The 288358-nt window shown below is 43.0% G+C and overlaps 1 protein-coding gene across 1 annotated transcript; it reads right to left on the bottom strand.

Annotated features, from left to right (window-relative positions):
* Window positions 1–2224: 2224 nt before the first annotated feature.
* LOC149272823 (adenylate cyclase type 1-like) lies at window positions 2225–202437 on the bottom strand (the record flags this gene model as incomplete). The annotated part of the gene is made up of 5 exons (XM_089506690.1): window positions 201829–202437; window positions 140094–140243; window positions 127883–128001; window positions 94575–94686; window positions 2225–2352 (listed from the first exon to the last, which is right to left on the bottom strand). Coding segments are annotated over exons 1-5 (1118 nt in total), but the record flags the coding sequence as incomplete, so codon positions are not given.
* Window positions 202438–288358: the final 85921 nt, after the last annotated feature.

The following is a 288358-nucleotide window of genomic DNA, read 5'->3' on the forward strand; positions in this document are numbered from 1 at the left end:
CTACCTCTAGGTAAACGCAGACGCTCTCAAGCCCACTAAGCTAAAGTGAGGTTAGATCAGTATATGATTTATTAATTAATATTAAGTTATATAATATTAATAGATTATAAATTAGAATTACTTATATTATAGATTATAGGATATAGGTTATGAATTAGAATTACTTATATTATAGATTATAGATTATGAATTAGAATTATTATATTATGTTATAGAATAGATTATAGATTAGAATTATTTATTAAATTATATTATGGGGCTAAACAACTTTTAGTTTAAATCAGATACAGAAGCAGACAGATATAATTGTCCTACTTCTGCTAAATGTGCTAAACTATTTTGTTTTTTAATAGTACTACAGCTAGTACCTTGAAGCTTTGCTTAGTACGGTTGTCAACATACAGTCAATCTTTCTTAAAAAGAAATTAGAAAATAAAATGTAACAGCAAAACAGTTAGCCCAACAAGTTCACTTCACTGATGGACTAAGGTGAGCGAAACACTAAGGGTACTTTTAATAAAATAAAATGTAAAATTAGAAAATATCAATCTTTAGCAAAACAGTTACCGTCACTGCTTGCTGAATAAAAAAGAACACAGCACTTATGCAGCTGCACTCACTAGCCCAACAAATTCACTTCACTGATGGACTGAGGTGAGCAAAACAAATTAAATTAAATTAAATATTGATTAAGAAAAATTGACTTGGTCTCTTGCTGTTGCTAAAACAAAGCACAAACTAAAGAGCTGCAGCACCAGTACTAATAAGATTAGCTTAACTATAAAATTATAAAATTATTAACTAAGTAAGTTATTAATAATTAGGGTTTATTAATTATTATTAATTAATAATAAAATGAATTATCAAATTCTAGATTGAGCTTTAAGGTTGTAGTGGACTGGTTAATCTTTATGTGGGATAAATTATTAACCCTTCTACCTGACAGACTGTCTTAAGCAAAATAAGCTAGATATATATTATAGCTAATTAATTATTAAGCTAGCTAAAATGAATTATAATAATATTATTACTAAATATTAATGATTTTAGATTAGACACTAGTAGTTGTCTACACTCTACATTAGTATACTATAGTATATGTCAAGATATATATTAATATTAATGTATTAAATTATTATATATTATATTCAATTATTATTTATAAATTCTATTATTTATTTAATTTATCTAAGTAAAGACAGGGCAGGCAGTAGGCACCCCAAGGCAAGGGCACCCCAGTGCCAGTGAGGCACTGTGTGCACTGTCAACTCAACAGCACTACCCAGTTGATGACAGACAGAAGCATTGGAAAAAAAAAAAAATTACTAAATTATTAATTCAGTAGAACTGAAGTGAAGAAGAGTACACTGTGAGAAATGGCAGGCTGAGGCTTACCAGTCTCACACAGAACAATCTCTCTCTGTAATGCTCGGATGCAGCACAGCAGTGTTGCCAAAGCAGTCACAGCGAAAATGAATGGATCTCTCAGGCAAGCTCTGGTCTTATGAAGGCGGTTTCAGAATGAAAAAAACTGCAGCACAGGCATTGGACGAGACCCTTAGCGTGACGTCACAAGAGCGAGCCGATTGGACTGACGAGGATCAGCTCACTCCTGTTTGAAAATTTGGCGGTTGCGCCTCGAAAACGAATACGATCATGAAGAATCTATGATTCTTCGTGTTTGTTCGTCTTCGTCTACGTTTTACCGGCACTATATTCTGTTCTACGTTTCTTTGGAACGAACAAAAAAACGGATTCTTCGTGTTCGTTTTCATGTTCGCCCGAAGGCGAATGCACAAGTCTAATAATCAGTAACATTGTGTTGAAATTTTTGTTGAGGGGGGCTGGCTACGGGTTAAGATTGTTAATATTGCCTATTTTAGAGTAGCTCTAACGAAAAAAAACAGTTGATCAAACCTGATCTAACAAAGATCAAACAAATGCAATGATCTTTTGTTAAAATTCTTAATATGTGGGGGCTGACCCGGAGGAGGTCTTTTCATAACATTCTGGAGCATATGCAAATTGCCATCACCTAAACTGAGGCAACAGACTTTGTGAAAATTAATATTTCTGTTATTCTCAAAACTTTTGGCCACGACTGCATGTGCAGTAATGTAAGCATTACTATTATATTTAATTATTTACCTTGATAATAATACTAAATGCACAAACATATGTCTATACCATTCAAGAAACAGTAAAAACCATAGGAGGTACTTACGTTATGGTGTCAATCATATCAAGTCCCATCTCAACACAGCAATGTGCGTGATCTGTTTTGGGTTGGGTTAATCCTGATACGCAATAATAACAGTCTCCAAGAATCTTTATTCTCCTGCAGTGATTTTCCTTAAACCAAAAATGTGTATTAGAAGGTGACAGAACATAATGTTTATTATTATTAACCCCTTCAGGACAGTTTTTTTTAACCATTTTTGCCCTAAAGGACCAGAACAGTTTGTGTGCTTTTGCTATGACTTTATTTAACTCTGATTGCCCACTAACTCATTTAATGCACTCCCACACATTGTATATTGTTTTTTCAGTACAAGTAGGGCTTTCTTTTGAAATATTATATATATATAAACCATCATTTAGTATGGAAAATATCTAAAATTAGGAAAAAAATATATATTTTTCACCTATAAAAACTATATATAATTAGTGCAAATGGGGGAAAAAAACTCCAAAAGTGTATTTTGGTATTTGTCCTGTTTTTGGAAACACAACATATTCCTAGTATTTACATTTTTTTTGGTTCTTACAAAGTTGAATATTAATGACGCGCAACGCTGTTTCTAAACAAAAAAATAAAAAAATGTGGTATGCTGGGAATTGCGCCCAAATAGCAGCCAGAAAAACTGCTAAACAAAGGTATTTCTTTTTTTGAAAGTTGACAACCCAAAGTATTTTACTAGGGGCATTTTAACACCTTTGATTTAACCATTATAGTGCCAGTCTGTACCGAACGTTGCAGTAAAATTTCATTTTTTTCAGTTTTTTAACAAACCCATTTTATCCAAACACAGTATTTCAGTAATTTTTTCCCTAAGTATGTGAAATGACTAAATTAACTTGTTATTTGTATTCAGAAACAACTCCCGAGTACAGGAATACCCCATGCATGGGTAGGGCATGACCTCCCCCGGGTTAGCCCCCCCATATTAAATTTTTTTACAAAAGATCATGGCATTTGTTAGATCATTGTTAGATCAGGCTTGATCAACTGTTTTTTTCGTTAGATCTACTCTAAAATAGGCAATATTAACAATCTTTTTCAGGGAGGGCTAACCCGTAGCCAGCCCCCCCTCAACAAAAATTTCAACAAAATGTTACTGATTATGATAGCTCTACGTTAGATCAGGTTTGATCAGACAAAATTTTTGTTAGATCTAGTCTAATTACTGAGATATTGCATATTTAATGAGGGGGGGCAGGCCCCCCCTCAACTGAAATTTGGATTTTTTTTAATGGATCTTGGTAGATATTCGTTAGATCAGGTTAGATCAACTGTTTTTTTCGTTAGATCTACCACGCAGGAGGCGGTATTCACAATCCTATTTTGTGTGCGGGGGATGGGTACACATACGGTCTGGCCCCCCCTCAACTGAAATTTTGATTTTTTTTTAATGGATCTTGGTAGATATTCGTTAGATCAGGTTAGATCAACAGTTTTTTTCGTTAGATCTATCACACAGGAGGCGATATTCACAATCCTATTTTGTGTGCGGGGGATGGGTATACATACGGTCTGGCCCCCCCTCAACTGAAATTTGGATTTTTTTTAATGGATCTTGGTAGATATTCGTTAGATCAGGTTAGATCAACAGTTTTTTTCGTTAGATCTACCACGCAGGAGGCGGTATTCACAATCCTATTTTGTGTGCGGGGGATGGGTACACATACGGTCTGGCCCCCCCTCAACTGAAATTTGGATTTTTTTTAATGGATCTTGGTAGATATTCGTTAGATCAGGTTAGATCAACAGTTTTTTTCGTTAGATCTACCACGCAGGAGGCGGTATTCACAATCCTATTTTGTGTGCGGGGGATGGGTACACATACGGTCTGGCCCCCCCTCAACTGAAATTTGGATTTTTTTTAATGGATCTTGGTAGATATTCGTTAGATCAGGTTAGATCAACTGTTTTTTTCGTTAGATCTATCACACAGGAGGCGATATTCACAATCCTATTTTGTGTGCGGGGGATGGGTATACATAGGGGCTGGCCCCCCCTCAACTGAAATTTGGATTTTTTTTAATGGATCTTGGTAGATATTCGTTAGATCAGGTTAGATCAACAGTTTTTTTCGTTAGATCTATCACACAGGAGGCGATATTCACAATCCTATTTTGTGTGCGGGGGATGGGTATACATAGGGGCTGGCCCCCCCTCAACTGAAATTTGGATTTTTTTTAATGGATCTTGGTAGATATTCGTTAGATCAGGTTAGATCAACAGTTTTTTTCGTTAGATCTATCACACAGGAGGCGATATTCACAATCCTATTTTGTGTGCGGGTAATGGGTATACATAGGGGCTGGCCCCCCCTCAACTGAAATTTGGATTTTTTTTAATGGATCTTGGTAGATATTCGTTAGATCAGGTTAGATCAACTGTTTTTTTCGTTAGATCTACCACGCAGGAGGCGGTATTCACAATCCTATTTTGTGTGCGGGGGATGGGTACACATACGGTCTGGCCCCCCCTCAACTGAAATTTGGATTTTTTTTAATGGATCTTGGTAGATATTCGTTACATCAGGTTAGATCAACTGTTTTTTTCGTTAGATCTACCACACAGGAGGCGATATTCACAATCCTATTTTGTGTGCGGGGGATGGCAATACATACGGGTTGGCCCCCCCTCAACTAAAATTTGGATTTTTTTTAATGGATTTTGGTAGATATTCGTTAGATCCGGTTAGATCAACTGTTTTTTTTCGTTAGATCTACCACGCAGGAGGCGGTATTCACAATCCTATTTTATGTGCGGGGGGATGGGTATACATACGGGCTGGCCCCCCCTCAACTGAAATTTGGAAAAACAATTATGGATTTTGGTAGATATTCGTTAGATCTGGTTAGATCAACAGTTTGTTTCGGTTGGAGGGACAACCCATATGTATTCCCATCCCCCCGCACACTATATAGGATTGTCAATACCCCCTCTTGTGTGATAGATCTAACAAAAAAAAACAGTTGATCTAACCGGATCTAATGAATATCTACCAAAATACATGAAAAAAATTCCAAATTTCAGTTGAGGGGGGGCCAACCCGTATGTATACCCACCCCCCGCACAAAAAATAGGATTGTGAATACCGCCTCCTGCGTGGTAGATCTAACGAAAAAAACTATTGATCTTACCAGATCTAAAGAATATCTACCAAAATCCATTAAACAAATTCCAAATTTCAGTTGAGGGGGGGCCAACCCGTATGTATTGCCATCCCCCGCACACAAAATAGGATTGTGAATACAGCCTACTGGGTGATAGATCTAACGAAACAAACTGTTGATCTAACCAGATCTAACGAATATCTACCAAAATCCATAATTTTTTTTCCAAATTTCAGTTAAGGGGGGGCCAGCCCGTATGTATACCCATCCCCTGCACATAAAATAGGATTGTAATTACCGCCTCCTGTGTGATAGATCTAACGAAAAAAACAGTTGATCTAACCGGATCTAACGAATATCTACCAAAATCCATTAAAAAAAATCCAAATTTCAGTTGGGGGGGCCAACTCGTATGTATACCCATCCCCCGTACACAAAATAGGATTGTGAATACCGCCTCCTGCGTGGTAGATCTAACGAAAAAAACTGTTGATCTAACCTGATCTAACGAATATCTACCAAGATCCATTAAAAAAAATCCAAATTTCAGTTGAGGGGGGGCCAGCCCCTATGTATACCCATTACCCGCACACAAAATAGGATTGTGAATATCGCCTCCTGTGTGATAGATCTAACGAAAAAAACTGTTGATCTAACCTGATCTAACGAATATCTACCAAGATCCATTAAAAAAAAATCCAAATTTCAGTTGAGGGGGGGCCAGCCCCTATGTATACCCATCCCCCGCACACAAAATAGGATTGTGAATATCGCCTCCTGTGTGATAGATCTAACGAAAAAAACAGTTGATCTAACCTGATCTAACGAATATCTACCAAGATCCATTAAAAAAAATCCAAATTTCAGTTGAGGGGGGGCCAGACCGTATGTGTACCCATCCCCCGCACACAAAATAGGATTGTGAATACCGCCTCCTGCGTGGTAGATCTAACGAAAAAAACTGTTGATCTAACCTGATCTAACGAATATCTACCAAGATCCATTAAAAAAAATCCAAATTTCAGTTGAGGGGGGGCCAGACCGTATGTATACCCATCCCCCGCACACAAAATAGGATTGTGAATATCGCCTCCTGTGTGATAGATCTAACGAAAAAAACTGTTGATCTAACCTGATCTAACGAATATCTACCAAGATCCATTAAAAAAAAATCAAAATTTCAGTTGAGGGGGGGCCAGACCGTATGTGTACCCATCCCCCGCACACAAAATAGGATTGTGAATACCGCCTCCTGCGTGGTAGATCTAACGAAAAAAACAGTTGATCTAACCTGATCTAACGAATATCTACCAAGATCCATTAAAAAAAATCCAAATTTCAGTTGAGGGGGGGCCAGCCCCCCCTCATTAAATATGCAATATCTCAGTAATTAGACTAGATCTAACAAAAATTTTGTCTGATCAAACCTGATCTAACGTAGAGCTATCATAATCAGTAACATTTTGTTGAAATTTTTGTTGAGGGGGGGCTGGCTACGGGTTAGCCCCCCCTGAAAAAGATTGTTAATATTGCCTATTTTAGAGTAGATCTAACGAAAAAAACAGTTGATCAAACCTGATCTAACAATGATCTAACAAATGCCATGATCTTTTGTAAAAAAATTTAATATGGGGGGGCTAACCCGGGGGAGGTTAGGGCATGTCTCTTTGGCACTGCGGGTTCAAAATTGGAACATGCGCATTACAGTTTTCAAACATAGAATTTTGACAGATCAGTTTGTTGGGTCCAGGTCTCATTTGAGACACAGTAGATGTTCCATATTTCATATTTCACCCCAAAAACTAGAACGCTCAGGGAATCTAGTTAGGGGCATATTGGCCTGTCCTATACAGCTGATTCCACACTAGCACCTTCCAAACAAAAAAAAGAATAACATTTTCACATCCACTTTGCAGTTTCACCTTGTTTATTTTTTTGAGTGGATGTAAGAACAAAATAGGTCTTGATTTGTGTTCAGTAACACCCCCGAGTAAAGCAATATCCCACATGCATAGATAAGTCATGTTTCTCAGATATCTGTTTCTCAGATATCGTGGAGTCAAAAAGGAACATGCGCAATTACATTTTTATTTTTTTTTCATATTTTTTAGATCACTTGTAAGTGACAAGTTTAGGCCACTGATATTGATGAGGGAGACCGATCAATAATCAGTGACTTAAAAAGTGATCAGGTTATAAATATGAATTTTTTATTAATAATTATTAATAATTTGTGTGTGGGGGGTTCATTATTACCAAAGATGACCCCCTCTCTCTTTCTAGGACAGGGTCATAACATCATAATGATCAGATCACTCCAATTGGCCAGGAGTGATCTAATCATCATCAGCCCACTTTTGATTGATTCTTCAGCAGTTTTTAACTAAATTCACAATACCGTATTTGCTCGATTATAAGACGACCCTGATTATAAGACGACCCCCCAAAATCTGAATATTAACTTAGGAAAAAAAGAAAAAGCCTGAATATAAGACGACCCTAAAGGAAAAAAGTTTTACCAGTAAATGTTAATTCATGTAAACTATTTTTTTAAATAAAAGCTATGATTGAGAAAAATATTTTTTTTGTTTTTATTTCCTTGTATTTTCCAACCTGTCCCCCAGTTACGCACATCTGCCCCCAGGCTTGCCACACCAATATGGCACTGTGGCCCATGATATGCCTTTTAACCCTCTATATGCCACTGTGCCCCATGGTATGCCTTTTGACCCCCTATGTGCCACTCTGCCTCCAGAAATGCCTTATACCCCTATATCCCATTCTGGCATTTAGGGGGTTAAAATGCATATTATGGGGCAGAGTGGCATATAGGGAGGTATAAGGCATTCCAGGAGGCAGAGTGGCATTAAGGGAGTTAAAAGGCATTGTATAGAGCACTCTGCCTCCAGAAATGCCTTATACCCCTATATGCCACTCTGGCATTTAGGGGGTTAAAAGGCATATTATGGGGCAGAGTGGCATATAGGGAGGTATAAGGCATTTCAGGAGGCAGAGTGCTCTATTAAATGCCCCCTTAACGCCACTCCAGAAATGCCCTATGCCCCCATTTAACACACACACACACACACCCTATACCCCCATTTAACTAACACACACACACACACACTCTCTCCCCCCCCCTCTCACCCCTCTCTTCCCTCTCTCCCCTCTCAGCCCTCTCTTACCAGTGCTTCCAGCCGGGGCAGCAGGTTGACGTCGCCTTCCGCTGCAGCCGGAAGGAGGTGGAGTTGGCAGGGGGGGGTTTGTATGCGTCCGTCGCGTATACTTTCCCCGGCTGTCAGAGATCAGAGTTCCCCGCACCGGTGCGGTTCCGGTGCGGGGAACTCTGATCTCTGACAGTCGGGGAAGGTCTACGCGACGGACGCAGACAACCCCCGCTGCTAGCCACACCTCCTTCCGGCTGCAGCGGACGTTGTCTACGCGAATCGCGTAGACGTCAACCCGCTGCCCCGGCAGTACAGCAGGAAGCACCGGTAAGTGTGTGTATGATGGGGGGGGGGTGAGACAGGAGGATCCAGGTCCCCTGCAGCGGTGGGGGGATCTGGATCTTAGTCTCCTAATCAGACCTCTATTTGAGGTCTGATTAGAAGACGACCCCGATTAGAAGACGAGGGGTATTTTTCAGAGCATTTGCTCTGAAAAAAACCTCGTCTTATAATCGAGCAAATACGGTAATTGACTTTCAGGTCAGTGCTGTTATTTATTTATTTTGTAATTATTTTTTTTTAACTCTTTCAATGCATTGGAGCACAGCATTAACTGATATTTAGTCCCCACAAGCTTTAACCCCTGCAATGCTGCCTGATTGCTCCATTAAGAGCAACCGTGCAATGCCGCGATTGTGTATGACAATACACAATCGCGGCATTGCACGGTTGCTCTTAATGGAACAATCAGGCAGCAGGGGAGGGTTGGGGCTTTCTCCCTGTCCCTGAAGCTAGCTCTGGCAGTTGGTACACCGGTGATTGCAGGGAGGAGTTTGTTTGATCACTGCTGAAGGAGTGATCAAAGGCCATGTTTCTTAAGTCATGATTATTCCTTTTTACGTCTACCCACTCAAATTACATAGTTTTTCAAGGACTGATTGGGATGTATATAGGGTGACCACATGTCCCAGATTGCCCGGGACAGTCCAGCAATGGGACTAAGTCCCAGGTCCCGGTCAGCCTCAATACGGGACAATGCATTGTCCTGAATTGACAATGCATTGTCAAGGGGGAGAGAGGGGGGTAGATAGTGAGAGGGGAGAGAGAGGGGGTAGATAGTAAGGAAGGGAGGGAGAGGGGGTAGATATTGAGGAAGGGGTAGTAAGAGTATTGAAATAAATAAAGAGTGAGAATGAGTGACAAGTAATAAGTTAATATGTGGAATTATGAATATGAATTAATGTGTGGGTGAATTGTTTGAATGAGTGAGAGTATGAATTAATGTTGCTCGTACAGCCTTTTAAAACCCCACAACGCTGCAATGCTGCAACTTACCCTGCAGATCCCACTCGTCTCCCTGTTCTATCAGTTAAATGTCCGTACAAGCGACTTTATTGGTCGTTCAACCATTGGAAAATGAGCCCCCTGCTGACGACCAATAGAGTTGCTCATACGGACATTTAAACTTCTGGCGTCAGAGCTGCTGCGCTAAGAGTTAACCCCGTATTAACCCCTTAACTGGAAAAAACAAAGAAAAAACGAACACAAAGAATGTCCACGAATATTTGCCCGAAGAGAAGACAGGAACAAGCGAATATTTGCGGAATACGAAGATTTTTTTCCCCCCGAAGATGAGTACGAAGACGAAAACGAAGAGCCCCCTGGTGCCCAAGTCTAATATCAAGTGATCTTAAAACTATATGTACTTAAACAATCACAAGCAGCAAATTAACTAGCCCATCTACACAATTAATTCCTGCAAAAAAATATCTTTTATTGGACTTAATGTTTTGTTCATTACTTCTTTCCTGATGTTGTAGTTCAGGGAATATCTAATTATTTAGTCCAGTCTTGTGTCCTAAAATGAAATTGAGCTGTCACGAACCGGGTCCATACAGACGACTGTAAAGACCCAGCGCGCCCAAAGATTGTGTGCAGGAGTTACGGTGCAGGAGCGGAGTTGGACAGGGCCTGGTGCAGGGCGACAGCACTCTCCCAGTGGGCATCTAGGGTTGTGCAGCCACATACCAGCGCCCTGACATGACAGCGGATGATGGCAGAACAGAGCAGAACTTGGAGATATATCCTGCAGGCACCCTGGAGTAGGCATGAGACATAGCACTGGAATCATGTGCAGGATGCTGCAGGCTGGAAGTATGGAAGCTAAGCAGAGTACAGGAGAAACATAGCAAGCAAGGGGGACAGAGCAAGAAGCATAACCACGCAAGAAACATAACCAGACAAGAAATACAAAATACAGGGCACAACAGGGAACAAGACAAAGAATACTCAAGATCCGACATGAACAGGACAGGACACCCCTCTACTGGGGTTACAAGACAGGACACCCCTCTATCAGGGTTACAAGACAGGACACCCCTCTACCGGGGTTACAAGACAGGATACCCCTCTACCGGGGTTACAAGACAGGACACCCCTCTACCAGGGTTACAAGACATCACAGACTGACACACATACATACAGGAACTAGCCTAGGACTACAAGATAACAATTGGAGATTCCATCACATCTTATGGCCATAGTATGCTTAGCCCACCACTACGCCAAAGTACTCCAATGACGGTGGGTCCTAATGCTAAATTCCTGCCTACAGAGGTACTAAACAAACCAAACATGAAATCCAAACACATAGCACTGAGACATACCTTTAGACTGCAGACTGAGACAAACAGAACACATGCGTGGGGTACACCTTATAAAGGAAACAGAGCTGAAGCAAAGAGCAAGACTGGAATCAGAGGTTCAGGACAGAAATGCAGAAATGGATCCCAGCAAGACAGAGAAACAAAAGACATGCAGCTCCGCAGCCTGGATGGACCCTGACATGAGCGATTTTCTTTCCTAAGGCATATTAGATAGCAGTAGCATAGCATATATCCGACCGTCTAGTGTCTAACTAGAGAATTGTGATTGCGGTATTCTACTAGTCATCCAAACGATTTGCAGAGCTAATTAGTTAATCATTTGTTCTTGATTTTATTAAAATATATTAATCCATTAATCTGTTCCAAAAAAATATAAATTCCACTTTCACAGATTATGTACTGATTTTTAGATAAATCGGTTTTTACTGTATATTTAAGTGTTTTACATATTCTATATATCTTAAAGCATTTCTTTGTATTTATTTGATGTTACATTTATTTGGTGTATTTTGAATACAGTGCCTTGCAAAAGTATTCACCCTCCTTGACATTTTTCCCATTTTATTGCATTACAACCTGGAATTAAAACGGATTTTTATTTGAATTTCATGTAATAGACATTCACAAAATAGTCCAAACTGGTGAAGTGAAATGAAGAAAATAAAAAAACGTAAAAGTGGTGTTTGCTATGAAGCCCCTAAATAAGAACTGGTGCAACCTATTACCTTTAGAAGTCAGATAATTAGTTAAATAAAGTTCACCTGTGTGCACATGATCTCCGTATATATCCGCCTGTTCTGAGGCCCCAGAGTCTACAACACCACTAAGCAAGGGGTATCACCAAGCAAGCGGCACCATGAAGACCAAGGAGCTCTTCAAATAGGTTGAGGACAAAGTGGTGAAGGAGTACAGATCTGGGTTGGGTTATTAAAAAATATCTAAAACGTTGAACATTCCACGGCGCACCATTAAATCCATTATTAAGAAATGCAAAGAATGTGGCACCACAACAAACCTGGCAAGACAGGGCCGCCCACCAAAACCCACGGACCAGGCAAGAGTGGCATTAATCAGAGAGGAAACAAAGAGACCAAATATATATCTCTGAAGGAGTTGCAAAGCTCCACAGCAGAGTTCTGAGCATCTGCCCATAGGACCACTTTAAGCCATACACTCCACAGAGCTGGGTGTTTGACGAAGAGTGGCCAGTAAAAAGCCATTACTTAAAGAAAAAAATAAACAAACACATTTGCTGTTTGCCAAAAGGAATGTGGGGGACTCTCCAAACATATGGAAGAAGATACTCTTGTCAGATAAGACTAAAACTGACCTTTCTGGACATCAAGCAAAATGCTATGTCTGGCGCAAACCTCTCATGAACCTGAGAATACCATCCCCCATGGTGGCACCATCATGCTGTGGGTTGTTTTTTATCGACAAAGACTAGGAAACTGGTCAGAATTGAAGGAATGATGGAGGGCGCTAAATACATGGAAATTCTTGAGGTAAACATGTTTCAGTCTTCCAGAGATTTGAGAATGCGACGGAGGTTCACCTTCCAGCAGGACAATGGCCCTAAGCATACTGCTAAAGTAACACTTGAGGGGAAGCATTTAAATGTCTTGGAGGGGGCGTGTCCGACCACCAAAGTAGATGGCCGCTTGAGCTCTCTGCTCTGCTGCCGACCACGCCTCATTTAGCTAAAAATAGCTCTCTCCGACAATGCGCCGTAACAGGCGTAACAGGCCGTACTGCTGAGTCCCGAGGTGCGTCTAACTCCCTACCGGAGTATTTCCAGACGCCTGCAGACTTGGCCTCCCAGGCCTCTGAAAACCACGAGGCGAGATCGCCTGCCAGCTCATCCTCCCTGGAGGAGGGGATGCCTGCATCTAGCCCCGCGCAGCAACAAAATGCGCTGGAGGTGGTGCAGCTGTTCTCATCAGCACCCTGGCGCTCTGATTTTTCATTGCTCATTACAGAGCTTCGTCAGGTGGTCCGCGATGAAGTGGCGACCCTGTGTACAGACCTGTCTTTGCTAGAGCGCAGAGTCGTTGCACTGGAGGACGCCTCGGCCTTGCAGCACCAGGTAGCACAATCAGCAGACTGTCACCTGCGCTGTCTATGGACTATTAGGAGGCAATTGGAGTCCCTGAGTCCCTGAGTCTGAGGCCTCGGAGGATCTACTGGCCCTCCTTACTGAGCTTTTTTTCAGGCCTTCTGGGCAGAGCAGTTGATGCCCCCTCGGTAGTGGACAAGGCATATTGGGCCTTACGTCCTCGAGGTAACTCTTAAGTCACCTTACAGACTTCTGTCTCAAGGAGGCTATCATGACCCAAGCTTGTGAGGTGCGCACATGGCCGCTTAATGGTGCTTCTGTCTCTCTATACTATGACCTCTCTGACCTCACATTACAAAGACAATGAGCTTTTGCGACCATTAACGTTGGAGTTGCAGAGGCTCCGGATCCCCTATCGATGGGGTCACCTATTCGGACTGATGATACGGCACAATAATACCTATCTAGCTCTGCGATACCACCATAAACTTCCATGCCTGCTACAAAAACTAGGACTCCCCTGACATTTCTGTAACTAACTGGGCTTTGTAGGGGCTTGACATGGATGAGAAGTCTTTGGGATCTTCTGTCCCACGAAGTGACCATAGAAGAGCATCCCCCCCCCTTTTCTGGTTTGATATGCTATGTATAATATAAGGGGCTGTCTCGTGATGCCCCCGAAAGCGATTTTCCCTGCTTTCGGGGGGAGACACTGTCTTAGTTGCTGTTTTTTGTGCTTTGTAATGGTATGGTGAGGTAGGACCCCGGATGGTGGAGTGGGCCAGGCCAAACAGGAACCAGAAAGTCAGAGAACCAACCAGGTCAGACAGGTAATCAGGATAAGCCAAATCAGAATCCAGAGACGAGGTCAACAAGCTGAATCAATACCAGGGGAGCAGGAATCAGGAGCCAAATCAGGAGACAGGAACGAGGTCAACAAGTCAAACCGGAGCAGTCAGTCACAATCTAATGCGCAAGCAAGTAGCAAAAATACACCAACCAAGGGTGACCCAGAAGTGGAAGTCCGGGTTTAAATAGGGAGAGGAGGAGGTGTGTCCTGCATGAAGAGGTTATAAGGTTATGTTACAAATGTAACGTGCAATATTAAGTTTTGACCACCCGCTGTGGTACCTGTTTGCGTCATGGTCGGCCATGCGGTGAGGACATCGACCGGGTAGCGGTGGTACTCGCTGCCCGGGAAGCCACCTGAGGAGGAAGCGTCACGGGAGCAGCCATGGAGCGGGACTGGAGAGGAAGGTAAGTCCTTACATTCTTGTTTCTTATGTGAGGGCTTCCTTTTCTTTGAATATTTATTTATTCATTTTTTTCTGTTCCTTTCTCTTCAGACAGTTGGTTGAGGGGGGGTTTACTGATTTAATGGGCTTCGTTGTCAATTATTGTCACTATTACTGCGGACGGCGGCACGCAGATGGTTTACTTGAATATGTGGAGAGGATTGCTTCTTTGTGTGATCGTATCACAGTGGCGGAGAGGGCTCACAAGGATTCTTTATCTGCAGCTTGTGTCATTGCGGGGGGAAGCTGAATAGCAAACAGCAAAGGGCCCACTTACGTTCATGAACACAGGGATAAACCAGGGAAATATTTGGCAAGGGCTCTCTGTGCCTCCCTTAAATTGACCTATATCCCTAAGATTAGATCTGCTACTGGCCAGGCATGTCTGCTCCACTCTCCAATAGTTTTGTTGAATACTTCACTAACCTTTATAACATTACGCCTCCTGGACATGTGTCAGCTCCGAGGGGGAAGGAAGCGAGATTGGCGGATTATCGGCAGCGGATGGTATGCGTGGGCCTCACTGCGGAAGAGGCAGTGGCGCTAGATGGGCCTATTGCCCTTCCGGAGCTGGTCTTGGCTATTAGATTGTCCCAAAATGGGAAATGCCCAGGCCCTGACGGGCTTCCGCTAAAGTATTATTCACAGTACAGTGAATTATTAGGTCCCCATTTTGTAAGGGCATTTAATTCTATTTTAGACGGTAGGCAAATCCATGTCATGCTTCAATCACTCTGATCCCAAAAGACGGTAAAGATCCCGAGAACTGTGGCAGCTACTGGCCTATTTCTCTGATCTTAAATTATTTGCTAAAATACTCGCCAACCGTATTAAGCCTTTCATGTCCATGTGTGTGCCCCATCCAGAGGGCTTCCTGACGTTTGTGTGCCCCATCCAGAGGGCTTCCTGCCGTGTGTGCCCCATCCAGAGGGCTTCCTGCCGTGTGTGTGCCCCATCCAGAGGGCTTCCTGCCGTGTGTGTGCCCCATCCAGAGGGCTTCCTGCCGTGTGTGTGCCCCATCCAGACGGCTTCCAGCCAAGAGACTTTCTATCATTATATGTTGTTGTACCATCATCTGCAATACAACTATTATCAGCATCTTCTGTCTGTAACAACCCCAAGCCATCATGCATCGTGGGGTACAGACAGAGCCCCTCGTATGCCGTGCACCTGGGCTCCTATCAGACCTGATCACCCGAGTCCTGACAATAATATTCTTTTATATGTTTTGAAGATACATTTTTTATCTTTTGTACTGCACAGTTCATAGAGATATTTTTGTAGATTGCCTTTTTACAATAAAACATTTTTTTTCTTTATTCAGGTTTTTCCCCCAAATATACAATGTACATTAAATATTCACAACAAAACCTACCAATTTCTTTCTTTTCGTATTTCTTTCTTCCTAATCTATGTTTTCATTCAGATTTAAATAATTGGGGGGAAAGATCTAAATATAATTTTGCTTTCCCTTGTAGAAGCATATAGAGGTATAGAACAAAAGAATAGAAAGAAATATTGTTCATAACCTAATGGTGTCGTGAATAACAAAGTTTTAGCCATTAAGAGGTCCCATTCCATATATCCATATTTTCACTCATTCTGTCAAATTTGGTTTCATGGAGAGCGTTGCGTCAGTCCCATCATCCCCTCCAGAATAATTTAGAGGAGAAACTTCTTTGGTTTCCTATAATATGTTTGTCTCTATAGGGAGAGGGAAGATGAAGGACCAAAATGGGTAAGAAGAGGGAGAGCTTGAAAGCAGGTTCGCAGAGCTCCACAAGGTCTCTTTATAAGTCAGTTAGCCAATAAAGGTATCATTCAAACTCCACTTGTCTCTTTATAAGTCAGCAGCTAATTTTTTGCTTGGGAGGACATCATTATTATTATTATTATTACACTTTATTTATAAAGCTCCGACAGATTCCGCAGCGCTGTACAAGATGAAAATTTTACAGTTAACCACAAGTACAACACAGCAATTGACATACAGATAGAAGAGGAATGGAGGGCCCTGTTCCCACAGGAATTTACAATCTACAATCTTTTGCCAGCAAAAGACACAGAGAAGGATCTGTTGGAAAGATACAAGTTAATCCAGGACAGAGCAGTGTCACGAAGACCAAGAGAGCTGTAGGAGGAGGGGGTGTCGAAAGCAGCAGAGAGGTCAAGTAAGATTAGGATAGAGTAGTGGCCATTGTTTCTAGCAGATAAAGGGTCGTTTGTGACCTTGGTGAGGCTTTGATCACATTTAATTTACAGAGCCATGAAATTTCCAGCCTGCAAATTTAGATTTTAGTTTTTCAATTAATTTAGTTCTTATCTATCATGTAGCTAATTATACCAATTATTCCAGTCAAATGTTGCCTTTTTGGTTTAATATCTCCAATTGAGTGGGACCTAAATTAGAGTGTAAGACCTGTGTCTTTGCAACATTTATTTTGTATTACAAATACTTTCCAAACTCTTATTATTTAAGTCACTTTTAGGATACAAACTTCAGGATCAGTCAACGTTAATAATATGTCATCTGCATAGAGACTAATTTTGTACTCCTGAGCCTCAGTTTTTATCCTCTTTAGCTTGTCTGATTGCCGGATCAAGGTAGCAAGGGGTTCAATAGACATAGTATAAAGTATTGGGGCTAGTGGACTCCCATATCTAGCTCCATTACTAATATTAAAATAGGGAGAATCTAGACAGGATCCTGAAATTTTCGCCTGTGGTGACTCGTATAGGGGTATAATGTTATGTAAGACAGGACCTTTCAGGCCAAGTGCCTCCAATATTTCAGCAAGGAAGGACCAATTTATTAATTAATAATATTTGCGCAATCACTGGGCTGAGTACTTGAAAGAACATAGCAGAGAATCCATCCGGACGAGGGGCTTTCGATTTTTTCAGGTTTACAATTGTCACGTTTATTTCGGTTCGAAGAATTGGCTCATTTAAATTAATCAGGTTGTTTTTGGAAATTTTAGGAACACGTAATCTGACCAAAAATAGTCTCATTTGAGTGAGGCAGATTATAAAGCTACTCATAATAGTTTGTAAAGGCCAGACGGCCTCTGATGCCGATCTCGGTGTTGCTGAACGCATCAACATCAGATCTACCTTGAAGATCATTCTCGTGATGGTTGTAATTAAATTTAACTTGCTCACTGATTATTATCACAGCTCCACTGTGAGCTGTAAATACCATATTTGCTTATGAGATTATGAGACGATCCTGATTATAAAACGACCCCCAAAATTGGAATATTAATTTAGCAGAAAAAGAAGTCTGAATATAAGACTATCCTATAGGAAAAGAGTTTTACTAGTAAACATTAATGATTGAGAAAAATGCATTTTTGTTTTTATTTCCTTTTATTTGCCAACCTGTCCCCCAGTTATGCACATCTGCCCATAGCTTTGCACATCTGCCCCCAGGCTTGCCAGTCTGCCCCACAGATATGCCACTATGCCTCACTGATATGCCACTCAGCCCCCCCGATATGCCTTATACCCCTATATGCCACTCTGCCTCCGTGATATGCCTTACACCCCCTATATGCCAGTCTGCCTCTCTGATATACCACTCTGCCCCAGAAATGCCTTATACCCCCTATATGCCACTATGCCTCCCTGATATGCCACCCTGCCCTCACAAATGCTTTAATACCCCCTATATGCCACTCTGCCCCTCAGACTTACCAGTGCAACCCGAGTGGGGGCAGCCGGTGGACATCTGCACGATGGGCATAGACAAACTCCTCTCCTACCTGGCGTGTCTGCCAGGGCTTCTATGACTGAGCACCGGAAGGTCATGTGCTCTATCATAGAAGCTCCAGCGGAAGTGCCGGGCGGAAGCAGAGGTTGTCTATGCGCATAGTGCAGACATTGACCGGCTGCCAGAGAGGAGGATCCCCTGCAGAGATCCTCCTCTCTGGCAGCCTGTGGACTTCTGTGCGATGCACGCAGACATCCTCCACTACTGCCCTCCACTTCCACTGGGGCTTCTATGATGGAGCACCGGAAGATCCTGCAGTACTGGCAGTGGATCCACACTGCAGAATTTGGAAAAGGGGCCTCCTAGCGGAGATTGAGAGCTCAGCAACCAGCGCAACGGAGACGTACAGCAGAATCAGGAACGTGTAGGGGCCGAAAAATGCTAACCCTTTATAATTCATATCATTCATTTAAGCAAGAGGAGAGAGGACCCAGATCATATTACAACTACATTCTATCGCCCCCCATCTTTAACAGATCAGTTTGAGAAGCATTAATCACTCACTTCCAAATTACACCTCAAAACCCTGTGAACATTTACCATATTTTATAGTGAATTTCACTTGTAGTAGATTTCATCTCTTTTTAAAAAAATAAATAAAAATAACCATATCTTATAAGATATTTAGTGGAAAAAAAATATAATTGTAAAAATAACAAATAGTCATTCAAGAGTCAAACTGACTAAGGTTTGTTTGTAAATAGGTTAGACTTAGTTATATTTAGTTGTATATTTAATTATATAAAAGGTTAATCTGAGATTGGTTCTACTTATGAAAAATCAAAGTTATTTATGTCATAGGTGCAGAGACGTATCTAAGGTATGGCACCTATGGCTTGTGCCATTTGAAAGGGGGCGCCAGTGAGCGGCTTTTAAACGCTTTCTTTTTTTTATGCGAAGCAGAGAGAGGGGCGTCTAGCAACCGCTCGGCGCTACTTCCTTTGCGGTGCTGGCATTTCATGCTGCGCGCCGGAATATGACGTCATATTTCAGCGCTCAGCAGTGAAGCAGCGGGCATCACAGCAGAGCAGGAAGACAGAAGCCTCGTGCTCCCGTCGCTGGACCTAAAGGGGAGAGAACTACAAAGGGAGAGAAGGTAGATAGTGAGTAGGGGGAGGGAGAGGGGTTAGAAAGTGATAAGGGAGGGAGAGGGGGTAGATAGTGAGAAAAGGGGAGAGGGGGGTAGATATTGAGGAAGAGAGTAGTAGGGAAAGGGGAGGGAGAGGGGTTAGAAAGTGACAAGGGAGGGAGATAGGGAGGAAGAGGGTAGTAAGAATATTGAAATAAGTAAAGAGTGATTTAATGTGTGAATGCATTGAATGAATGAGGGAGACCATGAGTTAATATGTGGATGTATTGTCTGAATGAGGGAGAGCATGAGTTGTCTGAATGAGGGAGAGCATGAGTTAATATGTGGATGAAAGACAGGTATTGGTGGTGCAACCCACCAACAGTGAGTGGAGCGACAGAAGTAAATATAAACGTAACTCACCCTCACCCCAATGGGTTATATAGAATAAATGACATGAAAGAAAAAAAAAAAAATAATAATAATAGTGCACTCTGTATGATAAAATATAGCAAAACATTTTTTTAAAAATGTATCAAAAACTCACATTCTGATGAGTCAGACAAAGACTGACTCAAATCATCAACGCCTGGTGTGATTAGGGATCACCCACCCAACTGTATTTGAATGGAGATATCTACAAATGGATAAAATCACATAGAGCAGTATTGCAACACATCCAAAATGGACCAGAAACAGGTGGCTACAGTTAGCCTCTCACCTATTCGCAATATTAGAAATGGGTATGACAAACATAGCCTTTAACTGCATTTTAAGATAAAACATTCAAGCAATCCCACAGATTTATCCTTTTGGGGAATGGAAGTAGTATCAAGAAGGGGAGAGGGGACGATATGACCAAGAAGCTAAGCATTAAAGAAATTCAATGGCTTTATAAATTACATACTCTGCAACCCCATGGACACAATGCGGACTTCGAGCTATGCCATTTTTTATAGAACCCCCCCCCCCTCCAATACAGCTGTATGTCTGATGTCTTAGTTTTCTCTTTGTATACATTATTTCTTCTCCACAGACACAGGGATAGTTTAGGGATGTAATTTTGAGGGAAAGATATACAGGTGCACATAGAGTTGTTAGCGTTTAGGAAGAAACTCTTTTTCAGTTCTCTTTTTCTATTTAGAGTCAGTATAGGGCTGATTCAGATAATAGATAGGGTATCGTTTAGTTGCCACTTAGCTTCTTTAGGACAGAACGTAGGGTAATTTTAGGGTCCATTCACATACATTTCCCTATTTCTTACTCTCTGCTACCACACACGACATACAGTTGCCATTTTTAACACATGTATCTTAACTGTAATTGTGTGTATTCACCTTTAAGAAATGCACGGGCACTTTTATATAACTATATACCGTATTTGCTCGATTATAAGACGACCCTGATTATAAGACGACCCCCCAAAATCTGAATATTAATTAATGAAAAAAAGAAAAAGCCTGAATATGAGACGACCATATAGGAAAAAAGTTTTACCAGTAAATATTAATTCATGTAAACTATGCGAACAATTGTTTGTTAATAAAAGCTATGATTGAGAAAAATATGTTGTTTTTGTTTTTATTTCCTTTTTTTCAACCTGCCCCCCCAGTTATGCACATCTGCCCCAGAAATGCCTTATACCCTCTAAATGCCACTGTGCCCCATGATACGCCTTTTAACCCTCTATATGCCACTGTGTCCCATGATATGCCTTTTGACCCCCCCTATGTGCCACTCTGCCTCCAGAATTGCCTTATACCCCTTTATGCCACTCTGGCATTTAGGGGGTTAAAAGGCATATTATGGGGCAGAGTGGCATACAGGGAGGTATAAGGCATTTCAGGAGGCAGAGTGGCGCATAGAGGGTTAAAAGGCATTTCTGGAGGCAGAGTGGCATTAAGGGCATTTAATGCCCTGTGAAAGGCATTTCACAGAGCACTGTGCCTCCAGAAATGCCTTATGCCCCCCCCCCCCCCATTTAACACTCCCTCCCTCTCCCTCCTCCAAACTTACCGGAGCTTCTGAGTCCCTGGTGCTTAGTCCGGGCAGCATGTAGAGGTCTACGCTCTTGAGCGGAAGTTGTCTACGTGAATCGCGTAGAGCTCTACGCGCTGCCCGGACTAAGCACCGGGGACTCAGAAGCACCGGTAAGTTGGCGGGGGGCATAACGCAGGAGGATCCAGGTCCCCTGCATCTGAGTTCTCGGTGCTTAGTCCGGGCAGTGTGTAGAGCTCTACGCGATTAGCGTAGAGCTCTACACGCTGCCCGGACTAAGCACCGGGGACTCAGAAGCACTGGTAAATTGGGGGGGGGGCATAACACAGGTGGAAGATCCAGGTCCCCTGCATCGGTGCGGGGGATCTGGATCTTAGTCTCATAGTCAGACCCATTTGAGGTCTGATTATAAGACGACCCCGATTAGGGGTCGACGACGAGGGGTATTTTTCAGGGCATTTGCTCTGAAAAAAAACCTCGTCTTATAATCGGGCAAATACGGTATTCTTCGTTTTTAATATGTAGATTATGCATTATCTGTTATTTATTACATATATGAATTTTGTAGTACACATTGTGGTATTGTATATATTTAATCCCTTTTAATTCTTTTTTTGTAAGTCTTAAATAAAAGTTTTAATTATTATTTATTTCCTTAATTTAAACCCGAGTATGATTGTTATCAGTCATATATATATTCCCCATTTAATTTAGGCCATTATGCCCAATTCGGCTTTTAAAATACCGCAATGTCACTTTTATTACTTTCAGTATTTGCTTACACTGAAAATAGTTCTCTTTTTCCTGCGACGAATACTGCCCGTTTCTTTATGACAAGCTTAATCAGCTTGTTTAGGCAGATTCACCGCACCTCCCTAGGTTAACCCCTACACACATAAGTGTTTCCAATGGGTAACGGACTTGTATGTTGAATGTGGACACGTATAGACACTTTCGCCTTCGCATTGTATTGAACTTTGGACACTGAAGGCACCTGTAACTATCCTCCATTTTTGCAAAAGCCGTCCGGATTGGACGCATTGGATTTAAAAAGACTGCATTATGATTTTTGGACAGCAAACTGACTTGAGGAAGCCCAAGGGCGAAACGCGTGTGGGAGGATTCACAGAGACACTTAAATAGAGTATATTTTATGATAGTGTTGTTATTTATGTAATAAAGTATTTATTTTACATTTTACATCACTTATTATATTTATATACATATACTCCATACACTCTGCTGGATCCACTCTGCTGTCCATCACCTTAAAGGGGGAGTACTGCCCTAAGCCAGTACAGTGTTCTTTATCCCTGGAGCCAGGTTACAGGCTCTAGGCAAGGTGAGAGGCTAACTGTAGCCACCTGTTTCTGGTCCATTTAGGATGTGTTGCAATACTGCTCTATGTGATTTTATCCATTTGTAGATATCTCCATTCAAATACAGTTGGGTGTGTAATCCCTAATCACACCAGGCGTTGATGATTTGAGTCAGTCTTTGACTCATCAAAAGGGTGAGTTTTTGATACATTTTTAAAAAAGTGTTTTGCTATATTTTATCATACAGAGTGCACTATTATAATTATTTTTTTCTTTCATGTCATTTATTCTATATAACCCATTGGGGTGAGGGTGAGTTACGTTTTATATTTACTTCTGTCGCTCCACTCACTGTTGGTGGGTTGCACCACCAATACCTGTCTTTTATCTTGTTGAAGTGTGGGAGAGTGGGATTCCCACAGAGTGTTGTAGCGCATGTACACTTTTACCTATTGTTTATTCAATTTAATATGTGGATGAATTTTCAGCAGGAGCCGGAGAGCTAGGGAGGTCTGTTCTGGGCTAGATCACCCCAACATGTTTGCCAGTTTGTGCGAAGATGCTGGGGAGACCAGCTCAGAGGAAGCATTTCTGACTCTCCTAGCAGCCAGGAGAGTAGCCTCTCCAGCATAATGGGGAGCCAGAAGGCTAGGAAGGCTAGACAGGTGCTGGTGGTAGGGGATTCAATTATAAGGAAGGTTCAAGGGGTAATCTGTCGCCAGGACCCCGAATGCCGAACAGTATGCTGTCTCCCGGGTGCTCGGGTTTGACATATTGTGGACCGGGTAGACAGATTGTTGGGAGGGGCTGGAGATGATCCAGGGGTCATAGTACATGTTGGTACAAACGACATAGTTAAGGGCAGGTGGGGGGTCCTTTAAAAATGATTTTAGGGCACTAGGTCAGAAACGTAGGAAAAGGACCTCCAAGGTAATGTTCTCTGGAATATTACCAGTACCACGCGCTACTTCAGGAAGATAGCGGGAGCTTAGGGAGATCAATGCGTGGCTAAGAGCGTGGTATAAGAAAGGGGGATTTGGGATTTTGGAGAACTGGGCAGACTTTGAAGCAGGCTACAGACTCTACTGCACCTCAATGAGGAGGGGGCTGCAGTGCTAGGGGAGAGGATAGAAAAGTGTTGCGCCGAAAAAATAGTAAATATTGATAAATATAAATGTGAAAGTGACTATTAATATTTCACCAAAAAAGTGTCGAAGCATGCTGCATTTTTTTAAAAATATTAAAACGCATTTATACTAGACTTGGGCACCAGGGGGCTCTTCGTGTTCGTCTTCGTGCTCGTCTTCGGGGGGGGGAAAAACCTTCGTATTCCGTGAATATTCCTGTCTTCTCTTCGGGCGAATATTCGCGGACATTCTTCGTGCTCGTTTAATCTTCGTTTCCTTCCCGGTTGCCTAGCAGGGGTTAATACAGGGTTAACAACACATTGGAGCAGCAGCAGCTGCCGTGAAGGAACGTGTGTGCGACTCTATTGGTCGTTTCGGCAGGGGGCTGGTCTGGCATCAACGAGTGAATTGCAGAACGCACTTCATTCGTTGATGGCAGGCCAGCCCCCTGCCGAAACGACCAATAGAGTTACACACACGTACTGAGGTGTACTGTACACAAAATGACCTAGAGACAAATGCTCCAAGGAACTTGGCCTCCGTTTATCATACACAATCACACATCCATAGATGTTTAATAAAAGAATAGGGATTATTTTACATTTTTAAATTGATTTTGGACCACTTGTAATACATGCCTAACATTTGCTACCTATTCACAATGGCATACTTTGCAACAACCCAACTTTTACTGGACAGGACTGGAAAAAAGCAGGACTGTCCACCAAAATCTTGGGTGTGTTGGCAGGTATGCGGATGGAAAAATGTTGGACAAGAACTAAAAAATAGCTTAGGGTTAATGTACGGTTATGTTTAAGATTAGTAGCAGTGCACTGGTTTGGTTAAAGATGTATTATGTCTAAATAATAATTTAATTTAAATTTTAATGGGTTTTAAAAAATTAAGGGGTTTATTTAAATGTATTTTAAAGTTAGATTTATTATTTAGTACTTTATTATATTTATTTAATGTTTATACTAGTGCTACCTACCGAGCTATAACTACCAATGTGTATTTGCATACCTAGATAGCTAAATTAGAAGGGACAGGACTGGAAAAAAGCAGGACTGTCCCTGAAAAAGTTGGGTCTGTTGGCAGGTATGTGGATGGAAAAAATGTTATAGTATGAAGTGTGAGTTATAGCGTTAATGCTAGTGAGTGTAGAAGTGAAGGCCAGGACAAATAACAAGAGGAAAGGTCTTTGTGATTTGTGCATTGTACGTGTATGTGTTATGTGTGTTATGTGTGTTGTCACTGCGTGTTATATGTGTTGTGTGTTATGTGTTATGTCACTGTGTTATTTGTGTTATTGTGTGTGTTATGTTTGGTTGGTTGGTTGTGTATCAGAAGGAAAATAATGAAATGGAAATGGAAAAGGCGAATGAGTGGGCAATTGGCGACCCACTCACCTGTTTCACCCCAGAGCAAAGCATCCAAACACTGTCAGTCTTAGACGTTTGGCAGCAGACTTCCAGAGCTCAGACACTAGGCCCTAGCATAAGCTGGCCACTCCGGCGGAGGTAGCAGGCGTTGCCACACCGCAAACAGACGCAGCCAGGGGGGAGAAACTGCCCTTACCATTAAGGACATTTTGGGCATGACTCTAGCAAGGAAGCGAACTGGCACAGAAGAGATGCTGGCACCACCACAACCACCACCAGCAGCAGCATTGAAAAATGGGAAAAGCGAATGAGTGGGCAATTGGCGACCCACTCACCTGTTTCACCCCAGGGCAAAGCACCAAAACACTGTCAGTCTTAGACGTTTGGCAGCAGACTTCCAGAGCTCAGACACAAGGCCCTAGCGTAAGCTGGCTACACTGGCGGAGGTAGCAGGCGTTGCCACACCGCAGCAAGTGCAACCAGGAGGGAGAAACTGCCCTTACCATTAGGGACATTTGAGGCATGACACGAGCCAGGAAGCGAACTGGCATTGAAGAGACGCTGGCACCACCAGCAGCAGCAGCAGCAGAATTGGGAAAGGCGAATGAGTGGGCAATTGGCAACCCACTCACCTGTTTCACCCCAGGGCAAAGCATCCAAACACTGTCAGTCCTTGGCGTTTGGGAGCAGACTTCCAGAACTCAGACACAAGGCCCTAGCGTAAGCTGGCTACACCGGCGGAGGTAGCAGGCGTTGCCACACTGCAAAGAGACGCAGCCAGGGGGGAGAAACTACCCTCTCCATTAGGGACATTTAAGGCATGACACTAGCCAGGAAGCGAACTGGCAGAGAAGAGACGCTGGCACCACCACCACCAGCAGCAGCAGCAGCATTGGAAAAGGCGAATGAGTGGGCAATTGGCGACCCGCTCACCTGTTTCACCCCAGGGCAAAGCATCCAAAGACTGTCAGTCCTTGGCGTTTGGGAGCAGACTTCCAGAGCTCAGACACAAGGCCCTAGCGTAAGCTGGCTACACTGGCGGAGGTAGCAGGTGTTGCCACACCGCAGCAAATGCAACCAGTGGGGAGAAACTGCCCTTGCCATTAGGGACATTTGAGGCATGACACTAGCCAGGAAGCGAACTGGCAGAGAAGAGACGCTGCCACCACCACCACCAGCAGCAGCAGCAGCATTGGAAAAGGCGAATGAGTGGGCAATTGGCGACCCGCTCACCTGTTTCACCCCAGGGCAAAGCATCCAAAGACTGTCAGTCCTTGGCGTTTGGGAGCGGACTTCCAGAACTCAGACACAAGGCCCTAGCGTAAGCTGGCTACACCGGCGGAGGTAGCAGGCGTTGCCACACCGCAGCAAGTGCAACCAGGGGGGGAGAAACTGCCCTTACCATTAGGGACATTTAAGGCATGACACTAGCCAGGAAGCGAACTGGCAGAGAAGAGACGCTGGCACCACCACCAGCAGCAGCAGCATTAGAAAAGGTGAATGAGTGGGCAATTGACGACCCGCTCACCTGTTTCACCCCAGGGCAAAGCATCCAAAGACTGTCAGTCCTTGGCATTTAGGAGCAGACTTCCAGAACTCAGACACTAGGCCCTAGCGTAAATTGGCTACACCGGCGGAGGTAGCAGGCATTGCCACACCGCAGCAAGTGCAACCAGGGGGAGAAACTACCCTCTCCATTAGGGACATTTGAGGCATGATTTCAGCCAGGAAGCGAACTGGCAAAAGATACTGGCACCACCACCAGCAGCAGCGTTGGAAACGGAAAAAGGTGAATGAGTGGGCAATTGACGACCCGCTCACCTGTTTCACCCCAGGGCAAAGCATCCGAAGACTGTCAGTCCTTGGCGTTTGGGAGCGGACTTCCAGAACTCAGACACTAGGCCCTAGCGTAAATTGGCTACACCGGCGGAGGTAGCAGGCATTGCCACACCGCAGCAAGTGCAACCAGGGGGAGAAACTACCCTCTCCATTAGGGACATTTGAGGCATGATTTCAGCCAGGAAGCGAACTGGCAAAAGATGCTGGCACCACCACCAGCAGCAGCGTTGGAAAAGGAAAAAGGTGAATGAGTGGGCAATTGACGACCCGCTCACCTGTTTCACCCCAGGGCAAAGCATGAAAGTCTGTCAGTCCATGGCGTTTGGGAGCGGACTTCCAGAACTCAGACACTAGGCCCTAGCGTAAATTGGCTACACCGGCGGAGGTAGCAGACGTTGCCACACCACAAACAAGTGCAACCAGGGGGAGAAACTACCTTAAACATTACAGAGAAAAAAAATTAACTTTCCAAGCTAAGAGCTGGGTAACCCAACTTGGGCAGATTGAATTTAAGAAAGGCAATCTGCTCCATCAGATGAGGTGCCATGCGTGAGTGCTGTGGACTCAGTATGTTTCCAGTCATAGAAAACACGCGCTCACTTTGAACAGTGGTTGGCGGACATGATAGTAGCTGCTGCGCAACCCATGAGAGTGCAGGCCACACACTCTTCTTTTCATCCCAGTAGCTAAGAGGATCAACATTAGGCGCAGAAGGAACTTCACAGAGGTAACGTTTGACCATTTCAGCAGCACTACTCTCCTTTCTGCTGCTAGCTCTATCAGATGGTCCAACTATACTCCCAAGTGCCTCTTCCCAAAACGCAGCTGCTCCACTCAGCTGTGTTGTGCTGCTTGTGGCACTGCTGCTGATGCTGCTGCTAGGAGTAGCAGACCACATAATCTCTTCCTCCTCCTGCACCTCTCCCTCCTCGGACAGCATTCCCATTTTACGCTGCCAGTCACGCACCTTGTTGACCAATTGCTCCCGGTAGCTACTGAGAACATTACATTTCAAAGCTAGCTTTCCCTTAATTCTTGGATCGCAAAGGCACGCTAGCATCATTTCGGGACTCTCTTCCATTCGTTTGCGAAGGTGTACTTTTAGCGGTGGTGGTTTTCCCTACAAAGGAATGAGATCGCTTTTGTTTGGGACCCCTCTGAGTCTTGCTGCTAATTTGGCTCTGCTTGGTACCTTGCATGCTGCTTGTGGATGGGGAAGATGCTGCTTGGGGCAAAAGGCACTTCTTTTTAGTCACTGGGCTGGTACTACTTGTGCTACCCTTTAACTTTGAACGTGCTTCTGGTGCTTTAGGCTTTCCGTAAAAAACCATAGCGCTTGTGGGCTTAGCCACACTACTACTGCCTGCTTTTGGTGCCTTTCCTTTACTTGATGATCCTTCAAGCAATGCTTCCCCAAATGATAAGCGAGAGCTTGGCCTACTTGGCCGACTAGACTGACGCAAAGGCTGCATCTTAGAACTGGTGGTGGTGGTGGTGGTGCTGGTGGTGGTGGTGGTAGATGGAGCTTGTCCCTCCTTAGTCCCAAAAGGAGGATCCATTTCAAATTTTGTGTTGTGTGTGTGTGTAGTGTAGTGTAGTGTTTAAAAAACTATAAAAAAATAAAAAATAAAAAAAAGGAAAAACGAATTAAAGACAAAAAAATTAGAGGAAGTTCTCTTCCGTGCTACTGCTTAAAAAGTAAAACTATGCACTACTGTACTGTGCTGTTGTGTGCAATCTGGCAAAGTGCTAAAGTTATTTAAATTATTAACTCAAGATTAACTATTTAATAACTAGCAGTATTTCATTTTTAATTTGAATTTACATGGGCCTAAGAGCTTAGCCTACTACTATGCTAGCCTAAAGCTATATTTCCTTACTATAAGTCTACCTCTAGGCAGACGCTCTCAAACCCACTAAGCTAAAGTGAGGTTAAATCAGATTCAGTATGATTTATTAATATTAAATTATATATTAATAGATTAGAAATAATTTACTTATATATTATGTATTATAGATAGAAGAATATAGATTATGAATTAGAATTTAGAATTAGAATTACTTATATTATAGATTATGAATTAGAATTTATATTGTTATATATTATTTATAATATATTATAGATTAAGATTAAAGAAGATTAGAATTATTTTAGTACTACAGCTAGTAGCTTGAAGCTTTGCTTAGTACAGCTCGTCACAGTCAATTTTTCTTGAAAAGAATTAGAAATAAAATAAAATGTCACAGCAAAACAGTTAGCTTCACTGCTTGCTGAACAAAAACACACAGCACTTATGCGGCTGCACTCACTAGCCCAACAAGTTCACTTCACTGATGGACTGAGGTGAGCAAAAAAAATGAAATAAAATGAAAGATTATTAATTAAGAAAAATTGACTTGGTCTCTTGCTGTTGCTAAAACAAAGCACAAACTATAGAGCTGCAGCACCAGTACTAATAAGATTAGCTAAACTATACGCTAGTAGTAATTAATTAATATTATTACTTTTATTTATAGCTAATTTAATTAACTATTAAGATAAGAAAGAATTATAGAATTATTGATATTACTGATTTTAGATTAGACACTAGTAGATGTCTTGAATGTCTACAGTACACTCTACACTAGTATACTATTACTAACTATAACTGACAAATATATATATAATTTTATAATGAATTCAATTATTAATTATATTAATATTACTGATTTTAAATTAGACACTAGTAGATGAATGTCTACAGTACACTCTACACTAGTATACTATAGTATATATATATATATGACTGACATATATATATATATATATAATATTATAATGAACTATTAAATTATAGACTCTATTAAATTATTAGTTATAAATTCTATTTAATTTATTTAAGCAGGACAGGCAGTAGGCACTAGTGCCAGCCCAGGGCAAGGGCACCCCAGTGCCACTGAGACACTGGGTGCACTGTCAACTCAACAGCACTTACACTACAGTTGATGACAAATTAAATAAAAAAAAATTTAAATTAATCAAATTATTATTATTAATTATATTAAGTAGCACTGAAGTGAGGATGAAGTACACTGTGAGAAATGGCAGGCTAAGGCTTACCAGTCTCACACAGAACAGAACAATCTCTCTGTAACGCTCGGATGCAGCACAGCAGTGTTGCCAAAGCAGTCACAGCGAAAAATGAATGGATCTCTCAGGCAAGCTCTGGTCTTATAAAGGCGCCTTCAGAATTCAAAAAACAGCAGCACAGGCATTGGATGAGACCCTTAGCGTGACGTCACAAGAGTGAGCTGATTGAACAGACGAGATCAGCTCACTCCTGTTTTAAATTCGTGGTTGTGAGTCTTCGTCTTCTCCTACGTTTTGCCGGCACTGTATTCTCTTCGGCGTGTCTTCGGAACGAACAAAAAAACGGCCTCTTCGTGCTCGTTTTCATGTTCGCCCGAAGACGAATGCGCAAGTCTAATTTATACCTTACCTTCCTGTCTCTCCACTTTATACTTCTTGTTCCGTGTTATCGTCGTGTGAACAGAGAAAACACTTGAGGAAGAGATCTAAGGAGAATCCCTCAATACAATCCGATAAGTGAATACGGAGCTGAAACCCACTCGTTGTGTACTTGCAAAGTCAGAGCAAACTTATCTCACTCACATGTAACTGAGCAATATCACTTAGGGGAAATGTTTTATTTGTATACATTTATGGAAAGCACTATGATTTCTTGTTTTTCATTTTTTGTTCTTATATATTGACACATTACCTTGATACAACGGATGGAGACCTAATCTGGCAATTGAAAAGCAAATATAAGTATTGTTTTATATCTCTATTCCACACAACGGATGGAGACCTAATCTGGCAATTGAAAAGCAAATATAAGTATTGTTTTATATCTCTATTCCACACTGTATTCTCTTCGGCGTGTCTTCGGAACGAACAAAAAAACGGCCTCTTCGTGCTCGTTTTCATGTTCGCCCGAAGACGAATGCGCAAGTCTAATTTATACCTTACCTTCCTGTCTCTCCACTTTATACTTCTTGTTCCGTGTTATCGTCGTGTGAACAGAGAAAACACTTGAGGAAGAGATCTAAGGAGAATCCCTCAATACAATCCGATAAGTGAATACGGAGCTGAAACCCACTCGTTGTGTACTTGCAAAGTCAGAGCAAACTTATCTCACTCACATGTAACTGAGCAATATCACTTAGGGGAAATGTTTTATTTGTATACATTTATGGAAAGCACTATGATTTCTTGTTTTTCGTTTTTTGTTCTTATATATTGACACATTACCTTGATACAACGGATGGAGACCTAATCTGGCAATTGAAAAGCAAATATAAGTATTGTTTTATATCTCTATTCCACACTTTTTTGGTGAAATATTAATAGTCACTTTCACATTTATATTTATCAATATTTACTAGTTTTTTGGCACAACAGTTTTCTATCATTTATGATTATTGGTGGTATTTTGGGGTTATACTACAAGTGTTTGCAGCATTATTTATAATTTTCACACAATATTGTATGATATTTAGTGCCTGATCATTATTAGAATTATTACTAGGGGAGAGGATGGCTAGGGGAATTGAGGATCTTTTAAACTAGGTTTTGGGGGGAGGATAAAGATAGAAATGATGTGCTAGCTAGAGTAGACTGGGAAGGGGGTCTAGCTCTGGGAAAAGGGGGTGAGAGCACTGGTGGGGTTAGCACAGACAATATGGTGTTGCATAGTACAAAACCTGCTGTCAAGAATTATTTGTCAACTGTTACACCAGAAATGGGTAGTAACCTTAAATGTCTTAGCAAATGTGAGAAGCTTGGCAAACAAAATGGGTGAGCTGGAACTATTGGTAAGTAATGAATAATATGACTTAATCAGTATCACGGAAACGTGGTGGGATGATACACATGACTGGTCAGTAAACTTACAAGGATATTCACTTTTTAGAAGGGACAGAGTAAATAGAAAAGGGGGAGGGATTTGTTTATATGCAAACCCTAAACTTAAGCCCAGTTTTAAGGAAGATGTGCATGATGACAGTAGTACTGTGGAGATGCTGTGGGTGGGGATTAACCTAGATAGTAAGAGTCACACACTACTCGTGAGTGTATGCTACAAGCCACCCAACATTAGGAAGGAGGAGGAAGATCAGCTGCTATTTCAAATTGAAAAGGCTGCAAATAGGGATGAAGTTTTAATTATGGGAGATTTTAATTACCCAGATATAGATTGGAATAGTGGAACTTGTTCCACTAAGGGCAGCAAGCTTCTGAACCTGCTTAATGACCAATTTATCTCTCAATTAGTAGAGACCCCAACCAGAATGGATGCCTGTCTGGATCTGGTAATAACTAACAATGAGGAACTTATCTCAAATATTAAAGTAAGAGAACACTTGGGAAATTTGAGATTAATTCCAAAAAGCAAATGGGTCACTGCTCTACCAAAACATTTAATTTCAGAAGGGCAAACTTTGACAGGCTAAGGTCAACCGTGGAATGTATAGACTGGGATGGATTGTTCTCTGGGTTAAACACAGAGGACAAATTGAATACCTTTAAGCACACATTGCAAAGTTACACATCCCAATATATACCTATGGGAAACAAATACAAAAGAAACAAATCAAAACCAATGTGGCTTACCTGGAAAGTAAAACAGGAAATAAGGAATAAACAATTGGCATTTAAGCATTATAAAAGCGAGGGGTCGGTAGTATCATTTATGGCATACAAAGATGCCAACAAAGCCTGCAAAAAAAGGAGGTTAAAATGGCTAAACTAGAAAATGAGAAACTTATTGCCAAGTAAAGTAAAACCAATCCCAAGAAATTTTTTAAGTATGTAAATGGAAAAAAGTTAAAGGTAGAGAATGTTGGTACGTTATTATATGAAACTGGAAACTTGGTTAGTGAGGACAGAGAGAAAGCCGACATCTTAAATGCCTTTTTTTTCTTCTGTTTATACCAAGGAAGAACCAATGACGGAGCCCCTGCTGGCTAATTTTAAGGAACCGTTGCAGCAAACATGGGATTGGCTGACACAAGAAAAAGTGCTCAAGCAATTAAATACTGTTAAGGTAGACAAGGCCCCTGGACCAGATGGTATACACCCAAGGATACATCCAATTAGTAGAAGTCAACATGGATTTGTGAAAGACCAGTCTTGTCAAACCAACCTACGAATAGCATTCTACGAAGAAGTTAGTAAAAATATAGACCTGGGGGTGGCTGTAGATGTGATTTATCTGGACTTTGCTAAGGCATTTGATACGGTTCCACACAAAAGGCTACTCTATAAATTAACAGAAATAGGCTTAGGGGCAAATGTCTGTATGTGGATCAGAAATTGGCTAAAAGATAGAATGCAGAGGGTTGTTGTGAATGGATGTTTCTCAGCCTGTACGCAGGTATTAAGTGGAGTGCCTCAGAGGGTCTGTCCTCTTCTTTTTAATTTATTTATAAATGATCTCTCAAGCTGCATTGAGAGCCTTGTCACAGTTTTTGCCGATGACACAAAATTGGGCCGGGTAATTCAGACTAATCTTGATGTTTCTTTTTTGCAGGAAGATTTAGACAGAGTAGGGGACTGGCCGTGCAAGTGGCATATGAGGTTCAAAGTTATGCATTATGGTAAAAATAATAAAAATGCAACCTATTCTTTAAATGGAATATCCTTGGGGGAAACTACCAATGAGAAGGATTTAGGAATAACGGTTGACAACAGACTTGACAACAGTACGCAATGCCAGCAAGCAGCTGCGAGGGCCAATAAGGTTTTGGCATGCATAAAAAGAGGTATTGATTCAAGGGAGGAGGATATTATCTTGCCTCTTTACAGGTCATTGGTAAGACCTCACCTTGAATATGCGGTACAATTCTGGGCACCGGCCCTTAAAAAGGGCATTATGGAATTAGAAAAAGTTCAAAGGAGGGCTACGAAATTAATAAGGGGATTGGTAGATACTAGTTATGAAGTGAGACTAAAAAAGTTAAAATTATGTACGCTAGAGAAACGGCGTCTGAGAGGGGATATGATAACATTATATAAATATATGCAGGGCCAATATAAAGAGCTCTTCAGTGACCTGTGTATTAACAGAAATATACAAAGAACAAGAGGTCGCCCTCAGACTGGAAGAGCGCAGGTTTCATAGACAAAGACATAAGGAAGTAGAAAATGTCTAGTCTATGATATATGCACGAGTTCGCGCCAACATGTCTACTCTATGTAACAAAATTTTTCACGTTAACAACAAACCGATATTGCCGAAATCCTTGTTTCGCAATGCAGCCTTATTGAGTCTTGGGCTGAGCCATATCTCAACAGTAGCGATGGTAGCTATTATACATAAGGTGTTTACAACATTCGGATTCCAAAATTACTCAAAAAAAATTTGTGCTAATTGTTTTATCTGTGCTCCATATAATCCACAGGGAAATCTCAAACCTGCTATTGGGAAGTTCCCCAACCCTGAGTATCTGTTTCAACATATTTGTATGGATTATATTGAACTAAACAAATGTGAAAATATGAGATATTGTCTAGTTATTGATGCGTTAACTAAATGGGTAGAAATATTCCCAACAGCCCACACAGATGATAGTGTAGCTAAGGTCATGATAAAATAAATCATTCCTAGATTTGGAATACCAGCATATATAGTGACAATGGGCCTCATTTCATCAATCAACTAATCTCCAGATTTGCACAGGTATTTGGTATACAATTAAAGAATCATTGCGCCTATCATCCTCAGTCAGCAGGGCTGGTGGAAAGAAACAATGGAACAAAAGAATAAATTAAAAAAGACCATGGCAGAAACCGGAAAGAATTGGGTTTCTTGCCTACCAATAGTAAAATTGAGTATGCGTATTACACCCAATAAGCAAGGCCTCACCCCATTTGAAGTAATGTATGGGAGACCCTATAGTTTGCCACAAATAAAGGTAAAAGAGGCAAATGATGAAATTGAAGTACCACAAGGAGTTCCGAATAAGTTCAAAGCCCGAAACCAAATTGCTGCAGGTTTCGAATCAATCCTTTTCTGGTGGAGTACAATAGCGAAAAATGTGGACTGGATAAACTACATCTATTATAATGAACAGCGGTTTGTGAACTATACTCGATATGCTATTAAAGGAATACATGAGCAACTGGATGCGACCTCCCTTATGGCCTGGCAGAATCGAATGGCCTTGGACAGGGGGCGTGTGCAAGATGTTCGTGAACCAATGCTGCACCTTCATACCAAATAACACCGCCCCTGATGGGAGCATCACCAAAGCCCTCGAAGGACTAACATCCTTAACAAATGAACTTGCCGAGAATGCAGGAATACATAATGTGTTCACCTCTTGGTTAGAAGGATTGTTTGGGCGATGGTCAGGAATGATAATGTCCGGAATAATTACTATCACTATAGTAGCCGCAGTATTGATATTTGAAGGATGCTGTTTTATTCCATTTTGCCGAGAACTTTTGAACAAGACAATTGATAAAGCTGTAAATCAGACTATGTACTCACTGATCGACAAAGAAGAATATGATCAATTATTAAAAGTATCTGAGACTCTACATATTAATGACGTTATTGACATGAAAGATGAATTATCAGTGTTAATGACCGATACTGAAGATAAAGAGTCTGATATTGAATATTTTGATAAACAGGAGGGAAATATAAGAAAAATGCTTATGTTATCGTAAATATTATTGCTGACAAAGACATAAGGAAGTAGAAAATGTCTAGTCTATGATATATGCACGAGTTCGCGCCAACATGTCTACTCTGTTATTATATGTGCAAAGGGTCAAGTCTAGGCCAATTTTAATTATGCATCTTAACAGGCGTAACCTGCTTGAAAAGTAACCAATCAGAATGATGCATGCTATTAGAAGTAGATAAGATGCTATATAAGCCATGTAATCTAAACATATAATCAGACAACGCTTCGACTTTTGTTTGTTGTGTGCCTTGTCTCGATTATGCGCATGAACTAAATAAAGGAAAACTCTTTCTGAGAAAGTCATGACATACAGGGATATAAATAGAATAACATTAATATTTGAGAGCTTCTTGATCCAAGGAGAAATGGGACGAAGAGCAGCGGCAAAGCTATTGGGCGGCGCGTTGCGTGCACACCAGCCGCTTTAATTTCATTAGTGGCCGGTGGAGGCGGACTGACGGCCGCGCAATGGCCGCTTTGAATCTTGCTCTTACGTTGCAGCCCCATGTGTTGTGTATTTACAACACTTACGGCCGCTTTGAATGTTGGTCGACCATGCGGACCGGCCAGCCCACCGGGAAATTTCCCGGTATCCCGGTGGGCCAGTCCGGCCCTGCTAAACAATACCAGACCACAAGTATTTTTTCTTTTCTTCCTTCTCCTCTGATAATTATTCATTCTATTATGTCTCCTCCTCTGATGATGATGATGATGATGAGAGGGTGGATAGCTACAAAGCTCGCCCCCTTATCACCCAACAGAGAAAACACAGGGTACACTGGGACCGTGATGGTAATGAAGAAATGCATGAAAGTGCACGGGAGGAAATTAATGAGGTAGTGCAAGGTTATTCACAACTAGAGCTAACTGAGATTACAAAACTTTAAGCAGACTCAGGGTGAAAGCATTCCTGAATGGTTGTTTCGTGCGTGGGATACTGGGGCAGATAAGATCATTGCATTGGTCAACTCACTAGTAATCCACAGGTAACACAGGTGTTGAGGTTAGTGAGGAACATTCAAGGTAATTTCAGTTTAATTGATATCATTAAACATGCATTACTAAAAGTTTTCCCACACCACACTGACATTGAACCACATACACAGTGGCACTGTTACCTCCTTCGTTGTCCCGTGGGCAAGGGAGCCGAGACGCAGTCCAGCCCCCTGCTTGTTACGTCCGTCCTGCTGGTTGACGCGCGTCCCTGCAGAGACGTCTCGATGTCATGAGTGCCGTTCGCACATGGGCGGACGGCTAACTCATGAATATTCATGTCACTTCTTAAAGCCTTCACTAGCTTTTCACTTGCTGATTTCTATTTGTTTATTGACTTCGGCTTGTTCCTGACCTACGTCGTTTGCTGCCTGCCCTGACCTCTGCTTGTGACCCCGACTACTTTTTGTTCCTGTATTCTCTGAGCATCTCTATGAGTCGCCTTTTCCAAATTCCATCAAAGATGTTAAAACCAAAGTCTGTATTATGGGTTGTGTAGCAGGTTTAGGGAAGGATCACTGGGAGGGGCCTGATGCAGAGGGGTTCACTGCAAGCATGGGGTCTAGGTTCCGAAGGACAGCCCCCAGTGCTAAAAGAGGGCCCCTATTGTCTATGCTAAATGGCACAGTAGAAAATGGGCAGATGTTTGTGATCACACAAAGGTTAGCGGAATTGGGGGAATATGAAACGGAGGAAAATGTTAACCAGAGAAGGGTTATCTCTATGGCCAGTAAATCAGACAGAAGGGATCCTGTAAAATCTCCAAGGGGAAACATAAATAGAATAAAAATCAGGATGTTTTGCAACGTACTAGAATATCTAGGAAAGAGATGATTGCTGATCTTGAGAAGGCTGGTATAAATGAGTCATTTACAAATGTTCGTACTGGTGCCTTGCTTTTCTGACCAAGGCACCAGTACGAACATTTGTAAATGACTCATTTAAGAAAAGAAAAAGAAAAGCATACAGGTACACACTGCATCCACGGGTCCCATACCAGTTGAGAAGTTAATTACTTTTGATGATCCTATGATGTTCCTATTTCTAAGGGTCAACCCACTGAAACAAGTCTTAAATATATGCAATTAAATTTAAAGTTAAATATCCTGATACTAATTCTTGTCCTCCTGTTCCCACTCCTAGGGAAACAAAGTCCTTGTACCTGACTGCTGAGTGGAAGGCAATTGCAAAACAAAATGTAGTGGACTTGTAGTGGACTGATGGGATAGCCAATCCCTGGAATGGAACACGTTACCAATTATGGCTGGGAATCGACAACCCCATGTTCCTTTAACGGTTTGGTGGGGAAAGGGAAAATACCACGCCAAGGTTCTAGCTTTAGTTGATACTAGGGCTGAGGTAACCGTGCTTCAGGGTAACCCTTCACATTTCGTAGGCCCCATAGTCCGCATAGAGGGTCTGGGGTGTAGAATAACTAAAGCTATCCAAACAGTCATGTTAGCCAGTAACAATGGTCCCAGATTTGAGGCTAATATTTACCTGACAATATTCTGGGGATAGATACATTGTTAGGGCTCTGTATAGAGACACATTGGGGGGGGGGTTAAGTTTGGCTTTCCCCACAAACCCTCTTATGTCAATGCCGTAAAAGAGGTGGTGAGAGGAAATGCAAATCGGACACCTGTGGTCATTCCTCCTCCCAGTAGCCGGGTAAGGCTGAAGCAGTACCGGCTGCTGGGAGGACAGAAGGAAATCAGTGAAACAATTGCTGAATTGTTGAGAACAGGTGTAGTTCGGCCTGCAATAAGCCCCTTTAATGCTCCTGTTACAAAAACTGATGGTTCTTGGCGTATGACAATAGATTATAGGGTGGCACCGCCCTTGAGTGCTACAGTCCCCAATATCGTCTCAGTTATTGAGAACATAGCCAAACAGGCCAGGGACTGGTATGCAGTGATTGATCTAGCGAATGCCCTCTTTTCGATTTCCATTGCCCCAGAGTCATAAGACCAATTTGCATTTACTTGGGAAGGACGTCAATATACTTTTCAGGTGGTGCGCCAAGGATACTTACACTCCCCCACCATATGCCATGGACTGATTGCCAGAGATTTAAACCAACTAAATCACTACATCAATGACCTCACAATTACCGGAAATAAAGAGGAAGTGGAGCAAGCATTGACTGTTTTGATTGATCCAGTACTGGATACAATACAAAACACTCCATCGCCAAAGACTTTGAAAGATGCACAAAACTTTCTTGGTGCCATTGGATATTGGAGGTCATTTATACCTCATCTTGGACTTTTGCTACATCCCATATACAATGTTACACGCAAAAAAAGCTACATTTGTTTGGGGCATAGACCAAGAAAAACCGTTAAAGCAGCCAAGGAAGCCATTTTACAGCACCAAGGTCTTGGTCCAACCAAAGCCGGATTCCCTTTTCAACTTGATGTGATGGTGACCAACAACTTAATGTCATGGGGGTTGTGGCAGCCAAATGAACGAGCGGTACCAATTGGGTTCTGGTCCAAGCAACTAACTGGAGCTCAGCAACGGTACTTGCCCCTGGAGAAGAACTTATTAGCTGCCTATACAGCCTTGCAGCATTTAGAGACTATAACCCAAAAGGCCCCAGTGTGCGTGAAGACAGACTTACCAATTACAGGTTGGGTGCGTGATGAAAGTCTACCCATACGTGCAGAGATAGGCCAAAGTCAAACTCTGAAGTGTAAATAGTACCTACAAGAACGAGGTGGAGTTCAAGCAGGTGAAGTGAAGGATTTAACTAGGATGCGCAATGGTCTTGTGACATACGAAACCTTGTCACATCCAAATACCTGCAAGATACCTGTGTGCTTCAGCCTTCTCCCATGAAGACTGCCTTACATTATGAGGAATTACAAGACTGTCAGAAACCAAATGCATGGTTTACAGATGGATCAACTGTGATGACCCGCAAAGGAAGACACTGGACAACTGTAGATTACAATCCAAATATAGAAGTGGTGATTCAGGAACAAGGTAAAGGCGGCTCAAGTCAATATGTGTGTTTTTTTTTTGTTTTTTGTTTTTTTTTCAATTCTCCGTTTATTGAAAGCTAAACTTGACGATACACAGTGGCACAGTGGTAATAGGTACAGAGCACATCAATGAAAACAGCAGAATCAGCAGCCATCGTTACAGATGCAATCCTGAGAAGTTGTTGCAGCAAAGTATCAGGTAACAGCTGAGCACAATGGTCAGACAGAAACATAAAAAACATGTGTCAAAGGCATAGTGCTACGCAACAGACGTACGGAGCGAACATCAATGGAGACCATAGTGGTCTAAAATAAAAAATAAACCAAACCAGACCGTGAATGGCACGGAATCAAAATGAGGAAAAGAAAACAGCTAAGTGGCACATGAACAGAGACCTGAGGAGGGAGGAGGAAACCGCCAACGTAGACCTAAATCAGAGGAGGAACAGGGCGGTCCTCCAGGGAGGAAATATAGGAGCGCCAATAGAACCACTGGAGCTCCACCGTATGGCCCCGCTCCCTAGAGGCGCCTGAAAGGACCTCCATCTGGTAAATAAATTCTACCCTGTTGAACCAGGCAGCAAGAGAGGGGGGATTGACGGACTTCCAGGATCTTGGAAGGGTGGTAAGTGCAGCATTAATCAAGTGGAATGTGATAGAACCCTTATAAGTATGGTACGGAACCTTGTTATAATGTAACAGGATAGAGGCCGGAGTGGCTAAGAATGTAGGATCTGACACTTCCCGAATTACCGCAGCCACCGTGTTCCAAAAGGGCTTAATAACAGGGCATTCCCACCAAATGTGGAAAAGGGAGCCGGGATGGGAGTTACAGCGCCAGCAAATCGGAGAGATTTGGGGCAGGAATCTATGCAAATCAAGGGGAACCTTATACCAACGGGTAGCAATTTTGAAAAGGGTTTCCTGCACCCTACTGGATATGGTCCCCTTATGTACAATCATGAGCATCCTTTCCCAATCCTCCAGAGAAAAGACTAGTCCCAGATCACTCTCCCAGAGGCTGAAATAGTAAGGTTTAGTAAGGACCACCGGCGCAAGAAGGAGGGCGTATAGAGCAGAGAGCAAGTGCGGGGACTCCCGGGATTTGAGACACAATTGTTCAAAGGCAGTGGGAGAGCAGGCGCCACCAGCTAGAGCCCTGGCAGAGGAGAGAAAATGCTTACGTTGGTGATAGAGGAAAAGGGTCAAAAAGGAGTTATTCACAGTCCCCGTCAGCTCCGCCAAGGGTTTAAGAACCAAGCCGCTTGTCACATGGCACACTCGTAAAACAGAGACTCCAGCAAGCGCTAAGGGCGCCAGGCCAGCAATATCCCGACCCGGAGCGAAGTCCGGATTGCCGGTAATGGGGAACAAGGGGGAAGGGACAGACACAAGACCCCCCGCCCGCACCGCATGGCCAAGAGCCTTCAAGGTGGGGCCAATTAGGGGATGAGGAGCATGCGCTACGCAGCGCTGTGGGTTAGGTACCCAAGGGAGTACAGCAATCGGGCAGGATAAAGCAGCAGCCTCAACGGACACCCAAAGGCGATTCGCCCCAACCGACCACTCGACAACACACCGGAGGTGGGCCGCCCGCCAGTAAAGTTCCAGATTAGGGAGACCCATCCCCCCTGCGTCTTATCTTGGCGGCTTGCCCTTCCATATGAAGCGGAGAAAGGCACCATGACATTTACGGAAATAGGAGCGGGGAAGAAAGATAGGTAGGGTTTGAAAAAAATACAAAAAGTGGGGGAGAATGTTCATCTTTAGAACACTAACCCTCCCAAACCAGGACACATGTGGGAAAGCCCACCGGTGCAAGTCAGCGAGGAGGGTGCTCAGGAGGGAATCAAAGTTGAGAGCCTTAATCTTAGACAAATCCGCAGGGATACGGACCCCCAAATATTTAATGCAATCGTCCTTCCAACGAAAGGGCATAGCAGTGCGGATATGTCGAGAGAGTTCCGGGGTCAAACGGAACCCCATCACCTCGGACTTGGATAAATTAATCTTATAATTAGAGATAGAGAGGAAGTGGTCAAGGACCGACAGCAGCGCGGGAAGAGAACGACCCGGATCAGATAACGTCACCAGGATATCATCAGCAAACAAGGAAATCACATGGGAGCTGCCCGAGACAGTTATACCCAAGATGTTCCGGGTGTGCACGGACCGCCACCGCAAGGGGCTTGACCACTAGGAGGAACAAAAGGGGGGAAAGGGGGAATCCCTGCCGTGTACCATTGGCGAGCACGAACCAATCGGATTGAACGCCGTTAACTGTGACCCGGGCAGATGGTGAAGAGTACAAGGCACGCACACATGTCAGGAACCTAGAGCCTAAACCAATACCTTCTAAGACCCGGAACAAGAAGGGCCAAGAGACCCGGTCGAATGCCTTTTCGGCGTCCATCAAGGCCAATACCAGCGGGGTGCCGGAGTGATGAGCGTGCGCCAACAAGTCGACGACCTTAATCGTGTTGTCTCGCGCCTCCCTCCCCGGCACAAATCCCACCTGATCCGGATGGATCAGGCCAGGCAGAAGAGGTCGGAGGCGATTGGCAAGCACCTTAGCGAACAGCTTAACATCAACGTTGATCAACAAAATCGGCCGGTAGCTGCTACACAGGTCCAGATTCTTATCAGGCTTAGGGATTACCGCAATGCTAGCATCGAGCGCCCTAGGGTCAAAGGGCTCACCTCTGGCAATAGCGTTGAAATGGGTCACTAAATGGGGGCCTAAGAGTGGGAGAAATTTTTTATAATAGACGGCAGAGAAGCCGTCTGGTCCCGGACTCTTACCAGGTGGGGAATTTTTAACCGCGAGTTCAATTTCCGACAGAGTAATCGGATCCTCAAGGGATGCACTGTCTTCCGCAGTGAGAACTCTGGGAAGGTGTGCGGACAAAAAATCAGTGGTGGCCGCGTGAATATCGCAACCAGGGCGCGAGTCCAAAGGAAGATTATAGAGAGATGAATAATACTGTTGGAAGCATTCAGCAATTTTGTGGGAATGAAAGTGAAGTTTATTATGACGATCACGAATCCTAGCAGGGCTCGAGCCAAAAGCTTGCCCGGCCTATCGCCAAGCTCATAAAATAAATGACGCGTAAGCAGAAAATTACGCTTGATGCGCGTATCCAACAAAGACGCCAGGCGAGCGCGAAGGGCAGTAAGCTGAAGCTGTAAAGCCGGGAGAAGAGTAACCTTATGACGCAATTCCAGGAGCGCAATTTGCTTAATCAGAGAAAGAACACCATCTGAGTGAACGCGCTTGGCCGCAGCCCCCATGGCCCCTCACCACCGCCTTGTGGGCCTCCCAAACAACCGACGCAGGAACGTCAGGTGTCAGATTGTCTGCGAAATAATGAACAATATGAGAAAATAAAGTCGACACATTATGGGGGTCGTCCAACAACGACTCATTAAATCTCCAACTCCACCGGGGCCTAGAGAGAGCAGTCAGAGAGAGCCTCATGAAAACCGGAGCATGATCGCTTATAGTAGTAGGACCAATCACAGCAGAGCGCAGGAAGGAGAGGTGAAAATGGGAGATAATAAAAGTGTCGATCCTAGAATACATGGCGTGGGGGGCAGAAAAGTGGGTATAATCTCTCTCTCCAGGATGCAACGTCCTCCAAGAGTCAATTAGTTGGTTGAATTTAAGATGCTTGAGGACTTTACGAATGAGAGAGTATGGAAGGTGCGATCGCCCAGAGGAGGTATCCACCTGAGGGTCAAACACCATATTGAAATCACCACCCAGGACAGTAACCCCCTCCTGGAAGTCCGCCAATTTATTAAGTATCGAAATGATATAACGACCCTGCGATTTATTAGGGGCATAAAGATTCGCCAGGATAACCTTTCACAAATATACAACGCCCCTCATCATCCTTCCAGTCCTCCAAAAGGCGGAACCGGACCCTCTTATGAATAAGGAGAGCCACACCTTTAGTCCTCGAGGAAGCGGAACTGGAGAAGAAGGAGTGAGAGAAGTGCCTATCCAAAAGTCTATGCTCATTGCCCTGCCTAAAATGAGTCTCCTGAATAAAAGCTATGTGTGATTTCGAGGAGCGGAGAAAGGAACAAAGTTTGGAACGCTGTTCCGGTTTATTCAAGCCCCTCATACTTCAGGGAGTCCCAAAATCACTGTCCCAAGGAGGACAGGAGTGCTCGGGGGGGGGGCCCACGAGAGCGGGAGAAAAAAGGCAGGCAAGAAAAGAGAGAAAGAGAGAGAAGAGGAACAAGAGGGAAGAGGTAGACCTCTGTTACACCGTCCGAAAAGGCAGAAAAAGAAAGATCCCAACCAATGGTAGGGGAAAGGGGAGAAACAGCAGGGAGAAATGAGCGGAAAGAAGAAGAAATGAGCGAAGGGTTAAAAGATACAGGCGAGCTTAACCAGGACACCAGATCAGATACAGATATACAGGGCCGTCATGCCTCCTAAGTGTATGTGGGTAGAACGTTCAGTAGAACATGTAGGAAGGAGGCAGCCCCTTCTGTAGACGGCGAGGCTCAAAAAACATGTAAATAAAACATAAGCGTATAGTGGAAAAAAAGGAAAAACACGAAAAAAAACCACAGAAAGGCCGACGCGCAACGGAAAAACGGCGAAAAACCATATAGAAAAAAAAAATAAATAATGCGAATGTGATATGCGAGATACCCGAGCGGAACAAGAGCCCCAGTCCATGATACCTGTTCAGAGGCACAAACGGCGGGCACGAACGCCGACCGGTGCCGCATAAAGTTCAGCTTAAGAGGGGTGCAGATAAGTCCCGAGTAGAAAAAGTTCCGTGAGGAAGGAGAGAGCGTCCAAATACTGCGGGAAGTGAAGAAGTTCAACCGGTATCAGCCGGTGTCGCCGGGGCACGTCTGGTCCTCTTCCTCCGATTGGAGTGCGGGATCCAGGAGGAAGCTGGGTCCGATAAAGGTGGAAGAGCAGCAGGAGCCGCATCCCAGTCGGGAACCGTAAGAGCAGGTAAGTGGAGATCCTCCAAGAAAGGCTTCAACTCGCCAGGGTGTCGTAAGGTAAAGGTGTCGCCGTTCCGTCTGGCAAGCAGCATAAAAGGAAAACCCCACTGATAGGGGATGGCAGCTTCCCAGAGCGCCGCTGTAAGGGGCCGCAATGCCCTACGCTTTTGAAGAGTGATCGGGGAGAGATCCTGGTAAATGGAGAGCTTCTCCCCTTCATAGTCCATAGCGCCAGCGGTGCGACAGGCCTTCAACACCGCCTCCTTGACCGTGTACTCATGAAAGCAGCACACCACATCCCTGGGTGGGGAAGATGGAGAACCCCTCGGTCGCAGAGCACGGTGGGCCCTATTGAAATGGATTGGGGCATTATCCGATAACTACTGCAGCGTCTGGTGGAGCATCTCCGGAGGGACCGACTCAGGTAGGCCACGGATTCGGAGATTATTTCTCCTACCCCGATTATCCAGGTCCTCCAGCTGACGTCGGAGTTGAAGAAACGATCCGGTGTGTTCGTGTAGAGTGGAGGAGTGAGAGTCAATACGAGCACAGGCAGCCGAGTGGTTGTCCTCGAGAGTAAGCACACGATCCCCCAGGTGCTTCAGGTCGTGCTTGATTACCACGAGGTCGGCTCAGACGCCCTGAAGGGCCTGGTCCAGCGAGGTGTCAATCACGGCCACCAGGTCAGCTTTTGTCTGGAGCGCTTTAAGGGCCTTCTGCCACGGTGGTCCCGCAGCCAACGAAGGTGGGTAACTCGAGTCCTGGTCACGAAGGCCATCGTCCGAGCACTCGCTGACTTGACTGGCGGGAGACGGCGCCATCTTGGGCCCTGAGTCTCGGGAGTCTTGGTCGTGTGGAGCTTGGAAAAACGACCGGACAGAAGGGTTAGACGGTCTGTCCCTGGTCCCAGAGGCTCTGGGGGTCGTCCCCGCTCGATTCGTTTTCCCCATCGGCCGGGTCTAGCGGCATGAAATGCTGAAAAAGTCGGACGGCGAGCAGAGCTATCAGCTTATGCAGCCATCTTCTTTGAGCGCTCGCTCCGCCCCCATATGTGTGTTGTTTTAACCATCTTGCTTGAAGAAACTGATTCCCAGGAACTTTTCATTTACACCGACAGTTGGGCCGTTTAGAAAGCTTGTACTACATGGATGACTACATGGAGAGAAAACCATTGGCTTATTCATGGCAAACCAGTATGGGGAAGTGTAGAACTTGGGGAAAAGATCTGGGCAGCCTCACAGGCAAGACAAATCCAATTTGGACATGTTGATGCTCATATAACCAAATACTTGGGGAAAGAAAACCCTAATAAGGTAGCAGATGAATCGACTCGAGTAAGAAACCTGAAGACCCAAAATCATGATCCTGTTGATCCAGTCTTACTTTGAATGGCTACATGGGCACATGCAGCTGGAGGACATCGAGGAAAGGCCACCCTGGAGTGGGCTAGAGCCAGAGGATTTCCTGTCACTTTGCAACTCGTAACTACTGCTAAGCAAGCATGCCCTGTTCTCAGTAAAATAAAAAACTGGCCCCTTTCCATACAATTAAGGGGTCATTTAAAGAAAGACAATTCTGCAGGTGTAATTTGGCAAATGGACTACATCTGTCCTCTGCCCAAAGGAACAGGAGGTTTGATGTACTGTTGTACTGCGGTAGACACATATACTGGGCTGAGGAGAGTTCTCCCTTGTAAAAGTGCTAATCAAGCTTCGATTTCTGAAAATGCTTCAACTCTTAATCACTGCATATGGGATGCCAACGGAAATCCAAACAGACAATGGAACTCCTTTCACTGGTCAGTTAGTCGAACAATTGGCACACGATTAGATGGATGTAAAAAAAAATGTAATAACATGCCATACTAAAAATGTTATCTATCTATTGGAGTGCCCATGTGGACTCCAATATGTTGGAAGGACGGTGAGACGACTCCACAAAAGAATCAATGAACATGTCAGAGCAATAAGGGGGGCTCAAACAAATCACACTGTAACTCTGCACTTTAAAGAATGTCACCATAGTGACCCTAAGCACCTTAAATATATAGGTATACAGGTAGTCCAGAGAAATTGGAAAGGAGGAAATTTTATTAAAAAAGTTGGTCAGATTGAGATGAAGTGGGTCTATGTATTGAAAACACTACATCCTATGAATCAGGATTTTGATCTATTTAATTTTTTAGACTAATTATTCCCTCATGATATGAAACTAATTTATTATTAATACATATGTATATGTGATTTTAGATATATATTTTTTATATATGTTTTTATATGTTTTAAATTATGTAGTGTATATCTATTTATACATTATCTTTATAAATATTCTACTATTATGTGAGAAATACTACATGCCCTATATGGATGTGCTTGATAGGTCTCTGAACCAATTTCTAACTTATAATATGATTTAAATGTTCTATAGTTAAGTGTGTTTTTAATTGATTCTCTGTGCACTGTGGACATTGTTATGGACACTTAAATATGAATGTTGAATATGAACAAACTTTTCTATATAAAGTGTTCTAATATTGGATTTAAACATCAGCTGCACATAAAGGAATTCCACCTGGTAGATCTAATGCAGCAGAGCATATAAGGATAATGAAGAGGAGGGACTGGTATGCATCTGAGGAAGCCTGATTGGGTGAAACACGTTATGCAAATTTGCAACATGCCCACCTGGAAGTAGCACAAACTACACAGGCAAAGCATGGAACTCTGCTTGTTGCAAGCATATCGTTTTTTTACTTTTACTATTAATAAATTGTTATTTTTGCTTTTAAAATCCTCCTCCTCATTTGACCTCCTGTATATTTTGAGCTGATGCAACAACATTGAGTGGAATACCACAAGCTGCTGTTGCTCAAAAGATTAAGACATCACCTGTGATTTGTGATCTGAATCTAAGTATACCTGTTTTTTTTCGGGTTTTTTTCTTTATGCACGATGGGTGTTATTTTGTAAGAATGGACATGTTCAGAACTGCTAACTCTACTAATATAGAGTTATTACAAATGGAGCGCTGCACTTTATTTATCTTTTGGATGTTCCACATCCCCTAACAACCCCAAGCCTCTGGGTTGATTGAAAGGTGCAATGGGCTTTTAAAAGAGCAAATTCTAAGATTTTACTAGTTACATGACATAAGGTCATGATTTATAAAGACACGGAGGCGAGTATTATGCATAACTCTTTTCTTTAATCCCTCAGCAGCAAAGAGAGAAAAATAAAACAGATACAAATAGTAAACTCCTCCCTTCTTCATATCACAGTGTACATCCCAAAACTCCTCCTCTTTTCTTTGACATGGCTCAGATAACATATCCAACAGTCATTAACATAGATCCAGCAGCGGAAGTTTCGTCCAAGGAACTCCAACGGAACACGGAGTACCGCCACGTGATCATCCACGAACAAAAAAGCCCAACGAGACTTTATCCAAACATTCTCTTAGATGTATACTTGTCAAGCTAAAAAAGGAAAAAACAACATGGTAAAATTATGTCTTCAGAAATGTATCACCACAGGATACGAAACGACCCCTGTCTTGTAAAACATAATAAATTATTAGTCATAAACATTCCTTTAACCAAAGGGAGGGTAAATAAAAGAATACATCATAATCAAGCCCTAAGGCATCGGGTGGGAATAATACTCACCTCCATGTCTTTATAAATCATGACCTTATGTTATGTAACTAGTAAAATCTTAGAATTCATAAAGACACGGAGGCTCATATTATGCATCTTCAAGGCTGAGCAATAACAGAGGTAAAATGAATAGTAGGTCTAAAATAAAATTCCTTAAAAGTAGAATCCCTAGACCAGTCAGCCGGTAAATCTTCAAGTCTGCAACCAGAGGTAAACGCCTTAGAGGCCATAGCACTCCTGATAGAGTGGGGCCCAAATATAGAAGTATCAACCCCTGCCTCAGTTAAAACCCATTTAACCCATCTAGCTAGTGAAGGTGGTCGAACAGGTAAATGCGGTCTGCGTAATGCCAGAAATAGATCAGGACGAGAGATGTCTCGAAAATCTTTAGTCCTAGATTCATATTCTTTTAGACATGAGGCGCGGCACAGGTGTGAATTATGTGGGAAAGAAGGATAAGAAACTGAGGTAATATATGTTTTAGTTCTCCTTGAGATATCAAATGTGACTCCTTCCGGGGTAAAAGATCTACCGGAGATATCCAAAGCCCTGACATCCAACACCCTCTTGCATGAGATGAGACAACAGAGGGCTACCAACTTAGCCGATAATTGGCGTAAGGACAGTTCGTCATTGGGTGGCCACTGAGTAAACAGACGTAACAACAAGGTAACGTCCCAGACCGCATTATATCTAGGACGAGGAGGCCGAGAAAGTCTAATGCCTTTTAACAAACGACAAATGACTGTGTTTCCCAACCGGGGTACCCTCGACTCCCATGTGTCCCGCCGAGATTGCAGACCTATATGTATTGATGGTACGGTAGGCTCTACCATCCTCAAATAATTGAGTAAGAAAACGCAATACCATACTTAAAGGGGCAGATACAGGATCCACATGTCATCCCACGCACCAATTAACCCAGTATTTCCAGGCACCTCTATAAACTTGCCTGGTACCAGGTACCCACGCTCCTTCCAGGAGATCAAGAGTTGCCTGTGGAATGTCTGCGACAACCCAAGGTCCCCAGAGAGTAGCCAGGCTATTAGGGGAAGGTGCTTCTGAGCTAACAACGGATGAGGTTGTCCGCCTATGTTCGTTAGAAGGTCCGGGTAGTGAGGAAGTAACCGTGGGGAATCTATGGCCATTTCCAATAGAGTCGGGAACCAAGGCTGCGTATCCCACCAAGGTGTGATCAAGACTAGTTCCGATCCATGTCTGCAGAGGTGCAGCAGTGTGCGGGGAATGAGGCAGAATGGTGGGAAGGCGTAGTGTCTGCCCATTGGCCAAGATTGCAGGAAGGCATCCGTGCCTATCGCGTCTGGGTCCGGCTTCTACCTGAAGAAATGCGGACGCTGTGTGTTCAGACGGGACGCAAAGAGGTCCAGATCTAGTGGGCCCCAGAGAGTGAAGAGACATTGAAAAATGTCTTGACGTAAGCGCCAATCGCTCGGGTCCCGCAGAAAACGGGAGTTCCAATCCGCCTCTGTATTGGAGATGCCCGGTATGTGGGTCGCTTGTACCGATATATTGGAGGCCAGGCAGAAATGCCAGAGCTCCGACGCGAGGTGGGTCAGGTCTTGAGACTTTGTGCCGCCCAGGTGATTGATGTACCTGACTGCGGACACGTTGTCCATACGTAGCAATACGGAACATTTTGAGTAATGTTGTGCGAAACTGCGAATGGCGAATGCACCTGCTAGCAGTTCCAAGCAGTTTATGTGGAGGTCCTGTTCCTGTCTGGACCATTTCCCTCCCGTGGAGTGGTCTCCGCATCGAGCCCCCCAACCCAGGAGGCTGGCATCAAGTCTATCACTAAATCCGGGGCCATGCCGAAAATTGCCCTGCCTTTCCAGCCATCTATGTGTTGAAGCCACCACGACAGGTCCTCGGCAGCCTCGCAATCCACTGGAATGGCGTGATCGTATGACATGCCCTGACAGAGAGACCGAATCTTCAAACATTGAAGAGCACGGTAATGAAGTGGGCCGGGAAAGATCGCCTGAATGGAGGCGGACAGAAGTCCTATGACCCGTGCAAGATGACGAATCGTAATCAGTGGTCGACGGAGGACCTTCCTGATTTCTTTTTTGATTGTCCTGACCTTGGCTACCGGGAGGTGAAGGGATGTTTGCACCGAGTCTATCATGAAGCCTAGGAATTCCATCTTTTGAGACGGGATCAGGATAGACTTGTCCCAGTTCATAAGGAAACCCAGATCCTGAAGGAGACTCGTGGTCCAATATAAGTGGCGTTCTAGGGAGTGTTTGTCCTGAGATATAATTAATAAGTCATCTAAATATATAATTAGACGCACTCCTTTCCAACTCAGATGGCCGATTACGGGTTTTAACAGTTTGGTGAAACACCAAGGGGCGGAAGATAGGCTGAATGGCAGGCATGTGAAGTGCCATTTCCGATTGTCCCATACAAATTGAAGGTATTCTCGGTGGGAGTGAGCCACTGGGACGGTGAGGTAAGCGTCCTGTAAATCTAACTTCGCCATCCAATCCCCTGTGCGTAGTAGATCCCTCAGGCAATGAATACCTTCCATTTTGAAGCGTTGGTAAGAGATGAAGGCATTCAGGGGTCGGAGATTTATGATGGGCCAGATGCCTCCACCCTTCTTGGGAACCATGAAAAGGTTGCTTATGAAACCGGGGGAGTTCACGGGAATGGGAGCGAGCGCCCCTTTGTTGAAGAGGGATTGAACCTCTTGAGTGACTAGCAGTCTGTCTGACGGGGAAAAATTAACCGCGTGAGGAAATATGGACTGAACAGGGGAAGTAAAGAAGTCTATCTGGTATCCCCTTACAGTCTGCAGAACCCAAGGGTCTGTAGTCAATCTGTGCCAATTGTGACTAAAGTGATGCAGTCTGCCCCCGACCCTGGGAGGGGAGAGGGGTGCATGGGTACTCACCATAAGGGCGTCTGGATTGGTATGATCCTCTTGCGCCGCGATTTTGCCAAGGGTGGCTCCTCTGCGGGAAGAATGGGGCAGCTCCGGGCCTGTATTCCTGGTGGGTCTGCCTGGATGTATTGGGACCTTGGGAGCCGTGGTTTGGACCCCTGTGATAGCGGCCGGCCAGACGGCCCCGACCTCTGCCGGCCCCTCCAAAAACCTTCGGGCTAAACACTCTCTTCATGTTAGCCTGGGCTTTATCCAGTGCAGTGAATGTCTGGACGAAGGAGCCTAAGTCCTTTACGAACTTGTCCCCAAATAGCATGCCTTTAGCTGAAGTACCAGGTTCAGAAGTGGCCATGTTAACAAACTTAGGCTCGATCTTAGGCAGATTGCCCTGCGCCTTTCACTGGCTAGGGCCGTATTGGCATTGCCTATTTAGCATATGGCCCACTGTATCCACCCTCTTATGGACATAAGGTCCAGGGGGGTCACTCCAGAAATTGCCTCCTCCACCATCTCAAAGATACGGGCACAAGGGCCCAGTACATCTAGAACTTTATCCTGGCAATTCCTTAGGGAAAAGTCCAGGCCCTTCTTTGGCCTCCAGCCGGTCTTTCCCAGGAATTGGGCCATTTTAGGATCCATGTCAGGTGTATTGCATGCCAGGTCAGGGACCGTGGGTCTGGGGCATTCGGCTTTTTTTTAATTTTTTTTTATTTTTTTATATATTTTTTTTACACAGTAATGGTTAGAGGTCCTCCTAGCAACCTCCTGAACATGCCAGTGATGTCACAATGACATCACAGCTCACATTATAATTTTTTTTAGTATTATTTATATTATTATTTTAATGATTTTTTAAATATTATTTTTTAAATGGACTAACAGTTTTTTTTTCTGTTTTTCTCTTTCAGGACGGGAGGTGGAGTGAGAGAGATGGTTTCTCACTCCCCTTCCCGCGATCCCCCTGCACCGATCACACTGTGGGTCTGTGAGGACCTGCATAGAGATCGCAGCGTCTCTGTGCCTCATCGGCAAAGAAAAGAGTTATGCATAATAAGAGCCTCCGTGTCTTTATAAATTCGAAGGCTATCCCCAAGTGTGTCATTTAAAGGGTGGGATAAAGTTATTACGCAGGCTGTACTGATTCTGAACAATAAGCCACTAAAGCATACATCTCCATACGATAGGCTTACTTGTAAAGGTTGACATTTACAGCTAGCCTCCCTGAAGCAGTGGGAAAAAACTAATTTCTGATCAAACTAACCAACCATTTTGATTTTTCGGGTGGTAGGGAGGGATGGCAAAAGTTAACCCTTCCAATAGGAGGCGATATGTGTGGGGAATGAGTCTGGTATGCAAGATAAACCCCAGACAAGGAAGTATAGGCAGGGTCAGGCTCACCAAACGCAGCATAGCCCAGAACACATTAGCCGGGGTCAGGGTCACAGAAATCAGCGTAGTCTAGTATACGTTTAGCAGGGGTCAGGGTCACAGAAATCAGCGTAGTTGTTACCGCTCCCGTCGGGTTGCCGGCAGGGACGCCGAGACGCAGCCCGCGCAGTCGGCTCCCTACTCGCGCCGTCGCGGTGAGCTGCCGCCGGGTCCTTCCTCCTTCGAGACTCGCGTCTCTGGCGAGTTCGAGGGATTGTGACGGGGCACGCGCCTCTACTTTGAGAGAGCCGTTCGCGCATGAATATTCATGTCACTCTTAAAGTGACATATATCATTTTTCCTCCTCCCCCTAATTAGGAGGGTAGGAGGATCTGTATTGTTGGAGGGATATTTAAACCCTCATTTGGCACTACACCCTTGCCTGTGTTAGTGCCTTTTTGCCTACACTAGCGTTCTGAATCCTGATTTATCTCTCTGGTATTGACTCCCGCCTGAACCTGACCTCTGTTGTTTTGCTGCCTGCCCTGACCATTCCTTGTGACCCCGACTACTCTATTGCCTGACCCCTTGGATACCGTTATTATTTTTTATTTTACTGTTCCTGTGTTTCACCTACTCATACTATCGGTGGTGAACGGTCTGTATCTCCTGTGCCCTGGTGGCAGTGCGTCCTCTCTCCACCAGGAGGCGCCGATTCTGCAGCGCGGTTCCAGAACCCATAACCCGGTCGTGACAGTAGTGCAGTATACGGGTTAGCCCGGGGCAGGGTAGGAGAAGACAGCAAATCCAAAGTAAATCCGAGGTCAGCAACAGGAATAAATCATGATAAGGTATAGAGCTTTATACAGCACAATAACTGAGCACTGAGTGATAGTGCCAGTTTTTAAACTTGCTGCTAGAGGTCGCCCCGCCTTTGTGCGGGACGCAATCAAAGAAGCAGGGGAAGTGGCGCTGGATCCTGTACCCACTGCTAGCGGTTACTCAGGTGAGTTACTCTGCGAAGGTTAGGATGGGGATCCCAACAGTATGCCTAGAGGGAGAGAGGAAACACTCACACTCACTGACAAACTAGTTAGCGAGGGTTGGAATACAACTGGGAATGTGAGTATGGATGGACAATGTTGGAGTTCAGCATTGACTAGAACTGATGAAAGCAGGATGACTGTTGGCACCGTTCTAGGAGAGGTTGCAATCTGGGTTCCCCACAAAATTGTAGTTACCTGGGATGAAAGTCCAGAAATACAAGTAGGGTCTAAGGTGCGGGTTTTACCAAGGTCCACTGATCAGCATAGGCAGAAGGGAGAGATAATCTCTGATGGGCCTGGTGATACTAAAATTGTATTGTTGGAAGGTGACTCTAAACCTGTTTATTTTCCAACAGGTTAGTGGCAGTGTAGCCCTGCTGAATCCATGGACCTCCAACTCATTCATGAGCATCCTGGCTCACTACGCAGAGATGACCAACGCCTCTGATTTTTGGGTATGCAGCGTTATTTCTGTGAGTGACAAAAGAAGCTACCCGTTCCTCAGTGTCCCGTTGTTGGAACATGAGATGAAACAAGTCAATAAGATGGCATATTCTACCACCATGACATCAAAATATGTTTTATTGTGGAGCGCGTAATGAGGTGGCATGCTGTTGTGGTTTGGGATGAAATTGTGCAATGGGTGCAAAAAGGGTGCAAGTCAAATCTATGATCACTTTCTTCGCTTAAATGGTGTTGCTGTAATGCCTCGATGTTGAGGCATTCAGCAACACCGAGATTGGCATCAGTGAACGTGTCTGGCCCCTCCCCAGGGTGTGAATATGCGCCATACACTGTATGGCGGCGGACGTCCGTTTTAAAAGAATCAACGATCGCCTCCTAATCGGCTCCACTTGCAAGTTGATTACAGGTACTGCATGCAAATCAATGGAGCCCAGCTTTCTAATCACAATGCAGATAGGGCATAGCACAGACTGACCAAAATCGGGAAAACAAGCCCACTTCCCAAATGTCGCCTTTTAGCCTCCAAAGGGTTAAAATACCAGCATTTGAAAGACCTTGAGGTTTCTAGTTTTCAAAAATATATGGTTTGATGGGGTAAATTGCGATGGCAGGCTTTAAAGATACCCGAAATAGCACATGGGGCAGAATGACCAAATTTGGGAAAAAATTGGTTTTGAAATAGCAAAATGCTACTTGTACTTATTGCCCAATAACTTGCAGAGAAAAGCAAAAAAACATAACATTGGGTATTTCTAAATTCAGGACAAATAGTAGAATCTATTTAGCAGGTTTTTCCATTAGGGTTTGTGGATGATCTTTTTTTATAAAAGTGAGAAACAGTGGGGTTTTTTTTCGATTTTTCATCATATTTTATTTTTTATAGGAGATTAGATAATATGATAGAAGAAAGCCCGTCTTGTCCTGGAAAAAACAATATATAACTTGTGTGGGTACACTAAATGGATGAGGAGAAAATTACATCTAAACACAAGCACCGCAAAAGTGTTAAAACAACCTCAGTCCCAAAGGGTACAAAAAGCAAAAAAACAGCCTGGTCCTGGTTCATAGCGTCGGAATTTTGCATTTCTGATAAAATATTGGTTCTGTATATTTTATCTCTTAAATATCCCTAACATCACTCAGATTTTTAATTTTCAGGTGAAACTCCTTTGTGAATTCTGTGATGCCCACCTTAATATTCCTTGAGGGGAGCTGTGGAGAGAAGCAGTGTTGTTGGCTTCGTTATCACTCTAATCCTCCTCCACATAGCATGTCTCCAACTGTATAAGAAGTTCTTTCACACAAGGTTATATTTTATTAATATGTCAGCGCTAGTATACAAGGAGACTAAGAGGCTTAACATGTTTCGTGCACGACTGGCGCTTACTCATAAGCATATTTATAGCCAACGAATTTTGTTTAAAATGTAATACCAGATTGTATGTGTGCACATAACTACGTCACACCCCTTCCTGAGGCTATAGTGTCTGAGTTATCTGACCCCTGGCTCATTCTGTTGTTTGGTGCTTATCTATATGATGTCCTGGTATCTTCCGGATACTTAATGTTCGGTATGTCATTTGTTGCCTGCTATTTTAGTAAAATAGGCTTCATATTTTATTTTTTTTATTTTATACAAAAGTACAAAAGATTTAACATAAATACATATAAAACATCAAACGATTTCAAACGATACAAAGATTGGATTCCATTTGTCAATATATTGCCAAGAAAGAAAAGAGATAAAGTGCTTTTTAAATCAGTGTGTTGTTGACTCTTTTGGGGTATTATTTTTGCTAATATTTCATTCAACAGGAATTAATCAAAAATAATTTATTCTTATAAAGATTGCTAAACATTACCAATCCATTTTACCATCTAGAAGGATTTTTATCCAGTTTTCCCAGGCTTCATAACTTTTTTTATTCCATCTGTCATGGGTTGTAAGCAATTTCTCCATATGGCATTGATGTAATATTTGGGGTTTAATCTTTACTCACATTGGAGAACCTCAGATCCAATAATTTCTAGCTAAGATTATCTTGGTTGCCATCAGAAGATGTAATAGAAATTTGTATATTCTGAGTTGAAGATCTAGTTAAATTTATATGCAATAAAGCTCTTTCTGGTGTTAATCCCCATTGTGGTCCAAATAATTCTATAAGCTTGTTAGAAATTTTCAACCAGACTCTATTTATGGAAGCACAACTCCACCAAATATGGAGAGTATCTCCTTTAAAATAACCACATCTCCAACAATTCGATATGTTATTAGGGAACATTTTCGCCAATGTTGTGGGTACTAAATACCACCGGTTCATCAGTTTGTATTGCAACTCATTTAAATTTAAGCAGTGTATATTTTTATATGATAAATGTAATGCTTTATTCCATTCCTCTATTTTAATTGAGATTTCTAGGTCTTTCTCTCATTTTTTTTAGCACTGGAGGAATAGATTCCTTTTTAAGTAGCATTATCAGATTTAAAGATTTTGAAAGCAATTTTCTCTATGTTTCCCCTTCCACTAAGTCACAAAATAATTTTTGAACTTTAGAATTTTGGTTCCAATTTATCGATTTTAATAAAAAACTCTTTACCATTAGGTAATTATAAGATTCATCAAGTGGGAGTGTAAAAGTTTTGATATTAATTCCATCAATCAGATCCTTAATTTTATGTACGCCTCCTTGTTACCAGATTTTTAGATTTATGTTATCTAATACATTTTCTATAATGTAAAACGGTAAACGCTTATGTTATCTTATCTTTAAGGCCTGCCTTTTTTTAAAAAAACTTTTAAAACTGAGCTATTTATTGTTGCCATTATTTCCGCCACTCTCTTGGGAGAAATCCAAAAAAAGAGTTTGTAGATCTTTATAAGGATAATTTTTTGGGATCTCTCCCCTATACCATGGCTCTTGTATAGCTTCATTTCTCTGAATGCAGGCTTGTACTAATAGGGCTGCTTGTGAATATTCTTGGATCAAGGGCACACTTAGTCCGCCTTGGGATTTATTTTTTTTGTAATAAATTGAGTTTTAAATCTAGGTTTCCTGGCTCCCCATATGAATCTATTTATAGAACGTTGGATTAAATCCAACCAACTATAAGGTATATTCAGTGGGATCATCCTGAATAAATAAATACATTTAGGTAAGGCGTATGCTTTCACTACATTTATCCTTCCCCACTTAGAGATAAAAAGACCTTGCCATTTTTTAGAGGATATATTCATTTCTTTGATCAGTGGGAGAAGGTTATGTTCCATCCATGAACTTGGTGTAGTTGTAATTTTAACACCAAGATAAACAAGTGATTCATTAGTCCACCCTAAGCTTATTTTCTCAATTTCTCTTTTTTGTGTTACATTAAGGCAGAATGATAATGCCGTTGATTTATTTATATTTAATAATTGGCAATAGAGCTATATTGATGGATCAGCACCATGATCTATTTTAATGAGTTTAATGGGTCTTTAACAGTCAATAATACATCGTCTGCATTGAGTTTAATTTTTTGTGTTTTTATTAATTCATCACATGTATGTTTTTGTTCTGACTTCTGTTTATGTAATCCTTTGGTACTGCACTGAGACTGGGGATCCACAGACCTGACACCACTTCTCCTCAGTGAACAAAACCTAAATGCAAAGTCAACTAACAAGCCATATGACCGAGGAAGGCTAAAAACTTACATGAGATAAAAAAAACTATTACAAAACTGGAGATACAAACAGCGATAGAGCATGCTCCCCAAAAAATATCACTTACTAGGTTCACTACATGGTGTCTCGATACCAGACCTTACACAGAAAAGAGCCAATAAGGTGCCATAAAATGCACCCGAGGCTACTACACCCAGACAAGAAACAGATACAAAAACACAACCAGGAAGGCATCAAAGTTACACCAAACATTGGACAGCATCTCATGAACCAGGAATGGAGGGTTATGACCTAAGAACACTCACTTCATTTGCTGTTGTGTTGGCCAGAGTGGACACCCTCACCCACAATGCAGGTTGTGTCTTTGGGTGGTACAGAGACTACAGAATGATGTTGGCTTTTATCTACATAACTCTTCCTTAAAGAACTGTTTTAGCTCAACCATATTCCTAGGATGTCTGATGTGGGTAACCAATCTGGTAAATTACTGGCAACTATGGTGTAGATTTCGTGGGAATATCCCATTCCGCCGTATCTTGAAAATTTATACCCAGGGCAACAGTAATATAAGCCTGCAGCTCTTCCCAGAAGGGGCAATAGACCCACACGACCATAGGCCATGTATAAGATCAGCACCCAATGAGTGACATTTCGGGCACCGGGAGTTGTCAGCAAGGCCTATAGAAAACCAAAGTTTGGGGGTGACATAGGTCTTATGTAGGGCCTATTTCAGAAACATTTCACTATAATTCCTGGAAACTAAAATCTGGGAATTCCTAACATATGCTCGAAAGACTAAATCTAAGTCTGGGAATTCATTATTCCAAGAAGCTACACCAGCCCCCTGTATGTCCCATGTCATTGTGGGTCTAAGAATGTTGTAGATTGTCGCCATATGAAGTTCCCGGAGAGAGGATAGTAACGTAAAATGATCCAATACATTAGTAAGGTTTTTACACGATAAACTATGAGAGATTGTATGGACATAATTACAGAGCTGTAAATAATGTAGAGGATGCAACACTATGGGGACAATTTGGACCATAATTGCTCAAACGTAAGTAGTTTACCAGTTTTTTGATCTAAAAAAATCATTCACCAAGCGACCACCACTTCTAGCTAGATGCCGAAAAATGGCCTCCTCCCTGCCATGCTTGAACTGGGGATTACTCACCAAGGAGAGAAACCTATAAGATCGAGATTCCAAACCCACGCAGCCCCATAAACGCTCCCATGCCTGTGACGTGTGGTAGAACAGAAGACGACCTTGGAAGATGCAGGAGGGAGGCAAGGGACACATCGGGAGACAGCTGCTGCTCCAGGGGAAAGTTCACAAATCCCCTAATTTATAATCAAGATGGTTTGGCAGGTTCACGCCACCCTTATGAACTGGTTGCTGAAGTTTAATCATTGCAATCTTGCAATCCTGGCCTTTTTGTTTTGCCACAAAAATTTCCGCAGCAGCTTATTATGGTAACATAATTAGATTAGATGGGTAACATCTGAATCGGATAAAGTAGTTTTGGGAAGAAAATCATGCTATAGCGACAACGCCCCAGAAATGAAGAGGGAATTTAGACCAAGTTATAAGGGAGTGTTCCATTTGGCGCAGCAGTGGGACAAAGTTTAACTTATAAAGGCATGATAGATCGGTCGGGATATAAAGGCCCAGATATTTCAAAGTGAAAATGGGAGTCCACTGAAATGGGAAGTCATTACCCCAGTTCTGCCTAGCCTGCTAAAATATGGGGAGCGCTTCGGTTTTTTGTTGGTTAGCCAGGAACCCCGAGGCTTTATGAAATTGCTCCAACAAACAAAAGAGATGAGGCAATATTGCTCTGGGATCAGATCTTCAAGGTAGCAGACCCAATCGAAATACCCTTAAAGTCCGGAGAACTTTCAATAATGCGTATTAGGGGTTCTATTGCCAGATCAATGAAGAGCGGGGACAACGGACAACCCTGTTGTGTACCCTTTCCCAAAGGAAACCAACAGGAATTAATATTATTAACTGTTACTCTTCCGTTTATTCAAGCCTTTAGGGCTTTATATCACTCGATATAAAGCCCTAAAGGCTTGAATAAACGGAAGACCAAAATGGTGAAATTTAAAGAAATGGACAAGATAAGACCAGGAGATCCTATCAAAGGCCTTATCTGCATCACAACTAATTACTATAGACCTTCTATTATTAATTAATTTGGGGCCGTAATCGCCGCAATTACATTCCTGACGTTCTGTGTAGAATGACGACCCTTCACAAAGCCTGTCTGAGAAGGAGAAATAATCTTCATCAGGATAAGCTGTAATCGAGCAGCCATAATTAACCATAAGAGTTTCAAATCTTGATTTAGTAAGGAAATAGGTCTATAGGAGGACAACAATGCAGGATCTCTATTTGGCTTGGGAAGGACAATATTTCTAGAAACTCTGTGGGGGGGTACCCCCTGATAGAAAACAATTATAAATCTCGGCAAGATGCGCCGGTAAATATGTGATTAAGAGTTTATACTATTCAGCACTAAGGCCATCAGGAACTGGGGTTTTACCATTAGGGAGAGTTTTATAAACAGCAGAAATTTCCAGGGGCATGATTGGTACAGCAAGTTTTTCTCGTCTGCAGATAAAGTAAAGTGATTTAGTGTCCTTGTAAACCTTTGCCGTATGTGGTGTATTAAAAGTTTTATGAGCAACATATGCCTGGGAAAGGTCATTAGTTAGTTGAGTGAACTGTGCCTCAGCCTCCCTCCTACGCCTCGCTACATAAGCAATAATGTGGTCCCTCATGACAGGTTTAGATGCCCCCAAGAACAAATCTGGGTTGTCCAAATGGACATGATTATCATCCACAAAATCATTCCACTTTGCAATCAAAAAGGATTTGGAAGCCTCTGAATGGTAGAGATAGCTAGGAAACCACCAATTACGAGAAGTCTGATAGGAAATGTGCAACCGAACATCCATCCAGATGGGAGCATGATCTGAAACCACTATTTGGCCCACTTTGCCAACTCTGGAAAACGAGTCATGTGGGTGAGAATAGAAGGTATACTGTCTGTCAATCGGATTGAGATATCTCCACCCATCCCTCAAAGAAAAGTGTGTTCCAACATAGGCAGGGAGGACAGCTCAGTAGAACGAGCAGATGTCCCAGAGACATCCAAGGTGGAATTTGCTACTAATTCAAGATGGCGTCAACAATAGAAAACTGAATGAGTTCACAGATGGTCAATCCAGACCCTCTTGAGAACTCTCAAGCTCCTCCTGCAGGTTGAATGAGCCCAGCTCACTAATCAGTGTGGTTAGTAAAAAAAAAAAAAAAGAATTTTTTTTTTTTTTTATATGTTAAAAAATGTTTTTTAAAAAATATGGTAACATGTAAAAATTCATCACTGTCACCAAAAAAATAAACAAAAAAAAGTTTTTTATGAGCTAGTCCTACAATTCTATATCTTCACAAAAATTCCCGCATGGAAAGAGTTAAAATATCGGCATTATAAATGCCCATAGGGTGTCTAGTTTTCAAAAATGTATGATTTGATGGGGTAAATTGAATTGGCCGGCTTCAAAGATGTCCCAAATATGGGACGTGGGCACAGACTGACCAGATGTCTAAATGGCAAAAAAATACACACCTCACAAAGGTGGCCTTTTACCTCCCAAATAACTCAACAAACCCATGCATGTGGGGTATCACTGCGCCCAGGAGATGTTACTGAATACATATTGTGGTGTTGTTTGACACGGACATATACCAGGAGCGGTAAATTCATACCTGAAGTACAATGTGTGTGAAAAAAATACAAAATGTTTTTACTACCACAAAGTTTGAGAAAGGCTGATGGTAGAAATAGTGCATGGCAATGGTTAAAATACCAACATTTGAAATACCTTGGGGTGTCTAGTTCTTAAAAATATATGGTTTGATGGGGTAAATTGCATTGGCGGCTTTAAAGATACCCGAAATAGCACATGGGGTAGAATGACCAGCTTTGGGGAAGAATTGGCTTTGAAATAGCAAAATGCTACTGGTACTTATTGCCCCATAACGTGCAGAAAAAAGCAAAAAAAACATAAAAACATTGGGTATTTCTAAACTCAGGACAAATAGTAGAATGTATTTAGCAGGTTTTTTCTTTAGTTTTTCCTGATGAGTAAAAGTTTTTTTTTTTTTAAAAAGTGAGAAAAGGTCATTTTTTAACAAAAAAATCACCATATTTTATCATTTGTTTTATAGTAAATTAGATATGATAAAAATAATGGTATCTAAAGAAAGCCCTGTTTGTCCTGAAAAAACAATATATAATATGTGTGGGAGCATGAAATGAGAAAGAAGAAAATCAGATGAGCGAGACAAAGAGCGGGGAGAGGCAGGGGAGGGGCTCCCAGACTTTGCAGAATCCCCAACCTGGGAGGTAGAAGGTACAGCAGTGCCGCGCAGAAAACCAGACGCCTCTGTTGGATTGCCAAAAAAATAAGGCTTTCCTTTGTGAAAAATCTTGAGCCTTGCCGGATAAAGGAGAGCAAACTTTACCCTTTTGTTGTGTAGCTCAGAGCAGATTCAGAGTATTGACGTCTCTTGGCCGATACTGCAGCCGAAAAATCTTGGAAAAGCAGAAGTTTATGGTTGTTATATTGGAGGTCTTTCTGTACGCCTAATATTTTCACCTTGTCAGTATAATTCAGCACACGAAAAATCACAGCCCTAGGGTGTGTGGTGGAAGAGGCTGATTCTCGCCCCACACGGTGGACTCGTTCAATCACCAGCTGGCCCTGAGAACACACAATCCGCAGGGTTTTAGGGAGCCAATCCGTAACCACATTATGCAGTGCTGGAGTTTTGACCTCCTCTGGCAGCCCAGAGATTATTGCGGCGGCTGCGGTTTTCCAAGTCATCTAATTGCTCCTGGAGAGTAGTGATCAAGGCCTCCTGAGGCGGCCAGTGAGAGCCTTTCATCTTCGATATCCCTCGACTCCAGAGCTGTAACTCTTTGACCTTGCGAAACCAGTTCTGCTAAAACAGAATTAATAGACGTTGACAATTTATCTAATTTGGAATCCAATAGCGGGGAGATTATAGTGATGAGATCCTGAGCTGTCAAAGGATCTTTGGACGGAAGTTCCGAAACAGAGCTGACATCCGGCGCTATTGATGAAGCAATTATCTTCGTGGTTGTGTTAGATTTGTCTCTAATCTTGCCCTGCCTAGTGGATGACTTGGTTGGGGGATCCATGAATTTATCCATGGGTAGAGGAGCAGTGGATAGGATGACCCCTCCCCAGCCAGTTAAAGAAAAGGACACCAAGAGAAGGCAGAGAGAAGAGACAGAAAACGGTATGTGTGCTAGTAGAGAAATCTACGTATATATATCTACACCTAAATGCACAGATATTTGTAAAGCTGACCACACTTTCCCCTCGTAACAATAGAACCCAAACCCTGCCCAAGGAACTGAAAAATCAGGTAATGCAGCAAATTAGTTCCCAGATAATAACCCCCCAAAAAACCCCAAAAAACAATAATACAGATAAAGAAAATCAAATCCCAATCCCAGCCCAAGCACCCAACTTCAACCCACCCTTAACCCTTACCTAACTAATGCAAAGTCACAGCAAAGAACACCACGTAAGACGTGAGCCTGTAGTCAGTAAAGCAGGAAGAGGTGGGCAAGCAAACTGATGTTGTGCCTTAAAGATGGAGTCCCACTTCTGGAAAATTACATTGTTTGGCAGCAAGGCTCCCCAGGAACATCAAGGAACAAGTGAAGTGTTCAACAGGATAGCAAATCCTAGCCCAACCACCAAACCTAACTACAACCCACCCTGAACCCGTACCTAACTAATTAGAGAGCAAACAAAAAAAACAATAATAATAAAAAAAAACCACTAAACAATAAGGACCCAAAACCCAGACCCAACCACCCAACCTATCTAAAACCCTTTAACTACCTAATGCCGGAGGTCAGTCCCTACCCGGGCAGAGGACGAATGGAAGGGTTAATAAAGGAAGACCACCAAACATGCTGGTGGGCCCTACCTCACTGCCCGTTAGATTCGCTCAGGTAACTGATGAAGAGTGGAGTAGGACAAGTCGATGCAATCCAGGATGGCCTCACTCACGCGCCACTTCACAGGCAGATCAGGCTTCGGTCACACCGTGGCGCACGTGGTCACCACCATGCAGAACCAGCTATCAGCATTCAACACTACACCCCAAGAAGGGAGAGCAGGGTCAGGCACCAGATCGTTGACCTCCAACCAAGACCGCCGCTTGCGCTCCAAGTCCCCCTAGCGCACGGCAGCCCGGCAGCACAGCGGAAAGAAGTGGGGTAGGTATCAACAATATAACAGACCGGAGCAGGCAGGTAAGTGAGTGCCGGCGCATAGATGAGGCAGATGTGCCAGTGGAAACGTGGGGGCGAGACAGGGCAATCCCCACAGCAGGCCTACAGCGTCAAAAGAGGCCTCAACTCCCGGGCCACAACACAATGTGTGGAATTTGCAGCTCCAAATAAAAAAGTAAAAAAATAACAGCCAGGTCATGTAGTAGATAAGTAGCCATCTAGAAAACGGTGAGTATTGACTGGAATTTCACGTCTACATGGTTAGATGGATAGGGATCTAAGCTGAAGATGAGGAGCGTGATTAAAAAGCGGCCGTCTCAAGGGCCCGCATCCCAGAAGTCATAAAGGGTTTTCTTATTGACTACTTCTCCTGTTTTATTTCTTGTCTATTGCACTGTTCATAACCCCATTAAAATCTCCTGCCATGTCTTGTTTTATTTTCTCTATTTTATCTAATACCTTCTTTAGGAAGCGTATCTGCCTTTCATTTGGGGCATATATATTCACCAAAGTGTATTGTATGTTATTTCATTTGCAAATTAGGATAATATATCCAGCATTTTTATCTATATGTTGGTGAATAATTTTACAATTAATTTCATTTCCTATCAATATAGCCACACACCTTTTTTTTTCTTTCACGGAGGCCACAGCAATATTAGAGATTATCTTAATTCTCATTCCCTCCAGTGTGTTTCTTGCAGGAATGTGATTTATATTCCCTCCATTTTAATCAACTCCATTATCTTATCAAGATATCCAAATTGTATAGTATTCCCAATACCCTTTGTGATCAATGAAATTGATAATAAGAAGACTAAGAAGAATAATAATAAGAAGGGAGAAAGAAGAAAATAAATAAATAAGTTAGGATTATAGTTAAAATGCTATGTCTCTTTTCCTTTTATCATATCTTTATAACTAGAGCAACATTTTCTTTAGTGGCTATCGACCGAGTGAATCTTGTCCATAGGGGGAAAAAAAATCCAGTGTGCGTGGTGGCTAATATGTGTGTAATTTTCCTTATGGTATTCAAGCAAGGGAAATCCTACCTAAGAAGGGAAAGGGAAGAAAGGAGAAAAATAAATAAATAAATAAATGAATAAATAAATATAAAAAAAGTGATGTTCAAACAAGTGAAATCCTGCCTAAATGGGGAAAGACAGGAAGAACACCAATTGTGTTTATTTCTTGTAACGTTCAAAGTAAAATCCTAGCTAAAAAAATAAAATAAAAACAAATTAAAAAGAAAATAAATTTAAAAAAATAAATAAATATGTGAATAAATCCAAATCGTGTATTGAGTGTATCATTTGTGATATGTGTAATTTCTTTATGATGTTCGGGTAGGTGAAATCCTACCTAAAAAAGGAAAGACGAAAATAAATATAAAAAATAATAAATAAATAAAAAAGAAAAATGACCCCAGTGTATGGGGTCTAGTGTATGTGCTTCTCTTTGTGGCATTCAGATTAGTGGAATCCTACCTTAAAGGGAAAGACAAGGAAAAAAAAAAAAAAAAAAAGCCCCTCTCCTGCTATATGTGTGTATAATCCCCCCCCATCCACTGGTTCACTTTTCCTCCATTCTAGCCTAAATCCAAGCCATCTTTTTCGTTTAAAGTCCATTATCCTCTTTCTATTGTCTAATGTCGCATGCTGGTGATGTTTCTAACGTTGGCAAGATATTGAGCACGCAATCTTAATGATCACCGGGTATCACCTGGTATCCCCAGGTGTATTTGATAGTTTTTGCCCTCAGCTGGTCTGTTATTGCTCTAAAGGCTTGTCTTTTTTGTCTTGTATTGTATGATAAGTCCTGGAGAAGTACAATATTTAAGAATTTCTCCTCCTTTGGTTCAGTCTTCCCAAACATCTCAACAATTTTTTGCTTCACATAAAAAGTCGTAAATCTGAAGATCACGTCCCTCGGATGTTTACCAGCAAGGTTAGGTGGAATAGCGGTCCTATGGGCTCTTTCTATTGATTCCTCTTTTCAGATCTCTTTTAACCCCAGCGATGCGAATAGATCCAGTAGGTAACATCTTAATTTTGTCTGGTCTATATGTTCAGGCACTCAGTATATACAGTATATTCTCTTTTTTATATAGTGTAATATTTTGATTATTATTAGTAACACTAATTGTATATATTGACATGAATTATGTTAAAAAGAAGACAGCGCTAAAAGACATGTAAATATTAAATAATTTATGAGCAAAAAAATTATGAAACAAATATAAATAAAGTACAAGAATACAAAAAGAATCAACACATAATTAAAAATGTAAAAAAACTACAAACAGAATATAAATGGAAAAATATCAATCAAATATCAATATCTGCAGTGACTAAAATCACATCTTCTGTCCATACAAGGTCCTTAAGAATCCCTATAAGTTCTGTGCTGTCCTTTAGGTATGATAGCATTATTGGAACAAATATATATAGGGATCGATTTAAGGTCAATGACCCTATACCCAAAACAATAGGGCGACCTGGGGGATTCACAAGGTCCTTATGTATTTTTGGAAGATGGTAAAAGATAAGCACTCTGGGGTTTTTAACCATAAGGTTTTAATACTCATCTTTGGAAATAATGTTCCTTTCGAGAGCTGATTGTAAAATAACACAATCTCTCAATAAACTTCAACGTAGGGTCAAAATTTAAACGGGTATAAAATTTAGTATCCGAGAGTAACCGTATAGCTTCTGTTCTGTATGCTTCTGTGTCCTGTATAACACCACCACCACCACCTTTATCAGCTTCCCTTATAATTATACTATTTAAATTTTTGAGGGATCTCAAAGCTGTTTTTTTCAGCAGGAGTCAAGTTATTATGTCTGAGGTCCACCTCTAAATTCCAAAGATCCTTCTCCATTAAACTTTTGAAAACATCTAAATTCATTCCTCTATCCGAGGTATGGTTAAACTTGGATATTGGTCTCATATTTGTTTGGAATTTGATTGAATCATTGTTCCCATTCTCATTATACAAGCTATTCAAATGTATCAAATAAATCATGGGAATCCACAACCTTATCTATATCACAGTTTGCTTGTAAAGGACTATTATCTTGTGTATTTTTAGAAAAAATATTGACATGAGTTGTATGTTTTGACTGTATTTTATAATATTAAGGATTGTGTATATATTTTATAAACCCATGATTTCCGGCGTGATACCATAAAGGGTTAATTGGGAGGTAACTTAGGCACAGATTCATGTTAGTTGGTGATTCCTGGGAGGACTCCTTCAAGCTGTGATGCATTTATAATACAGGAAACTGGAAGTGTTGGGTGTATATATTTGGAACTATCACTGTGAGCCTGTAGCATCAGAGGAAGCCTACTGGAGGGCGAAACGCGTAGTGCAAGTACTGGAGCATTTTTGAGATTGATTTTGAGGACTCTTTTCTATGTGAACTCTACATTCCAGATTTTAATGTAAGATGCTATATTTGTCCTTATGTTGCAATAAATATAATTTTTAACACTTACCTCATTTTCTGCTCTGAGTCATGGAAATGTAGCTGCTGTGGCCTCTTCCCAAGTGGCCTCATCATAAGTGTTACACTGGACTATCCAGACATCCATCCCTGGTCTTCATGCTTTCATCCAACTACTCCTCTGGCAATCACTAATGTCTGCCATATCTACTTCTCTTACAGGTATGAATATAACATTTCATTTGAACCCCTCATCTCCTGCTGTTAACCCTGTTTTCCACCTGGTATGTCTTTATCCTGCATGTCTCCATACCCTGCTGCTCTCAAAGGGTTAAATTTGGGGCACTCTAGTCTAGCTTAATTGCATTTGTTAACCATGGTGTGAAACATCTGCCTCCTGTATGCAATCACCTTATCTGACCACTTGTGAGGTAGCCCTATAAATTCCTGGGCCTCACTTGGAAATGTAGCTGCTGTCGCCTTACCCCCAGTGGCCTCATCATAAGTGGATAGTTAAGAGTAGACTTGCGCATTCGTCTTCGGGCGAACATGAAAACGAGCACGAAGAGGCCGTTTTTTTGTTCGTTCCGAAGACACGCCGAAGAGAATACAGTGCCGGCAAAACGTAGGAGAAGACGAAGACTCACAACCACGAAGAATCGAAGAGTCTTCGTTTTTGCCGCGCAGCCGCCAAAATTTCAAACAGGAGTGAGCTGATCTCGTCTGTCCAATCAGCTCACTCTTGTGACGTCACGCTAAGGGTCTCGTCCAATGCCTGTGCTGCTGTTTTTTGAATTCTGAAGGCGCCTTTATAAGACCAGAGCTTGCCTGAGAGATCCATTCATTTTTCGCTGTGACTGCTTTGGCAACACTGCTGTGCTGCATCCGAGCGTTACAGAGAGATTCTTCTGTTCTGTGTGAGACTGGTAAGCCTTAGCCTGCCATTTCTCACAGTGTACTTCATCCTCACTTCAGTGCTACTTAATATAATTAATAATAATAATTTGATTAATTTATTTTTTTTTTTATTTAATTTGTCATCAACTGTAGTGTAAGTGCTGTTGAGTTGACAGTGCACCCAGTGTCTCAGTGGCACTGGGGTGCCCTTGCCCTGGGCTAGCACTAGTGCCTACTGCCTGTCCTGCTTAAATAAATTAAATAGAATTTATAAATAATAATTTAATAGAGTCTATAATTTAATAGTTCATTATAATATTATATATATATATATATATTTGTCAGTCATATATATATATATACTATAGTATACTAGTGTAGAGTGTACTGTAGACATTCATCTACTAGTGTCTAATTTAAAATCAGTAATATTAATTAATATAATTAATTGAATTCATTATAAAATTATATATATATTTGTCAGTTATAGTTAGTAATAGTATACTAGTGTAGAGTGTACTGTAGACATTCAAGACATCTACTAGTGTCTAATCTAAAATCAGTAATATCAATAATTCTATAATTCTTTCTTATCTTAATAGTTAATTAAATTAGCTATAAATAAAAGTATTAATATTAATTAATTACTACTAGCGTATAGTTCAGCTAATCTTATTAGTACTGGTGCTGCAGCTCTATAGTTTGTGCTTTGTTTTAGCAACAGCAAGAGACCAAGTCAATTTTTCTTAATTAATAATCTTTCATTTTATTTCATTTGTTTTGCTCACCTCAGTCCATCAGTGAAGTGAACTTGTTGGGCTAGTGAGTGCAGCCGCATAAGTGCTGTGTGTTTTTGTTCAGCAAGCAGTGAAGCTAACTGTTTTGCTGTGACATTTTATTTTATTTCTAATTCTTTTCAAGAAAAATTGACTGTGACGAGCTGTACTAAGCAAAGCTTCAAGCTACTAGCTGTAGTACTAAAATAATTCTAATCTTCTTTAATCTTAATCTATAATATATTATAAATAATATATAAAAATATAAATGCTAATTCATAATATATAATATTAGTAATTCTAATTCTAAATTCTAATTCATAATCTATATTCTTCTATCTATAATACATAATATATAAGTAAATTATTTCTAATCTATTAATATTATATAACTTAATATTAATTAATAAATCATACTGAATCTGATTTAACCTCACTTTAGCTTAGTGGGTTTGAGAGCGTCTGCCTAGAGGTAGACTTATAGTAAGGAAATATAGCTTTAGGCTAGCATAGTAGTAGGCTAAGCTCTTAGGCCCGTGTAAATTCAAATTAAAAATAAAATACTGCTAGTTATTAAATAGTTAATCTTGAGTTAATAATTTAAATAACTTTAGCACTTTGCCAGATTGCACACAACAGCACAGTGCAGTAGGGCATAGTTTTACTTTTTAAGCAGTAGCACTGAAGAGAACTTCCTCAAATTTTTTTGTCTTTAATTCGTTTTTCCTTTTTTTTATTTTTTTTTTATTTTTTTATAGTTTTTTAAACACTACACTACACACACAACACAAAATTTGAAATGGATCCTCCTTTTGGGACTAAGGAGGGACAAGCTCCATCTACCACCACCACCACCACCACCACCAGCACCACCACCAGTTCTAAGATGCAGCCTTTGCGTCAGTCTAGTCGGCCAAGTAGGCCAAGCTCTCGCTTATCATTTGGGGAAGCATTGCTTGAAGGATCATCAAGTAAAGGAAAGGCACCAAAAGCAGGCAGTAGTAGTGCGGCTAGGCCCACAAGCTCTATGTTTTTTTACGGAAAGCCTAAAGCACCAGAAGCACGTTCAAAGTTAAAGGGTAGCACAAGTAGTACCAGCCCAGTGAGTAAAAAGAAGTGCCTTTTGCCCCAAGCAGCATCTTCCCCATCCACAAGCAGCATGCAAGGTACCAAGCAGAGCCAAATTAGCAGCAAGACTCAGAGGGGTCCCAAACAAAAGCGATCTCATTCCTTTGTAGGGAAAACCACCACCACCACCCCCACCGCCTCTACCACCACTAGTGCTGCGCCTACTGTTCCCACCGGTACCGCCACGCCATGTCCTCCTAGTACCTCTAGCAAGCCACCAAGTCCTTACAACATTTTTGTAAAGACAGTTAGAGAGAGGGCTACACATAGTGGAACTCCACCTAGCGAGGTAGCAGAGGAGCCTGAGACTGAGAGGCCAAGTGCAGAGTCTATTCTTCCTGCTCGCACTACTACTAGTCACGAGTCTCACGACGATATCAGTCTTAGCTCCAGCCTAGCAGGAATTCCATTCGATCTGGCTAATGAAGAGCTAGACTATGAGCCAGAGGAAGTAGAGGAGATGAGTGGTCAGGAATCAGATTCCTCAGGGAGCAGTGTCCAAATGACTAGTGCACAATTTTCCCCTGAGCCTCCACCTTCTCCGCTACGATCATCACCATCACCACCACCACCAGCAGCAGCAGCAGCAAAACCTACCAAATCTAAAGCATTTAGCAGTCCCACTATGGCCAGTACTGTTACCACCAGTCCCACCACCACTAGTTCTGCCTCTGTTCATCCACCCCGAGCAGTAGGAGCAGCACCCAAGGCACACTCCAAGGCTATGCGCGCCCCAATTTGGGAGCACTTTGAAAATGTTGAAGAAGGGCGCTATGGAAAGTGCAAACATTGTGGGAAGCTAATAAGCAGAGGGAAAGTGTCTGGCCATTTTACCAGTGCTAGCATGAAGCATCACCTCAGCACTCAACACAACGCTGTGCTATTGGGGAAAGATGCAGAAGTAAAACTTAGTGCAGGCAGCATAGCTGGTGGCCGTGGAAAAACCCCAACAGCTTCTTCTTCTGAGCCAATAGCAGCAGCAGCAGCAGCTAGTGCTGGCAGCCAGAGACCAAGGCAGGTTGGAGCACTGCATGTCCAGCCCACCCTGGAACAATTTGTGGCATTCCAATCCAAAAGGTCAATGCCCAAACAGCAGGCCAATAAAGTAACGCGACTGATTGGTCAGTTCATTGCTGTTGGAGGGGCATCCTTCTCTATGACCGAAGGGGAGCCTTTCAAACAATTGATGGCGGCTGTGGCTCCACAATATACAGTTCCGTCACGTTCCACTTTCAGCAGGAACATTGTCCCCTCATTGTATCGGTCCTGTGTTGCAGCAGTGAAAGAGGAGTTTTCCAAGGCTGCTGGTCAGTCTGTTCATTTCACTACAGATTTGTGGAGTGCACCTAGCAGCCAGCATGCCTTTCTTTCTTTGACAGCACACTGGTGGCAGCCCGGTGTGTCTAAGGAAGCTGCTGCAGCAGGCTACCGATCTTTCCTTCTCCATGCAGAAGTGATGGATGAAAAGCACACTTCCCAAAATATTCTGCATGCAATGAGGAAAATGTTTAGCCTTTGGGTGGGAGCAGAGGCGGGCACCAATGTTGAAGTTGGTTTTGTGGTAACTGACGGAGGTGCCAATATGGTGAAAGCGCTGCGAGATGGTCATATTGTTGGTGTGCGCTGTGCAGCCCACATCATCCATCTTGTAGTGAAGGCAGCAATGTCAGAAGGAACTAATGTGGCAGCAGTAGTTCTGTCCCGCTGCAGAAAGATCGCTGGGCACTTTCACCATAGTGTTAAGGCTAGCCAACTTTTGAGGGAAGAGCAAGAGAGGTCAGGTCTTCCCGTACACTGCCTACGCCAGGATGTCAGTACACGGTGGAACTCCACGTTAGACATGCTGGAGAGGATTTTGGAGCAGCAGAGGGCAATCCATAATCTTGCCTCAGAGCACAATATTGGGATTACCTCTCCAAGAGAGTCCCGAAATGATGCAAGCGTGCCTTTGCGATCCAAGAATTAAGGGAAAGCTAGCTTTGAAATTTAATGTTCTCAGTAGCTACCGGGAGCAATTGGTCAACAAGGTGCGTGACTGGCAGCGTAAAATGGGAATGCTGTCCGAGGAGGGAGAGGTGCAGGAGGAGGAAGAGATGATGTGGTCTGCTACTCCTAGCAGCAGCATCAGCAGCAGTGCCACAAGCAGCACAACACAGCTGAGTGGAGCAGCTGCGTTTTGGGAAGAGGCACTTGGGAGTATAGTTGGACCATCTGACAGAGCTAGCAGCAGAAAGGAGAGTAGTGCTGCTGAAATGGTCAAACGTTACCTCTGTGAAGTTCCTTCTGCGCCTAATGTTGATCCTCTTAGCTACTGGGATGAAAAGAAGAGTGTGTGGCCTGCACTCTCATGGGTTGCACAGCAGCTACTATCATGTCCGCTAACCACTGTTCAAAGTGAGCGCGTGTTTTCTATGACTGGAAACATACTGAGTCCACAGCGCTCACGCATGGCACCTCATCTGATGGAGCAGATTGCCTTTCTTAAATTCAATCTGCCCAAGTTGGGTTACCCAGCTCTTAGCTTGGAAAGTTAATTTTTTTTCTCTGTAATGTTTAAGGTAGTTTCTCCCCCTGGTTGCACGTGTTTGTGGTGTGGCAACGTCTGCTACCTCCGCCGGTATAGCCAATTTACGCTAGGGCCTAGTGTCTGAGTTCTGGAAGTCCGCTCCCAAACGCCAAGGACTGACAGTCTTCGGATGCTTTGCCCTGGGGTGAAACAGGTGAGCGGGTCGTCAATTGCCCACTCATTTACCTTTTTCCGTTTCCAACGCTGCTGCTGGTGGTGGTGCCAGTATCTTTTGCCAGTTCGCTTCCTGGCTGAAATCATGCCTCAAATGTCCCTAATGGAGAGGGTAGTTTCTCCCCCTGGTTGCACTTGCTGCGGTGTGGCAATGCCTGCTACCTCCGCCGGTGTAGCCAATTTACGCTAGGGCCTAGTGTCTGAGTTCTGGAAGTCCGCTCCCAAACGCCAAGGACTGACAGTCTTCGGATGCTTTGCCCTGGGGTGAAACAGGTGAGCGGGTCGTCAATTGCCCACTCATTCACCTTTTTCCGTTTCCAACGCTGCTGCTGGTGGTGGTGCCAGTATCTTTTGCCAGTTCGCTTCCTGGCTGAAATCATGCCTCAAATGTCCCTAATGGAGAGGGTAGTTTCTCCCCCTGGTTGCACTTGCTGCGGTGTGGCAATGCCTGCTACTTCCGCCGGTGTAGCCAATTTACGCTAGGGCCTAGTGTCTGAGTTCTGGAAGTCCGCTCCCAAACGCCAAGGACCGACAGTCTTCGGATGCTTTGCCCTGGGGTGAAACAGGTGAGTGGGTCGTCAATTGCCCACTCATTCACCTTTTTCCATTTCCAACGCTGCTGCTGGTGGTGGTGCCAGTATCTTTTGCCAGTTCGCTTCCTGGCTGAAATCATGCCTCAAATGTCCCTAATGGAGAGGGTAGTTTCTCCCCCTGGTTGCACTTGCTGCGGTGTGGCAATGCCTGCTACCTCCGCCGGTGTAGCCAATTTACGCTAGGGCCTAGTGTCTGAGTTCTGGAAGTCCGCTCCCAAACGCCAAGGACTGACAGTCTTTGGATGCTTTGCCCTGGGGTGAAACAGGTGAGTGGGTTGCCAATTGCCCACTCATTCGCCTTTTCCAATGCTGCTGCTGCTGCTGGTGGTGGTGGTGCCAGCGTCTCTTCTCTGCCAGTTCGCTTCCTGGCTAGTGTCATGCCTTAAATGTCCCTAATGGAGAGGGTAGTTTCTCCCCCCTGGCTGCGTCTGTTTGCGGTGTGGCAACGCCTGCTACCTCCGCCGGTGTAGCCAGCTTACGCTAGGGCCTTGTGTCTGAGTTCTGGAAGTCCGCTCCCAAACGCCAAGGACTGACAGTGTTTGGATGCTTTGCCCTGGGGTGAAACAGGTGAGTGGGTCGCCAATTGCCCACTCATTCTCCTTTCCCAATTCTGCTGCTGCTGCTGGTGGTGCCAGCGTCTCTTCTCTGCCAGTTCGCTTCCTGGCTAGTGTCATGCCTCAAATGTCCCTAATGGTAAGGGCAGTTTCTCCCCCCTGGTTGCACTTGCTGCGGTGTAGCAACGCCTGCTACCTCCGCCAGTGTAGCCAGCTTACGCTAGGGCCTTGTGTCTGAGCTCTGGAAGTCTGCTGCCAAACGTCTAAGACTGACAGTGTTTGGGTGCTTTGCCCTGGGGTGAAACAGGTGAGTGGGTTGCCAATTGCCCACTCATTCGCCTTTTCCAATGCTGCTGCTGCTGCTGGTGGTGGTGGTGCCAGCGTCTCTTCTCTGCCAGTTCGCTTCCTGGCTAGTGTCATGCCTTAAATGTCCCTAATGGAGAGGGTAGTTTCTCCCCCCTGGCTGCGTCTGTTTGCGGTGTGGCAACGCCTGCTACCTCCGCCGGTGTAGCCAGCTTACGCTAGGGCCTTGTGTCTGAGTTCTGGAAGTCCGCTCCCAAACGCCAAGGACTGACAGTGTTTGGATGCTTTGCCCTGGGGTGAAACAGGTGAGTGGGTCGCCAATTGCCCACTCATTCGCCTTTCCCAATTCTGCTGCTGCTGCTGGTGGTGCCAGCGTCTCTTCAATGCAAGTTCGCTTCCTGGCTAGTGTCATGCCTCAAATGTCCCTAATGGTAAGGGCAGTTTCTCCCCCCTGGTTGCACTTGCTGCGGTGTGGCAACGCCTGCTACCTCCGCCAGTGTAGCCAGCTTACGCTAGGGCCTTGTGTCTGAGCTCTGGAAGTCTGCTGCCAAACGTCTAAGACTGACAGTGTTTGGATGCTTTGTCCTGGGGTGAAACAGGTGAGTGGGTCGCCAATTGCCCACTCATTCGCCTTTCCCAATTCTGCTGCTGCTGCTGGTGGTGCCAGCGTCTCTTCAATGCCAGTTCGCTTCCTGGCTAGTGTCATGCCTCAAATTTCTCCCCCCTGGCTGCCTCTGTCTGCGGTGTGGCAACGCCTGCTACCTCCGCCGGAGTGGCCAGCTTACGCTAGGGCCTAGTGTCTGAGCTCTGGAAGTCTGCTGCCAAACGTCTAAGACTGACAGTGTTTGGGTGCTTTGCCCTGGGGTGAAACAGGTGAGTGGGTCGCCAATTGCCCACTCATTCGCCTTTCCCATTTTTCAATGCTGCTGCTGGTGGTGGTGGTGGTGGTTGTGGTGGTGCCAGCATCTCTTCTGTGCCAGTTCGCTTCCTGGCTAGAGTCATGCCCAAAATGTCCCTAACGGTAAGGGCAGTTTCTCCCCCCTGGCTGTGTCTGTTTGCGGTGTGGCAACGCCTGCTACCTCCGCCGGAGTGGCCAGCTTACGCTAGGGCCTTGTGTCTAAGCTCTGGAAGTCCGCTGCCAAACGTCTAGGACTGACAGTGTTTGGATGCTTTGCTCTGGGGTGAAACAGGTGAGTGGGTCGCCAATTGCCCACTCATTCGCCTTTTCCATTTCCTTTTCCATTTCAATTTCATTATTATCCTTCTGATACACAACCAACCAAACAAACATAACACACACAATAACACAAATAACACAGTGACATAACACACAACACATATAACACACAGTGACAACACACATAACACATACACGTACAATGCACAAATCACAAGGACCTTTCCTCTTGTTATTTGTCCTGGCCTTCACTTCTACACTCACTAGCATTAACGCTATAACTCACACTTCATACTATAACATTTTTCCATCCACATACCTGCCAACAGACCCAACTTTTTCAGGGACGGTCCTGCTTTTTTCCAGTCATGTCCCATCTAATTTAGCTATCTAGGTATGCAAATACACGTTGGTAGTTATAGCTCGGTAGGTAGCACTAGTATAAACATTAAATAAATATAATAAAGTACTAAATAATAAATCTAACTTTAAAATACATTTAAATAAACCCCTTAATTTTTTAAAACCCATTAAAATTTAAATTAAATTATTATTTAGACATAATACATCTTTAACCAAACCAGTGCACTGCTACTAATCTTAAACATAACCGTACATTAACCCTAAGCTATTTTTTAGTTCTTGTCCAACATTTTTCCATCCGCATACCTGCCAACACACCCAACATTTTGGTGGACAGTCCTGCTTTTTTCCAGTCCTGTCCAGTAAAAGTTGGGTTGTTGCAAAGTATGCCATTGTGAATAGGTAGCAAATGTTAGGCATGTATTACAAGTGGTCCAAAATCAATTTAAAAATGTAAAATAATCCCTATTCTTTTATTAAACATCTATGGATGATGATCTTGTGTATGATAAACGGAGGCCAAGTTCCTTGGAGCATTTGTCTCTAGGTCATTTTGTGTACAGTACACCTCAGTACGTGTGTGCAACTCTATTGGTCGTTTCGGCAGGGGGCTGGCCTGCCATCAACGAATTAAGTGCGTTCTGCAATTCACTCGTTGATGCCAGACCAGCCCCCTGCCGAAACGACCAATAGAGTTGCACACACGTTCCTTCACGGCAGCTGCTGCTGCTCCGATGTGTTGTTAACCCCGTATTAACCCCTGCTAGGCAACCGGGAAGGAAACGAAGATTAAACGAGCACGAAGAATGTCCGCGAATATTCGCCCGAAGAGAAGACAGGAACGGGCAAATATTCGCGGATTACGAAGGTTTTTTTCCCCCCGAAGACGAGCACGAAGACGAACACGAAGAGCCCCCTGGTGCCCAAGTCTAGTTAAGAGTTACACTGGGGCTAGACGGGAAAGAAACAACATACCAAGTACCACTGCAGAAAGCAGCTTCAGCACATCATCGGAACCAGATCAACTCATCCCCATCCAAGCAGTCCTCTCCTATTGTCTCACTTCCCCCTCAACACCGGACTGGATTGTAAGCTTGCAAGAGCAGGGCCCTCTTCTCCTTTGCACCAGTTTGTTATCGTATGTAAGAATACAGCCACCTTAACCCCTTCGAGACCGGGACGAACCTGGTACTTCCTGGTCACGTCACCCTCAGACCGGGACATACCAGGTACATCATCTCAAAAAAATGTCCCCACATTTCCACAATCGTGGTGACTGCGGGGGTGCTGCTGCAGCGGTCTGCCCAGATGTCTGAGCAGACAGCACAGCCACCCAGATCCCGCCCCGAGCCTTCAATCACTCCCACTGAGTGATTTTTGTCGGCTCAAAATCCGTTTTTAATAACGCTGCACTGACGCTCTCATGGAGCGAACAGGTAGCTTCAGGCAAGTGTGGGGACCTGACACAACATTCCCCTGCTGCCTGATCGCTCCATGTTGTCGTGATGCTGCTGATGCTGCTGCTAGGAGTAGCAGACCACAATCTCTTCCTCCTCCTGCACTTCTCCCTCCTCGGACAGCATTCCCATTTTATGCTGCCAGTCACGCACCTTGTTGACCAATTGCTCCCGGTAGCTACTGAGAACACTGAATTTCAAAACTAGCTTTCCCTTAATTCTTGGATCGCAAAGGCACGCTAGCATCATTTCGGGACTCTCTTCCATGCGTTTGCGAAGGTGTACTTTTAGCAGATCCTTAAGCTTCCTGACTATGGCTGCTACGTCAGGATGTAGAGTGCCACCTTGAACAGCCTCACGGTTTTCAAGGAACACATCCATCTTGCTGCCTAGATGGGAGAACACTGGGATTACCTGGGCCAGTCTGGTAGTGTTTGATCTTAAATTTTCAGTGGTATCCCTGAATGGCTTAAGGACTGCCACTAGCTGGGTGATCACTGTCCAATCCTCCCTATTCAATGGAGATGTAATCCCAATATTATGCTCTGAGGCAAGATTATCCTCTCCAGCATGTCTAACGTGGAGTTCTACCGTGTACTGACATCCTGACGTAGGCAGTGTACGGGAAGACCTGACCTCTCTTGCTCTTCCCTCAAAAGTTGGCTAGCCTTAACACTATGGTAAAAGTGCCCAGCAATCTTTCTGCAGCGGGACAGAACTACTGCTGCCATATTAGTTCCTTCTGACATTGCTGCCTTCACTACAAGATGGATGATGTGGGCTGCACAGCGCACACCAACAATATGACCATCTTGCAGCGCTTTCACCATATTGGCACCTCCGTCAGTTACCACAAAACCAACTTCAACATTGGTGCCTGCCTCTGCTCCCACCCAAAGGCTAAACATTTTCCTCATCGCATGCAGAATATTTTGGGAAGTGTGCTTTTCATCCATCACTTCTGCATGGAGAAGGAATGATCGGTAGCCTGCTGCAGCAGCTTCCTTGGGCACACCGGGCTGCCACCAGTGTGCTGTCACTAGGTGCACTCCACAAATCTGTTGTGAAATGAACACACTGAACAGCAGCCTTGGAAAGCTCCTCTTTCACTGCTGCAACACAGGACCGATACAATGAGGGGACAATGTTCCTGCTGAAAGTGGAACGTGACGGAACTGTATATTGTGGAGCCACAGCCGCCATCAATTGTTTGAAAGGCTCCCCTTCGGTCACAGAGAAGGATGCCCCTCCAACAGCATTGAACTAACCAATAAGTCGCGTTACTTTATTGGCCTGCTGTTTGGGCATTGTTCTCTTGGAGTGGAATGCCACAAATTGTTCCAGGGTGGGCTGGACATGCAGTGCTCCAACCTGCCTTGGTCTCTGGCTGCCAGCACTAGCTGCTGCTTCTATTGGCTCAGAAGCAGCTGTTGGGGTTTTCCACGGCCACCAGCTATGCTGCCTGCACTAAGTTTTACTTCTGCATCTTTTCCCAATAGCACAGCGTTGTGTTGAGTGCTGAGGTGATGCTTCATTCTAGCACTGGTAAAATGGCCAGACATTTTCCCTCTGCTTATTAGCTTCCCACAATGTTTGCACTTTCCATAGCGCCCTTCTTCAACATTTTCAAAGTCCTCCCAAATTGGGGCGCGCATAGCCTTGGAGTGTGCCTTGGGTGCTGCTCCTACTGCTCGGGGTGGATGAACAGAGGCAGAACTAGTGGTGGTGGGACTGGTGATAAACAGTACTGGCCATAGTGGGTCTGCTAATTGCTTTAACTTTAGATTTGGTAGGTTTTGCTGCTGCTGGTGGTGGTGATGGTGATGATCGTAGCGGAGAAGGTGGAGGCTCAGGGGAAAATTGTGCACTAGTCATTTGGACACTGCTCCCTGAGGAATCTGATTCCTGACCACTCATCTCCTCTACTTCCTCTGGCTCATAGTCTAGTTCTTCATTAGCCAGATCGAATGGAATTCCTGCTAGGCTGGAGCTAAGACTGATATCGTCGTGAGACTCGTGACTAGTAGTAGTGCGAGCAGGAAGAACAGACTCTGCACTTGGCCTCTCAGTCTCAGGCTCCTCTGGTACCTCGCTAGGTGGAGTTCCACTATGTGTAGCCCTCTCTCTGTCTTTACAAAAATATTGTAAGGACTTGGTGGCTTGCTAGAGGTACTAGGAGGACATGGTGTGGCGGTACCGGTGGGAACAGTAGGCGCAGCACTAGTGGTGGTAGAGGCGGTAGAGGTGGGGGTGGTGGTGGTGGTTTTCCCTACGAAGGAATGAGATCGCTTTGGTTTGGGAAAACCCCTCTGAGTCTTGCTGCTAATTTGGCTCTGCTTGGTACCTTGCATGCTGCTTGTGGATGGGGAAGATGCTGCTTGGGGCAAAAGGCACTTCTTTTTACTCACTGGGCTAGTAGAAGTACTAGTTGTGCTACCCTTTAACTTTGAACGTGCTTCTGGTGCTTTAGGCTTTCCATAAAAAACCATAGAGCTTGTGGGCCTAGCCGTACTACTGCTGCCTGCTTTTGGTGCCTTTCCTTTACTTGATGATCCTTCAAGCAATGCTTCCCCAAATGATAAGCGAGAGCTTGGCCTACTTGGCCGACTAGACTGACGCAAAGGCTGCATCTTAGAACTGGTGGAGGTGCTGGTGTTGCTGGTGGTGGTAGATGGAGCTTGTCCCTCCTTAGTCCCAAAAAGAGGATCCATTTCAAATTTTGTGTTGTGTGTGTAGTGTAGTGTTTAAAAAAACGTAAAAAAAAAAAAGGGGGATAAAAAAATTCAAGACTTTGAATTTACACGGGCCTAAGAGCCTATCCTACTACTATGCTAAACCTAAAGCTATATTAGTATTCTAGTCTAACTCTAGGCAGACGCTCTCAAGCCCACTAAGATAAAGTGAGGTTAAGTTATATATAATATTATATTATTAATAGATTAGAATTACTTATATTATGGATTATAGATAGAATATAGATTATGAATTAGAAAGAATTACTTTTATATATTATAGATTATGAATTAGAATTTATATTATAATATATTATAGATTAAGAAGATTAAAGATTAGAATTATTTTAGTACTACAGTTAGTAGCTTGAAGCTTTGCTTAGTACAGTTGTTGTCGTCACACAGTCAATTTGTCTTGAAAAGAAGTTAGAAATAAAATAAAATGTCACAGCAAAACAGTTAGCTTCACTGCTTGCTGAAACACACAGCACTTATGCGGCTGCACTCATTAGCCCAACAAGTTCACTTCACTGATGGACTGAGGTTTGCAAAACACTAAGGGTACTTTTAATAAAATTAAAATTAAATGTAAAATAAATGAGAAAATCTTTGCAAAACAGTTAACGTCACTGCTTGCTGATCAAAAAAGAACACAGCACTTATGCGGCTGCACTCACTAGCCCAACAAGTTCACTTCACTGATGGACTGAGGTGAGCAAAACAAATGAAAAAAAATGAAATATTATTAATTAAGAAAAATTGACTTGGTCTCTTGCTGTTGCTAAAACAAAGCACAAACTATAGAGCTGCAGCACCAGTACTAATAAGATTAGCTGAACTATAAACTAGTAGTAATTATTAATTTATTTATAGCTAATTTAATTAACTATTAAAATAAGAATTATAGAATTATTGATACTAATGATTTTAGATTTTAGACACTAGTTGATGTCTTGAATGTCTACAGTACACTCTACACTAGTATACTATTACTAACTATAGTATATATAACTGACAAATATATATATAATTTTATAATGTATTCAATTATTAATATTACTGATTTTAGATTAGACACTAGTAGATGTCTTGAATGTCTACAGTACACTCTACACTAGTATACTATTACTAATACTATACTAACTATAGTATATATAACTGACAAATATATATATAATTTCATATGTATTCAATTATTAATAATATATTCTATTAAATTATTTATAAATTCTATTATTTAAGCAGGACAGGCAGTAGGCACTAGTGCCAGCCCAGGGCAAGGGCACCCCAGTGCCAGTGAGGCACTGAGTGCACTGTCAACTCAACAGCACTACACAGTGGATGACAGACAAATTAAATAAAAAAATGATTAAATTAATAAAATTATTATTATTAAATATTATTAATTCAGTAAAACTGAAGTGAGGAAGAGTACACTGTGAGAAATGGCAGGCTGAGGCTTACCAGTCTCACACAGAACAGAACAATCTCTCTGTAACGCTCGGATGCAGCACAGCAGTGTTGCCAAAGCAGTCACAGCGAAAAATGAATGGATCTCTCAGGCAAGCTCTGGTCTTATAGGGCTGCAACAACTAATCGATAAAATCGATAATAATCGATAATGAAAATCGTTGCCAACGAATTTCATTATCGATTAGTTGAATCGATTTTTATCGATTATAAAATGAGGGTTTTTTCAGAGCAAATGCTCTGAAAAATACCCCTCATTATATAATCCGTTTAGTCTGACTCACAGCAGCAGCTCCTACTTACCAGCCCCTCCCTGTAATCACTGTGAAAACTGGCCCCGCCCCCTTCCTTCTCCCAGAAGGCCAGAACCACATGGCTGTGACACTCATCTAACTGTAAGTATAAAATTAATACTTGGGCTGCTGAAAGTTAGGGGAGGTGGGGGTTAATTTAGGGGCAGTTATGGTTAATGGGGTGTTTAGGGTTAATTTAGGGGAAGTTATGGTTAATGGGGTGTTTAGGGGCAGCTATGGTTAATGGGGTGTTTAGGGGCAGCTATGGTTAATGGGGTGTTTAGGGTTAATTTAGGGGCAGCTATGGTTAATGGGGTGTTTAGGGTTAATTTAGGGGCAGTTATGGTTAATGGGGTGTTTAGGGTTAATATAGGAGCAGCTGTGGTTAATGGGGTGTTTGGGGTTAATTTGAGGCAGTTGTGGTTAATGGGGTGTTTAGGGTTAATTTAGGGGCTGTTGTGGTTGATGGGGGTCTTTAGGGTTAATTTAGGGGATGCTGTGGTTAATGGGGTGTTTAGGGTTAATTTAGGGTAGTTGTGTTTGATGGGGTATTTAGAGTTAATTAAGGGGTAGTTATGGTTAATGGGGTGTTTAGTGTTAATTTAATGATGAGGACTGAGGGTTAATTTAATTAATTTAATAAAGTTAACTTAAGGTGCAGTTAGAGGTAAAGGGGGGCAGACTAAGGGGAATCTAAATCCTGGGGGCAGTGAAGATTAACCCAGTACTTATTTATAAAAGTATGGTGTCAGTGTGATGCGAACAGGTCTGTGACTCTGAGGGGACTATGAGATATCTGGGGGTATAAGGCATATCTGGGGAGGATGGAGTGACATATCTGGGGGTATAAGGCATATACGATATATAAGGCATATGTGGGGAGGGCAGTGTGGCATGTCTGGGGAGGATGGAGTGGTGTATCAGGGGGTATAAGGCGTATCAGGCACAGTGGCATATGTGGGGGTAGAGTGGAGTGGAATATGTGGGAGGCGGAGTGGAATATGTGGGAGGCAGCGCGGAGTGGAATATGTGGGAGGCAGCGTGGAGTGGAATATGTGGGAGGCAGCGTGGAGTGGCATATGTGGGAGGCAGCGTGGAGTGGCATATGTGGGAGGCAGCGTGGCATGTCTGGGAGGCAGCGTGGCAAGCCTGGGCTCAAATGTGCACGTGGGAGGCAGCGTGGCATATGTGGGAGGCAGCGTGGAGTGGTATATGTGGGAGGCAGCGTGTAGTGGTATATGTGGGAGGCAGTGTGGAGTGGCATATGTGGGAGGCAGCGTGGAGTGGCATGTCTGGGAGGCAGCGTGGCATGTCTGGGAGGCAGCGTGGCAAGCCTGGGCTCAAATGTGCACGTGGGAGGCAGCGTGGCATATGTAGGAGGCAGCGTGGAGTGGTATATGTGGGAGGCAGCGTGGAGTGGTATATGTGGGAGGCAGTGTGGAGTGGCATATGTGGGAGGCAGCGTGGAGTGGCATGTCTGGGAGGCAGCGTGGTAAGCCTGTGCTCAAATGTGCATAAATTGGGGGGGCTGGTTGGGAAATAAAGACAAGAAATGCATTTTATCAGTTTTTTTTTTATTCTGCGTTTGTATTTAACATCATTTGTTTATTAAATTATTTTAAATAAATGAAAAATTTACATTCATTTTTTTATCCGATTAATCGATTAATCGAAAAAATAATTGGCCAACTAATCGATTATGAAAATAATCGTTAGTTGCAGCCCTATGGTCTTATAAAGGCGGTTTCAGAAATTCAAAAAACAGCAGCACAGGCATTGGACGAGACCCTTAGCGTGACGTCACAAGAGTGAGCTGATTGGAGAGACAAGGATCAGCTCAATCCTGTTTGAAATTTTGGCGGCTGCGCGGCAAAAACGAAGACGATCACATCTTCGATTCTTCATGGTCTTCGAGTCTTCGTCTTCTCCTACGTTTTGCCGGCACTGTATTCTCTTCGGCGTGTCTTCGGAACGAACAAAAAAGCGGCTTCTTCGTGCTCGTTTACATGTTTGCCCGAAGATGAATGCGCAAGTCTACTTGTCACTTACAAGTAATCTGATAAAAAATATTTTAAAAAGTTTAAAAATTGAAATGCGCAAGTTCCAGTTTTGTCTCCACAATGTCTGAGAAACATGACTTATCTATTCATGTGGGGTATCGTTGTACTCGGGGGGTGTTACTGAACACAAATCAAGACCTATTTTGTTTTTTCACACATCTACTCAGAAAAATAATCATGGTGAAATCGCAAAGTGGATGTGAAAATGTTTTTCTTTTTTTGTAAGACTAAATTTGGAAGGTGCCGGTGTGGAATCAGCTGCATGGGACAGGCCAATATGCCCCTAAATAGATTCCCTGAGCCGTCTTGTTTTAGGGGGTTAAAATGAAATATGGGACGTCTACGTGTCTCAGAGGAGACCTGGACCCAACAAACTGATCTGTCAAAATTCCATGTTTGAAAACTGAAATGCGCATGTTCCAATTTTGAACCAGTAGTGCCAAAGAAACATGCCCTACCCATGTATATGGGATATTCCTTTACCCAGGGAAAAAAATACCGTGTTCGGATTGAATGGGTTTGTAAAAAATTAAAAAAATGAAATTTTAGTGCAATGCTTAGGGCAGACTGGCACTAAAATGGTTAAATAAAAAGTGTTAAAATGCCCCAAGTAAAACACTTTGGGATGTCATCTTTCAAAAAATATATACTTTTGTTTAGCAGTTTTTCTTTTTCTGGCCGCTATTGGGGTGCAACTTCCAGGATACCACATCTAAAAAAAATCTTGTTTAGAAACAGAGATGCGCATCATTCATATTTCCAAGTGCCGAAATAAATGAAAATACCAGGCATATGACGTGTTTCCAAAAACAGGACAAATACCCGGTCCTGAAGGGGTTAAGGGTCTCCACGAGCGAATTCTATAAGCATTCCTCTTTATGCTATGAGCAGGGCTTCCCGTACAGATCCTCAGTGTTGTCTGGGGTTTTCCAGGTGTTTTATGAGCTAGTGTTACGCAGGTCTAGTAATAATATATATATAATATAATATATATTTTTTTACAATGTCGGGGGAGACCGAGAGACTAAAGCTAGACTTCATATCGAGATTGACTGGTATGTTTATTTTTTTCATGCATATACCCTTTAATAGCCATTCTATATTACACTTTGCTTAATTTTCGATTTATTTAATTTCTTGATCTTTAATAAATAAGTAACTATAATTGAACTCTCAGTCCTTTCTTAAAATTGTGATCACGACTTCATTTATTGAATGTGAGCCCTACCCACAAGTATAAAATTAAGATTAGGTAATTTATCACTTAGGGTGGAGAATAACCTCTTCTTAAGACATTACATGGGAGGAAAGGTATGAACCTATCACAATTGGCACCTAACGTGGGGCATGGAATTAAATTTTTTTATATTACCCAGATATATTTATACTGCGGTCCTCTTACATGTCAATATCATGGCTCTTAATGCCAGAGGAGGCCCCTGCAGGTGACCAATAGAGTTGCTTGCACGGCCATTTAACCCCTGACGGCGAACCTTATCTCCCGTTATCTATGCCGCATCGCAGGGGTTAATGGAAGCGGAAATCCGTAGGTTAAAAAGTCTGTGCGAGTGAGCCTATTGGTCGCCTGCAGGGGCCTCCTCTGGCATCAACCAATTGGTTGATGCCAGAGGAGGCCCCTGCAGGCGACCAATAGAGTCGCTTGCACGGCCTTTTAACCCCTGACAGCGAATTTACGGATTTCCGCTTTTTTTGACCCCTGCGACTCTGCATACATACGGTAGGCTAGATGGGGAAGGGACCAGGGAGATTAGTAGACTAAGACAAACACGAAGATTTTTGGTGTTGTGTGTCTTCGTCTATGTTTTGCCGCCGACATGTTCGTATGTTCCGTATTGTGGCTTAACAACGAAAAACTACTTTTTTCTACCAAATAAACCTACTTAAGAAGACTTAGAAGCTGTGGTCTTGAGTGCTCTTTGGTTCTGAAAAAGTTTAGATTTTTAAGACAAACGAATATCTAACAATGTCCTATTGAGGAATGTTGTGAAAAGGTGCCAGAAATGAAAAATATATTGTCACGGAGCTGGCTAGTCCGACCGACTACCTCCGCTAACTTGTGCTCCCTTAGCCTGGGACACCACACTTTCCCTGGTTCCCCAGTCACTAGCTGTGACAGGGCCAGGCTAGCTGGCTCATGTGTCATATGAAGTTTAGCCGGGTCACGGAGCACTTTTGTGTCCGGTTCCGTATCCCGTGACCCGGTAATATTTTATATTGTATATTATTGTGTAACCGGCCCAGAGACTAATGTGGCTGATTAAGAGCCCCAGCCAGATTATAGGATCGTCTCTTTGAAGGCTGGAGCTGAAGCCACATCAGTCTCTGGGCCGGTTACACAATAATACACAATATAAAATATTACCGGGTCACGGGAAACGGAACCGGACACAAAAGTGCTCCGTGACCCGGCTAAACTTCATATGACACATGAGCCAGCTAGCCTGGCCCTGTCACACTAGCTGAGACTCAGTGTAGGGTAAAACCAAACAAGGACTGATTTATTTCTCACACACAGGGTTGGCTATATCCAGCAAAACACACATTAACATAAAACAAGATATTGGGATACAAACCGCCCCCTTAATCTCCCTCCCAGAGACAACAGGGGCAGTAACGGGATTAACAATACAATAGGGTCCCAACCTCCACTATCTATTGCTGGCCAAAACCAGTTCCAGGGATGGCCAGGGTAAATGTCTGTAGTAGTGGAACTGGGGGAAGGGAACAACACATTAATGCACCATGGGGTGAGGGGGCTGATATTAAATTAAAACAATGGCGGTCACTCCCTGGTTGCAGATCCTGTCTGTCTGACAGAGATAATCCCTTCAGACAGTGATGGGATGATATACTGCTGGGGGTAGCCACAGAAGTCGTTACAAGCCCAGGGCCCATAGTCAATGGGGAGGAGGCTGGCTGTCAAACCTCTCCAGTGGTCCCAGTGATGAAGGGTTCCGTCACATATATATATATATATACTCTTTCAGGCAAGGATTTAACTAGTAAAGGGGCATCCACTACTAGACAGAACAAGGAGGGAAAAATAAATGGTCACGCTTGTGCTAGACAGTCTGATTCAAGGAGACAGGAACCCCAAAAATTGTAAGTTTAAACATTGAAGTTGAGAAGTGTAAGATTTCTGCACAGAATGCTGCAGCTTTATGTGTAAGCAGCCAGCAGACTTTGCAGGAAAATTAGGAATTGCGTAGTACAAATGAGCATCTTACTCAGAGGCTGAAGGATGCAGAGGGGTAGATTAGGACTCTTGCAATTTGCAGTAAGAGGGAGGCTGGTCATATGCATTGCACAGCTATAAGTAACAAGTTAAATGTACAGCTACATAGAATAAATGGTGTTGTGGCTGCAGTCAAAGTGTTAGAAAATTATGTGAATGAAATAGATGGGCAAGGTTTAGATGAGAAGTAATGCTAATCATAAAATGATCTGAAATCACTGCAAAGCCTGTGTCTGTATTAAGCCCCCCACATCAGAGACAGTTGTATCAGAGCAGGCTCCCACAGAAATGTCAAGGACCCATAGGCAAAAGGGAAGCCGTTAGATGTTTTGCATGTGTTAAAGTAGGACATTTTGCCAAAAATTGCTACTCTCGCTCTGCTAAAGGACACCATGTTCAGGAAAGACCCATAGTTGATAGCTGGAGGCAGGGAGATAAAAGTTGTTTTAATTATACTAGGTGAGGATCTCAGGGAAGAGGTAATGGTGTTAGGGAAGACTGAATCAAGCTTTGCATTCCCTACCATGTTATTAAGGCACAGAAAGAAAGAGTTGAAAAAGAGAATAATGGGCTACAGTGTAAAGTAGCAGCAGGGGCGGGCTGGGCCGGGGGGTAGGGGGGCAATTGCTCCCCAGGCCGCCCTGAATCTACATTAAACGGCCGCGCGGCCGCCCATTTAAGCGGCCGATTCGGCCACACCAGGGCCGCCTTAAACGCCCGCAGCATCCGCGGTAGGCCGGCCGAATTGGCCGGGACACCGAAATGCCATTGCAGCCGATGTGGCTGTGACTCTTAAAGCGGCCAGCGTGTCTTACGGCTGCTTTAAGAGTCACACCCACATCAGCTGCAATGGTTAATCATTAAGTGGCCGTAAGACACGCTGGCCGCTTTAAAATCATTAAGCGGCCAGCGTGCCTGCACAGTGCCGTCCAGTGTCCTGTGTGACTCCGCCCCCTTGAGCGGCACGTCACATCGTTAATGTGATGGGCCGCTCAAGGGGGCAGAGTCACACGGAACAGCTCCCCGTGACAGCTAGAAGAGCACGTTGGAGCAAAGCAGCAGTGAAGGATGGCAGCAAAAACGTAAGTATTAAAAAAATAAAAAAAATAGTTGGGGTAATAGGCGGAAGGGGAGCCATATTCAAAGGGGGGGCTGCACTGGGATAACAATTAAATGCAAAATGGGGGTGGCTAGGGGGTATAAGTACACAATAAATCAATACACAAAGGTGGGGGTGGGGGGTTGGGTTCAAATTACATGGGTCAGTCATTAACAAAGCAAAGGGGGGCATCAATACACAAGGGAGGGGGCTGGCTGGAGACATCACATAAATCAATACACAAGGGTGTTGGGGCATAATGTACAAAGGAGGCTGGCTGTGGGCACAAAGCCACATGGGGCAATACACAAGGGTGTGGGGGGGGAATACATTAAAACCAAAGGGGGGGGCTGGCTGGGCATCAATACACAAGGGGGAAAAACAAACAAACAACAAACCATTGTGGAGAGCATTTTGGATGTGGGTGTCAGTGTTGCAGAGCCTGTCCTGGTGTGTGTGTGTGTGTTTAGATATCGGTGTGGCAGAGCCTGTCCTGGTGTCTGTGTGGCAGAGCTTGTACTGGTGTCAGGGCAGGCTGTTTGGGGACAAAATTGGCTCACCCTGGGCTGTTTGGGGACAAAGTTGGCTCACTCTGGACTGTAATTTGTTAATGTTATCTTGGTGCTGGTCGGGTTCTATGTGGGCAGTGTGGACACCAGGGCTGGCTTTGGGGGTGTGCATCCTGTGATCTACGCCTGTAATTTAGGGGGTTTTATCTATACCTTTAATGCTTAGTTGTTACGTGATTTCCAGTTGATCTGTACCTGCAAAGCTGGGTTTGTGTGTTATTCTGCTATGCTATGTTTGCATACATTATTTATGTATACCTGCAAATACAGAGTTTGTATTTCTTATTCAGTAGATCAAATAAACATGACATGACATGCACGTGCTGTTTACATGTGTTGTTTATTTGATCTATACCCGAACTACCGGGAGTAAGTAAAACAGAGGTGTGGCTTAGTGAATGAGGGACAAAGGGACTCTGGGGATAATGACAGGCAGGGGCCCAAGGAAATGCCTAGGGTCCAATTTTTCCATATTTAAATTTCATTTTGCTACAAAGATTAGCTGTTTTTTAATGTATTAAACATTTTTTTTTACTCCCAGTCCCATCACATTACATCAATATGCGTTAGAAAATCAGGAAAAGATGGGCATGTATAGTGAGCTGATTCGGTGGCGCAACGGGCCACTTGACTAGACTTGCCCCCCAGGCCTTAGGCGGCCAGCCCTCCCCTGAGTAGCAGTATATATATGAAGGAACTGGACATTATAAAGACAGAAGTGTCCAGAATAAAAATAATGTTAGGAAACAAAAAGATAGCTAAATCAGAAGAAAACTAGTGTGCTCTTCTTGTTGTTGTAAATATGGTGCTAATCTATTTGTTTAAAGTGTTTTTCAGAAAAATAAGAGATGATACTAAATGAAAAAAGAAAGGAGACAAACCTGTGAGAAGATCGGGAGATTAACATGTGTGATTTCTTGCAGGAAATTTAAATTTTCCAAAATATTAACCCCTTCCGGACCGGGACGTACCTGGTACTTCCTGGTCACATGTCATCACCAGACCGGGACGTACCAGGTACGTCATCCCAAAAAATCTCCCCCCCACATCGCCACAATCGTGGTGATCACGGGGGCGCTGCTGCTGTCTGCCCAGGAGTGATTCTGTAGGCTGAAAATGCGATTGCAGGAAAACCTGCAATCGCGTTTTCAGCTGCCACAGGCAGCTTCAGGAAAGGAGGTTGAGTGTTGATTGGGTCCCCATACAAGTGTGGGGACCTGACACAACTTCCCCCTACTGCCTGATCGCTCCATGAGAGCGACAGTGCAGCATTAACCTCTTCAATGCTGCGATTGTGGCATTTTAGGGTTAATTCCCGTTTTGTGCAGGGCTCTGCTGCTGGTGGTCTGCCTGGAAGTCCAGACAGAACACCAACAGCAAAAACGAGCCCCCACAAGCCCTTTGATCACTCCTGTAGGCATGGAAGCCTACAGGAGTGATCAAAGAGACTCCATGCAATCGCTGGTCTATAGACCATCAATTGCGTCCCAGCTGCCAGAGGCAGCTTCAGGGACGGGGGAGAGGGTTCTTCGGTCTCCACATGAGTGTGGAGACCAGCCCCAACCCTCCCCTGCTGCCTGATCGCTTAACGAGAGCGACAGTGCAGCGCTAACTCCTTCAATGCCGCAATGTGTATGAAAAAAAATATTAATAAAAAAAAATACATCATTATTACCTGATCACTTGTCGGTGACATTTTAAGTCACTGATTATTGATCGGTCTCCCTGGTCAATGTCAGTGGCCTAAACTATTATTGTGGCACTAACAAGCCTGAAAACTGTCAAAATTACCCTAGTTGAGCACCTTGACTTGTCTACTGTTCATAAACATACTTTTATGGGGTAATTTAAATTGGGGGGCTTCCAAAATGTTCCAAGTGGGATATGGGCCCAGTAAACCAATTTCTGAAAATTCCAAATTTGAAAACTAATATGCGCATGTTCCAGTTTTGCCCTTATAGCTTCCTAAAAAAATGCATGACCCATACATGTGAGGCCTTGTTGGAACCGGGGGATGTTGGTGAACACAAATTGGTGTTTTTCTTCTGCAGTTGCACATATTCTATACAAAATATAATATGAAATCTAAAGCAACATTGCAACATATGAAAAATATATATATATATATATAAAAATACCTCAGAATTTGGCAGCAATTGGCGACAAAATCCCTGTTTGAAAAGTGTCAAAATGACCCTAGTTGTACACCTTGACTTTTCTACTTGACTACCTTGACTACATAAACATATAGTTTTGGGGGGTTAATCAGTATCTGTGACAACTATTGCAGTTATTAGCCTATCAAGCCAAATTTGAAATTTGAAATTACATTTTAAAAACATGATGCATGCCTTGCAATATTTGCCCTATACTGGTCAAAATAGATGAAAATCCTGGCCATATTGGGTGGTTTCCAAATCAGGACAAGTTAATGAATATATTTTGGATAATTTTTTCAATGTGTGTACAATTTGTATGTATACAAAAATATACTACTTGTGCTGAAAAAAACAATATATGATTTGTGTGGATGCACTAATTGATAAGAGAGAAATTACAGTTGAAGAAAGACATAGCAAAAACACAAAAACAGCTCCGGTCTTTTAGCGCCACCTTAATATCTATTTTTCTTAAGGTTAATCCTCTAAATTCGTTTAGTACAGTCAGGTGGGCCAAATTTCCTATTATTTTTGTTTTATTAGTTTAGGATGCCTGCACTGCCAGCTACAGATATGTTGTTATTTTTTATGTTTGTTGGTGGATTAAATATTTGTAAAGTCATAGATTAAATGAATTGTTGCCAATATGAGATTTATATTTTGATCACAGTGGAGAGATGTGATTGTGTAACATTATTGTTGGTCTTCAGCAGTATATATTTTGTTTTGTTTTAATGTTTTGTTACAAACTTAATATAGCCTCAATCTGATTTTTATTCATATTTCTGAATGGCAACACACTTTTCATATTTTATTTTATATAGATTGCATGCTGCCAAGTCATATAGTCTGACATTGTGAATGTAATGGTAGCATTCAATCTCCTTTTTGTTCTCTCTCCATCTTCATAGAGATTGTTGAAAATAAATGTTCTCAAGGTGGGTGGAGAAGATACCACAAAGTTACTGTTATGGGAAGTCTTAATATTTTAGTATCTGTTATGTATGTATGTTTTGTGTATTTTATATGTTTACAATGTTTTAGATGACCATTTGTAAAGCCGGATATTAATGCTGAGACAAGAATGATAAGAGAACCACTAGTAATTTGGGCAAGATAACCATACACACTTTCTGTGTAGAGTATCTTTTATTTTTCAGAAGCCATGGGCCTATTAACAAATTATCAAACTCCCTCAAGGGCTGAAACACAAACCCACTCCAGCTATACAGGTTTCAATAAACATGCACAAACACTAGCATCACCACTACACACCATCAATAAACCAAGTTTCTCTCTTGTGTGGTCTCTTCAATACACTGTGTAAGCGAACAGCAAAGGGAATGCTGTTGGTTTAAAAATACACCAGATGTCAAGGTGGGCAGAGGCCTAAAACAAGGCATGCAATTTGAAGGTTAAAGGAAAGTATGGTGGGAGCAGTGTTGTGGCACAGGTACCTGAGTGATCGGAGTGGAAGCAAATGGTTGCAGTGATGCCAATTCTGTGAGGTTAATCGAAGGGTAAAGATATGGCTGAAGGAATTCAAGCTATTGTTGAAATATTATAACTGTGAGTGCCTCTATGATTCGTCTAAATTATGCCTCACAGTACCCTAAATGTTAAATATCTGTGGTTGTCAGGTCACTTGAGTCTCAGTGAAAACATACAATGTTTCAACACACACATGTGTAAGGTCATTTGCACTACAAAGGGTTTGGAACAAAGGCTCCAACAGAGATGGGATACCAGCCAGGGGGTCAGACAGCTGAAGTAGAAGATGTTTTTTTAACATAGATGTGTGTATTTTCACATAGACTGTTTATCTCTAATTGGGTCATACAGGAAATCTTTGGAAAGAGGGGTCGGGTGAACCACTTTCTGGGAGGTACAAGGATTTCTGGAATGACTAGTAAGGGGCTGCAATAGTCAGAAGAGTCTTAGAAAAGAGAGCGCAGTGAACAGAAGTGTTCTGGGTCAGGAGACTCAGAACAAAGCTGCGCAAGATGGCGTCTAGAAGAAGTATGTGAGATGAGAGCGGTTTCCTAAGAATGTGCTTGAGAATCCCTTTTGTTTTGTATTATTATCAAATGTTTTCTGTACGTATATGTTTTATAACCTGTAACAATGACCTAATTCAATATAAATATCCATTTTTCTATACGCTTGCATTTGTGCTTTATTCTTCACACATTTCCTAAAAGAATAAACCTGTCATAATTTCTTACGGTCCCCCGCTTCTTCACAGCATCTGCTGCTTTGAGTCTCCCCCTTCTTCTCAGGTAAGTGACACATAAGATGTTTTTTGTTTTTTATTATTTTGTGTTTTATTATTGTGGCATAAGATTAGAATATTTTGGTTATTCTGTGAAAACAATTCAGCAACTTGGCCTTGGTGGTAATTTTCCTCTCTTTACTTTTTTCTGATATGCAGTGATAGATCTAGTTATATATATATATATATATATAGCTATTTTCATTTACAATGTTGGGGCAGATTGAGAGACTGAAGGTAGGGTGCGGCCTATAATCGGGTGCAGCTTATATTCGAGCCAATATGGTACTTGTTGAACCCTTTTCAATTTTTGGTGTACCCATACAAGTAGTTTTTTTCCAAGTAGGGCCATCTTTTGCAATTACAGAAATACCTAAAACAGTGTAACTGTGGGGTTTGGGGCTAGCAATTTTGTAATTATGTTTTATTAATTCCTGCCTCTAATGCTAGGGTTACATGTGGCAGCACTTAAGTTCAAACAGTAAAGTCTTTTTTTTTTTTTTGGTTTCCTCCCAGTGTCTGATGACTCAAGTCTTCACCTTAAAATAACAGCCTTTTTAAAAGTGTTATTCCAATGTCTATTTTGAGCCAGAAATAGGCTTTATCAAATATTGCCGGACTCTTCCATAGCAGACCAAGCCAACTAGTGCATATGCATCAGTGGGGATCATACTACCAAAGCACATCAAATTGGAGCAGATTTATGAGCTCCAAATATTGTAAGTGCATTTATTTTTGTTATTTTTAAGAAATCACAAACATACTACACTAAATCGTGTTCCTATTCCCTTTTATCATTACATATTTATCCACTACTACCAAGATTTGAGAATTTCTACCACTATTCATGACCTAAAAATAGAGATTCTGGTTTGGTTTGTCCATGCTGCCTTCCTACAAAAAATATCTAGTGCTTAGAAACCTAATATTTTGTATTAATCAATTTGTTATCCAGGTTTGATATTAATATAAAACTTTTTTTATATTCACTTTTTTTTTAAAAAAACATACATGATACTATAAAACATGAAATAATCTTACTGTGGCCAGTTCATCAAATTTTCCAAACAATTCATTGAGCAGCTTAACAAGCTCTTGTGCAGTACACTGGGATGCCAGACTTGTAAATCCAACAATATCAGCAAATAAAATGCTAAAACAGAACACAAAAAGAGAGATATTACAATGGTACACATTTACATTGTTTTAATTACACATCTACAAAACATCAGAACAATGAAAAAATAATAGATATTGTGACTTAACATCAGGCCCGGACTGGGACAAAAAATAGGCCCGGGCATTTAAGACTGAGCAGCCCATTTTTATTTATTTATTGTTAAAGCCCACCCTTTATGTACCATCTTCACATTTCCCCAAATCACTTAAACATTTATGATAGACACAAACACTTACTCACTCATTCACACAAATCATTAACACATATTCATTAATGCAGTCTCACAAATCATTCAAACAATTCATCCACATGAATTCATTAATTCTCATACGCATTCACACAATTCATCCACACATTTATTCCTTCATTCTCGTACGCATTCACACTACCCCCTCTCCCCATCTACCTCTCCCCTTCTTATCTGCCCCTTCTCACTATGTTCCCCCTTATCACTATGTACCCCCTTCCTCACTTCTCAATATGTACCCCCTCTCACTATCTAACCTCTCTCTCTCCCCTCTGCCCCTTCTCACTGCACCCCCTTCCCTCACCCTACTTACCTTGTTGCCGGAGTAAGCAGCAACTGCGACCGGGTCCGCCACTCTAGGGGGCCGGGCAGCCCCCACCAGGGCCGGCCTTAGGGATGTGCGGCCGCACAGGGCTTAAATTAAAACATCTGGGGTTTTGGGGGGGTTTTTTTAACTTTATTTAACATCCTCCATGTTAAACATCCTGTAAAGCACAAGGAGTTAGAGATCTTTCAGAACCACTTGTCTTCTAGGGTAATATAAAAGCCAATTCCAGATTCAGATAAAATTGAAATATTTATTTTCTTCAAATCAGAAGCAAGACCAAAATACAATATAAACAAAAATAAATCCTTGCTCCTCTGCGCACTAACTAAACACAGGGTTTTGTTTCCACTCTGGGTTGGGGTGGCTTCCCCACCTCCTAACAAAACACTCCAACCTAACAAAATAGATGTCCAGCAGTTTTCTTGACTGCAATAAGAAGGAGAGTGAATTGCACCAAGCTGGGTGCACCAAGCTTTTTAAACCCTCCTGTTCTATGGTCCCAACTGCCTTGTGATCATTGACAAGATCCGCTTGTGTAGTTCTGGGCTGATTCCTCACCGTTCTCATGATCATTAAAACTCCACGAGATGAGATCTTGCATGGAGCCCCAGACCGAGGGAGATTGACAGTTATTTTGTGTTTCTTCCATTTGCGAATAATAGCACCAACTGTGGTCACCTTTTCACCAAGCTGCATGGCGATGGTCTTGTAGCCCATTCCAGGATTGTGTAGGTCTACAATCTTGTCCCTAACATCCTTGGACAGCTCTTTAATCTTTGCCATGGTGGAGAGTTTGGAATCTGATTGATTGCTTCTGTGGACAGGTGTCTTTAATACAGATAACAAACTGAGATTAGGGCACTCCCTTTAAGAGTGTGCTCCTAATCTCAGCTCGTTACCTGTATAAAAGACACCTGGGAGCCAAACATCTTGCTGACTGATAGGGGATCAAATGAATCGGCAGCAGCGGAGGTTGTCTATGTGCATCACACATACCTTCCCCGGTTGCCAGAGAGGAGAATTCCCTGCAGTGCTGCAGGGAATTCTCTTCTCTGCCAGCCGGCGAACGTCCGCTCGATGAACGCAGACAACCCCCTCTACTGCTTGTACTTCTGCCGTAGCTTCTATGACGCAGCACCGGCGTCACATGACCTTCCGGTGCTCATAGAAGCTCCAGCGGAACACCCGCTGCCCCCACCAAACACCAGGGAGTCAGAAGCACTGGTAAATCGGGGGGGGGGGGTTATATGGGTGGCATAAGGCTTTTCTGGAGGCCGAGTGCCCCATGATATGCCTTTTAACCTATATAAGGGACATATAAGGGGTTAAAAGGCATTTCTGGAGGCAAAGTGGCATAAAGGGGGTATAAGGCATTTCTGGTGGCAGAGTGGCATATAGGACGGTATAAGGCATATCAGGGAGGCAGAGTGGCATATAGGGGGGTAAAGGCATATCAGGGAGGCAGAGTGGCAAGCCTGGGGCCAGATGTGCATAACTGGGGTGCAGGTTGGCAAATAAAAGGAAATAAAAACAAAACAAAGAAATTCTCAGTCATAGCTTTTATTAAATATGAAAAAATAGTTTACATGAATTAATATTTACTAGTAAAACCTTTTTCCTATAGGGTTGTCTTATATTCGGGCTTTTTCTCTTTTTCCTAAATTAATATTCAGATTTTGGGGGGTCGTCTTATAATCGAGCAAATACGGTATTACAAATGAAAAATAAGAAGAAGGCAATGCGATGGAGCCACAGAAGTACAGCAAGGTACATGGTAGACACTGGCAGACAGATACACATTAGGCCATATAGACTGAATTTCACAATATAGAAAAAATTAGATGAATTGATCCCCCAGAGTAAGGAAGACGATAGAGGAGCAGAAGTAGGACACTGGGCCTGGGCTGGCACTGTTAGAAAGACAATTCAGTGCAGGACTGAATTTCCCCAGTATATACAAAATTAAAAGAACTGATCCCCCAGACTATGGAAGGAGACACAACAGGAACACTAGAACCTCACTCAATCTGAAAATTGGGTAACCTAATTTGGGGAGATTAACTTTCTCTAAAACCATCATTTGTATATTATAAATTAGTAGGGGGATGACCTGGCCCATAGCAGCAGTGCCCTGGTTTAAATTCTCAGTCACATCCCTGAATGACATCATGACCACAACCACCTGCCCTATTACTGCCCATTCCCTTCTGCCCAATGGGCTGGACACCCGCTACTGCTCCATCATGTCCAGGGTGCATTCCAGCTGGTGACTAGGTCCGAATGAAGATGTTGTTGGAGTAGTCCCGGCTGCGGGGAACTCTGGTCTCTGACAGTCGGGGAAGGTCTGCGCGATGGACGCAGACAACCCCCGCTGCTAGCCACGCCTCCTTCCGGCTGCAGCGGAAGTGCATGGGATCTACACGCTGCCCCGGCTACATGACAGGGAAGTCAGAAGCACCGGTAAGTTTGGGGGGGGGGCGGGGGAGTGTTAAATGGGGGGGCATAAGGCATTTCTGGAGGCAGAGTGCTCTGTGAAATGCCTTTTAACCCCCTTAATGCCACTCTGCCTCCAGAAATGCCTTTTTAACCCTCTATACGCCACTCTGCCTCCTGAATGCCTTAATCCTCCCTATATGCCACTCTTCCCCATAATATGCCTTTTAACCCTCTAAATGCCAGAGTGGCATATAGGGGTATAAGGCATTTCTGGAGGCAGAGTGGCACATAGGGGGTCAAAAGGCATATCATGGGGCACAGTGGCATTTAGAGGGTTAAAAGGCATATCATGGGGCACAGTGGCATATCCCTATAAGGCATTTCTGGGGCAGATGTGCATAATTGGGGGGCAGGTTGGAAAATAGAAGGAAATAAAACCAAAATATTTTTCTCAATCATAGCTTTTATAAAAAAAAAATAGTTTAGATGAATTAACATTTACTGGTAAAACTTTTTTCCTATAGGGTCGTCTTATATTCAGGCTTTTTCTTTTTTCCTAAATTAATATTCAGATTTGGGGGGTCGTCTTATAATCAGGGTCGTTTTATAATCCAGCAAATACGGTATATGAATTAATATTATTAATTTATATAATATTAATAGATTTTAAATATAATTATATTATGGGGGTTAAACAACTTTTACTACTTCTGCTAAATCTGCAAAAATTTGCAATAATTATTTTCTTTTTTACTAGTAAGACAGCTACCTTGAAGCTTTGCTGACTACAGTTGCCGTCACACAGTCAATCTTTCTTGAAAAAAAATGAGAAAATAAAAATTAACAGCAAAACAGTTAACTTCACTGCTTGCTGAACAAAAAAAAACACACAGCACTTATGCAGCTGGACTCACTAGCCCAACAAGTTCACTTTACTGATGGACTGAGGTGAGCAAAACAAATGAAATTAAAATTAATAAAACTATTCATTAATAATATTAAGAAGAAAAATTTACTTTGTCCCTTGCTGTTGCTAACACAAAGCACAATAGCACCAGTACTAGTAAAATTAGCTTAACTTTAAAATTAAAATGTATTAACTAAGTAATTAATTAATTATTAGGGATTTCTTATATTAATATAATTAATAATCAAATTAATTATCAACTTTTAGCTTAAGGGTAGTAGTGGAGTGGTTAATCTTTATGTGGGATAAATTAACTCTTCTACCTGACAGAATATCTCAAGCACAATAAGCTAATATAATTGTCACGCACAGCGAGGTACGAGACAGTGGTGCAGGTAGGACACAAGGTACGGATAAGTACAAGGTCAGATTCAAGCCGAGGTCGGGGTACCAGAGATCACGAAATACGAATGACAAGCCGAGGTCAGGAATCCAGAGGTCAGGAGAAACGAATTACAAGCCAGGGTCAATAACAGAAAACACGAACCAGAATGCGCACTGAGGAGTAACACTATAGGAATAGGTACGACCATCAGAGGTCAAGGTCTGAATGTCCACTGGGAGTTTATAAAGGAAGAGGAAGTGACTAGGAACCAATTGGAGCAATTGGCACCAAAATTTGAACAGGCTGATGTCAGTTCCTGTTTGGTGGAATCCGGCAGCCATCTTGAGTCTGGCTAGACCGTAGCCTATAAGTATAGGTGCCTGCGGTTCTGGGTCTAACCACCAGAGGGCGTGCGGAGGTAGATGGAGGTCTTCCTCTCCTCCGTGGAGGTTGCTGTGGCTGGTAGCTAGCAGAAGGGGGTCTCCCTCTCTACCTTGGAGGCTGCTTTGGCTGCTGGCTGACAGAGGGAGGTCTCCCTCTCCTCCGTGGAGGCTGCTGTGGCTGAAGGCTGGCAGAGGGCGGTCTCCCTCTCCTCTGTGGAGGCTGCTGTGGCTGCAGGCTGGCAGAGGGCAGTCTTCCTCTCCTCCGTGGAAGCTGCTGTGGCTGCAGGCTGGCAGAAGGTGGTCTCCCTCTCCTTCGTACCAGCGGCCGCTTATCCAGGTTGGTGACAGTACCCCCCCTTAAAGGGGTGACCCCAGGGTGACCTTCGCCAGGACATGCTGGCCCCTGTGAGTGGAAGTACCGAATCAAATAAGGTGCATTGAGCCGTGCTGCAGGAACCCAGGAGAGTTCTTCAGGCCCATGTCCCCTCCAATGGACAAGGTACTGGAGACTCCCCTGGAGTCAAGGATGGCCTGGGCAACGCGTTCCCCCTCCTGCTCCACTGGGGTCATGGGGAAAGCGGGATGACGCATGGTGTATCGATTACACACAAGTGGTTTGAGTAGGGAGATGTGGAAAACCCTTGGAATACGGAGGGTCCTGGGCAAGGAGAGTTCATAAGCCACAGCACGGCGCCAACTTCATGGTAGGAACTCTAAGCCTCAGGTACCTAGTGGACAACCACACCCTGTCGCCTAGAGAGTAGGTAGGGTGTGGCGAGCGTCTTCTGTCAGCATAGGGCTTCTGGCGCAGAGCAGCCCGTTCCAGTGCAGTTTGAACAGATAACCAGGTGGAGTGGAGAGAGGCAAGACGTGCATCGAGGGCTGGAACCGAGGACGTAGGGAGAGAGCTAGGAAACACCTACGGATGCAGTACGGATAAGCAGTAGAAGGGAGAAACCCCAGGGGACTCCTGTATAGAATTATTACGTGCAGATCAACCCAGTCATCCTGATGATCGTTCACGAATAAACGTAGAAACTGTTCAAGGTGCTGATTAGCTCGCTCAGCAGCCCCATTAGTCTGGGGATGATATACGGAGGAGAAAGCAAGGTTGATACCGAGAGCCCTGGTAAACTCCTACCAAAAACATGCCACAAATTGTGTTCCACGGTCAGACACAATCTCTGTAGGTAACCCACGTAAGCGTACCCCCTCCCGAATAAAAACCTCGGATAGGACTGCAGCATTAGGGAGTTTCCTCAGTGGTACCATGTGCACCATTGGGAGAAGCGGTCCACAATCATAAGGATCACGGTGTGACCCCGGGAACTGGGTAAATCAACAATAAAGTCCATTGCCAGATGAGTCCAAGGAGCAGAGGGACGAGGAAGAGGTTGAAACAGACCGGCAGGTGGTCGTCTGCAAGCCTTATTAGCAGCACAAGCTGTACACGCTTTGACGTATTCTGTGGTGCACTTGCTCCAATCTGGCCACCAGAAGGTTTGGGAGACCAGCTCTTTCGTACGGGCTGTTCCGGGAGGACCAGCCGTCTTAGAACCATGGCAAAGACTCAGAACCTCCGTTCTCAGCTCTAACGGTACATATAGTTTGCCCGCAGGTAAGGCTGAAGGAGCTCCATTCTGCATGCCTGAGAGTTGGTCAATATGGGGAGTTATACAGCGGAGTTGTACAGGTGCCACGAGTTTGCCTGATGGAACGATGGATTCTGGAACCCGGTTCTCAAATAGAGGCCTGACTACAAGACTAAGTTCCAGATCCCCCATAGTGTTGCAGGAGACCTGGATCCTCCTCTCTGGCAGCCGGTGGACATCTGACATGGCGTGACATGACCTTCTGGTGCTCCACCATAGAAGCCCCAGCCAGCAGCAGCAGAGGTTGCGCAAACGTTCACCGGCTGCCAGAGAGAAGGATCCCCTGCAAAGCGGGTTCTTTGTCCCAGGTCTGTAAGTAAGCAAGAAAGGGAATCGAGACAGAAAAAGCACCCATCTAGCTTGACGAGGGTTAAGGCACTTAGCGGACCCGATATATTGTAAGTTCTTATGATCAGTCAATATCGTAGTGGGCACATGAACCCCCTCGAGCAGATGACGCCACTCCTCCAAGCCGAAAATAACTGCTAGTAGTTCCTTGTTACCCACGGCATAGTTCCTTTCAGCTGGTGTGAATCGTTTAGAAAAGTACCCGAAAGGGTGCAACGGGCCACTGTAGGAGGCTCTTTGGGATAGTACTGCTCCTACCCCAATCTCAGATGCGCCAACCTCCAACACGAAGGGTTGCTGTGGGTCGGGATGTCTGAGTACTGGAGCAGTAATGAACTTGTCTTTAAGGCGAGTGGAGGCTTGAATCGCCTCAGGTGTCCAAGATTGTGTGTTGGAACCCTTCTTGGTAACGGCTGTGAGCGATGCAACGATTTTAGAGTAATCTCGAATTAATTTCCGATAGTAGTTGGCAAACCCCAGGAAGCGTTGAAGAGGTTTCAGCCCTATCGGTTGAGGCCATTCCTTGATCGCTTGGACCTTAGTCGGGTCCATCTGGAACCCCTCTGGGGTTATGACATACCCTAGGAACGTCACTTTGCGTACCTCGAAGGAGCATTTTTCTAACTTAGCGTAAAGTCCATGAAGTCGCAATCAAGCTAAGACACTGCACACGTGTCTCAGATGAGTCTGGAGGTCAGGAGAGTATATCAGGTATACCACTATGAACTGTGGAAGGAAATCTCAAAGACAATCATTAATGAACTCCTGGAAGACTGCCGGGGCATTACATAGTCGGAAGGGCATAACGGTATACTCGTAAAGGCCGGACCGAGTGTTGAAGGCGGTCTTCCACTCATCACCAGGTCGAATCCTGAAAAGGTTGTACACCCCTTCGCAGGTCCAACTTGGTATATATTGTGGCATCACGCAGTCTGTCAAAAAGTTCGGTGATCAGAGGTATCGGGTATGTATTACGTCGAGTGATCTTGTTGAGCCCTCGATAATCTATACAGGGGCGTAGGTCCCCATCCTTTTTCTGTACGAAGAAGAAGCCTGCCCCTGCAGGTGACGTAGATCGCTGAATAAAGCCTCGTTTAAGGTTCTCCTCGATATAAGACTCCATAGCTCGTGTCTCAGGAATGGATAGTGGGTAGACACGCCCACGAGGAGGCATAGTCCCGGGTAATAAGTCGATAGGGCAATCATATGGCTGTGTGGTGGTAATCTCTCCACCTTCTTGTCGAAGGCGTCTGCAAACTGTTGGTATGGTTCAGGCAGCAACACTGGAGGTTTTGAAGCTGGGGACAAGGAGGCGAGGCGGATCGGTCTGTGGCAATGCTTGACACAATCCTTATCCCATGCTGTGATCTGTCTGGATCTCCATGTCTATCGTGGGGTTATGAGACTGTAACCACGGAAACCCCAGAATAAGTGATATTGTGGGGGAACGGATGACGTAGAAAGACAGCTGTTCCTCGTGTAGGAGCCCGACAGTTAGCGTGAGTGGTGACGTAGAATGGGTTACAGTAGACGGTTGAAGGAGTCTCCCATCAATGGCTTCTACGATGAGGGGAACCGCTTGTGGTTCAGTAGGAATGCCGGCTTGCTGGCAAAAGGTAGCGTCTATGAAGTTACCCGCCACTCCGGAATCTAGAAAGGCCTCAGTAGAGATGTGACCGGAGGACCAGGATAGACGAACAGGAACTGTCATGCGGGAAACTAGCAAGTCAGGAAACATCTAATACACCTATGGCTGGTCCCCTGAGCCTGCTTAGGTGCGGGCGTTTTCCGGCTTCTTGGGGCAATTTCTCAGAAGATGTCCAGTCTGGCCACAATACATACCTCCTGTCTGCTACGGTTTCTTTCTTGCTCAGAAAGTCTGGTAGCCCCCACTTGCATAGGTTCTTCAGGGCTCATAGTTAAAACAGCCGGGGGAATGAAACGTGGAGCTAGACTTATATTGGGTCACCTGGGTCTCTCTCTGTTCCTCATCTCCTCCCTCTGTGCTTGTCTGTCGCACAGTCGGAGATCGATTTGGGAAACGTACGCTATCACATTCTCCAACTCGACAGGTAAGTCTCTAGCCGCGATCTCATCTTTTAGAGTCTCAGAAAGCCTCCCAGGAAGATCAAATACTGAGCGTAGTGAGGCCACAAATTCAGTGTAGGAATGAACTACCGCATTGTCTCTTTCCCAGAGTGGAGAAGCCCAAGCAAAGGCTTTGTCCGAGAGTAAAGAGATAACATATCGCACCTTGGCCCGGTTGGTAGGGAATGCATAAGGAGACAGTTCGAAGTGGATCTCGCATCGGTTCAAGAACCCACGACAAGCGGCAGGATCACCTCCGTAACGAGCTGGTGGAGGTAGATGTAGAGGTACATGAACCGTCTGCACAGGAGCTGAGGCTGTGGAGGACTTGTCACTTGGAGAGCTGGAGAAATATGTATAGAAAGAGTGAGAAAAACCAGTATAGGGAGTAAGATAGTGAATAATAGAAATAATCGGCAATAATGACTTTCCTTTCGTGTCTGGAACCACAGCTGCAACCCTTAAGCAACACTTTCCAGGTGTTGAAGTAATACTGCAAAAAGTCCACTAGGGGGCGCTCGTGTGTTCCATTCAATGAAAAATTAAACAGAAATTTTTTTTATATAGTGTAGAAGTATAAAAAAAGTGTACTGTGCCCTGCGTATCGCAGATTTCCCACTCAGTGTGTTGGTATTGTTCAGTACATCATGGCGCTGGTCTTGGGATCCATATACGTGAGTGTATGCCGAGGAAAGAACAGAAAAGCATCCAATAGTGTATTATGTATAACACTGCATACGCAACAAATGGAGATATACTTACACTTAAACAAGTGAAGCCTATATGCACAAGTCTATTAATTACTACATAAAAATATCATAATCTTATTGATTTGTTTGATTAGGTGACTATAATAGATTCAAGGCGGTGCAGTAGACATTGCTTATGTAGCTTTCAGTAAGGCTTTTGACACTGTCCCACATAGAATACTTATCAATAAACTGCAATCTTTGAGTTTGGATTACAATATTGTTGAATGGATTAGGCAATGGTTAAGTGACAGGCAACAGAAGGTTGTAGCCAATGGAATATTTTCTAACCAAGGTCTTGTTAACAGTAGGATACCTAATAGAGCTGTACTTGGACTCATTATCTTTAATATTTTTATTAATGTCACTGCAGAAGGTCTAAAAAAGGTTGGCGTTCCTGGAGGGATAAGCAAATTATTTATGTAAACTATAAAAATGGACAGAGCTGTGGCAAGATAATGCACTTTTAGGGGTAATTATTTCAGATGATACAAAGATAGGTAGAAAATGTAAAGTAGCAGCAGGAAATGGTAGCAGAATGCTTGGTTATATAGGGAGAGGTATTAGCACTAGAAAGAGGGAAACACTCATGCCACTGTAAATAGCAATGGTGAGACCTCACTTGGAGTATTGTATACAGTACGGGAGACCATATCTCCAAAAGGATATTAATACTTCGGAGACGGTTCAGAGAAGGGCTACTAAACTGGTTCATGGGTTGCAGGATAAACTTAGCAGGAAAGGTTAAGTGATCTTAACATATATAGTTTGGAGGAAAGACGTTACAAGGAGTATGTGACACAAACATTTAAATATTTAAATACATAAAAGGAATCAACACGATAAAGGAGAACAGTATATTTGAAAGAAGAAAAACAACCACAACATTAGTAAAAACATATGTCTTAAATTAGAGGAGCAAAGGTTTAAAAGCAATATCAGGAAATATTACTTTACTAATAGGGTGGTGGATGCATGGAATAGCCTTCCAGCAGAAGTGATGGATGTTAATCCAGTTAATGCATGGGATAGACATAAGGCTATCCTAGATATAATATAAGTCCAGGAGCTAAGGAAAGTATACTAGATAGTACTAGATAGTAAAAAAAGTAATGAAAAAACCCACAGGCTGTCGGACCCATGAATCACATCCATAACTATCAATGACACCATCACCCAGAGTTTATTTGGCTACTTCTGCTTAATAATTATTTATATGTATCCTCCTACATGCAATCTCTTACCTCTTTACTTCACTAAAGAGGGCCAAACTGGGTTGTAATGGCAAAATTAATCTGTCTGTTTTCCTTTGTTAGATTCTTATGATCTCACAAAATTGGCAAATTCTGTTAAAAATTTCACTAAAAATTTGGGAGTTTAACCTGTTTCTCTCCAGTTAGGTCCTGAAAGCTATTCATTGGACAAACCAAACATTTTTTTTAAAGGGCAATAAGCCTGATACGATGTTAGCTAGACAACTTAGACATTCCACACAGTCACATTTCATATAACAGATACATACCTTTCATGGGAAGGTGACCTCACATCCTGGCGCTATATGTGCACAATTTGCGGCTTATTACACTGACCTCTATGATGGTCACAAAGTTTCCCACACATCCCGCAATACGCGTACACATACATTTCTAAGGGACTCTAATTTACCGGTTCTCCCTATTGAGACAGTGTCAGCATTGTCTGCGGAAATTACTCAGGAGGAGATTGGCTTAGCAATCAGCTCCTTAAAGTGTGCCAAGGCCCCAGGCCATGATGGGTTTACAGCACTTTACTATAAACAATATCGATACATCGACAATATCCACACATAGAAACCTTGCCGGCTGCCATCTTGATCCCCACACAGTTTCAGATTCTGTCCAAGATCTGGTACATTATGCAGAGAGAGGGGGGTAGATAGTGAGAAGGGAGGGATAGGGGGGGTAGATAGTGAGAAAGGAGTGTAGCAAGAATATTGAAATAAAGAGTCAGAATGAGAGAGAATGAATGGATTAATGTGTGGATGCATTGTGTGAATGAGTGAGAGAATAAATGAATTAATGTGTGGATGAATTGTGTGAATGAGTGAGAGAATAAATTGTGTGGATGAATTGTGTGAATGAGTGAGAGAAGTAATGAATTTGTGAGAATGCATTAATGAATATGTGTAAATAATTTGTGTGAAAGAGTGAAAGAATAAATGATTGTGTGAATGAAAATGAATTAGTGAGTGATTGTAAAAGTGTTTGTGTGAATCATAGGTGTATAATTGATTTATCAAAAAGGCAGAGATGGTATAAGCAAGGTGTTTAAGCTTGAGGGACCAAGATGGCACAGGCAAAGTGTTTATGGGACAAAGATGGCACAGGTAGCGTGTTTATGGGACAAAGATGGCGTACGCTCGGCTGTTTGGGGACAATATTGACTCATGCTGGGCTGTATGGGGACAAAGATGGCACGTCCTATGTGTGTGTAATTTGGATGCTGGTCAGGTTCTATGTGCCCAATGTGGATGCCAGGCTGGCTTTGGAGTGTGTGACTTGTGATCTATGCCTGTAATTTAGGGGGGTTTTCTATACCTTTAATGCCGAGTTTTTATGTGAATTCCAATTGATCTATAACTGCAAAGCTGGGTTTTTGTCTTATTCTGATAATCTTTACCTGCTATGCTATGTTTCCATACATTATTTATGTTTACCTGCAAATACAGGATTTGTATGTCTTATTTATTTGATAAATACCTGGAGTGCTGTTTACATGTGTTGTTTATTTGATCTATACCTTCAGTGCTGAGTTTACATGTGTTTTCTAGTTGATATATATATACCTGCAAAGCTGGGCTTGTGTGTTATGTTGATCTATACCTGCAATGCTATGTTTCCATACATTATTTATGTATACCTGCAAATACAGGGTTTAGTTGCACGTGTTGTTTATTTGATCTATACCTGAGCTACAGGGAGTAAGTAAAAGAGAGGTAAAGTTTAGTAAATGAGGGGACAAAGGGACTCTGGGGACGATTACGGGGGAGAGGACCTCTCAATGTCACGGTGCGGTCAGAAGGAGGGAAGACTACTGACTCTCACAATCTTCTCCTGATCTGCAGTGTGGCAAATATTTTTTGGCTTTGGTGTGGTAGCAGAGGGAGTGATTGCATGCTAGGGAGTGTATTGCTGGAAATACTTAGGAAATCAAGGAAATGCTTAGGTAGGGTCCAATTTCATTTACTATAAAACATATTGGCAACAGGGTCTAATATTTATATATATATTGGCAGCAGGGGCAAATATTTATATATAGTGGCAGCAGGGGCTAATATATATATATATTGGCAGTAGGGGCTAATATAAATTTATATTGGCAGCAGGGTCTAATATTTATATATATTGGCAGCAGGGTCTAATATTTATATATATATATATATATATTGGCAGCAGGGTCTAATATTAATACATATTGTCAGCAGGGGATATTAATATATATCGTCAGCAGGGACTAATAATATATATTGGCAGCAGGGTCTAATGTTAATATATATTGGCAGCAGGGGCTAATATTTATATATATCGGCAGCAGGGGCTAATATTAATATATATTGGCTGCAGGGGCTAATATTTATATATATTTGCAACAGGGGCTAATATTTATATATATTGGCAACAGGGGCTAATATTTATATATATTGGCTGCAGGCGCTAATATTTATATATTTATATCGGCAGCAGGGTATAATATTAATATATAATGGCAGCGGGGTCTAATATTAATATATACCGGAAGCAGGGTCTCATATTTATATATATTGTCAGCATGATGTAATAGTAATATATATTGGCAGCAGGGTCTAATATTTATATATATCGGCAGCAGTGTCTAATATTAATATATATCGGAAGCAAGGTCTAATATTTGTATATATCGGCAGAAAGGTCTAATATTTATATATTTTAGCAGTAGGGTCTAATGCTTATATGTATCGGCAGCAGGCTATAATATTAGTATATATTAGCAGTAGGGTCTAATATTAAAGAATGAAAAATAACTGCCGGTTCAGCTATTTTTAAATCATATTTCAATCAAGGCCTTTATTTCAAAGAGATAAGTACATATTATGTAGTTAAAAATAGTTAAAAATAGATTTCTAACGCATATATAAACTATTTCAAGTTCTATGACACTAACTACCTACAAATGACCGGGACAGCCATGGGCACCAAAATGTCACCGCAATATGCCAACCTTTTCATGGCTGACTTGGAACAGAGATTCCTAGCCACTCACCCCCACAAACCGCATAATTATTACCGTTACATCGACGACATCTTCATAATATGGACAGAAGGAGAAGAAAACCTTTTAAAATTCCACAAATCTTTCAATTCATTCCACCCATCTATAAAACTCAAAATGAATTTCTCAAAACACAGTGTGAGCTTCCTGGACTGCACTATAACTGTCACCTCCGGCTTTCTTCACTCTTCCGTGTATAGAAAACCCACAGACAGGTACAGCTACCTTCACAATTCAAGCTTTCATCCCAAACACACTAAACAAGGTGTCATTTACAGCCAAGCCATAAGATACCACCGTATCTGCTCTGACACTTAAGACAGAGACAAACACCTGGGCGCGCTGGCAGAGTCATTTCAGAAGAAGGGCTACAAGGAAAAAACTATATCCCAAAAAATTTAATCTGCTGTAAGGACACCACGGGAAAGGTTTCTAGCATACAAAAAAAAGGATAACACAAGCAGGATCCCTCTGGTAGTTACCTACAACCCAACTCTTGAGGAAATCCGCAAAATTATTAAAGACCTACAGCCGATATTCTCAGAAGACCCCATACTGAAAAAAATATTCCCTCAGCCCCCAATACTGGCATTCAAACAACCACCAAACTTGAGGAAAAGATTGGTGCGCAGCAAACTGGCCCCAGAACAGGAGCATACACAGAATGGCACTGTACCATGCAACAAATCCCGCTGCAAACTTTGCCAACATATATGTGACAGCAACACAGCCAGTCACAACAACAAAACATACAGCATCAAAGATTCTTACTCATGTGCATCGGCAAACGTGGTGTACATGATACAATGCTCTGCATGTGACAAAGGGTGCTACATTGGAGAAACTGGGCTTAAGCTGCACCTTAGAATGAACCTGCACCGAAGCTCCATCAAAAACCATGAGGAAGAAAAATATTGCACCCCGGTAGGACATCATTTCACACAGAACAATCACTCCATCCAAAACTTAAAAATGAAAGTACTCAAAGGAAATTTCAGAGACTCTCAGGAAAGAAAAACATTTGAGATGAAAATGATTACACATTTTAACACCATAAAAGAGGGACTTAATGTGCATTCTGGTTTCCTTACACACTACCAGAACTTCATATGAAGTTCATCTAGTCATCCAATGTCTAATTGCTGTTATCTTTGATGTTTTACTGTGGTTATTGGTTCCCTAAGTTTATTTGTTCTGTCCCTGGGTTATCTCTCTACCTCTCTGCATTTCTCACCTCCAGACCTATTATTTACGACACCCCACTCACCCCCCCCCTCTTATACCATCACTTGTTTTAAGTTGTAACCTCTATCATGTTGATTAGTATTGCTTCAGACCTGATGAAGGGAGGATAACTCTCGAAAGCTTGTCTTTTTAATATTATGTTAGTCCAATAAAAAAGGTATCACCGCATACTCTGCAATACTCTATGTAGCGTTTTATAATTGCCCCTCCTACTTTGGTCCCCGTTTCCCCTATGTGCCCCCATAAATAGGAAAGCTGGAGACGCCACCGGGGACCGCTACTATGTGACCGTGCCGCCACCCTCCAAAGGCACAATGGTTAATATATGTAAAGATAATATTTTTTGAGATTTTAAGGTCTAACATTGGGTAATGTTGTTTTATACTGTAAATGCTTCACAGCTTAAGCATTGCCTTATGTGCACATCATTGGTAGAATATGTTTACAAATTGCTATCCACCTTCCATTAGGTTGTTAACATTGTTTTGCACACATTGATTTAGCTAATTATATGTTTTAGTGGCTTGAACTTGTTCATGATTTGTTTATATCAATGTATGGTATAGTGTACGTCTACATTCATATATCTAAGATATTACCTTTAGCGGCAGGCTTTTGTGATGGCCCCGGGTTAATCGGTGCAGTCTGTAGTAGTTATTGTGACCACCCAGGGTTAAAACGTGCTCATATATTAGTTATTGGTGACTTATGTATTTTCCCCATATATGTGGCATTTGTGTGTCCTTTGTTCTCCCCCATATCCTACCCTATCCATGTGCCACATGCCCTGCCCACTGACTTTTAACCCTGTATAGACACCATCGGCCCGACCACAGCACTATCATATAGAGATACCCCACGGGTGGTGGGGGTGCGACCAGGGGTGGTTCTGAGAAGGAGCCTCCTGCAGATTTCCGTCCGCTGGGGCTGCCATGAGAATGGAGAGCAGCCAGCCCGGTTATCGCACACACTCTGGCTACCTCACGGTCCGTCCAGGGGAAACATTGAACTGCTGCCGCTCCGGGTCTCTTCGACCAATCACTTCACTTTTTAGACAAGATATCACCAGGACCCCGAGCTGTCCATCGGTACCCAGTAGGGACACAGTAGGGGCACAATATGTATATAGGTTGAACTTGATGGACTTTGGTCTTTTTTCAACCTTATGAACTATGTTACTATGTTACTATGTTACCCGGAATTGCCGCCTCTCCTTCGGGATCACCCTGAAAATGTCGGTTTAAGGTGGTACAGGCATTGCGGGGCCCGGTGGCCTGAATGTGGTGCCGGACTGTCTGGGTAGGGCGGGAAGATGTGGACATGATTTATGGTCTTTCTCACACCTAACCTGTATATAAGCAGGTGTTTCCCCAATAAAGTGTGTTCTTTCCCTGGACATTAGTCTCATCTAATGCTTCAGGGACCCGCTATATCACCTATTGTCCTTCTCAGGACAATCTCTGCACTGCCTGTAGCTGCGCCTTGTCGAGCTGCGGGGCTACGATTGGAGGAACACCTGGCCAGTTCCTGAACGCTGCCTCGCTAGTATAGAGCTGGCAGCGGTATAACCCTTTCGATCCCGGCAGGAAGCATCACAGAACCGACGGGCATACCCAGCCGGGGTACAAGGCATGCTCGTCACAGCTTTCACACCAACATACATATGGGGTGGAGTGGATGGAAGAGATGTGAAAAGGTTACTAGTGTGATGAAGACATGTTGGTGTAAGGAATAATAGAAAGGCATGTTGTTTATAGCTAGTTTTGTGCAAAAACATTTGAAACTCCAAAGTTGGTGAATTAGGTAGGGAGTGGGTATGTATGTTAGCATGAGTGTTAATGTGTGAGTGTTAGCATGAGTATGTTTGTGTAAGTCTACGTGATAGCAGGAATATGTAGGTGTGTGTTATAGGAACACACTCCTGCTAACACACACTTACACATACACTTCCTCTAAGTGTGTGTTTGCATGAATGTGCATGTGTAGGTGAGTGTGTTACCATGAGTGTGTATGTGAAAGTGTGTATTGGCATATATGTGTACCTATAAGTGTGTTAGCAAGTGTTTTAGCATGAATGTGTATGGTCATCAAGTCTAGGGTCATTAACATTGCCCATTTCTTTATGTTTCTTCAAAAGACCTTAGACAGAACATCTTTAAACCCCTGGCTGACTGTGAGAGACCTTCTGTCTAGATGCTGTCCTCAGTCGTCCCATGGTGCATGACTGTTTTTTTGGGGGGGTTTGATTTTTTTGTTTTTTTTGAGAGCCCGAGGTCATGATTTTCCGTCTTCCACTACCGTGCGTTGATCAAATGTGAAGAAGGTGATACAGTGATCCACAGTGGAGCCGGTCCTTAATCTTCAAAGGGATATGCAGCCCCGTCGGGATATTCTGAAGGGGTATGCAGGCCCTTCCTTCCTACCCAGGTAGAAGCCTTGGGTGAGCCGGATCTTCTAGGGTCTCCCCGAGAGGAGATCCACTGAAGTCTTCTCGTCCTCCCATATGAAAAAAACTTTCTAAGGCCAGAAGGCACACACCACTCCCCCCACCAAAACTGGACTGAGTCTTCAGGGGCTCAGCTTTGACCTGACTCAAACGTGCTCTGAATCCGAAAAAAAATGAAAAGCGTCGGTGCCAAAATAAGTGCCAGTTAAGGTATCACGGGGCCCAGCCAATGGCTGGTAAGTTAAAAAATTCACCCTTCACCACCAGCCAGTGGCCGGGGCAATTCAAGAGTGGGTGTATAAAAGGTGCATCATGAGGGGATCCAAGGTGAAGACAACATGCTTATCAACCCATGCAAAGTGATAAAAAAGTGTACCCCCCACACACACATCTGAATGCCGAGTGCCTCAGCGGATCCATGCTAGGGGACACTCTCTCTGATGCCATACCCAGCCTTAAGGCCAGAGGACCAAGCTTTCCCTCTCTCACAGGTACTCGCTTGATCAAAGCCAAAAGGCAGAGAAGCGATGACTCTTGACTGACTTCAGCAACCTCACCTTGGCTGTTTTTCACCCAGTTTGACTGATCATCAACCATCTGTTTCTGTTTCAGTTAAGGATTGTGTTTCAACCTTGTGACAATGCAGAACTCACTTTTACTGCTGTTTGCTAAAGCACCACCTATTGGTTGTAAATAATGTTGCAATTAACCATTTATTGAAACCTTCTATAGTATGTCCTTTCTTATATACAAATTCAGTAATGCAGAATGTGAAGTGGATGTCTTGTTTATGTCATGTTTCCCAACTTGGGATGTAGTGTATATTAACCCCTTAACGACAAAGCCCGTACATGTACGGGCTGCCGTTAAATAGCAGCATCGCCACGATCGGTGGCTTTGCAGCATCCACGGAAGCCTCACAAGTGAGGCTGACCGTGCATCCGGGGAGGAAAGCCCTCCCTGCAAGAAAAATGGCCGCCGCTGTGATCATCAAAGATCGCGGCGATGTCTGGCTAAAACAGCTTAGGAAGCGATCGGAATCGCTTCCTAAGCATAAACTGTGTTGCTGACATGCATAGATATCGAGGCATGTAGCAACACAACCCCCCTACCCAGATTATTATTATTATTATTATCTTTTATTTATATAGCGCCAACAGTTTACGCAGAGTTTTACGAAGTTTTACGAAGAGCAACCACAAGTGCCATCATGTAAATGACGTTGCCGTCATTCACAGGATGGCATCAACAATAGAAAAAAATGTGTTCACAGACATGGGGGGAGTAGGACTCTGGTCCTACTCCCCCCATGTCTGTGAACACATTTTGTAAATATGACCGCCATGTCTAAATGGCCAAAAAATACACACCTCGCAAAGATGGCCTTTTACCTCCAAATAACCCAACAAACCCATGCATGTGGGCTATCACTGCGCTCAGGAGATGTTACTGAACACATATTGGGGTGTTTGCCACGGACATATACCAGGAGCGGTATATTTATACCTAAAGTACAACGTGTGTGAAAAAAATACAAAAAAAGTTACTATAACACAAAAGAATCCCAAAACACCTCTCATATATAATTTCACCATATAAACTCTTTGGTGTGTATTAGGATCATATGTTAAATCTAGGGAAACTTGTCTTAAATTGTATACTGAGAGAAAAAGAGTTCCAAACAAGCCATTCTATTATAAAATATATTTCTTTATTATACAAAAATATAAAAACTTCCCCTTGAGAAAGGAGAACCGAAACTGCGTAGGGGAAGTGGAGGTCATATTTACAATATGGGTAAGCACTAGAGCATTTTATGGTCATATCTAATAATGATTATTTGATTACTCATGTATATATGTGATTTTGCAAAGTAATAACATGTTATAATGGATATAGGTGCACTCCATAGTGAGTAATTGATGTGATAGCACCTTATTCTTATTTATACTATTGTCAGTATGCACATAGGTCACTTCATATATGCAATTACAGTACCTTCACATGCTCGGATTTGTTTCCATGAGACTTTCTTGTTCAATATTTGAGTGCAGTATGTGTTTTTATATTTTTGTATAATAAAGAAATATATTTTATAATAGAAGGGCTTGTTTGGAACTCTTTTTCTCTCAGTATACAAAAAAAGTTCCTACCATAAAGTTTGACAAAGGCTGATGGTAGAACTAGAGCATGGAAATGGTTAAAATACCAGCATTTGAAATACCTTGGGGTGTCTAGTTTTTAAAAATATATGGTTTGATGGGGTAGATTTCATTGGCCAGCTTCAAAGATACCCGAAATAGCACATGGGGCAGAATGACCAGCTTTGGGGAAAAAATGGTTTTGAAATAGCAAAACACTCCTGGTACTTATTGCCCCATAACGTGCAGAAAAAAGCAAAAAAAACATAAAAACATCGGGTATTTCTAAACTCAGGACAAGTAGTAGAATCTATTTAGCAGGTTTTTTCATTAGTTTTTGCAGATGAGTAAAAGCTTGTTTAAAAAGTGAGAAAAAGTTATTTTTTAACAAAAAAAATCACCATATTTTATAAAAAAATTTTTATAGTTAATTAGATGATATGATAAAAATAATGGTATCTAAAGAAAGCCCTGTTTGTCTTGAAAAAAACAATATATAATATGTGTGGGAGCATGAAATGAGAAAGAAGAAAATCACAGTTAAACAGCAACACTGAAAAATGTTAAAAGAGCCATTGTCCCACAATATACTACGAGTAAGAAACAGTATTGTCCTTAAGGGGTTAAGTTTGTAGAAAGTTTCCAATGTTTCCCATATTATTGAGGGTTTTTTGTGTGCATTGCCTTGGGACACCATAGATTTTAATTCTATGCTTTTACAGCATATTATCAGGAAATAATAAGAATCATCTGTTCCTTAGCAGGTCTAAACACATGACATATTACATTGTCCTATTCTTTTTAATATATTTATTAATGACCTTGTAGAGGGATTGTATAGTAAAGTATCAATCTTTGCAGACGATACTAAGCTCTGTAACGTGGTTAACACAATAGAGGACAGTGCACGATTACAAATGGATCTGCATAGGTTGGAGGCTTGGGCTGGGATGTGGCAGATGAGGTTCAACACAGATAAATGTAAGGTTATGCACATGGAGAAGAAAAATCCAGGCTGGGAATATGTATTAAATGGGAAAACACTGGGGACGACTGACATGGAAAAGGACTTAGGAGTTTTAGTTAACAGTAAATTTACCTGTAGCGACCAGTGTCAGGCAGCTGCTGCTAAGGCAAATAAAATCATGGGGTGCATCAAAAGGGGCATAGATGCCCACGACAAGGAAATAATTCTACCACTGTACAAGTCACTAGTCAGACCACACATGGAATACTGTGTACAGTACTGGGCACCAGTGTACAAGAAAGATATAGTGGAGCTGGAGAGGGTTCAAAGACGGGCAACCAGAGTAATAAGGGGAATGGGAGCACTACAGTACCCAGAAAGATTATCAGAATTAGGGTTATTTAGTTTGGAAAAAAGACGGCTTAGGGGGGATTTAATAACTATGTATAAATATATAAGGGGACAGTACAGAGATCACTCCCAGGACCTATTTATACCCAGGACTGTATCTATAACAAGGGGACATCCTCTATGGTTGGAGGAAAGAAGGTTTCTACACCAGCACAGACGGGGGTTCTTTACAGTAAGAGCGGTGAGATTATGGAACTCTCTGCCAGAGGAAGTGGTAATGGTAAACTCAATAAAAGAGTTCAAAAGGAGCCTGGACGTGTTTCTTGAAAGCAATAATATTACAAGTTACGGATATTAGATTAATAGGGACAGAACGTTGATCCAGGGATTTATTCTGATTGCTATATTTGGAGTTGGGAAGGAATTTTCCCCCTGGTATGGGGCAATTGGCATCTGCTTCATAAGGGTTTTTTTGCCTTCCTCTGGATCAACACAGTAGGGACACAATATGTATATAGGTTGAACTTGATGGACTTTGGTCTTTTTTCAACCTTATGAACTATGTTACTATGTTACTATGATGTATTCAACAAAATTAAACCCAAAATGGAGAAGCCATGTGTGAAAAACTAAGTACATTATGATTCAATAGCTTGTGGAAACCTCCTTTAGCAGCAATAACTTGAAATAATCATTTTCTGGATCACTTTTTTATTCTCATTGTGGAGAATTTTGGCCAACTTTTTTTACAACGTTGCTTCGGTTCATTGAGGTTTGCAGGCATTTGTTTATACACAGCTCCTTTCAGGTCCTGCCACAGCATTTCATTCAGGGACATTGTTCCCGAAGTCTTGTGGTTTGTTTACATGCAGCTTTGCAAACATAAGCCGTGCTGCCATGTTCTTTTTAGAGAGAAGAGGTTTTCTCCTGGCAACCGTTCCAAACAAACTGTTACTTTAACATGTAACATGCTAACTGAGGACTGAGATGCAACTCTTGATTTTTTTGCAGTTTCTCTGAGCTTTGCACAATCTGACCTTAGGGTGAATTTGCTGAAATGTCTACTCCAGGGAAGATTTGCAACGGTTTTGAATGTTTTCCACTTTTGAAAAACCTACCTTGCTGTAGAATGATGGACTTTAAATTATTTGGAAATTGCCTTATAACCCTTCCTAGATTAAGGGCAGCAACAATTGCTGATCACTGCTGATGTCTTTTCTTGGCACTGTGTTTACACACACCTGATTAGCAGCACATGTCTGCTACTTAGCATCTTAATTCCAATGAAAGCACGTGGCTTCTCCATGTGTTTTGCTGTGCATCAGAGGTTGCATTTAACTAAGTTGTATACCTGTTAAGGAACAGATGATTGTTATTATGTCCTGATATGTACAGTACAATCAAGAATTCAAGAAGTGAATTTGTTTATAAATAACTGAAGGGGTTACTGTAGGAAAAGGTTTTCTGACAACGAATTATGTTCCCTGCCCATTGGGTTTGGCTGAAATTTCAGGGCCATTTTTAATTCAGCACACTCACTTTCACACTGTGCTGACCACTTCTTAGTCTTTATTTTCTATCTTCCCTTTCAGTTTTATCTTCAGTCTTTAACCCATTCAGGACCATTTTTTTTTTATTTTTTTTTTTACCATGCTTGCACTAAAAGGATCAGAGTGTGTTTGTGCTTTTGCTATGACTTTATTCAACTCTGATTTGCCCACTAACTCATTAAGTGCACTGTAGAAAAGCCCCTTGAAATCCCGGGATATATAACCTTCACCCGTCTGGCTTTCCTTTAACTACTACAGATTCCTCGTCGTATGAAACTCCACTTACACCAGTGGCTTAAAACAATGGGTTTATTAAAATAACAAATACATATATGTGAGTATATAGAGAAGCGTCTGAAATACAAGGCTCTATGACTAACTATACTATGCTAATGACTATGTGTGCATATAAGGATGGGGTGTCCCTGTCACCTTGATGTTATCCTTCCTTCTTTCTTTCTGGTTCTCTCTCTTGTCTTTGTTGCTCACACAACACCTATATAGCCACTATGCCCAAACAGTCCCAGCCAATCATCTTCTTAGTTTGTGTCCACTCATCCTTAGGAAGGCACAATCTTGTACCTGCACCAGCTGCCTGTAGAGACCGCTCTTGTCCATGAAGTTAGATTGCCCCCACAGTGCCTCAGGGCAAATTCAGGGTGGGTCTCTGGAATGTTGATATTGTCTCCTTTTGTTGTAAGACAAACACATGCTTGTCTCCAACCCAGATACTATCTCCTGCAGTCCTTTTGTTGTAGGAGATTGTAGATTGTATCTCCTGTTTATTGTTCCCACCTGGTAGAGAGATAGCTCTTTGATGTATTGTGAGTTCCTGGACATTTGGGTTTCGCCACTAGTGTAATTCCTTGAAACTGGTTTACTCAAGAGGAATCCCATTGTGTTGGGATCCAGCTGTTGTCCTTGGAGATTAATAGTTGACTTATATTTATTACATGCACCCCCACACATTATATAGTTTTTTTTCAGCACAAGGATGGCTTTCTTTTGAAATAATAATTTTAGATATAAATCATCATTTAGTATGAAAAATATCTAAAAATGTGGGGAAATGTACAAAAAAGGAAATATTTTCACAGTTTTACCTATAAAAACTATATATATAACCAGTGCAAATGGAAAAAAAAGCCCCAAAAGTGTATTAAGGTATTTGTCTTGTTTTTGGAAACACCTCATATGCCTGGTATTTTCATTTATTTTGGCACTTACAGGGTTAAATATGAATGACGCGCATCGTTCTAAACAAGATTTTTTTTAAATGTGGTATGCCGGGAGTTGCGCCCCAATAGCGGCCAGAAAAAGAAAATCTGCTAAACAAAAGTATATATTTTCTTTTTTTCCCATTTTTAACAAAATACTATCCAAGCAGTATTTCAGTATTTTTTTTTCTGGGTACATGAAATTACTGAAACAACTTGTGATTTTGTTTAGAAACACCCCCCGAGTACAGGAATACCCCATATGCATAAGTAGGCTATGTCTCTTTGGCACTGCAGGTTCAAAATTGGAACATGCGCATTTCAGATTTCAAACATGGAATTTTGGCAGATCAGTTTGTTGGGTCCTGGTCTCGTCTGAGACACGTAGAGATCCCATATTTCATTTTAAACCCTTAAAACTATATATTTCCCAAACCTAGACAGCTCAGGGAATCTAGTTAGGGGCAAATTGGCCTGTCCCATGCAGCTGATTCCACACCGCCTTCCAAATTTTGTCTAACAAAAAAAGAAAACATTTTTTCACATCCACTTTGCGGTTTCACCATGTTTATTTTTCCAAGTGGATGTGTGAAAGAACAAAATAAGGCTTGATGCGTGTTCAGTAACAACCCCCGAGTACAACGATACCCCACATGCATAGATAAGTCATGTTTCTCAGACATTGTGGAGTCAAAACTGGAACGTGTGCATTTCAATTTTTAAACTTTTTGTAAATATTTTTTAGAAGTTTAGGCCACTGACATTGATCAGGGAGACCGATCAATAATCAGTGACTTAAAATGTCACTGACAAGTGATCAGTTAATAATTATGTATTTTTTTTATTAATAATTTGTGGGGTTTTTCATAATTACCCTAGATGACTGCTCTCTCTTTCGAAGGCAGGAGTGATCTGATCATCATCATCATCAGCCCACTTTGGTTCTGCACCAGTTTTTAACTGCTAAAGTTACTAAACTCACAGCATTTGACCTTGAAGCACCCTGGACTTTCAGGCTGTTATTTTTTTAATTATTTTTTTTAAAACTCTTTTAATGCTGATGCTCCATTGGAGCATAGTATTGACTGATATTTAGTCCCCACAAGCTTGTGGGGACTGATATTAACCCCTGCAATGCTGCAATGGGGTCATACAAAACCGTGGCATTGAAGGGGTTAACACTCCATGATCACTCTTAATTTAAGGGGAGGGTTGGAGACTGAAGAATCCTTTCTCCCTGTCCCTGAAGCTGCCTCTGGCAGCTGGAACACAATCGCCAGTAAACCGGCGATTGCAGGGAGGAGTCTCTTTGATCAGCCCCGTACAAAATTGGTATTAACCCCTAAAATGCACCATGGAAGGGGTTAACGCTGCACTGACGCTCTTATGGAGCAATCAGGCAGCCTTGTGTGGGGACCCAATCAACAAACAACCCCCTTCCCTGAAGCTGCCTGGCAGCTGAAAACACGATTGCTGCCTGGCAGCTGAAAACACAATTACTGCTTGGCTGGCGATTGCATTTTGAGCCTACATAATCGCTCCGTGGGAGTGAGCAAAGGCTCAGGGGCAGGCTCGGGGTGGCTTTGCTGGTCTGCCCAGACACCTGGGCAGACAGCAGAAGCGGCGCCCCTGCGATCACCACGATTGTGGCGACGTGGGGGCATTTTGTTGGGATGACATACCTGGTACGTCCCGGTCTGCAGGTACCACGTAACCATGGCGTACCATGTATGTCCCGGTCTCGAAGGGGTTAATCCTTAATCTGATATCATTTTTCTTAACCCAGCAATTTCTGCAGAAATGGCGGCAGTGCAGTAATATCCTCCCTGATCCTCCGGTCTTGAAAGAGGATGTCACCGAAAGCACAAACTGAGGACAATATGGCGGCGTCTGCACTGATGTCCTCTCCCCTGATTGGATCGGGAGAGCATGTCACCGCAAGCACTGCCATGGTACCCTCAGCTGGTGCTTTCTGTGACTTTCTCTTTTCCGATTCGAGGATTGTGAGGACGACACCGCAGTGCTGATATTTTGGTGGAAGGTGCCGGGTTAGGTCCGCGGAGATGCGGACAAAGAAAGAAGATACCAGATTAAGGATTAAAGATACAATAAAGAGTGAAGATAGAAAATAAAGAAGAAGAAGATGAGGAAGTGGTCAGTGGAAGTGGCCGGTGAACAGAGAAGGTAGGGAAACATTTAGAGAAATCTGTAAATTTGTAATTTGCACAAATCCGAATAGTGCTTTGGCCAACAGTTTGCAAATATGGAAATTGAATCCTAGTCTTTGGTCTCTTAAAAAATCCCTGCTATATCTATAAACGTGATGTAAAATATAACTCAGTATTATACGGTTGTGCTCAAAAGTTTGCATATGCTGGCAGAGATTGTGAAATATTGGCACTGATTTTGAAAATATGTATTTTATTTAAATCTAGTGATCATATGAAGCCACTCCAGGACCTTAATGTGCTTCTTCCTGTTGCCTTGGCCATGTGTTTTGGGTCATTGTCATGCTGGAATACCCATCCACGACCCATTTGCAATGCAATGGCTGAGGGAAGGAGGTCTTCACCCAAGATTACATGGCCCCATCCATCATCCCTTTGAGGCGGTAAAATTGTCCTAAAAAAATACCCCCAAAGCATAATGTTTTCACCTCCATGCTTGACAGTGCGGATGGTGTTCTTGGGGTCATAGGCAGCATTTTTCCTCCTTCAAACACGGCGAATTGAGTTGATACAAAATAGCTCGATTTTGGTCTCATCTGACCACAACATTTTCACCTAGTTCTCCTCTGAATCATTTAGATGTTCATTGACAAACTTCAGACGGGCCTGTGCATGTGCTTTCTTGAGCAGGGGAAAATTGCGGGTGCTGCAAGATTTCAGTCTTTCACAGCGTAGTGTGTTACCAATTGTTTTCTTGGTGACTATGGTCCCAGCTGCCTTGAGATCATTGACAAGATCCTCCTGTGTAGTTCTGGGCTGATTCCTCGCCGTTCTCATGATTATTGTAACTCCACGAGGTGAGATCTTGCATGGAGCCCCTGACCAAGGGAAATTAACAGTTATGTTGTGTTTCTTCCATTTGCGAATAATCACACCAACTGTTGTCACCTTCTCACCAAGCTGCTTGGTGATGGTCTTATAGCCCATCCCAGCCTTGTGTAGGTCTACAATCTTGTCTCTGACATCCTTGGACAGCTCTTTGGTCTTGTCCATGGTGGAGAGTTTGGAATCTGATTGATTGCTTCTGTCAACAGGTGTCTTTTATACAGTTAACAAGCTGAGAGCTAAGGAGCACTCCCTCTTAACCCCTTAAGGACCAGGCTCTTTTTTACTTTTTGTACCCTTTGCGACCAAGGCTGTTTTAACACTTTTGCGGTGCTCGTGTTTAGATGTCATTTTCTCCTCACCCATTTAGTATACCCACACAAGTTATATATTGGGTTTTTTTCAGGATAAGAAGGACTTTCTTCATATACCATTATTTTGAGCATATCATCTAATTTCCTATAAAAAAAATAAAATATGATGAAAAATTAAAAAAAAGACTTTTTCTCCCTTTTATTTGAAAAATCTTTTACTCATCCAACAAAGCTAATGAAAAAAAAACCTGCTAAATAGATTCTACTATTTGTCCTGAGTTTAGAAATACCCAATGATTTTTTTCTATAAGTTATTGGACAATAAGTACAAGTAGTGTTTTGCTATTTCAAAACCAAATTTTTTACAAATCTTGTCATTCCACCCCATGTGCTATTTTGGGTATCTTTGAAGCCGGCCAATACAATTCACCCCATCAAACCATATATTTTTGAAAACTAGACACCTCAAGGTATTTCAAATGCTGGTATTGTAACCCTTTCCACACTAGTTCTACTACCAGCCTTCGCCAATTTTTTTTCACACAAAGTGTACTTCAGGTATAAATTTATAGCTCTAGGTATAGGCCACTATCAAACAACTCCCCAATAAGTGTTCAGCAACATCTCCCGAGTACAGTGATACCACCCATGCATGGGTGTGCCACAATTGGGTAGTGCGCTTTCCCCCCCCATTTTGGTCAGTCTGTCCCTATGCCCTATCTTTGAACCCAGCCACTCCAATTTACCCCATCAACCCATTCATTTTTTTAAAATTAGACACCCCTTGGGTATTTGAAATGCTTTTACAAGATTTTTGGGAAGATACAGCGCTAATTTTAGCATTTATTTTATTTATTCTTTTTGGATGTTATTTTTACATTTAACTGGAGCTGGATGGTTCTTCTGATGAGGACATCACTGCATAATTATTTTAAAATCTTACCACATTTTTTGTGGTATTTTCCATATTTAAATATTTTACTAATCACATTGTGATTAGAAAGCTGGGCTCCATTGACTTGCATTATTGAATGCAGTACCTGTATTCAACCTGCATGTTGAGCCAGAGTTCTCAAAATGGTCTGGAGATGGTCTTCTCAACTTTGTTATTTTTTTTTTTTTAAAGGACGCGCCGCCATCTTGTGAGGCATTACAGCAACACCATTTAATGAAATGACATGCCGTCATTGGGCGTTAAGGGGTTAAGAGAGTGCTCCTAATTTCAGCCAGACATCTTGCTGATTGATAGTGGATCAATTTATAACTTATTTGAAATTGATTTTTTTTGTTGTTATTCTGTCTCTCACTGTTCAAAAAAACCTACCATTAAAATTATAGACTGGACATGTCTTTGTCAGTGGGCACATGTACAAAATCAGCAGCGGATCAAATAATTTTTTCCTTCAATGTAGTTGTTTGGTTCCTTTTTAAATCATAATGATAACATGATTACGCAAATGGCACTGATCAAAAGTTTACATACCACTGAATATTTGGCCTTGTTACAGACATACAAGGTGACACACAGGTTTAAATGGCACTTTTTTTTTTTAATCTCGCGGAACTCACCAATACAAGCAATTCAATGCACTTTAAAATGTCCCGCTTGCATCGCCATTTAAAAAATGCTTCATTTTTGTCAGCACAGTCATGCATATTAAAAAATAACCAACACATTGATGCTTCCATGATGCTTGCTGAGCGTCATGGGAAATGCAGCAACAGTAGTAAAGCTGCAGATGCTAGCTGTGAACTAAATTTTTTTAATTAAAAAAGGCTCGATCCCAGGACCCCTACACACTGCCTTTACACACACATATACACATACACTGCCTTTACATACACATATACAGTGGGGCAAAAAAGTATTTAGTCAGCCACCAATTGTGCAAGTATTCCCACTTAAAAAGATGAGAGGTGCCTGTAATTTTCACCATAGGTACACTTCAACTATGAGAGACAGAATGAGACAACAAAGTCCATAAATCACATTGTCTGATTTTTAAAGAATTTATTTGCAAATTATGGTGGAAAATAAGTATTTGGTCCATAACAAAAGTTCATATCAATACTTTGTTATATACCCTTTGTTGGCAATGACAAAGGTCAAATGTTTTCTGTAAGTCTTCACAAGGATTTCACACAATGTTGCTGGTATTGTGGACCATTCCTCCATGCAGATCTCCTCTAGAGCAGTGATGTTCTGGGGCTGTCGCTGGGCAACACGGACTTTCAACTCCCTCCAAAGGTTTTCTATGGGGTTGAGATATGGAGACTGGCTAGGCCACTCCAGGACCTTGAAATGCTTCTAACGAAGCCACTCCTTCGTTGCCCGGGCAGTGTGTTTGGGATCATTGTCATGCTGAAAGACCCAGCCACGTTTCATTTTCAATGCCCTTGCTGATGGAAGGAGGTTTTCACTCAAAATCTCACGATACATGGCCCCATTCATTCTTTCCTTTACACGGATCACGTCGTCCTGGTCCCTTTGCAGAAAAACAGTCCCAAAGCATGATGTTTCCACCCCATGCTTCACCGTAGGTATGGTGTTCTTTGGATGCAACTCAGCATTCTTTCTCCTCCAAACACGATGAGCTCTCTGCAGGTCATTTACTAGGATTTTTGCTCGCCGTTCTTGTGATCATTTTGACACCACGGGGTGAGATATTGCGTGGAGCCCCAGATCGAGGGAGATTATCAGTGGTCCTGTATGTCTTCCATTTTCGAATAATTGCTCCCACAATTGATTTCTTCACACCAAGCTGCTTGCCTATTGCAGATTCAGTCTTCCAAGCCTGGTGCAGGTCTACAATTTTGTTTCTGGTGTCCTTCGACAGCTCTTTGGTGTTGGCCATAGTGGGGTTTGGAGTGTGACTGTTTGAGGTTGTGGACAGGTGTCTTTTATACTGATAAGTTCAAACAGGTGCCATTAATACAGGTAACGAGTGGAGGACAGAGGAGACTTTTTAAGAGGATGTTACAGGTCTGTGAGAGCCAGCTTGTTTGTAGGTGACCAAATACTTATTTTCCACCATAATTTGCAAATAAATTCTTTAAAAATCAGACAATGTGATTTATGGACTTTGTTGTCTCATTCTGTCTGTCATAGTTGAAGTGTAACTATGGTAAAAATCACAGGCCTATCTCATCTTTTTAAGTGGGAGAACTTGCACAATTGGTGGCTGACTAAATACTTTTTTGCCCCACTGTACACATACACTGCCCTTACACACACATGCATACACTGCCCTTACACACACACACACACACACACACACACACACATATACACTCACATACACTGCCCTTACACACACATATACACGTACACTGCCCTTACACACACATATACACTGCCCTTACACACATACACATATACACAAGCTTACAAACACATACATACACATACACTGCCCTTACACCTCTTTCTCTCCATCTCTTACCTCTTCCTCCATCCTTCTTCCTTTTTCCTCCAGCCTCCATCCTGTGGTGGGAGCGCGAGGTCTGTCACCTCGCACGTCATATCCCCACACTCAGCATTATTTGTCGGCGCGTAGTGATTAGGGAGCAGTAAAGCGAGGTCTGAAGTGACAGACCTCGCGCTCCCTAATGTTGATCGTGATCTCCCAACTGCAGGCTGCACCTGAGGTGAGTATCGCTCAAAGCGGGACAGAGGAAGGGATAGGCGTAACAGCGGGACAGAGACCCAAAATCGGGACAGTCGGGGGGCATAATCCCATAAGAAATAAAACATTTGTTTTGCCTGCTCACATGCCTACCACAACGTGGTACATTTATTAAGAATTCCCCAAGGGTATGCAAACTTTTGATCACAACTATATCTCCCTATAGTAGGGATACTACAGATCCTTAGGAATGCCTTTGACAAGATAAAATCTAACAAAAGGATCCAGCTCATGTTAATGTAATTCAATGAAATCCAGACACATGTCTTTGAAGGGTATAGTCTGGGGAAGTTCAGCCCAAATGGAATCCCACAAAACGTTTTAAAAAATCTGCCATAAACCATAAACCAGGGGACCTGGATCTTCCTCTCCGGCAGACAGTGGACATCTGCACGATTCGTGTAGACAACAGCCGCTGCTGCCACCGGGGCTTCTATAACGGAGCACCTGCGTGACATAACCTTCCGGTGCTACACCTTTGAAGCGTTGCGAAGCCCCGGCATATCTAGGGAGGCAGAGTGGCATATATGGGGGCAGAGTGGCATATCTGGGGGGGCATTTCAGGGGGGCAGAGGGGCATATCTCTAAGTGAGGTACATTATGAATTAAGGGGGGACCTTAACATGTCTATTGTTTTCCTAATTTCTGTTTGTATATAACCTATGCTGACTGCATAATAAATACCATAAATGTTAAAATACATATATTCCTGTTCATTAGATAAAATACTGTTTTACCATTCCACTAATGTGTATTTTTTCTTAAAAAATATTTTTTCTTTAAAATAGCACCAAACTTTTAGGGTGCGACCTATAATCTTGTATTATAATTGAACACTTTTGTTTGTGACTTGTGTTAATAAAAAAACAAACCTATACTTGTGTTACTGCCCTTGATGTGAGCTTTTAGGAAATCCATCATTTTGTTGTATTTTATGTATTTTGACACTTTACACCAGTGTTACCATGCAATTTTCTGCTTCATTATCTTGATGCAAAATTCTCCTGAAATCAGCTTTAGACTGAATTGTTTAAAAAAAACAACGAAACAATGTGTAGTTTTCCACTGAAACAAAAGGATGCAAAAATGGTTGAAAATATCCCAGCCTTTCAGGGGCGAAAATTTGGTTAGACCTTTGAAATTGTTAAATATGAGTTGGATTTTTTTTTTTAGCAAAGAATATACAAGGATTTTCTACAGTAATTATACCTACCCGTCGCTAAAAATATACATACTTTTCTAGCACCTCTTTTGCTGCTATACATTAAAAAGGCCTTACTTTGGCTTGCCATCAATAAAGATATATTTTGACTTTTGGAAACTTTTGGTTCATGTCTTTTGAAGCCATAAAAGAAAATGCAGTATTCCAGGTAATACAGTAACAGGGGGAACTGCTATGTGTAAGCTCATTTTGAGCGATCACAACTTTTTATTCCGGGATACATAGTGGATACCTCCTGAACAACCGTATATGGTCGAATGGGAAGAATACCCAAGAATATCTAAAATAATGGGACAAGGCTGCATTTAAATTAGCTAAGGTTTCCAGATGTGAGCGATGTGGAAATAACCTGGCCCTATTATTATGGTACCATTATCCCACTAAACCTGATAAGATGTAACCAGTTATCTACCTGCTTTGTTGGACGCTCTGTGTCAACTAACAATGCTACACATTTGGTAAGGTTGGTATAAAAAAAAAACGCCTGCTGTGAGGAAGAAATAATATATCTGAGAGATTTGCCATAGAACGAGGTATAGCTCTCTCTCTGGTGATGGCACTGTTAGGTTTAACCATGTCATTATGAAATTAATACCATTACTTTATTATCTTGACCCACCTTAATCAATATGAGCTTTTGTCGGCGCCTCTGCATGTTTCCACGACCATGCAATTGTAAGCGTAACAACTAAAAAATATCCTTTTGATTTGTAAAATTCAGGAGGATGTTTTTTTAGCCGTTACAAGCTTACAATTGCATGGTCCTGAAAACATTCAGAGGTGCCAACAAAAGCTCATACGATTAAGGTCGTTCGATATACTAAACTTATGGAATTGCATAATGACACTTTCAGGTCCTGAAAAATTTGGGCAGTGTGGCCTGCTGGACCATGGTAACGAGTCCATTGGGTCTATTCACAAGTTGAGTTGTCAGTCGAGTAAGGGGTTACAACTGACTACAATTTACAATTAAAAATAAACTGTATTGTACATTGTAATAAAAAAAAAAATAATTTAATTAACTTAATGACAGGTGTGCCAGAATATTTAAGGAACTCTTGAATTAGAGAAAAAATGAAACAAAAATGCTGTAACTTATATACTCAAATCAAATTTAAGTGTTATCGTTGCCTTGCTATTGCATTGCACCTAATGTTAAAAACATACCTCACATTGTCATGCCTCTGTATGTAAATCTTATGAAAAATTCTTTCTGGTGGTTTTAAGAAATCTTCTTTCATCTCCATAGCAACATTTCGTGGTAAAAGGCTCATTAGAAGCCGCTCCTTAAAAAGAGGTAAAAAAAAGAAAAAGTGAAGTAGATTCAAATACATGATACAGGATAAAAAAAATAAAACAGTAACAAATAGTAATACATTTCACATGTGCTAATATCTACCATCTAGCCCTCAGGCTTTAATGAGGTACAATGTATATACACCGATCAGCCATAACATTATGACCACTGATAGGTGAAGTGAATAACACTGAAAAAGGAAAAATAGATTCCATACAGATATTTTGTGTACTTTGGAGAGGCACCGTGGGTCCCCAGCACCCGTCTCCGGGGTTGTGTTCAGATTGACACTCCTAAGAGTGTGGTGGTGAGCAGAAAGATTTGCAGCTCCTGGTATATGTCATTTCCAAACACCCAATATGTTTTCAGTATCATCTCCCAAATACAGTGATACCACCCATGCGTGCGTTTTGGGGTTTGTCAGGTTGTTTGGGAAGTGCGCATTTTTCAGCTTGGAACTTTGACATGTCCTATTTGGGAAATCTTTGAAGCTGCCTAATTCAATTCATTCTATCAAACCATATATTTTTTGAAGACTAGACACCCCAAGGTATTTAAAATGCTAGTACTTTAACTCTTTTATGTTGCTCTTACAAGCTCTTTTATAATGAAAATGGCAGACGTTGGAGAGGTTTTGATGCTGCTGAAAAAACATTTGAGTGAAGAAAGTGACCGTTGATCATTTTCTAAACTTATTTAATGCCATGATGTGCCAGGCATGTCATTGGTTGTAAACTGAACTTTTTTCCATGACATGCCATCTGGATAAGGATAAGGGGCAGGTATCATGGCTTAGAACGGTGTTGTTTGATGGTGACATATACCAGGAGCTGTAAATTCATACCTAAAGTAAAACGTGTGTGAAAACAAATGCAAAAAATGACTATAAAGTCTGACAAAAGAACGTGGTATCAGGGGCGTACCTAGAGTATTTGGCACCTGGGGCAGATCCTGTACGTGGCACCCCCCCACACACACACTTTAAAACTGCATAGCTGCTATCGTTATATACTGGCACAGACATTGAAGGTGGTACAGCATAACACCTATCACTATATACTGAGGCAGACATTGACGGGGGTACAGCATTACACCTATCATTATATAGTGAGGCAGACATTGACGAGGGTACAGCATAACCCCTATCACTATATACTGAGGCAGACATTGACGGGTACAGCATTACACCTATCACTATATACTGAGGCAGACATTTACGGGGTAGAGCATTACACCTATCACTATATACTGAGGCAGACATTCACGGGGTAGAGCATAACACCTATCATTATATACTGAGGCAGACATTGACGAGGGTACAGCATAACCCCTATCACTATATACTGAGGCAGATATGGACGGGTACAGCATTACACCTATCACTATATACTGAGGCAGACAATGACAGTGGTACAGCATATCACCTATCACTATATACTGAGGCAGACATTGACAGTGGTACAGTGTAATCTCCATGACTATACACTGAGCCAGACATTGACAATAGTGCAGCATAACCCCTATCACTATATACTAAGCCAAACATTGATGTGGTATAGGCCTATCACTTCAGTGTCTGGCTTAGTAGGGATGCGCCAAAATGAAAATTCTGGACGGAAACCAAAAATTCAGCATTTACTTGGCCAAAACCGAAAATGACCCCCCACATCATAAAAAAAATCTCACACTTTTATTAAAAGTAAGTAACACATCAAAATTGGACAAAAAAATAAAATAGCAATATATATATATGATTGTTAACATGATAGGAGTGTGACTGCTGTTAGCAATCATATATATATATATATTAATATTGTTATTATTATTGTTCACATGTGAACTCAGCACTGGAGGCATAGAATCAGATGTACAAATCCCGTATTTGCAGATATACAATAATAATGTACGGAAACAGCATTGCAGGTATAGATCAACTAGAAATCACATAAAAACTCAGCAATAAAAGGTATAGATAAAAACCCCTAAATTACAGGCATATATCACAGATTGCACGTGCCATCTTTGCCCCCAAACAGCCCAGCATGAGTCAGCATTGTTCCCAAACAGCCGAGTGTACGCCATCTTCCCATAAACACGCTTCCTGTGCCATCTTTGTCCCATAAACACCCTGCCTGTGCCATTTTTGTCCCATAAACACCCTGCTTATACCATCTTTGCCTTTTTGACAAATCAACTATACACCTATGATTAACACAAACACTTTTACAGTCACTCACTAATTCACTTTCATTCACACAATCATTTATTCTTTCACACAATTTACACATATTCATTGATGCATTCTCACAAATTCATTAATTCTCTCACTCATTCACACAATTCATCCACACATTAATCCATTCATTTTCTCTCTCTCATTCTGACTCTTTATTTCAATATTCTTGCTACCCTCCTTTCTCCCTATGTACCCATTCTCAATCCCCTCCTGCCCTATATACCCCTTCTCACTCCCTTCTCCCCATCTACCCCCTATCCCTCCGTCTCACTCCCTTCTCCCTATATACCCCCTATCTACCCTTTCCCCCCTTTGAAGTTCACTTACCTTTCAGGAGTCCTGCGGTGGTGGTGCAAGGCCTCTGTCTCCCAGCTTTGCCACTGTATGGAACAGTAGAGTGATGGGAGTTATGATGTACCTTAGAGCATAATTATATAATGAAAAAGACATTGGAAATGGTACAGCATAACACCCATCACTCTCACACATTTACCAATTCACATTTACCAATCCACACATACTAATCCACACATACCAATCCACACTTACCAATCCACATTTACCAATCCACATTTACCAATCCACAGATTCCACACATACCAATCCACACATACCAATCCACAGATTCCACACATACCAATCCACAGATTCCACACATACCAATCCACACTTACTAATCCACACATACCAATCCACTCTCACTGTCACTCACACTGAATGATTTTCTACCTTTCCTCTTTTCTTCTTACAGCAGTCAGCTACTTGTCTTCCTCTTCGCTCCGCTTCTTCTGTCTTCTTCCGGGTTCAGAGGGCACGGACAGTGGTGGGCGCGGCTTCAGTGTTGTGCGCCGGGATCTGACAACAAACCCCGGCGTACAGCAGCAGTTGCCGCGCGGATCGCAAGGGAGCAGTATCGGAGGTCTTTAACAGACCTCCGGCTCCCTTGAGTGATTTTAAGCCGGTTCAAGGGAACCGGCTTAAAATCACTCAAGGGAGCCGGAGGTCTGTTAAAGACCTCCGATACCGCTCCCTTGTGAGCCTGCTCCTCCAGCGGCGGACTGCCCCCCCCGCCCCCCACTAGGTATGCTACTGGGTGGTATAATTAGTGCATGGAAAGAGTTAAAATACTAGCATTTGAAATACACTGGGTGGTCTAGTTTTCAAACATATATGGTTTGATGGGGTAAATTGAAGTGGCTGGCTTCAAATAAGTCCCAAATAGGACAGGGGGCACTATGATCATATTTGAAAAAAATAGTTTTGAATTAGCACTATTCTACTTGTACCTAGTACCATATACAGTGCAAAGAACAAATTAAAAACAGATATTTCTAAACTCAGGATACATATTAGAATCTATTTAGCAGGTTTTTTTATTCGTTTTTGAAGATGCGTAAAGGATTTTTCAAATAAAAGTGAGAAAAAGTACCTTTTTTTAAAAAAAAATATTATAAATTATTATATAAAACATTTTTATATTAAATTAGATGATATAATAAAAATAATGGTTTCTAAAGAAAAGGCAGCTGCAGTTTAATTTTGATAAATGTAAAAAAAGGTACTTGAGAGGTAAAAAAAACCCAAGGCAGAATATAGCACTGGGGACACTGTTCTGCCAGTGACAAAGAATAAGTACCGTATTTGCTCGGGGTCGTCTTATAATCAGACCTCAAATAGGTCTGACTATGAGACAACTAAGATCCAGATCCCCCACAGCTGCAGGGGACCTGGATCCTCCTGTCCCCCCCCCCCCGCCCCACTTACCGGTGCTTCTGAGTCCCCGGTGTGCAGCCGGGGCAGCCTGTAAATGTCTACGTGATTCGCGTAGACAACTTACGCTGCAGCCGGAAGGAGGTGTGGCTAGCAGCGGGGGTTGTCTGCGTCCATCGCGCAGACCTTCCCCGGCTGTCAGAGATCAGAGTTCCCCGCACCGGCAGTCGGGGAAGGTCTGCGTGATGGACGCAGACAACCCCTGCTGCTAGCCACACCTACTTCCGGCTGCAGCGTAAGTTGTCTACACGAATCGCGTAGACATCTACACGCTGCCCCGGCTGCATGACAGGGGAGTCAGAAGCACCGGTAAGTTTGGGGGGGGTAAGGGAGTGTTAAATGGGGGCATAAGGCATTTATGGAGGCAGAGTGTTCTATGAAATGCCTTTTAACCCCCTTAATGCCACTCTGCCTCCGGAAATGCTTTTTTAACCCTGTATACGCCACTCTGCCTCCTGAAATGCCTTAAACCTCCCTATATGCCACTTTGCCCCATAATATGCCTTTTAACCCCCTTAATGCCAGAGTGGCATATAGGGGTATAAGGTATTTCTGGAGGCAGAGTAGCACATAGGGGGCAAAAGGCATATCATGGGGCACAGTGGCATATAGGGTTAAAAGGCATATCATGGGGCACAGTGGCATATAGGGGGTATAAGGCATTTCTGGGGCAGATGTGCATAACTGGGGGGGGGCAGGTTGGAAAGTAGAAGGAAATAAAACCAAAATATTTTTCTCAATCATAGCTTTTATTAAAAAAAAAAATTTACATGAATTAACATTTACTGGTAAATATTTTTCCTATAGGGTCGTCTTATATTCAGGCTTTTTCTTTTTCCTAAATTAATATTCAGATTTGGGGGGAGGGGAGATGCAATATAAACATTTAAATGCTTAAATGTTTATTACAACATTTCATTACAACAACACCATTTAAGCGAAGAAAGTAATCGTAGATCACTTTCTAAGCTTATTTAATGAAATGACGGGCCAGGGCTGTCATTGGGCGTTAAGGGGTTAAAGGGAAATAGGCAAGCCTATTTGAAAGGAAACGCAATGTAAGAACAAGAGGTCATAGTCTAAAACTAGAGGGCTTAGAGCTAATGTAAGGATGTTCTACTTTACTGAGTGGATAGTAGATAAAAAGAACAGGCTCCCAGCAGAAGTGGTGGATGCTAATACAGTAAGGACATTTAAACAGGCGTGGGATAAACATAAAGGTATTATAACTATGGGAACAGACGAAGTACTGATAGGGGTTTGAATCCCTTTCATAAAGAAAAATGCCCATACTAGATGGGCCAAATGGTTCATGTTCTGTCAAACTGTAAGAATATGTTTGTTTGTTGCATACATCAAGGAAGCAGGAGAAAAAACTGCATTTCCAGGAGACTTGGGGTCTCTGTTCATGTGGGGATGTGTAACTTGCGGTGGTTCAGGCTGTGGATCCACGCTGCAGTACCAGGAAAGGCGCCCCCAAGAGGTGATGACGAGCAGAGCAGGAACCACCAGATGGTACTAGGAGCTGGCAATCGGATAGTCGGGGTCACGAGCAGAGGTCAGGTCAGGCAGCAAACAACGGATAGCCGGAGTCACGAGCAGAGGTCAGGACAGGCAGCAAACAACGGATAGTCGGGGTCACGAGCAGAGGTCAGGGCAGGCAGCAAACAACGGGTAGTCAGGTTCAAGCAAAGATCAGGCAACGAAAAGGCAAATAAGGTTCTGGAACGCTAGTGAAGGCAATAAAGGCACTATTACAGGCAAGAGGTACATGCAGACTGAAGGTTTAAATAGTCCTCTTGCTCAGGATCCTCCTACCCCTTAAATTAGGGGGAGGAGGAAAAGAGATAAATACCCCTTTAAGATGCGGCATGAATATTCATGAGATAGCCGTTCGCGCATGCGCGAACGGCTCTCATGCTGCTGAGACGCGCGCCCCGTCTAACTACAGATCACCACACGGGGGCGCGCGTCTAACGGCCAGACGGACCACCTCGCGTCTTCCCGCGAGCAGGGGGCTGAACGCGCGGGCTGCGTCTCGGCTCCCCTGCTCGTGGCAACGCCGGAACCGCCGGGACCGCAGGTAAGGTAACAGTACCCCCCTGTCTACAAGCGCCATCCTGGCGATTAGGAGCCGGTTTCTGGGGGAATTTCCTATGAAAGGCACGAATCTTGGCTGGAGCATGGACATCAGAGAACGGGACCCAGGAACTCTCTTCAGGACCGTATCCCTTCCATCTAATAAAGTATTGCAGTCTCCCCTGTTTCTTTCTAGAGTCCAAGATGGTTTGTACTTCATATTCTTCTTCACCTTGGACTATTACCGGATCAGGAGCACGAACCGTGGGGGAGAATTGATTTCTAATTACTGGTTTTAATAAAGAAATATGAAACGCATTATTAATGCGCAGTGTTTTAGGTAGAACCAGAGAATAAGTAACTTCATTAATTTTTGTTTTAATTTTATATGGACCAATATATTTAGGTCCTAAGGTTCGGGCGGCTTTCGTGGAAAGCCACACATAGTCTCCTGGATTGAGCACCGGCCCTTTGGATCTAGACTTATCAGCGGTTTTCTTCTGCAAAACCTTAGTCTGCTTTAACTGTTCCGAAATAAGTGCCTAATGGTCACGTAGAACTTGAAATTGAGCTTCAGCTGCAGGTACCCCCGTAGAACTGGTTTCTTCAGGCCAGAGTGCTGGTTCATAACCGTGAACCGCTTTGAATGGGGACATCTGTAGTGCTTCATGATAAGAGCAGTTGTAGGACCATTCCGCAAGATGCAAAAGTGTCGACCAATCGGACTGATCCTCCGAGACGTACATTCTAAGATATTGCTTAAGTACTTGATTTGTTCTTTCAGCTTGCCCATTAGATTGAGGATGATGGGATGATGAAAAATGCACCTCGATTCCCATAAGTTTACACATCGCTCTCCAGAATTTCGAGATGAATTGTGACCCTCTGTCCGAAATGATGATTTGCGGAACTCCATGTAGTCTTATGATCTCTCTCATGAAGGTGTCTGCTAATGTACTGGCAGATGGAAGTTTAGCTAGAGCGATAAAATGTGCTTGCTTGCTGAATAAATCAACCACTACTAAAATAGTCGTATGGCCTTGAGAAGGAGGCAGGTCCGTGACAAAATCCATGGCTATGTGTTGCCATGGCTGATCTGGCACAGGCAACGGACATAATAACCCTGCCGGTCTGGTATGAGGGGTTTTATTATGACCGCAGATAGTACATGCTTGCACAAATTCAGATATGTCACATATCATAGTAGGCCACCAGAAATTCTTCTGCAGAAGAAATTTAACATTCCGAGTTCCCCGGTGACCCGCTACCGGAGAGGCATGACCCCAGGATAAAACGGCTTTACGGAAACGGGGTTGCACATAAAGTCTCCCAGGCGGAGGAATTTGTCCACTGGGACGGGGTGTCTGTGATTTAGAGATGTGCCACATGAGAGTGCTATGTATCGTGGCAATTATTTTCGTAGGAGGGATTATAGGTTCGACCGACCTTTCCACATTAGGCGCCTCATGTCTTCTGGACAGTGCATCAGCCTTCGTATTCTTTGAACCCGGCCGAAAAGAAATGGTGAAATTAAATCGTGTGAAGAATAATGCCCAGCGAGCCTGACGTGGATTGAGTCTCTTAGCCTTTTCTATGTACACCAAGTTTTTATGGTCTGTAAGAATGGTAATAGGAACTTCAGTCCCCTCAAGCAGATGTCGCCATTCCTCTAACGCTAATTTAATAGCCAGCAACTCCCGGTTCCCTATGTCATAATTTTGTTCCGCTGAAGAGAAAGCCTTAGAAAAATAGGAACAGGGATGTAGACGATTCGAAATTTGGTCTCTCTGAGATAGAATGGCCCCAGCCCCGGTCTCAGACGCATCAACTTCCAGGGTAAACGGCAAGTCTGGATTGGGACGTTGTAGGATAGGGGCAGTTGTAAAGGCCAACTTCAATCTTCCAAAAGCATCTCGAGCTTCAGGGGTCCAAGACTTTGGATTCGACCCCTTCCGAGTAAGTGCAATTATGGGAGAGATGATCTGGGAAAAATTGCAAATAAAGCGACGATAATAATTGGCGAACCCTACGAATCGTTGAATGCCTTTAATGTCAGAAGGTTCTTCCCAATCTTGGATGGCCGTTATCTTGCCTGGATCCATCTCCAGCTGCCCAGCAGAAATAATATATCCTAGAAACTTCACCTTATCGCACTCAAACTCGCACTTTTCGACTTTGGCAAATAGGGAATGTTCTCTTAATCTTTGTAGCACCTGGCTAACATGTTGCCGATGCTCTTCCAAATCTTTTGAGTAAATGAGAATGTCATCGAGGTAGACCATAACATGAGATAACAACATATCACGGAAGATATCGTTCACGAAGCTCTGGAACACGGCTGGGGCATTGCATAGCCCGAAAGGCATCACCAGATATTCATAATGTCCATATCTCGTATTGAACGCTGTCTTCCATTAGTCCCCCTCTTGGATTCTAATCAGATTGTAGGCCCCTCGTAGATCTAGTTTCGTGAAAATAGTGGCATCTTTCAGCTGATCATAAAGTTCTGTAATGAGGGGAAGCGGATACTTATTTTTTATGGTAACTTTATTTAAGCCCCTGTAATCAATGCAGGGGCGCAAGGATCCATCTTTCTTGGAAATAAAAAAGAAACCTGCTCCTGCTGGTGATGCGGAAGGTCTGATGAACCCTTTCTGTAAACTTTCTTCAATGTACTGGGCCAAGGCTTGATTCTCCGGATGGGATAATGGATATGTATGTCCCTTAGGTGGATTGGTGCCAGGCAACAATTGTATCGTACAGTCATACGCCCGATGAGGAGGTAAAGTTTCTGCTTTTCTCTTTGAAAAAACATCTAAATACTCCCAATACTGAGGGGGTACCAGATGACGTGGATCCTGAGCAGGTACTTCAAGCATAAGATTTAATTTAGTAGGAGTGCTGCAACAGTTCTTTAAACATTCTTTACTCCACGCCAGAATCTGTCCTTCTCTCCAGTCTATGCTGGGATTATGTTGTTGTAACCACGACATTCCCAGGATAATTGGAATATGAGGACTGGATAACACATCAAACCGTATTTCTTCAGAATGGAGTATCCCAATGATGGCACCAATAGTCTCGGTTTGGAGGGACACAATCCCGGTTCCTAGAGGAGAGCCATCTAATGCCGTAATAGAGGTTTTCTGAGTCCTGGGCTGTAAGGGAATACTGTGTTCCAGGGCCCAACCCTTGTCTATAAAATTTCCAGCCGCACCCGAATCAATGAAAGCTTGGGTGGCCACTTGGTGGCCTGTCCACTGCAGCTTGATGGGAACCAAAAGTCTTGGTGACTGAGGAGGTGAAGCAACAGTAGCACTTAGTGAAGCACCTCCGGCCTCCACTAAGCTCTGGCGTTTCCCGATTTCCTAGGGCAGGCAACAATCAAATGTCCTTTTTGTCCACAATATAAACACAGTCCCAATGATCTGCGGCGTTGTTTCTCTTCCACGGATAAATGAAGCACAGGACCGATCTCCATAGGCTCTGCCACAGCAGCTGCAGGTTCAGTAGGTGCAGGAGTAGGATGTCTGATCCAAGGCCTAACTTGACGTGGCCTACGATCGCGTTCTCGGTCGCGTTCAAATTTTCTCTCCTGACCTCTGGCCTCCAACCGTAGACCTAATGTGATCAGATTCTCCAGATCATGGGGAATTTCACGATAGGTGAGTGCATCCTTGATTGATTCGTTCAAACCCCTGTGAAAGGCAGCTTTCAGGGAGCTGACATTCCAGTCTGTCTCATACGCCAAAGTACGAAATTCAACGGCGTACTGGGCCACAGTTCTCCTGCCCTGTTGCAGTTCCATAAGAATGGATTCAGCAGCTTCACGTCTCCCAGGAGCATCAAACACAGCACGAAATGATGCGATAAAGGCGTCTGCGTCTTCCAAAATGGGTGAGCTCTGTTCTAGTAGAGGTGATACCCACGCCAATGCTTCTCCTTTTAATAAGTTTATAATAAAAGTCACTCTGTTGCAATGAGAGGAGAAAGTATGAGGATGTGCCCGGAAATGTAAGGCGCACTGATTGAGGAACCCACGACACTCTTGAGGATCACCAGAAAATTTGTCAGGTAATGGCATCTTGGGTGCTGGAACAGCAGTACTTGGCCCCGGAACAGGAGGAGCCGAATCAGATGATGCCCCTTGCGAGATGGACGGAGACAAGTTCGTGGCCATAGATCTTAGTAGGTCTGCGACATCGTCTAACTTCCGTTCCAAGGATTGCAGTTGAGAAGCGTGAGCAGCTAGAACTTGATCCTGTCTGTCTTGTCGGTTGGACATCCTTGCCAAGTCTGCGGGATCCATATTAAGGGCCTGTGATACTGTCACTTGCGGTGGTTCAGGCTGTGGATCCACGCTGCAGTACCAGGAAAGGCGCCCCCAAGATCGAGCAGAGCAGGAACCACCAGATGGTACTAGGAGCTGGCAATCGGATAGTCGGGGTCATGAGCAGAGGTCAGGTCAGGCAGCAAACAACGGATAGCCGGAGTCACGAGCAGAGGTCAGGACAGGCAGCAAACAACGGATAGTCGGGGTCACGAGCAGAGGTCAGGGCAGGCAGCAAACAACGGGTAGTCAGGTTCAAGCAAAGATCAGGCAACGAAAAGGCAAATAAGGTTCTGGAACGCTAGTGAAGGCAATAAAGGCACTATCACAGGCAAGAGGTACATGCAGACTGAAGGTTTAAATAGTCCTCTTGCTCAGGATCCTCCTACCCCTTAAATTAGGGGGAGGAGGAAAAGAGATAAATACCCCTTTAAGACGCGGCATGAATATTCATGAGATAGCCGTTCGCGCATGCGCGAACGGCTCTCATGCTGCTGAGACGCGCGCCCCGTCTAACTACAGATCACCACACGGGGGCGCGCGTCTAACGGCCAGACGGACCACCTCGCGTCTTCCCACGAGCAGGGGGCTGAACGCGCGGGCTGCGTCTCGGCTCCCCTGCTCGTGGCAACGCCGGAACCGCCGGGACCGCCGGGACCGCAGGTAAGGTAACAGGATGTGAAGTGTGGTTGCACTTGCAAGCTATATGTCTGAGTGAGCTGGCATGAAAATATAATCAAAACCCCACAAGTGTCTGCGTACCCAAATAATAAGTGAATAAAATTATATATGCAACACAAAAATAATATGTACAAAGATACCCTTCCACACAAAGTATCCAAAAGGCTCATATATAAAAGAAAAGGAACAAAAATTATGGTGTAGTATATCAAAGTAGCTCTAAAAAAAAAGCTATTAAGCAAATCGGACCCTTGTAACAAGAGAACCAGAGAGGCTATCCATCTTGTTGCCGGCAATTGAGGAAGGCTGCAACAATGGCCAGGAACATCCCAATAGACCAGGGGCATCCAACCTGCGGCCCTCCAGCTGTTGCAGGACTACATCTCCCATAATGCTATTTCAGCTAAGGGGCTGGCTGAGGAGGACGGGAGATGTAGGCCTGCAGCAGCTGGAGGGCCGCAGGTTGGACGCCCCTGCAATAGACCCTGGTTCCTGCTACACTGGTAGGCAATACCTCATAGACAGGCCAAGCCACGAACTGGAGCACTGAGAGGATGGATGCCTAGCATCTCCAGTACTATTTGCATGTGTTATAATAATGTCTTACTGTCTATTCTACATTTAATTGTAGACTTCTTTACCACTCTTACCACTGGTAGGTATTCGACATTCCTGTATTGTATTTTATCTCCAATTCTCCAGGCAATGTGGATTTATAAACCCTGCCCAATTTCAATAAAATTTTTGTTCCTTTGGATCCTCACTGGTGTGTTGCTTCATGGTAGTACAGTTCTCTTGAGACTTGTTTTACCCAGGGGAGTACTTCATGAACCAGAGTGGCTACACTTCTTTTAGCTGCCTTTCATGTTTGTGGAAGGGCGCAATATTATTTGAGCATGCAGTTTCCCTATTGCACAGTACATTAAAGTTAAATACCAAGCCAGTTATATAAATATTTTTAATTGAACAATAAAGCAAAACTGACCTGTTTTTCGTTTTCATCTTCCAACCTGAGTCTTTCCTCTATGCAATTTCTAGCCTGAAGGAAGGCCTTTCTTTGCGCTCTTTCAGTCAAAATCCTCACAAAAACCCCAGACAAATTTACACTAACAAAAAGGATTGCATTTGCCAGCAGCTGTAAACAAAGAAAATATTTAAAAATGTAATGCAATGTATGAATTTGGTACTGTTGCATATAAGATAAACATCAATTTTTGTTACCTTCTAAAGCTTTAAATGTTTATGATGAAATTAAAGCTTGTAAATGTTATGTATATACTTGATAATACATCATAAGCACAATATTTCTATTGGCTTTGTAAAGAGGAGGTGAAACACAACCTATTTCACGTAATAAGCATTCACGTACTTTATTTCTCATAATGGTGTAACACTGGTACTCCCAAATGGCCTGTGTTGAATTTTCTTCCCTTCCATGTATGAACTCTCTGGAGTAGACAAATAGAATGTGCTAATCTTGCCCAAAAACAAGTTATGGTGTTGTAACAAATGGCTTTGTTTTACTGTTATTCTACACATCATTTTTATTTCCCCATTATTATGCTCTCCAGAGGTGAAGGGGTTAAACATCATTTGAATTGTATCACCTAGTAATTGTTATGATATTGATACTGTTTTTTCACACGTTAATGGAATCCAAAACTATATTGATAACCTAAAAATATTAATTAAGCAATGTCAAGCAATCACTACTATCCGTTTTACCAATGAATATAAAAACATTAAAATAATGAACTGACCAGTGTAAGAAAGATGGAAAAGCTTTAAAATAAAAACAAGAAATAGCACAACACACTGTAAGGCATTTATCCAAATAAAATGCCCCTTCAAACTGAAAACCTGTAATGCTGTGAATACCATGTTCAACCATTTAGAAATTAGATTACCGTATTTGCTCGATTATAAGACAAGGTTTTTTCAGAGCAAATGCTCTGAAAAATACCCCTTGTCTTATAATCGAGGTCGTCTTCTAATCAGACCTCAAATGACATCTGACTATAAGACTAAGATGCAGGGGACCTGGATCATCCTGTCTGGCAACCTCAGCTGCTGCCGACACTTACACCAGGTGTCTATCACCGAGCGAAAGTGCCGGCAGTAGCGTAGGTTGTCTACACGCATCGCGCATACCTTCCCCGGCTGCCAGAGAGGAGAATTCCCCGCAGCACTCCCCTGTTACTGCTTGTACTTCCGCCGTAGCTTCTCTGACGCACCACCGGCGTCACATGACCTTCCGGTGCTCATAGAAGTTCCGGCGGAACTAACCCCGCCCCCCACCCCTGTCCCCACCAGACACCAGGGAGTCAGAAGCACTGGTAAGTCGGGGGGGGGGGGGGGGAGTGTTGTATGGGTGGGAGAAGGCTTTTCTGGAGGCAGAGTCTCCAGAAATGCCCTTTAACCCCCTATATGCCACTCTGCCTCCAGAAATGCCTTATACCCCCCTATATGCCACTCTGTCCCATGAGTGGCATATAGGGGTATAATGCATTTCTGGAGGCAGAGTGGCATAAAAGGGGTATAAGGCATTTCTGGAGGCAGAGTGGCATAGTGGCATATAGGGGGTATAAGGCATTTCTGGCAGAGTGGCAAGCCTGGGGGCAGATGTGCATAACTGGGGTGGCAGGTTGGCAAATAAAAGGAAATAAAAAGAAAAAAATATTTTCTCAATCATAGCTTTTATTAAATATGAAAAAAAACTTTACATGAATTAATTTTTACTAGTAAAACTTTTTTCCTATATGGTCGTCTTATAGTTAGGCTTTTTCTTTTTTTTCCTAAATTAATATTCAGATTTTGGGGGGTCATCTTACAATCAGGGTCGTCTTATAATCAACCAAATACGGTAATTTGAACCATCTAACTAACTTACTAACATGAGCAGAAATAATTTACCCTAGACGAAGGTTATCCCCCGTAATAACCCCTAATTTCCCTCACTAAAAAAGGAGGGTTTTTTTTCAGAGCAAATGCTGAAAAATAACCCTCGTCTTATAATCAAGGTCATCTTCTAATCAGACCTCAAATAGCTGAAAAAAAACATCCTCTGGGGCCAGGCTGCTTACTGGTGCTTTGGTCGCGAGCAGCGTCTCTTGTACTAGCACATTGCTATCACTCAGTACCTATCTCTACCTGCCCACACTCGGCCTCCTTGCTGTTGGGATGCTGGTCATCCGCTGCTAAGGGCTACTCTCTCGGTAGCAGGAGGCTGGGCAGAAGAACTTCCGCGGTAAGCGCTGTTGATGCGGGTGGTCGTGACCCACCTTTTTATGTCAGGCATGTTTTGAGATGGATGCTGCATGTGTGGCTACCCGGAATAAAAAAATGAATCTTTCACTTCTCTGGAGCACATAGATACCACAAATGTGTCATAAATCAGCATTACACAAAAGAACCAAAAAAACACGAGTGAAAGGAATACTTACCTAATATTTTTTTAAGGGAAAGCAAACCGCACAAACTGTGTATTCTCCTAAAACACATTGCCTGAGGGGACAGGAACACAGAATTTTGTTTTTCCCCCCTCTCATTTGCACACTTTGTGCATACTGCAGCCCATTCTTTTTTCCTCAGATACACCACATGGCATGGTTTTTCTAGAGTTGTTTCCCCGGGCCAGGTGGAAATGTATCAGGCCCAAACCAGCACATCTACCCGACGGGGACTTCCCTTACCTGCTGCACCCTCAGGCAGACTATTTCGCGGGCATCCCAGAACATTGCGGTTGCGCGATAGGCCGAATCCCCAGCCACGATTAGTGCGCATGGCCCATGCAACATGCGCAGCGCTCGCAAAGGCCTTCATTAATGCAGGGGGTGGGACAGAGCACCCCAGCCACATCCTACCACTGGGGGAGGTTCCCGTATGGAGGTAGGGCCTGCCTCACACATGTCAGAGAGCATGACATGACACGCATAGGGGGGAGCTACTGCACCAGGAGGTGGAACCAACACCAGCAGCACTATTTAAACCCCATCTCTGACTCTCATACAGTGCTTGTTTGTTACTCAAGCTATGGTGTGCTTTCCTGTGAAGACAACATTCCCCTTGTTCCCTGCATTTGGCTCTGCTGTGTTTTGGATTCCCTGGATTTTGACCTCTGGCTTGCTTCATTGTTTCTCCGTCTCTCCATTTGCCCTGACCTTGACTTCTTACATCCTACCTACGTCTGTCCGCTGCCAGCCCCGACACTTTGGACTGTTGACCACAAGTTTTGCGTTTTGTTAAGTCTTGTTCCCATGCGCCCCTGCCTTACGCTCCCAGACCAGTAACTGATAAAATGTTTTAAATATTTTTTGGTATCTCTCATTTTTTGGAAGCAATGTTTTTTGGTGTCTCAAAATGAACTAGCATGCAAATAATTAATTATATAAGTGATTATATCTAGTGGTTAGATTGGGGGATATTGTAAGGTGAGGTAACAGTAGAGTAGTTATATTGTTAGGTGAGGTTATATGTTAGAGCTAGGTTCCAGTTAGTGTATGGTGTTAGTGATATGGATGATGATCAAATAAGATTATTGCTATTAATCAGTGAGCAAAAAAAAATTATTAGTAACCTAAAGGGTCACTAATCAGATAGCAATTTATTAGGTTAAAAAACATTGAAAACAGTTTCAAAGTAGTAGGGATTTTAAATAGTCTTGCTGGAGTCTGATACCAGCGACAAGTAATTCTTTTGGGTCTCCAAATGGTTAGTACATTGTGAAACATCTCTCGTGTTCCTTGCACTGGGCCACTGCTCAAAGGTGAAACTGCCTTTTAGTAATTCTTCCATGCAAGCCTGTATTACAATTTAGTCAAACATGTATCTGCATGCATAGAGATATAATTGGATGTGAGGGCTGTTCCTTTGTATCCACGAGATTTGTCTCAGCTCTAAGATAATGCCTTTCTAAGAATTTATAGTTCACAGTAAATTTACACTGAGGACATCAACAGACCAGATGTACATTAAGATGATCTGTCAGCAGGTCTATTTTGATGGGGAATAACAAAACAAGTTTGAGATGATCAACAAGAACAGACAGCCGCTTCAGTGAGTCCTCACTCTTGAGCCTCTCTGTGCAATTACAGAGGAAAAATATCCAATTCTCCATCAAGATTTTCCCGACGCTTATTGCGGTAACAATCCGCAGTCTAAGTCAAGGGGAGTTGCAGTACTGTTCTCTAGATACTTTCCTCTCAGTGATGTTGCTCAACTAGTTGACCCTGAGGGCAGATTCCTTTTTGTGAAGGGGAAGATAGCAAACGTGTAGGTACTGCCAGCTAACGTGTATGTTCCCAATCTCAAACAGCATGTACGGCTGACAAAAACGTTACGGAAGCTGCAGGAGTTTCAGGAGGGCTTTTTGATTTTTGGGGGAGACCTAAATGTTGCGCTTAATCCCGGATTGGACTCGTCCATGGGTTCTTCCCAGATCCCCTCGCCGGTCTTGAAGAGAGTGCAGGCCCTACTGGCGACAGAGCAGTTAGTAGATTGTTGGAGAGCCTTTCAACCTACGGACAGGGATTTTAGTTTTTTCTCCATTCCCTACAAGCGGTACTCCCGCATAGATTGCCTCTTTGTTCTGCATTATCGTCGTCCTTGGTGGATGCCAAGTATAGTCCCCATAACGTGGTCTGATCATGCTCCCCTTACATTGTCGTTCACATCCCCTCTCACTTACGGCACTCAAAGTGCATGATGGTTAAATGAGTGTCTATTATGAGCCCTTTTATATGCCCCTGTATTGTATGCAGTGGAGGACACCCTCCGTGATTACATCTTGGCCAACTTGTTGCCCGATATCCCCATTCCCACGGTTTGGGAGGCTCTTAAGTGTGTGGTAAGGGGTCAGCTTATTAAATTAAATTGGGCACTGATAGAAAGAGAGGATACACACAAAAACTCATTAGTTTATACACACAAATAGTGGGTCTGGAGTGGGTCCACAAAGATACCCAACAAGATAGCGACTTTGTTCGCCTTACTGCGCTTCGTGGGGAACTTGCTGCTATCCTTCATGATCAAGCCCAGAGGCACTATGACAGGCTTAAAGCCATTTATCATGAACATGGTAACAAGCCAGGGAAATACCTTGCTACAGCCTTGCGCAAGAAACATCAACAATCATTATATCCCTAAAATACGTCGTTTGGATGGTGTCACATGACATCTTCCTTTGGACATTGCCACGGAATTTGTCACCTTTTACTCAGATCTGTATAACCGTTCCCCCACTCAGGACCAACCTGATCCTGCTGATGTTCGCGGGTTGGATATATGCCGTTTTTTGGCTCAGTATGTGACTATACATGAGCAAGGACACATAGAGTACATCCAAATGTGACAATATAAATAAGATGAGATGGTACAAGCATTACACGGCAAGAGCCTAAGTACAGTAATGACAGAGCGCTGACAGCTCTTAACAATCAGTTTACATCAAACAGCTCATGAATCAAAGCTGGGTCGGTGTATCACGGAGATCAACGGAGAAACAGAAACGCTCCTTCGACAGTAATGGAAAACTAACAAAGAAAACTACCCACAGAGAATATACGCTAATGGAGGAAAACATAAGAAAATAAGAGAGTAAGACATAAATGTGGAAGTACCATGCCATCATCTTTCGTGTGTATGCGTGTGTGTGAAGCGTTAGAATGCATGACGAACCAGGGGCACGAGCCCATCGCAATGAGACAAAGGGGAGAGAGTGTCGTCTAGGGTGAGCTGTTGGGAGTCCCAAAAATTAGTCGGAAGTCAGGAGATGCAACAAACGAATGCCACCAAAACCAGCGGAGATCGTTCTGATGACCCTTGCCTTTAGCGGACCAGATTAAATCTTCCATTTGGGCTGTGAACATAATTTTCTGGAGCCAGGCCTGCAAGAGGGGGGGTTGATAGACTTCCAAAACCAGGGGATATTCGATTTCGCAGCATTAATTAAATGGATCGTCAGAGATCATTTATAGGCTGCATGGGGGAGGGGGTTCATGTGTAATAGCATTGTCGCAGGAGTGAATTGAATATCGGGAGCATAGACTAACTCTAAGACCCTCCAGACAGTACTCCAAAAGGTTTGAATCGTAGGGCACACCCACCACAGGTGGTACAGGGTGCCCCCAATGGCCCCGGAGGGAGGTCCGGGTTGGGGACCAGGGGAAGCAGGGGACAAGGGGCAGAGGATACAACGCCACCTTTCATAACGTGTCTGCTAACACCGTACATAGGTGATACCGTAGTGAGTTTCCCCAGGTGTGTGCGAAGTCTCGAGGTGGATACCCAAGGGAAGATATTGAGGGGCCAATCTAAAAGGGCTTCTTCTATCGCCAACCACTGCTTCGGGACTCCAATACTCCATTCTACGATCCTCCGCAGGTGGGCGGCCTTCCAATAGAGCTCCAGGTCAGAAACACCCATACCCCCCTTTAGCTTAGGGCGAATGAGGTGCAATCGTGCTAGCCTCGGCGCCCTCGCAGACCATATATAGGACGCAAAAACCCGATGGCATTTTCTAAAAAAATAGCTTAGGAAAAAAAATCACCAAAGAACTGAAATATGTACAAGAACCACAGAAGGATGTTCATCTTCAAAACCGCGATCCTGCCAAACCAGGAAATATGCGTATACGCCCACCTGCGGAGGTCCGCCAAAACAGAAGCGAGGAGGGGGAGGTGGTTAAGGGAGAGCAGTTTGGAGGGGTCAGAAGATATTTTAAGGCCCAGGTAAGTTAAGGATTTGTCACAGATACGGAACGGGAATTTACAGCCAAGTTCCGTTACCTCAGCCGGTAGCATATTAGTACATAAAACTTCCGACTTCTGAACATTAATTTTATAATTCGACAGGCGGCCAAACACAGCAAGTTCCGACAACAAATTGGGCAGGGAGGACATGGGCTTGGTGACAAAACATAGCATATCATCGGTATAGAGGGCTACTTTGTGATGGACGTTAGCTACAGAGATCCCAGTCACCAGTGGGTTAGCACGGAGCGCAGCTGCTAGCGGCTGCAAGCCCAAAATAAACAGGAGTGAGGACAGGGGACAGCCCTGCCGAGTCCCGTTCGACATGGTGACCGGGCCCGGAAGAAGTCCGTTAACCTTAATATAGGCCTTTGGTTCGTGGTACATGGCCCTGATCCATGTCAGAAAATGATGTCCAAGACCCAATTTCTCCAAGAGACGGAATAAATAGGGCCAGGCCACCCTATCAAATGCCTTCTCCACATCCAAGGAGACCAGTGCCATCGGCAGGGAGGAACGGTTAGCGAAGTCCAAAAGATCAAGGACCCTAATAGTATTGTGCCTAGCCTCCCTGCCCAGGATGAAGCCCACTTGGTCCGCATGGATAAGATGGGGGATTAAGGGTTTTAGTCTATTTGCGAGAATTTTTGCCAACAGCTTTACATCCGAATTGAGGAGGGAGATGGGGCGATAACTATCACAGGACTCGGGGTCCTTTCCTGGTTTCAAAATCACAGAAATGTGGGGCGTGTTAGTTTGTGAGGTAAAGTGCACTCCGGACGTCAGTGCATTGAACACCTTAACGAGTTGTGGGCCTAGTAAGGGGAGAAATTTCTTATAGTATGCGATTGTGAGACCATCCAGGCCAGGGCTTTTGCCTTGTTGGGTTGTCTTGACCGCTTCCGCGATTTCCTCTAAGAGGTTAGGGGAGTTTAAGGAGTCTATATCTGATGGCGTCAAGGTTTTGGCAAGAATTTATCAAGGTAGGAATCCAGCGTGTGAGTGTAATCAGGGCATGTGTCCCGGACAGAGGGCAGGGTATAAAGCTTTTGGTAGAAAGCACGGAAACATTCCGCAATATGAGGGGTGGAACACCAGGGTTTGCCCTTAGCATTGATAATACGGGGGATAAAGTTAGCAGCCTTTTGGGATCGGAGGGCTCTAGCCAACAGTCTCCCCGGTTTGTCGGGCGTTCGTCAATGTCGCCAAAGAGGTTAGAAGAGCCTCCAATTGGGACAGAACTGCCGGGTCTCTAGTGAGTTTATGGGAGCGTTCAAGGGCTGATATTTGTTTAATCAGGTTCAGCCAGCGCAAGCTTTTTAATGAGGGAGCCAATTTGGATATATTTCCCCCTAACCACAGCCTTATGGGCTTCCCACACCGTCGGGACCGGAACATCTGGGGTGTAGTAATTATCTTTGAAATAGTTGTCGAGAAGTTCAGAAATATCCAAGGCATAAGTAGGGTTAGACAGGATGTTTTCGTTAAGTCGCCATATCCAGGGCCGAAGTGGGAAAGAGGTAAGTTTCAAGGACATATAGACTGGAGAGTGGTCACTGAATATGGAAGGGCCAATTGAAAAAGAGTGAAGTGTGGGAAAGTGGTGGTGCGAAATAAAGAAGGTGTCGATACGCGTGTAGCTGTTGTGCAAAGGCGAATGGTGAGTATAATCCCTGTCACCAGGGTGGAGCATCCTCCAAACATCAATGAGTTGAGCTAAGTGAAGGAGTCGTTTTACTCGATTTATTTTAGTATATGCAATATGGGACCTGCCGGTGGGGCTCTCCAAGGGAGGATCCAAAACCATATTTAGGTCGCCCCCCAGAATCGTGAGTCCGTCCTGAAATGCCGTAAGCTTTTTTATTGTGGACGCCAAGAATTGGGGTTGGAGGCGGTTAGGGGCATACACATTTGCTAGAGTAATTTTATGCGAGCCCAAAAACCCCTTTATAAAAATGCAATGTCCGTCCTGGTCCCTCCAACTGTTGATCAAACGGAAGGGTAAAAGTCTATGAATGAGGATTGCTACCCCTTTAGATTTCGAGTGGGAGTTACTGGACTGAAATACAGATGTGTATCTATGATTAGTCAGTTTAGGTTCTTTAGTGTCACGGAAGTGTGTCTCCTGTAAGAAAGCAATAGTTTGGATCGCTTTTTGGGCACGTTCAGCCCCCTGGCATTCAATGAGATCAACTTAATAGGTTCAAGTGTCATGTATTAAAGCAATAGAGAAAATTGCTGCAGTGAATGGCATGGCAGGTACAGAAATACATTCCCTGGGTATACATAGGAAATTAAGTACAAAACGAAAAAAACTAACGTAAAATCTCAGAAAACAATTGAGAACAAGATGCCAAAGCATCAACCAGGGAACTGGACATTTACCAAATAGGAGAAGCCCTCAGGGCTCCATCTGGTAGGCTCCGGGGGAACAAACGTACGGAGAACCAGGAGATGTAGCTAAGCATGCATTGTGTACAGGTCACAATCGAAGGCCCGGGGGACCAAAAAAAAAAGAGAAAACACAATAGAACAAAGGGAGGTGAGATAAAATAAGGCAGCACAAAATACAACATAACACCCCCTCCAGGTCAAACCCGTAGATAATATGGATAACAGCCTCAGGGAGAAGCATAGGCCGCAATAGCGTGTTGGTGCAGAAGTGGCATCATGTTGCGGCTCCCAAAATATGAGTCAAAACATATATATAAAGTAAAACTACATTGAAAGTAAGGTGTAAAAGAAAAAAAAAGGAAAAAAATAAAATACACCGAGTAAATGTAGCTCACGTAAGTCCCGTTGTCTGGAGGCTGCAGACGGCGAAAATAAGGCTGACAAGGGTCCCGCACAGGTTGTGCACCGGAGAGAGGCAGTCCCAGGAGACGTATACCGGAGAATTGTCGATAACGCCGGAATAACAAACATGAAGTACGAGCCAGGTCCACGGGATGCGGGGGGAGAACATCATCTGAAGGTACTGTTTCATACTGGGAAAGTGGGGTCACAGGGTCCCCGGGGGATGCATCAGGTCTTCGACAAGTGAACGGATCGCAGTCAGCTCCGTGGAAGACTATCACAGGACACCTCGTTGCGAAGGCGCCTTAGTTGGGCGCTTAGAGTGGAGCTTGCGTTGAGGCAGTTGGGACCAAATGCCAGGGGAATCGGTCAGCCGTACCGTAGAAGTTGGAGAGCTTGTCCAGTCCGGGAGGGAGGCCGGTGGCAGATTAAGCTCAGTCAGAAACTCCTGAAGGTCAGTGGGTTGTCGTAGTATAGTGGTTACCGAGCAATTAAAGAAAATGGGAACCCCCACTGGTATGGGATTCCCGCTTCTCGTAAGGCTGTGGTGAGAGGACGGAGAAGCCGTCTGGTCTGTAGGGTGATCGGTGAGACGTCCTGGAAAATATTAATTTTCTCACCTTGGAAGACAATGTCCTTTTTTTAGTGCGGCACTGCCGCATGATCTGGTCCTTCACCCGGTACTCGTGGAGACAACAAATGACATCCCTCGGCGGCATATCTTCAGGGCCCCGTGGGCGCAGCGCTCTATCGAAAATGATGGGGGTATCTTCCGGCATGTCGAGGACAGTATTGAACAAAGCCTGGAGAGTGGAGGGTAAGTCGGCGGCAAGGATGGTTTCAGGTAGGCCTCGGATCCTCAGGTTGGACCTACGGCCTCGGTTGTCGAGATCCTCAACCTGACGGAGAAGGCGAGTGATCATACCTTGTTGAGATGCACATTGGTCAGCCAGGCCATCCACAGTAGAGGAGATCTTTGTGTGTTTATCCTCAAGGGAGAACACGCGGTCACCCAGGTGTGTGATGTTGTGCTTTATGTCTTTCAGGTCTTCTCGAAGGCCAGACAAGGCCGTGTGGATAAGTCCTGCCATTTCTTTCTTAATAGGTAAGTCTTTGATGGCGTCCTGCCAGGCTTGATCAAGTGGTAGTGATGGTGCGATGGAGCCCGCTAAAAAGGGTGAACCCGAGCAGACACTGTGGGGGCTCGGTGGCGGCGACGCCATTTTAGCATGTGGCGTCTCCGTCTCTCGACGGAGGTTTCTCCCGGTGCCCAGAGGGTTTAGGCGTCGAGGATGACTTGTGTGTCTTGCCCATTATCGGTTGAAGCACCCAAATGGCGGTTAAAAGCTCATGCGGCCATGTTCGGCAAGCGCCAGCCATGCCCCCCCCCCTAGAAAATCGACCCTTAGCGATTATGAGGAGTCTACTGTTAAGCTTTCAGGACTACCCGTACAATGGCACTTACCGCAGGAGTTATTCTGCCCAGTCCCCTGATACAAAGGGAGAAGCCCCAAGTAACAGAGAACCAGGACTTAGAGGATCCCAACAGTAAGGAGGCCTAGTACGGGCAGGTAGATATAGTTACTGAGTAAACAGGTGAAGGAATCTCCGGACGAGCCAAACTGGTACACAGAGCTGGAAGTCACACAAGCCAGGAGTCGAGACACGGAGCGGGTAGTCAGACGAGCCAAACTGGTACACAAGTCACCGAGCAGAGGTACAGAAACGCATTCCAAAAGGGTAAACAGCCAGGCCGAGGGTCAAAATAACGAAGATCTGGAGTACAGCAATATACGAGGTTTAGGACCACAACAGGGTGCAGGAGAAACGGATTTCCGGCTTTTTAAAACTGGCGCCAACCTAAAATCCTGCCTCCAACTGACGTCACGGCCGAGCCCTCAGCCGTCCGTCACCACCCCGATGCCAGCCACGCGGCATAGCCACGCCCCCAGAGTTCCTGCGGTAGCCATCAGAGGAGGAGGTAAGTATGGAGGCCGGGGGAATCTCAGACTCAATCCCTTGAGTTCCGTGCCGGCGGCCGTAATATCCGCCGGAGCTCCGGGGAGGGATCTCGAACTCCCGGTTACCGCAGACGGTAGCCCGTCCTCCGGTACCGGGAACCGAGGGATTGAGAACCCCACGTCCGCGAGTGGCGATCCGCCCGCCGGAGCCGAGTGCCGGGTTATCGGGTGCCCGACATCTGCGAGCAGCGGTCCGCCCGCCAACGCCGGGAGTCGGATTAGTGACACTACCACCACTTTGAGGGCCTGGTTTATCGGGAAACTTCAAGTGAAATTTCCAAAGTAGGCGGGAGCAAGGACATTCTTAGAAGGGATCCAAGACCTCTCTTCAGGACCATAACCTTACCAGTGCACAAGGTAAAACACAGAACGACGAACGATCTTGGAATCAAGGATAGCCTGTACTTCATATTCATCATGAGAGTCGACAAGGAGCGGTTTAAGCAAGGAAACATGAAAGGTTCTAGATATTCGGAGAGAGGAGGGAAGAACGAGTTTATAGGAAACAGGATTAATTTTACGAGCAATACGAAAAGGACCAATGAAACGAGGAGCGAGTTTCATAGAGGGCACTTAATATGTTTGGTAGACAACCACACACGGTCACCCCTAGAATAAGACGGAGCAAGCCGACGACGACGATCAGCATGTTTCTTATAGACACGAGAAGCATCGGTCAGATAACAATGAACCTTGAGCCCAGAGGGAACGCAAACGACGAACGTAGGAATCAACGGCCGGAACGGGCGAGTCTCGCAACAGGACAGGGGTCGCAGGAGGATGAAACCCATAATTACAAAAAAAAGGAGAAGACTTGGAGGCGACATGGGTAGCATTATTGCGGGCAAATTCAGCCCAGGGCAAAAGCGACGACCAATCATCCTGGTGATCGTTCACAAACAAACGTAGGTATTGTTCTAAAGACTGATTAGTCCTCTCCGAGATACCATTAGATTGGGGATGATATGCGGAGGAAAAATTAAGAGAAACACCAAAAGATTTACAGAACGATTTCCAAAACAGCGCCGTAAATTGAACTCCACGGTCAGAGACAATCTGTTCGGGAACACCATGGAGACGAATGATCTCCCTAACGAATACAGGGACCAAATCCGGAGCGGAAGGTAATTTGGGCAAAGGAACAAAATGAGCCATTTTAGAAAATCGATCAACAAGGACAAAAATAACAGTGAAGCCGCGCGAAGGAGGAAGTTCGACAATGAAGTCCATGGCCAGATGAGTCCATGGACGGGAGGGAATCGGCAAAGGAAGTAGCAGACCTGCAGGTTTAGAATGAGAGGATTTAGACACAGCACACAGAACACAGGCAGCAACAAAGTCATCACAGTCACGGACCATAGTAGGCCACCAGAAGTGTCTACGCAAAATGTCGCAGGTACGGCGAGAACAAGGGTGACCAGCAGGCAGAGATGCATGAGCCCAAGCTAAAACGTCGGGACGGTCAGATTCAAGAACAAATAGAGAACCGACAGGCCAGCGACTGTGGACGCAAACAGTAGACTGGGCAGCTAGGATACGAGAGAACAAAGGAGAATGCAGATGGGTAGTAACTGCAGCAATGATCTGTGAAGGAGGCACAATGGGTTGAGGAGGAGGCTTGTCATCGGATTCTGAGACAAACTGACGTGAACATTTGACATTTTTAGAACCAGGATGGTAGGAGATGAAAAACTGGAACCTCGAGAGAAATAGAGCCCATCGAGCTTGTCTGGAATTAAGTCTCTTGGCCTTGCTGAGATACTCCAAGTTTTTATGATCAGTGAGGATGGTAACCGGGTTCCTAGCACCTTCCAGGAGATGCCTCCATTCCTGCAGAGCCATGATAACACCGAGAAGTTCACGATTGCCAACGTCGTAGTTGATTTCAGAAGGAGAATTTTTTTTTAGAAAATTACGCACAAGGATGGAGCTTGTCACGGAATTCTTTTCTTTCTGAAATCACTGCGCCAACCCCAACCTCAGAGGCATCGACTTCAATGACAAAAGGCTTGGAAATGTCCGGATGACGAAGCACAGGGGCAGAAGCAAAAGCTTGTTTAAGGAGAACGAAAGCATGAATAGTGTCTTGAGACCAGTTCTTACAGTCCGAACCTTTCTTGGTCATTCGGGTGAGAGGCACAACAATTTTAGAAAAATCTTTAATAAATTTTCTATAATAATTGGCAAAACCAAGGAATCTTTGAAGGGGTTTTAAAGCAAACGCTTGAGGCCAATCAGAGATAGCCGAGAGTTTCTTGGGGTCCATCTCAAATCCTTGAGCCGAGATAATGTAACCAAGAAACAACACTTGGGAAACTTCAAACAGACACTTTTCCAGTTTAGCGTAAAGATGATTTTGACGAAGCCGTTGAAGGACAATACGAACATGTTGACGATGGGACTGGAGATCGGAAGAATGAATTAGGATATCATCCAAGCAGACTATTACAAACTGAAGAGAAATATCACGAAAAATGTCATTAACAAATTCTTGAAAAACAGCAGGCGCATTCAAAAGGCATGATGGTGTACACAGTGTCCCATACGCGTGTTGAAGGCAGTCTTCCACTCGTCACCCTTACGCATACGAACTAAATTGTAGGCACCACGTAAGTCAAATTTAGTAAAAATAGAAGAACCTCGCAGGCGATCGAATAACTCTGGAATCAAAGGCAGTGGATACTTATTCTTGATGGTAATAGCATTTAATCCACGATAATCAATACAAGGTCGCAAATCGCCATCTTTTTTTGGAAACAAAAAAAATCCAGCGCCAGCAGGAGAGGAGGACTTGCGGATAAAGCCTTTCTTTAGATTGTCTTTGATGTAATCCTCTAATGCTCGGGATTCAGGAATCGACAAGGGATATACTCTTCCTCTAGGAGGCATAGTACCAGGTAGGAGATCAATCGGACAATCATAAGGTCTGTGGGGAGGCAGGACCTCCGCGTGTTTTTTTTATCAAAAAAGTCCCGAAATTCATGGTAAGCCCAAGGTACAAGTGGAGGAGATATTGAAGAAATGGAGGTGTGCGTAGAAAAATTAGAAATACAACGATTATGACTCGTAGAACCCCATCCGAGGATGTCTCCCGAAAGCCAGTTGATAGAAGGATTGTGCAATCTGAGCCACGGAAGTCCTAAGACGATAGGGCAAGAAGGAGACGATATCACATGGAAGGACATAGATGCAGGATTCCCACAGACAATAACAAAGGCGACGACTGCTGAGTGATGTAGGAAGGATGCAACGGATGGCCATCAATAGCAGAAATAGCGATGGGAGGAAACAATTTGGAAAGAGGAATTCGATGTTGAACGGCAAATGAATAGTCAATGAAGGAGCCTGCTGCACCTGAATCCAGCGTGGTGGAAGTAGAAAACTTCATCCCAGACCATTCCAAGGAAATGGGGACTAGAAAACAATTCATGAGTTTAGGAGCAGTGGAAGCTTCACCCAGACAAGGCTCCTTCACTTGGACTGGGTGCGGTAGTTTCCCGATCTTTTAGGACATGAGCGCACAAAATGACCATTCAGACCGCAATAGAAGCATAAACCTTCAGACCTACGACGGTCCCTCTCGGCAGAAGATAATTTGGTAACCCCCAGCTGCATAGGTTCCTCAGTAGGAACCACGGGAGAGGCAGACAGTCCAGAAGAAGCACCAGGAGAAGTGGACCAAAAAAAATTCTGTCAAATTTTTTGGCTCTCTGTAACTGTCGCTCATGGATGCGGTTGTCGAGTTTCAAGGCCAAAGAAATAAATTCTTCCAAATCCGGAGGCTGAGCACAAGTGGAAAGTTCATCTTTTAAAGGTTCAGACAGTCCATCATAGAAGGCAGCAATCAGGGCTTCACTGGTCCAGCTGACCTCTGCGGCAACAGTCTTAAATTCGATGGCGTAATCAGCTACAGAACGAGTACCTTGAGTGGTGTGTAACAAGGTTAGAGAAACAGTAGCGGCTTTACCAGGAACATCAAAGGTCTTACGAAATGCACTAACAAATGAAGCATAATTGTAGATCAAAGGAGAGTCCTTTTCCCACCGTGGAGAGGCCCAGGCCAGGGCCTTGCCAGACAATAAAGAAATTAAATATCCAACCTTGGCCATCTCTGAAGAAAACATCTAGGGAACGAGTTCAAATTGGACTGAGCATTGATTAAGAAATCCCCGGCAGGATTCGGGTTCAAGATTGTAGCGCATAGGAGCCGGAAGTTTTACAGGAACCGAACTTGAATTGGAAGTTGAAGACGAAGGATTAGGAGTAGATGTGGTGGAGGAAGGTTGCATGGAAGCCGCAGCTCCCGGTCCAGAGTCAGACCTGGTGACCAAGACTTGCATGGTCCTCCGGTACTGGGAACCGAGGGATCGAGAACCCCACGTCCGCGAACGGCGATCCGCCCGCCAACGCCGGGAGTCAGATCAGTGACAGTACGTCTTACCGGAAGGAATCCAAGTTGCAGGAATGAACACACTTGCTTGACACAGAACACACACCGGGAGGCCTAGGGATGATAACAGGACACTCTTGTGGGATAACCGTAAGCACGGGTGGTCGTATGAGCAAGCCGGGGTGGGGAAGGCAGAGGTCACGGGTGGTCGTATGAGCAAGCCGGGGTCAGGAAGCCAGAGGTCACGGGTGGTCATATAAGCCAAGCCGGGGTCAGGAAGCCAGAAGTCACGGGTGGTCGTATAAGCCAGGTCAGGGTGCCAGAGATCATGAGTAGCCGTAGAATAGGCCGGGGTCAGGTAACAGGAAATATAAGAAACACAGGACTCAGAGGAACGCTAAGGAGCAGGAACATTCACAAAGAAAGTCACAATACAACTGAGTACAGGTATAGGGATGAGACAGCTTTAAATATCCCGGGGGGGCGTTCCCGAGCATCCATCAGCGTAACCGCGTCTTCCGTCGCCATAGCGACGCGGCAGAATCCAGGAGGCGGTCCGCCTTATAAATATTCATGATGCGGCCGCGTGAGCGCGTGGCTGCCTTGTACCGCTGCGGCGGCAGCGGCGTCCCTGCAGGAGAGCAGAGGAGGATGTCGCCAGGGGACTTGGGTTCCGAGATAAGTGCCTTACACTAAGACTGGGAAGTGCCCGGGCCCTGACGGTTTATCCCTGGCCTACTATTAAAGTTTTTCGACGTCCTGGGTCCTTAACTCCATTTTGGAGGGGGCTGTCTTCCACCCACACACGTTAGCTGCCACAATCTCTGTGATCCCAAAGGGAGGGATGTGGAGCTTTGCAGGAACTATAGGCCCATCTCGTTGTTAAACGTGGATCTGAATTTTTTTCCAAAATCCTCACTTTGCGGAAGGGTCAGTTGCTTCTTGACCTGATACATCCGGATCAGTCGGGGTCTGTACCGGGTCGAGGGTGCAGGGATGGGACCATTCGTGCAATTAACCTCATCCATCTGATCAAGCGGACGTGTTCCCGGGGGTATTTGATCGGACGTTCATGCTCGCTGTTCTCAGGATTCGGATTAATGGCGTGCTTGTGTATTCGTTCCCCATAACAAATGGCATTAGGTAGGGTTGTCCCTTATCTCCCCTGCTTTTTTGATCTCTAGAGCATTTCTTGGGAGCTGTTAGGGCGAATCCGGATATCAAGGGGGTAGTGAGTGGAGCCTTGCATCATAAAACAATAGTTATTTACTCTCACTAGCCCTAGGGTGTCATTGCCAGTACTTCTTCGGGAGTTTCATGTGCATGGCCGACTTTCTAATATGAAATTTCGGGAAATCAGAAATTTTAAATATTACTCTCCCACGCTGAGGCTGATTCATTAGCATTCTCGTTTCCTTTTAGGTGGTGTGCGCAAAAGTTGAAACATTTAGGTATTTGGCTAACGGAGGATGTGGCGCTTTTGTATCGATTCAACTCCCCCCCATTCTTGCTGCAATTCAAAAAGATTTTAGGGCTTGATCTAAGATCCTCCCTTTGTCTGTCCTTTTTGGCACTGCCACCCCGTCGGCGCTTCTGACTCTTCAGTATCTGCAGTTGAGGGGTTCATTAGATCCATTCCACAATGACATAATCTTCTCTGGGGGCCTTCTTTTGAATCGTTACATCTGAGAGATGTTCTCCCGTCACATGGTATTTCTCTGTTGGACCAGGTCCTTATTCATGATTCGGAAGATCCCCTGCCCGCATATGTGGGTAAGTGGAAACAGGTACTTAATGTGTCGTTGTCTAGAGCAGACTGGGAAAAGATCTTTTTGCTGACACATGGGTGCTCCATTAGCACTAAAACTCAGGAGTTGTCATACAAGCTCCTCTCAATGTGGTACTGCACTCCTTCGTGTCTTCATGCCATGTGCCCTGATGTCTGTTGGAGGTGTGGGTTGCAGTCTTCATATCTGGTCGAACTGTCTACATATTGTCCCGTTTTGGAAGGCTGTACATGATACTTTGCGACATTTCATGGATTCTCCTCCTCCTTTTCACACTTCTCTATCGGTATTCACCTATAAGAAATCGGTGGTTCAGCATTTGTTAAATGAAGCCAAAGCCTTAATTCACCTTTACTGGGGTACCGCAACCCCACCTTCGCTGCGAGAATGGGTCATAAGAGTGGAAAATGTGCATTGTCTAGAGGATTTGGTGGCCAGGTCTACTAACCAGGATGACAAGCATAGGCGGACTTGGTTTTACTGGTCGCGCTACTTGGCAGACCCTTTGCCACAGGCCCTGATGAGTTAAGTTGACTGGGAATTTTGCTGTATTATTTTCCATATTTTCTGTAACAAGTATCCTGCTGCGACAGGAATTTACTGTTTACTGTATGTTTTCTGTATATCCCCCCCCCCATCCTTTTGTTTTCTTGGCCAATTCCTTCCTTCCCTTTGTTCCCCTCCCCATCTCTCGTGTGTATTTCTATCTTATAAAAATAATAAAAACTGATTTACAATTCTCCCTCAAGGGTAGTCCAGAACTGAAATGTGAGGCAAATTCTCCCTGCATGAGGGAACCAACAGCTGCAGATGTACGTTTCGACCTTCATGAGATTTGTCAGTGGGGTCCGGATGGTATCCCACTAGACACAAGAGAGCAAGGAGGTCCGTGTCTGGAATCAGCATTTCACTATGGTGCGTCACTGCTCAGGAGGGTCTCATGTTTTAGCTCTCCATTATTATACCTGCCTGATTGTGCCCGGGAAGCAGTCCAGAACTGAGACAAATTTCCCCTGCGTGATGGTTCTGGTTAGTATTCCAGAGAGAGCAAGGAGGTCCACATGTGGACTCACCCTTTACTTGGGGTATCCCAGAAGGGTACAAGAAAGGACAGCCACTTCATAGTTCACTCTTAAACTTGTTTTGTATGGTATTTTTGGGAGGGAGAAATGTATGTTGGACCCTGATTTTGGGAAGATTTTTGGGACTGTAATTTTACATTCACTTGCATTGTAACATTTTGTATATATACCCTTGTTTCCATTTCTATGTGGGTTAAGAAAGACTCACCCTCTAGTCTCTGTTTAACTGTTACTTCCCTAATTCTGTTACCTCTATTGTACATTTGCATTTGTTGCATGTGGGGTGAGATATGTCTGGTGCCTATGCTGTCTGTGTAATCCCTTGCTATTACCGTATTTGCTCGATTATAAGACAACCCTGATTATAAAACGAATATTAATATTAATTTAGGAAAAAAAGAAAAAGCCGGAATATAAGACGACCCTATAGGAAAAAAGTTTTACCAGTAAATGTTAATTCATCTAAACTATTTTTTTTAATGAAAGCTATGATTGAGAAAAATATTTTGGTTTTATTTCCTTCCATTTTCCAATCTGCCCCCCAGTTATGCACATCTGCCCCAGAAATGCCTTATACCCCCTATATGCCACTGTGCCCCATGATATGCCTTTTAACCCTCTAAATGCCACTGTGCCCCATGATATGCCTTTTAACCCTATGTGCCACTCTGCCTCCAGAAATGCCTTATACCCCTATATGCCACTCTGGCATTTAGAGGGTTAAAAGGCATATTATGGGTAAGAGTGGCATATAGGGAGGTTTAAGGCATTCAGGAGGCAGAGTGGCGTATACAGGGTTAAAAAGGCATTTCCGGAGGCAGAGTGGCATTAAGGGGGTTAAAAGGCATTTCACAGAGCACTCTGCCTTCAGAAATGCCTTATGCCCCCCATTTAACACTCCCCCGCCCCCCCCCAAACTTACCGGTGCTTCTGACTTCCCTGTCATGTAGCCGGGGCAGCGTGTAGATCCCACGCACTTACGCTGCACCCGGAAGGAGGCACCGGCGCGGGGAACTCTGATCTCTGACAGCCGGGGAAGGTCTGCGAGATCGACGCAGACAACTCCCTCTGCTAGCCACACCTCCTTCCTGCTGCAGCAGAAGTTGTCTACGCGAATCGCGTAGACATCTACACGCTGCCCCAGCTACACACCGGGGACTCAGGAGTACCGGTAAGTGGGGCGGGGGAGACAGGAGGATCCAGGTCCCCTGTAGCTTTCGGGGGATCTGGATCTTAGTCGTCTCATAGTCAGACCTATTTGAGGTCTGATTATAAGACGACCCCGATTATAAGACGAGGGGTATTTTTCAGAGCATCTGCTCTGAAAAAAACCTCGCCTTATAATCGAGCAAATACGGTATGTTGTGTGATAGTTATGTTAATCCTTTTCCTGTTTCTCTTGTATGTCAATTTTCCTTCCCTTGATAAAGTGGATATATAAACCATGCCCAGTACCAACAAAGTATGTTCCCTTACACCCAGACTGGTGTGCAGTTACCGGTAGTACTCTTTTTCCCAGAGAGGCGCCTTTACTCTGACAACCGGAGATTAATAGATCTTATACACAAGTTGCAATACTAGGAAAGCGACAACGGCAGCCAAGAAAGATCCTGGTAGACATAATAGTTCCTGTTACAATGAGAAAGGATTGGTCAGGTCATTCTTAACCCACATCAACTATGTAAGGTCATTGGTCAGTCACATCCCCACTTTAACATAAATATAACAGAAAAAGGGTGTACTTAAGAACAAATAACAAATAAATTATCGGAATCAACCAAAATATTTTAAACATGCTGAAAACACTAAGGTCTAGTTCTGTACACTAAAAAATAAGTGAATGTATCCAATAAAGATTAGCGGGAATATTTTTCCTTTAAATATTGGATTCTTGATTTCTCAAACTTTCTTGATCCGTTGCTATGAGACTAAGATCCAGATCCCCCACAGCGATGCAGGGGACCTGGATCCTCCTGTCTCACCCCCCCTACACACTTACCGGTACTTCAGAGTCCCCAGGGCTTAGCCCGGGCAGTATGTAGAGCTCTACGCGATTCGCGTAGACAACTTCGGCCGCAGCCGGGAGGAGGTGCGTTTAACAGCGGGCGTTGTCTGCGTCCATCAGAGTTCCCCGTGATCTCTGACAGCCGGGGAAGGTCTGCGCGATGGACGCAGTCAACGCCCGCTGCTAAACGCACCTCCTCCCGGAACTTGTCTACTCAAATCGCGTAGAGCTCTACACGCTGCCCGGACTACGCACCGGGGACTCAGAAGCTCCGGTAAGTTTGGAGGAGGGAGGGGGAGGGAGTGTTAAATGGGGGGCATAAGGAATTTCTGGAGGCAGAGTGCTCTGTGAAATGCCTTTTAACCCCCTTAATGCCACTCTGCCTCCAGAAATGCCTTTTAACCCTCTATACGCCACTCTGCCTCCTGAAATGCCTTATACCTCCCTATATGTCACTCTGCCCCCTAAATGCCAGAGCGGCATATAGGGGTATAAGGCATTTCTGGGGCAGAGTTGCAAGCCTGGGGGCAGATGTGCATAACTGGGGGGGGCAGGTTAAAAAAAAAAAAAAAAGGAAATAAAAACAAAATATTTTTCTCAATCATAGCTTTTATTAAAAAAAAAATTGTTCACATAGTTTACATGAATTAACATTTACTGGTAAAACTTTTTTCCTATAGGGTCGTCTTATTTTCAGGCTTTTTCCTTTTTTCATAAATTAATATTCAGATTTTGGGGGTCGTCTTATAATCGAGCAAATACGGTAAACAAAATGGAGTGTGGAATATCTTCTTTTACAATGATAAGTAATATGTTTATAACATGGCATTAAAACCATATTACATGAAGACCTTTATGAAAGATGCACAAATAATGCCAGTAACATCACTTTTTCATTTGCAATTGGTGCTAAGGTGCCAATCTGTCCATGGAGGAGGATTAGAGGAGATCTTTTGTTTTTTGTGTTGATTGTTTCTTCATTAATTTCATTGCATTTGAGGGAAATGGGGGATTACCTGTATAACTAAACTGTTCTTAACAGTTCTTAACTGTTCTCAAAGTTCCACTTGCAACAAAAAAGTTTTAACAAACAAATGTAGTTTATTATTTGCTGAATAAACTACTTTTATTTCAAGCATGATACTTTTATATACACTGCATTTCATTTTTCTGATTATAAAACGATCCCCCAAAATTTTAATATTAATTTAGGAAAAAAGAAAAAGTCTGTATATAAGACAACCCTATTTTTTGGGGGTTTTTTTCCTTTTATTTGCCAATCTGCCCCCCCCAGATATGCCCTATACCCCCTTATATGCCATTCTGCCTCCCTGATATGTCACTCTGCCCCAGAAATGCCTTATACCCCTCTATATGCCACTCTGCCCCCCAGATATGCCTTTTACCCCTATATCCCACTCTGCCTCCCTGATATGCCACTCTGCCTCTCTCATATGCCTTTTAACCCCCTATATGCCACTCTGCCTACAGAAATGCCTTTTACCCCCCCTATATGCCACTCTGCACCCCCCCCTCCCCGACTTACCAATGCTTCCCCAGACTTGTCCCCCGTACTTCAGACTCCCTGGTGTCTAGTCGGGGCAGCCGGTGGACATCTACACGCTGCACATAGACAACCTCTGCTGCCACTTAGTTCTGGCGGGGCTTCTATGATGGAGCACCGGAAGGTCATGTCACATCGGTGCTCCGTCATAGAAGCCCCCAGAGGAAGTACTGGCAGCGGAGGTTACCAGAGAGGAGGATCCAGGTTCCCTGCAGCGCTGCGGGGATCTGGATCTTAGTCTTGTAGTCAGACCTCTATTTGAGGTCTGATTAGAAGACAACCTCGAATATATGATGAGGGGTATTTTTCAGAGCATTTGCTCTGAAAAAACCTTGTCTTATAATCGAGCAAATACGGTAATTTAAAATTTGTAAAACTATCCCACTCTGCATTTTATTCTGAAAATTACATTTTTTTCCAGAAAAAAACAAAACATTTTTTTCCATGGCTTCAAAATTTCCAGAAATTTTACATCCCTACCTATGTGTGAGTATGTATACTACCCGATATACTGTGATGACCTGTCTCCAATTGTATATAAGTTTCTCAAATGTGTTACTGTGTGCAGGTTTCCCAAAGTGACCAACATGGAGAAAAGAGGAGAAATTCCAGTAATTATTTAATTTCAAAAGAATATCCACACAATGCCAAGTCTTAACTGAGCAGCACCACATACCTCCAGTGTCTCAGTCTAGAGAAAGTAACAAGCATAGAACAAAGTGGTGGAGTGAGCTAGAAAATTGCACCTCATGGACGCATAAATAAAATGCACTAAAAGGAATTCAGTTGTAGTTCAGCAGTGCATATAGCATATAAAAAAATACAAACAATAAGAGTATCAAATATACAGTATGTGTATATTAAAATCCAGATACTATACACTCACACTTTTCAGAACAGACCACTGATCTTTTAAATCGTTTGTGGACCCTTTGGGATGGAGGCGTTTGCTAAGCACCTGGAAGAAGCCACCTGGCGAAACGCATAGTGTGAATGTGCGAGCTGACGCTACTGGAGGAGGAGCTATACACATGACTAGACGTCCTAGCTGTGGGACAGTGTCAAAAGCCTTACTGAAATCTAGATACGCGATGTCAACTGCACCACCAGTTACTATAGTCACCCAATCAAAAAATCTTTCTAAGGCAAACCCGTGTTGTTTTTGATTTTGAAACCAATGTGACTTAGGATGTTCAACAATCATATCCTTTAACATAGTTTCCATTAACTTCCCCACTACAGATGTAAGACTTACTGGCCTGTAATGCTGCAATGTTATAATATTTGATATTAGGCAAATTAAAGCCTAGGAGAGATTGAGTACTGTAATTTTGACAGTCCAATGCGTGGGTTTTTTATTTCTCCACATACATTTAGAGAATACAGAAGAGGCAATACATGCAACTACTATAACAATCTTGAAAGCTTATTATTTTTAGGAGGGCTACTGGACCCGTGAAATTCAGGGAGAGGGATGCCCAAATCTTAAGTTCTACTAGTATTTTTTTAGTATATTTGTGAGGATAAAGGGCTGGTTGAACGGTTGGTTATACGAAGCAACAGATCATCATCGGAAGCTGAGATCTTAATAACCTTAGGGCCAACTCTCCAAAGCCATACTGTTATACAATGCCCGTATCAGAGGGTCCATGCAAAATGTTAAGGAGCAGAGGAGACAGCGGGCACCCCTGTCACAGTCCCCTCTCCATCGTAAGGGTTTTCGAATCCAAACCATTTACGCTTATCAAGTGCAGCCAAGCCACTTTATCAAATACATTCGCCACATCAAGCCCAAGAAGTGCTCTACATTGCATTAATAAGGAAGGCCTCGGTAGACATGTTGGCGCAATAGTAGCCCTTACATCTTTTACGGAGTGTCTACTACAGAGAAACCCCCTCTGGGCCAGGTGTACAACACTAGCCATAAAAGACTGTAACCTATTTGCCATAAGTGTTGCCAAGATCTTAACATCCTGGTTAAGTAAGGTAATGGATCTATAAGAAGTAACTAGCTCATGGTTTAATAGGTTCACGTTAAAGCCTTGTGTCATAGAACCAAATTGTGTATACCCTAATAATACAACATTAAATTGGTCTACCAAATGGGGCGTAATGTAAGATGATTTTAAAGAACTCTGCTTTATAAACAGAGGGTTTCCCTCTGTAAGGGTGTCAATTCTGGCAGCTCAGCACTGCGCAAAAGGTCTAAACCTATGTCTAAGTGATCCCCAGCGTACAGGGGACCTGGATCCGCCTCTCTGGCAGCCTCTCTGGCGATGCGCGCAGACAACCTCCGCTACTACCAGCACTTCTGATGGAGTCCCTGTGTCACATGACCTTCCAGTGCTCATTCACAGAAGCCCCGGCGGAAGTGCCGGCAGTAGCAATGGAGGTTGTCTGCGCGCACCGCGCAGACCTCCACCGGCTGCCCCCACTAGACACCAGGTGACCTGGATCCGCCTGTCTGGCAACCGGTGGAATGTCTGTATGATGCACGCAGACAACCTCCGCTGCTGCCGGCACTTCTGCCGTAGCTTCTATGATGGAGTCCCGGTGTCACATGACCCTCCAGTGCTCATTCATAGAAGCCCTGGCGGAAGTGCCGGCAGCAGCAACGGAGGTTGTCTGCGCGCATCGCGCAGACCTCCACCGGCTGCCCCCACTAGACACCAAGGAACCTGAAGCATGGGGGACAAGTCTAGGGATGCACTGGTAAGTCAGGGGAGGGTAAGAGTTGCATATGGGGGGTTAAAAGGAATATCAGGGAGGCAGACTGGCATATATGGGGGTATAACGCATTTTTGGGGGGCATATGTGCATAACTGGGGGCAGGTTGGAAAATAAAAGGAAAGAAAACAATTAATAATATTCAAATTTTGGGGGGTCGTCTTATAATCGAGCAAATACGGTATATATATGCCTTTGAGTCAACAAATTGTGAGTGAAATACACAGTGGAGGGAATTACTCAAAAGAATTGCTACGCCCCTGGATTTTGAGGTATAGAAAGTATAAATACATTCCTTAATCCAGGGAGCTTTTGTATACTTTTAGTATTGCTGTGCAACAAAAGAAACGTATATAGATAAAGGATTTATATGTTGAGCTGCATCTGTTATCAGTAAGGGCGACCCCCTGTCCCAGCGGTGGGGGTTCACCTTGTTATCAATTTTGGATATGGTAACCTTGAATGTATGATGAACACTAAAGGACCCTTGGAAGAAAAATCGAGAAACCCCATATATAACCTCATAAAACACAACCTTTCAAAAACTATGTAAAAAACAGAGCAACTGTAACAAACTGAAAGGTCTGAGAATGACTTGGCCCCTCTGTGTGTTAAAATACATGCATGCCTGTTCATTAGATAAAATACTGTTTTACCATTCTACTAATGTATTTTTCTTTAACCCTTTCACTGCTAAGGACGTAATGGTTACGTCCTCACAAGTGGGCTTCAGGTGCTAAGGACGTAACCACTACGTCCTCAGCAGTGACTTACCTCGGTGGAGGTTCTTCTGCCTCGATCTGTCCTATATCCTCACAGGCATCGCTGGGACTTTGTCCTCCAGCGATGACGTCATCGCGCAATGACGCGATGATGTCATCTGACAACTTTATTAACAACTGACATTTGTCAGTTAAAGAGGTATGGGGGCATGCTACTTAGATGCCTGTATCTCAGGCATCTAAGCAGCTACACACCCCAACATATACCGTTGGAAAGGTAATTGCCTCACCTTTCCACAAGGCTTGTAAAAAGACGAATACAAAAAAAGTAAAAATGTAAAAAACAAAAGTAAAAAAAAAATGATTTGGGGGTCTCTAAAGGCAGATAAATAAAGATCAAAATTGTCTAGAGACCCCCCCAAATTAAATTATCTAAAATTAAACTAGTTTAAAGTATTCTAGCTAAATGATCACTGTGGTAGCCAAATGTTACCAAAGTGATCATATAGCTATGAAAAGTCACATTCCCTTTTTAAAAATGGCCGATACTACATTTTAATCCCATGATCTCTTTGATCATGGGGTTAAATTTAGCCAATGGTAGAGGGAGGCAATTTTTGAAATCCTAATTAACTGTAAACAAACTGCAAATATTATTAAAATCAGCCATTTAGCCTGTGTGGTAGATGAGTGACCATCTCATCCCTGGAGCTCCTTGCATATTTACTGCAAAACGTATTTTTGCTGTAAAAGTGAATTGTTTTCTCCCTTTACCATAATTTCTTTGGGATTGTAAAGGGAAAGAATGGTGTTTGCTCTGTGAGTGAATGTATGGAAAGTATGATTTGTGCTTCTGCGAGTGAATGGTCAGTAATTAGGGTTGAAGCCTTGACGTGGAATTACTGCTCACGTAGGAAGTTAAATTATGGCACAAAAAGTACACATTTGCAAAAACTACACCCCTTGGCTGCATGTGTTTCTAGTACAAACCTGGAGTATGCAAGACACAAATGAACATGTCGCTATGGTTAGAAAAAACATTTTCTAGCCAAAGCGACATATTCCATCATTATTTGTACACTCAACTTTTGTCTTAGAAATACATGTAGCCCCTCATTTGAAGCTCCATGGGGTGTAGTTTCTTGAAATGTGTACTTTATGCACCCTAATTTAACTTCCCAGAAACTACATCCCTTGGCGCATCAAGTAAGGGGCTGCAAGTATTAGTAGCACAAGACTGGAGTACGCAAGACATAAATGAACTTGTCGCTTTAAATCTTTAAAGTGTGATATTCACTTATTTGTTGTGCACGTCAGATTTGTGATACAAACACAAATAAGACCTCATTTGCTGCAGCTGGGGGTGTAGTTTCTAAAAATATATAGTTTTGTTGGTATATTTTAACATCTCAGGCAGCTAAAGTCTACTGTTCTCAATTTGTTTATTTTAGACCGGTTACAAATTACAAATATTTAGCAACACAGGTTTTGATATTAGAGTTTAGAAAAATAAAATTACAAACTAGTTTTATTGAGTCGGAAGTGAAAAAATACACTTTTTTTTCCCATTTTTGGCATTATTTTGCAAACCTAATGAGACATACACATATAAAAATGGTATATTTGGAATCTGCTGGGTGTGCTGAAAAAAAAATGGTTTGTATAGTTTATTCCCAAGAAATTTACTTCTAAATGTGAGCTGCAGCAAAATGCTCAAAATGGCCTTAGCACCAGGGTGGGAAATGACTTGGCAGCGAAAGGGTTAAAAATATTTTTTTCTTTAAAACAGCACCAAACTTTAAGGGTGCAGCCTATATTAACCTCGAGGCATTCAGCAACACTGGATCGGCACTAGGGGCCGTGTCTGGCCTCTCCCCGGGGAGTCAACATCCGCCATAAAAACGATCACGAGGCATTCAGCAAAACCAAACACTCATCCCAGGACGGGCTGTGACCACTCCGGATGACGGGCGCCCTGTTAAAAAAAATATTACGTTGAAAAAGTTCGCTAGATGGTCTCCAGACCCTCTAGAGAACTCTGGCTCCACTTGCTGGTTGAATACAGGTACTGCATTGTTAGTATCCTACAATATAGTTACATAGAATGAGCTATACATTTCTGCATTGCCTTTTTGGCTTGATTCATTGGAAGAATGTTGTACAAACATGCAAACCCCTGACACTTGAACAAGGAGCCTGAGAAATGAGGATTGGAAGTGAATGGGACTGGTGCATTACGATAAAGATATTTGCATATTTAGTCAATTCGTATGAATCCCCGAAAATAAGGCAAGGCCCCCACGAATCGAAGGAAAAGCATAAAAAAACAACAGATTTTTTGTTCAAATTCCATGAGCTCATTCACACCCACACTCTCATTAATGTTCTTGAACACTCTTTCACTTTCTTTCACTTTCTCCCCCTCTGAATGTCTTCCTACCTTCACTGACTGCTCTCGTGTCTTGAAGGCTTCTTCTCTAGCATCTTTTTCATCTTCATTTTTTTTCTGTCTTTTATCTTCTTTCTTTGACCTCATGTCCATGGCCATGACCTCCAGGTGAACTGATGAAGGATCAGGAGGGAGGGTGCGCTCTAGAGCGCCACCATTGTGCCCTAAGATGACCTCCAGTGATCTTCTTAAAAAATGGCAGAGCCACCACTGACATACTCTTTCCAGATTAGAGTAGCTCCGGAAGCTCCGCCATTTATCAAGAAGAAAACCCCTGTGTACTTCCACGAAATGGCAGAGCTTCCAGATGAATTGCTGACACTTTTGTGGAAGTTTACTAGGAGGTTATGTCTTTGGACAAAGACAGAAGACAGGAGGAGATAAAGAGGATGCTAGAGAAGCAAAGCCGTGAGATGCAGAAGCGGTCTAAGTCAGCAGAGAAGGTAAGGAACACAATCCTTATGTGGCCATGGACAACGCATTTTGTTTCAAAATTTAAAAAGCCCACCGAGTCAGGCACAGGGGCCTCCTCCTACCCGGTCCAGAGTTCCTCTGTGCTGTCCTGATGTTCGGGACCGCCGGCATCCACTCCGCCGCATAGAAGGCAGCGCCTCCTTCACGGCACGAGCGCAGAGTGGCAGGCCACCGCCGCATGCTGGCCCGCAGCCCCTTTGCGGCATTTGTGCACCGCGTCACTCACACGCGGACGCGCCTCCCATGGGGAGGAGGTGTGGCCTCACATCAGTGACTGTGGTGGCTCCATAGAAGACGCTAGGGGGAATGAGGGGAGGTAGATTACTCTGCCTCTACCTCGCTTCTTGCTATAGGGGATTGGAGGGATGTTAGATTGGGGGGTGGGACATATTACCACTAACCCTATATAATCCCAGCAGTCCCCACACACAGTGCTTACTTGTTAAGCTGCGTACCTGTGTGTTACCTGCTCTGAGTACCTGTATCCTGACCCTTGCATTGTTACCCTGTCTCTGAACGTTAGCCACCTGCCTCGACCTTTGACTCCGACTTCTCTCTTTGGATTTGCCCCTTTGTACTGTTGCCTGGACTTTCCTATCTGCTTCCTGCTACGCCCGGCAAGCAACCCTGACACATTGCCCTAATAAGAGTTGAAAATATTTAATTACAGTTACTGCACTAAACAGGCCCCTTTAATCACAATTGTGGTTGCATTTTTTGGCAGATTTATTTTATGATGAATATTTCCCATCACACCCTGCAAATGCACAATGGAGCTCCTGTCAGCAGTGGTTGTGAAGGGAGCCCAAAAAACATAAATTAACATGGTAATAATTACACAAACACTTTCACATCAACCAATAATATAATTAATTCATTGGTAAGGGGGAAAAAAGGAAAAATGTGAAACTATGGAGGAGGTCCCGCTCACCTGAAGACTTTGCAGATTACAAACTTATTCATCGGCCCTCCAGCTCCAACCTCCTCCCTTTCCCATAGACCTAAAAGTCTGTGCTCTCACATTCAACTCCCTTCTCTGTCCCCCAGCAGCTTCATCACCTTCCAACTTATCTGTCCAAGAGATTGCCACCTACTTTGAAAACCAAATTGACACCATAATACACCAGGGATAACACCAGGGACAACATCCTTCCCCATGATGTCAATCGTAGGGTACCTGGTGTCACAAGCCACCCTCAACTGCTTCAGTCCAGTCACCCCTAAGTTTCTGAAGTTATCCCGTCCTCCCATCTCAACATCTGCCCCCTCGAACCTGTATTTCCACATCTCCTATCACCTTTGATGCTCTCCTTCTACAAACCTTTCATGCTCATGGCATCCGTGGTTCAAATCCTACCCTCTCTTGTTCGTACCTTAACCCCATCACGAAAAAGCAGGTACATGTACGGGGTCATGATGCACTGCATTGGTGACAAAACCTGTACATGTACGGGTTGCTGTTTAATATCTGCATCGCTGCGGCAGCTTTGCAGGATCCACGGAAGCCTCACAAGCAAGTCCTAAAATTAAAAAGTTATAACACCAGCATGTTAAATGCCCATGGGGTAAATCGAATTGGCCAAGTTCAAAGATGTCCCAAAATAGGACATGGGCACAGACTTAAATTCCCCAAAAATGCACACCTTGCAAAAGTGGCCTTTTACCTCCCAAATAACCATGTATCGGGGTATCACTGTAATCAGAAGATGTTGTTGAACATACATTGGAGTGGTGTTTGGCTGTGACATACAGTATCTCACAAACACCCCTCACATTTTTGTAAATATCTTTTCATGTAACACTGAAGAAATAACACTCTGCTACAAAAGTAGTGAGTGTACAGCCTGTATAGCAGTGTAAATTTGCTGTTCCCTTCAAAATAACTCAACACAAAGCCATTAATGTCTAAACCTTGGCAACAAAAGTGAGTACTCCCCTAAGTGGAAATGTCCAAATTGGGTGCAAAGTGTCAATATTTTGTATGGCCACCATTATTTTCCAGCACTGCCTTAACCGTCTTGGGCATGGAGTTCACCAGAGCTTCACAGGTTGCCACTGGAGTCCTCTTCCACTCCTCCATGACGACATCACGGAGCAGGTGGATGTTAGAGACCTTGCACTCCCCCACCTTCCGTTTGAGGATGCCCCGCGGATGCTCAATAGGGTTTAGGTTTGGAGACGTGATTGGCCAGTCCATCACCTTTACCCTCAGCTTCTTTAGCAAGGCAGTGGTAGTCTTGGAGGTGTGTTTGTGGTCGTTATGTTGGAATACTGCCCTGTGGCCCAGTCCCTGAAGGGAGGGGATCATGCTCTGCTTTAGTATGTCACACTACATGGTGGCATTCATGGTTCCCTCAATGAACTGTAGATCCCCGGTGCCGGCAGCACTCATGAAGGCCCAGACCATGACACTCCCACCACCATGCTTAACTGTAGGTAAGTGTAAATATGGAATTTAGATGAACACCATTTTGTATTAAATATATGTAGCCCATTATTTTTATTGTTTTTTTTCCCTTTTATAATAAGTGAATGCTATTTACAATATTTGGACTTCTGAGGACACTATACTTCACTTTTTGTGGGTGTGGCTCTAGCCTCTGAGAACTATCCAGAAGGAGATGTGGCAGAACCTGACAGGGAAGAAGAGACGCCAATTTGGGATGAGTTAAGGCCTATTCCCCATCCAGCAAGACCAAGTGACTAACTAGCAAGCAGTGTTCCCTCTAAGCTCTGCACTTGTGCGCGCATACATAGCTTTTTTAGAGAGCGCACACGTCCAAAAATTGTGCGCACAGTTTTTCCCAAAAAAATAAAAAAAGAAAAAAAATTTGGAAACTTTATGTGGCGCGTATATTCTGTGTACAAAATTTTTGCTCTGTGAAAATTTTTGCACAAGAAAAATTTTCTGCGCACGCCAACTAAGAAAAATTAGATGGAACATTGCTAGCAAGTGCAGGACCAAATCCTGATCTGTTTTGCCAAGAGGTTGCTTGATACAAACCAGAGCTGCAGCTTAAGGTCTTCCAGCAAATTCATCTCTACAGAGAATCTGCTCTCAAGCCTTCCTGCAGTTAGCAAGGACTGTATCCAGGCTCCATCTGGGGACATCAGACCAGGGAAGTAACATCCTCATTACACAAGGATATTGCTGTATATCTACCAGGGCCCCAATGTGCACCAACACCATTTACTGGAGCTCCTGGGTGGGCAATTATCCAGCTTTGGGTGGGCTATTGGGTTTCTGTATTTTTTCAGTATATATATATATGTATTTTGGCACTGGGTTGAAAGCACAGTTACTGTGAACTGCCACTCTCAGGACAAATCTTTATTTACTGTGAACACTGTCATTGTATGCATCTGTTCCCCTATATTACAGTAAAATAGGTTTCATTTGTTTATCATCTATTGTGTACTATTGCAGGGCCACTTCTCAGTGAGTGGATTTCCTGTATCTAAATAAATCACTGAGTGGAGGCACTGAATGCAGAATTCAAATATGTCCCCTCACACATTGCGGAGGCTCAGGAGCCATATCAGCGCCAAGAAGCAACAGGGATTGTTGCTGATCCTGACCCTATTTTCCAAGGGAAAGGAAAAAGGGCTACATATACATCTTGTTATATACACTTTTGCCAACGTAGACAAGTCTTGTTAATGATTTCGTTCTCATCCTTAAGTAACGAGATAACATATGTTTACTTGTCCGTATGCTAGGACGATATTTACTCTTGTGTAAATAAGAACCTTTGACCTTAGCCTATATATGATGTGGATTAGTTGTACCCTCTATATGCTGAGTGTTACATTTTTCTTTGTGAATGGTTTTGTAGAAGTCTCAATGAAACAGTATTTAAACCTGCGCGCAACAATGAATAAATTGAGAAGTGACTGAGAACAAACATCTTGTGTGTGTCTGAATTACCATATTTGCTCAATTATAAGATGACCCTGATTATAAGACGACCCCCCAAATCTGAATATTAATTTAGGGAAAAAAAAGAAAAAGTCTGAATATAAGACGACCCTATAGGAAAAAAGTTTTACCAGTAAATGTTAATTCATGTAAACTATTTTTTTTAATAAAAGCTATGATTGAGAAAAATATTTTGGTTTTATTTCCTTCTATTTTCCAACCTGCCCCCCAGTTATGCACATTCTGCCACTGTGCCCCATGATATGCCTTTTAACCCTCTAAATGCCACTGTGCCCCATGATATGCCTTTTAACCCTATATGCCACTGTGCCCCATGATATGCCTTTTGACCCCCTATGTGACACTCTGTCATTTAGGGGGTTTAAAGGCATATTATGGGGCAGAGTGACATATAGGGAGGTATAGGGCATTTCAGGAGGCAGAGTGGCGTTTAGAGAGTTAAAAAGGCATTTCTGGAGGCAAAGTGGCATTAAGGAGGGTAAAAGGCATTTCATAGAGCACTCTGCCTGCAGAAATGCCTTATGCCCCCCATTTAACACTCCCCCGCCCCCCCCTTACTGGTGCTTCTGAGTCCCCTGTCATGTAGCCGGGGCAGCGTGTAGATGTCAACTTACGCTGCAGCCGGAAGGAGGTGTGGCTAGCAGCAGGGGTTGTCTGCGTCCATCGCGCAGACCTTCACCGACTGTCAGAGAGAATTCCCCGCACTCTGATCTCTGAGAGCCGGGGAAGGTCTGCGCAATGGATGCAGACAACCCCAGCTGCTAGCCACACCTCCTTCTGGCTGCAGCGTAAGTTGTCTACACGCTGCCCCGGCTACACACCGGGGACTCAGAAGCACCGGTAAGTGTGTGTGGGGGGGGGGGGACAGGAGGATCCAGGTCCCCTGCAGCTGCGGGGGATCTGGATCTTAGTCGTCTCATAGTCAGACCTATTTGAGGTCTGATTATAAGACGACCCCGATTATAAGACGAGGGGCATTTTTCAGAGCATTTGCTCTGAAAAAACCTCGTCTTATAATTGAGCAAATACGGTATTCACTTCTCCCAGATCTGCTCTTGCCACTCTGAAGGTTCTGCAGATTTACTCAAGAGCTCCTGGGAGGCTTTCGGCTCAAGAGAGGTGTCCCCCATAAGAGGAGGGGCTAAACATTTTCAACTGGTGTCAGAAGGGTGAGTACGTGATATTTTGTCCATATGACTCCTGGTGTCTCTGTATCTATTCTCAAATTATAGTTTTGTTTTCCTCTGAGAAGAAAGTATTGTGGTACTGAGTTAGAGTCTCACTGGTGTATACAGGGTTAGAGTTTCTGGCGTTATACAGGGTTAGAGTCCCTGGCATATATAGGGTTAAAGTATATTATAAGTATAAACATAAATCTGCGGAACCGAACGAGGTCAATAACTAACGGTATTGATTTGCAGGATGAAAAGCTTATAACATTTGCTTCTTTGCTTCCTTAACCTTTTTGCTTGCTGCAGCATTTTTCTCGCTTTTTGTTTGTGTGTATTATTTGTTGTATTTTGTTATGGGTACGTCATTAAGTAAGGATTTAAAAAGGGATGGAAAAAAGTGCAAAAGTATGACTGTCGTAGTTACCAAATCTAAAACGGTAAAACAAAAACGGTGGTAAAACGTAAATTTGATCCTCTAGTAAACACACCCCAAAGTTATGTTTTAAAATGCACAGAGGATTATGATGTTGTTCCATTTACTGATTTGCTGGCACAGTGGACTAGGGCAATGAATTCTGACAGCCCTTTTCCGAATGAGGGTTCTTTTAAACCACATCATATGATGTTAATGAGAGAATTGTGTTTAGGAGACCCTGAATGGACCGGTTATGGACCAGATCCTATTTGGGACATGGATTATATGTCCAAGTGTGCTTCTGTATGGCTCAAAATTTGTCCAATAGAATTTAAGCATAAGAAAGCTGATCAACCTAAAAATAATGTGTACTGTATTTAATATTCCCGATAATGAGGTATTCTCACCCCCATACAAACAGTCCGCTAATTTGTATCCAAGTTTAGACCCACAAATTCTTTCAGCAGTGGCTTATCATATGTCCTCAAACACATGTCCAGACACCCCCAGTGCCTATACCGACCCCAGTAATTGGTTCACCAGGAACACCCGTAATCATACAACCTATTCCATTGGTGCCTGAACCACAGGGTTCAGAAGCACCACAATCTGACTCTGATTCCTCAAAATCATTGTTAGATGTAGATGTAAGTGTTGGTGGAGGGAAAATACCTGCCTTAGTCACCTCACAGGATACACCAGTTGCAACACACATGCGATCTAGACAAATGCCACAGTTAACACCACAAGGTGTCAGCGACACAGCAGTTTTTGGTACACTAGGCAAGTATGCTCTAGACTCCCCAATACACCAAATGCCTTTTATGACTATTGGCAAGGATGTACTTATTCAGTCTGTTGATATTAAGATGCTTCAGGAATGGGCTAAAAGTTGTCTGACCCCTACACTAATCCAGAGGGGGCCCATTAAGTATATGAAAAGAGTAAACACTGGATATTTGTTTACTGGCAATGATATAAGATTCCGTTTTGACTGTTTAACAGGACATCAGGAGATAGAATGGAAACATAAATGTCCCACATTGAGCAAAGATAATGATGCACCTAAGCCAGATGGTTCCTTCCAGTGGAACAGGCCTAATTTCATAGAATTAAGTTGGCTAAGAAAAATGTGGATTTGATTATGGCTAATAAGCAGAAGGATGACGAAACCATTAGTAGTTTCTGTAAACGTGTTCAGCAGGAGTTGACCACAGCCTGATGACTTAAATGCATTGTAAGTGCAAAGTTTAATTAATGGTCTTCATCCCGTTAATAAACAAGTGGCCTGTATGACTGTTACAGGATGGCAGAAAATGACTCCTGTTTTGTTAGAAACAGAATTGACTACTAGAGAAGCTGCGGGAGCTTTTCCTGAGGGAAAGGATAAACAGAAAGTGGTAGAAAGTGTTATGTATGTTGACAGAGGGAGAGAGACTAATAGAGGCTGGCAAGGAATGACTCCAAATAGAGGAGAGGACATTAGCGAAGAGACTAAGTCGCGACCAAGAGAGGTAACAGTTCAACAGGTAGTCACACATGCCCCTGGTCCTACATTCACACAGGCACCAGGTCAGTACCAGTACAAAATTCCCTGGGGTCAAGGTGTTGGTATTAAACCCGATTTGGTTGTTTGGTTTGACTTAATTCACACTCTTTTTTGGAGTATTAACACTGATTGTTTTTATATGGAACTGTACTCTGTAAGTGCCTATTGCATACACTGATTGCACATAATCTATGGGTATTTTATTAATATATTCCCTTTGGTCATTTAATGCATATGGATCTTAATACATTTCTTTATAGTTGTTACTGGTTTCTTTTAACATCTGCAAGTATCTCATTTATTTATTATGGGATGTATACTGAATATTTACTAATGCTAATACAAGATAATCAATTATGCTACATATGGTGCTAGATTGGCTTGGTCTTTTGATTGGCTATCCATATATTGATATGTGCTATTTAAACTCTTACTTTTGATTGTGTGGTTAACTTGGAGTAAAGGATCTTTTCTATGAGTGATGGGTCAGCAATTAGTTTTTCAGGATAAATATCTGCCTGGGAGCTTGAATACAATCTGGTTTCTTTAGATACACTACCTCAAGTTATGGAGGGTGTTAACCCTAAAGCAGGGCTCGACAAATCGCAGGCGCCAGGTCGCCATGGCGACTGAGAATTTTGGCGCCTACGTGTTTGTCAGCCTGTTACATCCCAGAAAAATGCCCCCACGTTGCCACAATCTTGGTGATCGCGGGGGAGCTGCTGCTGTCTGGGCAGACCAGCACAGCCACCCCGAGCCTGCCCCCAGGGCTCGGGGGGGTGGGCTCGGGGTGGCTGTGCTGGTCTTTTGCAGAAGGGAGTGATAGAGCCTACAGTTTCACCTTACAATACACCTGCCAACCCTATACCTAAACCAAATTCTACGCAATGGCGATTTACTCAGGGTCTTCGTGCAGTGAATGTACTAGTACAACCTTTAGCTCCAATCGTGCCAGACATTACTTCTATTATCACTGTCATACCAGCAAATGCTACACTTTTTACTGTTATTGATCTAAACCACGTATTCTTTAGCATACCGGTACACCCGAACACAAGGCCTCTGTTTGCGTTCACGTATAAAGGGAGTCAGTATACGTGGACTAGATTACTACAAGGTTATTGTGACTCCCCTACCGCCTATTCCACAGTAGTCAGACAAACCCGGATGGCCTGGCACCCACCCCGTGGCTCTGTTTTGCTACAGTATGAGGACGATTTGTTGTTTTGCAGTACTACAGAATCCGATTGTATCACAGATACCAAAGACTTATTGAATTATCTTGCTGCTACAGGACATAAAGTCTCACCTCACAAGATTCAGATTGCACAGCAGTCTGTCAAGTATCTTGGATTCCTTCTTCGGCCACGTGAAAGATTGTTGTCACCAGAAAGGGTAAAAGTGATTGTCAATTACCCTAAACCGAAGACCAAAGCAGCCTTGCTTTCATTTCTAGGGATAGTCACGTACTGTCGCCAATCAATCCCGAATTGTTCACACTGGGATAACATCCTTCGACAAATGACATTACAGGCACAGCCAGATATGCTGCAATGGACTCTGCACGCTGAACAAGCTTTTAACCCGTTTGTGACAAAGGCTGATTTTACTTTTTGTACCCTTCAGGACAATGGCTGTTTTAACATTTCTGCGCTGCTCGTGTTTAGCTGTAATTTTCTTCTTTCCCGTTTACTGAACCCACACAAGTTATATATTGTTTTTTTCAGGACAAGAAGGGCTTTCTTTAAATGACATTGTTTTGATTGTATCATATTATTTACTATTAAAAAAGTATAAAATATGGTGAAAAATTTAGAAAAAAATGGCTGTTTCTAACTTTTAGTTGAAAAATCTTTTACTCATCTAAAAAAGGTAATGAAAAAACCTGCTAAATAGATTCTACTAGTTGTCCTGAGTTTAGAAATACCCAATGTTTTTTTGCTTTTTTGGGGGCAATAAGTACAGGTAGCGTTTTGCTATTTCAAAGCCATTTTTTCCAAATCTGGTAATTCTACCCCCCATGTGCCATCTTTGATGCCGGCCAATGTAATTTACCCCATCAAATGATATATTTTTGAAAACTAGACACCCCAGGGTATTTAAAATGCTAGTATTTTAACTCTTTCCATGCTTTGTGGTAGTAATTTTTTTGCATTTGTTTTTTCACACACATTTTACTTCAGGTATGAATATAAACAGGTTCTGGTATATGTCACTGTCATAAAACACAGCAATATTTGTTCAGCAGCATCTCCTGAGTACAGCGATACCTCACATGAATGATTTTGCCTGGATGTTTGGGGGCAAAAGGGCCACATTTGGGGTATGCTCATTTTTCAATGTTGAACTTTGGCATTTGGGGATCCACTGCCCTTGCCCTACATGTTTACATAACAAACAGCAATATTATTGTGTCATCCACTCGGTCTTTGATATATTTATAGAAACCAACAATTTGTACATATTTCACACGAAGAGACATTATCTCTTGATGTTATAATCAACTGCCTTGAGCATATTGTGTTATTTTAATAACCAGTTTTTTTGGGTTTTTTTTGTTTTTTCCTCCCCATTTTATACCTATTTTATCATAACGAGACACCCTTATAGATCTTATAGGAAAGTTATTTTATGCAATTTATTTTAGAGTCTAGCTGCAAGGGCCCTGCAGCTGACCCTATTTTTTGTATTTGTTTTTTTTTTTTTATTTAAAAGTTTTTTATTCGTCGGAGCCGTGGTACAAGAAGATGACAACAGATCACAGTTAGCAAATAACAACCGTCACGCAGGACGGTACTATGGCAATGTGAGCAACATGGTTTAAAGAAAGAAAGCCGTTACACATCGAGTTTGACGGCAGACAGGAGACTCTGAGGAGTCTGCGAAAGTGCGAGCAGACGGAGGAGAGGAGATGATGTAAACAGCCCACAGCGGAGTACTCAAACAGGCGAGACGGGGCCGACGACGAATTTTGTGTTTTTTGTTAATGATAACGGAAATACAGTGTGAGCAAATGTAACACAATGTACAATGGTGACATTACATTGGTTTGAGATACACATTACAAATGGTCACAAAAACAAAACAAAAATGAATATAAATCAACAAAAGGAAACATGTCAGCGGTGTTCCATGTAGCCGTGTACACAAGGCATTCAGCCAGGTAGGACAGTGAAATGACCCGTGGGCAGGAGAAACATAAAGGCTCCACCGTGGAGCGAAGCCTAGGTCAGCGTAGAAGGAGTACTGGTCGGGTGCGGTCGGGGCCCAATACAAGTCGACTAGAGAGAGACACAAGTCTCAGGGTCAGCAGTATTCAGAGAGGACCTGGCTGGAGAGCCAGGGGGTCCAGGTTTTCATGTATGAGTGTGTAGTGCAAGAAGAGTTGTGGGACATTTCGGCGGGGGCAGGAGGGAGAGGCGCCTTCCATCATTTGGCAATGCAAAATTTAGTGGCTAAGAGAATATGTATGAGGAGTTTGCGAGTCGGGTGGGGAATGGGGTCGGGGAATATGTGGAGCATATATCAACAGGGAGTACCAGATGGAAATAACTCCCTGGAACCTGGGAGCCGACTCGTGTAGGGCAGCCAGTTGGTGGAGGAACGGGGAGGAGTGACACACGGGAGAGGGCAGCGAGCCGAGCAGATGGCGGATTTGGAGGTATTTAAAAAAAATCATGTCTTGGAAGTTTGTGCGTGGAAATGAGATACGAAAAGGGGAGCAATACCCCGTTCATAAAGAGGTCGCCTAACATCTAAAGGCCAGGGCGAACCCAATGGGAGATTGTTAGATCCGGAATGAGTACTTCCAAAATCCGTAAAGGGGAGATGTGAGTAAGGCGGTGTAGGGAGGGAAAACGCTTAGCTGCCCTATCCCATGTGTCAATGGCGTGCCTAGTCGTCGGGGGCAGGGGTGGGAGGCGCGGGCGCTTATTGCGGCATAGCCACAAAAGTTGGTCAATCGTGAGAGGGAAATAACGCTATTTTCCTGAGACGTCCAAGTCTGGGGGCGGGTGGGCGAGAGAAACGGGAGTGTCTGCGCTAGTATGCAAGCTTCGTGGTAGGATTCTATGTGGGGGACACCCAGGCCACCTTGTAAACGAGGCACAAAGCGGGAACGGTTCGCTACTCTGGATCTACTTCTGACACACGTGAAAGAAACAAATAATTTTTCAATAGAGTGTAAGAGGCCACGAGGGGGTTTAACTGGAATCGTCCGAAACACATATAGCAATTTAGGGAGAGCTGTCATTTTCAAGGCATTCACCCTGCCCAGCCAAGAGTTCAAAACCCCTCCACCTGACAATATCACGTCTCACGGAGTCCCACACACGCACTATATAAAGGGCGTTCAGGTCGTGTAGTGATTTGGGCAATCGAATGCCCAGATAGGAGAGGTGGGAAGACCTCCACACGAACTTGTAAGCGGAGGATAGACAGGCCTTGCAACCCGGGTCCAGATGGAGACACATCGCCTGCGTTTTGGATATGTTGATGGTGTGATAGGAGAGCTTGGAATAGCTGGAGAGTTGGGAGAAGAGGGCGGGAAGGGAGCGTTCCGGCGAAGTAACCGATGCCAGGATGTCATCCGCGAATAACCCGAGCTTGCTAATGTTGCCGTTGGGTAAAGGGAAGCCAGATATTAAGGGATCCGAACGTATGTTTGCCGCTAATGGTTCAAGTGCAAGCGTGTATAGTAAGGGGGATAAGGGGCAACCCTGACGCGTGCCGTTAGTGATGGGGAACGGGGAGGAGAGGAAACCCATCATCGATATGCAAGCTGTGGGAAACGTGTAGAGTGCCAGGATCGCCTGTATAAATGGAGGGGGAAAATTAAATTTATGAAGAACGCGCAACAAGAACCTCCAGTGGAGCCTGTCGAACGCCTTTTCGGCGTCGAAGGAGATAAAGAGGCTGGGGCGTTTATGTTTGGCTGCGTCCCAAAGGGAATTTATAAATTTGCGGGTGTTGTCGGAGGGTTGGCGACCTAAAACAAAGCCGACCTGGTCTGGGTGAAGAAGGGAAGGCAGTAGGGGGGCCAGCCTGTTCGCCAATATTTTCGCATAGATTTTGAGGTCGGTATTGAGGAGCGAGATGGGGCGAAAATTGGGGCATATAGTGGATGGTTTACCCGGCTTAGGTAAGGTGACGACGTGAGCCCTGAGGTTCTCGGGAGGAATGGTACCTGACGACAAAGGAACGGAAGAGTGATAGGAGATGAGGCCCTAAAATAGGTAAGAAGGTGCGGTAGTACGCGGCAGTGAATCCATCCGGACCCGGGGCTGATCCCTTTTTGAGTTGACACACAGCCCTCTCAAATCTCTCACAGTTCTATAGGCGAGGCAAGGGACTCAATTAAATCAGGTGTAAGAGTGGGTAGATGTGTGGAATCAAGATAAGCATCAATGTCTGCGAGAGAGGGCTGGAAGAGAGTGGTGTCGTGCTGAAGATTATATAATTGCTAGTAATAGGCAGCGAATGTCTCCACTATCTGGGAAGGGTTGCGAATGTCGCGACCGGTGTTGTCTGTGATGTGAGAGGGGCGGGATAAGGAGAGAGTGTGTCTGAGTTTCCTAGCCAAAAGGGAATCAGCTTTGTTGCCTTTCGTGTGGAATTTTTGTTTGAGCTTCAAGCAGCATATAGGCCGTGGAGCGGGCATTACATTTCTGATAATTGAGATTTAATGTGTTTGATTTTGCGCAGAAGGGAGTCAGTCGGGTGACGTTTGTGGAGGGTCTCAGAATCGTGAAGTTGAAGAAGTAGGGAGGTCTTATCGGCATGAGATTGTTTTTTAAGATGGGAAGCAAGGCTGATAAGCCGCCTGCGTATAACCGCTTTATCGTCTCAGCTGAGGATTCAGGGGAGATGTTGTCTTGGAAGTAGTGTGTGAGATGTGTCTGGATTTGTTCCTTATGTGCGGGGTGGAGCAGCAGGCTATCGTTGAGGCGCCAGCTGCCTTTGCCCGAGATGGGGTGAGAAAGTTTAAGTGTCAGTATGAGTGGGGCATGATCGGACCAGGATATTGACCCTATGGAGCACGACCTGGCCGATTGGAGAGTGAATTTGTCTAGAAAGATATAATCTATACGGGAGTACGATGTATGAGGTGCGGAAAAAAAAACGTGTAGTCGCGTTCAAAGGGATGTAGAACCCTCCAGGCATCAAATAGTTGGTGAGAGTGTAATAAAGAGGACATAGTGGAGCTGAGTGTGTGGGTTCGGGAGGCGTGTGTGGAGTGTCTGTAGGTGGAGATGTTCAGTTGGGGGTGTAGGGCGGCATTCAAGTCCCTGCATAAGATTACCTGGCCTTGCTTTAGGGCATCTAATTTTGACAAAAACGAGCCAAAAAATTGTGTTTGGGAGGTATTGGGAGCATAAAAGGAGGCTATGGTATAGCGGATGGAATTAATGTCACACACCAATATGAGGTAGCGTCCCTCCGGGTCGGGGCATTTACGTATCAGAGAAAATGACAAGGCATTGGAAAAGAGGAGCGAGACACCCACCCTTTTGGTAGCAGCCATGGAGTGATACTGCCAGGTGAAACGCTTGGAAAACAAGTTAATCATGCTAGACTTTTTAAAGTGTGTCTCTTGAACACAAACGATATTAGCTTTATGGGACTTGGCTTCAGTCCATAGAGAGTGGCTCTTCTGGGGGATATTAAGACCCTTGGCGTTGATGGAAAGTATGATTAATTCAGCCATGGGAATGTGGCGTGGAAAATTATATAGGAGGAAGGACCTGCAGGGGAGCTAAGCCTCCAACATGGAATGCAAGGGAGCGCCGCATGGGCGACCACACCCGACCAGACAAGGCAAGGCAGCGTAATAATGTAAAACAATCAAAATAAATACATCACTGACAAAAAACATAAAGAAAAAGTGTATAAAACAAGAAAAATGGAGAACTAGGACATATTGCCCAAACATGGTATTGAGAAAGTGTGCTAAAGAGGTAGATAGCACTGGGGGGGTGGAGAGGTGTAGGTGGTAGAGACTCGTTTAGGGGGAGTCCGCGCAGCCAGAAATAAACTGAGTTTGGCTGTATGTGGAGGCAAGGTGGAAGTATGAGTAGAGAGCATGTGTGAGTGAATGTCGTGGAGAGGGAAGAGTATGTGTTGGCGTTTGTAGTGCGAGTGAGTAATGCCCCGTTAAGGGAAATAAACTAGAGCCCCTGAGTGGGGCGAGAAAGGTCACGGACCTCTGTGGGCCAGAGCTAGAGCATTGAAGCGCTGAGCGCACATAATAAGACGGGTATAACTCGGGGGTGCCCGAGAAAGGCAAAAGTGTGTATGTGGTGCAGAAAAAATAAACATATAAGAGATCAAACAGAAAAAAAGGGCCCAAATTGCAGCCGAACCGTTCTAGGCCTAGGGAACAGTGGGTAGCCCAACATGTGTGAGTCAATGGGCTACCGTCCTGGAGAGCAGTGCAGTCCATCAGGTTTTTGTGGACCAGTCCCTTTTCAGCTTTTTCTGCGGGGAGGCTTTGTCCTTCATGGCATCTGGCGGTGCCGTCCTCCGGGGTGTGTAGGATAGACGTGTTGCCATCTCTGACGACGATGAGGCGGATGGGGTAAAAGGCTCGTCACCGGTGCAAAGGAGCGGCGTCGCTGGAGGGTGGGTAAGTAACATGATGTTCTGAAAGCGAGGAGCCAGGTCAGGTTTACGTCTGGCTGCTTGCATAATCTTTTCTTTGGTATCATAGAAATGCACCCTAGTCAGAACGTCCCTGGGGCATTTCAGTGAAAGTGCTTTGGGCCTAGCGGCGCGATGCAGTCTGTCTAGGCGTATGTCAGCGTTATTACATGCAACCAGGAGATGTTTGAAGAGGTCTGTGACGAAATCTTGTAAGGCCTCTTGGCCTACGTCCTCCGGAATGCCCCGCAGGCGTATATTGTTCCGTCGGGAATGGTCCTCCAGGTCCATCACCTTCGTCTGGAGGTGTGCGAGCTCCGATTTAAGAGCTGTATGGTCGTCCGCGAGGGTGTTGTGGGCATCGGCGAATTCTTCCATGCGCGTCTCCAGGTGGTCTGTGCGATCCCCCAGGCCATCCAGGTCACGGCGGATGGAGTTAGCAATGTCTTGGAAGTCTTGCCGGAGCTGCTCCCGCATTTCACGGAGGAGCGATTTCATAGTGTGTGAGGTGAGTGTGTGTGTCTTGATCCAAGTCGTCCTGTTGGGTATTTGATGGTGTGGGAGGCCTGGAGCGGGAGGATAAGGCTGGGCCTGTGGAAGTGTCCGAGTCCTCCTCATGGTCACGAGGTAGGCCCGACGTGCGAGAGGAATGTTTCTTGCTAGTTTCGGCTCAAAAAAGTTCTGCATTTTCACAGATTTTTTTGTGCGGTGACCCGACATGTGCGTGGAGCAGTCTGGGTGAGGCAACACTGCTAAAACAGCCACTGATGGATCTGGATGGAATGCTATTAGGCTGGGTAAGTGCGGAGCTCTTTCACCTTGCGTCCGCTCAGATCGCCATCCAGACCACGTCCCATTTTTTGTATTTGTTTTAATAAATGTATCTATGTTTCACAGTTTTACTGATTGGATACTTTTAAACATTCTATATCACCACACACACACACACAACACCAGCTGTATTCTAACATACCATTCAGGGACCTTATTAGAGAACAGTAATAGTTTTTATACTCATTTGCTTTAGGTTGTAAAGGAGGGTACTGTCAGATATTTTATCATAGAAAACATGTATTTCATATATTCTGTACTTTACATGAACACAAAATGCAGTCAGAGCCATTTTATTTTACTTAATCATGTAGTGATGATTTCTTTTTGTGTTTGTTCCCTCTATAATAGAGAACAAAGGAGTATTCATGTATATAGATGTTTCAGCGTATATATGATACAATTAATGTCATCTTCCATGAGAAAGTTAAGGAGTAGACGCTGTATATCTTTAGAAATGTAACTTGGAATGGGGGATACATGGTAAGACTACCAAGGCCTGAGTTACTATTTAGGAGGTAGCACCTGGCGATAAGGGTGACCAAGGATAAATTCCAAACACATATGTAATGGTTTTAAGTTAATTCTTAGACCAGAGGTGGAGGCTATGATAATAAGCTCTGTTTTTAAGCTTATGTCTTGGATAATTAAAAGAAAGAAGAAGAAAAAGGAAAAGGACGGACTTATTCACCAAATTTACCCCAGAGAATTGGAATCTTAAGATTCTGGCACCATATTTCACTCTTGGAGTTACTTTGAGTTCTAACCTATATAACTGGTAGAAAGTTATATTCTTTCCCACTTAATTTCTTGCCAATGAACCTGGATTAATTTCTACAAGGACCGGTGGGACAACAGCAACAAGTGGTGGTAATTATAATTGTTTTATTATTCTGAATAGAGATGAATTTTGTCTTCTTCGTATAGAATTCCCTGTTTCTGGGAAATAGTATATTGCATTATTGTATATGACGGCTTGTGAGACTGCAGTTTATAACCCGTGATAATAACAATAATGAAAAGGTATTTTTACCTGTAGATGAAGTTTGACATCACTTGCATCTATTAGGAACTTCACTAATACTCGTAGACATTATTAAATTACTTTTTAATTTATCATATTAGTTAAACTAATATAAGAGAGATAGTGATATCTTTATTACTGCCCGGATTATCATCAATTTTTGGTTGCTGAGTGGACTGGAAATTAATTGTGTGTTAGACTCATATAGTACTAATTCATATTGATAACTATCGATAATATATTGTATTTGAATTGATTCAATTTTGACATGTTTTAAGAACGTTGTGTTTTATATTATGCACCGTGTGACTCATATATAGATTTTATAAATTGTATTCACAATAAATAAATATTTTTGATTGACTATCGTGGCGATATCTATCTAATTTGAATTATAATTTTCGGCGATCTGAAAGAATTTAGGATCGGAGATAAAATATAGGGTATCTCCTTAAATTAATATTGTGGATGTGGTACTACAATATTTGGTAGCGTCGTTATTTTGTGTGTGTGACGAAATATTGGTTTTGCCTATTTTGTCTCATTAATATCCCTAACATAATTGGAGGCACTGCTGAGATATTTCATGTAAAATAATAGTTTCAATTCTTGATATACGGTAGTTGTTGTTATTTTCGGTTGTTTCACATAGTATATTTTTGGTACTGTGTATTGTATACTGATCAGTGCATAAAACATGTCTGTGTCCAGCAAATCGAGTGCTACTTCTGGTGAAGATGTTTTGCTGTCTAAAGCACAAATGCTGGTACATATTAATAACATTAAACAGGATATTATGAGAGGTTATCATAAAAATATGAAAATCAAAGAGAATTATGGAAAGTGGCTCCAATCCCTTAAGGATGAAGTACAAATGACCCTAACAAATGAATGGTCTGATGAATCACCTTTGGTTGGATATTTGAATGCTATCGTTCAAACATCAGATTTGAAGGAACGAGAAGGGTTAATCTTTTCATCCTGGCCCTACTTCTTTGTATTGGCTTCTCAGTTGTTGCGAGATCGTGAAACTAGAGAAAAAGAAGTGTCTAGTCTCCAGAAAGAGTTGAATGTTTCTAAAGCAGCCCTGGATCAGTTAAATGATACCCAGGCAGAGTACAAACAGTTGAGACTAAAGTTTGATGATTTGACTGATAAGCATTTGGCACTTCATGGCCAGTACTTTGATGCTAAGAGCAGGGAAACGAATTGTCGCTATGATCTGGATAATTGTCATAGGGAGATACGAGAACTCCAAGTCCAATTGTCTAAACAGGATAGTGTACAAATGCCTAAGCTATCTCTGTATGGTGAAGGTGATGAAGGGGTTAAAACCCACACCACTGTAACAGAGTCTACTGTTCTGAGTTTAAGTAAGCAATTACAAACTCTACAAGAACAGGTTAACCAGGTGGTTTCTGTCCAATCACAGCGGAATCAGAAGATTAAATGTTCTGATACACGCGATTCCTCTGACTCTGATGAGAATCAGGAGAGTGATAAAAGTGATAGTGAATCTTCCGTTTATTCAGAAGGTCATGTTTCAGGTGAACCCTCTGTGATGTTACAAGGTGCCAATACGGCCAGAACACACAGATCAGACGGGCGCTCCCGTAATTTGAAAGGAGCAGTAAAGGGTACTAAGAAATTACCCGTACCTGTCTATGATGCCCCTAAGGTAATTAAATTCCTTAAGGAGACTGTTGCTGAATTTTCTAAAAAAGGCGCAGCTAATATTGCTGATCATTTAGAATCATTTGAAAGGGCAATGCAGTTTTTGGGAATGGATGATGATTCCAACAAGAAACACTATGTGTCGTGGACTTTTTCAAGTCATCACAGACATTACTTTGAAGGTTTACAAAGTATGCGAACCCTATCTTGGTCTAAAATGAAATATGAGATTAAGATTGAGTTTGGACAGTATAAAACTGTCTCAGCCGCTAAAAAGGCTGTGTATAATCTGAAATGTAGGCCTCAAAGTCCTAGAGAGTTTTTAACTGTTCTAAAGAACGCTTATTCTCTTACAGAACGTAAGCCCAGATATGATTCTCGAGAATTCCGTGATCTTTTCTTCTATGCAATGCCTTCTCCAATTCGGACAAATCTTGCTAGAGATTATGATAGCGATTGCTCGTTAGATTGGCTTGTTAATGAATGCATGACGCTGTATACAGTACTGCATGCCAATGATGACTTGCCTGATAAGAAGAGTCAGAAATTGCAGGGACAAGAGGTGGCAGAAACCCAAGCCCATCTGGGATTAGAATCTCAGAAAAAGAGAAGCTATGCTGAGGTGGTTAAATCCCGAAAACCTCAGAAACAGGAATCGGCTACAGCCTCACCTGTTGTCAGGCCTAAAACTCCTAATGTGGAATCCCAGGATAACAAAGGACAAAGTCCTACTGCCAAAAAGAATCCACAGTGGAGGAAGGGTAATTCCCAGTGGAAGAAAAACCCAAAGGCAAGGAGGAAATTTTACAGGACTAATAGGGACAGATCCAGCCAATCTGAGTCTGATAACTCCCAACAGTCTCAGCCAAATAACTCCAAACCTAATAGGCAGTACAGGAATGGGAAAAACAATTTACGTCATCATGTCAATCAAATGAGTGACCAAATCAAACTGTTAACGGAGCAAATGACTAAATTAAGTCAAACTATGGCTACAGCGACCACCAATCCTTTTTTAGGGGCAGGTCCTGCTACAATGCCAGCTCCCCCGCAATAGATCATAACGAAGTTAAAGCCGATGTGGCAATGCAGGGATGGTTATCAGATGATATAATTCCTAACCCTGTTTTACTTCCAGATCCTCATCATCTATCAGATGATTGTGTTAATAATGATGGTAAAACCTATGTGGTCCCTCCACTTTTGGCTAGGGGGGACGTGTCTGTAACTTTGTCTTCTATATTGCAGCCAGACCAAATGAGTCCGCAAGCTAACTTGTCTTTAAAAGCACCTAGTTCCCAGGAGCCGACTCTGAAGGAGTTAACCGATGAGATGCCGAATGTCAAATGTGTACTTTCAGAAGGTAATGGACTTAGCAGCGGAAAAGCCAAAGCTAAGAGATTTTCCAAATACTCTATTGAGTGTTGGAGGTAATTCCCTTCATGTCGTAGGTTCTACCTGGTTAAAGTTTACCATAGGTAATAAGACCTTGAGACACCCGGTAATAGTGGTAAATCTCCCCTATGACCGATTGATTTTGGGTATAGATCTACTCAGAAGACTTAATGTAATCATAGATTGTGTGAATGGGATTGTATGGTCACAAACCAAAGTACCCATTCCATATGATAAGTCTCATCAGCAATCCAGGCGTAATTGCCATGTGATTGAGGAAAGGCCGGACTCAATTGAAATTCATTTTAGGAATAGTCAGTCATCTGATGTTACTGTTTTGCAGGTTAATGATTTTATTTCCCCTGCAGATGATCATTCCATAAAAGTTCAACCGGAAAGGATCCGAAATGTATCTCTGGAAGGCGATATTTTAACCATTTCTCTTCACAGGGATTACGTGGAATCTGTGGAATCAGCAGGTCATGTTCATTTCCTTGATAAAATTGAAAGGGTTAATAACAATTTATTTTTTCCTGTTCAAGTGAATGATCTAGGGAGAAGTAAGAATGCCAAGATGAACTTGGAGATCGAAAACAGCTATATCAGCAAAAGTCTGTTAAAACAGATCGCTAATCCTAAAATTATCCGGTATCTTTCTCCCCAAAACAGGTGGATCCATAATCTGGACGGCGAATCGGATAGCCATAATATTATTGCAAAATGTTTGTTATCCATTTCTATCGGAAATAAGACAGCCAAACATTTGTTTCTGGTGTTGGACGAACCTCGTTACCAAATTTATGTAGGCAATGATGTCATACATCGCTTTGCTATCCATCTGGATCTGATTAATTCTAATCTTTGGACCAGGTTAAAAGGCGATCCTTGTGAATTTCAGGATGAAGATGAAGCACTGAAATCGGTACAGTTATTGCCATATGCAGTCAGTGTTCAAATACCTGAATATGTAACCATTCCACAAGGGAGTAGTAACTTTCTTCTACCCATACAGGTTAAGAAAGGCCAGAGATTGAGAAATCCCAATGCATTTATCTGCTTATCCAACCGGATGCAACAGCTCGGTATCATGGTAACACCCACACCAATGGTAAATATTCATGGAAACCCTATTTATGTTGTTATAAAGAACATTACACCTCATAAGATTACCTTATCCAAAGGCACTGTTGTAGGTTTGGCATTGGATTCAGAATATTATACTTTTGGATTTCAAAATCATGTAATAGGTCTCATTCCTGAAGAATACTTGACAGAAGAACAAATAGTGGAACAAACGTTTAATTCTATTCCAGAAGGTTTATTCACTATCCAATCTGTTTATCCTTTCAATATAGGTGAAGGTTTGTGCAGGATTGAAGAATCCTCCATCGTCTTTGACCACCTAATTGATGAACAAGAATATCATGACCAAAAGAAAATTAATCCACCTGGAGAGGACCTAACCTCTAAACTTGAGGAATCCTTTGAAATAGGTCAACCTAAAGTTTTTCCTGGATTTCAGGAAAGGGTGGAAGAACAGATATCCATGGCTGATGCTTGCTCTAACGACAATGAACGTCAACAGCTAAGGGAAATTCTAATGGAGTTCCAAGAGATCTTTGCCAAAGATTCTTATGATTGTGGTTTTACTAACCTTCATGTCGCTAGGATCCAGACTGATCCCGATCTACCACCCGTATGTATCAAGCAATATAGACTACCTTTAGCGTCCTATGATGCGCTACAGGATATCATTCGGAATTTAAGGGACCGTGGCATTATCCGTTCGGTGCACAGTTCGTATAATAACCCCATCCTAGGAATTCTGAAGCTTAATGGTCAATGGCGTTCGTGTGCTGATTTAAGACAGCTAAATAAACGTGTGTATATGTCTGGATGGCCTGTACCCTACATAGACCAATACTTGGTACAAATGCAAGGATCCAAAATATTTACTGCCCTAGATTGTGCCCAGGGATACTGGACTATTCCGGTACACAAGGAGGACCAATACAAGTTGGCCTTTACATTTGGAAAACAGCAGTATACTTGGACCCGGATGCCTTTTGGTTACATAAATTCTGGTCATGAATTTGCTGTATTCATGCATAAAGTTATGCCTGATGCATTTGAAAGGGGAACCTTGGCCTATGTGGATGATATTTTACTTAAAAGTACATCTTTTGATAAACATATTCTGGAGATCCGACATGTTCTTACTCAATTAAGAGAGGCATGAGTTAAACTCTCATTACAGAAAGCCCAATGGTGTCGTACCAAAGTCAACTTCCTTGGACACGAGGTAACTTCTGAAGGGTTATGTCCACAGAAGAAGAAAGTTGAAGCCGTTCTGAATGCCAAAACTCCTACCAATGTCAAAGAATTAAGATCATTTCTAGGAATGATTAATTATTCCCGTAAGTTTATTGATAACTATGCAGAACTAACAAAACCTCTTTTACAGCTGCTTAAGAAAGACGTAAGATGGAACTGGGGGGAAGCCCAGGACAAAGCCATAGACGAGCTGAGGAGAAAACTCACTCAGGCACCCTGTTTGGCATATCCGGAGGGAGGTAAGCCTTTCTATCTGGAAACAGGATTTACTAACTTAAGCATAAGTGCGGTTTTGTATCAAAAACAGGACAATCTGAACAAAGTCATCGCATATGCAAGCAAAACCTTGTCACCGGTTGAAGTGAAATTCAACAACTGTGAGAAAGCTTTATTGTCTACGGTATGGGCATTACAGAATTTTCGGAGCTATATCCACGGCGAGAAGATTATTGTAGAAACTGCTCACCAACCTCTACAATATTTGCAGAGCGACAGGATACGAGACGGTAATCTTTCTAACAGTAGAATTACTGCATGGACTTTATTCTTACAGGGATGGCCGTTAGAAGTCCGTTATAATCAAAATAAGAAGAACGTAGTTGCCCAAGGACTAGCAGATCTACATGATTGTGCTGCTCTACCTCTGGATGATAACTCTACCGGAGATGATTTCCTAGAGGAACAATTACTTTCTCCTTATAAAGCTTATGACGAGGAATATTGTCGACCACTATCATGTGTATACATAGATGGTTGTTCATATCATATCACCATTGATAATGAACGGAAATTGGTTGCAGGTATTGGAATCACCTGGACAGGTGATTATCCAAATATATCTGTAGGATACAGCATTGGTCCTAAAAGCAGTCAGATAGCTGAACTTTGTGCCGTATATAAGACCATTCAAATGGCAATCGAATATGGTGTTAAAGAATTTGTTATCATAACCGATTCTAACTACGTGCGCAATAGCTTTGTCGAATATCTGCCTAGCTGGAAACGTAACCAAATGCTGAGAAGTAACAACAAACCTGTGAAGCATGTTACATTACATGCTGTTTTGTAAGATTGATGAATTGGTAATCAAACATGATTTGACCATTTATTGGAAGAAAACCAAAGGTCATTCTAAGATACAAAGTATCGATAAAGAAGGTAATGATTTGGCTGATTCATTAGCAAAACAGGCAGCCATCAATGGAGAACTTTTTAACATTGATGATCTTACTGGATCAATTCAGATTGAAGCCATAACTAGACAGCAAGCTAGAAATGAAGTGGGCCTTAATATTGCACAATGGAGTCAAGAATTTCCCAATGAGAATCTGATCACTAGTCAAAAGAACGATCCCGTTATTGGTCGATTTTATGAGTATATAAAAGATCCTATTTCCAATCCTATCACTGATGATGATTGTAAGGATAATGAAGACTTGCGAATCTTAATGAGATATAACGTCCAATTCAATTTGATGGATGGGTTGCTGATCAGAACATCCAAACATGGCATACAACAATGGGTAGTTCCTACCGCCTTTAGAGGTTTAATGTTGCAACACGCACATGATGCACCTACTTCTGGTCATCGTGGGGATAAGATCACCTACGAAATATTGCGTGATTATGCCTATTGGCCGCATATGCTAAGAGATGTGCAAACTTATTGTCGAGGATGTTTGATTTGTCCGCAATTCCAACCTCATGCTCCAACTCATCGTGCACCACTTCAGAAACGAGGAATGTCTCTACCTTGGTCTGACATACAAATCGATTTCATTGGACCTGTAACTAGATCCTCAAGAGGTAACAAGTATATGTTAACTGTTACATGTATGTTCACCAAATGGGTAGAATGTATCCCATGCAGAGAGAACACTAGTTCTGTGTGTGCAGCATTACTAATTAATCATGTATTTTCCAGATTTGGCCTTCCTCAGAGAATCGAGTCAGATCGTGGAAGTCATTTCACAAGCGAAGTGATGACAAAAATGTGGAAAATCCTAGGTGTGAAACGCAAGTTACATATCGCCTACCGTGCAGCTTCTAGCGGAGGGGTAGAGCGTTATAACCAGTCCATAGTAAATATACTCAAAATGTATGTGAAAGAATCTGGCAAGGACTGGGATGTTAAATTGCCCTTGGTTCTAATGGCTATTAGAGCTACACCTAGTACCGCCACTAAGATGTCACCTTTTGAATTGATGACAGGCAGGAAGATGGTTTTACCACAACATTTGCTATATTGTACATCTGATCATAATTTGATCAACGCTGCAACAACTCATCAGTATGTTGAAAATCTATGTAAACATCTTCAACATGCATTTGCTTTTGCACAAAAGAATCTAGGAAAAGCAGCAATCAGTGCTAAAACCTACTATGATCTGAAGACTACTAAGAAAGAATATGAAATCTCCGACCAAGTTTATCTGTATAACTTTGCACGAAACCAAGTAAAGGAAAAGAAGTTTCTACCTTCTTGGAAGGGTCCATATGTCATAATTGACAAGATTTCACCAGTAGCTTATAAGATCAAGATTCCTAAAGATGGTGATTTGGTTGAAAAATGGGTTCATATTAACCAATTGCGTGTTTGTCATCCTAGATCTCAGTTAAGAATTCTAGATAATGATTTTGAGTTAGAAGACTGAACATCGGTGTGAAATCAGAAGATCCAAGTCAACAATGTGGTATCGTATACAACTTGACATGTGGTTATGTTATGTGATAATGTATATCCATAAAGTTGATTTCCATACCATCCAGCAACTATATCAATATCGATAGGTAGATTGGATAGCTATGTTTTAATGTCAAGTGATATTATAAGTACGTATACTCATACTATTCTTATTTTTGAATATTAAGACAAGGATTCAAATCCTGAAAGATGTCCAAGAAGGATGTGGCGATCATCTGGATCGTATTACTTCTGTGTCACGAGATGCGGATGGAACCGATCGCAGAGCCTGGACCATCCTCTGGTATCATGATCCAAGAGACTCCTGGATTCATCCTTACAGAAAAGAGGATCCTAACACAACGTGTGTTTGTCAGCTTAGACCCGAAGATCTCCATCGAAAAACAGTACAATGTTTCGTCAATGCAGCTCCCTGAATTAAAGGCCTGGTACCAGATGCATCTTGAAAGAGCACAAAGACGCGTTCAAGAAATTTTGGAACAAGCCAGGAAGCCGTTTGTATCGAGCTCCATTACAATGAATCATCGAGCTAAAAGATTCCTTGTTGCCTTAATTGTTGCCTTGGTATGTACAGCCATAGGTGCAGTCGTTGCAACCGGTATGTCTGCCGCAAACTCTGTTTCTGTTCAAACTTTGGAGAACGAAATTCGAGGCTTAAAAGGAGAAATCAATGCTATTCATCGGGAAATGGAACGACAAAGAGAGTATCTAGTAGACTTAATGGTTATGGTAAATGTGCAAATATGCATTCCAAATTAATCTCTCACTCCATTAATTTGCACCAAAGTCATGAACAATTCAAACGTGAACTTTTGTTTATGCACGACCCGATAATATTCCACACAACTTTCATTTTTGGACGAAGTGCAATCTGGAATGACTGATTTAACCAGAGGACATATTCCTTTATATTTTGTTTCAGAGACATCGTTCGTAAAATGATTACTAAAGTGGATATCGATATAGAAAGTTTTCATTAATGACTTCTCTTACAGGAGCAAAAGTGTTCCCATCCGTGCATTATACCCCTGCAAGTACCATGTCGGACAACAATCTGACGTGTGTTTAGATCATTCTAAAGCAAACTGGACTTTGCTTTGTCATAATCTAAAGGGGGGATTATGTCAGATATTTTATCATAGAAAACATGTATTTCATATATTCTGTACTTTACATGAACACAAAATGCAGTCAGAGCCATTTTATTTTACTTAATCATGTAGTGATGATTTCTTTTTGTGTTTGTTCCCTCTATAATAGAGAACAAAGGAGTATTCATGTATATAGATGTTTCAGCGTATATATGATACAATTAATGTCATCTTCCATGAGAAAGTTAAGGAGTAGACGCTGTATATCTTTAGAAATGTAACTTGGAAAGGGGGATACATGGTAAGACTACCAAGGCCTGAGTTACTATTTAGGAGGTAGCACCTGGCAATAAGGGTGACCAAGGATAAATTCCAAACACATATGTAATGGTTTTAAGTTAATCCTTAGACCAGAGCGTCTCTCACAGGTAAATTAAGAAATTACAACGGTGTAAATATGAGTAGAAATTCTAATTTTAATGGGTAAAACCCACCGTTATGATTGGAGAATTCCAATCAAGAGGTGGAGGCTATGATAATAAGCTCTGTTTTTAAGCTTATGTCTTGGATAATTAAAAGAAAGAAGAAGAAAAAGGAAAAGGACAGACTTATTCACCAAATTTACCCCAGAGAATTGGAATCTTAAGATTCTGGCACCATATTTCACTCTTGGAGTTACTTTGAGTTCTAACCTATATAACTGGTAGAAAGTTATATTCTTTCCCACTTAATTTCTTGCCAATGAACCTGGATTAATTTCTACAAGGACCGGTGGGACAACAGCAACAAGTGGTGGTAATTATAATTGTTTTATTATTCTGAATAGAGATGAATTTTGTCTTCTTCGTATAGAATTCCCTGTTTCTGGGAAATAGTATATTGCATTATTGTATATGACGGCTTGTGAGACTGCAGCTTATAACCCGTGATAATAACAATAATGAAAAGGTATTTTTACCTGTAGATGAAGTTTGACATCATTTGCATCTATTAGGAACTTCACTAATACTCGTAGACATTATTAAATTACTTTTTAATTTATCATATTAGTTAAACTAATATAAGAGAGATAGTGATATCTTTATTACTGCCCGGATTATCATCAATTTTTGGTTGCTGAGTGGACTGGAAATTAATTGTGTGTTAGACTCATATAGTACTAATTCATATTGATAACTATCGATAATATATTGTATTTGAATTGATTCAATTTTGACATGTTTTAAGAACGTTGTGTTTTATATTATGCACTGTGTGACTCATATATAGATTTTATAAATTGTATTCACAATAAATAAATATTTTTGATTGACTATCGTGGCGATATCTATCTAATTTGAATTATAATTTTCGGCGATCTGAAAGAATTTAGGATCGGAGATAAAATATAGGGTATCTCCTTAAATTAATATTGTGGATGTGGTACTACAATATTTGGTAGCGTCGTTATTTTGTGTGTGTGACGAAATATTGGTTTTGCCTATTTTGTCTCATTAATATCCCTAACAGTACACAACCTTATCTCAATACCAGTTCTCATTTGGTCCTACCCTCTATATTGTTGAGCTACCTATTCTGTTTACACTTTTGATAGAGAAATTGAATGGTATCTATGGTGATGTTTCTCTGTCTCTTCCTTTACCTTCAGGTCAACCGACACACAAGCCTGGAGACAGAGTGGTCGTAAAGCAGTTGACGAAAACCAACAAGTCTCTGGACCACCATATTGGCTGTAACAAGAACTGCTGTCCTTAAAGAGTCATCATCATGGATTCATGCTTCTCGGGTCAAACCATGACAGAAAGGGATAAGAGACTCTTGAATTACGTCATCTGAACAATCAGTGGGACGGCTATCATAGCTGTGGCTATTGTTATGGCCACACAGGTATTTGGCCTTACCACCTGGACTGATATGTACAGCAATAGTAACACATTTCAAGCGAAGCGTGGATCGACCAAAGTTAAATTTGATGATATTATGCATTCAATATGATGAAAGCAAGTAAAGTTATCACGTTGTGATAAAAGGAGGGATTGTAAATATGGAATTTAGATGAACACCATTTTGTATTAAATATACATCTTTTGCCAACGTAGACAAGTCTTGTTAATGATTTCTTTCTCATCCTTAAGTAACGAGATAACATATGTTTACTTGTACGTTCCTATTTACACAAGAGTAAATATCGTCCTAGCATACGGATGCTAGGACAATATTTACTCTTGTGTAAATAAGAACTTTTGACCTTAGTCTATATTTGATGTGGATTAGTTGTACCCACTATATCAGGGCCGTCCAACCTGCGGCCCTCTAGCTGCTGCAGGACTACATCTCCCACAATGCTCTTTCAGCTAAGGGGCTGGCTGAGTAGTATGGGAGATGTAGTTCTGCAGCAGCTGGAGGGCCGCAGGTTGGACGCCCCTGCACTATATGCGGATTGTTACAAAACCATTCACAAAGAAAAATGTATCAGTCTCCCTGAAACAGTATTGAAACCTGCTCGCAACAATGAATAAATTGAGAAGTGACTGAAAATGAACACCTTGTGTGTGTCTGAATTATTTACTTCTCCCAGATCTGCTCTTGCCACTCTGAAGGTTCTGAAGATTTACTCAAGAGCTCCCGGGAGGCTTTCGGTTCAAGAGAGGTGTCCCCCCATAAGAGGAGGAGCTAAACATTTTCAGTAAGACACACTTGTCTTTGTACTCCTCACCTGGCTGCCACCACACACACTTGACACCATCTGAACCAAATAATTGGTTATCCAAATAACAAATCTTGGTCTCATCGGACCACAAGACATGGTTCCACTAATCCACATCCTTGGTCTGCTAGTCTTCAGCAAACTGTTTGTGGGGCTTTCTTGTGCATCATCTTTAGAAGAGGCTTCCTTCTGGGATGACAGCCATGCAGACCAATTTGATGCAGTGTGCAGCATATGGTCTGAGCACTGACAGGCTTGCCCCCCCCCACCCACCCCTTCAACCTCAATGCAATGCTGGCAGCACTCATACATCTATTTACCAAAGACAACCTCTGGATATGATGCTGACCACATGCACTCAACTTCTTTGGTCGACCATGGCAAGGCCTGTTCTGAGTGGAACCTGTCCTGTGAAACCGCTGTATGGTCTTGCCCACTGTGCTGCATCTCAGTTTCAGGGTCTTGGCAATCTTCTTATAGCCTAGGCCATCTTTATGTAGAGCAACAAGTATTTTATTCAGATCCTCAGAGAGTTCTTTGCCAAGAGGTGTCATGTTCAACTTCCAGTGACCAGTAAGAGAGTGTGAGAGCGATAACACCACATTTTACACACCAGCTCCCCATTTACACCCGAGACCTTGTAACAGTAACGAGGCATAGGACACTGGGGAAGGAAAATTGCTAATTGGGCCCAATTTGGGCATTTCCACTTGGGGGTGTACTCACTTTTGTTGCCAAGGTTTACACGTTAATGGCTGTGTGTTGAGTTATTGTTAAGGGAACAGCAAATGTACACTGTTATACGCGGCTGTACATTCACTACTTTACATTGTAGCAGAGTGTTATTTCTTCAGTGTTGTTACATGAAAAGATATAATAAAATATTTATAAAAATGTGAGGGGTATACTCACTTTTGTGAGATACTGTATATCAGGAGCAGTAAATGCATACCTGAATGTGCGTGAAACAAAAAGCACACAAAAAAATACCACCAGCATTTTAAATATCCTGCGGTGTCTGGTTTTCAAACATATATGGTTTGATAGGGTAAATTGAAATGGCTGGCTTCAAAGATGTCCCAAATAGCACATGGGGCAGAATGACCAGATTTGGAGAAAATAATGGTTTTAAAAAAGGCAAATATACTTATTGCCCTAAAAAAATAAAAAATAAAACACCATAAAAATATTGAGCATGTCTAATCTCAGGGCAAATAGTAGACTCTATTTAGCAGGTTTTTTTCATTAGCTTTTGTAGATGAGTAAAAGATTTTCCAAAGAAAAGTGAGAAAAAGTAATTTTTTTCTAAATTTGTCACTATATTTTATACTTTCATAATAATGGCATCTAAAGAAAGCCCTTTGTGACGGACACCCATGCTCGGACTGAGTAGCTCCGCCGTAGAGATCTTTCTTGCCGCTGAAAGCGTAATTGCTCAAGGGATTAATTCTTGATATTCCCCCAAGCACTAGCCGAGATTTAGTGTAGGGGTAAAACAGAACTCTCTTTATCAGGGACAGCACAGTATAATCCCATCAACCACCAGACAGGCCAGTGCTGCCATACAGTTGTATGGCCAGCAATGGCCAAAGAGTCACTATTTTGGGGGGGTGATTCCAAGGGAGCGGCGTCAATCCCAGGGTACCAATGGAGAGCTCAGGGTCTCAAGATGTTACGATCCAAAAGTGACGGGATACGATGTCAGGACCCTGAGCGACAGTGTCAGAAACATCCCCAAGAACAGTCTGCACTGTAGCCGGGCCAGAGCTCCAGAGACACGGCTGGGTAAACCCTGGTCCTACAGATTGGTAATAAAACCCGGGTTCCCGAACGAACTCCCTCTCTGTAACTTCACGTGCTTAATGTACCCTCAAAAGAGCGACGTGGTGGGGCAAAGGGTGTCCGTAGCAACGCTGTTGCTATTGTTGGCAGGCATCGCAACTATAAATAACTTGTGCTGGTACAGTAAATGAGAAAGAAGAAAATTATACATAAATACAAGCATTGCAGAAATGTTAAAACAGCCATGGTCACTAAGGGGTTAAAGGACACCACCATCTTGCCCGAGGCGCAGTGTGTCCTGGGGTGGGTTTTCGGTGTTGCTGAATGCCTCACTATCAAGGCATTTCACCATTATATATGGCAGACGTTCAGGGGACAGGCCACACAAGGCCCTGGCTGCAGATCCTCGACATCGAGGCATTACAGTAACACCGTTTGGGTGTAAGTTTTCTGCCAAGCACGTCAATTGTCGCCAACGGGATGTTTTTCCTTGACATGCCCTGCACGTCCATTGTTATGAAGAGGTTAAGTAAGGTTGGAATATATTTGTCCCAATACGTATTTAATCATGAACAATTTTTGATATTTAAGGATTCTCATCCCATCCACTGTGTCTGCAGTACCGCAGGCTTTATTATCTAGTATTAAATAAACCCAAGTTTTTTCAATGCTAAACTACATTGCCGTATACAACCCTGCATTTAATGCTCAAAGAAAAAATATTGTTTTTCCCTGGGATTTCCTGTCAGCATTTAGGCTACCAATTCCATCTGACCTCAGGTCCAGTTACAACAGCAGAAGTAGCTGTATTAGGGATTAGATTTGTGCATTCATATTCGGGCGAACATGAAAACTAACACGAAGGGTGCGTTTTAGTTGTTTAGCCCGAACACCGAAGAAACAAACATAGCGGCGGCAAAACGTATTCGTCTTCGTTTAGTAATCTCCCTGGTCCCTTCCTCATCTAGCCTACCTTATCTACGCAGCATCTCAGGGGTTAACAGAGGCAGAAATCCGTAGTTTCGCCGTCAGTAGTTAAGGACCTTTAACATCTAAAAGGCGGAACTCCAAGAGTTAAAGGTCCGTACGAGCGACTCTAATTGTCGCCCGTGCGGACCTTTAACTTCTGGAGCGGGGAAACCAGTGGTCTCCCCAGGCTGAGTTTCGGCACCAGGATTTTCAAAGTCTGTATGAGAGACTCTATTGGTCGCCAGCAGGGGGCTTTTTTTATAAACCACCTGGGCTGCATGGAATGGGTTACAGCAGGGCTCGACAAATCCCAGGCGCCAGGTCACCATGGTGACAGAGAATTTTGTCCTGGCGTCTAGGTTTTGTCAGCCTCTTACATCAAGAAAAAATTGTGGATGTAAGAGGCTGAGTCACCACACGGGGGCGCTGCTGCTGCTGTCTGCCCAGGAGTCTGGGCAGACAGCACAGCTACTCCGAGCCCGCCCCCGAGCCTGAGATCACTCCCACGGAGTGATTCTGTAGGCTGAAAACGCGGTTGCTGCAAAACCAGCAATCGTGTTTTTAGCTGCCGCAGGCAGCTTCAGGGAAGGGGGTTGTGTGTTGATTGGGTCCCCACACAAGTGTGGGGACCTGACCCAACACCCCCCAGCTGCCTGATCGCTCCATGAGAGCGACAGTGCAGCGTTAACCCCTTCAATGGCTGGTCTATAGACCAGTAATTGTGTCCCAGCTGCCAGAGGCAGCTTCAGGGACAGAGGAGAGGGTTCTTTGGTCTCCCCATGAGTGTGGAGAGCAGCCCCAACCCTCCCCTGCTGCCTGATCGCTCCCTGAGAGCGACAGTGCAGCGTTAACCCCTTCAATGCCACAATTGTGTATGACACATTCGTGGCATTGCAGGGGTTAACATTTGTCCCCACAAGCTTGTGGGGACTAAATATCAGTCAATGCTGTGCTCCAATGGAACATCAGCATTGAAAGCACTGACCTGGGTCAAATGCTGTGAGTTTAGTAAGTGGACTGATGATGATCAGATCACTCCTAACCAACTGTTAGTTTAAAAAAAAAATCCTGGCTCCTAACTTTTTTACCTGGCGCCTAGATTCACAACAAATTTGTCAAGCCCTGGGTTACAGATTAAGCAAGGGCAAATTGGAGGAGCAAGTGGATTCAATATGGAGTACTGTGCGATACAAACTCAGTGTACATTGTGTATTGTTGTAACTAAATGTATAATTATGTGACCATGTGTTATCAATTAATTAGAATGAGGAATGCCATACAGCTTATTGGGGGGAGGGCATTTAAAAAAAAAATATTTAATAACCCTGAGGGAGATTAGTGGGGATGGAGGAAAACGGTGAGGACGTTGAGGACAGAAGTAGACTGGGTAAAACTGGATGGATGAGGGGCAAAGGGTATTCCCCTAAGGCTTGAATGAAACAGTTTATTAGAACAACAAAGTAGTAGTACAGACTATAGTGGCTAAACTGAAGTAAATGGGGGGGAAAAGCCCCAGGAGCGTTGTGTACTGATGAGAAGGGCATTAACATCGGGTTTCACAACAAAAGCTACACAACCACCACGTACAACTGTATTTCTTTTGTGCTATGAAGCTAAATTGAAATATTCAATAACATAAAAAGTGGTTTGCAAACTTCTTGGTCTATCGTATATATCAAAAAACTGTGCTAATTATAAAATAAAACATTACGTAATTAAATCCATCTTACCGTTTTCCAAAGCATCTGCCTTCCAAGGGTTATAGAAGTGGCCGTAACGATGATATGTGAAACGGAGACCATAGAACCAAATACAATGGCCAATAACGTCCTAACGGGGAGTAGGGCATAACAAACAAATATCACCAACATAAGTTGCCACATTCCGTATTCTGAAGAAGTAGGGGATACCAAGCCGTAGGCTCCCAAAGAGAAAGGACAGCAGAGAAAAGCGAAAGTAAAACTAAAGAGTAAGGTGAGTTTAACGATCTGCTTGAGTTGGGTAACCTGCAGATACTTGACATTGGTGACTACAAAGAGGGAAATGAATATTAGACAGTGCGCTGGATTCGAGCCTTTGGATATGGTCAAGCTAGGCGCAAACATCAATTCTACCAGCGCCAAAGTCGCTGTCGTGATGATCAAAATTACGAGTGCTTTCAAGGTCGAAGTCTGTTCCAATTTCAGGTTGTAATTTTGGAAGAGGGACTCCAGCTCTTTGCAGTCGAACTCGTCTTCGCATGCAATTGTATCCAAACGGGAAATTGGAGAACAACGGCATTTCTTCCGTCTGGTTTTGACTTTCTGAAACGGGATTTCCTCCATATCAGTGCCATTCATAAATCCGCAATAAATGCATTCCCTTGCTATAAACTGTCAGCAAGCACGCTAAAGCATACGTACGATATGCGAATAATAACGATCCTACAATAATTGCGGGTTGTATTTAAAAACTACCAGCCGTGTAAGTCTAATAATGGTGCTCGGAGGGCAATAATTGAATCACATTTAAGCGGTCGCCCAAACCTTAATAAGGTATAAATCGACAGAATAGATTATACTTCAAGGCCGGTTAAACGGTTTATAGTCCTATCGAGATGCCACAGTAAAATGCAAGCAATGTTATTATAAATGGAAATACAATTAAGCACGTGAGATTAACACATTTGTAAATCCTAAACTGAAAACGAAAAATAGTTGGGCGAGTGCAAACACAACCGGCCGCTACACCGCTAAAGCCATTCCTCTATCTACTGATCGGCGACTGCGCACTAGGTGTTTGCAAAACCAGGCACGGCTCTGTAATCCGAGCAGATTGACAACCAGAAAACATTGAATTGACATTTGAGTCATTTTTTTCAAGCAGTCAATTCTCCTCCCCCACATCACATGGTAAACGCAGAGAGAAGTAATAATTCTAAATGGTAATCCTTTACTAAAAGAAGCAATATTAACTCTTTCTTTACTAAGGGTGTTTTACAAACCTGTTCATTTCTTGCATTTTTACATTATTTTCCTTTTTATTATTTTTTATTTTGCTTTCCTTTTATTCAATTTTTGGATTATAGTCCCACATTCAGTATGAACAATACATTAACCCCTCTGTGACAATGGCTGATTTTATTTTTGTACCCTTCGTGAAAATGGCTTTTAACATTTCTGCAGTGCTGGTGTTTAGCTGTAATTTTCTTCTTTCCCATTTACTGAACCCGCACAAGTTATATATTGTTTTCTTTTTCAGGACAAGAAGGGTTTTCTTTAGGTGTCATTATTTGGATTGTATAATATCATTTACTATAAAAAAAGCATAAAATATGGTGAAATATTGAGAAAAAAATTATTTTTTCTGACTTCTACTTGAAAAATCTTTTACTCATCTATAAAAGCTAACGAAAAAAATTGCTAAATAGATTCTACTATTTGTCATGAGTTTAGAAATATCCAATGTTTTTTTTTTGCTTTTTTCTGCACGTTATGGGGCAATAACTAGTGTTTTGCTATTTAAAAACTTTTTTTCCAAATCTGGTAATTCTTCCCCCATATGCAATTTCGGGTATCTTTGAAGCTGGCAAATGCAATCTATCCCATCAAACCATATATTTTTCCCCTGGGAAATAATTTTAACATGTTACTATTTTTTTTTTCCTTATTTTCTTATTTTTTACATTTATTTTACTAATCACGTTGTGATTAGAAAGCTGGCCTCCATTTACTTGCATGGTTGAATGCAGTGCCTGTATTCAACCAGAAAGCCAGATCTCTCAGGAAGGTCTGGAGAGACCCTCTTGAAAACTTTGCCAACTTTGCCAATCTCACAGTGACGCTCTCCGGATCGATCACAGCTCGTCTTGGGGTGGGTGTTCGGTGTCGCTAAATGTCGATAGCGAGTATCAAGGCATTTCAGCAACACCATTAAACTCTTTTAAAACGGGCGTCCGCCGCCATACAGTGTATGGCTGACATTGACGCCCCGGGGAAGGGCCAGACATGGCCCCTGATCTCGTGTTTCTGAATGCCTCGACATCAAGGCATTACAGCAACACCATTTGGTTGCAAAAAGCAAACATAGATCGTTTTTTTGCAACCATTTAAAACCATGACGGTCCTGGCACGTTAATTGTCGCTAACTAGATGTTTGTGTATGACGTGCCCGGACAGTCAATTGATAATTGTTCCTACACTAGTTTAGTTGATCAAAATGCCACAAAATAAATTCATGCAAGTGTCTTGATTCTGAAAATACCAACCATGTAGATAGGTTTTTTTTTAATGGTTTTTTGGAAGTTATGAGGCACAAAATAGAACATGCCCATTCACTTTTCCAAACTTGAAATGTTTTTCTCTAAGTGTTCCTGTGTTATAGTTCTGCTTATTGTTATTGATCCCTGGCTTGCTTAACGGACTCTGATATATTTCTGTATACCGTGACCCTGACTTGCTTAACGGACTCTGATAAATTTCTGGATGCCCTGACCCTGGCTTGCTTAACGGATTGCTGATTCTCTGATACCCCTGACCTCTGCTTGCTTCAGTTTAGGGCACGATCATATATGCAGTGCTCCTAGAACCTTCTTTGGTGCGTCTCCCTGTATACTGGACTCCTCGTATATTTTAATCCTCACACGCAGCCAGGCTCAATACACAAAATTAGTAGTCATACAAGCCAGAGGTAAGTTCACAGAGCAGGTAGTCAGCCATGCCCAGTAAGGTACACAGGTTGATGTATCTGTAGCTAAATAACTAGGCAAGAGACTAGTCAGACAATGATCAAAAACAGAAAACATGAATCCAAATCAGCAAACACAATATCAGGTCTACAGGGGGGAGGGGCATTATAAAGAGGAGCAAACTTCATGGGCCTCCATGAAGTCCAGAGGCCTCCACCTCTACCACAAAGAGTTTGGATACGTCTAGATAAATTAACACTAGAGCTGTGGCAAAGAATCATTTAAGCTAAATAAAGGCCTGAACTGCATCTTTTTTTGCAATTGGCAACCTTCTTTGTCATGGCAGTAAGGAGAGCGGTGATCTTAGAAAAGTTCTTGAAACATTTTCTATAATTGTCAGGATTTCACTCTGCCGGCCTGGACTATGTAATATCTATACCTACTGCCATGCATTTCTGCAGCCACTAGTGGCCACCCTTCCCATTACTAATTTCTGATCAGCTGCGCCACATTACCTGGGTGTCGCTCTGCCCTCAGGGGCGTATCTAGGGTATGGCACCTATGGCTCCTGCCATAGGCGCCATTTGAAGGGGGCGCCAGTGAGCGGCTTTTTTTGTTTTTTTGATGCGGAGGAGAGGCCTCTACCTCCATCACGGTGCCATGTTGGCGCCGGCATTTCATGCTGAGCGCCATAATATGATGTCATATTTCGGCGCTCAGCAGTGAAGCAGCGGGCACCAGCGAGCAGCTTTTAAACGCTTTTTTTTTATGAGGAGAGAGAGGGGCGCCCCTCGTTCTCCCCCGCATCAAACAAAAAAAAAAAGACAGTTTTTAAAAGCCGCTCGCTGGTGCCCACTGCTTCACTGCTGAGCTCCAAAATACGACGTCACATTACGGCGCTTAGCAGCAGTGAAGCAGCGGGCAGTGCAAGAAGACAGAAGCCTCGTGCTCCCGTCGCTGGACCTCAAGGTGAGAGAACTACAAAGGGGGAGAGGGGTTAGACAGTGATAAGGGAGGGAGAGGGGTTAGAAAGTGATAAGGGAGGGAGAGGGGTTAGAAAGTGATAAGGGAGGGAGAGGGGTTAGAAAGTGATAAGGGAGGGAGAGGGGTTAGAAAGTGATAAGGGAGGGAGAGGGGTTAGAAAGTGATAAGGGAAGGAGAGGGGGTAGATATAAGTAAAGAGTGTGAAATAATGTGTGGATGCATTGAGTGAATGAGGGAGAGCATGAGTTAATATGTGGATGAGTTGTCTGAATGAGGGAGAGCATGAGTTAATATGTGGATGAATTGTCTGAATGAGGGAGAGCATGAGTTAATATTGGGATGAGTTGTCTGAATGAGGGAGATCATGAGTTAATATGTGGATGAATTGTGTGAATGAGGGAGAGCATGAGTTAATGTGTGGATGAGTTGTCTGAATGAGGGAGAGCATGAGTTAATGTGTGGAGAGTTGTCTGAATGAGCGAGCGGCTTTTAAAAGCTTTTTTTTTATGAGGAGAGAGAGGGGCGTCCCTCGTTCTCCCCCGCATCAAACAAAAAAAAAAGACAGTTTTTAAAAGCCGCTCGCTGGTGCCCACTGCGTCACTGCTGAGCTCCAAAATACGACGTCATATTACGGCGCTTAGCAGCAGTGAAGCAGCGGGCAGTGCAAGAAGACAGAAGCCTCGTGCTCCCGTCGCTGGACCTCAAGGTGAGAGAACTACAAAGGGGGAGAGGGGTTAGACAGTGATAAGGGAGGGAGAGGGGTTAGACAGTGATAAGGGAGGGAGGGGGTTAGAAAGTGATAAGGGAGGGAGAGGGGTTAGAAAGTGATAAGGGAGGGAGAGGGGTTAGAAAGTGATAAGGGAAGGAGAGGGGGTAGATATAAGTAAAGAGTGTGAAATAATGTGTGGATGCATTGAGTGAATGAGGGAGAGCATGAGTTAATATGTGGATGAGTTGTCTGAATGAGGGAGAGCATGAGTTAATATGTGGATGAATTGTCTGAATGAGGGAGAGCATGAGTTAATATTGGGATGAGTTGTCTGAATGAGGGAGAGCATGAGTTAATATGTGGATGAATTGTGTGAATGAGGGAGAGCATGAGTTAATGTGTGGATGAGTTGTCTGAATGAGGGAGAGCATGAGTTAATGTGTGGAGAGTTGTCTGAATGAGGGAGTGACTGTAAAAGTGTTTGTGTATCATAGATGTATAATTGTGGAAGGACAAAGATGGCACTAGCAGGAGGTTTGAGCCTTGGGGACCAAGATGGCACACGCAGGGTGTATATGGGACAAGGATGGTACAGGCCGGACTGTTTGGGGACAAAGTTGACTTGTGCTGGGCTATTTGGGGACAAAGATTGCAAATCTTATGTGTGTGATCTGGGTGCTGGCCGGGTTCTATGTGGGCAGTGTGGACGCCAGGGCTGACTTTGGGGTGTGCAACCTGTGATCTATGCCTGTAATTTAGGGGGTTTTAAATATACCTTTAATGCCGTGTTTTTATGTGAATTCCAATTGATCTTTACCTGCAAAGCTGGGTTTTTGAGTTATTCTGTAGATCCATATGTGCTATGCTATGTTTCTATACATTATTTATGTGTACCTGCAAATACAGGGTTAATATGTCTTATTCAGTTGATTAATACCTGCAATGCTGTTTACATGTATGTATTTGATCTATACCTGCGATGCTAAGTTTCATATATTATTGTATACCTGCAAATACAGGATTTGTATGTCTGATTCTGTTTATTTGATATATACCTTCAGTGCTGAGATCACAAGTAAATTTCAATTGATCTGGGTTTGTGTGTTGATCTATACCTGCTATCGGCAGCAGGGACTAATATTTATATATATATGGGCAGCAGGGGCTAGTAAATGGGTTTTAGATATTTGGACAGGGGCGCAATTTCAGTGCTTGCCATAGGCGCTGTTTTCAGTAGATACGCCTCTGGCCCTTATATACCTGCTGTGCCCTTTAGTCTGGACCTTTGCATCGTGATTTATTCAGCTTTGCTGTTTTGCTGCTACCTGTCCCTGTGCTGTTCATAGCAGTTCTCTTTTGAATTGTACCTGTTTTGGCCCGGCTTGTCCTGAACTTGATCTTGGCTTCTGATTTGGCTTTTGTTCCTGTGATCTCCTGGTATTGACCTGGCTTGCCTGAATACATGTGCCCTGCCTGAGGGCTCACTGGTGTGTGCCCTGCTGTGAGTCCAGTGCCCTGCCCAGAATTGAGAATTGAGGCCATTCTGAAATGGCAGAGAGTTTTGTAGGGTCCAAAAGAGGACAATATAATGTATCCTAGGAAGGAAATGCGAGGAACCACAAATTGACACAATTCTATCGTAAGTACTGGGGGACTAAACACATGTTTTTCCCATGGGTTTCTAGATCAGGTGAGTGGATGTTGGGGATCAGGAACCAGATGGACACAAGTGCAAAACACTTTATTGAAATAACCAAGCAAACAAAGCAGAATCATGATCCAGGAGCGTACACCATAAGACAAGCCCGAGTCAGGAATATGCAGATCAGCGATGTCAGGAACAAGTCGGGAATCAGAAGCCAGAAGGAATGTCAAAGAAAGCCAGGTCATGCACACATAATCAAACACAAGAGAATAGAATGAACTTGCATTTTTTCCAAATCTGGTCATTCTGCTCCATGTGCTATTTGGGACATTTCTGAAGCCGACCAGTGCTATTTACTCCCATCAAACCATATATTATTGAAAACTGGACACCCCAGGGTATTTCAAATGGATGTATTTTAACCCTTTCCATGCGCTAATTTTACCACCAATTTGTCAAAATTTGTGGTGCTATTTTGTGTGTGTTTTTTTTCATATACATTGTACTTCAGGTTTACATCAGGTATACATCACTGTCAAACAACATCCTAATATATGTTCAGCAACACCTCTCGAGTACAATTATACCACCAGGCATGGCTATTTGAATTTCAATTTACTCCATTAATCCATATATTTTTGAAAACTAGACACCCCAGGGTATTTCAAATGCTGGTATTTTAACCCTTTACATCCACAAGATTCTACCACCAGGGGTTTTGAGGTAGTAATTCTTTAAAAAAAAATGTTTTACATTAATTGTAATTCAGGTGTGAATTTATAACTCCTTTATAACGTCACTGTCAAACAACATCCCAATATGTGTTCAGCAACATCTCCCAAGTACAGTGATATCCCCATGCATAGTTGTTTGGGCCAAAAGGCTACATTTGTAAAGTGCACTATCGAGGATTTTCAACCACCATTTTCAACCACCATTAAAGTGATTGTTGATCGCCTCCTAAACTCTTTTAAAATAGGCATCCACGTGGAGGGGTCACACTTGGCCACTGATGCTGGTCTCGGTGTTTCTACATCGGGTTAGTTCACTGAACAGGTAGTCAGAAAAGCAAAGTTATTAATGGAAACTATGTTAAAGGATAGGATTGTTGAACATCATATGGATTTCAGGATCAAAAACAACATGGGTTTACTTCCAGGAGATTGTCAATGTTACAAACTGTACTGTTGTTACTAGAATGCAATACTGTTCTATCGTTTCATCTGCTATTATAAATTATCTTTAAGAAAGAAATGTTGATGTAATCATCGGGCAGTGCACTAAGATTTCCCAAGGAGAAAATTTGTTTTCTCATGGCAGTACTCCTTATTGACATTGGAGCTAGACAAAAAGCATCTTGGCATTTCAGATTCACATATTTCTATTTCATTTTATAATCAAGCAAATATGGTAATTGTCGATAACCAACTAATTAACCCCTTAAGGGCTGGTTTAACTTTTATGCAGTGTTTGTGTTTAGCTTTAATTTTCTTCTCATTTACTGTACCAACACAAATTATATATTTTTTTCAAGACAAGAAGGGCTACTACTATTTTACATCTATACAAAATAATACAAAATGGCAAAAAATGTGTCGGGTTGTTTGGGGGCTAAAAGCCACATTTGAAGCGAGCTAATTCAATTTACCCTTACCAAACCATATATTTTTGAAAACTAGACATTCCAGGGTATTTTAAATGCTGATATTTTAACACGTTCCATGCACTGATTATATCACTAGCTTTTGAAAAAACACCAGAACAATGGCTACCACAGACTTTGAAAAAAGTGGTAGAATTAATGCATGGAAAATTTTAAAAATACCCTGGGGTGTCTAATTTTACAAAATATGTGGTTGGATGTAGGAAAATAATATTGGTCGGCTTCAAAGATGCCAAAACAGGACCTGGGGTAGGATGAACAGATGACAATATTCCAAGTTATAAATCTGAATTGCGCATGTCCCAAACATGGCATTTTAGTCACTAAACACAAGAAAACCTACCGGAGAAACCCTAATATGTGTAAAGCAACATCTCCTGAGTACAGTGATACCACCCAAGCATAGGTGTGTTGCATTGTTTGGGGTTTAAAAGGTTACATTTGGGAGGTGTACATTTTTAAACCTGGGATTTTTACATTTGTGCATCCTGCACCTATGTTCTATTTGGTACATCTTTGAATCCAGCCGTTTAAATTTTCCCCATCAAACATATATTTTTGAAAGTTAGACTATTTCAAATGGTGGTTAACACTTTCAATTCTAGCTTTTTTTGGGAAGCTACAACATAAATTTTAGGACTTGTTCATAAAAATTAGACTTGGGCACCAGGGAAGTCTTCGTGTTCGTCTTCGTCCTTGTTTTTTTGCCCGTTCCTGTCTTCTCTTCGGGCGAATATTCGTGGACATTCTTCGTGTTAGTTTTTTCTTCGTTTTTTCCAGTTTTGTATAAGGGGTTAATACGGGGTTAACGCGTACCGCAGCAGCTCTGGCAACAGGAGTTTAAATGTCCGTATGAGCAACTCTATTGGTCGTCAATTGGTTGATGCCAGAGGAGGTCCCTGCAGGTGACCAATAGGCTCACTCGCACTGCCCTGTAACCCCTGATGGCGAACCTACGGATGCTGCGAAGATAAGGTAGGCTAGATGGGGAAGGGACCAGGGAGATGTCTTCGTCTACGTTTTACCGCCGCTATCTTCTCTTCTTCATGTCTTCGGAGCGAATATGAAAACGCACTCTTCGTGTTCTTTTTCATAGTAACATAGTTACCATTAAAGTGATTGTTGATCGCCTCCTAAACTCTTTTAAAATAGGCATCCACGTGGAGGGGTCACACTTGGCCACTGATGCTGGTCTCGGTGTTTCTACATCGGGTTAGTTCACTGAACAGGTAGTCAGAAAAGCAAAGTTATTAATGGAAACTATGTTAAAGGATAGGATTGTTGAACATCATATGGATTTCAGGATCAAAAACAACATGGGTTTACTTCCAGGAGATTGTCAATGTTACAAACTGTACTGTTGTTACTAGAATGCAATACTGTTCTATCGTTTCATCTGCTATTATAAATTATCTTTAAGAAAGAAATGTTGATGTAATCATCGGGCAGTGCACTAAGATTTCCCAAGGAGAAAATTTGTTTTCTCATGGCAGTACTCCTTATTGACATTGGAGCTAGACAAAAAGCATCTTGGCATTTCAGATTCACATATTTCTATTTCATTTTATAATCAAGCAAATATGGTAATTGTCGATAACCAACTAATTAACCCCTTAAGGGCTGGTTTAACTTTTATGCAGTGTTTGTGTTTAGCTTTAATTTTCTTCTCATTTACTGTACCAACACAAATTATATATTTTTTTCAAGACAAGAAGGGCTACTACTATTTTACATCTATACAAAATAATACAAAATGGCAAAAAATGTGTCGGGTTGTTTGGGGGCTAAAAGCCACATTTGAAGCGAGCTAATTCAATTTACCCTTACCAAACCATATATTTTTGAAAACTAGACACTCCAGGGTATTTTAAATGCTGATATTTTAACACGTTCCATGCACTGATTATATCACTAGCTTTTGAAAAAACACCAGAACAATGGCTACCACAGACTTTGAAAAAAGTGGTAGAATTAATGCATGGAAAATTTTAAAAATACCCTGGGGTGTCTAATTTTACAAAATATGTGGTTGGATGTAGGAAAATAATATTGGTCGGCTTCAAAGATGCCAAAACAGGACCTGGGGTAGGATGAACAGATGACAATATTCCAAGTTATAAATCTGAATTGCGCATGTCCCAAACATGGCATTTTAGTCACTAAACACAAGAAAACCTACCGGAGAAACCCTAATATGTGTAAAGCAACATCTCCTGAGTACAGTGATACCACCCAAGCATAGGTGTGTTGCATTGTTTGGGGTTTAAAAGGTTACATTTGGGAGGTGTACATTTTTAAACCTGGGATTTTTACATTTGTGCATCCTGCACCTATGTTCTATTTGGTACATCTTTGAATCCAGCCGTTTAAATTTTCCCCATCAAACATATATTTTTGAAAGTTAGACTATTTCAAATGGTGGTTAACACTTTCAATTCTAGCTTTTTTTGGGAAGCTACAACATAAATTTTAGGACTTGTTCATAAAAATTAGACTTGGGCACCAGGGAAGTCTACGTGTTCGTCTTCGTCCTTGTTTTTTGCCCGTTCCTGTCTTCTCTTCGGGCGAATATTCGTGGACATTCTTCGTGTTAGTTTTTTCTTCGTTTTTTCCAGTTTTGTATAAGGGGTTAATACGGGGTTAACGCGTACCGCAGCAGCTCTGGCAACAGGAGTTTAAATGTCCGTATGAGCAACTCTATTGGTCGTCAATTGGTTGATGCCAGAGGAGGTCCCTGCAGGTGACCAATAGGCTCACTCGCACTGCCCTGTAACCCCTGATGGCGAACCTACGGATGCTGCGAAGATAAGGTAGGCTAGATGGGGAAGGGACCAGGGAGATGTCTTCGTCTACGTTTTACCGCCGCTATCTTCTCTTCTTCATGTCTTCGGAGCAAATATGAAAACGCACTCTTCGTGTTCTTTTTCATAGTAACATAGTTCATAAGGTTGAAAAAAGACCAAAGTCCATCAAGTTCAACCTATATACATATTGTGTCCCTACTGTGTTGATCCAGAGGAAGGCAAAAAACCCTTATGAAGCAGATGCCAATTGCCCCATACCAGGGGGAAAATTCCTTCCCGACTCCAAATATGGCAATCAGAATAAATCCCTGGATCAACGTTCTGTCCCTATTAATCTAATATCCATAACTTGTAATATTATTGCTTTCAAGAAACACGTCCAGGCTCCTTTTGAACTCTTTTATTGAGTTTACCATCACCACTTCCTCTGGCAGAGAGTTCCATAATCTCACCGCTCTTACTGTAAAGAACCCCCGTCTGTGCTGGTGTAGAAACCTTCTTTCCTCCAGCCGTAGAGGATGTCCCCTTGTTATAGATACAGTCCTGGGTATAAATAGGTCCTGGGAGTGATCTCTGTACTGTCCCCTTATATATTTATACATAGTTATTAAGTCCCCCCTAAGCCGTCTTTTTTCCAAACTAAATAACCCCAATTCTGATAATCTTTCTGGGTACTGTAGTCCTCCCATTCCCCTTATTACTCTGGTTGCCCGTCTTTGAACCCTCTCCAGCTCCACTATATCTTTCTTGTACACTGGTGCCCAGTACTGTACACAGTATTCCATGTGTGGTCTGACTAGTGACTTGTACAGGGGTAGAATTATTTCCTTGTCGTGGGCATCTATGCCCCTTTTGATGCACCCCATGATTTTATTTGCCTTAGCAGCAGCTGCCTGACACTGGTCGCTACAGGTAAATTTACTGTTAACTAAAACTCCTAAGTCCTTTTCCATGTCAGTCGTCCCCAGTGTTTTCCCATTTAATACATATTCCCAGCCTGGATTTTTCTTCCCCATGTGCATAACCTTACATTTATCTGTGTTGAACCTCATCTGCCACATCCCAGCCCAAGCCTCCAACCTATGCAGATCCATTTGTAATCGTGCGCTGTCCTCTATTGTGTTAACCACGTTACAGAGCTTAGTATCGTCTGCAAAGATTGATACTTTACTATGCAATCCCTCTACAAGGTCATTAATAAATATATTAAAAAGAATAGGACCCAAAACTGACCCCTGTGGTACCCCACTAGCAACAGTCACCCACTCAGAGTATGTACCATTAATAACCACCCTCTGTTTCCTATCACTGAGCCAGTTACTTACCCACATACACACATTCTCCCCCAGCCCAAGCATTCTCATTTTATGTACGAGCCTTTTATGTGGCACCGTATCAAATGCTTTGGAAAAATCAAGATATACGACATCCAGCGATTCACCCCGATCCAGTCTTGAGCTCACCTCCTCATAAAAGCTGATCAGGTTAGTTTGACAGGACCGATCCCTTGTAAACCCATGCTGATATGGAGTCATACACTTATTTTCATTGAGATACTCCAAAATAGCATCTCTTAGGAAACCCTCAAACAGTTTACACACAACAGAAGTTAAACTAACAGGCCTATAATTCCCCGGGTCACTTTTTGTCCCCTTTTTGAATATTGGCACAACATTTGCTATGCGCCAGTCCTGGGGAACAGACCCTGTCACTATAGAGTCCTTGAATATTAGAAATAGGGGTCTGTCTATTACATTACTTAACTCCCTTAGAACGCGGGGGTGAATGCCATCTGGACCTGGTGATTTGTCTATTTTGATTTTTTTTAGGCGGCACTGCACTTCTTCCTGGGTTAGACAGGCGACATGTACTGGGGCATTTATCTCATCCTGCTGTATATTACCTGGCATTTCATTTTCCTCTGTGAATACAGCAGAGAAGAATATATTTAATAGATTAGCTTTTTCCTGATCCCCGTCTATAACTTCTCCCTCATTACTTTTTAAGGGGCCAACGCTTTCATTGTTAACCTTTTTACTATTTATATAGTTAAAGAACATTTTGGGGTTTGTTTTACTCTCTTTGGCAATGAGTTTTTCTGTCTCCAATTTTGCTGCTTTTATCTGATTTTTACATATTTTATTTTTTTCCCGATAGCTTTTTAGTGCTTCCTCACTGCCTTCCTGTTTTAGTAGCTTAAATGCCTTTTTTTTGCCATTTATTGCCCCCTTTACATTTTTATTTATCCACATTGGTTTTCTCTTGTTCCTGACTCTTTTATTCCCATACGGTATGTACCTTTCACAGTGAGAATTTAAGATATTCTTAAAAATCTCCCATTGAGCGTCTGTACTCTTGTTTTTGAGGACATTTTCCCAATTTACAGTGTTAAGGGCTTCTCTTAGTTGATCAAACTTTGCCCTCCTAAAGTGCATAGTTCTTGTGGCTCCTCTAAGAGTTCCCTTATTGAAGGACAAGTTATAATGCATCATATTGTGATCACTATTTCCTAGATGTCCCCTGACCTGCACATTAGTTACTCTGTCAGGTCTGTTGGTTAATATTAAGTCCAGTAGGGCGCCCCCTCTGGTCGGGTCCTGTACCATTTGGGACAGATAATTATCCTTACTTATAGTCAGAAACCGGTTTCCTTTATGAGATTCACAGGTCTCGGTTTCCCAGTTTATGTCGGGATAGTTAAAGTCCCCCATAATAACCACCTCATTGTGATTAGCTGCCTTGTTTATTTGCTTTAATAATTGATCTTCTGCTGCTTCCATTATATTTGGTGGCTTATAGCAAACCCCGATCAGTATTTTATTATTTTTCTTTCCATATATTTCTACCCATAATGACTCCACATTATCATTTCCCTCACATATATTCTCCCGCAGTGTGGCCTTTAGGCTGGACTTTACATAAAGGCAAACTCCTCCCCCTTTTCGTTTTTTCCGATCCTTCCTGAATAGACTATACCCCTGTATGTTAACCGCCCAGTCATAGCTATCATCCAACCATGTCTCTGTTATACCTACTATGTCATAATTTTCTTCAGACATTATTAACTCCAGTTCGTCAGTTTTATTGGTCAGACTTCTGGCATTAGTAAGCATACAATTTAGAGGTGTATGTTTTTTTTCCCTATGAAGCCTATCCCTATTAACTATTCTAACCCCTCCCTCTGCTCCACCCCCAGGTACATTTATAAGCCCCAGCTCTCTATCTACACTATCTTCCCCTTCTATATTGTAGTTTCCCTCCCCCCCTTTCCCTAGTTTAAACACTCCTCCACCCTTCTGACCATCTTCTCCCCAAGCACAGCTGCACCCTCCCCATTGAGGTGCAGCCCGTCCCTACCGTAGAGCCTGTATCCGACAGAGAAGTCGGCCCAGTTCTCCATGAACCCAAACCCCTCCTTCCTACACCAGCTTCTGAGCCACTTGTTTAGCTCCCTAATCTCCCGCTGCCTCTCTGGTGTGGCACGTGGTACAGGTAATATTTCAGAAAATACTACCTTGGAGGTCCTTGCCTTAAGCTTGCTACCTAAGTCCCTGAAATCATTTTTAAGGACACTCCGCCTCCCTCTCACTTTGTCATTGGTGCCAATGTGCACCATGACTGCTGGGTCTTCTCCAGCCCCTCCCAGTAATCTGTCAACCCGATCCGCGATGTGCCGAACTCGAGCGCCAGGCAGACAACACACTGTTCGGCGATCCCGGTCTTTGTGACAGATCGCCCTGTCTGTCCCCCTAATAATTGAGTCCCCCACTACCAGCACCTGTCTGGCCTGCCCTGCGCTCCTCCTTCCCTCCTTACTGGAGCAGACACCCCTCTGGTGGTCATGTTTGCCCGAAGACGAATGCACAAGTCTAATAAATAATCTCAAACATTTTTATCTGTTTTCATTTTATTGATCAAATAGTGATTAGTAAGCTGGGCTTCATTGACCTGCATGGTTGAATGCAAATCGTCACCAAATCGTGCTTCCTTCTGCTGAGACATCAGTGGCTAATCCCTTGAGTATTAGATGAGGCTAGCGCTGGCGAGATCAAGCTGGACCACAATTCAATGGAGCCGTGCTGGCACTGTGGCTAGCCGGAGCATTGCTATACAGTGGTAATACTATTCTGAAAAGGACAATAAGTTGTCATAGCAGCCCACCACAATCATCAGACTAATGTGGAACAGCATCGCTATTTATACACAGAAACATAATTAGATTAGGAGTATAATCCCATCCCAAAAAGTATAAAATATGGTGAAAAATGTAGAAAAAAATGACTGTTTCTAACTTTTAGTTGAAAAATCTAAGTTGATCGTTGATCGCCTCCTAAACGCTTTTAAAACGGGCGTCTGCCGCCATACAAAGTATGGCGGATGTTGACGCCCCGGGGAGGGGCCAGAGATGGCCCCTTAGTGCCGATAATGGCGTTGCTGAATGCCTCGAGGTCGAGGCATTACAGCAACGCCGTTTCGGTGCAGAAAGCGAAAATAGATCGCTTTCTGCACCCGTTTAATGACGTGCCGGTCCTGGCACGTCATTTGTCGTTATCGACATGAATTTCCGTGACGTGCCCGGACCGGCAATTGTCATCAAGGGGTTAAAGTATTACGAGACTGCGAACATCAGGCCAAAGGTTTTATTCGTCCATCTACCTCTCCAGCTGGGGCAGGGATATTCTTTGTGGGGAAAAAGGATGGGTGTTTATGCCACTGTGTGGATTATAGAGAATTTAACGCCATAACCGTGAAGAATCAATATCCTCTTCCCCTTATCCCTGAATTATTTGAATGTCTCAAACGGGCTACTATATTCACTAAATTAGATCTTCAAGGGGCGTATACACTCGTACGAATTAAAGAAGGTCATGAATGGAAAACCGTGTTCCGTACTCGGTATGGAAATTTTGAATATTTAGTAATCCCTATGGGCTCTGTAACGCTCCAGCTACCTTCCAGAACTTCCAGGATCTATTGGATACATTTATGGTTGTTTATTTAGACGACATATTGATATTTTCATCTACACTTAAAGAACACCGTAAACATGTACGTCAAGTTCTTTCACGTCTCCGCACTCATCATCTGTTTGCCAAAATAGAAAAATGCCAATTTGAAACGAATCACATAGATTTTCCGGGTTTCTGTATTTCATCCAAATGCATTGAGATGGACAAGGCCAAAGTAAAGGCCATAGAACAGGGGTGTCCAAGTTTTTTCTGCAGTGGGCCACTTCATCAGAATTGTATACGTGCGAGGGCCGCACTCATTTTTCACTGTGTGAAAATATGGCCTTTAATAAAATATGCAGATTAAAATAAAGTAAATGACACAAAACCTTTACTTTTCCTCTCACTGATTTCTGGGCCTAGAAAGTTCAGGATTCTGGATAAGTTAAAATGAAATAGTTCTATTTATTTTAGGGATACACCGAAATGAAAATTCTGGACCAAAACCGAAAATTCAGGGTTCACTTAGCCAAAACCGAAAATGACCCCCCCACATACTTTTAATAAAAGTAAGTTGCACACCAAAATTGTACAAAAAAATTATATATTATGATTGTTAACAGCAATCTCAGGCATACCCAGATTCCAGTATGTACTGGTTGGCTGGGCACTGTACCAGTAATTTTTGTCCAATTTTAGTGTGTAACCACACTTTTATTAAAAGTAATACACCACAATTGGACAAAAAAATCAACAATATGACCTGGCATGATAGGAGTGTGATTGCTAACAGCAAACACACTCTTTCCATCCCCAGGTAAACAGTGAATGCTGGAACCTAGGCATGATGGGACTGTGATTGCTGTTAGCAGATTGCTGTTAGCAATCACACTCCTATCATGCCAAGTCAGCCAGTACATGCTGGTACACGGTGGCCGTAAGTGCAGACCCCATACTGCTGGCAGTTTCAGCATGTACTGGCTGACTTGGCATGATAGGAGTGTGATTACTTACAGCAAACACACTCTTTTTATACCCAGGCAACCAGTAAATGCTGGAACCTGATGATGGGACTGTGATTGCTGTTAGCAGATTGCTGTTAGCAATCACACTCCTATCATGCCAAGTCAGCCAGTACATGCTGGTACAGGGTGGCTGTAAGTGCAGACCCCATACTGCTGGCAGCATCAATACACAAGGGGGGCAGCTAGCCAGGTTTCAGCATGTACTGGCTGACTTAGCATGATAGGAGTGTGATTGCTAACAGCAATCACAGTCCCATCATGCCTAGGTTCCAGCACGTACACATCCATGCTATCACACACACACACTAATTCATTTATATACTTATTCATTCACACATTCATTCCCTCACAGGCATACTCATTCAAACAACCTCCCCCACCCCCTTACCTACTACAGCTCTCGATGCCGCTCACAGACTTCAGCAGGGGGCGCGGCCTCCCTCGTTCTCCACACAGAGGAGGCAGGACTGGAGCAGAGAATAGACCCTCCCACAAGTAAGCGGCAGGGCATGTGATCCTGGCTGCCGATCTCACGCGGGCCGCACCTCGAGGTCACGAGGGCTGCATTTGGCCCGCGGGCCGCATGTTGGACGCCCCTGCCATAGAACAATGGCCACAGCTGCAGTCACGAAAAGACGTACAACGCTTTATTGGATTCGCTAACTTTTATAGATGTTTTATCCGTAATTTCTCTAAGATTGTCCTCCCTCTCAACGCCCTTACGTCCAAAACTACAAAGTTATTTTGGAGTTCAGAGGCCGAAGAAGCTATCCTCTCACAAAGTCAAGGGCCTAAAGATTTGCTTCGCCCTATAGCATTTTATTCCCGTAAACTATCGCCGTCTGAAAGAAACTACGACGTAGGAGATCGCGAGTTGTTGGCAATAAAGTGCGCATTAAAAGAATGGAGACATCATCTTGAAGGAGTATGACACCCGTTCGTCATCTTCACTGATCATCGTAAACCTCAAGTATCTTCAATGAGCCAAAAGGTTACATCCTCGTCAAGCTCGATGGTCTCTCTTTTTTACCCAATTTAACCTTCCTATTACTTACAGAAAAAAAATGGCAAGGCTGATGCCTTATCACGTCAATATTCAAACAAACTTGATGATCCCAATTCAGCACAACCAATAATTCCCCCAACATATTTTCTGATTGGCAAAAAATATTTTATTAGTTCCCTTCGGGAATACTTCCAATTCAGAACCCATCAACCCACAATACAACCATTGGTGAAGAAAAGAGGACTTTTTAACCATCAAAATAGACTATTTATACCTCCACCTTTTGTAAAAGAAGCTCTTCCTATCTGCCACGACGCTCTATTAGCAGGCCATCCTGGGATATCAGGAACACTCAGCTTACTTTGTCGCCGGTTCTGGTAGCCTAAAATGGTGTCTGATATAAAAGGGTATGTAAATTCATGTCAAGTTTGTGCCAGGAACAAAATATTGCACCAACATCCTCTAGGGTTTCTACAACTAATCCCCACTCCTCAGTCTCCATCTGTCTCAATGGATTTTATAGTAGCACTACCCTTGTCTAACGGATATAACACCATAATGGTTGTTGTAGACAGATTGACCAAAATGGCACATTTTATACCACTCAAATAACTCCTGTCAGCAACCGAAACAGCTGAGACATTCATAAAGGAGATTGTTCGGTTACATGGAGTTCCTCTTCAAGTGTTAAGTGACCGGGGTTCGCAATTCACCTCAAAATTTTGGAGATCCTTTTGTAAAGGATTAAAAATTGAACCGGCTCTATCCACTGGCTACCATCCTCAAACTAATGGACAAACCGAACGAGTGAATCAAAGTCTAGAGCAATACTTACACTGTTTTACTTCTTACCTCCAATCAGGCTGGTCCTCTTTGCTACCTGTGGCTGAATTCGCACATAATAATGTTAAAAATGTGTCCACACAAGAGACTCCGTTCTTTTTGTTATATAGCTATCACCCACCTGATTTACCCATATCCATACCCTCAGTAAGCAAAGAAAAGATTAAGAATAATACAAAGAGCCCTACGAACGGCAAAACATAACCTATCACTTGCTCAACAATGGTACAAGAACCAGCCAGATACACGAAGACGTAAGAGCCCTGAATACCAACCAGGTGACAAGGTAAGGCTCTCTACCCGACATATGAGATTAGCCATTCCCTCTCTAAAGTTGGGACCCCAATTTATAGGTTCATATGTGATTACTCACCGTATCAATCCTGTTACGTACCGGCTTGCTTTTCCCCCGTCTCTCAAAGTCCATCCGGTATTTCATGCCTCATTACTCAAATAAGTGATAACTAATCGATTGACAAAACGATCTTCACTTTCTCCTCCACCCATCGCTGTCGAGGGACATCCAGAGTATGTTTTTCAGGACATCTTGGATTCACGCTTCAGGGGAGGCCGTCTCTACTTTTTAATCGATTGGAAAGGTTAAGAGTCCACAGATCGTTCCTGGGAACCAGCATCTTCCGTTCACGCACCTACTCTGGTCAGACATTTCACAGGAATCACCCTTCTAAACCTGGTCCTATTGGTTCCCGGAGGGTACCGTTCGGGAGGGGGTACTGCCATGAACCTAGTACTCTCCTCACTCTACGCTCCCACGCTGAAACGCTGCTTCGTACAGCATCCTCCCGTCCCCTGCTCGCCGATCAGTCTTTCTCCAGCAGCACGCCCCCCGCAGCTGCCGTCTGAGGTCAGCAGGAGGGAGGGGCGCTCACTGACTCATTGTCATGGAGACGCGTCCCTCTCTGCAGTCAGAGACCAGCTGAACGAAGGATGCGCTCTAACGTTGTCATGGAAACGCGTCCCACTTGATGACATAATTTGGCGGCAAATTTGACCACATTTAAGCATACAACACTCATCAACCCTTGCTGAAGTATCAGTTGACGTTGTCTCCTGTACCCAAGCGTTCTCTATTGTTTGATCCTTCGTTTACCAGACCCTGCTCCGTGACTTTTTCTATTAATACTTGCAGCCTGTCTTGACCCTTCGTGACCTGAGCTCGCTTCTGGATTTTCCCTATTGTAAACACTTTTACAGTCACTCACTAATTCAGACAATTCATCCACACATTCATTCATACTCTCACTCATTCAGAAGATTCATCCACACATTTTATTCTCACTCTTTATTTAAATATTCTTACTACCCTCCTTTCTCACTATCAACCCCTCTCCCCCCTTTTCTCACTATCTACCCCCACTCCCTCTTTGTAGTTCACTTACCTTACAGAAGTCCTGCAGTGTGAGCGTGAGGCCTCTGCCACGATGCGCGCTGCTTTACTGCTGAGCCCCGGAGGAGAGTGAAGGGTGGCGAGCGGTTGCTGAAAACATATTCCTGAGTGATCGCTTGGCGTCCCCTCTCTCTCCTCCCTCTGCAGTTGGAAAAACAAAATTACGCAGTTTCAATTGGGGGGCACACGGTGGGGCACATGTAGGTTGTGTCACGTCCTACCCAGGCTGCGGAGCTGCATATCTCGCTCTTGCTTCAGTTTCCCTGTTTTGCTTCGGTTTCCCTGTTTTGCTTCGATCCATTCCTGGGGTGTCCTGTCTCATATCCCCGGCAGCGGGGTGTCCTGTCTTGTTCCCTGTTGTGCCCTGTATTATGTATGTCTTGTCTGGTTATGTTTCTAGCTTTGTCTCTTGCTCGCTCTGTTCCCCTTGCTTGTAATATTTCTGCTACATCCTTTGCTTAGCTTCCATACTCCCAGCCTGCAGCATCTAGTGATATGTTTCATGCCTGCTCCAGGGTGCTTGCAGGATATCACTTCGTTTCCTTTTGGACTACATCTGCTGCTATGTCAGGGTGCTGGTATGTGGCTACACAACCCTAGGTGCTCAACACCTGAGTGAGTGTGGTCGCCCTGCAACCAGGCCCTGTCCAACTCCGCTGCTGCACCGTAACTCCTGCACACAATCTTTGGGTGCGCTGTGTCCTTTCAGTCATCTGTATGGACCCGGCTCCGTGACAGGTTGGGCCATGGCCCCCTCTGCCCCCTCCCCGCCAACACCACTGTGCTTAATTTGGAAAAAAAGTGATGTTTGTCCTATAGCAGACAGAATAGATTAACATTCTAGGCATATAGAGTGGTTTCCAAATTAGTGCAAGTTAATTACCGTATTTGCTCAATTATAAGATGACCCTGATTATAAGACCCCCCCAAAATTTGAATATTAATTTAGGAAAAAAAGAAAATAAGACTACCCTATAAGAACTATTAACTTTTACTAGTAAATATTCACATGCAAACAATTTTTTCATATTTAATAAAAACTATTATTGAGAAAATGCATTTTTTGTTTCCTTTTGTTTGCCAACCTGCCCCCAGTTATGCACTTGTGCCCCCCAGATATGCCTTAAACCCCCTTATATGCCACTCTGCCCCCTAGAAATGCCTAGTCTGGTGATCCATATAGATTAAAATATTATTGGAAAAGATAAAAGGATCAGTTTTATTTTGCTGCCGTATCATAAGTTTATTATATAAATTGGTGTCTTGTTATGAAGCAATATTCAGTCCCATCAGTGGTGCAGATTGTAAATACAATGCCAGTGGATATTTGTAGTACACGATGTTTGATTACCAGCTATAAAATGCTTTGGTTTTAAAGCAATTGCTGATTGCCAGTGTGTCTAAATGTTGTCTCTAGATGTGGTCTTTGAAGACTTAGAACAGGGGCGTCCAACATGCGGCCCGCGGGCCAAATGCGGCCCGCGTGACCTCGAGGTGCGGCCCGCGTGAGATCAGCAGCCAGGATCACAAGCCGTGCCGCTTACTTGTGGGAGGGTCTATTCTCTGCTCCAGTCCTGCCTCCTCTGTGTGGAGAACGAGGGAGGCCGCGCCCCCTGCTGAAGTCTGTGAGCGGCATCGAGAGCTGTAGTAGGTAAGGGGGTGGGGGAGGTTGTTTGAATGAGTATGCCTGTGAGGGAATGAATGTGTGAATGAATAAGTATATAAATGAATTAGTGTGTGTGTGTGATAGCATGGATGTGTACGTGCTGGAACCTAGGCATGATGGGACTGTGATTGCTGTTAGCAATCACACTCCTATCATGCTAAGTCAGCCAGTACATGCTGAAACCTGGCTAGCTGCCCCCCTTGTGTATTGATGCTGCCAGCAGTATGGGGTCTGCACTTACAGCCACCCTGTACCAGCATGTACTGGCTGACTTGGCATGATAGGAGTGTGATTGCTAACAGCAATCTGCTAACAGCAATCACAGTCCCATCATCAGGTTCCAGCATTTACTGGTTGCCTGGGTATAAAAAGAGTGTGTTTGCTGTTAGTAATCACACTCCTATCATGCCAAGTCAGCCAGTACATGCTGAAACTGCCAGCAGTATGGGGTCTGCACTTACGGCCACCGTGTACCAGCATGTATTGGCTGACTTGGCATGATAGGAGTGTGATTGTTAACAGCAATCTGCTAACAGCAATCACAGTCCCATCATGCCTAGTTTCCAGCATTCACTGTTTGCCTGGGGATGGAAAGCGTGTGTTTGCTGTTAGCAATCACACTCCTATCATGCCAGGTCATATTGTTGATTTTTTTGTCCAATTGTGGTGTGTTACTTTTAATAAAAGTGTGGTTACACACTAAAATTGGACAAAAATTACTGGTACAATGCCCAGCCAACCAGTGCATACTGGAATCTGGGTATGCCTGAGATTGCTATTAACAATCATAATATATAATTTTTTTGTACAATTTTGGTGTGCAACTTACTTTTATTAAAAGTATGTGGGGGGGGGTCATTTTCGGTTTTGGCTAAGTGAACCCTGAATTTTCGGTTTTGGTCCAGAATTTTCATTTCGGTGTATCCCTAAAATAAATAGAACTATTTCATTTTAACTTATCCAGAATCCTGAATTTGTAGTCACAAAAATTTCTAGGCCCAGAAATCAGTGAGAGGAAAAGTAAAGGTTTTGTGTCATTTACTTTATTTTAATCTGCATATCTTATTAAAGGCCATATTTTCACACCGTGAAAAATGAGTGCGGCCCTCGCACCTATACAATTCTGATGAAGTGGCCCACTGCAGAAAAAACTTGGACACCCCTGACTTAGAAGATGACCTTGAATATAAGACGATGGTTATTTTTAAGAGCATTTGCTCTGAAAAAAAACCCTCATCTTATAATCGAGCAAATATGGTAATATTTTGTGTACAATAAGTATGCAAGGAAAATTGTGAAAATGGTTTTTTTTTTTGCCATTTTGTTTTTATTTTATTCATACAAAATGTCTTACATTTATGACTATGGCTTCAAAAGAAAGTCCTACTTGTACTGAAAAAAACAATATATAATTTGTGTGGGTACATTCATTGAGAATGAGAGTGAAATAATGAATAGAGACATAAAATGACATAACATTGCATTTTAATTTGCATGCTTCTATAGTGCAGGTATCTTAAGCCTAAACGTCCTTTATCTGATGATTTAGCTGTTATAATGAAACCAACTTGTTAGAACAATATTTGTGATTATCTAACAAAAAACATCAGGCAGGAAACTAAAATTAGAAGTGTGAAATGCAAATAAAGAGAAAATGCATTGCATACAATATAAAAATCTAGTTTCTAAGTGGAACTAGAACTAGAAGAGGTAAGAAAAGAATTAGGTTACCACCTGGTCTACATATTTAGCAGTAATTAGGTCAGAAGGTAAATAGTATTATGTAGATTAGATTTATGCTAATCACTCACTTGGAAAGATTGACTACTAGAGAACAAATATTTAAATAATTAAGTAACATTTTCACGCCCTATTAAGAATAACATTTCTGGAATAATATCAGATCAGTATGCCCTTTCATTATTTGCCAATTTCAGTTGAAATAAACAAATTTACTTTATTTATCAGAGATGTTTTCTAGTAAATTCATATATTTTCCTATTTTTATCAGTAGTTCATTATAGTTTAAATTTTAATAGGCTGGACATTTGCCAAAGTTCACTACCATTTCTCATAACACATATTGAATGGTAAAAGCTTTCTGTACATTTTTCCCCTAATGATATTGAAGACAGATTTGTTTGAATGTATCTCAAATAATAGGATACACTCTTTAGCTGTTTGTAGCATATGGCTTTATTTCCAAATAGGTAGATTAATGAAGATTAGAACCTTGCATGTGACTGACTAGCAAGGGAGGGGGAGGTAGGTCCCATAGGGCCAAGGTGAGGCAGGGTTTAACACAATTGCAGATGGAACATGTGAAATTGATTATTTCCTTGCATCTGGATATATTTGTCATTATCCCAAAAGTCTTTATGTGGCTTTTTTGAAGATCACCATCAACATGGAAAAAATGCAAGTAAGTCATGTGTATATATCATAGAAGCAAAAATACAAATAAACAGCTTCAGCTAAGCGCCAAATCTTACCTTACTTCAAAGACTTAGTACCTACATACCCAGTAACATACAAATAAACACGATACAATATATTGTATATACATTTTTCTTTAAGTAGCTAAATATTTGTTTAAAAATTACCGTCTATGTCAATCAATGTGTCAGTACATGATCCCAGCACTTGACATATTGTGTGTCCTGCTGACATTAACGCATCATTGTTTTATGACCTTACTCATTTAAAGGACAGACAACCAACTGGATTTTTAAAGGCCACAGCCTTATTTATGATCTAAGCACTGTGACACATAAAACCTTTATTTTAGAACTTAAAACATACATACTAACTACACCCCTTAAGACAAGAATTCCAAATAAACAAACAGTATCCCCTCCCTCTGGGAACTCTCACCTACTTGTACCCATACCACGAGCCGTAAACGGAATAAGCACAATGGCCCTTGGGACCATGCCCGTAGGAAAAGGCCCACAAACTTCACAATTACTTTGGTTCCCATTAGGACTGCAACGAACGATTATTTTCATAATCGATTAGTTGGCCGATTATTTTTTCAATTAAACGATTAATCGGATATAAAAATGAATGGAATTTTTTTAATTTATTTAAAATAATTTAATAAATAAACAGGATGTTAAAAACAAACAGCAGAATAAAAAAAACTTTTATAAAATGCATTTCTTGTTTTTATTTCCCAACCTGCCTCCCAGATATGCCACATACCCCAGATATGCCACACTGCCTCCCAGATATGCCACTCCACCCTCCCCACATATGTCTTATGCCCCCTGATACGCCACTCTGTCCTCCCCCGATATGCCTTATATCCCCTGATACGCCACTCCGTCCTTCCCTGATATTCCACACTGCCTCCCAGACATACCACACTGCCCTCCCCACATATGCCTTATATACCCTATATGCGTTATACCCCCAGATATGCCACTGTGCCCCCTGATATGCCACTCTGCCCTCCCCACATATGCCTTATATACCCTATATGCCTTATACCCCCTGATATGCCACACCCCCAGATATGCCACTCCACCCTCCCCACATATGCCTTATATACCCTATATGCCTTATACCCCCTGATATGCCACTGTGCACCCTGATATGCCTTATACCCCAGTATGCATTATACCCCCAGATATGCCACTCGGTCCTCCTAGATATGCCTTATACCCCCCAGATATCCCATAGTGCCCTCATAGATTCACAGACTCGTTCACAGCACACTGATACAATACTTTTATAAATAAATACAGGATTAATCTTCACTGCCCCCAGGATTTAGATTCCCCTTAGATTGCCCCCCTTTACCTCTAACTGCACCTTAAGTTAACTGCACCTTAAGTCGGTCCTTAAGGGGTTAATGTATTGTTTATTAAACATTCTCTTTGCTAGTATTTGGATGCAGATTGTTGATTTGTGTATTGGTTGTTATTGTCACATACCTGGCTGCCGGTGCCTCTGGGTCCTCGGACCGGCAGCCGCCGAGGAAAAGAGGGAGACCTCCCGCCTCGGCACAGCAGCCTCAGCCGCCGCGGAAAAGAGGGAGACCTCCCGCCTTACCGCAGCAGCCGCAACCGCCGAGGAGGAGAGGGAGACCTCCCGCCTCTGCGAGACAGCCTCCGCCGCCGCGAGGAAGGGGAAGACCTCGCAACTCCACACGTCTGCCGTCCACTGCTGGAGCCAGGTCCGGCCCTGCTGCGTGCACGCGGTGCACCCGGCGCAAGCCGGTACTACCGCTCCTTTTAGGATTTTACGATCTCGCCAATCCCAAGATGGCCGCGAACCGGAAGTGACGTAATGGCACTTTGAATTTTTGGCGGGAATTCGTTAATTGATGCCTGGACTTTCTCTGCCTATTTAAGAACCTCAGAAACCTTCCAGCTTTGCCTTCTGATGGTTGTACCTATCTTGCATAGTGTCTTCTCAGTACGCGTTCCTGTTGATTTCCCGTTTCCGACCCGGCTTGTTCCTGCTTCCGATTTCCTGGCGTTTGACTCTGGCTTTCCTCACGACGATCCTGACTTCTGGCTTCCTGACCTCGGCTTACCCTGCAACGATCCTGACTTCTGGCTTCCTGACCTTGGCTTGCTCATTGGCTATTCTGTACTGGACTTTGGTGTTCTGTCTATTGAACTTGCATACGCTGCTCTACCTGATTACAGGTTCTACTTTACGCTGTGCGTGACAGAATCAGAAGGCCAATATGAGACCTGCATCGGTAGGACAGCAGAGCTCCACGGAGGATCATTTGGATGGGATGGATCACCGTCTGGATCAGTTTGCCCAAGCTCTCCAGACGTTGTTGCAACGGTACCCAGCGCTACAAGGTCCTCCGGCAATTGCGGTTCATCCACCACCACCTGCACCTATTCATTCTGTGCCCGCTCATCTACCTCCCCCCCAACGTTATGATGGCGAGCCAGCAGCATGCAGAGGGTTCCTGAACCAGTGCGAGATACATTTTGAACTTTCGCCTTATGCCTTCCCTACTGAACGGGCTAAGGTGGGCTATGTAATTTCATTACTGGGCTATGTAATTTCGTTACTGGCTTGGGCCTCTCCACTATGGGAAAGAAATGCTCCTCCAGTTCGGTCCTACTCGGAATTGGTCTCAAGTACTACACCGACTACGGCAACATGGGCTCTACGCCAAGTGGGGGGAAATGCTATTTCGAGGTCCGCAAGGTCATGTTTTTGGGGTATGTCATTTCCCCGGAGGGATTTGAGATGGACCCTTCCAAAGTACAGGCTATCAAGGACTGGTCTGAAACCGTTACAACGCTTTCTGGGGTTTGCCCATTATTACAGACGTTTTATCAGAGACTATTCTAAGATTGCTGCTCCTCTGACGGCCCTGACCAAGAAAGGGGCCAATACCATCGAATGGCCACACACTGCCGTCTCTGCTTTTGACCAGTTGAGGGAGAGGTTTACTACTGCTCCGGTACTGCGACATCCGGATCCCCTTTTACCGTTTGTCCTGGAGGTGGATGCATCAGAGACGGGCGTGGGGGCTGTCCTATCCCAGAGGGCCTCGTATAGTGGGCCACTACACCCATGTGGTTTTTTCTCCAGGAGATTTTCTTCTGCGGAGAAGAATTATGACATCGGCAACAAGGAACTGTTGGCGGTTATACTTGCCCTGGAGGAGTGGCGACATCTGCTGGAGGGGGTACAAGTTCCTACCTTGATCTTAACGGATCATAAGAACCTACAGTACATCGAGACCACAAAATGTCTCAATCCTCGGCAAGCAAGATGGTCCTTGTTCCTGTCACGATTTCCCTTTGTTTTGACCTACCGTCCAGGATCCAAGAATATCAAAGCTGATGCTCTCTCACGCATGCACACGTTTCCTGAAGAGGAGTGGCACGAACCCGAGGCGATCGTTCCTGCGACCAAGGTCATGGCTGCCATCCGACTTACCTGTCGTACTCCCCTGTTGGATCGTATTGCCAGTATGCAGACTCAAGCTCTGGTTTCTCTACCAGTTGGCAAGTTGTTTGTTCCTGTTCATTTCCGGTCTCGAGGTCTTTCTCATGCTTCCAGGATGGCGGGACATCCGGGAATTACACGCACTAAGGAGCTCGTGTCAAGAACTTTTTGGTGGCCGAATTGGGCCAAGGACGTTGTCCTCTTCGTCCAGTCCTGTACCAAGTGTGCAGCTAACAAGTCTTCCAAGAGACTACCTGCTGGCCTGTTGCATCCTCTGCCTCTTCCTTCGACTCCGTGGACGCACATAGCCATGGACTTCATTGTGGACTTACCGAACTCCAGAGGTCATACTGTTATCCTTATGGTTGTTGATCGCTTTTCCAAGATGGCTCATATGATCCCGTTGAAAAAATTGCCCTCTGCTGCCATGTTGGCCAAAGTTTTTATACGCGAGATCGTCCGTCTCCATGGATTACCCACCGAGATTGTCTCTGACTGAGGTTCACAATTCGTAGAACGCTTCTGGCGTGAATTCACTAAGGCCTTGGGTATTACTCTGGCATTCTCTGGCGTAAATACTGTTCCAAGTGTTGATTAGCCCTCTGGACCGTTGGACTGTGGATGATACGCGGACGAGAATGCCAGAGTAATACCCAAGGCCTTAGTGAATTCACGCCAGAAACGTGGCGTGAAGGTATAGTTGCCTGCCTGACATACAATGGATCGATGGTTCGAATCCTCATGGACAATTGGGTTAATCTGCTACCTTTCGCTGAGTTTGCCCGTAACAACTCCGTACAGGAGTCCACAGGAGTGTCGTCTTTCTTCTGTTTGTATGGTCTGCATCCACAGTCCTTTCCCGGAACGTTCCCTGCCTCTGCGGTTCCTGAATTATAGGAGAGATTGGCTACCATACGGTCCACGTGGTCTTCAGTACTAGAGGCATTGCAACAGGTGGGCAGGCGACAGGAGCATCAGGCAAACAAAAGACGCTCCAGTGCTCCTGCGTATTTGCCTGGAGAGAGGGTCTGGTTGTCTACCCGGTATCTCAAACTCAGGGTTCCTTCCATGTAATTGGCTCCACGTTTTATTGGTCCTTTTCCTATCATTCGCCGGATCAATCCAGTAGCCTACGAACTTCTCTTACCTCGTACCCTTCGGATTCCTCGAGTCTTTCACGTCTCGCTTCTGAAGCCTCTGGTGTGCAATCGTTTTACTACCACAAGACCTCCTGCTGCGGGGACTTCTGGTGCAGATCCACTTCGGCGTTGTCCTTAGATGATTCTGGCCACTAGCAGACAACAAGGGAGCGTGCAGTATCTGATCCACTGGAGAGGACTTGGTCCGGAGACTCGTTCCTGGGTACCCGCTGCTCGTCTCAACGCTCCTCGTCTGGTACGGGTTTTCCTCGCCAGGAGACGTGTTGGTCTTGCCAAGGGTCGTCCGGTGGCCGCCCCTTCGAGGGGGGTACTGTTACATACCTGGCTGCCGGTGCCTCTGGGTCCTCGGACCGGCAGCCGCCGAGGAGAAGAGGGAGACCTCCCACCGTGCCGCGGCAGCCGCAACCGCCGCGGAAAAGAGGGAGACCTCCCGCCTCGGCACAGCAGCCTCAGCCGCCGCGGAAAAGAGGGAGACCTCCTGCCTTACCGCAGCAGCCGCAACCGCCGAGGAGGAGAGGGAGACCTCCCGCCTCTGCGAGACAGCCTCCGCCGCCGCGAGGAAGGGGAAGACCTCGCAACTCCACACATCTGCCGTCCACTGCTGGAGCCAGGTCCGGTCCTGCTGCATGCACGCGGTCCTCTGCACGCCACCTAGTGGCGCCAGCCGGTACTACCGCTCCTTTTAGGATTTTACGATGTCGCCAATCCCAAGATGGCCGCGAACCGGAAGTGACGTAACGGCACTTTGAATTTTTGGCGGGAATTCGTTAATTGATGCCTGGACTTTCTCTGCCTATTTAAGAACCTCAGAAACCTTCCAGCTTTGCCTTCTGATGGTTGTACCTATCTTGCATAGTGTCTTCTCAGTACGCGTTCCTGTTGATTTCCCGTTACCCACCCGGCTTGTTCCTGTTTCCGATTTCCTGGCGTTTGACTCTGGCTTTCCTCACGACGATCCTGACTTCTGGCTTCCTGACCTCGGCTTACCCTGCAATGATCCTGACTTCTGGCTTCCTGACCTTGGCTTGCTCATTGGCTATTCTGTACTGGACTTTGGTGTTCTGTCTATTGAACTTGCATACGCTGCTCTACCTGATTACAGGCTCTACTTTACGTGACAGTTATGATATATAACTTACAAAATCCAGTATGCATCTGAAACCAGCTGCTCAAATGCAGTATTGGCAATGAGCTCATAAATTAGAAATAAATAGTTTTTTTTTTTTCTCCAGTGCTTGGAACTGCATTTGGTTCCAGTAGCTTCACTTGCCTTTTTTTGTCTTTAAGGAGTGTTTATTAGTGTAAGTAATACTGTAAACATTTTTATCTGGTGAGTGCTTTGAGTGAAATGGGTTGAAGCGTCAATGTCTGGCTCAGTAAATAGTCATGGGGCATATACTGCACTACCGTCAGTATCTGGCTCAGTATATAGTGATAGGAGCTATGCTGTACTATATCTGTTAAGTAAATGTTATTTATTTAAACTTTAATTTATTTTTTCAGATTTTTATTTTTTCTCAGTTGACATACAGGTTACAAATTTGCGTAATAAATATTTTTGTCAACATTACATTTTTTTGTGGGTGTCTTTATATTTAAATGTGGGGTGGTGCCACCGGGTTGCCCCGTTTGCCAAACACTCTTGGTACGCCCCTGACTGACCCTCTAAGTTGTTGGGATAAGAAAACCGCTATCTGGCCAGCCTCCTTTTTAGTGGCCTAGCAGCTGTTTTCATGCATACCTACCAGTGTCCAACCTGAGAGTGTTTTCTCTGTGTCTGGCAACATACTGAACCCCCAGAGAACATTGCTCTTTCCAACACATAGTGGAGCAGTCAATCTGCCCAAAGTCAGAGCATCTCCAAAACTACAGCTTTTGTGTGTTCTTGTTGATTCTGACCTCAGCTTCCTGACTACAGCATGGAGACCCGCATCGGTGGGACAACAAGGGTCCTTTGCTGCTCGTCTGGACGAGATGGATCATCGCTTGGACCAATTTGCTCTTCAGACCTTGTTGCAGCTCACAGCAAGACCTCTCCTCCTACAGTTAAGCTCCAGCTCTTGCTCTAGTGGTTCACGCTCCTATGAACCTGCCCCCACAGCAACGCTATGGAGGAGATTCTACTGCATGTCATGGTTTACTGAACCAATGTGACTTTGAGTTATCTCCTTATGCATTCCCTACTGATCGAGCTAAGGTGGGGAATGTCATTTCGCGCCTCATCGACAAGGCCTTGGCATGGGCCACTCCTCTCTGGGAGTGAAATGCCCCAGTTTTGCGCTCCTACTCTGAGTTCATGCTCTGCGCTCCTACTCTGAGTTCATGCTCTGCGCTCAGTATTGAACATTCCTGGTAGAAGATCCATCGCATCGTCCCCATTCTTCACTATTCGGCAGGAGTGGTCTAGTAGAAGGAGTGAGGGACATTGTATGTACTGTGGAGCGGCTGGGCATTTAGTAAGGTCCTCTCCCAAGAAGCCGGGAAACACACACACCTAGGGTAGCTCTGGGGACCTGCCCAGGGCGTATTAGGTTTGTCCCCTGATACCCCTGTCACTCGTATGATCGTTCTAGTTCGTCTGTCTTGGTTTATGGAGTCTCAGTCTTCATTACGTTTTTTCTGGATTCTGGAGCTGCAGATAACTTTGTTGACTTTGCATTCAGCAAGCAACATCTCATAGAGCCGCAGCCTCCGCAGAGGAGAGGGAGACCCTCCTCCTTGCAGCAGGTTGGTCCTGTGACAGAGGATTTGCTACAGGACTTTATACTGGAAGGTTACTCCACACTCAAGATGGCCACAGATCCTGACACGCGGAAGTGACGTTTTGGCGCCAAATGGAAATCCACGCCCCTTCCTTCCGGCTCCTATTTAATCTTCCAGTTTCCAAGACTCATTGCCCTCTGATGGTTGCCTATGTTCACAGTGCTAGTCCTAGTGCGCATTGCCTCTAGTTGTCTTTTGTGTTTGACCTCGACTTGCTCCACTACTACGTTGACTCTCCGGTATCCTGAGTTGTTCTCATTTATTCTGATTCCTGGTATCCTGACCTCAGCTTGCTGACTACGTTTTCCTACCCTTGTGTTCTGCCTGACTCCGCTGTCTCCAACCTTGCTGTGCGTGACACCAAATTACCTATTTCTAATTTCAATAGATGAAGTATTCTTTTTTAATTTCTTTGTCATTAATGCACTAAACTGGAAGTTTGTCTTGCTGTCATTTGGTATCAGTTCACCCACCAAGAACAAATTCTGCAGACTCAACCCAATGGTAACAAGGAATTCTGAATAATTTTGAGGAACAAGGTAAATTATATTTTGCAATTTAATAAATATCTTGTGAAACAATATTTTTGATGCACTTCATACTTTGTAGCTATGCCTCCTTGTCTAATAAAAACATCACATCAAATATGTAGTTATATTAGCATGCTCCAGATATTTATATAAAAAAATATCTCTTTTTAAAATGCATTTCAAATAAAGCACGCGTCTTTGCTAATGCTTGCTGTCTTTTTGGGTATTTGTGCTCAGCTTGACAAACTGATTATGAAGACATTTTTTGCTCTAAAAATCCATTCCCTCAAGACTAAAGTCAGTGGAAAATGCTATAATGTTGTTAAATTACTTATAAGATTTTAAAGTATTTTACTAATTAAATATTTATGGTGAAGCTCTCAGGTTTGCAAGTGTTTAAATTATCGAGGAGGCTTTAACACATACTTTACTTTTAGAGCGTTCATACAATACACAGTTTTAACTTAGCCATATTAAGTTTAAACAGATTAAAGAGGCTGGAATGGCTTATACCTATTATATTATATTTCAAAACAATTATAAAAATTAATAAAGAACAAAAAGAAAAAAATAGTGTGATACAGTAAAAAATGTTCCTGGAGTTTTTAAAACACAAGACTTCAATGGTTGCACTCACAATATTCATCAATCTTTAGCGCGTATATTTAACCACCCTTCAGTATGTATGTTGGTTCCTTGACCTCAGGTGCATGGAAGACAAGAAATATCCGAATAGGGTAATATCTTTAAAACCAGTGTTTACGCAATAAAGTAATGCACTCACATTTGGATGAAGAATATCAAGCGCATCCGATAAGTTGTCCTGAAGCGGTCTTGGTTTCCAAAACAAAGTTCCTGGTGTGGTCGTACTGGACCCCAGGGTCCAACAAAGATGTTTCAAGTGCAAGTGAGGTAAAAAGTCATAACACTTGAAACATCTTTGTTGGACCCTGGGGTCCAGTACGACCACACCAGGAACTTCGTTTTGGAAACCAAGACCGCTTCAGGACAACTAATCGGATGCGCTTGATATTCTTCATCCAAATGTGAGTGCATTACTCTCAGCTAAGCAGTGCAATACATATTAATGGTAAGTTACAAGTATGGGGAAGTCTCTTGTAAGGATAAATGATAGGACATGTTTTTCTCCTTGTAGGTTGGAACTTTGAATATAGAAGGCAGGAACTTTGAATATAGCAGGGGAATGCACATGTTGGACGGGCGGGCGGGCCAAATGCGGCCCGCCGGACCTCGAGGTGTGGCCCGCGTGAGATCGGCAGCCTGGGCAACCAGGATCACAAGGGCCCTGCTTCTTACCTGTGGGAGGGTCTTTTGTACTGAATGCGAACAACCCAGAGGGAGGCCACGGCTCCTGCGGAAATCTGTGAGCGGCATCGAGAGAGCTGCAGTGCAGGTAAGGGGGTGGGGGAGGGTGTTTGAATGAGTATGCGTGATTGAGGGAATGAATCTGTGAATGAATGAGTATATGAATGAATGAGTGTGTGAGTGGGGGGGACATGGCACATGGTGGCTGTAAGTGATGTGCAGACACGGGCGTAGGAACCGGGGGGGGGGGGGGATCCCCCCCAGGAAATCATGCGGGGGGGGACCGATAATAGAGAAATCCCCCCAAGGGCTGTAAGTGAGGCGAGTGAGCAGCTGCAGCCTGCAGGACTGGTTGGGGAGATCACGGATTTCCTTAACCAGTCCAACATTAAGGTCACACTTACCAGTGTGCTCTCTGTCACTGAGCGCCGGGCGACGGGATATGACGTTTATATCCCAGCCCCGGCGCTCAGCATAAACAGCTGTGCGCAGCCGCACTGCACTGAGAGTGAGCCGCAAACCAGAAGGAAAGGAGGAAGAGAAAGGTAAGTGATGTGAAGAACGAAGGGAGGGGGTCTGATGTGAAAAACGAAGGGGGGGGGGATCTGATGTGCAAAACGAAGGGGGGGGTCTGATGTGCAAAATGAAGGGAGGGCCTGATGTGCAAAACGAAGGGGGGGTCTGATGTGCAACACGAAGGGGGGTCTGCTGTGCAAAACAAAGGGGGGGTCTGATGGTAGATATGTGTGTGCTTATACATATGGTGAGGCATGTATATGGGCAATGTTTATGAATGTGTATGGGCACTTGGGCAGGCATATGTGTGTGTGTATAGGGCAGGTGTGTATATGTGCATGTATGGGCACGCACATATAAGGGCAGTATATGTGCATACATGTGTATGGGCAGTGTATATGTGTGTATATAAGGACTATATTTGTCTTATAGTGTATACGTCTGTGTAAGTATGTGCAAGGACAGTGTATTTATGGGGAGGCATCTGTGTGTGAGCAGTTTATGTATGTTTGGGCAAGCGTGTATAAGGGTAGTGCATATGTGTGAGTACTGGCAAGTGTGTATGTGCAGGCAATTGCAGCGTATATATGTGTTTTTGTGGGCAGGCATGCGTAAGAGCAGTGCATATGTGTGTATGAGCAGGCATGTCGTACTTAAAGGGAAGATAATGATTACCTGTAACACCTGTTTAACTCAGGGGGACCTAGGGTTAAATCGAGGCCTATTTCAGGTTAAAATGAGTGTGTGTGTCACTGTATGTAGCATTTGGACACAAGAGAATATTGTGGGCAGCTACTTGGTCTAGGGCATCGCTAATAAAAAGCGCCAGGCGTTAAATCTAGGGGTATCTAGTCAATGATGTGTGTTTGAATGTGTCTTGGTATGATAGCGTATGTTTGTGGGTATGTTATTGTGCACATCTGTTTTTATGGGTATGTTTCCAGGTGTGTTATGGTGGGCATGTGTCTAGGTATATTAGTGTGGGAATGTTTTGTGGTGTATTATTGTGTGTGTGTGTATGTTAGTGCGTGCATGTGTATGTATGTTATTCAAGTGTTTAAGTGTGTGGATATGTTCCTGTGTGCATGACGTGTTAGGAGTCTTAGATGGATCCTTCAATACATCATAGTAGTCTCTGTGGCCATGTCCAGTGGGGTCCATCTGTGGTTGTAAGATTTTTCTGTTTCTGTGGGAATTTTCTCCCATTCATCCAGTAGAACGTTTTATGAGCTGAAGGTGATATACCAAGACATTTTGGACAACACTATGCTTCTAACTTTGTGGGAACAGTTTTGGAGAAGGTCCTTTTCTATTCCATCATGACTGTGCCCAGTGTACAAAACAAGGTCCATAAAGGCATGGTTGCAAAAATTCCCCACAGAAACTCTCCAAAATCTTGTGGAAATCGTTCCCAGAAGAGCGGAAGCCGTTATAGCTGCAAAGGGGGACCAACTACATATTAATGTCTGTGTATTTATAATGTGATGTCATAAAAGTCCCTGTTGGTGAAACAGTCAGGTATACCCTACCAGTAAAAATGCTATCCCCCCCAGATTTTTAGGGGTTCCTATGCCCATGTGTGCAGACCCCATACTGCTGGCAGCATCAATACACAAGGGGGGCAGCTATCCAGGTTTCAGCATCTACTGGTTGACTTGGCATTATAGGAGTGTGATTGCTAAATCCAGCCCCTGAAGTGTTTCAGCAGAAGCTCAACCAAGCTCTGGAGGGACTTCCAGGAATCAAAACAATAGCAGATGATATACTGGTGCTAGGAGAAGGTGAAAATATGGAGTCTGCAATACAGGATCATGATAAAAAAAATGACTCTATTTTTAGAAAGATGTAGGAAACACAATATCAAACTAAATTTTGAAAAATTGCAACTTAAGTTGACGGAAGTACCATACATTGGACATCTCCTAACATCTCAGGGATTGAAAGTGGATCCAGAAAAAGTCAAGGCAATTCAAGGAATACCCTCACCTACAGATGTGTGTGGGGTCCAGCGCTTCCTAGGCATGGTAAATTATCTGTCTAAATTTTGCAGTCATTTGTCAGAAATGTGTGAACCACTACGACAGCTGACACACAAAGATGCAGTATGGGAATGAACGGAGCTATAGCAAACAACATTTGAGTCTATAAAGCAGGCAATTGCAGAAATCACAATTCTGAAGTACTATAACCTAGAACAGGAACTAGTTTTACAATGTAATGCATCCCGTCATGGGGAGCTTGTTAACATACATCACGCAGACAGCTGCGGCGATGCTAGCGTAAACGACCTTCGCCGCCGGCACGTCTGCACGATGTGCTTTAACAATTGTTAAAGCACATCGAGCAGACGTGCCGGCAGCGGAGATTGTTTACGCTGCCTGCCCAGGGCCCGGCTGACTGCCCAGCGCCCGGAACTGTATGTCCCAGGTGTCGGGCGATACAAAGTGTGCGTTCCTGCGCTAGACCCTGAATATAGGCCGCACCCCCACTTTTAAGTGGGGAGAAAAAGTGCGGCCTATATTCGGGCAAATACAGTATATTTTCAGAATAAGAAGGCCTTTCTTCAGATACCGTTTTTTTTGCTTATATGCTCTAATTCCCTATTAAAAAATAAAATATAATTTAGAAAAAAAGCACTCTCTCACTTTTATTTAAAAAATCTTTTACTCATCTACAAAAGCTAATGAGAAAACCTGCTACTATTTGTCCTGTTTTTTGCTAGTTATAGGGCAATACATACAAGTAATGTTTTGCTATTTCAAAACCATTTTTTTCCAAATCTGGTCATTCTGCCCCCATCTGCTATTTGGACATCTTTAAGCCAGAAAATTCAATTTACCTCATGAAACCATATATTTTTAAAAAACTAGACACTCAAAGGTATTGTAAATGCTGTTATTTTAACTATTTCCCTTCACAAATTCTACTGCTAGCCTTTGCCAAAGTTTTTGGTAGTAATTCTTGTTTTATTTTTTTTCACACAAATTGTACTTCAGGTATGAATTTATAGCTCCTGGTATAAATCAGTATCAAACACCCAAATATCTGTTCAGCAACATCCCCCGAGCACACTGATACCACCCATGTATGGCTTTGTCGGGTTGTTTGGGAGGTAGAGCGCCACATTTGGCAAGTGCACATTTTTGAACTTGGAACTTTGACATCTGGTCCTTCTACTCCCATGTCCTATTTGGGACGTCTTTGAAGCTGCCTAATTCAATTTACCCATGAAACCACATTTTTTTTGAAAACTAGACACTCCAGGGTATTTCAAATGGTGGTATCATCACTGCATAATTATTCTTAAATGTTACCAAATTATTATTTTTTTTAACTATTTTAATTTTTTTTTATATTTCACTAATCACGTGTTTAGAAAGCTGGGCACCATTGACTTGCATTGTTGAATGCAGTATCTGTATTCAACCTGCAGGAGGGTTTTAGAGAGGGTCTGACGAGGGTCTGGAGAGACCCTTTGGTAACTTATTTTTTTGAAGGACACTGCCATCTTGCGAGAGACAAAATCTCTCGCAGTGGCGCTTATGACCACTCTCTGGAGCGCCTCAGGCATCCGTCGCCATACAATATACAATGATTGGTATTAAATCACAAGATGAAAAAATTATTTTACTTCTTTTGTACAATGTGATCAGATTCCCTCTTAGACGTCTTGTTTCAAGTGAAAACAAGTTAAGTTTTTCTAGTATTTCTTCATAACTAAAATTCTCCAGCTCTATAACATCCTTCTTAAAAACTGGTGCCCAAAATTGCACTGCATATTCAAGGTGAGGGCTCGCCATTGCTTTATAAAGAAGTAAAATAATTTTTTCATCTTGTGATTTAATACATGGGTCAGTATAAACAGCTCTCTAGTGGTCTCTTCAAAAACACACAGGGTCATGAGTTGAGACTTGAGGAAAGGAGATTTCAGCATCAGAATAGGAAAGGGTTCTTCAAGGTAAGAACAATAAGAATATGGAACACTCTGCCTAATGATGTTGTATTATCTAACTCTGTGGATATTTTTAGAAAGGTGTCAGGAACCGGGTAAACAGGTCGAGAGCCCAGTCGCAGGAGGTTCACGGCAGGTAGCCCTCTGGCGGGGCGCACGGCAGGTAGCCCTCTGGCGGGGCGCACGGCAGGTAGCCCTCTGGCGGGGAGCATGGCAGGTAGCCCCTTACAAAAAATTACTGCAGTTTTTCTGAAGTAATACTGCAGTTTTTTGGACATGAAAAAACTGCAATACTGCACTTTTACTGCAGTATTACTGCACATTTACTGCAGTTTTACTGCATTTGTACTTCACGGTACTGCAGTATTACTGCACATTTACTGCACTTTTTTTTTTTATATTGCAAACCTACAGTTGTACTTCAATGTACCGCAGCTTTATTGCATTTGTACTTCCGTACAAAAATAACTACAGTAAAACTGCAGTACAGTGAAGTACAAATGTAGTAAAAGTGCAGTAAAAGTGCAGTAAATGTGCAGTAATACTGCAGTAAAAGTGCAGTATTGCAGTTTTTTCATGTCCAAAAAACTGCAGTATTACTTCAGAAAAACTGCAGTAAATTTTTCGTAAGGGGCTCACTGGAAGGGCTGAAGGCAGGTAGCTCCCTCGGAGGGCTGAAGGCAGGAAGCCCACTGGAAGGGCTGAAGGCAGGAAGCCAGGAACAATTCAGCTACAGGAAGCCAATAACAAGTCAGGATCAGGTACAGGGCCAGAGCAAAGCGGTCCTCACACGTTACCAAGACAGGTTACACACAAGATCTGATATAAATGGGACAGGACACAATACATGACAACACAGTACAGGGCTGACAAGACTACACAGGACAAAACAGGACTTGCCTAGGACTGTAAGATAACAATTGGAGATTCTGTCACATCATATAGCCATAGTATGCTTAGCCCACCACTACGCCAAAGTACTCCAATATATGGTGGGTCCTAACGCTAAACCCTGCCTACAGAAGTACTCAACAAACTAAACATTGAATCTAAACACATATCAGAGAGAAATACCTATAGACAGCAGACTGAGACAAACATAACGGGTGGGGCACACCTTATAAAGGAAACAGAGCTGAAAAAAAGCGCAGGTGTGACGGATCGTCCTGTGCCCCAGACACATCAGTCCGTCAGTTCCTTCCCTCTCCCAGTAAGCGGACACGCTGTGGCTGTCCGAAGAAAGCAGTCACAGACCAGCACTTCCCTCAATCATGAGACAGGACTTCATGGTTTGAGGTTAAAAGAGAACTCCCTTTTATTACAAACACACAGAATTTATATACAATCTCCATTCACTGTGTACCGAACCCAACCCCCAATCCCATCAACCACATCCCCTCACAAATCCCATCAGTATACAGGGGATTTATCAGGTGAGGAGATTAAGGGATACAATGGGTTTCCCCCACCTGTGTTATCACCCCTGTAGTGCGGGTGCCATCTGGGCAGACAGGGCTGTGCTGGCTGATTAAGAGCCCCAGCCAAGTTACAGGATTGTCTCTTTGAAGGCCAGAGCTACACCCAGGGCCGGCCTTAGGGGTGTGCGACCTGTGCGACCGCACAGGGCGCCATGGTAGCAGGGGCGCCTGCCCGGGACTTAACTTAAAACATCAGTTTTTTTTTTGTTTTTTTTTAAACTTTATTTAAAATCATTCATGTTAAATAAAGTTTTTAAAAAAACGATGCTTTAATCTATGTCCCGGGCAGGGGCACCGAGCGGTTGCTCGTAAAGTTCTCAGCAACCACTCGGCGCCCCTTACTCTCCGTGACTCCGTCGACGGATGTCTCTCGCTCTCACCGCAGGACTTCGGCAACAAGGTAAGTGGGGGGGGTGTAGTTTGAAGGGGCAGAGGGGGGGTGTAGTTTGAAGGGGCAGAGGGGGGGTGTAGTTTGAAGGGGCATGGGGGGGTGTAGTTTGAAGGGGCAGAGGGGGGGTAGTTTGAAGGGGCAAGGGGGGTAGTTTGAAGGGGCAGGGGGGGTAGTTTGAAGGGGCAGAGAGGGGGGGTAGTTTGAAGGGGCAGGGGGGGTAGTTTGAAGGGGCAGAGAGGGGGGGTAGTGAGGAGGGGCGCCAGAGGAGTAGTCCGCACAGGGCGCCACAACGCCTAAGGCCGGTTCTGGCTACAGCCACATTCAAACAGGGTACAAATAAATATTATAATAATAATAATAATAACAGTGAAGATCAGACATGGTTCTTCACAGCAGGAATACAATCAAAGACTCAGGACAGAGCATAAGGAAATCCAGGAATGGATTGTAGCAAAACAGGAAAACTGTAGTATGACAGGAAAACCAGAGATATGCAGCTCCGCAGCCTGGATGGGCCATGACAAAAGGTCTGGATGCTTTTCTGGTTAAGTATAACATAAAGGGCTACAACTGCTAAAAGCACAGTCATAATAGAAAGTTGATCCAGGGATTGCCGCTATGGAAGGTATTTTTTTCCCAGTTGTTGCATAATTGGTATTTGCCCCAAGTAGGTTTTTTTTTGCCTTCTTCTGGATCAACTTTAGAACTAGGTATGTGTGAAAGGTTAAACTTTATGGACTGAAGTCTTTTTTCAACCTACTATACTATACTATCTCCTACCTAATCTGTAATTAAACACTCCAAGCGAAGAAACTCAATTCTAAATATCTTAGTCCTTTTCAAATCACAGCTGTATTCGGTTTGAGGGCGGTTCATCTGGACTTCCCTGTCTCATGGCATATACATCCTACCTTCCATGTATCCCTCCTGAAACGATGGATCCCTGATCCACATCATAGGAAACCGCAAATACCACCTCCATCCATCACAGTACACTGCTCAGACAAGGCTGAGGTGGAGAAAATATTGGACTCTCATTATACGCTATGGTCGTTTGGAATATTTGCTGAGTTGGAAAAGATTACAGGCCTCGAGGCGAGAACTTGGGAACCTGCAACGAATTTCTATGCACCTGTCAAAATTCATGCTTTTCACAGGGCTCATCCTAGCAAACCTGCACCTGAACGCCTCCAAAGGTTGCGTGTACGGGGGTATCTGTCAGGCTCCTCACCTTACCTCCTCACCATGGAAGGTCTTCACCCGGTGGAGACAACACCGGACGCCGGTTCCTCCATCCGTGGACCACGCGGTCGCGTACTAGGCCGCATCCACGGGCACTAGTAAGACACACACTGTGAAGGGCGCGTGCCAGCGCCTTACTGATGGCGAGGGGCGTGTCCTGCGGCCCAATGACGCAGCTCCAAGGGAGGTGGACAGACTGAAGGTGAGGACAGGTTACCTCTGTGACAGAACCCTCCATCACTGGGGCCCCTGGAGAGGCCTGAGAGCCAGCCTCCATCGACTATGGGCCTTGTAGAGACTTCTGTGTGTGAATACAGGGGTTCAGTCTGCTGATGTACCCCATGTTTTAGCACTCAGTGTCTCAAAACTATAACGTCAGCTGGACATCCTGTGGTAGGAAGAAGGCTGATTGTCTTAGCATTGTTGATTGTATAGGTGTGAAGTGTTTCCCCTGTTATTGTGTGTTAGCCCTTGTCTTAAGACCCCCTGTAGGTATGACTTGATGCCACTTATCAATTACATAACAGGTAGCTGTTAATCCTGTGAGCTCCTGTTATCCCTGTGTCCTGGCCATTGTCTGTCTCACACCGATTATATGTCTATCATCATTCCACGTCTACGTCCCCAGTTAATGTAATTATTTATGTCTCGTACAGTACATGCTGGAACCTGGGGATGATAGGAGTGTGATTATAGCCTCCCTATGCCATCCTACCACCCCCCCTTACACATCCATGCTATCACACACACACACACTCATTCACAAACATTTAAATACTCATTAATTACATTAATCACACATACTTGCATGTTATGGGGCAATAAGTACCAGTAGCGTTTTGCTATTTCAAAACCATATTTTCCCCAAAGCTGGTCATTCTGCCCCATGTGCTATTTCGGGTATCTTTGAAGCCGGCCAATGAAATTTACTCCATCACACCATATATTTTTAAAAACTAGACATCCCAAGGTATTTCAAATGCTGGTATTTTAACCCTTTCCATGCACTAATTCTACCACTAGCCTTTGTCAAACTTTATGGTAGTAATTATTTTTTTTATTTTTTTCACACACGTTGTACTTCAGGTATAAATTTACCGCTGCTGTATGTCACTGTCAAACAACACCCAATATGTGTTCAGTAACATCTCCTGAGCGCAGTGATACCCCGCATGCATGGGTTTGTTGGGTTATTTGGGAGGTGAAAGGTGACCTTTGTGAGGTGTGTATTTTTTTGCCATTTAGACTTTGTGCCCACGTCCCATATTTGGGACATCTTTGAAGCCGGCCAATTCGATTTGCCCCATCAAATCATACATTTTCTAAAACTAGGCACCCTATGGGCCAATATTTTAACTCTTTCCGTGTGGGAATTTTTTGGCAAGATATAGCGCAAATTGTAGGACCTGTGCGTAAAAAACGTATACATATATATCTATTTGCACTTTTTTGTGACAGTAGGGAATTATTTTTACATGTAACTATATATATATATATATATTTATTTTTGAATTTTTTAAACACAACCTCAGTGTATAGTTAAAAAATGTAATTGCCTCAATGAAGAGACATCCTGGAATGCCCCTCACCAGATTTGCATCTGGCTGGGGGAGGGGCGTGATTGACAGACCAGTGATTTCAGTCACTGGTCTGTCTTTTAACCCACCGATCGCCACGATTCACTGTGAATCACGGGGATCTGGAGGTTGTGAAGCCCCCTCTGGAGCATTGCAGGCTTGCCTCAATGAAGAGGCAGCCTGGAATGACCCTCACCCAATTTGCATCGGGCTCGGGGGCGTGTTTAACAGAACGGTGATTTGCATTGTTTAAACCGCCGATCTCGGTGATCGGAAGGTTTGAAAACCTTTTTGCGAAAGCGCCGCGATCAACGGCAAATAAAGCTACCACGTACATGTACGGGCATTGTCACTAACACATTGCATCGTCACCCGGTACATGTACGTGGATTGTCATTAAGCGGTTAATACAATTGTGACTTTACATCATGAAGGTTAGAAAAATCTGGAATTTTTTTCGTATATAGATCTACAATTGTGGAAATTGATTCCCTTGGTGTATGCAGTACTCCTTTATGATAGTATATGTGGGTTCAAGTGAATACACAAGATCAACCTGTTTTGTTTCTTGTTCCCACTGTTTTCTGCCAATGCTAAGCTGATGGCACTGCTGGACATCTTCCAATTGTGAAGGGAAATAAGCGTGATCATCTGCTGCACAAAGTTTCTTTGGCCAACCACAGCATCTATGGTCCCTTTAACAAGAGCTTGGACAGAACATCTGAAAACCCCTGTCCGCTTTAAAAAATTTTTATTTTTTTTTATATATTTCAAGTATGGGTGTTATGTAATGATTAGATAACAAATGATTTATAATTATTTGCACATTAATCACAAGTTTATGATTCAATAACACAATATGTGGTAATTTGCACCTATCACTTTAATATTTGATTAGTTCATGAATTCTTTGATTATTCCATGATTTTTTTCTTTTGGTTTTATAATTTCACTTATTTATTAATCTCTATCATAACGTATTAATTTATATATATAATTTATAAATATATGAATAATTATCTCTGGCACTAATATTGTTTTGCACATTGATTTATACATGATATGAATTTATATAATAACCTAGAGGAATAGTTGCCACATGGATCATTGAGGCAAGATAACTATGCACTTTAATTAAGTTTTGGATGAAGCACTTAATACACTTTAATTGTTTATTTATTTATTCGGCATAATGGTTTGTAGACTAGAAGTGAGGACCAATAAAGGGAGGATTAGTTCCATGTTGAATCTTAGTGCGCCGGCGTGGCGGTATCCACCCGGAGGTCCTGTCTTTGCCCGATGTTTGGACTGATGTGCGCATGCTCGATGAAAGTTTTCTCGAGCCTGCGCACTACGGAAAAAGCATCAGATGTGGGGCGGTGAATGACTGGGCGGAGACGTGGTGCGGGCGCCAAATTGTTTTCAACATGTAACTTCCGGTGGGAGAGATATAAATATATCTACATAAGAGGGAAATAACAGTGGCCCCTTGAGAAAGGAGAACCGAAACGGCGTAGGGGAAGTGGAGGTCATATTTGGGTAAGCACTAGAGCACCTTATGGTCATATTTTGATTAATAATGATTATCGGATTATCCGTGTATATATGTTATATTGCAAAGGAACAACATGTTATAATAGATATAGGTGCACTCCATAGTGAGTAATTGATGTGATAGCAAATTATTCTTATTTATACTATTGTCAATATGCACACAAGTCACTTTATATATACAATTATAGTACCTCCACATGCTCTGATTTGTGCCCAAGAGACTTTCTTGTCCAACATTTGAATGCTGTATGTGTTTTTATATTTTTGTATAATAAAGAAATATATTTTACAATAGAAGGGCTTGTTTGGAACTCTTTTTCTTTTAGTATACAATTTATCATGAGTTTCCCTAAATTTAAGATTCGATCCTAATATACACCAAGGAGTTTATACGATGAAATTACATATGAGAGGTGTTCTGGGATTCTTTTGTGTTACGAGTTGCATGTCTGCTAATTTATATATTTTAAGTTCTTACACGCAATAATGTACATATAATAGTGATAATGGTCCCATATTCCATTAAGGTGTTAAAATCGTATATTTTCCCATCATGTGATATAACAGCAAGATGCTTAAACATCTTTATAAATGAATCAATATAACTGAGCTGATAAAGCCTGCACACATAGGGCAGGGTGACATGAAGATGTGGGGACAGGTACAGGTTATATGCCATTGACAGCAATGGTAAAGGGTTATGGAAAGGTCAGGAGTTTAAAAAAATAAATAAATAAAGTTATATAAGCTAAGTGTGTTTGCGCCTGCGCTGGCGCTTTGCCGCGTTTTTTGGCCGTCTCGTGGGCGCCTCGCGCTGCATTTAGGTGCGTCTCACCCTATCTCGGGCGGGAAAACTAACTATAAATAGAGGGCTCATGAAGGGGCTAGTTTACTTACCTGGCGAACCACTGAGCCGATACTGCACTGTCCTTGAGGCTGGTGAGCAGTGGCGAAGCGGCAAGCTGAAGATGGACGAGTTAATGAAGATGCTTCAAGTCTGGATAGCCAAGAAGGGAGGCGAAGATTGGCTGCGTGGATGTCTTCAGGCTGCTTCATTTTCTGACGAGCTGCAAGTTGATCCCAGCTGTGCAGAGGATCAACTTGTGGAGGAGGAGCTGGAGGCGGTTTTAATAACCGAAGAAATCCCGCAAGATGGCGTCTTCTCGCGGCATGTTGGATCATGTGAGCGGGTCTCGGTTACCTCAAACAGACGTGACAGACCCGGAAGAAGAGCTCCAGATACTGCACAAAGGAAGAAAAGACCCGCTTCTCGGGTGAAGGAACCTGCAAAACGGGCGAAAACTCCCCAGGACCCGGAGGAAGGCTGCAGCAAGCACTTGACCAGTCGGGGGAGGCGCCTGACTCAGGCTGTTCCGGAATCTGCTCAGCTGCAGGATGATGAAAGAAGAGATCTGAGGGCAGAGCTGGCGAAGTTAGTGGTGAGTCTGCTGGTTTATCTGTGAATACTTTGAATGAAGCTGTGTCAGCTTTGGTGAATATTTTAAAAAATATGCAGGAAAAAAGTCCAGCTCAGGCTTGGGTGTCTGATAACGTTGGTTTGAGGTCTAATATTGTTAACGAAGCATGTATGAAGGAGGTGATGTCTTGTGAGGTTTCACCCCTTGGTTTCCATTTAAGTAAAGCGGTCAAGGAAAAAATATGGAATAACGAATATTTGGATATATTGTCTTTGTTACCTGCTTCAAAGGAATTTCTTATGAAAAATGATAAGGATGATGAGAGACATAGACCGGATTTCCCACCCTCCCCGGAGTCTGGGAGAGGTCTGGGTTCCTGGGGTTGCCGATGCCGGTCCGGGCCCGGGCACTGGTGGTATACGAAGCGCTCCAGCCAGGTAAGACCAGCCCCTGGACGCAGAGCCTCTATTGGAGCGACGCCACCGTCACTTGCCCGGGCCCGGACCGGCATCGGCAACTCCAGGAACCCAGACCTCTCCCAGACTCCGGGGAGGGTGGGAAATCCGGGTTGAACCACAGCAGCAGCAGAGGTGAAGGGGATGTGGATAGTCGGGCGCTCTGCCCCGTGGATCTCCACACTGACAGGGTGGTCGATATGAAGGGACGTGACCCACCCTCGATCTTCCAATCAGGGCCCCATACAGCATGCAAAACCCTACCCCCCAGGTCGCCCAACTCCAAAGCGACCTTTGGACCCGACCCATTCCACTCAACAACCCATAGCAAATGCATGGCTTGATTGGTATTTGTAAAAATCTGGTAAAGCTAGGCCACCTGAGGACTTGGGGCGGGTAAGCTGAGAGTACCTCTGTCTAGGGATCTTGTTGCCTCAAATAAATTTAGTCACGGCAGATCGAAGGGAAGTAAAGAACACCCGGGGGATTCGTTTGAAACAGGTATAGTACCCGCGGGACCAGATTCATTTTAATAACATTCACCCAGGCAATCCAGGAGAGATGAGACCCTTTATAAAGGTATAGCTACCCGATTTGTCGAGCAGAGAGTCTGTGAGAACAAACGGTACCGAATTTGCAATCAAAATAGCCGTCCCCTTAGTTTTGGCCTCTGTGTTACTGAAGTAGCCTACGGGGAAGTGTGAGTCCCTAAAACTAGGGGCCTGACCCTCCTTAAAGTGTGTCTCTTGTAAAAATACCACAGATGCCTTATGAAAGCGGAATTCCCGAAGAGCTCTAGATCTTTTTTTCAGGGATATTAAGACCCTTGGCATTTGCAGAATAAAATGTCAACAGGGTTGAGCGATAAGCCATCGGAGGAGGTAACGAACGCAATGTCCCAGGGCAATAAGGAGGAGGACAGGGGAGGGTGGGGGAGAGAAGGGAAAGAGAGAATGGGGAAGGGAAGACACCGTCGAGGGCGGTCAAAATGGGTAACTAAGTGGTGGGGGAATGTGTCGTTTACTGATTGAGAGCCCGTGTCCCGAGAAAGGGAAGCTGGGTTACCGGTAAGAGAGTGGAGTGACACCTGAGCCCCGTGGGGTAGTGAGTATAGCAACAAAAGTAACAGAGTAGCAACTCGTGACTAGAGTGAAGCAACGTCAGAGTGTCCCACCATCCGCCATAACCATAACCGGTAGCTCCAGCGCCAGCAGAAACGGCCTCACATCCGCAGGCGTCCTCATCGTAGCAGTGGTGGTGGGCAAAAGGGTGACCCCATCCGTAAGCGATCTTGTGCTCCTGAAGAACCGCCGCGACTGGGCGAAGCGCTCGTCTGGCCGGAAGCGTGTAGCGGGAGAGATCCTGGAATAGGGAGATCTTGTGCCCTTCAAAAGTCCAGAATCTTTGTGCTCTTGCCCTCAGCATGATCTCCTCTTTTAAAGAGAAGCTGTGGAGACAACAAACAGTATCTCTGGGGGGGTCCCCAGGACCACCTCTTTACCGCAGGGCTCTGTGAGCTCGATCAAACTTGATGGCCTTCCTGCCCGGATCCTCGAGCCATTTCAGGATCATGGAGAACAGCTTGTCAAGAAGTCACCCGAGGTCCTCAGGGCGTTCACCTTCCGGCATGCCCCTCACTCTGATGTTGGATCTCCGGCCTCGGTTGTCCAGATCCTCCAGGTGGTAATACAGGTTGGCAATTTGGGAAGAACAGGATCGTTTGAAGCTTGCTTTGCGAGTTCTAGTCTCAACAGCTGAGACTCTAGTGTCTAGGTGCGAAATGTCTGCTCTCAGGGCCGTGACCTCGGCACGGTGCGCGCCGAGGTCACAGCCCTGAGAGCAGACATTTCGCTTCACCTCCGTTACAAGGACACTGAAGTTGTCCTTGGTGGGAAGAGAGAAAAGGATGCGTCGTCAGTCTCGTGAAGAGGGTTCCAGTGAGTTAGTCAAATTTTGTTGGTGAGGCAGGGTCCCGTGCGAAGCCTGGGAGCACGTGGGGGACGGCGCCATGTTGGCATCCTCAAGCTGTGAGTGTAGCGGAGCCGGGGTGCCAAAATACTTCCTCAGGGACATCGTCTGCGGTCTGCCGCTGGTCCCTGGGGTGGCCGGCTCTGCCGGTGCCTTTTTATTCCTGCACATGTCGGGTTTTGCAGGTGTATATAGCTATTGAAGGAGCGTGTGGTGCGGAGCTCCCAAGTTAAGCAGCCAACTTCCTTGCCAGGCTAACCACGCCCCCCTAAAATTATATTTTTATCCCGCGAATCAATGCCGCTTTTTATACACAACAATACCTTACTGGCCTTAACAACTGCTGACTGACATTGCACATTGTTGCCTAGTTTGTTGTCTATAACAACTCCCAAATATCTTTGTCATTTGTTGTTATCCCTAATTCACTGCCATTTAGGGTGTAGGTTGCTTGTGCATTCCCTACCCCGAAGTGCATAACTTTACATTTATCTACATTGAATTTCATTTGCCATTTGTGTGCCCAGTCCCCCAGTCTATCTAGATCCCTCTGCAGCACAGTAATATCCTGCTCGCACTGTATTACTTTACCTAGTCTGCAAACACAGAAACTTGACTTTCAACGCCTATTGCCAGGTCATTTATAAAAATTTTGAATAAAATTGATCCCAGAACAGAACCCTGAGGGACACCACTTGTCAGGCAGCTGGTGTCAGGCAGCTGCTGCTAAGGCAAATAAAATCATGGGGTGCATAAAAAGGGGCATAGATGCCCACGACAAGGAAATAATTCTACCACTGTACAAGTCACTAGTCAGACCACACATGGAATACTGTGTACAGTACTGGGCACCAGTGTACAAGAAAGATATAGTGGAGCTGGAGAGGGTTCAAAGACGGGCAACCAGAGTAATAAGGGGAATGGGAGGACTACAGTACCCAGAAAGATTATCAGAATTAGGGTTATTTAGTTTGGAAAAAAGACGGCTTAGGGGGGATTTAATAACTATGTATAAATATATAAGGGGACAGTACAGAGATCACTGCCAGGACCTATTTATACCCAGGACTGTATCTATAACAAGGGGACATCCTCTACGGTTGGAGGAAAGAAGGTTTCTACACCAGCACAGACGGGGGTTCTTTACAGTAAGAGCGGTGAGATTATGGAACTCTCTGCCAGAGGAAGTGGTTATGGTAAACTCAATAAAAGAGTTCAAAAGGAGCCTGGACGTGTTTCTTGAAAGCAATAATATTACAAGTTATGGATATTAGATTAATAGGGACAGAACGTTGATCCAGGGATTTATTCTGATTGCCATATTTGGAGTCGGGAAGGAATTTTCCCCCTGGTATGGGGCAATTGGCATCTGCTTCATAAGGGTTTTTTTGCCTTCCTCTGGATCAACACAGTAGGGACACAATATGTATATAGGTTGAACTTGATGGACTTTGGTCTTTTTTCAACCTTATGAACTATGTTACTATGTTACCACTTACCACTTTTGACCAGCTTGAAAATGTACCATTTATAACAACTCTCTGTACTCTGCCAATGTTCTACCCAAGAACAAGAATTTGCATCTAGACCAATTTCCTTCAGTTTGAATACTAACCTATTGTGTGGAACCGCATCAAATGCCTTGGCAAAATCCAAGTAACCCCCCGATCAACACTTCTACTTACTTCTTCATAGAATGCAATTAAATTAGTTTAACACGACCTATGATTCATAAAACTATGCTGATTTTTGCTAATACTGTTCTTCCCAACGAATTCCTGAATATTATCCCTTAATAAGCCTTCAAATACTCAAGCTCACAGGTCTATAATTTCCAGTTGGAACCCTTTTTGAATATAGGAACCACATCTGCCTTCCTCTGGTCCATTGGTACAATTCCTGAAAGAAAAGAATCTCAGCTCCGTGGGTGAATACCGTCAGGCCCCGGAGCTTTGTTGACATTAACAAGGTCAAAGTCCATGGAATTCAAAATTGAGTATATGGTAACAAAGTATGGAAAATCCAGGAGGGAACTTGAACAAACCAGCATTGATTGAATAGTGCTGGGGGTTTAAATAGTCCGCCAAATCCTGACTCCTCTCCCAATAGGACTCTATTAGAGGTTGTGACGGGACCGACCTGTACCCCGACTGGGTACTCCCGCCAAAGGTTGCTTCCTCCTGCTGGGACACCAACAAGTAACCCCTTCAGCGCCGGGCAGAACCAGCGTTGTAGATAGAAGGGGGGACGTCGCTGCACCGTGGCTGCATTGGCACTGTGGCTATCCGAAGCTTAGCTACACAGCGAGGCTACAGCCCACCCCAAACATCAGGCAACACTCATGTTGAGGTGAAAACAGGACTCCCTTATTAAAGCCAAATACAGATCTATATATACACAAGTAAGAAAAGGGGCAAGACAAATATCACATGATCTAATTACCATGGCAGGAAGGAAGTAATTCGACCAAATCCTGCAACACAATATCCGGGGGAAGGAGGCTTGATAGGAGTGTGATTGCTGTTAGCAGTTTATATATATATATATATATATATATATATCCAGAAATGCCTTTTAACCCCTAGTGGCATATAGGGGTATAAGGCATATCATAGGGCAGAGGGGCATATAGGGGGTTAAAAGGCATATCATGGGGCAAAGGAAATAAAACAAAAATATTTTTCTCAATCATAGCTTTTATTAAATATGAAAAAATATAGGAGGGTATAAGGCATTTCTGGGGGCAGAGTGGCAAGTCTGGGGCAGATGTGCAAAGGAAATATAACAAAAATATTTTTCTCAATCATAGCTTTTATTAAATATGAAAAAATAGTTTACATGAATTAATATTTACTAGTAAAACTTTTTTCCTATAGGGTAGTCTTATATTCAGGCTTTTTCTATTTTTGCTAAATTAATATTTAGATTTTGGGGGGTCGTCTTATAATCTAGCAAATACGGTATATATATATATATATATATATATATATATATATATATATATATATATATATGCGTTAGACATGCATTTTTAACTACATAATATGTACTTATTTTCGCATTTAACCCAGGCTGCGGAGCTGCAAATCTGTCTTGGTTCAGTTTCTCTGTTTTGCTTTAATCCATTCCTGGATTTCCATATGCTCTGTTCTGATCTTCCATTCCTTGCTTCTAGTTCTGCTCTGTATCCTTTATAAGGTGTGCCCCACCCCTGTGTTCTGTTTGTCTCAGTGTGCAGTCTACAGGTATGTCTCTCATTGTTATGTGTTTGGGTTTCATGTTTGGTTTGTTTCGTACCACTGTCAGCAGGGATTAGCGTTAGGACCCACCGTCATTGGAGTACTTTGGCGTAGTGGTGGGCTAAGCATACTATGGCCATAAGATGTGATGGAATCTCCAATAGTTATCATTCAGTCCTAGGCTAGTTCCTGTATTTATGTGTGTCAGTCTAGTAACATAGTAACATAGTTCATAAGGTTGAAAAAAGACCAAAGTCCATCAAGTTCAACCTATATACATATTGTGTCCCTACTGTGTTGATCCAGAGGAAGGCAAAAAAACCCTTATGAAGCAGATGCCAATTGCCCCATACCAGGGGGAAAATTCCTTCCCGACTCCAAATATGGCAATCAGAATAAATCCCTGGATCAACATTCTGTCCCTATTAATCTAATATCCATAACTTGTAATATTATTGCTTTCAAGAAACACGTCCAGGCTCCTTTTGAACTCTTTTATTGAGTTTACCATTACCACTTCCTCTGGCAGAGAGTTCCATAATCTCACCGCTCTTACTGTAAAGAACCCCCGTCTGTGCTGGTGTAGAAACCTTCTTTCCTCCAACCGTAGAGGATGTCCCCTTGTTATAGATACAGTCCTGGGTATAAATAGGTCCTGGGAGTGATCTCTGTACTGTCCCCTTATATATTTATACATAGTTATTAAATCCCCCCTAAGCCGTCTTTTTTCCAAACTAAATAACCCTAATTCTGATAATCTTTCTGGGTACTGTAGTCCTCCCATTCCCCTTATTACTCTGGTTGCCCGTCTTTGAACCCTCTCCAGCTCCACTATATCTTTCTTGTACACTGGTGCCCAGTACTGTACACAGTATTCCATGTGTGGTCTGACTAGTGACTTGTACAGTGGTAGAATTATTTCCTTGTCGTGGGCATCTATGCCCCTTTTGATGCACCCCATGATTTTATTTGCCTTAGCAGCAGCTGCCTGACACTGGTCGCTACAGGTAAATTTACTGTTAACTAAAACTCCTAAGTCCTTTTCCATGTCAGTCGTCCCCAGTGTTTTCCCATTTAATACATATTCCCAGCCTGGATTTTTCTTCCCCATGTGCATAACCTTACATTTATCTGTGTTGAACCTCATCTGCCACATCCCAGCCCAAGCCTCCAACCTATGCAGATCCATTTGTAATCGTGCACTGTCCTCTATTGTGTTAACCACGTTACAGAGCTTAGTATCGTCTGCAAAGATTGATACTTTACTATACAATCCCTCTACAAGGTCATTAATAAATATATTAAAAAGAATAGGACCCAAAACTGACCCCTGTGGTACCCCACTAGCAACAGTAACCCACTCAGAGTATGTACCATTAATAACCACCCTCTGTTTCCTATCACTGAGCCAGTTACTTACCCACATACACACATTCTCCCCCAGCCCAAGCATTCTCATTTTATGTACCAGCCTTTTATGTGGCACCGTATCAAATGCTTTGGAAAAATCAAGATATACGACATCCAGCGATTCACCCCGATCCAGTCTTGAGCTCACCTCCTCATAAAAGCTGATCAGGTTAGTTTGACAGGACCGATCCCTTGTAAACCCATGCTGATATGGAGTCATACACTTATTTTCATTGAGATACTCCAAAATAGCATCTCTTAGGAAACCCTCAAACAGTTTACACACAACAGAAGTTAAACTAACAGGCCTATAATTCCCCGGGTCACTTTTTGTCCCCTTTTTGAATATTGGCACAACATTTGCTATGTGCCAGTCCTGGGGAACAGACCCTGTCACTATAGAGTCCTTGAATATTAGAAATAGGGGTCTGTCTATTACATTACTTAACTCCCTTAGAACGTGGGGGTGAATGCCATCTGGACCTGGTGATTTGTCTATTTTGATTTTTTTTAGGCGGCACTGCACTTCTTCCTGGGTTAGACAGGCAACATGTACTGGGGCAGTTATCTCATCCTGCTGTATATTACCTGGCATTTCATTTTCCTCTGTGAATACAGCAGAGAAGAATATATTTAATAGATTAGCTTTTTCCTGATCCCCGTCTATAACTTCTCCCTCATTACTTTTTAAGGGGCCAACGCTTTCATTTTTAACCTTTTTACTATTTATATAGTTAAAGAACATTTTGGGGTTTGTCTTACTCTCTTTGGCAATGAGTCTTTCTGTCTCCACTTTTGCTGCTTTTATCTGATTTTTACATATTTTATTTTTTTCCCGATAGCTTTTTAGTGCTTCCTCACTGCCTTCCTGTTTTAGTAGCTTAAATGCCTTTTTTTGCCATTTATTACCCCCTTTACATTTTTATTTATCCACATTGGTTTTCTCTTGTTCCTGACTCTTTTATTCCCATACGGTATGTACCTTTCACAGTGAGAATTTAAGATATCCTTAAAAATCTCCCATTGAGTGTCTGTACTCTTGTTTTTGAGGACATTTTCCCAATTTACAGTGTTAAGGGCTTCTCTTAGTTGATCAAACTTTGCCTTCCTAAAGTTCATAGTTCTTGTGGCTCCTCTAAGAGTTCCCTTATTGAAGGACAAGTTATAATGTATCATATTGTGATCACTATTTCCTAGATGCCCCCTGACCTGCACATTAGTTACTCTGTCAGGTCTGTTAGTTAATATTAAGTCCAGTAGGGCGCCCCCTCTGGTCGGGGCCTGTACCATTTGGGACAGATAATTATCCTTACTTATAGTCAGAAACCGGTTTCCTTTATGAGATTCACAGGTCTCTGTTTCCCAGTTTATGTCGGGATAGTTAAAGTCCCCCATAATAACCACCTCATTGTGATTTGCTGCCTTGTTTATTTGCTTTAATAATTGATCTTCTGCTGCTTCCATTATATTTGGTGGCTTATAGCAAACCCCGATCAGTATTTTATTATTTTTCTTTCCATATATTTCTACCCATAATGACTCCACATTATCATTTCCCTCACATATATTCTCCCGCAGTGTGGCCTTTAGGCTGGACTTTACATAAAGGCAAACTCCTCCCCCTTTTTGTTTTTTTCGATCCTTCCTGAATAGACTATAACCCTGTATGTTAACCGCCCAGTCATAGCTATCATCCAACCATGTCTCTGTTATACCCACTATGTCATAGTTTTCTTCAGACATTATTAACTCCAGTTCGTCAGTTTTATTGGTCAGACTTCTGGCATTAGTAAGCATACAATTTAGAGGTGTATGTATGTAGAGTCTGATGTAACCTGTCTTGTATCCCCGGCAGCAGGGTGTCCTGTCTTGTATCCCCAGCAGCGGGGTGTCCTGTCTTTGCTTAGCTTCCATACTCCCAGCCTGCAGCATCTTGCACGTGATTCTAGCGATATGTTTCATGTCTGCTCCAGGGTGCAGGACTTCGTTTCATTTTGGATTACATCTGCTACTATTTCAGGGTGCTGGTATGTGGCTGCACTACTCTAGGTGCTCAACACCCGGCTGAGTGCATTCGCCCTGCACCAGGCCCTGTCCAACTCCACTACTGCACCGTAACTCCTGCACACAATCTTTGGGCACGCTTTGGGAGGCAGAGTGGCATTAAAAAGGCATTTCACAGAGCACTCTGCCTCCAGAAATGCCTTATGCCCCCCATTTAACACTGTCAGAGATCAGAGTCCGGCACCGGTGCGGCGAACTCTGATCTCTGACAGCCGGGGAAGGTCTGCGCGATGGACGCAGACAACCCCCGCTGCTAGCCACACCTCCTTCCTGCTGCAGCGGAAGTTGTCTACGCGAATCGCGTAGACATCTACACGCTGCCCCAGCTACACACCGGGGACTCAGAAGTACCGGTAAGTGGGGCGGGGGGGTGGGAGACAGGAGGATCCGGGTCCCCTGCAGCTGTGGGGGATCTGGATCTTAGTCGTCTCATAGTCAGACCTATTTGAGGTCTGATTATAAGACGACCCCAATTATAAGACGAGGGGTATTTTTCAGAGCATTTGCTCTGAAAAAAACCTTGTCTTATAATCAAGCAAATACGGTATATATTAATATTAGCCCCTGCAGCCAATATATATTAATATTAGACCCTGCTGCCAATATATAAATAAATATTAGCCCCTGCTGCCAAAACATATATAAATATTTCCCCCTGCTGCCAATATATATATATAAACCTTGTTGCCAAAATATTTTATAGTGAACAAAATTGGACCCTACCCAAGCATTTCCTTGGGCCCCGCTCAACGCTCCCTTGCATGAAATAACTCCCTCCGCTACCACACCAAAAAATATATATTTGCCACACTGACTGCAGATCAGGGGAAGACAGTGAGAGTCAGTCCTTCTGACTGCACTGTGACATTGAGAGGTCCTCTGTAATCATCCCCAGAGTCCCTTTGGCCCCTCATTCACTAAACCATACCGCTCTTTTACTTACACCCTGTAGTTCACGTATAGATCAAATAAACAACACATGGAAACAGCACATGCAACTGAATAAGACAAAAAATACTTTTATTTGCAGGTATACATAAATGTATGGAAACATAGCATTGCAGGTATAAAGAAACAGAACACACAAACCCAGCATTGCAGGTATAGATCAACTAGAAATCACATGTAAACTCAGCACTGAGGGTATAGCTCAAATAAACAACACATGACAACAGCACTCCAGGTATTGATCAACTGAATAAGACATACAAATCCTATATTTGCAGGTAAACATAAAAAAGTATGGAAACATAGCAGATACAGATCAACAGAATAACACAAATCCCAGCTTTGCAGGTATATATCAATTGGAAATTACATATAAACTCTGCATTAAAGGTACAGATAAAAACCCCTAAATTACAGGCATAGATCACAGGTCGCACACCCCAAAGCCAACCCTGGCATCCACATTGCCCACATAGAACCTGACCAGCACCCAAATTACAGTCTGTCAATTCTTTGGACGTGCCATCTTTGTCACCAAACAGCCCAGCATGAGTCAACATTGTCCCCAAACAGCTGAGCCTACATCATCTTTGTCCCATAAACATGCTACCTGTGCCATCTTAAACACCCTGCTTATACCTTCTTTGCTTTTTTGACAAATCAATAATACACCTATGATTCACAAACACTTTTACAGTCACTCACTAATTCACTTTCATTCACACAATCATTTATTCTTTCACACAAATTATTTACACATATTCATTAATGCATCCACACATTAATCCATTCATTCTCTATCTCATTCTGACTCTTTATTTCAATATTCTTGCCACCCTCCTTTCTCCCTATCTACCCCCTCTCCCTCCTTTCTGCCATATCTACCCTCTCTCCCTCCCTATCTACCCCCTCTCCCTCCCTCCTTATCTACCCTTCTCCTCCCTTTGTAAGTTCACTTACCTTGTAGAAGTCCAGCGGTGGAATCGCGAGGCCTCTGTCTCCCTGTTCTGCCGCGGTGTGGGCAGCTTCACTGCTGAGCGCCGGAATATTGTTTGGCGCTCAGCTTGAAATGCCGGCACCGCGACCAAGGCAGAGGCCTCGCGGAGAAGAGCGAGAGGCGCCGAACGGTTGCTGAAAACTTCTTCCTCAGCGACCGTTCGGCGCCTCTCTCTCTCCTCCGCGACAAGAATTGACAGACTAAGACAAACTGATACATTCGGTGGAGAGAGCCCTGCTTGCAAGCTTACAATCTAGAGGGAAATGGGGTGACAAACATAAGGCATAGAGAAAGGGTGAGAGGTAGTGTGGTGGTTGTATCAATGACAAGGAAGTTCTAGCAGCTAAGATTGTATGCTTCTCTGAAGAAGTGGGTTTTTAGATGTTTCTTGAATGTCGGGAGGGAGGGTGAATGCTAAAGGTTCCTTGGAAGTAGATTCCAGAGATATGGGGCAGCTCAAGTGAAATCTTGTAGACGGGAAAAGGAAGAGATGATAAGCCTTAGCCCATGGGAAGAACGTAGGGATCGAGTAGGAGAGTATTTGCTAATGAGGTCAGAAATGTATGGAGGAACAGTATTATGGATGGCCTTATAAGTGAGTACCAGGATTTTAAATTTAATTCTAAAGGTAATTGGGAGCCAGTGGAGGGTTTCACAGAGGGGGGAAGCAGAAGAGGTGCGACGTGCAAGGAAGATAAGCCTAGCAGCGGCACTTAGGACAGACTGTAGAGGAGAGAGTCGAGACAGTGGAGTGCCAACCAGAAGAGTGTTGCGGTAGTCAAGACAAGAAATGATAAGTGAATGAACCAGAGTTTTTGTGGATTCTTGGGTGAGGAATGGGCGGATATGAGAGATGTTTTTCCTGGCATATAGTGGCAGTACAGAAGGGTGTTGTTCTTCCTGAGGGACAAGGATCTGAAATACAAAGAGTTAAACCCTCCCCCTTCTCTAACTCCTCCTCCTCCTTACCCATAAGAGCACACCAGACCAAACACAGCCAGTTCTTCCTTGTCCCTTGTCAGGGACGGACATCCAGGGGGATCCCTCCTCCGATTGCTCCCCGTGTGGTGAGCAGAGTGAGGTAGGAACATCCACATCGGCGGATGTTACGGAACGGAATGAGAGTTCTCTCTCTTGAAGCCGGCAAGGGAAGGAGCATAAGCACAGCGGTGGAACGCACACCCGGGAGGCGTTGCATTCCGCCGAAGATCTGATCGTGTTACAGAGCATGCGCAGATCCGATCTTCAGGGCACAAAATGTAAACGTTATTTCAGCTGTGCAGTCCAGTCTGACAGCAGTGGGGCTTGTCAGTACTGGATATCCGTGGCACCAACCCCCCACACGGATTGAGGCGTTTTAAGGTAAGATTAATTTATCTTAACCTTAAAAAAGCCTCTGCCCTGTAACATTTTTTTCTAAAAAGATAAAGGCTCCTTTTAAGTCCAAATATATTTCGTGCACTGAGTGTGCCACCCCCTTGCCAGACAGCTGGAAAAATGAGTTATGTAATCCTTGCTCACCTTAACTTTTTGCTAAAGGAAAACAGAAAATGCAGTTTTTGGGTGTTGGCTTCTAGACAACCTTGCACGTACCTTTTAACCATTCAAGACTTCTTCTGTTTATGCTTTGGAGCCCAAGTTTGATAGTCTCATTCACTAAATGTTGGTTCCTGAATCTGTTGTCCTAGGGGGAGATTTCCAGGGAGTTAGCCTATGGCCATAACAACCTTAATGCATCTCGGTAGCTAAGAAAGCTTGGGCCTGGTTAATTTCCACCTGGGAATACCAGTTGTTAAAAACCTACTAATTCAGGCTCGTCTTGTGAGGATCCAGAAGATAAAGCTCCCCTTCCTCCACAAGAGCTGTGTAAATTTTCTAAGAAAGAGGTAGTCCGTGAGAAGCATCCAAAGGATTTTGCATGCTGCCTAAGCTACAGGATCAGATGCATAGGGAATAGTCTATCTGGGCGAGAGAGACTTTTTCTGAGCATTTTAGGGGTTTAGCTTTAAAGTGAAGAGAAATGAGAACAAAGGTAAATGTTGCTCAGCTTTCAAAGAGAACATCCATCCCATGGAGTTGTGTCTGGTCTTAAAGCCCGATGGATAAGAGGGCAAAGACATCCTGTAGGCCTATTTTCCAATCTTCAGGATTCCAGTGCAAGTAGCTTTGTCTAGCGCTTCAGAGGCAAGAGCTCTAGGCATCTGGTAACAGGCATTAGAGCCTACGGCCATACCTCCCTGTATGCACCTGATCATGTCTGATCTCAGAAGCCAAGCAGGGATGGGCTTCGTTAGCACTTGGATGGGAGGCCTTTCTGATACAGAAGTATTTAGTCAATTTAGGAAATAGATACAATGAAAAGCAATTAGAAAAGCTCTGCCAAAGAAATGCTTAATCTCTCAGCCCAAAATATGGGTCTGTCATCAGTGGCCAGGTGAGCTTTTTGGCTGCGATCGTATACGGCAAACTCAGCATCTAAGTCGGCCTTGTTTTATTTAACAAAGTGCAGACGATTTGCCTTTAAATGGCCAACACAAGCCACACTCCTGTGAAACATTATTTTTTTAGAACTTTCACAGTCAAATCATCACTGGTATCGTTTTGTTTCTAAAGCCAGTTAGTGAACGTGAAAGAGTTGCGAGCAGTGGCGTCCTTGCCCCCCCTGTTGCCCCCCCACCGAATTTGGAGCCACCCAGGACAGTCCCGCAATGGGACTTTAAACCCTTGACTGCTAACGACGGCATGGTGCCGTCGCTAGCAGTCCCAGTCAGGTACTAACGACGGCACCATGCCGTCACTATTACCATCCCGTCACTAGCACTACCCTACCTTGATGGAGGTCTGTGGACCTCCATCACCACCTACCCCGGCGATCTGCCCTTCAAACTGAAGATCATCACCGGGGCCACCGGATGCGACCGGCCCGATCCGGCCGGTGACGTCTCGCGCAATGACGCGATGACGTCACCGCGCAACTTTATTAAGGGTTGTCAGTTAAAGAGGTATGGGGGCATGCTGCTTAGATGCCTGTATCTCAGGCATCTAAGCAGCTACAGACCCCCAACATATATACCGTTGGAAAGGTAGCTCACCTTTCCAACGGTATATAGCTTGTAAAACAATAATAAATAAGAATAAAAAATACTAAGTTAAAAAAATTAAAATGTAAAAAAAATGATTTGGGGGTCTCTAAAGGCAGATAAAAAAAGATCAAAATTGCCTAGAGACCCCCAAATTAAATTATTTAAACATAAAGTAGTTTAACTTTAAAAAAAAAAAATAAGTTTAAGTATTCTAGCTAAATGATCACTGTGGTAGCCAATGTTACCACAGCCATCATATAGCTATAAAAAGTCACATTCCCTTTTAAAAAATGGCCGATACTAATTTTTAATCCCACGATCCCTTTGATCATGGGGTTAAATTTAGCCAACGGTTGAGGGAAGCAAATTTTTGAAATCCTGATGAACTGCAAATATTATTAAAATCAGCCATTTAGCCTGTGTGGTACGTGAGTAACCATCTCATCCCTGCAGCGCCTTGCATTTTTACTGCAAGACTTATTTTTGCTGTAAAAGTGATTTTACCATCATTTACCATCATTTCTTTGGGATTGTAAGGGGAAAGAATGGTGTGTGCTTCTGTGAGTGAATGTATGGAAAGTATGGTGTGTGCTTCTGCGAGTGAATGGAGATATGAAAGGCGTGTGAATGATCAGTAATTAGGGTTGAAGCCTTGACGTGGCATTACTGCTCACGTAGGAAGTTAAATTATACTTCACCCCTTGGCGCATCAAATGAGGGGCTGTATGTGTTTCTAGTACAAACCTGGGGTGCGCAAGACACAAATGAACATGTCGCTATGGTTAGAAAAAACATATTTTCTAGCCAAAGCGACATATTCCATCATTATTTGTGCACTCAACTTTTGTCCTAGAAATACACGTAGCCCCTCATTTGAAGCTCCAAGGGGCATAGTTTCTTAAAATGGATGAATTGTCTGAATGAGGGAGAGCATGCGTTAATATGTGGATGAATTGTCTGAATGAGGGAGAGCATGAGTTAATATGTGGATGAGTTGTCTGAATGAGGGAGAGCATGAGTTAATATGTGGATGAACTGTCTGAATGAGGGAGAGCATGAGTTAATGTGTTTGTGTGTATCATAGATGTATAATTGTGGAAGGGCAAAGATGGCACTAGCAGGATGTTTGAGCCTTGGGGACCAAGATGGCACAGGCAGGGTGTATATGGGACAAAGATGGCAAATCTTATGTGTGTTATCTGGGTGCTGGCCAGGTTCTATGTGGGCAGTGTGGACGCCAGGGCTTGCTTTGGGGTGTGCAACCTGTGATCTATGCCTGTAATTTAGGGGGTTTTAAATATACTTTTCATGCTGTGTTCTTATGTGAATTCCAATTGATCTACACCTGCAAAGCTGGGTTTGTGTGTTATTCTGTAGATCCATATCTGGTATGCTATGTTTCCATACATTATTTATGTATACCTGCAAATACAGGGTTTGTATGTCTTGTTCGGTTGATTAATACCTGCAATGCTGCTTCCATGTATTTATTTGATCTATACCTGCGATGCTACGTTTCATATATTATTATTGTATACCTGCAAATACAGGATTTGTATGTCTGATTCTGTTGATTTGATATATACCTTCAGTGCTGAGATCACAAGTGAATTTCAGTTGATCTATACATGCAAAGCTGGGTTTGTGTGTTAATGTGTTGATCTATACCTGCTATCGGCAGCAGGGTCTAAAATTTATGTATATATTTATATATATAGTCAGCAGGGACTAATATTAATATATATATCGGCAACTGGGGCTAATATTAATATATATGGGCAGCAGGGGCTAATACCGTATTGGCTCGGATATAGGCCGCCCCCGTATATAGGCCGCACCCTAAAAGTTTGGTGCTTTTTTAAAGAAAAAGTTTTTTTCTTTAAAAAAGCACCAAAAAAACATGCTGCCACTCTGTCTCCCCCCCCGAGATATGCTGCCACTGTCCTCCTCCCCCCCCCGAGATATGCTGCCACTGTCCTCCTCCCCCCCGAGATATGCTGCCACTGTCCTCCCCCCCCCGAGATATGCTGCCACTCTGCCCCCCCGACTTACCAGAGGAGACTCCCGGGTGTCTTGCGGGGCTGGCGGGGGACATCTACGCAATACGCGTACACAACTTCCGGTGCCGGCACCGGAAGTTGTGTACGCGTATTGCGTAGATGTCCCCCGCCGGCCCCGCAAGACACCCGGGAGTCTCCTCTGGTAAGTCTTGGGGGCAGAGGTAAAGCTTAGACAACCTCCCGTGCCGGCACCCCCCCCCCACCCCCGTGGAAAGTGCTGGCAGGGGAGGCTGTCTGAGCATATCGGGGAGTAGGATGCAGGTCCCCTGCACCGCTGCGGGGGATCTGTATCCTAACCCTGCCCGGCGCCCGGGACTGCATGTCCTGGGCGTCGGGCGCTAGACCCCGAATATAGGCCGCACCCCCAATTTAAAGACTTTTTCCCCCCACTTTAAGTCTTTAAAGTGGGGGAAAAAAAGTGCGGCCTATATTCGAGCCAATACAGTATATATATATATATATATATATATGTTTTTTCAGTAGTATGATTAAATGGTGATAATTATTAATGCCCCCCCAGTTTGACTGTGGTATCTTGTGTGCCCCCCCTATATATTGTTTCTAGACTGGTTGCGAGGGAAGCTGCCCAGTTCAGCCATCTTAAACCTGCAGACATGGGATATCTAAAACTTTGTCTCATGTTCCATCCTTCTAAAGAATCAATCTCAAACATCAGGAGCTTTCAGAGTGTTTACTCCAGGCTGTTCCTGGTCGTGAACCAGTTGGATCCTTCAGTCCAGTTTAAAGATGGTTTAGGCCTGTATTCTATACAAGCGTTTTAGAATGGAAACTATCCTCACAGTCACCCAACTACTGAACAAGGAGATTACATGGTGACCATGGACTTGACGGATGCTTATGTGCAGGGTGGCGCGCGGATTCCGAAACTTCAGGCCTTCTCGGAAGAAGTCATGGCATGGGCTCAACAAAACCAAGAAGATCTGTCAGCCACACGTTTCAGGGGAAGGGACAATTATTGCAGACGACCTCAGCAGTTCGAATTGATCCCTAAACAAAAAGATCTTCTCCATCCTTTTTTTGGCCTTCTAGGAATCGATCTTGTGGCAACCAGAGACAACCGCAATCTTTTGGGTTTTACCCTCTCTGTATTCATGGGTCAACACTCTGGTGCTGGACACTGTCAGTGATATGAAGATTCAGGATGGCTTACATTTTTTCTCCAGTGGCGATGATCCCGTGTGTCCTCCTCAAGATTCTAACGGACTAGGCCAGGGTCTTAACATCTATCCCATATTGGCCAATACAGACTTAGTTCTCAGAGCTAAACAATATGGCCTCAAGAGTTTGGGAGCTGCCATTTTCGGCCCATCTGGTGGAGAACAGAAATCCTTCAAATGGTCATTTTGACGGCCTAGCTTTGGATTATCCTTAGAGATAATGGACTCTCCCATGACATGGCTGATGTTCTCCTTATTCGGAGGTTTCTGGCTTGGAGGAAATTCCTCTCCTGGTGATGCATGTTTTTTTATTTCTTCTAGTTCCGTCCTCGTGTTTTTTGCAAGACGGATTCTCAGCAGGTCTTTATGTCTCAACCTCAAAAGGGATCGGGTATTTCCGGAGGAGTCTATGGCACAGATGGGATGTCGGAAGAGCTCTAAGACATTTCTACAGATTGCACCGCTGCTTTCCGCAATGCGGATCAATTTATCTATTTATTTTGGTAGATCTTCAGATCAAGCAGGCCATCTCAAGGTGGCACACAGAGACCATTCGACTAGCTCACTCAAGCAGCCGGCAAGTCATCTCATCCCATATTTCGTCTCGCTCCACAAGAGCTATGTCTGGGTCTAGGGTTGAAAAGTCGACCTCATCTCCTGTAAAAATATATGTAAGGCACCGGTCTTCCTTCGATTCATTTGTCCAGCATTACTGACTTGACATCTTCTCCTCCTCTGTGGCGGTTTTCGGGCGCAGGATGCGCCAGTCAGTGAACTCTTAAGTATTCCCCTCCCATTGGTTATTGCTATATCCCATCTGTACTGCCACTATATGCCAGGAAAAACAGGAATTTTATACTCACCGTAAATTCTTTTTTCCTTAATATAGTGGCAGTACAAGTTTCCCTCCCTCAAAATAAAGATATTTTGCAAGCATGTTTGTATTCTTGGTACTTACTGGCTGTGTTTGGTCCGTGTTTTTTAGAACTTTCACAGTCAAATCATCACTGGTATCGTTTTGTTTCTAAAGCCAGTTAGTGAACGTGAAAGAGTTGCGAGCAGTGGCGTCCTTGCCCCTTTGGGTAAGGAGGAGGAGGAGTTAGGGAAGGGGGAGGGTTTAACACTTTGTATTTCAGATACTTGTCCCTAAGGAAGAACAACACCCTTCTGTACTGCCACTATATAAAGGAAACAAGAATTTACGGTGAGTATAAAATTCCTGGTTTTTAGGTGCAAGCGGCAGGATCTGGCGAGGGACTGAATGTGAGGGATGAAGGAGAGGTTTGCGTCAAGGCATCGGGCCTAGTTAGTAGGAGAGATAGTCATGTTGTTAATGAATTCAGGTAGTGGAGTGGAGATGGAGGGAGGGAAGATAATGAGTTCAGTTTTAGAAAGATTTTAGATTTTAGATTCAGTTTTAGAATATATTTACCGTATTTGCTCGATTCTAAGACGACCCTGATTATAAGACGACCCCCCAAAATCTGAATATTAATTTATGAAAAAAAGAAAAATCCTGAATATAAGATGACCCTATAGGAAAAAAGTTTTACCAGTAAATGTTAATTCATGTAAACTATGTGAACACTTTTTTTTAATAAAAGCTATGATTGAGAAAAATATTTTGTTTTTATTTCCTTTTTTTTCAATCTGCCCCCTGGCTTGCCACTGTGCCCCAGAAATGCCTTATACCCCCTATATGCCACTCTGCCCCATGATATGCCTTTTTACCCTTTAAATGCCACTGTGCCCCATGATATGCCTTTTGACCCCCTATGTGTCACTCTGCCTCCAGAATTGCCTTATACCCCTATATGGCATTTAGGGGGTTAAAAGGCATATTATGGGGCAGAGTGGCATATAGGGAGGTATAAGGCATTTCAGGAGGCAGAGTGGCGTATAGAGGGTTAAAAGGCATTTCTGGATGCAGAGTGGCATTAAGGGGGTTAAAAGGCACTTCACAGAGCACTCTGCCTCCAGAAATGCCTTATGCCCCCATTTAACACTCCCTCCCCCTCCCTCCTCCAAACTTACCGGAACTTCTGAGTCCCCGGTGCTTAGTCCGGGCAGTGTGTAGAGCTCTATGCGTTTCGCGTAGGCAACTTCCGCTGCAGCCGGGAGGAGGTGCGGTTAGCGGCGTGGGTTGTCTGCGTCCATCACGCAGACCTTCCCCGGCTGTCAGAGATCACGGGGAACTTTGATCTCTGACAGATGGGGAAGGTCTGCGCGATGGACGCAGACAACCCCTGCCGCTAACCGCGCCTCCTCCCGGCTGCAGTTGTGTACGCGAATCGCGTAGAGCTCTACATGCTGCCCGGAATAAGCACCGGGGACTTAGAAGTACCGGTAAGTTGGGGGGGGCGGAGACAGGAGGATCCAGGTCCCCAGCATCGCTGTGGGGGATCTGGATCTTAGTCTCATAGTCAGACCTAGTTGAGGTCTGATTATAAGATGACCCCGATTATAAGAAGAGGGGTATTTTTCAGAGCATTTGCTCTGGAAAAAACCTTGTCTTATAATTGAGCAAATACGATATATAATGCTATCATATCCCCTCTGAGGCGCCATTTTTCTCAACAGATTTAAATTTGTTAACCTTTCTTCATAACTATAGTGCTCCATTCCTTTTATTAATTTTATAGCCCGCCTCTGCACCCTTTCTAGTGCTAAGATATCCTTCTTTAGAATAAGTGCCCAAAACTGCACAGCATATTCAAGGTGTGGCCTTACCATTGATTTATACAGAGGCAAAATTATATATTTTATTTTTTTTCAAAATCCAATGTTTATTGTAATTTTCAACATTTTCAAAATGAAGAGGGAGGGGTATAAGGGTACAGAAGGAAACGGGGGGATGGGGGGGTAGGGACATTCGTGTACAAACCGTACATAGTAAGTCAGCACAGTACATGGAGTCATTGCATAACACAAGGCGTGTATAAATATCAGTGAAGCTGGGCGAGCGAGAAAGAGCTAATCAAAGAGCGATCACAACTACCTGCACGACTAAGGGCACAGCATGTATCAGCCCCACCACATTGCCAGCATGTATCAGGTGTGTTCGGTACCATTGTGTCAGAAGTTTATAGTTTGTTTCTTGTGTCTTAGTCGCCCTGGAGCTTTTATGTGTGAGTCCGCATCAGAGAGTCGCGTGTCATAAGTGGACTCCCACACCGTACAGAAAGAGGGTCTGGTGGTATGCGCAGAATTCAGGAGCAAGGAGTAGAGCAGAGAGACGGCCCTCTCCGGCAGCCGTTCCCCGATACACCAGTTCTCAAAGCACCGTTAAGTCCCTGTGTAGATAGTGTTGATTGGGGAGTGTGGAAAGGTAATGCCTTTCCACACTCCACATGAGGTCATTTAATAATTAGCTACAGTCTGTTTGTATTTTAGCCAGCATTTATTGTGAGAAGCATAGAGAAAGCTGTACAGGTCTTTTTCAACATCTGGATACGGTACGAGAAGCATATAAAAATTTTGGTGGTCTAGCATGGTTTCACTATGATGAAACGTTTAGGCAAAAATTGTCGGTTCATAAAAATTTGAAGTGGGGAATGAAAGATATGGGATCATGGGTCAGTATTATGTTACCCCAGAAGCATACTAATAGTCTCAGGCTAAGCATATTCCTGGAAGTAAGAATGTTTTGGCTGATGCTTTGTCTCGTTTCAATATCAAGCTTTTCAGGTCTTCGGCTCCACAAGCGGACAAAGAAGGGATTGTAGTTCCAGAACGGGTTTGGGATTTGACTTCTCCCAGCTGAGCGATCTGTTGGCAAAATCTGTCAAGAAATACATGGGAATGTTATTCCAAGGCTTGGAAGGCTTGGACTTGTTTTATTCGGGAAAAGGAATTGGATGTTTTTGAAGGAGGAATTTATGGCGCATTAGCTTTTGTTGTTGGTTTAATTAATAGGGGTATTGTGAGATCAAGTATTGATAGGTATTTACTTGGTGTTGCTTTCTTCTTTAAGCTTGCTGGCAGACAGCATTTTTTTTAAAGATTTTCTGATTAAGCAAGTGCTAAGAGGGTATAATAGGTTGAAGATGCCGGATGATAGGAAACATCAGTTTTAAGAGGTTTAGTAGGTGTTTTATATAAAGTTTGTTGGGATAGTTTTGAATGTTTATTGTTTAAAACTGCATTTGTGGTAGCATTTTTTGGAGCGTTCAGGGTGAGTGAGATGGTGGCGAATAATAAGAAGGGAGGTTCGGGTTTGCAGTTTAATGATGTCATATGTAATATGGATTTGAAACTGTTCATAAGAGCGTCAAAGACAGAAAGGGATGGAAAAGGTTGTTGGGTCTTGCTAAATACTTGCTAAAAACTGAAACCTAGTCAAAGGCAGACGCGATCGATGCACCAACCAATTTCCATTGACACCAGGACGGGCAGCATTAAAACTTTCTGCTGCCAAACCAGGACAAATATCCGAACCAAAGTTTTAATGCTGCCCGTCCTGGTGTCAATGGAAATTGGTTGGTGCATCGATCGCGTCTGCCTTTGACTAGGTTTCAGTTTAGGAGGGTTTTGAGCTTGGGTTTGCATGAATTAGGTTTGAGTAGGGATAGATATACAACTCATTCATTTAGGATTGGTGCTGCAACAGAAGCAGCTTTATTAGGATTAGATGAATCTTTTTTGTAAAGAGTTAATTTTATGTATAACCCCATTGTGACAAAGGCTGATTTTACTTTTTGTACCCTTCGGGGCAAAAGGGCCATATTTGGGGCATGCGCATTTTCAATGTTTAACTTTGGTGTTTGGCGATCAACTGCCCATGCCCTATTTGGTACATCTTTGAGCCGGGCCATTTCAGCGTGCCCAATAAAGCCATATATTTTTGAAAACAAGACACCCCAGGGTATTTAAAATGCTAGTATTTTAACTCTTTCCATGCACCATATCTACCACCAGTCGTTGTCAAACTTTGTGGTAGTCATTTTTTTGCATTTGTTTTTTCACACACGTTTTACTTGAAGTATAAATAAACAGGTTCTGGTATATGTCACTATCATAAAACACCCCAATATGTGTTCAGCAACATCTCCTGAGTACAGCTACCTCACATGAATGATTTTGCCTGGCTGTTTGGGGGGGAAAAGGGCCACATTTGGGGTATGCGCATTTTTCAATGTTGAACTTTGGCATTTGGGGATCCACTGCCCATGCCCAATTTGGTACATCTTTGAGCTGGGCCATTTCAGTGTGCCCAATAAAGCCATATATTTTTGAAAACTAGACACCCCAGGGTATTTTAAATGCTGGTATTTTAACTCTTTGCATGCACACATATTACCACCAGCATTTTTTCAAAGTTTGCACTAGTATTGTTTTTTGTGTGTATTTTTCCCCCACACACCTACTTTATGTATTACAGCTTCTGGTATATGCCGCTGTCACAAGACACCCCAATATGTGTTCAGCAACATCTCCTGAGTACAGTGATACCCCACATGCATGGGTTTGTCATTTTTTGGGGGAACTAAAAGGCCACATTTGGGACGTGTGCATTTTTCTAATTGGAAATTAAATGTGTGGCCATCCTTCCCCCCCCTTGTTAAGTGGGACATTGTTGAACCCGGCCAATTCAATTTACCCCATCAGATCATACATTTTTTAAAAGTAGACAACCCATGGGCATTTAATATGCCAGTATTTTAACTCTTTCCATGCGAGAATTGATTTAAACTAATGTGCTAATTTTAGGACTTGCTCACAAAAATATATTTTTTATGTGTATGTGTGTGAGTATATAATGTGCTTAGAATATGTGTATGTATATGTGCGTAGAGGATACTGTATGTATATGTGTAAAATGAAGAAAAATAAATACATTTTAGTATGTATTAGTTTTATAGAACAATATATAAAAAATAGGACTATCCCTAGAGGGTTACAAATACACAAGACTCCCGCCTTTGGCCTAGAAAATCAAGAGTTCATGTTAAGATGGAATTCTACATTAGATGAATGTTCCTTCAAGTTGATGGAACTCATTGTTCTCCAACAAAAAGAACAACTCAAATCAATAGAGAAAGAAGTTTGTACAGTAGAGGAGGAGATAAAAATAAAAACTGACAAAAAAACAATTGAGGCTAATAAAACGAATATAGAAAGAAAATTAAATAAAATAGAAGAAGAAATCATTCATAATAAAAGAAGGAAGTTCTTTAGGGATAAAGAAGATATGACCAGAGGAATTCACACACTCAAAACAATGGGTAATCACTATCACCAAACAGATAGAAACAAATGGACTAGAACTAATCACAACGTTCACTTCACTAAGGGAAATAGGCATCAGGGTTATAGATCCAATCACTTTTCACGTACACTTAACTACCCTTCACATACACAGGTGAGAACCTATAGAGAACAATGGAGAACGGGCCCATCTTCACCGCCACCCTATAGAGATAAATATGAATATCCCAAAAGTGTCCCTACTCCACTTACCCCCCTAGAGACTGAAGGGAGCACCAATAGAATAAACAGAACGGATAGCTTCAATGAAAATGAACAGTCTTTTTTAGACAGGGAGCCATCCCGAAAGGGTGGCACAAAAAGAAAAGAGTCTCCACCTCGAAGGGAGGCAATAGAATTGAGAAACCGCTACATCCCATTAGATCAAAGGCCCTGGAAAAGAAAGAGATACTTAAGAGAACAAGAGGGCAGAGGGGTAGTGGACAGGGATTTAGAGGAAAGGGGGCAGAATACAAGCAGATATTAACCCCAGAGGATGAGGGTATCATTAACATCTCTCAGATGCCACTCGAACAAAATGAGATTCTTCTCCTAAGAAAAGGCTCAAAATTTGCCCCTGCTAAGGGCCCTAATCCCTTTGACCTCTTCCTAGACACAAAAAAATATATAAGAAAGCTTACGGTGAAAAGATTCTTGTGTAAAAAGGAGATAATAACAGAACAGATAGAAAACACAAGCATAAACAATCAAGATCAATTCATACATACAAATTTGAGACCAAAATCTAAGTTTTTTCCATACAGCGATAAGAGCGAACACATTGAGGTGTTTACGGATTTAGTTCTAAAAGAGATGGAAAATGTAACAAAAAAACAGAAAGTATTTAATCTTAGTAGAGAGGAACAATCAGCGCTCCGCTCCATAAAAGAGAAATATGACATAGTAGTTAAACAGGCAGACAAGGGAGGTGGAATAGTAGTGATGGACAGAACATATTACCTGAAAGAAGCCCATAGGATTCTGGGGGACACGGTTACATATAAGACACTAGATAAAGATCCAACTAAGGATTTTTGTGCAAAGCTATGTGGAATACTGGGGAGAGGACTTGATTCGGGCATTCTAAACAAAAAGGAATATGATTACCTTAAGAAAGAACACCCAAAGATACCGGTATTTTACTTTCTCCCAAAGATACACAAAAACCTTAGTGAACCTCCAGGTAGACCAATCATCAGCAGCCTTGATTCATTAACCTGTAATACGTCAGAGTACGTAGACCATTTTTTACAGAAATATGTACCTAAGATCCCAGCATATTTAAAAGACACGACACATCTATTAAATATTTTGAAAGATATAAAATGGGCTCCAGGATGGTTCTGGGCGACGATGGATGTGTCCTCATTATATACGGTCATTGACCATAGACAGGGTATAGAGGCAATAAATGTAACTTTATCCCGGGATCCTAATATGAAAGCGGAACAAAAATCTTTCATCCTAGAATGTATCGAATATATCCTTAAACATAATTACTTCTGGTTTGAGGAACAGTTCTATCTACAATTGTGCGGTACAGCTATGGGCACCAGGTTTGCACCCAGCTACGCAAACCTTTTCGTGGCTGAGTGGGAATTTCAATCTATATGGAACAATAATCCCCATGGTGCAGACCTGGTGCTCTGGAAGAGATATATAGACGACATCCTCATTATTTGGAAAGGAACGGAAGATAACTTACATACGTTTATACAATATATAAATAATAACCAGATGAACCTTAAGTTCACGTCCAACATTCAAACTACTCACATTGAATTTCTGGACGTCGAGCTATTTATTGAGAATAAAAATATCATGTCCAGGAATTATACGAAACCTACCGATAAAAATGGGTATATACACTATACCAGCTGTCATCATCCCCAATGGCTTGATAACATACCTAAAGGGCAATTCATGAGGGTCAAACGTAATTGCTCAAAAAATGAGGATTGGGAAGAAAAAGCAGATGAAATAACAAAGAAATTTGTAGAAAAACAATATCCAAGGGAGAAACTAATAAATAGCTACCAGCAAGTAGAAAACATGGACAGACAACAACTACTTACACAGAAAAGGAAACCCCTAGAAACAAACAAAGAGAAGGACTTTGGTTTCTCCTTCTTCACTAAATATAACACACAGGCTCATAGAATAAAGGGGATTCTCAATAAACATTGGCACATTCTACAAAATGATGAAGTTTTAGGAAAAATTTTGCCAACAAAACCTCAGATCATCTTTAAAAAGACAGACTCTTTGAAAACCATCTTGGCCCCAAGTGTCTTACCTAGACAAAAAACTAATTTGGATTCCCAAACATTCTTGGGTACCAGACCTAACGGTTTCCACAAATGTGGCAACTGCAAAATGTGCACTTTTCTGCCCAAAAAAACGGAACATTTCACATGTAATAACACTGGTCCTGTATATACCATTAAACACTTTATCAACTGTTCCACAAAGAATGTGGTATATCTATTACAATGTAACTGTGGCTTACAGTATGTGGGAAGAACAATCAGACCTATGAAAGAGAGGATCATCGAGCATCTAGGTAATATTAGGAATAAAAACCAAAAACACTCGGTCCCTAGACACTGTAACACATGTCCCCTGTTTTCAGTCCAAACTTTAAAAATAATTGGCATAGAATGGGTACCCAAAAATTGGAGGGGTGGGGACACTACAGAAAATCTATCAAAAAAGGAAGCAGAATGGATTTTTAAACTGAAGACTTTTAAGAACGGAGGATTAAATATGGAATTGGATATCTTAGCTTTTTTTTTTTTTAATGTAAATTGGATGTAAAATAATGACTATCACTCATTTATTGAACATTATATATATTTTTTATTTATTGATTGGCATTTTTGCATACACTTACAGAACACCATTTTTATCTTATATTTTTTATTATTTATATTTATTTTATCATTTTTTATTCAACTTCTTTACTTAACTTTTTTACAATACAGTTCATATTTTTGTACCTTGATCATACACATATACACATAACACAGTCCATAATACATCTCATTCATTTAATTCATGTATTTATTTTTCTTCATTTTACACATATACATACAGTATCCTCTACGCACATATACATACACACATTCTAAGCACATTATATACTCACACTATTACACAGACACAACACGGTATTTTCTTTAATTTAGGTATACATATAACTCTGTTTCCATGGTTTTTTATTTAATATTAGATTTTTCTTTATATACACATATTCATTACAAAATTTATTTATTCTTCATTTCATCTCCCCTTTTCAAATATACATAGTTTATTATATTATTACATCACCTCTCAATAAATCTATATACAAGGATTATCCTGCACACTTATATTCTTCTTATGTTCACCCGGCTGATCGGAGTATTATCTTGCATACTTATATTCTTCTTCTGTTCACCGGGTTGATCGGACTATGCTACATCGGGGAGAATTATGGCGATCGAAACCCGGAAGTAGGGCATATCCTCACCAGAAGCCGGCACGTCAGACGCCGATACGCCATGCCGTCAGACGCACGGATGGACTGATTCGTCAGACGCATAGATGGACTGATTCGTCAGACGCATAGATGGACGGCGCGAAAATTTAAAAAGACACCGGCAAAATACATCTGAACACTCCTGATGAAGCCAAACCAGGCGAAACGCGTTGAGTTGGAAGTCTAGGACTACTTTTTCTTTAACCCGGACTTTGGACATTCTTTTAATAGCTTTTTTAAAAGCTTTTTGAATCTTTCTAAAGCAATTCCTACACTGCAGTTTTTTAAATATTTTTATATAGTAGCTTTGCTATTTTTTATATAGAGATCTTCTCTAATTATATATGGTGAGAAAATTAGAAAAAATCAGATAAAATATTACTTTATTTTATTTTCGGTGTGCAGTACCTTCATTTGGTAAGAATTTTATCTGCCATTGGAATCCAATTACAAAGGAGAAACATCTTGATACTACGGGCACAAACCATTCTACCAAAGTGTAAGTGCAACCTCATCCTTGCGGTTCCCACTTTTAAGCAATATTACACTATTGGCTTGTTTATGTGTTTTGTTTTATATATGCCGCATCCGTAATCCACCAGGCGGACGGTTGAGATATTACCTTGATCAACTCAGACTAAGTGTGAGTGCAAAATTTGGGACATATTGACTGTGAAATCTATCTCTACATCTACACTATTATTTGTTTTTTGTTTTGTTGAGATACACGAGCGCCCCCTAGTGGATTTCTGACTTATAGGGTGATTGGCAAGATGATGTGATTTAGGATGTGCTCTGGGGCTTGTGCCAAGCAGTGGCGTCGGCAAGGGGGGGCCATGGCCCCCCTACATCATGCTGTGCCCCCCCAATTGAAACACCGTCTTTTTTTTTTTTTGTAATTGACGCGGAGGAGAGGCACCGAGCGGTCGCTGAGGAATACGTCTTCAGCAACCGTTCGGCGCCTCTCACTCTTCTCCGCAAGGCCTCTGCCTTGGTCGTGGTGTCGACATTTCAAGCTAAGCGCCGGTATATGATGTCATATCCGGTGCTCGGCAGTGAAGCCGCGCACTCTGCGGCAGAACAGGGAGACAAAGGCCTCGCGATCCCACCGCTGGACTTCTACAAGGTAAGTGAACTTCAAAGGGGGGGAGAGGGTAGAAAGTTAGGAGGGGGTAGATAGGGAGTGAGAAGAGGTAGAAAGGGAAGATAGGGAGTGAGAAGGGGTAGATAAGGAGGGAGAAGGGGTAGATAGGATAGATTGGGAGGGAGAGGGGATAGATAGGAAATATTGAAATAAAGAGTCAGAATGAGAGAGAATGAATGGATTAATGTGTGGATGCATTAATGAATATGTGTAAATTTGTGTGAAAGAAAAGATTGTGTGAATTAGTGAGTGACTGTAAAAGTGTTTGTGAATCAGGTGTATTATTGATTTGTCAAAAAAGCAAAGATGGTATAAGCAGGGTGTTTAAGCAATGGGGACAAATATGGCACAGGTAGTGTGTTTATGGGACAAACATGGCGTACCTTCAGCTGTTTTGGTGACAAAGATGGCACGTCCTATGTATGTGTAATTTGGGTGCTGGTCAGGTTCTACGTGGGCAATGTGGATGCCAGGGTTGGCTTTGGGGTGTGCGACCAGTGATCTATGCCTATAATTTAGGGGGGTTTATCTATACCTTTAATGCAGAGTTTATATGTAATTTCCAATTGATATACCGTATTTGCTCGACTATAAGACGACCCCCCCAAAATCTAAATATTAATTCATGAGAAAAAAGAAAAAGCCTGAATATAAGACGACCCTATAGGAAAAAAGTTACCAGTAAATGTTAATTCATGTAAATGATGTTAACAATTTTTTGTTAATAAAAGCTATGATTGAGAAAAATATTTGGTTTTTATTTCCTTTTATTTCATTTCAACCTGCCCCCCCCAGTTATGCACATCTCCCCCCAGGCTTGCCACTCTGCCCCAGAAATGCCTTATACCCCCTATATGCCACTGTGCCCCATGATATGCCTTTTACCCCATATGTGCCACTCTGCCTCCAGAATTGCCTTATACCCCTTGTGACAGAATGACCTGTCATACAGGGGCCTATATGCCACTCTGGCATTTAGGGGCTTAAAAGGCATATTATGGGGCAGAGTGGCATATAGGGAGGTATAAGGCATTTCAGGAGGCAGAGTGGCATTAAGGCATTACACAGAGCACGCTGCCTCCAGAAATGCCTTATGCCCCCCATTTAACACTCCCTCCCCCTCCCTCCTCCAAACTTACCAGTGCTTCTGAGTCCCCGGTGCATAGTTGCGGCAGAGTGTAGAGCACTACGTGATTCGCGTAGATAACTTCCGCTGCAGCCGGGAGGAGGTGCGGTTAGCAGCGGGGTTGTCTGTGTCCATCGCGCAGACCTTCTCTGGCTGTCAGAGATCACGGGGAACTCAGAAGCACCAGTAAGTTGGGGGGCATAACACAGGAGGATCCAGGTCCCCTGCATCGCTGCGGGGGATCTGGATCTTAGTCTCATAGTCAGATCTATTTGAGGTATTTGCTCTGGAAAAAACCTTGTCTTATAATCAAGCAAATACGGTATGCCTGCAAAGCTGGGTTTTTTGTTATTCAGTTGATCTGTATCGACTGTTTCCATACATTATTTATGTTTACCTGAAATTATAGGATTTGTATGTCTTATTCAGTTGATCAATACCTGGAGTGCTGTTTCCATGTGTTGTTTATTTGATCTATACCTACATGTGATTTCAAGTTGATCTATACCTGCAATGCTGGGTTTGTGTATTCTGTTGGTTTATACCTGCAATGCTATGTTTCCATACATTATTTATGTATACCGGCAAATACAAGTTTTTTTTTTTTTAATCTTATTCAGTTGCATGTGCTGTTTCCATGTGTTGTTTATTTGATCTATACCTGAACTACAGGGTGTAAGTAAAAGAGCGGTGTGGTTTAGTGAATGAGTGGACAAAGGGACTCTGGGGATGATTACAGGGGAGAGGACCTCTCAATGTCTCGGTGCAGTCAGAAGGACTGACTCTCACTGCCTTCCCCTGATCTGCAGTCAGTGTGGCAACGTCATTTACAGGATGGCACTTGTGGTTGCTCTTCGGAGCAATCACAAGGCTATCAGGGTAGGGGGTTGTGTTGCTACATGCCTCGATATCGAGGCATGTCAGCAACACAGTTTGTGCTTAGGAAGCGATTCCGAACGCTTCCTAAGCTGTTTTAGCCGGCCATTTTTCTTGCAGGGAGGGCTTTCCTCCCCGAATCCACGGTCAGCCTCACTTGTGAGGCTTCCGTGGATGCTGCAAAGCTGCCGATCGCGGCGAAAATGCGATGCAGCTATTTAACGACAGCCCGTCCATGCACGTGGATTGTCGTTAAGGGGTTAAAGAATTAAAAATAACTGCCAGTTTAGCTGTTATTTTGAAATCATATTTCAATCACGGTCTTTACTTCAAAGAGATAAGTACATATTAAGTAGTTAAAAATGCACGTCTAACGTGCCAAGGGCTGGAGTTTTTGTTTATATATGTATCAGTTATAAAGTTTCAAGTTATAATTGAAAGTTATTTGTATGTGATGGTTAAACTAAATAAAAGTCTACGGCCTGATTCATCCAAATTATGTGTTGTGTTTTTATTATTTGATTTAAAGACACTTATGTCAGTACATTCATTTGAATTATGTCCCCTACAGCTTCATGGCTTTCAATTGTTTAAAGAAGCTCACATCTTGAAGGCATGGATGTTTATTGCAGAAACAAAGAAACAGCAGGTATCTATACTAGAAAAGAATATCATTTATATCAAAGTGGTATGCACTTTGATATAACTTTCCCCTGCCCAACATTTAGACTAGCAAGAGTGAACATAAACAGAATACTGCAATATGTTTAATTAACAGAGGAGAGAGGCACACTTGACATAATCTAACACTGACACGACAATAAAAACACATTAAAAAAAGGTCTGGATTTTAAACTGTTTAGGTTAGATGCTGAATGCCAACCTGCTGTCCACCTACTATAGATGCTGTTATACATTAAGCAGATCATGTATCAGAACCTTGGAGATATTTATGTGATTGTAATGTGGATTTATGCCAACAATATTTTTATGACATGAATAAACAACTGAATATTAACATCATAATCCTAAGGTGCCTAAAAATCACTTCTAATTTTTTCTCGCTATAACAAACTGCTTCAAAGTTCACTAAAAGTTCTTATTGAGAATGCAAAAGTATAAAAGTGAAAAGCATGTGTTTAGAACATATACAGAATACAATCAAACAAAAACATTGTTACTTTTTTATAGGGAAAAAAGGGTTGTGTGTGAATGCATATTTTTTCATATTGGTGGTAAGTGTTGCCTAAATTAGTTCCAGGTCAGGTTTTTTTTTTTGTTTGTTTTTTCAGTCTTGTTCAGTTTAAATGGTATCTTCAGGCATGGGCAGGGATAAAATATTGCAGGGACACTTCTTCGTGCATTAAAAGAAAATGCACCATCCGCTCATGGCTTATATCTGCAATTGAGAAAATACATTTAAACAGCATGAATTTTAAACAGCTAATCATATGCGAAAGATGATTAGACAAAGTGGTCTATTCACTAAAGATAAGGGGCATAACTCAACACAACATGTGTACACGAACATACCACAACTCGACTAGCAGTATCAGTTTTCACTAAGTTCTCTGTAGTTGTTGAGGATATATGGGTGATATATGGGTGATAACAAGGTAATTTCTTTTCATAGTAGCAGATGGGTTTCAGTCAAGTTAACTTTCAACTAAACTTACATGTATTAGACACCAATTTTAATGTAACACCAGCAATCATCTCATTTTTACCAACTTTCCAATGCTTCATTGCCAGGATAACGGGAAGTGCTTAGCCCACCAAATGTGCCATATTTTAACATTTGGTTCCCCACATACAAACTAATTTCAGAGCTGTCCATGATAAGCTGCCAGTTGTCCAAACTAGTGGAATGTTTATAGCTAAAGCTTACAACCAGAATATAACTTGTTGGTACTGCTCAGAAAATGATGAGATGAGATGGCAGATATGTTATTTTAAGATTTGTTCTCAGGGTTTCTATAATTTCTTCATTTACTTTTTTCATCACTGTTGCCTTGTAAGGGTAGGGGAGGAGAATAAGAGAGGAAACAATGAGTGGAAACAAGGAACGGTCATTAAAGGTACACTAGCTATCATATGCACTTTAATGGTAGCTGAGTGGTCCCTTTAAAATGTCCCTTTTTCAAATGCATAGGGGTATTTTCCTGCTATGTGATAACACTTACCACCAATCCTCCCGGGCACTAGTTCGGTGTTATAGGGGACGAAGCATAACAAGACACACTATGTGCAGAAATAGTTCACACTGATTTAACCCCTTAGGGACCGAGGCTGTTTCAACACTTTTGCCGTGCTCGTGTTTAGATGTAATTTTCTCCTCACTCATTTAGTGTACCCACACAAGGTATATGTTGTTTTTTTCAGGACAAGAAGGGCTTTCTTCAGATACCATTTTTTTTTGTAGAAGGTATTCACTGGCAATGTCTGTTTGTTTTGCGTTTACATGACTCCTTCTGTTATAACATCACACTCTCCATTCTCCAAGTATGATATTATAAGCTTTATTCCTACAGATATGGGGTCCTATTGACTCTGGTATGTTGTTTTTTTTTAAAAATATGTGGTACCTATAAAAAATAAAATATGATGAAAAAAATAAATAATCTTTTACTCCAAAAAAGCTAATGAAAACCTGCTAAATAGATTCTACTATTTGTCCTGAGTTTAGAGATACCCAATGTTTTTTTGCTTTTTTCTACACGTTATGGGGCAATAAGTACAGGTAGCGTTTTGCTATTTCAAAGCCATTTTTTCCCAATCTGGTAATTCTTCCCCCCATGTGCCATTTTGGGTATCTTTGAAGCCGGCCAATGCAATTTACCCCCTCAAACCATATATTTTTGAAAACTAGACACCTCAAGGTATTTCAAATGCTGGTATTTTAACCCTTTCCATGCACTAATTCTACTACAACCCTTTGTCAAACTTTGTGGTAGTAATTTATTTTGTGTTTTTTTCACTAAAATTGCGTTTCAGGTATGGTTTTACAGCTCCTGTAAGACCCCAATATGTGTTCAGCAACATCTCCCGAGTACAGTGATACCCCCATGCATTCAATCACTTTCTAAGCTTGTTTAATGTCATAACGTGTCAGGCATGTCATAGGTCGTTAAGTGACCATTTTGCATGACGTGCCTGACGTTAAGGGGTAAAAAGGTCTGGCAAACAAATTTAAACAAACAAAAAGAAAAGCCTTGCTCTCTGAGCACTGACTAACAGCTGTAACTATCGTTGGACAGCTTACCCGCTGCCAACAAAAACATTCGTTAGCACAGACCTTTTTCCTTCTTTAGGAATCGTTTAGCAGACTCTATTGGAAAGAAATGCAGCCTCACTCACTGCTTGTATCTTACTCACCTGAATCCCTCACAGGGCGATATTTGTAGCATCCCCCTGCTGCTCATTGCCAACAGGTGATCTGGGAGATCCAGAACTCCTGGACTGGCTTCATCACCTGCTGCAAGTAAACTGTGGAGTGGAGCACTGGCCCTCCCTTCTCTCCAAATGCTCCATCCCAGGGACCCAAACTTAACTACAGAATTTCCATTATTTTGTTGGTAACAAAACATTCTCTCTGGGTTATCAAATAACACATTGCACTGCAGTATTTTCTGGAAAATATATATGCCATCCACCACCATGCCCGGTTCCCTGTCACACATCCTGCTCCCCAGCTCAAACCTAGCGGGGTGAGCGACCACGGTCATAAGGGAATGTTGACATGAAAGACCATAAACATTACCCTGTTTAGAGCCTGCCCTGTGCTCTAGTGAGAAATGATACGGTTGAAAACAAAGGAACCAGCATGTAACACTGCAATTTTTCTCCTTATTTTGACTTATCCAAGTTAGTGGTGCGTGATCTGTCACTAGCTTAAACCTTCTGCCCAACAAATAGTATTTCAGAGTTTCAACAGCCCATTCAATAGTTTGTCAGGAACTGATGACTGTAATGACCCAGAGTGCCCAAAGATGGAGTTCAGGATGCAGTAGCGGAGTGGGACAGGGTAGGGCCTGGTGCAGGGGAACTGCACTCAGCCGGGTGTTGAGCATCTAGGGTTGTGCAGCCACATACCAGCGCCCTGACACAGCAGCGGATGCACTCGCTTGTATACATGACTAGGACTGCAATCGGATAAAAAAAAAAATGCACATTTTTTTATTTAAAATAATGTAATAAAAAACTTACAATTTACACTTTCATCTCTTTATCACAATGGCATTTCTCTATTCACCTTCTTATTCTACTGACATAATAATAATAAAAGCTACAAGAACCCAAACACAGTGTTTCTCAAACTAGGTTTAAATACAATGTTATTAGTAAATATTACCGTATTTGCTCGATTATAAGACGACCCTGATTATAAGACGACCCCCCAAAATCTAAATATTAATTTAGGAAAAAAACAAAAAGCCTGAATATATATGAAAAAAGTTTTACTAGTAAATATTAATGCATGTAAACAATTTTTTCATATCTAATAAAAGCTATGATTGTGAAAACTATATATTTTTTTTATTTCCTTTTATTTGCCAACCTGTCCCCCCAGTTATGCACATCTGCCCCAAGGTTGCCACTCTGCCCCCAGAAATGCCTTATACCCCATATTTGCCACTCTGCCCCATGATGTGCCTTTTAACCCTCTATATGCCAGAGTGGCATATAGGGGGTTAAAATGCATTTAATGGGGCAGAGTGGCATATAGGGGGTTAAAAGGCATTTCTGGAGGTATATATATATATATATATAACTGCTAACAACAATCACACTCCTATCAAGTCAAGGCGGACAGTACATGCTGGAACCTGGGGATGATAGGATGTGAGTACAGCCTCCCTATGCCATGCTACCACCACCACCCACCTTACACATCCATGCTATCACACACACACACTCATTCACAAACATTTAAATACTCATTCATTCCATTAATCACACATACTTGCTCAAAAACCCTCCCCCACCCCCTTACCTGAACTGCAGATATCCCACTCGCAGACTTCTGCAAGGGCCCGGCTGTGCGAGCAACTTCTCTGGCCCCACCCCCAGAGGAAGGAGGGGGAGGCAGAGTTATGTGACACTCTACCTGTTCTCCTGCTGCTCGCGACCAAAGCACCGGTAAGCAGCCTGGCAACCTAATCGAGGTCTGATTAGAAGACGACCTCAATTATAAGATGAGGGGTATTTTTCAGAGCATTTGCTTCATACATTACCTATTTTTCATATTTAATAAAAAAAAACTGAGAAAAAAGCCTTATATTTTCTTTTATTCACCAAACTGCCCCCAGTTATGGACATCTGACCCCCAGCGTGCCACTCTGCCCCCAATATGCCTTATACTCCTTATTTGCCAGTGATATGCAACTGAGCCCCCTGATATACCTTTTACCCCAGATATGTCTTATGCCCCCCTGATATGCCTAATATCGATATGCTTTATACCCCCTATATGCCACTGTGCCCCGATATGCCTTATACTCCTTATTTGTCAGTGATATGCAGCTGAGCCCCCTGATATACCTTTTACCCCAGATATGTCTTATGCTCCCCTGATATGCCTAATATCGTATGCTTTATACCCCCTATATGCCACTGTTCCCCCTGATATGCCTTATAACTTCCAATAACCCACTCGCCCCCATTTATGCCTTATACCTCCCTATATGTCACTCCCCACCCTGATATGCCACTCCGCCCCGCATAAATGCCCTAAACCACCCTGAAATTCATTATACTCCCTGATTCACCACTCTGCCTCCCCCAGATATGCCACTCTGACATTCATTATACCCCCCATACACCACTCTACCTCCCCCTATACACCACTCTAACTCTCCCAGATATGCCACTCTGCCTCCCATGGGAGGGGGAGGAGGCAGAGTGGTGTATGGGTGGGTGGCTCCCATACACCACTCTGCCTCCTCCCCCTCCCATACACCACTCTGCCTCTCTCCCGACTCCCTGGTGTTTTTTCAACCTCCGTGGCTGACAGGCACTTTCACTGGAGCTTCATAGAAGCCCCAGCGGAAGTGGAGGGGAGAGGCGGAAGTTGTCTGTGCGCATCGCACAGACACCCACCGACTGACAGAGAATCGAGGTCTCCTGCAGAGGATCATCCTCTGTCAGCTGGTGGGTCTCCTGCAGCGTTGCGGGGGATCTGGATTCAAGTGTTATAATCCGATCTCTGTTTGAGGTCGGATTATAGAAGAAGGAGAGGAGTTTTTCCTGGATGTCACAACGCTATCTGAAACTTAATCTTTCTAAAACTGAACTCATTATCTTCCCTCCCTCCATCTCCACTCCACTACCTGAATTCTCTATCACCATTAACAACACGACTATCTCTCCTACTAACCAGGCCCGATGCCTTGGGGTCATCCTTGACCATCGCATTCAGTCCCTCACCAGGGACCTTCATCCATCGCATTCAGTCCCTCGCCAGGTGCCGCGTGCACCTAAAAAACATGTCTCGTATCCGCCCACTCCTCACCCAAGAATCCACAAAAACTCTGGTTCATTCACTTATCAATTCCTGTCTTGACTACTGCAACACTCTTCTGGTTGGCACTCCACTGTCTCGACTTTCTTCTCTACAGTCTATCCTAAATGCCGCTGCTAGGCTTATCTTCCTTGCACGTCTCTCCTCTTCTGCTTCCCCTCTCTGTGAAACCCTCCACTGGCTCCCAATTACCTTTAGAATTAAATGTAAAATCCTGGTACTGATTTATAAGGCCATCCATACATTTCTGACCTCATTAGCAAATACTCAATCCCTCAATCCCTACATTCTTCCCATGGACTAAGGCTCTCCTCCTCACCTATCACCTCTTCCTTTTCCCGTCTACAAGATTTCACTTTAGCTGCCCCATATCTCTGGAATCTACTCCCAAGGAACCTTCAGCATTCACCCTCCCTCCCGACATTCAAGAAACATCTAAAAACGCACTTCTTCAGAGAAGCATACCATCTTAGCTGCCTGAACTTCCTTGCCATTGATACAGCCACCACACTACCTCTCACCCATTCTCTATGCCTTATGTTTGTCACCCCATTTCCCTCTAGATTGTAAGCTTGCAAGCAGGGCCCTCTCCACCGAATGTATCTGTTTGTGTTAGTCTGTCAATTCTTGTCTTGTCATATCCCTTGAATTTATGTATCGTATTAAGCGCTGCGTAAACTGTTGGCGCCATATAAATAAAAGATAATAATAGTCCAGAACGAAGCAAAGTAATATCCTGCAGGCACCCTGGAGCAGCCATGAGACATAGCACTATAATCATGTGCAGGATGCTGCAGGCAGGGAGTGTGGAAGCTAAGCAGAGTAACAGCTGAAACATAGTGAGCAAGGGACAGGGAGACCAGGCAATAAACATAACCAGACAATACATACATGGTACAGGGCACAACAGGGAGCCAGACAAGGAATACTCAAGATCCGAAATGAACAGGATAGGACACCCCTCTACCGGGGATACAGGTTACATCACAGACTGACACGCATAAGTACAGGAACTAGCCTAGGACTATATGATAACAATTGGAGATGCCGTCACATCTTATGGCTATAGTATGCTTAGCCCACCACTACACCAAAGTACTCCAATATACGGTGGGTCCTAACGCTAATCCCTGCCTAGTGAAGTACTAAACAAACCAAACATGAAATCTAAACACATATCAAAGAGACATACCTTTAGACATCAAACATAACGGGTGGGGCACACCTTATGAAGGAAACAGAGCTGAAGCAAAGAGCAGAACTAGAAGCAAGGAATAGAAGATCAGAAGATAAGGAAATCCAGGAATGGATTGTAGCAAAACAGAGAAACTGTAGCAAGACTGAGATATGCAGCTCCGCAGCCTGGGTAGAACATGACATAGTTACACATTCCTTCTCTACTATTGAATAATTATTTTCTCTAGGTTGAAGTTTCCTTCTTAGGTATAAGATCGGGTGCTCTTCATCTTGAGTTTCCTGGGAAAGTACTGCTCCCAGTCCTACATCTGATGCATTGGTTTGTTGGATGAATTCCTTTGAGAAATTCGGTGTGACCAGTACAGGTTGAATGCAAATAGCTTCCTTGAGACTTTGAAATGCTTGTTCAGGAGGAGACCACTTCACCATGACAGGGGCTTTTGCTTTTGTGAGAGCATTTAAGGGACCAGCTATAGTAGCAAAGTTGGAAATAAATCTCCAGTAATAGTAACATAGTAACATAGTTCATAAGGTTGAAAAAAGACCAAAGTCCATCAAGTTCAACCTATATACATATTGTGTCCCTACTGTGTTGATCCAGAGGAAGGCAAAAAAAACCCTTATGAAGCAGATGCCAATTGCCCCATACCAGGGGGAAAATTCCTTCCCGACTCCAAATATGGCAATCAGAATAAATCCCTGGATCAACGTTCTGTCCCTAATATCCATAACTTGTAATATTATTGCTTTCAAGAAACACGTCCAGGCTCCTTTTGAACTCTTTTATTGAGTTTACCATTACCACTTCCTCTGGCAGAGAGTTCCATAATCTCACCGCTCTTACTGTAAAGAACCCCCGTCTGTGCTGGTGTAGAAACCTTCTTTCCTCCAACCGTAGAGGATGTCCCCTTGTTATAGATACAGTCCTGGGTATAAATAGGTCCTGGGAGTGATCTCTGTACTGTCCCCTTATATAGTTATACATAGTTATTAAATCCCCCCTAAGCCGTCTTTTTTTCCAAACTAAATAACCCTAATTCTGATAATCTTTCTGGGTACTGTAGTCCTCCCATTCCCCTTATTACTCTGGTTCCCCGTCTTTGAACCCTCTCCAGCTCCACTATATCTTTCTTGTACACTGGTGCCCAGTACTGTACACAGTATTCCATGTGTGGTCTGACTAGTGACTTGTACAGTGGTAGAATTATTTCCTTGTCGTGGGCATCTATGCCCCTTTTGATGCACCCCATGATTTTATTTGCCTTAGCAGCAGCTGCCTGACACTGGTCGCTACAGGTAAATTTACTGTTAACTAAAACTCCTAAGTCCTTTTCCATGTCAGTCGTCCCCAGTGTTTTCCCATTTAATACATATTCCCAGCCTGGATTTTTCTTCCCCATGTGCATAACCTTACATTTATCTGTGTTGAACCTCATCTGCCACATCCCAGCCCAAGCCTCCAACCTATGCAGATCCATTTGTAATCGTGCACTGTCCTCTATTGTGTTAACCACGTTACAGAGCTTAGTATCGTCTGCAAAGATTGATACTTTACTATACAATCCCTCTACGAGGTCATTAATAAATATATTAAAAAGAATAGGACCCAAAACTGACCCCTGTGGTACCCCACTAGCAACAGTAACCCACTCAGAGTATGTACCATTAATAACCACCCTCTGTTTCCTATCACTGAGCCAGTTACTTACCCACATACACACATTCTCCCCCAGCCCAAGCATTCTCATTTTATGTACCAGCCTTTTATGTGGCACCGTATCAAATGCTTTGGAAAAATCAAGATATACGACATCCAGCGATTCACCCCGATCCAGTCTTGAGCTCACCTCCTCATAAAAGCTGATCAGGTTAGTTTGACAGGACCGATCCCTTGTAAACCCATGCTGATATGGAGTCATACACTTATTTTCATTGAGATACTCCAAAATAGCATCTCTTAGGAAACCCTCAAACAGTTTACACACAACAGAAGTTAAACTAACAGGCCTATAATTCCCCGGGTCACTTTTTGTCCCCTTTTTGAATATTGGCACAACATTTGCTATGCGCCAGTCCTGGGGAACAGACCCTGTCACTATAGAGTCCTTGAATATTAGAAATAGGGGTCTATCTATTACATTACTTAACTCCCTTAGAACGCGGGGGTGAATGCCATCTGGACCTGGTGTTTTGTCTATTTTGATTTTTTTTAGGCGGCACTGCACTCCTTCCTGGGTTAGACAGGCGACATGTACTGGGGCAGTTATCTCATCCTGCTGTATATTACCTGGCATTTCATTTTCCTCTGTGAATACAGCAGAGAAGAATATATTTAATAGATTAGCTTTTTCCTGATCCCCATCTATAACTTCTACCTCATTACTTTTTAAGGGGCCAACGCTTTCATTTTTAACCTTTTTACTATTTATATAGTTAACCCCTTAACGTCCATTGCCGGGTCAGGCACGTCATGCAAAACGGTCACTTAACGACCTATGACGTGCCTGACACGTCATCAGACTTAAACAAGCTTAGAAAGTGATCAATGATCACTTTCTAAGCTTAAACGGTGTTGCTGTAATGCCTCGATGTCGAGGCATTCAGCAACACCGAGATCGGCATGATGGGCCATGTCTGGCCCCTCCCCGGGGCGTCAACAGCCGCCATACATTGTATGGCGGCGGACGCCCGTTTTAAAAGCGTTTAGGAGGCGATCAACGATCACCTCCTAAACTTCAATGGTGTCACTGGAATGCCATCAGGAGGCATCCAGCGACACCAAACACTTACCTCTTGATGGACTGTGACCGCTCCGGAGAGCGGTCACAGCCGCAGCTGCACGCAGTCTTCACCATCCGCAAGATGGCGGCGGCCCGGGAAAAAAAATAATAAAGTTGAAAAAGTTCGCTAGACGGTCTCCTGACCCTCTAGAGAACTCTGGCTCCACTTGCTGGTTGAATACAGGTACTGCATTCAACCATACAAGTCAATGGAGGCCAGCTTTCTAATCACTATGTGATTAG

This window comes from Sceloporus occidentalis, unplaced genomic scaffold (assembly GCF_023333645.1).
Source record: "Sceloporus occidentalis isolate IW3139 unplaced genomic scaffold, rSceOcc1.0.p SCAF_414, whole genome shotgun sequence".
NCBI lineage: Eukaryota > Metazoa > Chordata > Lepidosauria > Squamata > Phrynosomatidae > Sceloporus > Sceloporus occidentalis.